This window comes from Pipra filicauda, unplaced genomic scaffold (genome assembly GCF_003945595.2).
Source record: "Pipra filicauda isolate LSUMZ 115617 unplaced genomic scaffold, ASM394559v2 scaffold33_size4404698_pilon, whole genome shotgun sequence".
In the NCBI taxonomy this organism is placed as follows: Eukaryota; Metazoa; Chordata; class Aves; order Passeriformes; family Pipridae; genus Pipra; species Pipra filicauda.
The window spans coordinates 4,113,020-4,388,523 of record NW_024104465.1 but is presented as its reverse complement, the minus strand read 5'-3'; the positions used below and the strand labels follow the sequence as shown (position 1 = coordinate 4,388,523).

The window sequence follows — 275,504 nt, the reverse complement described above, 5'->3', positions numbered from 1 at the left end:
AACCTTGGAGATGACATTCCTTAATATGTGCCTCCTACCGAGCTCCATGTGGGAGGCTGGGCCTATTCAAGCCTGTTTTAAAGCAGAATAATGCTGGATACTGGTTTTTGAGGACAACTGACCTGAAGGCTCCACTGTCAGCAAAACAAGACCTTGATCCAAAAAATCCCACTATTTCCTAAATGGCCAAATTTAGGTTTCAAAAAAAAAAAAGTCTCAGTGATTCAACTGCATTTGAAATTCTTAAAAGCCAGAAAGAGTTGTGGATGAAAAGCCATAAAGCTGCCATTCAAGAATTAAAGCCTGTGTAATCCCTCTTGGATGCCATGTGAAATAGGATTTAAAAAATTAATACACCCAACTGCCACGTTCAGTTCATCCATTTTAATGGACCTAATTAAAAAGAGAACCATGCAGAGTACATGGACATGGATGTATCACAGGAGGCACAGGACAGGCCACAAAACACAGGCCTAACCCAAAAGGGCTCACAAATAATCCCAGAATCACTTAGGCTGGAAAAGACTAGGAAAAGACTAAAAAAAACCAGGATTATTAATGCAAAATGTCAGTGACTGCCTGTCCTGGCTCCTGGCAGGAAGCAGTGGAATCCTCCAAAAGGAGCCCCTGGTAATTATTTCCAGGTTGCATGAGCCCTTGTTGTTTTAGTTTTGAGTTGTTACAGTCATTTATTACTGTGGGGAGGGGGAAAAAAAATCAATTTGAACAAATTAAAGCACAAACTTCACTTTTCTGTTTGATCAGAATGAACATGCACAGCCTGACAGGAGCAGCCAAGAGCCTGTGACAGCCAGTGGAGAGCAGGGAGCAGGCACTGTCCCTGTGCCACCACCTGCGCCACAGCTCGGACCTTAAACCAAGGATCTGGTACTTCCATAAAGAGCAGTGCTTGTGGAATCATGGAATGGGTTGGAATGGAAGGGACCTTAAAGATCATCCAGTTCCACCCCCTGCCATGGGCAGGGACACCTTCCACTAGACCAGGTTGCTCCAAGCCCCATCCAACCTGGCCTTGGTTGGATGGGGCAGCCACAGTTTCTCTGGGCAGCCCGTGCCAGGGCCTTACCACCCTCACAGGGAAGAATTCCTTCCCAGTATCCAGTCTAAATCTACCCTCTTCCAGCTTAAAGCCATTCCCCCTTGTCTTGTCCCTCCTGGCCCTTGTCCAAAGTCCCTCTCCAGCTCTCTTGGAGCCCCTTTAGGCACTGGAATGGGCTCTAAGGTCTCCCAGGAGCCTTCTCTTCTCCAGGTGAACACCCCCAGCTCTCCCAGCCTGGCTCCAGAGCAGAGGAGCTCCAGCCCTTGGAATATCTCTGTGGCCTCCTCTGGACTCACTCCAGCAGCTCCACATCCTTCCTGTGCTGGGGACCCCAGAGTTGGAGCAGCACTGCAGAGGGGTCTCACCTGAGTGGGCCAGAGAGGCACAATCCCCTTTGCATCACCTGCCAACACCCCCCCACCCCTGCCTGCATGAACACCCAAATCCCATTTCCAACAGGGAAGAGACAGTCAGGATGGGGAAAGGAGATGTTATTTAGCAGCAGCGTGGGAGAGACAAGAACTTTCAGAAATCCCAAGTGTATTTATTCACCAAAACTTACCAAACCAAAACTACCAAACTAGAGGACAAACAAAAGAAGGAGATGTCCCACAGCTCCCTGGGGTCTGGCAGAGGAAAACAATGCTGGAGAGATGAACAGCCCAGGGGCATCTACACTTGGGCACAAGAGGAGCAACTCTGCTGCTCATCAGGGTCCATAAATAATCCCAGAATCAGCTAAGTTGGAAAAGACCTCCAGCAAGGTGACCCATCACCACCTTGTCACCCAGACCAGAGCTCTGAGTGCCACATCCTTGAACGCCTCCAAGGATGTACAAAAATCAGTATAAAATGAGACTAAATAAGGATGTAAACGGGCTGTTCAAAGCCCCAGCTGGGTGAACACTTGCAGAGAAGCTCCTGCCTTGTGGTCAGAGGCACAAACTCGTCTCTGCAGAGCAGAGGAAACCGCAGGACCTTCCAGAGCACAGAGCAGAGCGAGGGCTCCGCTCAGCAGCGCTTCCGAACCCGCCTCAGCTGCCCTTCTCCTCAAAAAAACACACTTATTGCAGAGGCTCACCCCCCAGAACTGACTGGGGAGCCATCACAGAACAGTAACCCATGTCACCACCCCAGGGCCTGACCCAGCAGGGTGAGAAATGAGCAATTTTTAACTCAGAGGTGTTATTTTATCACCTCTCTATGCTCCTTTTGCAAACACCACCCGTGCAGGACACACCACAGATTCTGCTCTCCAGAGCAGGGAAACCCTGTTCCTGGAATTGCACAGGACTAGTTGTGCACAGAAGAGCTTGAAAAACAATATTGGGGGGTGGGTGTGTGTGCCAAAAACAAAAGACCAGGAAACCTCCAGAAGGGAATTAAAAACCAACCAGGCTATAAAGCGCCCAAATTCCACGTTTCTAAACACAATTCCTTTCCAAAGAGATGCCTCTGCCAATGGAACACCACAAGGTTGGCAACTTGGCTGCCAGCTGGGGGAGTTTCCATGCTCCTGTAATGCTCCCAGGTTTGGGGATTTATTTATTTATTTGTAAAATGTAATCTTTTAATTAGGGCAGGATTTAAAATACAGCTCAAATGCTGCTACACAGCTTAAAATTAACTCAGTGCGACTTCCAGAAATTAAACCCTTCTCATAATCCACTATGACTGTGGTTGGGCAACACATCACAGTAATAACTTTTGAAGTTTGGAGCTGTGTGTGATAAAAAGTTGGCCAAAAAGATGAATTTGAGGATTATTAATAAGTTGGATGGTGTTGACTAGAAGCACACTCAATATTCAGGTCCTTCAGCAGGGGGTGAACTGACCTTACTAAATGATTTTTTAGTGCTTTCATGTATCCCAGATCAGAAAAAAAATGTTAAATAATCAGAATTATTAAACCCAGATCAGAAGAAAGTCACAGATGAGGAGAAAAAAAATTGTTATTGATTCCAAAAGGGACAGAGAAGCAACACGAGAAAACTGTTCCTAAAAGTGGGAGTTCTATGAATTAATTTGACTGTCTTGTGATCCTTTCTCTGCCAGAAAAGGGCAATTGGTTGCAGGAAACAGCTCATGGATTATGGTAAAAATATCAGGGAGAGCAGCTGCTTCCCCAGCCCGTGGCTGCTCATGGAAATCTCCATTTAAATTGGGGAAGTGGCATCGAGTTGCACAAGGCAAAGCAACCCCCCCTCACTCTGCACAAGTTTGAGGAAGGAAACCAGGTCACAACTGCAAAGTTTGAAATACCAACCCACTGCACCTTTTCTCTGCTAGAGAAAATACTCCCTTTTTCTTTAAATTGTGTCTTTGCCTTCCAACAACCTCAAGTTTCACCCAGTGCAGGGAGGGAAGTTGAGCTCTGGGCATTGACCCTCCAGCACCAGCTGGTCATGGAGGAGGCACTTGGGACAAAACACTGGGATGAAATGGAAGTGCCTGGATCTCTCCTGACCATGACCAAGAGCCATTAGTCACCCACAGACTAATCAAGGCATCCAGAACTAATCTGGAAGATTAGGAAGTTATTCCCAAAAGATCCACTGGAGAGTCATGCAATAGGAGACTCCTGTAACTGTGCTCTCCAAGAATCCCTCAGCACTGCTCCTGCTCTCTTTACCACCTTGACAGCTGCAGGGCTGGGACACTGGATATTGGGAAAAATTCCTTCACTGGAAGGGTGGTCAAGCATGGAAAAGGCTCCACAGGGAAGTGGTGGAGTCACCATCCCTGGAAGTGTTAAAACACAGGCAGACGTGGCACTTCATGATATGGTTTAGTGGGATGGGGGTGATCAAAAGATTGGGCTTGATGACCCTGGAGGTCTTTTCCAGCTTTAATGATTCCATGATTCCATCACAGGCTGCCACAAAATGCAAACAGCTCCTTGTTCTGGAGCTCCCAGACTGGAACGGATGTAGAAAGAGGAAGGAAAAAACCCATGGTGACCAAGTACACCTGAACCTGGTGATCCACTGGAATTGAGCTGACAGGGATAAATATAAACTTCTTTTTATAGAGAAACATCTAAGGTGAAATAAAAGGACAAAATCCATCCACATTCTTCTTAAAATGGCTGTAGGGGCTCAATGAACTCATCAAAGGAAAACCTCCTGATTTTATTTTACACACAGTTTAGAAAAGGAGCATTTCCCAATGCTTCCTGGAGGAATGAGAATCAGGAAGAGCTGCTTAACATGTCACATATGCCAGGGTTGAACACCAAGGCACATCACTTGCAGAACAACATATTCCTTGGAGAAGATCATTCCCGAGGTGTGTACACCCCCACCCACATGCCAATTGCCTCCCAGGGCACCAGCTGATCCCTGATCCAGCAGGAATGCTGCCAGTGTGGGGGGAGTGCAGGAAGGAGTCAGGAAAATGGAAAATCTAATATAAGGTATATCCAAAGGGAACTGAATAAACCTCTGCTAAAGGCCTTATGTAACACAACTCGTGCCTGAAGGAATCTTTCTACGCGATCTGAAAGAAAAAGGGAACATTTGCAGCAGGTTTTCCTGCGCAGACACAAACTGCAAAGGTTTTTGGAGGAGGGAAAAAGAACTTTGTATCCTCTGAATGCATGCAGTTTGCATGTCACTGTCCCCAGCACATCAGGAAACCCAGAGAATTTTCAGCAGGGCTGAAAAACGGGGATCACCCATGGAGTTGGGGGACTTTGTCCCCCACATGCCCCCTGCTCTGACAGGGAGGGCTCTGCTGCTGTTTCCATCAGCGTTAGAGGGGAGATGAGCCATCATCACCTGCACCACGGATCTCTGGAGGACAGGGCAGGAGAATCACTCCTTCCCTTAACTCCCTGACTCTTTAATTTCTGAACAGTAGGGATTACCTCCCATGGAATGGTCTGGGTTGGAAAGGACCCTACAGACCATCCAGTCCCACTCCCTGCCATGAGCAGGGACACCTTCCACTAACACAGGTTGCTCCAAACCCCGTCCAACCTGGCCTGGAACACTTCCAGGGATGGGGCAGCCACAGCTTCTCTGGGCAACCTGTGCCGGGGCTCACCACCCTCACAGCCAAGAATTCCTTCCCAGTATCCCATCTAACCTTGCCCTCTGGCAGTAGGAAGCCATTCCCCCTTGTCCTGTCCAAAGTCCCTCTCCAGCTCTCTTGGAGCCCCTGGAATGGGCTCTCAGGTCTCCCTGGAGCCTTCTCCTCTCCAGGTGAACACCCCCAGCTCTCCCAGCCTGGCTCCAGCCATTGGAGTATCTCCATGGCCTCCTCTGGACTCTGTGCTGGAGGTGATCTCCACTTGACCCACCAGTACAAGGTCACCACAGCTGAGGCACTGTCTGATTGAAGAGTTTTATATTTTGATTCCTTCCCTGTGTACCTACAGTTTTCTCTGGGATCAGGCTTAAAGAAAACCAACTCTACAACCCAGTCTCTCACTGCCCAGAACAGGCAGGGAAGTTTCCTGTCCTTCCCTGGTGTGTCCAGTTAATGCTGATCACCCTGACTCTTATCACCTACACAGCACTTAAAAACTTATAGCTTTAATAAACTACGTGGCTCATTCCAGCAGAGGCCAATGCTCCAGACCAACCAACCTGTGGGAATAGGATTTTCTGGTGCCGGAGCATGGGAATGGCGAGTTCCTGGCACAGCCCCTGCACATGTGCGTGCAAGAAAACAGGAAGTTCAGACAAAGCGTTTCCACAGCCAGCAAAGCCGGCTGGGCTGCACCGGCCCGGCCCCGGCTCCACACCGGGCTCTGCGGGAGCCGCGGGGATGGAGGGGGGATGCAGCCCCCTGGATTTCCCGGCTCTGCGTCCAGGGGGTGCCGGAAGGACCTTCAGGGCCGGGGGCCCGGGGCTCAGGACACGCCGAGGCTGTGGGTGTGCACGGGTTAACTCCTGCACAGAGGTTGATTCCCGTGCACACGGGTTAATTCCCGTGCACAATTCCCACACACACGGGAATTAACCCGTGCACGACTCCTGCACACACGGGTTAGTTCCGGCGCGCAGCTCCCGCGCAAAGGGGTAATTTCCACGCAAGGGTTAATTCCGGCGCTCACGGGTTAATTCCCGCGCGCAGTTCCTGCGCTGACGGGTTAATTCCCGCCCGCCAGGGGGTTAATTTCCACGCACAATTCCCACGCACGCGGGTTAAATTCCCGCGCTCAGTGTACGCGGGCGTTGACTTCCAGGCACGGGCTAACCCCCGCGCTCGCGGGTTCCTTCCCGCGCTCAGGGGTTAACCGGCTCCCGCGCCGCCGGGTTAATTAATTCCCGCGCTCGGGGTTAATTCCCGCGCACTTGCCGCGCCGCGCCCCCGCCCCCGCCAATCAGCGCGGCGGCCGCGAGCGCAGCCATGGCCATATACGGTAAAAAGCCGCGGCCGCCGCAGTGCCGCTGCGGAGGCTGCGCGCGCGCGCGGGGGCGGGGCCTGCGCGGAGAGGGGGCGGGGCTTCCCCTCCGCGTCCGCTTCCCCCCCCCTTCCCTCAGTGGCCAGCACATGGTGCGCGGGGCCAAAAACACCCCCAAAAAACCCTGCCCGTGTAACAAACCCCTGCGATATCGCTGGAAACGGCGCCAAGGAAAAACACGTTAAAATGAGTAAAAATTCCCCGCTTTTCTGCACTCCCAAGAAATTCCCAGTGGTCTGCACAGCCCTGGCTCTGAGTGGACACGATGCTGTTACGGGGCCGTTTTCCCCTGCAGAAATGCGGCAAGTGTATTTTTACGGCTCAATTTTAAAATCAACTCAAAGCCATGGTTTAAAATTGCCTTTTTTTTTCTTTTTTTTTTTTCTTTTTTTTTTTTTTTTTTTGGTTCCCCTGAAAATAACAAGGGTTTTGCTGCGGGAGACTTAATAAATATCCCTGCTAAACGGGCTCAAAGAGAAACCCAAATGTTATTTAGGGTGTTGAAGGAACTGAAGGAACAATTTCATCAGCCCAGGCTGTAAAAATAAACGTGGAACACAGGAACTGGTTCGAGCTGAATTGCAAAAGAACGTGTCAGGCTGGGGGTGAGGGACACAGCCCCTCCAGCTTTGCAGGAACCTCCTCAGAGGTGGATATTAAAGGGCTGTGCAAGGCAGGAATGGAGCTGAGAGCACCAAGGAAATGAGAAATACAGGGGAGGGTGGGAGGAATAACTGAATAAGCGTAAAAATAACCCCAAAGATAAGATAGTGCTTCAAAATGCAGAAGCACAGGTCACTCAGAATTAGCAGGAATTTGTGCCAGGAACTGAGAAAACACAGAACCATGGAATCATTAAGGCTGGAGAAGCTCTCTGAGACCATCAAGTCCAACTGTTCCCCCAGCACTGCCAAGGCCACCATGTCCCCAAGTGCCACATCCACACATTTTTTGAACACTTCCAGGGATGATGATTTCACCACTGCCCTGAGCAGCCCTGTGCCAGTGCTTCACAACCCTTTCCATGAAGAAATTTTCCATGATCTCCAATCTAAACGTCCCCTGGCACAGCTTGAAGCCATTTCCTCTCATCCCATCCCTTGTTCCCTGGGAGCAGAGCCCGATCCCCTCGGCTCCCAGCTCCTGTCAGGGAGTTGCAGAGAGCAAGAAGGTCCCCCCTGAGCCTCCTTTTCTCCAGGCTGAGCCCCCCCAGCTCCCTGGTGCTCCAAACATTGGGATACAGGAGAAGAAAAGAGGGATGCACATCCCCTGCTGATGGTGTCTGTGCCATGATGCAACACGGGTGCAGCTGGTGCTGTGCTGAGCAAGGAATTCCTGCTCCAGGTCTGCTCACCACCCATGGTCTGGGCAGGAGGAGGACTTGTGGCCCCAGGATGAGCCCAAAGGGCTGTTCAAGAGCAGCGAATGGAGCTATTTTGGGAAGTTGGGGTTTGGCTTTGTTTTGCAGGACTGAGAAGCCGCTGCCTCTGCTCTGCCCTCGCCATGTGGGAGCTTGTGTTCAATCCTGGTCACTATTTCTATATTTAACAGGGCAGAGCTGGAAGTGGAGCTGGGAAACAAGCACAGGGCTGATGACAGACCGAAGACAACTAAACTATACCCTTAAGAGAGAAGTTTGAGGGTCACAAAGAAAATAATGTTGCAGAAAAAGACTTTGATCATGAGAATTTGCTGGTTAAGCGTCAGAAAGGGATGAGAAGAATCTCCAGCAAGGGTGGAAGATGGATGTGATTTTTCCATGGAGTATCAGGGGCAACAGGGATTTATTTCAGTCGGACCCAGCTCCTGCCCATTTACTCCTAACACAGTACTGGAAGGGGCTCCAGGAAGGTCTCTCTTCCTGGTTTTTCAGCCTCACAACCTTTGATCCAGCCCATCTCCCGGCTGATGGACAGGAACCCACCTTCTCTGGGTGTCTGGCAAAGCACAGCCCTGGGGCTCTACAAAGAAATCCAAAGGAGAAGGGAAAGAGCAGAGTGTATGTGGGTTCACTGGAAGATTATTTACTGGAAACTTGGCAACATCTTGGCAAGAGAGAACATTAAGGGGGGGGTCGTCTACCTGCCCAAGAGGAGATGAAGCCCCTCCCTTCATTTTTCCAGGTATTAGGGATAACAGAATCTGGCTGAAGTATAATAAAGCCCAGGCACAGCCCAGTGATCTGGGAGAGCTCCAGGACAGCTGTGATGGTACCTGGAGGAACTGTTTTCTTACCAAAATTATTCTTGTCTTATACCATATAAAGAGCATCTGAAGGGGCTGGCAGCAGCCTGGACCAGCTCAGATGCCACCAGCCTGTGGAATTTCCATCCTTCCAATGAGAGGCTGCAAGGAGCAGTTGGGCTCAGGTGGTTCCTGAATTAATTCTGCAAGGAGCAGTTGGATTCAGGTGCATTCCTGAGTTAATTCCAGAAGGAGCCATTGGGCTCAGGTGGTTCCTGAACTAAGTGACACTTGCAGAGCTCAAAAAGCTGAATCCCTGACAGTGGAAAAACTTGACGTGATCACAAAGAGGCTTCTAAAATATGATTCTGTGTAGAAGCTTCTGCCAGAATTGGCTCAGATTAGTCAAGCAAACAGCTTGTTTACTGTGTTTAATGTACAGGAAGCATCAGCCTGATTACAGACATTAAACATATTCCTACATGGCAGTGTTTGTCACCACAGCAGACACTTCCCAGCCTTAAATGTTACTCCCAGACAGGCACCGAAGTGACAGCAGAGCTGAGCAGGTAATCCCAGAGGCTCCAAAAGCACTTACCTTGTGCAGAGGCAGCACCAGGAAGGCTCCCCCGCCGCTGGCATCGACGATGATGGCCACGAAGCGGGGGTTGACTGCACAGAAGGAGCTGTCCCAGGTGACCCGGGACACGCGGATGTCGTCGTAGCACTGGTCGTTCTTCACGGCCTGGCCGAACACGTGCCGGAATTTGCTCTGTCGTACCACTCGCCTCATGGTGTCTGTGGGGCATGGAAAAGGGACATCAGTCACAGGGGCAGGACCTCTTGCTTGCCCAGGAGATGCCTGGCCAAGGGCCACCATGGGATGCTGTCCCCGGGTCCATTGCTGCACTTCCAGCAGTGTGGAAACGCGGCTTCACTCACCGTTCAGAGAGTTATGGAATGATTTGGGTTGGAAGGGGCAGAACCACAGAATCCCAGAATTGTTAGAGTTGGAAGGAGATCAACCAGTCCAACCCCCTGTCCAGGCAGGGTGGCTCGGAGCAGGTGACACGGGAACGTGTCCAGGTGGGTTTGGAATGTCTCCAGAGAGGGAGACTCCATGCCCTCCCTGGGCAGCTGTTCCAGGGCTCTGCCACCTCCATGGAAAAAAGTTCTTCCTCATATTGAGGTGGAATTCCTCGTGGTTTAGTTTATGGCCATTGCTCCTTGTCCTGTCATTGGATACCACTGGAAAGAGTCTGGAACCATCCTGATACCAAAGACCGTAAAGCTCATCCAGTCCCACCCTTGCCATGGGCAGGGACACCTTCCACTAGCCCAGGTTGCTCCAAGCGTCGTCCAACCTGGCCTTGGACACTTTCAGGGATCCTCTACCTTGCTTTAGACCTGCCAAATCCTCAGTTAGTTTTGCCTTTTCCTTTTTTTAACTGAAAGTTCAGGTTATTTTGTACCAAACCCAACCAAACTGCATTTCCAAGGGGGTTTTGCCAGTTAAGCATCAATTTTCCTCTTGTAAATGTACTCTCTGACTGCAGGAAAGGAAGTTCCTAATCCTAAAAGCAGTTTTTAGACAAGTCTCCACATATTTTCAGGGATAAATCTAGTCTTGGATTGAACTTGTTTACTTTCAAGTCAGACAGGGGCCAGAAGATGTAAATAAAAATGCAAGCTCCCAAAATCCGGTGTTCCTGTGAAGTGGTTCCACATGTTCCCCAGCTCCCAGTTCTTTCTTCTAACTCCAAAATCTCCCTAAAAAACCATAAAATGCATTTCCTAGGCAGAAAGGAGTAATGGAAACAAGTTAATGACTCCAATTAACTTGGTGTGTCTGCAGCATTTCTTGAAAAAAATTATTTTCAAGAATGCTGAAGTTAAAATAGAGGGAGAGGGATTGGTGTGGAAAATTCCAGCACCTGAGACCTGGAAGAAGACTCGGGCACAACACCATCCTTGGATCACACTGCAACCTATGGAGCCCTCACATCTGGGAAGGGCTTTTCCCAGCCTTCCAAGATTTTCCCCTTCAATCCATGCTGGCAGAGGAGGAGCCTCCATACAGCATCTTGCTTTTACATATGGGAAAAATATTTCTGTCCCAGTCTCCAGGGAAAGCCCAAAAAAAAAAAAAAAAGGGGGGGGGGGAAATAAAAATAAGTAGAGTCCACCTCCTATCTCGCCTCCCAGAAGGTCCCCAAGCACATGGAGAGGCTGGGAAAAACTGCTCTGCTCATGGAGCTCCTTGCTCCAGCTCCAGCAGTGATGCTCCAGAGTGAGAGACTGGGAATGTGGCTCCATCCTGACTTGCTGTGCACAGCCTGTCTCCTGCAAACGTGATTAAAGCTTGTAGGGCTGTCTGTGACTGCAAAGCTTTGCAGGAACGTTGATGGCTGTTTTGTAGTCTGGGAGGTTAAATAAAAAATTAACAGCGACAAAAAGCGGAATAACTGGAGGGAAACGCTCATCAGAGCCGGGAAATGCACAGCCCATAATGTGTCTGAAGAGGAGAAGAATGTTCCAATTAAGGGAACAGACAGCTCGGGAGAGACACTCCAGCTCCGCAGAGATAAGGGAAAATAAGCAGAGGATTTGTTCTCCCCCAGATCACATTTGGGATCTGGCACTGGCCACCTCCACAGCGGCTCCATCTCCGGGTGGGGCAGCTGCTGGGACATGGATCCAGTGCCACTGGAGCCACCAGTGTGCCCAGCCCACACCAAGGGTCACAGCAGGAACCAACTCAGGGAAAACCAGCTCGCACAGAATGTTCTGAGTTGGAAGGGACCCCCAAGGACCACCGAGTCCAACCCTTAAATGAATGGTCCATCTGGGGATGGAGCAGGGATTGACCCCGTGGCTGTGGCGTTACGGGCACCGTGCTCCAACCAACTGAGCTTCTCTGCACACAGATAATAAATGCACTGATTTGAGGGTCATTTTTGCAATGGAGACACCTGTCCCCACGTGTGGGCTGGAGGCCACCAACCACCTTCCCCTGGGCCACATGGCTGGTGATGGCTTTGAGCCACCAATGACCTGAGTCCCATGAGCTGGTGACACAGAGCCATGGGCTCTGGGGTCATTCCCAGTGGTGGGTACTCCCCACTGCCTTTCTCATGGTACCTCTTCTATACTGATGTCCTGATATTTTAAGGGCAATTAAGAATGTCTAAGAAAAAACAGGTGTTGTTTTAAAAAGCAAAATTCTGTGAATAACCGAGGTGTTTAAGAGGTCTATGTAAAAAAGCTATATGGAAATTATTAGGGATTTCTATCATATTATAGATAAACTTGGGCTTCCCCTGTGCTTCTCATCAGTTAATGGAATTGCATAACACGCCTTCTGCCAAGTGTTTCCCTTACAGCACAAGGCCTGTTCCGTGCTGGACACACCCTGGAACACTGGAGTGCAATGGGAAGTCACAAACCAGGAGCTGCTCTCCAGCTCCAGCCAGAAGGTAAGAGCACAAAACAAAATCATGGAATGGGTTGGGTTGGAGGGACCTTAAAGCCCATCCTGCTCCACCCCCTGCCAGGGGTGGAACAGGATGTCCACTCTGCAGGGACACCTTCCACTAGACCAGGCTGCTCCAAGCCCTGCCCAACCTGGCCTTGGATACTTCCAGCACAATCCCAGCCTCACAGAATCATGCCCAAAGAAAGACACAAAACACGCTGAACTTCCGAAGTTCAATAAGATATATCATAAAAAAAAAATGCAGTTCCACACCCAATTACTAATTTGTGTCGACTCATCCCAGACCTGTCAGACACTTCCACCCCAAGGGCTCCTCCCAGAGCTGGGAGGGCTCAACACTCATGGCTTTGACCCTGCCAGGTCCTGCAGGGCACACCATGCAAGAGCAGCATCACCCTCATCACCCCCTTCCTCCCTCCCTTCCACCACTCCAGGTGACACTAGGCCACCCTGAAGACATTGGGATGTTCTCCAAAGCCCAACATGTCACAACAGCACCCAGCTCAGCCCTGTCCCACCTTGCAGCAAATCCTACTCAGCATCCGCCTGCACGACTCATCCAGGAGCAGGGAAAAGTCCCCTGGCTTGGTGCACATGGATTTTCATGGCAGGGAAAAGTCCCCTGCCTGGTGCACAGTGGATTTTCATGGCAATGTTCCCACCCTGCTGTGCATCAAGATTAAAATCAGCTTGTTGAGAAGAAGGTAAAGTGATGGTTTGAACTCGCCATGCTGAGCCAACACGCAGCAAATTGCCTGGTGCCACCATCCCACAGAGCATGGGGTTTGGGAACCTCTCTGCTCTGATGCTGGGAATTCAGATAGGATAGTTATGATTATACCTTTTCTTCTCTTGATCAATACCAGAACACCACGAAAAAATGGTTATTTCGAATATCAGATACCGGGGGATCTGCCACCCCTTCCACCTTCATGGAAGAGAAACTTCCTTTGTCCCGTGGTGAAATCCTACTACTTTATTTCCCTCATTTTTGCCGTGTGATGAGAAGGGTAATCATTTGGTTTTCTATAAATGACTTTCAAACAAATGCAAAGAGTTCAGATGCATCCAAAAATACCCTGATTTGTTCCAAAGGGATCTGTTGGAACACACCTTCGCTGCCCTCTTCCCCACCTACAGCTCGTCATCCTTAGCAGGAACTCTGCTGAACACATGGTGAGCAGCCTCCAAGTCCTCATTTCCATAGCAAAGGGAGTGATTCTTGGCGTTGGATCACAGCCATTTTGATCTGGCTGCTCTCCAAGGAGAAGGAGGGGGGGAATGTGCAGGCTGTGGTTATAAAGAGCAGCGACTGCGGATCCTTGAGAGCACCAGAGAGAGCAGGTGAAAAACAAAACAGGGGGAGCTTGAGCTGAGCACCCAAAAAGAGTCGTCTCCCCACCACAGACTCTCCTTAAACACGAAGAGCATTCAGTCTCCTTAGTTGTTTTTCAATACCACAGAGCAAAGGATCCCCCCTCCTCCTCCATCTGCAAGCAAATCCACAGCTCAGTTTGGTTGCCACAGGTTCTCCCAGCAGAGCCACGTGCAGGGTCCAGGCAGGAAGGAGATCCAACTTGGCCAATTCATGGAATGGTTTGGCTTGGAAGGGATCTTAGAGCTCATCTCATCTCCTGCCATGGGCAGGGACACCTTCCACTATCCCACGTTGCTCTAAGCCCCATGCAACCTGGCCTTGGACACTTCCAGGGATGGGGCAGCCACAGCTTCTCTGGGCACCCTGTGCTAGGGCCTCACCACCCTCACAGGGAAGAATTCCTTCCCAGTATCCAATCTAAATCTACCCTCTTCCAGCTTAAAGCCATTCCCCCTTGTCCTGTCCCTCCTGGCCCTTGTCCAAAGTCCCTCTCCAGCTCTCTTGGAGCCCCTTTAGGCACTGGAATGGGCTCTAAGGTTTCCCAGGAGCCTTCTCTTCTCCAGGTGAACACCCCCAGCTCTCCCAGCCTGGCTCCAGAGCAGAGGGGCTCCAGCCCTTGGAGAATCTCCATGGTCTCCTCTGGACCTGCTCTAAGAGGTCCATGTCTTTTTTTGGTGCCACTTTTAGGATTATCAGGAGAGATTCCAACACCTGAGATGATTCACCACAAGGAAAGACTGATTCAGGCTCTACCAGCCATGTGACAGGATGACCTGGGCAGTTCAGGGAGCCTTGGGAAGTGACTTTGTAAATACCAGAGCTGGCAAGAAAACACATCCATGGCTAACAGGGCTGTGCTGGGGTTTTACCACTAGGAAGTGGACTTGGAGCAAGACTTAAAAAAGGAAGTTAATTAGATCACTGTGCTGTTAGACCTTGGCCGAAGAGCTGGAACGATCTGCACGCACTTGCTAGACAGAAAATATTTGGGGGGGGGGGTGGTAAAGCACAACTTTGGAGGATTTAAAACCTCCCAACTGGGAGCTGAAAGGCGTTTAAATTTTGCCAGAGTTACAACCCTCAGCAAAATTAAAACAGAAGCGTTGGACACCCTGCAAAGACCACGACAATAGAAGTGCTGACAGATCTATGGCGGCTGATCTCCTGGATCCCGCTCAGCCACACACGGAATCTTGGTGGGGACAGAGGAGCGAGCCCCTCAAAACTCTTCTTTCCCTAAAATGTCAAGTGACTTGTAGCTGAATTTTTGCCACACACTGGAGTTCATCTCCCAGTCTGTGCCTGCTGTCCAGCCCAGCCCTTGTGTCAGCATTTCAAAGGCCCTCAGAAAGGCAGGATTCCGGCGGCCGCGCTCGCACAGGGAGACTTTTCATTCCACTCCTTTCTGATCTCCCATCATGATGTGTCACAAGAGTTACCATGAGTTTGCCCATTTTCCTGTTTATAAAGGATTTATCTGTCTCAAGAATCCAACAGATGGATTTCTGTGGCTTCGGAGGGTTTTCAGGCTGCTTATGCAAGAGGAAATGCATCCTGCTAGGGAACACTGACAGGAAAACCCCCCACTAATGGCAAAATCCTGCTCAGCCCGTGTGACTGGGATCCCTTCTGGAAAGGGAGACATTGGAAATAAAAGGCCAGTTGAAGTCACAGGCAGCCTGAGGCTACAGTTAAGGGGGGTTGAGAACACAAATCCAGTGGATAGGGAGGACAGCATTTATAAAAGGCTGGTACTTGGGACTGGAAAGGCTCTTCCTTAAGTGGAAAATGTCAAGTTGCAGCTCTTGGTGAATCCCCAGACTCACAGTCAGAGCCTTGCTGAAGAGCTTGGGAATAAAGGTACAGCCTCAACTATTAACAAATAAGAAGCAGATTTTAAAAAAATTAAAATCAAGAGGTTAATGGTTGGACTTGATGATCTTAAAAGTGTTTTCCAACCTAAATAATTCAATGGATCTATAGACAATGCACCAGCACCAGGTTTGAATGGTGTTATGGGATGGATGGGGTCAGCAGGGACAGGGGATGGTCCCACTGGTGGAACTACAACATGGGACTGCCCAGGCCATGGGTTCCTGATGGGGAAGCCCAGAGGATTCTCAAGTCCCATCCATGCAACCCAAGGTCTTCCTGAACACCTGGGCTGAGACACTTGGGCCTCATCTGCAAAAGCAATGAGTGCTCAGAGCTGGTTTTATAAAAAAAAACCAAAAAGGAAGTATGTTCCAATGCTAAGCCAATAACCAGCCCACGGGTGTTCCAGCCTGCCCCCAGCATGGAGAGAACACCCTCCCTCCCAGCAGGGCTGCGCCACCTCTGTGGAGCAGTTGGACATCAGGAGATAAGCACTGGAGAAAAGCCCACAAGGAATGTGGCAATTCACCCTTCAGAGCACTCTGAACATCACATGGAAGATAAGGTACAGAGCCACATATGGCACAGGGGACAGAGGCACTCAGAGGTTTTTAAGTCCGAGAGAGACCACAATCCCACTGTGCTTCCTGCTCCTCACAGCGAGGACAACTCCACCTCACCACGGCTATGTGGCCAAGGGAGCAGGGGCTGAGCCAACAGCTGCACCCCACTGCCTGGGAAAAGGGGAACAAACACCACCAGGTTATTTCTTAATCCCTCACTTCTGGCATTTCTCAACTCCAGGTTATGCAAGCTCCCTGGTTCCTGGTGACTCAGGCGCGTGCATGGCACGCTGGGCACCGGGACATGGATGTGGGCACACACTGCCCCGTGCCTGCTCCACCTGCACATATAGTCCAGGGAAATGCTTTCCAGCATTACCACAGTGCACAGGCCAGAGATTCAGAGATGTGTCCTACAGTGAGCTCAGGGCCACAACTGGAATTAGCCCACACTGGCAGGAAACTGCCACCACTGTCACCAGTATGTCACCAGCAAGGCTGGAGGGGGAATTAGAACCACAGAATCATGGAATGGGTTGGATTGGAAGGAACATTAAAGATCATCTCATTCCCACCTCCTGGGACAGTCCCACAGGCAGGGAGGGACACCTTCCACTACCCCAGGTTGCTCCAAGCCCTGTCCAACCTGGCCTTGGACACTTCCAGGGATGGGGCAGCCACAGCTTCTCTGGGCACCCTCCAGGTGTACAATTCATTTTCTGAGCAAGAATTGCTTCCTGATATCCAATCTAAACCTACTATCTCACTTTGAACCCATTCCCCCTTGTCCTGTCACTCTGTGTTCTTGTACAACTTCATCTCCCTCTCCAAGTATCCAAGCAATCAAAGGATTCAGTCTTGCAATATGAAGTCCTGCAAGATTTGGGCAAGGAGGGAAGCGGGAGAAAAAAAATGTATCACATGACCACCAAAACTTCATCTCACCTCACCCCAGGACTTTACACGAAACCTCCAGCAGAAAAAGGGAACAGCCACAAATACCTTGATACAGTCCCTCTCCTTTTAAACACAATGATGTTCCCTCCGTGCATCCCTTTTCCAGTCACTCCATTTTCAGTCCAGTTCTGACAGAACTGTTGTTTTCAGAGTTGTCCAAACCAAAGGTGAACACTATTACAGATGGTCCAAATTTCAAAACACATCATATTTGTGTCTTTGGTTACTTGAATCCAGGTTGAGCAAGACACTGCCATCTGATTTCACTTCGTTTTAAAGACAAAAAGCTGGAATATGAACTTAATACTGAAATTTCCAGCTGTTCCACCACTGGCAAGATTCTATTTTGGGATGGGAACCTAAACCACAAACTACCAGGGAATTTGATTATATCTCAACTGGGGAGCCCAGCACATTCAAAAATGTAACACAACCCAAACTTTAAATAAGCTGAAATTTCTGTTCTGGAAGAAGCACAAGGTGTTGGCTGTAACCTGTGAAACACTTGATATGATTCTGGTTTTAGTTGGAACCTCAAAAGATTGTATGAAAACCTTTAGAATATGAAGCACTCTGAGGCAGAAGCCACCTGTAAAGCTCAGATCTCCCAGGGATCACCCAGAGGGATGTGTTATTTCCCGAGGGTTCACCTGTGTGCTCATCTCACTCCTCCCACACTGTGGCTATTTTCCCTTCAAGATTTCAGGTGTACAATTCATTTTCTTGAGCAATCACCTGCTCTAGTGGAAGGTGTCCCTGCCTGTGGCAGGGGGTGGAACAAGATGAGCTTCAAGGTCCCTTCCAAGCCAAACCAATCTGTGCTGATCTCTCCACTCCCACCACTTTGGAGCTGTATCTCTCCATCCACCATTACATCATTTATCATAATTTACAGTGACAAAAGGACGCCGCAGTGGAAAGTCATTACCCCGAACTGAGAGAGTTGTCTGGCTTCATTTAATCTGTCTCATCTACCATAAAGCCAGAGCAATGAATGCACACAAAAATCATTACACAAAATAATTTATCAGGAGCCACAGTGGGATGGGCAACCAGCAAGGGAAACACTGCAGCAGTTACCCAAATCCTGGATCCGAGGCAGCTGAGGAGTAGGAATGGGAATTCTCCCAGCAGCCTCCAAACAACCCCCTCTTTTGAGTTTATTTCTTTTATAGCATCTTCTGTCAGCTGGCACTAAAGTTGCCCCAACCTCAGAGATGATGGGGAATGTTGGGATGATGGTAATTTAGCACAGGCTGGGTAAAAAAAGTGAGTAAAATGAGAAGAGAAGGAAGGAGAGCAAAGTGGAGATAAAAAAAAAGGATTGAAACTCAGGACAAAACCTCATAAAGGCAAGTAATGTACAGAATACAGGGATTAAACATCCCAGGTGCCTCAGTGCATTTAGGGCCAGATTGGACAGGGCTTGAAGTGTGGAAGGTGTCCCTGCCCATGGCAGGGGGTGGAATGAGATGAGCTTTAAGGTCCCTTCCCACCCAAACCATTCTGGGATTCTGGAATCTCTGCATTTCAGCTCCACTTTTGCTGCCAGCAGAGACAGTTGTTGGACACCACACAAGCTTTACTGGATAAGGAAAGGGAAGCCTCCCCCACACTCCCACCTCAGGCACTGCTGTTCCAGGAGCTGACCACAGAAGGCCGTGGCCTTTCACATGCTCCCCTCAAAAAAAACCTTCCTTCTCCTCTGCTTTCTCCACTGGCATAAACACCAGAGAAGCTTCTCTGCACACTGTATCCTCATCCACTGCCAAGAGACAGAGTGAATCCTCCCAGAGCTGAACAGAGCCCTGTGAACTGCAGCCACAGACATCACACCAACCCCGTGGGTGCTGCCGACACCCCGGGACCGGCTGATCACCCCCAGTGTGAGCAGCACTTGCCATGGGGAGGGAAAACAGGGCTCAGCCCTCCCCAGGGCCCCGAGGGAAACACGAGGGAGAGAGCAGGGCCTTGCTGTGCAGAGCTGGGAGCCAGCAGGGCCCTCCCAGCGCCAGGATTCCAGCTGAGGGAAGGAGGTGATAAAATGCTTCTCCCCAGCACTGACCTAGTTCTCTTATCAGGGCTACCAGGGAAGTATCAATGTGCTCAGAGCTGCCACCCTGATCCACTGAATTCTCCTCTCTTGAAGGTTACATGCAAGTTTCCTCCAGATCCTGGGACACATCACAAGCTTCTCTTTTTCTTAAAATCTGGTTTTGGGCAAAGGATGGTGGTTATGAACAGAGAAAGCTTTTCCCCACCACAGTTTCATTAATTTCCCACCAATCACCAGCAGATCCTACCCTTCCCAGCTAACTAAGCACTTTTTTCTAACAGAGTGCTCATGGCAGAAAACAAGTGTATTTTCAACTTGATTATCTGAAATAATTGGCAAACATAAATCTTCATGTGTGTGACAGAGGAGCTCAGCAGTGGCCACTAGACCTGGAACTCAGCCCCTGATACAGGATGTGTCTGTCCTCTCTGATGCTGAATTTAAGCAGAATTTAAGCAGACAGGTGCTGGGACCTAAGGATGGAAAGAATAAGACCTGCAGGATTCCCCATTCTTCTGAAGTTAAGAAGAGGTGCAGACATGAGGGGATTTGATTAACATGATATTTTCTAAGGTAAGAACATGTCCTATTAAATCCAGTGGTTTTAAGACATTGCTGGAAACATGAAACTGTAAGTGAGGGGAGGCAGTGAATTGGATCATTCCTTAAAAAATTACAAAAAGACTTACTGAAATTAGAAACCCCAGAATGGTTTGGGTTAGAAGGGACCTTAAGGCTCAGCTCATTCCACCCCCTGCCACGGGCAGGGACACCTTCCACTAGCCCAAGTTGCTCCAAGCCCCGTCCAACCTGGCCTTGGACACTTCCAGGGCTGGGGCAGCCACAGCTTCTCTGGGCACCCTGTGCCAGGGCCTCACCACCCTCACAGGGAAGAATTCCTCCTCAGTATCCCATCCAACCCTGCCCTCTGGCAATGGGAAGCCATTACCCTTTGTCCTGTCACTCCAAGCCCTTGTCCAAAGTCCCTCTCCAGCTCTCCTGGAGCCCCTTTAGGCACTGGAAGGGGCTCTAAGGTCTCCCTGGATTCTTCTCTTCTCCAGGCTGGACACTCCCAGCTCTCCCAGCCTGTCTCCAGAGAAGAGGGGCTCCAGCCCCATCTCCAGAGGAGTTGACAAGCTGGTTTCTATTCCTCGATTACAACATGCCATGGCATCCACAGGAAGAAACTACAAAGTTTTTTTAAGGAGATAAATAAGGAGATAGACAGTTGCAGGTCTCAGTTCCTGCAGAGCTGCAGCCCAGGAGCCACCAGGACCTGCAGAGCCCTCAGCTCTGAACACTAAGTTGGTTGGGACACGAATTCCTCCCGACTCCGAAATAAAGCAGAAACAACAGATCAGCACAACCGAGGCTCCCAACCAGCCCAGCCAAGAGTGAGTCAGACTGACCAGGCGAGGAGGCACATTCTCCACATGGCCCGGCCTGACCACAGCGGCTCCACTGGGCTGCTGGACCCAGCACAGCCCCAGGCCTGCCCAGAGCCTGCGGAGAAGCCGACGCTGCCTTGGGAATGTGACCTGGGAGGAGCAGGATGGCCAAGTGCAGCCACACATCAGTGTGGTGGTGTCTGGAGTGTGCTCCCAGTCCTGTAACGGCAAACGGGATGGGCTGGAGACCTGGAGAACATCCCAGGTAGGCTGGAGGTACAGCACAGACCAGCACTGTCCATCACACACCAGCGTGGTCCATCACACTGGAATTTTAAATGGAGACACTCAACTCCAAAAAGCAACAATGAGCTTGGTTGTCACCTCCTAAAAAACATCTTCATCCAGTCAGAGTGGCCTCCACTTCTCACCACCCACCCAACAGGTGAGGCACCCACTAAACTGCTTTTGGTGTTCTCCAAATGCACCCAACAATGGTTAATTGTCAAAGACAGGACAATATCCTCCCGCAGAACGTGGGAGTTCGGGCAGGACAACGCGAACATCTCGGGTTTTAATGCAGTACAAACAAGCTGCAAAATGAATCTCAGTTCTCCCAGTTGGAGCTGGCATGTGTTCCTCCACATTTCCATTTGCTGTCCTGCCAGCTCTTCTGGCCAAGCAGCCTATAATTCCAAGAGCACCATTGTCATTCTGTCCCGTTTCCGTAACGTGCAATTTGAAATCAGGGCTGGGGGAGGGAGGAAGGGACCAGAGGAGGCTGAAACTCAAATCCAGATAGTTCAATCTGCTCACTTGATTTTAAATCCCTATCTCGTGGTACCAATTACAGCCCCTCAAACATCTGTTTCAGCAAAGGCTTCCAAGTTCAAACACATTTCCTCTGTCCTACAGATGTTCCTTGTCGCTGATCTGTCATGGGGCAAGGCTGCTGTCCCTGGCACCAACCTGATGTCAAACCATGAATGCAACACAAAGCTCCTTTCTCACCTCTCTGGGCAGGCAAGAAGACAAAAATTATCTCAGGAAGTGTATTTAGTCTGTTGAGGAGCTTTAATAAACATTCCTGCTATGCTATGAAAAAAGATTTCAGATCCAAAAAGGAAAAACATCTTCCTATGCCCTGTGCCAGGGATGAGGGCCACCACTGTCCCTGACACCTCTTCCTACCCCCTCTGCCAGGGATGAGGGTATCACCGTCCCTGACAGCTCCATGGCACCAGTTCCATGTCCCCGCCTCCCTGACGGGGAGAATCACACCCATCCCAACACACTCTGGGCAAAGGCAGATTCCTTGGGGAATTCTTGGACCTGCAGCTGCTCTCAGCTGGAGAACCGGTTCCCAGAAAGGGGTGTGAAGAATTCCAGCCTGTGCCTGATGACCTTTAAGCTTTACTTACCTGTTGGCTTGGCAGTCACGCTGCTGCACGTGCAACCCACACCTCCAGCCCCTCGGGAATCCCTGTGGCATTTACAGCAGCTCTGGAGGAGCCCGGCCAAATCAACAGGCACAATTCCACCCAGATAAGCCCCAGCTGGCTTTTCTGTGAGCTTTCCAAGCCCTTCAGAATTCCTCCAGTAGAGCAGAAGATCGATGTGGCAAAGCACAGAAGAATAAAAAGATAACCTTTACCCTCCAAAAGAAACATCAGGGAGCAAAGTAGAGTAGAGAGATAACCTGACCCTTCCCAGGGGTGCCCACCCTTAAACAGCAGCACCTTAAAGCACCACACAGAACAAACTGCTCCAGAGAGGAGCAATTTTTCTGGCAGCGGCCAGGAAAGAGCTGCTGCAGGCACAGCAACACTCAGCTAGAAGAGTTTTGTGCCTACACTTCAGGCTGTGCTAAAGCAGAATATATTGCAGAGGAATGTCTGGCAACTCTTGGTTGCCTAAGCTGGCTCAGGATTTTTTTTCTTGCCTTGCAAATTGATCTCAGCAGATTCAAAAATTAAAATCAACCTTAAAAAAAAATCACTGAAAACTCAGAAAGAATTTAATCCACCTCCCGTTCTGAACAAGGCAGTTTTGTCCCCATTTACTCCAACCTGCAAGATATGGTACAATTAATGTAAGTACTGCAGAAAGGAATTAAGTGAGAAATTAAGAGTTGAAAAGGTGTAAGAATGGCCATTTATCCACACACACATCCCACCACGTGTGCTGGGGCAAATACCTGAACCGTGTGTAAAACAACAACTACCCTTAGTAGTACATGCTACAAGTATTCCCCAGACCCTGAGTAAAACATGAAACCTCACATTCCCAACGTGGAAAAGAAGGATCCCAATCTGTTTGACACAGGTGTGGTGAAAAATGCCAAGTAAATGAGTCAGCTGGGGGTTCAAAATTCCAGCAGGAACCAACAAACCACCATGAGGGGTTTTAAGTATTTTAAGTAAAAATGAAAAAAAAATAAGGCAACTTCAGGGGTTAATTCCAGCCCTGAGTGGTGCTCAGCATGGAGCCTTTGCTGATGACAATCCTCCCTATCCTACCATCATCTGCCCAGCACGGCCAGTTTGCCCAGCTCCCATGGGACACAGTGCTTCCTATGGACTGGATTTGTTATTGCTGCTAATCCCTGGTGCTGCTAATTACACCCATTAGCAGTTTGTCCAGGATCCAGATCTGCAGCACTATAGGATGGCAAGTCCCCATCAGATTGTTGGAAGGGACCTTAAAGATCACCTAATTCCACCCTCTGCCATGGGCTGGGACACCTTCCACTAGCCCAGGTTGCTCCAAGCCCCGTCCAACCCGGCCTGGAACACTTCCAGGGATGGGGCGGCCACAGCTTCTCTGGGAAACCTGTGCCAGGGCCTCACCACCCTCACAGGGAAGAATTACTTCCTAAAATGTGACCTAAATTTCCCCTCTTTCAGTTTGAACCCATTTCCCCTTGTCCTGTCAAACAGTTCCTGATAGAATTGAAGACTTCAACGGAACAGGGCACTGCAAAATGTGATGTTTCAATAGAGCAGGTTTATATATTTATTTAAGATAAACAATGGATTTTCAGTGGCTCCAGAACAGTGTCTCTATGGCAACTATATGCAGAACCAGGGGGGAGGGAGGGGAAGTTCCCATATTTCTAAATACTCAAACCAGAGTGATTTGAAGTCCATTTTCCAGGGATTACTTATCCCAGGAACTGCAGGTGCAATGCACTGCCCAGGTTCATACAGGGATGCAAACAAGGAGTAGTTTCAGGCACATCATTCCCGTGGAGTTTTAGGGAATCCTGCTGAGACATATTTTATAAAGCTGTGGAAATGGCTGCTGTCATATTCAGCTAAGAATTATTATCTATATGCTTGTTCCTACATAGGAACTCTCATTCAGAGATGTTATGGGCAGCCAAAATCTGGAAAACCACAGGGAAACCCTGGTCCTTCCAACAAGGAACACTTGGCCTCAAGCACAGTTCAGCAACACTCCAAAGGAGAGCTGGGAGCTGAGCTCAGCTCAGCACACCCAGGCTGAGCCTTAATCACTTTAAGTCAGATCCCACCACTGGTTTATTTCCATTGCTCCTTCAAATTCAATTATTAAAAAGGAAAACAAGACAAACCTAATTATGCTGGACCGAGAGGCCCAGCTCAGTGTCACTCACAGGAACTTCCCTCCCAAGAGCCAGACCTCAGACATCATTACCCACCCAGAGCAAAAAGCACATTATACATCATTTATTGTTATCACCAACAAAATGTGGACTGAGACAAAGCCAGGGATGTCAAAGGAGCAAAATGATAATGCTGAAGAAATTCTCCTTTCTCCAATGCAGGTGATTCTACCTTGATTTTACCCCAAATTCATCAGCAAAGAAAGGCACAGAGGAGAAACAATACAACAGCCCACATTGTACTTTATCACCTCCAAATCAAGGAGATTCCTTCTATCCACCAAGAGCAAATCAGAAGGTTGGCAGCTTTCAAAAACCATGGTCTTGCTTCTTTGGAGGCAGTAGCAGATACAATTTTCACTATTTCTCAGTCAAGTTCCTGACCCACAGAGTAGGATTTTAAAGCTTTTAGGATGTTCCATCACAAAATCCTCTTCCATTTCAGGAGCACTTTGTGACTTGTTAGGTTTGTTTGCTCCAAGGGATCACCCCTGTTTTACTGACATCAGGAATTACACGGGAGAGGGGTAAAATTATCCACTTGCCCAACAGTCACCTTCTGCTTCATAGGTACTTCATCACTCCATCCACATCCAGCCATTAATTCTGACTGGATTTATAGTCCCTACACAAACCCAGGCAGGCACATACACAACTAGGGGCTGGTGATACAACTAATGGTTGGTATATTCCATTAGGATCCTCTCCAGCTTGCTCCTCCAAGGACCAGCTCTGAAAAGCAGTTCAGTGTCACACTGGCATTTTACAGGTCTATATGTGGTTTTAGATGATAAAACCCCCACAAAAAAGTCACGTGCTGAACAATTATAACCTCAAAAAGAAACAAATAATCCATTTTTTGTAGAGTTACTCACAGGAGGAAAATCAGAACAAAGCAATCCTATTAGCAGATAAAAAGAAAGGGCCCAGTGAACAATTCCCAACCATACTGGTGTATCCAACACATTCAGAAAAACGGACTTTCACTGCTGCTTTCCTGAGTCACTCAGCTAAGCTAAGCCAAGCCTTTTTCTGCTCAGTTTTGACTTGGCTTTCACCCCACCAGCACCTGCAACTGTGCATAACGTGACAAAACCCCAGCAGTTCACATCCTGTCAGCCTAAAGCCACCAACAATCTGACTTTTCACATGCGGCTCCCGGACCAGGGTGACTAAACTGAAGCTCTAAGCAGTTTCTAATCAGACTAATTTCAGAGTTCACCACCAGAATACACCAGCCCAAAAATATTAAGCAGGGGAGACCACAGGGAAAGAGCTAGAAGAGAACACAGCCATTTAATTCTTGTTCATATGCCCTGTAAAGGCTTAAACTGGGGCACTTCAAATCCTCAGTGAGTTTCTGTTCCAACACATCCTCAGAGAAGGGCTGAGATTATCACAAAAGCCTCAGTAAAGCAAAATCAAAACAAACAAAGCAAGACTTTAAAAGTCAAGTGAAAATGTGCCTGTGAGCTTGCCCGAGAGGACATTCCTGGCCCTGGGAGTGGTGCTCTGATGACCTCACCGAGCTGCAAACCCAGGCCAGGAAGTGCTTTGCTCATGTCTTCAAAATAGGAAGCTGGCACTCGAGTGATATTCCTCAGAATTGATCACCAAATTAAACCCAACATCATAAATCCTCTTCCCATCATAGCACAACGTTGTCCTTTAATGAGCCATGTGACGAAGCCATCGGTAAAGTCCAATATTGGCCATGGATGTGATGGATGGAGCAGCCACCGAGGGCAGAGCCCAGTGCCCTGTGCTGCATCACCCAGGGAAAAGCTGATATTTCCCCCTTCTGCGCATTCCTCCTCATTGCCATTAAACTGAATCCCTGCCTTTCGCTTGGAGTGAGTCCCAGAAGTGACAGATGCAATAAGCATGAAGATTTCACTTGAAAAAATCCGATGGTGTTTGAAAAGACAGCTCGGGAGAAGACACAGCAATGCCAACAGAGAACACAAATGCTGATTAAAGCAATCTGGATAAAAGGCTACAAGTGACCACTGAAAAATTATTATTATGAAGTGCTGGATTAAAACAAACACCAAGCAAATGCTCCCTGAGTGGGTCAGGTCTTAGTGGGGCTACTGAAAATACAAAAAAACCTATACAGCCAAAATAAACACACGGTGCCACAACAATATTTGATCTACCTTTGTGTACACAGTCTTTAGCAAACATCACTATTAGCTGCAATGAAATGTCTCGGGGAGTGCAGAGCCATCTGTTTTCTCCCCCCCACTCCGAGCAGAAAAGATGATTCAAGGCTTGTTATTCAAATGAAAATGGAATATCCCCTGTCCTGCCTCCCGCACAAAACACCCGCTGCTTTCTCCACATCCCCACACGCTTCTCCCAGGACACACTGTGCCATTCACACCATTTTCCCACACTCCAGAGCTTCCCTCACGCAACTGCTCGTGGAGGAGCACGGAGGGAGAGGGTGGTGCCGGGTAATTTGGGTACAGCCTGGCCTAAAATTAAACCAGAATGGGGAAATTCAGCAGCAAACTGACAAATCAGCCCCAGCCTGGTGTGTTCAGAGTGCCCCTCTCCTATTTTTCCATCATCCTTGGTCTTGCTCCCACACATATCTCCATGAACAGGCTGAACAGATGTGCTCAGACCAACTCCAGCTATAAAAAACCCCCCAACCCTAATGTGTATCACTTATCCTCAACCATAAAACTGCATCAATCAGTTTTGTTTCCAGGCAGCTTTCACTGCCTTTTTTTTTTTTTTAAATACATATATTTTTTTAGACCTATCTCCTGTGCAGTCAGTCAGTCACAGCATCACGTTGTCTGGCTGGGGGTCCTACAGCTGCACCTCTGCGTGGTGGTGTTGGGACACCTTCCCGTGTGTCCAGCACCTTCCCGGGTACCTTGAGTGGAGGGACTGGGAATTTCACAAAGCACAGGTGAGGACTAACCTTTAAATCCCATCTTTGGCATATCACTGTTAAACAATGTGGCTTCCTGCACAGGAAAACAAAGTCCCCCACGGCGGGGGGTGGGATGAGATGCTCGTTAAGGTCCTTTCCAACCCAAGCCATTCCGGGATTCTCTGACGATCCCATGACATGTCACACATCCGAGGGACTCCATGCATCTCCTGAATAGCCTCGAAAGAACCACTAACAACGGCGTGACCAGGACCTGCTCCACGAGAGCCTACGGAAAACACCCCCAAACTAACCCCGCATCGGGGCGCTCATCTTTTGTCCTCCGCCTCGGTGCTCGGCGGGCACGGGCGCTCCGGGGGCGGCACACGCCGCTGGCACCGAGCGGCTGCTGCATCGCCGGGAGGAAGAGAGGGGAGGGGGGGAAACAAACAAACAAACAAACGAGGGCAAACGTGCGGAACAAAAGCCCCCCAGCGCCGTCCCCGCCGCGGCATCAGGTGCGCGGCGGGAGCGCCCGGCGCCGCCGCCCCGCCCAGGGCTTGCCCTGCCCGGCGGCCCCGGCCGGATGCGGATGCGGCGGCGACCCCGCGCCGCTGCCTAATAAGGAGGGAGCGGGGAGCGGCCGGGGCAGGGGCGGTGCGGGGAGGGCGCTCCCGCCGCGGGCCCCGAGCTGACAGCGGCCGCCGCCTCACGGAGCGCCCGCCGGCCCCGCGCGGGAAGGGCCCGCCCGGCCGGACCCCCGCCCTGCCCGCCGCCCTCCCGCGGGCACCGCGCCGCCCTCCCGCCCCCTCCGAGCCGCAGCGCCGCTCCTCCCCGGAGACGCCCGCCCGCTCGCCTTGACCGCCCCCGAGCCGCACCGCGATGCCGAGCCGCCTCCCGCGTCCGCTCCTCAGCCCGGCGGAGCCGCCGCCTCCGCCTCCTCCTCCGCCCGCCGCCGCCGCCCGACTGAGAGCCGCGGGGCGGGGCGGGGCAGCGCGGCCGCGGGGCCACGCCCCCACCGGGGCCACGCCCCCTGCGGGACACGGCCCCTCCGCGCAGGCACCGCCCACTCCCGCCTCTCGGGGGGGCGGGGCAGCAGGGTGAGTGGCGGCCCGCCCGGCCAATGGCGGCACGGCGATCGCCGCCACGCGCGGTCGCGCGCTCTCAGGCTCCGCCCCACCGCCCCTCGGCGGAGAGGGAGGGGTAGGGAGGTCATGGGGGACCTTTGTGAGGGGCAGGTCACGTCCTTCCTGAGGGGCCGGCGTGTCCCTCCTGAGGGACCAGGCATGTCCCCCTCTCAGGGACCGGTCGTGTCATCTTTGAGGGACCAGCCGTGTTATCCCTGAGGGACCAGGCATGTCCCCCTCTCAGGGACCGGTCGTGTCCCCCCTGAGGTATCGATCACGTCCTCCCTCAGGAACCGGTCATGTCCCCCCTGAGGGACCGGCCGTGTGTCCCTAAGCGATCAGAGCCTGGTGTCCTCAGAAGCAACCCTGAGGAGAACCAGTAGACCCATAGGAAAACAACCACTTCCCCTCATTTTGTCACACCGACTCGCTGCGGCTGTTGTGAGAAAAGGACGGTGACAAAAGCCCCTGGCTAGAGACCGCGAAGCAAAACCCTCGCTAAAAATCACACTACAACAAGACACCCAGAGCAGCAGCTTGAAATCGTAGGTTCTCCCCGTTGCACTCAAAGTAAAGACCATTTGGGGTTGCTGCACTGTGTGGTGTAAGGTTTGTACCTCGGCTGTTCTAAGAGGTCACAGCAGGGTGAGCACTTTTCAGCACACACCTGGATGCTCACAGGTAACACCACACTGGGAATCATTTGGTGCCTCAGGGAGCCTGAAGAGCGAATGAACAACCAAGAGCAGAGCCCATATCCCTCGGTGTTACCATACATGGCCAAAACCAAAACTCCTTGAGCTTCCTCATACGTTTTGGCCAATGTTTGCGCATTCATTTGCATGCGGTTTGGTACTTAAGGGGGGGGTGATGGTTCAGGGCAGTGACACCCCGCTAATTCCTTCAGAATTTGGAGGAATACGTCATGAGGAGATGAGATGAGCTGAGAACCCTCCTCTTCCCCCATGAAGCTGTGCCAGGACCATTAACTACCTCCAGTAAAATCTAGGTGTTAAAACACTTCAAAAACCTCCAGGAGATACATTTGTCTCGGTCTTGCTGGTGACTGTCACAGCTGATGGAAACATCAGTAGCTACAGATTAAACAAATGTTATCCAACATATGTTAAACTTTGACACTAGTTAAACCATTGATTCAATAAGCAGGAAAGCCTCTCTTACCTACTGAGCAATACCTTGATAATAAAATGATACACCCAGAGATTAGAGTGGCAACGCTGCATCCCTGCCCACGGCACCGTAAAATTAATTAATAGCTTCCTTCTGAACGCCAGCCCAGCACACTGACACCACCCTCCTTCCTCAAACAATCGTGTTCAAGCTAAAAAAGAAGAAAACAAAAGCAGTTTGGCAGCCTGGGAGCAGAGCTGCAGGTAACCCAGAGTCAGTGGGTTTGGGGTGTGATTCACATTTTCCACGTAAGTACGTGACGCGCTGAGTCAGTGATTGAGCTGAGAGCCCTGGCTGCCCATCCTTCATTTATTAGGAGCCTCAAACCTGTGTGTGTGTGGCTTGAAATTTTTTAAAAGTTATATTTTAATCACGTACCAGGCAATGCTTTACCCTGGACTAGAAAACAAGAGCCAGGGCAGCAGCACTCAGCACCACCCAACAGCTCAAAAGAGGAACTGAAGGAAGACTTTTGGCCTCCAGCTAAAAAGAAAGTGGCACAAAGTGAAATTTGCTCTGAGAAATCTGATTGAAGCCTAATCCTCTCAACAACTGCCACTGCCATGGTGGATCCTGCAGGGATGGACAATCCTTGCTCGACACGGTGCTGGAAGAGTCGCTAAGGATGGACTCAGGTGGAAATGATCCCTGTGGAATTTTTGCTACAGCTTCCTAAAACACCGGGATGGAAATGCTGCAAAGATCACCCAGACTCTTGCCTGGATTAATGAGCTATTTAGATCACAACTGTACTAGGTACATGAATTTTGGGCTGAAATCTCCAACAAACAGAAGCAACAGCTCAGGTTTTACACAAACGCTTTGATTCCACTGTAACCACTAATCTTCTTCACTTCAGCTGAATAAAACCATTCTAACAAACAGCTTAAATGATGTCTAGAATGCTGCAAGCCCAACGACTTGTCAAAATATGCCACAAATCCTAATTTTTCTGAAGGAAAATACCCTATTACCAAATTTTGCAGCTCCAAGGAGCCACAAAGCAAGGTTTATCCCATTTTATCTGTACCAACACGCCTGGTTATTACATTTTAAAGACTCCATTTCCCCAGTTTTAGCCATCCCACATATTTTCCCCTCGGCTCCAGCACTGCAGGATTGCTGCAAAGTATCTCACAGCCTTTATACGGAAACAGCACCGTGGCTACAGACTCCACCTCTGAAACTTATGTCAGCGGCTAAATTTAGCTTCCTGCAAATATGCATCAATTCCATCTCTGCAGGAAATCACCCTGGTTTGCTCCTGATGTGTTTTATAAGGACCACATTTGGTGTGTCCCACAGCCCCCCTTGCCAGGGTGCTGTTTGGAGTCAGAAAAGGGAAAGAAACACCTGAAGCATCTCTTTTTAGGAGAAATTTTGATGCCTTCAGCTGGTACCCTGCAATTTGGAACCTCCGAGCAACCCCAGATGGGCATCAAACCCCGTCAGTGGAAGCAGTAAAGTCATTTGAGGGATGAATTTATCCTGCATGTCTCAGTTTGCTGAAATCCTCATCGCTAAATATATTCTGAATGGAGGGAAATGGCTTAGGGAGGGTTTAGGGAGATCAGCACTTTAAAGTCCTGTTATTTTGCAGCTTAACTTGTAAGTCACGCAAAATATGCCAGACAGGACAGTTTGGACCTGGTTTCCAAATTATACAGCTTTTCAAGGAGTTTTATGTCCCTATTTATCTATTTCCTGAAGCCTTTTGAATTTATTATTACATTTACTTTATTGTAATATTTGTTCAACAGGAAGCACTAGGTTCTCCCACCTGAAATTTGAATATTTCTTTTATATTTCTCTTTCACATCTCCTACCATTTAGGGATCTCATCCCATCATTAGGTACTCAAGGCCAGACTCAGCAGCATTAGGAAGAGCTGCTCCCACTGAAATCAGTAATGTGATCTTACCTTTCATTTAATATTACTGGAATTTAGTGCTTTTTAATGCAGGGATGTGTTCCCTGCCCATGGCAGGGAGTTGGAATGAGATGATCTTTAAGGTGCCTTCCAACCCAACCCATTCTGGGATTCTATGAAGTCCGAACTGATTGCAATGACAAACCCACCCCAAGCCATTCTCCCTGTGTGGAATTAGATTTACTTTTAGCATTAATTTGCTTTTTCTGTCTCTTCTCCTCAGTGTCCCTGGGCACGGAGGGAGTTCCAGGGGCAGCTTTATGAAACCAGTCCCAATCCTGGTTTTTAAAAGACATTTCAAAGATCATCAACTGTTGAGCGGCTGCCAAGATGAATTTGTCCTAAGAGCCACCATGGAACAGCTCCTGATAATGGCAAATCGATTCCGTCTCGACAACGGGATCTGCCCAAGGAAGTACCTCCCAGCTCCTGCAAAGTGTTTGTCTGGAGAGAGAGAGAGAGAGAGAGAGAGAGAGAATGCAAAATCCCTTTGGATTGGCCTTATTCAGTCCTTGGCCAGAAAGGGGAGCTGTAGAATTAGGGAATGAAGATAAGGAGAACAAAATGTTCCAGCAGATATTTTAAAACAACAGGCAGGGAGGGAGAAGTGAAGGAGAGAGTGAATCTGAGCTCGTGGGCAAGGAGAGAGGAAAACCTGGATTAAAGCAGAGGGTCAGGAGCCAGCACCCCCGAGCTTTATTCCCAGCTCTGCGTGACATGGAACCACCACTGAGCTACTTCCAGACCCCAAAGCTGGGGTCAATTCCCAAACCCCCTCCCCAAAGGGTGATAAAATCTCCTGTGGTGAGTGAGGGCCTGTGCTGACATTGTGTCTGTGCTGCTTGGAATGGCTGGGAGATGCTGGAGATGGATAAGGAATGAGTGAACATTAGGCCAGGATGGGCATTAATAATTTATGCCATTGTTATTAATGATTTACAATAGATTTCATCAAGCACATCTATTACTGCATCTACCCACTCTCACACATTTTGTGCAGTAATATCGATGTCAAACACATCCCTCCCAACTCAGCTGTAGGAAAGGCACCCAAAAGAGTGCTTTTACAGCAGAAAGAAACCTCTAATTTCAATTTCTATTTCCTCGTGTATTTTTCTCCATCATTAGACAGGATTGTAAAATATATTTTCATTTCTTTCCTATTTTTGCAGTGAAGGGGAGGTAAGTCCCAGAACCTAATTAAAATGTTGGGCCACCAAATAAAACCAAAGCAATTACTTGCAACAGATGGGATTTCCTTTGTTGCTGTCTCTGGATGATTAACGAGGAGGAGAGAGACAAGAAAGCAGAACACAAAAAGCGGGAAAAAAAAGAGAAAGGGAAAAAAAAAGCAAACTGTATTTTATTTACAACATGAAAATCCTGGGATTGACACTTCCTAGCATCCTGAAATCCTGAATAGCAGCAAAAAATCAGGCAGGCAGGGAAGGAGCCGGGGCTGGGTGCTGGTTTTCCTGGGCACTGAGCACAGACCTCATTATTTAACCACTTTGGAATCCTTTTGCCATCTCCTTCTGTTTCTCTCCCTGCTGTCTAGGATCAAGTTGGACCAAAGGTGCTGGAAAAATCAGAGATATAAGAAAGGAATCATGTAAGGGTAAATACAGGCGAGGTGTTTGTGTTTGAGATTTGGGAAGACAAATGTTTTAAACAGCTTTTCAAAACCCCAGCAGGCTGTCATGGACAGAGCAAAATGAGAAGCCGTTCCTGCTCTTCTTCCTGCTCCAGTGGAAGGTGTCCCTGCCCATGTCAGGGGGTGGAACAAGATGAGCCTTTAGGTCCCTCCCAACCTGAAACATTCTGGGATTCCATGATTTTTTATTGCAATATTTTCACAGTTCAGCACTGAAATATTGTCTCAGCCCTCCATCCTTATTTCTTCTGGAGAACAAGGAGGTGCCAGGAGGGATTTACTGCAGCCAGTATTGCCCTGGGGACAGAGCTGATTCCTTATATCCCTTCTCATCCCCTTCTTCTGCCAAACCACCCATTACATCCATTGCATCCACCTGCTCCTTCCATTCCTGGGAAGGATGGGCTGATCAAACATCCCTGTGTGGCTGATGGGAACACTCCAGATCAGCTGTACCACTGATATCGGACAATTCCCACCCAGGAGCAGCAGAGATCCAGACACTGGGATAACACCAACCCCATCCCTGCTCCATTCTCAGGGCCTGGCACAGCCAGTCTGTAGTGACAAACAGCTCTCAACCCTATTTCTTTACATTGGGAGAATGACAGCGTGTCCTCAGCTGCCTCCTGGGGGGACAGGACCTGTTTGTCATCCCTGCAGGGATTCTGTTATCCCTGACACACAAACTGTGGCACGTCCCTGCTCCGCCTCAGTGTCGCGACAGCAACCGACAGCACAACGTGCCTGGTGCTGTGGGATAATCACACCTATTTTTTTAAGCAAACACACGACTCAGTTCAAAGCCACCATAGATTTCCTGTGCCTTAAAACACTTATTTTCCCTTATAAGGAAATGCACAATTGCAGATTGTCACTGAACAGAAGATGTTGAGTTAAGCAGCGTGGGTCGGGTGGCTCCTTGCAGGATCCACTCTCTCACACAAACACTCATTTCTGTCCTTCTCTATTTCTGCAGAACTGCTGTTTTACCAGGAAAATTTCAACAAAGTTCACTTATCTGTATTTTTTCAGTGAAAGGCTTTCCAAGTTGATGTCATTCTCCTGAAAGGCTTATTCAGTGAAGTCACAGTGCAGGAGAAAAAGAACTTAAGGAAAATAATGCTTCTTTTTAATGCCACAGCTAAAATAAAATTATACTGGCTCACCCAGTGCCTGGAGAGACAGAGGCACATAATCCCACATGGCAGTGGGAGGGAGCATCCTATGGGCACTGCTGCACTGTGGCTGTTGAAAAAGCAGTATATTGTATTTATTCCTATACAGGAGAGTCTGACAAAGCAAATCTTTCTCCAAAACAATGTCACTGCACAAAGTGCTTTGAACCAACACCTGAATTCCATCCTGTCTCGTTACAAGATTCCATGTGCCCTGAGCACATCCCATCTGTCACTTGGCCATTTCAGGCAGGTATTTTCCAACCACCTCCGTGCTCCCACCTCCCCTCCTCTCCATCCCCGGTGGGACCCCCAGGGCAGAGCCAGGAGCCCTCACTCCTCACCTTTCTTGGGTGCTGGTGGTGCCGCTGCCCCCTCTGACGCCTTGGGCTTTTCGAAGGTTTTCTTGGCGTCGGCGACTGTCAGCACGTTCTCATCCTCCTGACTCTTCCTCCCCTTCCGCTCCGGCTCCTCCAAGCCCCCTCCTCCCGCAGTCCTGCCCCCAGGGAGCTGCTCTGTGCCTGCTGCCCGCTGCTCCTTGCCAGGCTTGGCCTCATCTCCGCAGGGCTCCAGCAGTGCCTCTGTCAGCGCCACAGCCTTGCTCATACTCAGAGCCAGGCTCTCCTTGCTGTGGGTCCTGACCGGAGGGGCCGGGGGGGTTCTTTTCTGGATGTAGGAATCGAGCATCCCTGTGTCAGCTTCCCCTCCAAGCTGCTCCCAGCTCTCCGGGAGCTGGCTGCTGCTCTGTCTCGAAAGCCTCCCAGTGTCCCTGGCCACTGAGGGATAATTTGTGACCGCAGAGACCATTCTCTCCGGGCTCTTCGCTACCTGCTTGTCTGGCTCATGCTTCCTGGCTGGACCCTCCTCGCCGGCCTGGCCATTCTGGCACAGGTCTGGTGTTCCCTCAGGCTGGGGGGAGAAGCTCTGTGCTGGCCTGAGGCTCTCGGCTGCCTTGCTGTCCCTAGGGATGTAGGAGAGAGATGTTGCTGCCTCATGTTTGCTTTGCAGGATGTAATCCATGAGCTCAATGCTGTCGGACCTGACGGGGACTGTGGGCTTGTTCCTCTCCGAGGGGCAGTTCAGGCTCAGTTTGTTCACTTGCCTGCTCTCCACGCTGCTCTCCGAGTCCGAACAGCTCATCTGCCTCCTCAGGACCCCTTGGAAAGAGTTGAGCCTGTTCAGGCTTGGACTCGTCACCTTCCCATCCCCTGCATAGTCCTCCTGAATCTCAAGCACCGTGTCCTCTGTCTCTTCCCATTCCTCCTCAGGTTCTTCTTCTGCCTCCTGGATGAGGCGCCGGTACTCGCTCTCCTCCAGCCTGTAAACCACCGGCCTCACCGTCCTGCCCGTGCGCCTGGGCCCCACCTCCATCTCGTACACCTTCGGAGGGGCTTCTCCGTCCTCCCCTCTCCTGCACCCTTTGGGCACGGGATGCTCTTCCAGGCACAGGTCCCCTGCCAACCCCCGCTGCCCTCTCTGCCCGTTGCTGCTCATCTCTGACCTCCTGGCAGGGGCCCTGGTGTCACTCCCGAGGTGGGGGAGGTCCCCCCTCTCCAGCCTGTTCCCCAGGCCCTCCTGGCCGAGCTGCCGCCGTGTACAGTCCTCACGTGTTCCCACGGAGTCTCCCTGGGAAGCAGCGCAGTCTCTCCCCCTCTTCTTACTTGTGTCATCCCGTAAATATCCACAGTACTGCCAGGTGGAGGCTTCCATGGCCGGCAGCTCCGTCACTGTAATTCCTGGTTCCAAATGCTTTGAGAGTGGCCAGCCAAGATTTCTCCCCACCTTGGGTCTGGGCAGGCTGTCAGCACCGCCTTCTCCTTGCTCCGCTAAGGGAGAGAGACGGGGGCAGTTGGAAGCATCGGAGCCTGGGTCATGTGAACCGGCGTTCCTTGGCCTCATGGCCAGGAGAGGAACATCCCGTTGGCACAACGGAGCGCGACAGCGCCCAGCACAGCTGGTTCTACGTTGGTCCCTCTCCACATATATCCTACCTGGATAACTGGAAAAGCACCCCCCAGCCGCTAATTTATTGGTCCATGGCACTTCACAGCCAGGACTTGCCTCCCATCTGCATCCTTCTCCAGGGATTCTCCTCTTTCCCCAACCTGCTGAAGCAACAGCTCCCCACAGTCCCGTGCAGCAATCCTGGCTTCCCTCCGATCCTGCTGCTTCCACAGGGATTTACAGCCAGGTTGTCTGCTGCAGCTCGTCTGGCCAGGATCCCCTCCGGAAGCTTTCCTGGGGGTCTCACGGAGAGCTTGGAAAGCCGCATCCGTGCCCCTGGCTCTCCTCCCTGCCTCCCTGCCCTGCGCCCAGGGACGCGAAGCGGCTCCCCCAGCGCTCCTTCCTTGGAAGCGGCGCTGCCTTGGGCTGCGTCCCAGTGCCTGGGGGAGAGATGCCGCCTGCACAGAGCACGCGGGGCAGTGACGGGTCGGCTGGAATGATCCTGGGAATACGTTACTGCGAAGGGAATTGCTGTGACAGAAAAAGGCTGCCCGAGATAAACAGGAGCCCGACAGCAGCCCCAGATACAACTTTCCCTGCGGAGACTCCCAAACACAACTTATCAAAAATCCCTATTAGCGCCTGGGCATTTGTCTAAGTAACCCTCCGAGCAGAACGTTCCTCCCTTTGGATAACGCTCCGGAAGGCGCTGGAGCCGGGGAGCTGGAGGGCTCTAATCCGTTTGTACACAGCCGGGATGCCTGGCATTGCAGCGAGCCGCGGCTCCCGGCCCGGCTCCCAGCCCAGCTCCCAGCTCAGCCACTGCCCCAGAGCTTTGCCTTTTATGGTTCCCCGAGCTGGGAAGCATCCCGAGGCAGGATGCAGGAAAACACCTGATGGTCCCAAAGAGGTGCCTGCAGAGGCACCTCCGTGGTGCCGGGGCTGAGTTACCCCAGTGCCACCCTAAGAGCTGGCAAACAGCCCCCAGGACCTGCCTGCTGGCCCCAGGCCAAAGGCATCCCCTGATATTCCATGGGGCTGGAAAATCCTACCAGCACCTCCATCCAGACCCCCAGGGATCCTGGCAGCCCTCTGAGCACTCCCACAGGCTGCGTGAGTGACATGTGGGCCCACGGTCACGATGCCACCACCTTGTCCCTGTCCCATGATCCATTTCAGGAGCCAGTCCTGGCTGCTGCTGAGGGGAAGGAGTGAGGGATGACGGTTATCCCAGCCCTTATCGGCCTGGAGCCAGACAGGCCCCTCATGGGGACAGTTCTTTATCAATGCACATTGCAGAGCTGCTCTGCAGCGAGACAAAACCCCATTTGTTACCACTGGAAGTCTCAGATCCCTGCCTAGGCTGCCAAGAGCAAACACAACTGATTCCCAGCAGGATTGGGACCAGCAGCTGGGCTCCCGATGCTCTGGCATGAGGGGGACCTGGCAGCATCAGTTCTGGCAGGTAGAGGAATGCTAAGCAAGATGTGCTGACAGGTGTGTGAGTGAGGAATTTCAGAGCCAATCTGTCACCTGAGTGAGATGAACTCACTCAGTGTTGGCACCATGACCTGATCAATAATTCAGGTGTTTCCCCTTGAGCCCTTGGTTCCCCATGGCAAAGCCAAATTCATTCCGGGCTTCTCACAACCCCTTGTGATTTGGGGGTATCTTGGTGGGTTTGGCTTGTCCTGTGTGAAGGTCACAGAGCCCAGGGTTGGTGTGGAACAGGCACGTCCGGGCCCTTGGGTGTGCCCTGGGTGTTCCAGTGAACTCTCAGAGCTGTGACACGGCTCTGATGGTTCTGCTCCTGAACCCTCTGCATAAAAGGCAATGGCAGCTGCTGCAACGTCGCCACTGCCCCATCTGAGAAAGGAAGAGACTTTTAGGGAATGTGCAACAAGGCTGGAGCAAACCCGGCCGGCAGCACAGCCTGGGCCATGCCCGCTGCAGGAACCGGCTCCTCTGGCCTCGGCAGCACCGACCTGCAGCTTCTGCTGAGGAAAATATTTACATTTCCACCTCTCCAGAGGCCAGTGCGGCTGTTCCGCCACAGCCCAGAGGGAAGGGATATGGAGGCATCGCCCTGGGGCTGCAGGAGAACCTCTGCCGGGCAGCAGCTTCTCTGCTGCAGTCACTGCTGCTGGGGACGTGCAGCAGCAACCCTGGGAGTCCTTCCTGTGCCTTCTGTGTGTGCTACAACCTGCGCCGCTCACCGGCCAAACCTCATCTTTTTGCCCAAAAACATCATTAAAGTATCTGCTCACCACCAAACCCTACATGGAGCTGGGAAACGCTGCCAGCAAACCAACTTCTTCCCATCAGAGGGTCCTTGAGGAGAGACCACTCAGCTCCTTTCCGATAGCACTCAGTACCACCTGTAGCTCCTTCAGGCAGGAGGGACTCGCACCTTCCCACCACCCCAGTTCCCAACCAGGAGGGCGCCCAGTGCCAGGCTGCCCCTCTGCCATGGCCTGCCCAGGGCAGCTCCACACTCAGCATCTCCTCTCACCAGCGGGGCTATAAATAAACCCTCCACAGTCGCCAGAGAGAAGTTGTGTTGCTCCAGATGTTGCCTGGTTTTGCCATAGCAACATCACAACAGGATGGAACAAACTGCTTTGAAAAGAACCAACTTTCAATCAAAACAAGACTAAGAAAATTCCCAGGGACTCACCGGCAGCCCAGGCACCCTCCGGCCATCCTGTGCTCCTGGCCTGTGGTGTCCCTCACACAACCTCCCACACCCACCTCGGGAGCTGGGAACAGCTCCGTGGGGAGGCTCTGCCTTCAGGAAACCAAGCTGAGCAGGGAGGTATGTCTTGTGACCCAGCCAAGGGATATGTGAGTTAAATGGGCCAACAGCAAACTGACCCCAAAATGGCGTTGGTGAGCGACAGGCTCTGTCCCAGGACCTCAGACACACCAGTGGGAAGCTGTTGTCTCCCCATCCAGAGCTCCAGGGCTCCCAGCTCAGCGTGAGCTTCCCAGCATTGCTGTGGCTCAGCACTGGAGAGAGTTAACCCCGGGCTGTACGAGCTGCACACACACACAGGCACACGGTCCCGCTGTTTTCCTTCCTCCGCCATCATGTCAGCACGTCTGGGCAAATCTGGGAAGGCCTTGACCCCCAGCCAAGTGCTCCATGCCAGGGTCCCTGTCCTCCACCAGGGCAGGACAGAGCTAGTTCCCTGGTGCTTCCCCTCACCATGGCAGAGCTGCTCCCACACCTGAGATCCACCTCTCCACCAGGGACACCCTCAGGTGGAGGAGACCCAAACCCTCTCAAGCCCACCCCAGGGAGCCCAGGGCTGTGTTACCTCAGTCACTGAACTCATTCCATGACTCCATGCCCCGAGCTCCAAGCACGGAAGGAGTTGGAAAATTAGCATCGGGAAGTGCCCACCTCCAAAAAAAGCCGCAAAACTCATTGCATAAGGAAACAAAAAAACTTTATTTTATTCCTCACAAGAAGCACATAAAATATTCAGGACATTCTTACAAACAAAAGTAAAAAAAAAAAGTGCATGATGCATCATTCCCTCCCGCGGACGTACAGTACAAAAATCCCGCCGATTCCAATACGAAACCGGGATTCGAATTACCACGGAATTAAAGGAACCTTGTAATCATGGAGGACAGCAATGCACAGGAACAGCTACATATTACTCACCCCCCTCCTCACAGGCTGACTAGGACGGGTCCTGCTGGGACACAGCCGAGCCAAACCCCACCTGCACGGGAAGGACCCCCAGGAGGTCGGGCACTGCCACCACACGGACCAACAGCACCTGGACTGGGAATAAGGTGCCAGTTTGTGCATTTCAGGATTCCCGGCAGGACAGGATTGGGTTTGGATCTGCCGAGCAAAGCACAGCCGGTGATGGGAAGTGTCCCCGCACACCCCACTCCTGTTTCGGCAGCAATGCATAGATAAACGGGATAAACAGGATAAATGGGGATAAACAGGGACACCAGGAGCAGCCCCCAGCTGTCCTTTGGTTCTGCCATACCCAGAGGGAAGCGGTAGCAGGTGAGCAGTGCTGAGCTCAGCAAGGATGGGAGGGTGGGATGCGGGGGGGGGGAATGGTCTCACTGCCACCAGAAACACCAAAAGCACCAAAAACTCCCCAAAGAACAGCAAACAGCAGAGTTGAACAGCTCAGCAGATACACAGTGTTTGTAAACTATGAGTAAGGCACTCTGTTGTAAGGACACGTGGGGAGGACGAGTACATCGACCTTCTCATGCAACAAACCCAGTGGGACCACACATGGTGCAGGTTTGGCTACAAACCCCTGGGAATGGCACAGCTGCTTCCAGGCCAGCTCCCACTGAATCCTGACTCTATCCCATGACACAGTGAGGGAGCCCAGGGTCCAATGAGGGAAGAGTGGGGTTGATCCAGCAAGAGCTGAGTGGGAGCAGCAGCAGGGGAAGGTGGAGGGAGCCGAGCTGTGCCCCGAAATGAGGGGGTTGGGTCGGACACGGTGGGTTGGATGTGGCAGAACTCAGCAGGCACTCGAGAAACAGGAAGGAAATCACATGTTCACCTGCAGCAGTTCATGGAACCTTCTGAAATTATTCAAATCCGACCCTGCACCTCCTCCCTCAGCCGGGCAGGGATGGGAAGGGTTGGCAGCACAGAGAAAGGTGACCCTGCTGTGGTCACACCCAGGGGTTCACTGGGCAGCAGCCCCTGAGGCTCCCCCAGATGCCACTCTGAGCCCCATGGGACCTCTCGTCTGCCCTTCCCAAATCCCAGTCTGGGTGTAAAGCAGGATGAAGATGACACAAGCCTAGGAGATGGCTTGCAGTGATCCGGCTGTGCTGCATTCCCGGCTCAATGACGGGCTTTCATCCTGCCCTGAACTCGACCTGGTGGCTCCTCAGCCCGACCAGAGGCTCCTGCACAACTTCCCTCCTGGGAGCTGCTCCTCATCAGCTCTCCGGGGTGAAACAAGTGCAAATCAAATTCAGGCTCCCTCAGCAGGGACATTTATTTACTGATTGCCCGTCCCTACAAGTCCTCACACAATGGAAACGTGGGATCTTACGCTTAAGGGACAAAAGGGAACTCTGGGCATTCGGGACAGGCAAACCCACAGCTCCCTTCCTCGAGACACTGGATTTTGGATTAATTAGTTCAGACTGGCTGCTGCAGCCCCGCTCTGCCCCAGCTCAGAGGGGAGTTTTAAAAAAGCCTTTCCATGGGGATTTTAAAACGTGGGAGTGCTCACACTCACAGCCTGGTTGAGCAAATCCACCACTGAGCTCCCAGATCTGTTCTGACCCCCAAATCTGCTTCAAAATATCACCTGAAGGCACGAGCAGCCAATGTGGCTTCAGATGGGATTCAGGGAGCACTGAGACTTGGGGAGTGTTCCCTGCACACCTCCCAAGCTCTTCCCCACACATTCGGCCAGGGCTTGCACAGAGCAGCTCTTGACCAGGCTGGCTGTCCAAAATATTCCAAGAAAGCGTGCATTCCATATGGAATGGGGGCACTGCTGCAATCCAAGCACCAGCCCTGGCACAAGGGGGAGCACATAGTAATACCAGACCCGGGAGGGGCACAGGCAGCCCCCAGCTGTCCCCTTTCCTCCGGGGGGAGATCTCACCGGAGCACACACATATTTCTGCCTGACTGCTCCCCCTGAGCAGGATTTATGGGGCTTTCACAGCCCTGTGAGGGTTGGGACATGTCCAGCTGGGCTCCTCACTCCAGGGCCACCCAGCTTCCCACTCCAGGGCCACCCAGGCTCCCGATACAGGGCATAAATAACACCCTGGACTCCACCGGCAGCTCCCCAGGCTGCTGGGAAACCCAGGATACAGGGACTGTTCTACCAAAGCAACAGTAACAACCAGAAAAGACACGGTCACCTCCTGGGATTTCAGCAGAGCTGACCCTCCTTGGTCACCTCGTGTCACCCACAGCCAACAGAGGGTCCCAACACAGGATCCACGACACCAACACAGCATCACATCACGGGGTCCACGGGCACTCACGGGCTCTGTCAGCACTGGGACATCACAGACCACAAGGACAGCAAAAACACCCCAAAAACACAACACCTGGGACGGCCACACAGCTGGGGTCACATCGGTCACATCAGTCCCACCGTCCCCACGGACACAGCTCCTTCATCTCCCAGCCACAGCCCCAGGGGAGCCTCCATGTCCACACTCCTCCAGGCCTTTACAGCCAACACCAAGGGAATTCCTTCAAACAACAGCAAGAACTCTGGGAAAAGGCTTTTGAATAAAAAACTCAACCAACAAAGCAGGACAAAAAGCCAGCGGGAACAGAGGTAGTGTGCGTGTCACCATCTTAAGGATTTCCCACAAGTGCCCTGTTCAGAGCCTTGTGTTTGCTCTGTAAAAAAAAAAAGTCATGAATAATTTTTTTGAGTCTTTGAAACAGAACATTTCAGCATTTTAGATAGAGATACAAATACCTATCCATAACCACACACAAATCCACGTTATTACACTTGGCAAACAGTACTAGGAAGAGCATCCTGCAGGACAACAGGCAAGTCACACACCAAGGCCTCCTCTAAGCCATGCAACACATTTGATTTCCCTTGTGCCCTTCATGTGACCCATCGTGGTTCTTTTGCCCCCTCTCAGAGCACAGGGAGGGGACGAAGAGGTGGCATTGGATGAACTGCTGCAAGTCAGATGATAAAACTGCACCGGTGCAATGAATGAATGCTGTAACCCCCCCAAAATCCAGCCCCCCTCCTCCTCTCCACAGAAAGCATCAACTTTTGCCTATCCAAAGCACGTTCTTCAAGTTCCCTCCCGCCGCTTTCACCCCCGGTTTGGAGGAGCCGTCCGTGCTCCTCAGGGAGGGTTGTGGCTCACAGAACATGGAGCACTCGCTGGAAACAGCCTCTTTGGAGTCTGTTACAGTGGACACGTCCACGTCACTCGACAAGTCCTCGGAGGACAAGTTAAGACAGCCCAGTTTGGCGAGGGAGTTGGACCGTTTGAGGGGCGAGGACACGGTGAGGCCGGCCAGGCGCAGCCGCGTCTCGATCTCCTGCGTGCGCTGCTTCACCAGCCCGGGCTTGCCCCGCACGCTGTGGATGCTGTCGCTGCTGGAGCTGCGCGTCAGGTTGGAGCTGCGGGACGAGGACGGGGTGTAGCAGATGGTCTTCAGGAAGTCCTTGGTGAAGCTGCTCGTGTGCTCCAGGCGGCACACAGTCGGCGTGGAGGTTTTCTGGGAGACCCCCTCCAGGATGCGTTTCACCTCCGGCCTCTCCATGTTGTTCTCCGCGTCTCCGAGGACCATCGGGGTCGGTGTCAGGAGAGGCACGAGGCCGGGGTGGGACATCATGTCCTCGCTTTCCTCCATGATGCTGGAGTCCACCCTGTCCCGGAGCAGTGCTGAGGCGTCCGAGGGCAGGCTCTTGAGCCGCTCCAGCTCCTTGGTGTGCTTCCTGACCAACCCCGCCTTCTGCAGCTGGATCAGCGACTCCTGGTGCTGCATCAAGTAGCTGTTGGCGCTTGGCTTTTCCAAGTCTTTGCTGAACAACAGGTACTTCAGGTCCTTGGTAGGTCTGGTGTCCTTCCTGGCCAGAGACTCCTCTCTCACCACCTCTGCATGAAGGAGGCTCCTGTCACAGTGGGAGTTTCTCCTGGGCAGCAAAGTTTTTTCTGGGGTTTTTGGCGCATCTTTTCCTCTCTCCAGAACGCTGCAGTGCTGATCCAGTGACCTGCACGTGCCAACCTCTAAAGTCCCGACTCCTGGCACCATAGGAAGCGGAGCCTCGTTATGTTTAGTTCTGATTGCCTCCTCTGGATGTGCCCTGGTGGGCAGGTGGTCCAGCAGGTTGGAGTGGAGGTGGGACAGGAGGGCTGGCTGCGTGCAGATGGTGGTGCTGCGCCGTGCAGGGTTCAGCTTCTCACACTGCTCCCCGAAGGGGTCGGAGGACAGCCCAGCTGAGGAGTACATGCAGTCAGTGCAGGACTGGTAGGGAGGCTTCACCTTGCTGAGGATCCCAAACACGGCGTCGCGCTGTAGGAGAGAAAACAGGGGCAGATCAATGGGCACAGAACACACAGCAGCAACCAGCACAGGGTGTATTTACAGCCAAGCAGCTCTGAAACAACAAACATTTCCACTTCAGGCCCTGCAGCAGGAGCTAAAGCCATTTCCCAGCAGACAGTGATTTCCCAGCAGACAGTGTCTCCAAGGAATACCTACCGTGCCAAGCGAGGGTCATGCAAGCGAGCTGCCCAAAGCACTTTACAGGACACTCACGTGTGCACTCCTGGCATCTAAATCCATAGCTCGGGCAAGCAAAGCCCTGGTCAGAAGCACTTCGAAAGGGAAGAAGCTCATCATGGAATGAAAGGCTTTATCCAAGTCAAATGAAACTGGGCTATGAGGATGAGAAGAGCAGTTTCACTTGCAGCGGAGTCAGCCATGCCAATCACCTCCATCTCACCTCCATACGCACCTCAAAATCCTCTGGGCAACTCCTTTTGCTGTTGTTGTTATTCAAGTTCTCCCTATTGAGTCTGCTCTCCTCCTTGTGCATGGACAAACGCCGCTTCCACTTCTCCATGGGATTCTCCTCCCTGACACCGTCCTCCCCTGGCTCCCCGAGGCCCATCCTTCCCTTCCTGGGGCTGAAGTCCATTTTTCTCTTCACCTCCCTCTCGAAACAGCTGCCCAGCTCTGCCGGCGGCTCCGCTCGCTCCGGGGCTTTTCCCATCTCCAGCAGCCTCCCCTGAGGCAGTGCGGATGGGGGCTGTCCCACCAACGCATCCCGCTCCAGCTGCTCCACATGGAAAAAGCCCTCCCTGTCCCCAGGAACCTTGTTCTCCAGCAGCGTGTCCGAGAGGCGCCGGAAGCAGTAGTCAAAGCCCCCGGGCCCCTCGCTGCTGGCACGGTTGTCCAGGTATCCCGACTGGGAAGGCATGTCCAGGTCAGCCAGGCGGTTTTCCAGGTCGATGTCCAGCAGGAAGTCTCCCGAGCCCGTGGTGCCGTCGGTGTGCTGGGGCAGGTTGCTCTCTGCCTGCTGCTTCCACAGCTTGTTGTGGCGCTGCTTGCTGGGGAGAGGACAAGGACACGAGTGACCGTCCCGGAACTGCAGAAGTGCCAGGAGCTCCCCTCCCTCTCCACAGCCCAGAACCGAAGCGCTGGGTCCAGACCTAAGGTCCCATTTGGAAAAACAACCTTCAGCATCAGAATCTGTCCCCCCACCTGCCCGCTCCACAGCAGGCTCAGAGCAGTGCCCCATGTGCAGCTCTGATGGGATCAGCCCTTGGGAGACCCCTCAGGGCACAGAACCCCCACTAGGGCAAAACACCCCAACCTGACCCCTCTGCATGTACCATGACACAGCTCCTGTTGATCCAGAGGGACAGATATCCCTCCTCTTCCCTTATTAAATAAATACTACAGCCCTTCAGTGACAGAGCCCTGGGACTGGCACAGAACCTCTGACACGGCTGAGCTCAGTTCTGCCTCATAAAGCAGGAACAAAGTGCTGAGCAGCACTGGCTGCTGAGAAATCCAAACGTGCTTCTCGAGCACAGAGAAACCTTCCCTGAATTACACCAGAGCAGCTCTCCCAGCTAATTTCCATCCAGGGAGCCTGGCACAGGAAAGGTTTAGGAATAGCATGATTATCCCAAGATTCTGCCTCTGCCCTTCCAAAGGGACCCTTCTGGCTGCAGCCCCTGCACGCTCTGCCCTTGTCTGTGGGCATGACACCGACAGAACCGCAGGGAGATCGATCAATACTTTGTGGTGTTACCCACAATTAGCTCCTTTACTTTCCACGAGCTGCCTTCCCAACCATCCCCAGCCTTACCTGGCATCCAGAATTCCCTCATACTCCAGCAGCTGCCGCATGAAGCCGGCGTTGGGCCGGGCGATGCTGCGCTTCTGCTTCACGTAGTTGTAGGCCTTCTCCAGGGACCAGCCGAACTCCTTCATGGCGTAGGCAATGACCGTGGATGCCGAGCGGCTCACCCCCATCTTGCAGTGCACCAGGCACTTGGAGTGGTTCTTCCTGCACAAGGACAGACAGGAGAATCAATCCCATATCCCTGGTTATGGGTCTGTTACCACTTCACACGGAGGAGGGACAGCACTTTCTGCTCCTGCCCACCCCAACGTGCTGGATTACATGGGCCATGAGAAGAGTCCCTCTCTGGAAAAGCTGGAAGGTAGAGGAGGGCAGTCTCATTCATTTCGGAGACCACCAGGAAGCCTCCTGCTCACCCAAGTCTTTGGATACAGGGATCAGCAAGAAAAGGTGGAGTGTAATGGCCCAGCAGTGTTTGATGGGCTCTGTCACCATCTGTCTGCAGGGACAGCTGGGGCAGGTCACACACAGAGACATGCTGGAGCAGCTCCAGAACTTCTCCAGAAGAGGAAACGTCCTCATTTCCTTTTGGAAGCAAAATGAAGTAGTAATAAAAATGACAGGCAAGGAACAGGTTAATGCCAGCACAGGAAGAGACAAGGCACAGGGGAGTTCCAGGAACACGGAACTCCTGGCATGAAGAGGCGATGCCAAGGCTCTGACGTGTGGCTTTGGGAAGGCCCAGCTCCACATGGGATGAGACACGGAGGGTGGCTCAGATGTGCCCCCACACAAAGCCAGGGGTCCCAGGCACTCACTTGGCCTTGTTGATGAAGTGATAGGCCTCGTTCCAGTGTGCCAGCAGGTCCGTGGTCTCCTCGTCGTACACGCGGATGTTGTGGTACGCGAACAACCCGGGGAAGAAGTTGTCGATCTCGCGGGTGACGTTCAGGATGTAGTCAATGCTGGGGGAAACAGTAGACACAGGATCAACTGCCATGGCCACAAAGAGCAACTGAGGGACATTGTGAATGCAGGGAAGCTGACCCAACACACACCATAAGGTTTTATCTACAGCCCTAATCCCAAAGCCCTGGGACACCCGGTGACACAGGCGGCCATTCACCCACTTCTCACCACCAGCACCACACGAAGCACCCAAACGCCCTGGGCACAGGAGGGAGAAGCTTATTTTTTCCCCACTTATTTTATCTGAGTCTGTGTAACCCAAACAGAAAGTCCTGGCTGTGCCACACAGCTTCGGGGATCCTGAAGGAAGAGAAGGGCATCAGCTGCAAGTGAATCATCTGGGAATAGAAACCAGGAATCACCACTTCTGACTGCAGGTTTTAGCTGCAAACCCACTCCTTTCTCTTCTTCCTGACCAAAATCATGAGAGTCACATGTTATCTCTTGATTCCTGCCCAATATCACAGGAGGGATGACAATGTACCTGAGGAGAATCAATGTGCACATTCATTTATCAGCTCCTATGACTCAGACAAAGCAAGGACACAGGATATTTGTCTCAGAATTTGCCCAGGTTTGACTTCAGACACTGCATGTCCCCATGCAGAACAAAATTATTAACACCCTGCTTGATTTACTTGTCCCAAGATGTCCAGACATCTGTTCCCAAGGACTCCAAATAGTTTTCAGCTCCTCACACAAGGTTGGTGCAGGCCTTGGGTGAGCTGCAAATATTTATATGCAGAACTCTCCTTTGTCCAAAAAGTACTGCAGTAAATGGGGTGAAGCAGCCCCGTGGTGATGAGTGTTGTGAGACACCCCGAGCTGCCTGTCTGGGCAGGAGAGGAGGAATTGGCTCATCCACAGGCAGCTCTGCTCCTTTACATGGAGTTTATTCCTCAGTGCTGTAATCTTTGCTCCTCTGCAGCCTGCAGGAATTCCCACCTGGCACAACACTAGGGACGGCACACGCCAGGGGGATGGAGATCCTGATGGATCTCACAAAGGTCCAAAGTTTTGTAATTCTCATTCTGTGTGTTAAGTGAAGTTGGAGAGATTTCTCGACCAAGGTGTTGGCACTAAGTTACCACATGGCTGAGAATGGGCCCAAATCACCCCTAAAGCTACAAACATCCTCTCCAGAGTGCTGGGTGGGAGTTATAAACAAACAGCTGAAGGGTTTCAGGGCTGGTGCCTGGGAGGAGCTGTACTCACCCTGAGCCCTGCAGCTCCTCGAGGTTGGAGGCATTCCACTCGGAGCCCTGCAACAGCCACAAACACACATTTCCAAGGAGCCCCAAATTAGCCCTCTTCCCTCAGGTTCTGCAATCCCCCAGCCCCAGCCATCCTCCTGAACTGCCAACTGAAATGTTGGAAAAGGCCTCTGAGACAGGAATGTGGCATCAGCAGATGTCCTGTTCTGGGCAGGGACCTGCTGGAGGAGGGGACAAGGAGACAACTCACTTATAGAGTTAGTTCTAGGTTAGTGTGTGACTGAGCTCATCCCAAATCACTGTCTCTGGCCACTCTGGATTTTTAAACACATGGATAAACAGTGCAGGGAAAGGAAGTGATTATACCTGTGATCCCCATCATGCCACACATGAGAAGTGAGGCAAATCCCGAAAGCTCCAGGGGTGGTTACTCCTTGGATTGCCCCCAAACCTTCACAACAGAAAGCTTAAAACTGCTTAAAAAGTAGGTTTTGCCCTCAAACATGGGCACTTCCTCTGATTCTCTCCAGAACAACAACAAAAAGACCCAGTGGGCACAACTGAGTTCATGTCCAGGAAGCCTTTGTTCCAGAGGCAGTGCCTGGTTTTGCCTGGAGTACCATCTAGTGGCAAAGGATTGGATGCAGCACAGCCCAGCTCTGCTGGAACTCAACACTTACCAGGTATAAATGATCAAAAATCAGAGATGGTTTGTCCATCTGACCCAGGATTAGCAGCATTTCATTGTCTATAAATTCCTTGAATTCCTTCAAGTTGCAGTTCATGTGTTTCTCCAGCTCGTTTCGGATCTGCAGAGCACAAAACAAAGGATGGCACTGGGACCGTGGTGTTCAACAGAAACATTGTTGGCACTTCCCTGCAAAACATTTTTCTGTCCTTCAATAAAAACAGCAACAGGGATTTGACCCTTTGGAGACAAGGGATCTCCCTATGTGGCATCTCTCCAAGGATCCCAGACAGGTTTGGGTTGGAAGGGACCTTAAAGATCATCTCATTCCACCCCCTGCCATGGGCGGGGACACCTTCCACTGGCCCAGGTTGCTCCAAACCCTGTCCAACCTGGCCTTGGACACTTCCAGGGATGGGGCAGCCACAGCTTCTCTGGACAACCTGTGCCAGGGCCTTACCACCCTCACAGGGAAGAATTTCTTCCCAATATCCCATCCAATCCTGCCCTCTGGCAGTTTAAAACCACCGCCCCTTGTTCTGGCACCTTGACATCCTAAGCCCCCAAACTGGAGAGTTGTAAAATAAACTTTCAGATAATATCAGAGAACAAAAAAAAAAGAATTTACTTCGCAGTACCTGATTCTTAAAAATAATAAACTGAGAGAAGAAAAACAAGAGCTTGGAGAGCAGTGAACAAAAAAAGTGAGACCCATTAGAAGCAAGGAGTGCAAATGGCAGCAGAGAGAGATTTCCAGTACTCTCCCATTTTAAAATGGGACATAATATCCTCTCCCTGCCCTCAGGTTCTGGCTGGGGCAATGCAAACCCACACAACTTTATTTTAACCCACTGTGGAAAATGGCTGCAGCACAACCAAAGCATCTTGCGTGCACCAGGAGCGAGGAACATGTGCACAGACAGACGAGTTCTCAGCTTCCTCCTACCACTTGCATGTTAATAACCTCCCTTAAAAAACAAAAACTCAACCCAAAGAGATCTATTTCCACTCTGAATGTCTGCACTGCGGGTGGATGTATTTCACCAGCCTGGGGGATGGATCCAAACTAACTTTAGCTTTGACTTGTGATTTTCCAATCTATAAACTCACCAGCAAAATGCTGTCTGCAAGGTCCTCTGACAGGAAAAAAAAGGGAATAAAACCTTAAAACTTGACTTGAAAGTCACATACTTGTTACTAAAGTCCTGAAAAACACGTTCTGATGCTGATATTATCCTGATTTTTTAGGAGAGAGGTGAAGCAAAGCCAGAGCGGAGCCTTTACGGAACAGTTGGAATGCACATTCCAAAGTCAGTGACACCCAGGGATACAGTGCCTCCTCAGCACTCTCTTCAAAGGGAGTCTGGCAGGAAGAATAAGAGCAAACATTTTTCCATTTACCTCCTTAGAAGTCACATTTTCCAGGTCTTTGCTTGTCATGATGCTCCGGAGTTTGGCTTTAATGAGCCGTTCTGTCCGTTCCCTTTCCGTGGGCCTGGAAGGGAACAGGAACACGAGAGGAAGCTCCAGGCTGGCAGCAAACACATGGGGGGGGGGTGGAAAGGCTTGTGGTCATGGCAATTTTGGGGAGAATAATGGAAAAAAACCCATTTGAAGCCTTTTATGAAAAGGAAATGAACAAGGTGAGGAAGAAGAGAGAGAAGGGGTTTTGTGTGAGCCAAGACTTTTCCTAATCCAACGCAGCACTGACTTGTCAACAAAGAGGGCGGGAGAGTCGGGGCGGGTGGACTCCAGGTCCTGCATGGCGTTCCACTCGTTGATGCAGCTCTGGTCAGAGCTGATGCAGCTCTCGTAGTAGGTGGCCCAGACCAAGGCCACCCCTCCTGGGAAGTAGTTGTACCTCCTGGCAACCTCACAGGCTTTGTGGAGGATCTGTAAAGCAGACCTGCAGGTTGAGAGAAGAGATTTGTGCAGCTGTGAGCAGCAGGAACAGACAGAGCAGGACCTGAGAGATTTCCACAGACAAAACCCGATTTTTAGCATTATTTTTTGCAGTTTGGTCTTTGAGAGCAGTGGATTTATGGAGCTCAAAGAGGGCATAAACTGCACCTTGGAGGCTCTTCACAGCAGGGCCAAGGCAAAGGCTGAAATCTTCTCCTGATTAACAGAGAATCAGGAGGCACAAGTCCCTCTGGGATCTAATCATCATCCAACTTGTACAGCCAAAGGAAAATAAAGAACAGGGACAATTTTTAAACCACCTTCAGCAAGGAGCCTGATGCATATTTACCAGCATTCCTGGCCCCTGACAGGCTCCAGGGACCAGGCCCAGATTGGGTCATTTGTTTTTGCAAACTCTAGCATTACTTTTTCCTTCCTTCCCTCCTCAATTTTTTCTTTCCTTAAGGCTCCAAACTTGTTGTACTGAACATATCAACCACTTCCAAGGCTGCCAAGTGCAAAAAACGACAACAGAAGTTTCACTTGTTTCTGTACCAAATCATCCCCAGCACAACATCCTTCTGCACATCTTTTCCCTGTCAAATGCTGCTGAGACAGGGATCTCTCCAGGCTCCAAGGGGAGCCAGCACACTGCCCAGGCCCAGGGAGATGCAGTTCCATGCAGGGCTGGGCAGCAGCCTCTCCAGGGAGGAATTTGCTGGCACAGCCACTGCTGACTCAGCCACCTCTGCTTCAGGGGTTTGGAATCCCTGCACAGGGGAGGGGTGACAGGAGCTGAAAGGTGAACAGGCCCCCGGGGAGGCAGGAACCCCAGGAATGAGGCAGGACACAGGGAATGCCACAGTTTGGCAGTGGGTCCTGAGCCTCCTCCATCAGCCTGGGAGAGAAAAATGCAGAGGGAGGAAATTCTGGGTTTGCAGCTCAGTGAATTCAAGTTAATCTTTCCTATTTATTCATCTCCCTGGTGCCTCTTCCTTCTCACTGAAAGGCACAGAGCTGCTCTGAACTGAAGCAGCAGATCCTGGTTTCGGATCAGGATTCCCACAGTCCCTTAATAGCCCTGCTGACACAGGGAAGCAGATCTCTGCTGTACTCACTAAATACCAGTTTATGGAGAGTTCTAACATGCAGTTGGTTGTTTGTTTTTAATTGACTGACAGAGGACAGTCTCTGTGCCCCCAGCCCCTCAGCACACCTACCACATGGCCTGCACCGACACGGGCTTGAAGATGTGCATCCTCCCTGCTGTGCTCACACTGAAGCCACTGCAGAGAGAGGGGAAAACAGGTCACAAACTGCTCCTCTCTGCATCACAAACTGCTACTGCCAAGCAGCTACTGGGAGCAGCTACTGGGAGCAGCTACTGGGAGCAGCTACTGGGAGCAGCTACTGGGAGCAGCTACTGGGAGCAGCTACTGGGAGCAGCTACTGGGAGCAGCTACAGTCCAAAAGAATCAGGGAGGAGAATTTCTATCTCTTGATTTTCCAACACCTTCCTAAATAAGAATGGCAAGAGGACACCCCTCCCAGCGTAGGCTGCTAGGAATGGGAGCTGCACCCCTGGAGTGGGATTTCAGAGCATTCCCAGGGTACCACAGGTCCCACTGAGCAGTGTGAGGGCAGCAAGACCAAACTCACTGTGTGAATAATGGACTGCAGCCACGAATCCAAAATGGGAAATTTCTGTGCAAGGTGACAGAGAATCTCTCCCAGAGCAGCCCTCAAGTAGGGAAGGACATTCACATTTATCCTGTTAATGTGGTTTCTTACCCATCCCCATCAAGATGGATTTTGGTGTCACTCCACAGGCGAAGAACCATTCCTATAGTGCAGCTTTTACTGGAAGAGAGGTGGTTACACAGGATGTTAGATATAGGCCATGATGTGGTCACACCAATAGCTAAATTATTAATACTCTTTAATTTTTAAAATCCTCAAGCCTTGTTCTAGTAATGCCTAGTAATATTTTAGGCTATCAAAAGAGGCAGCTGCCCACCCTCTGCAAAGGGCACCCCAGGGGCCTGTCAAGTTGCAGTTGTGCTCCCTCCCTCTGGCTGATACAACAGACAAAAAGGGACTTTAGGGGTTTATCTGACCCAAAAGGACACCTTCAGTTCAGAGATGAAATCTGGCAACAAAGCCCTACTATAACGGGGGCCAGCAATTTCCAACTAGTAAATAATTAAGCTACTGACATATTCAGGTTCTAAAGGAAATTTGGATGCACACGACAGAACTTAGGTTTGGTTTGCTCTTTCCCTTTCTTTTTTAAGCCTTCAGCCACTTTCTATGATGGAGTTGACAGGCCAGTCTAAGCACACATGTGGGCAATGTGCACTAAATTGCTTTGCAAGTTAGAAAAGATTTTATTAAACACATGTAAAAGGAATAAACTCCACAAAAGCACATGACTAGTGAAGTTCTCAGCAGGGAGAACATTTACAGCTCAGCAGTGACATCTCAGCCCCAACACAGAGCCATAGAGTCACTCAATGAAGTCACTACTGCCAAATGACCTCTTTATGCACGAAACTTCCCTTAATCAACAAAAACTCTGGGTGTTGGGGAGCCACTCACTGAAATGGCAGCTGTCCCTACAGTTGGGATGGATTTGTCACAACTTTTCCATCTATCTTCTTGTCTCACATCAATAATCACCAGGAGCAAATTACTGCAAGGTTGTTTCAGGTTGGAGGTGACAGTGCAAACCTGCACTGCTGTGGTACACCAAGGGAATGCCACATGGGAATTTCCTCCATAACACTAACAACAGGAATTTCAGAGCAGAACAGGAGGCAGTATCAAAACAATGACAATAAACTGATGAGGAAGGCATGGCCAGGAGCTTCCCCACAGATCTCTCTGCTGTGTAAAGCTTCCCCTTTCCACTGGAAACCACCAGTAAGGTTTTCCAAAATTAAACAAAACTCACACCGGCTGCACCAGCACGACAGGGCAGCCTGTTAAATCATGGGAGAACAGACACAACAGCCTGGTAGCTCTGACTTCTGACTCCAGAAACCAGCCCCATCTCCCCCAGCCAAGAGCTGTTCTGCCTTGGTTTACTCACCCAGGACAGGGATAATCTGAGAGGGGTTGCGATAACAAAATATTTCCCTTGCTTTGCCAAATTCTGTGTGCTCTTATCAGTCAGACAAAAGGAACAGCTCGTTACTGACACAGTCGTTTGTTGGTTTTGGAGCTACTTCTGCAGTATTGTTTTTTGACAATATTTGGCAACTAAGCTCCCCCAAACCGGCTCCATTGCATCATCCCATCAACAGACTTGAGTCTGGTGGAGGGAGCAAGTTCCAGCTTTGCAAATGTGTCTGCAAGAGCATTTGCAGGGATGAGGTGGATGCCACATCCCTACAGCTGGATTCTACATGCGTGCTTTGATTCCAAGGGGACTGCAAGCTTTCTGGAATAAAAATGTCAGGAAACTCAACGCGCGTCCTTCCTCTTGCTTGGATTTGCAGATACGCATAAACCAACTGCTCAGGGGCAGGTTGGCATGGACAGGCTCTCCAGAGAGCCCAGGCTGCCTGACTCCCAAGGCTGCCATACCTCTCCTTGCTGGAGAAATCCACCCCCAGCAGGATGTTCTCCTCAGTGTCCTGGCGCCCGCTGCTGTACACGACCACCATGTACCGCACCCGGTCCGTCCACACGCTCTCCAGACGTACAGCCTGCAAACAGGGAACCAGGCCTGCTAATTACCTTCTGGCTAATTAATATCCCATTGCTGCCTCATACTTTTTAAGGTATGATTGTGCCCCAAAGCTTTATTTAGCTGCAGTATGACACACAGCAAGGCTTGCTGCCAGTTTGACTTGGCATCGAGGGGGGAAAAGATCAGCTGAGACCACCTGCTCCAGCTTGGGGGAATGCTACAAAATGTAACCCAAAGGTTTGTTCCAAAGAGTTTCAACCAGGAAGTATAAAAACACTGGTCATGCACAGAACTGAGAACATGCAGGATCAGAGGGCTGTCCCACTCACAAGCCTTCACTGAAATATGCCCGTGCAGGAGGGAGAACTGACATCGACTTCTCTGCAGTGACTTTTGCAGCAGATTTTTATCTGTAGATTTCTTTAAAAGAAAGCCCAGCTCCATGTGATGTAACTTCAAGGCTGACTTAAAAGTGTCCATAAGCGTTAGCAAGCTCCTGTCTCTCCTCCTGTATTCATGTTTTGAAAATTAAATCTAACAGAACAACACATTTCAGACAGAGCAGTTCCCTGACCCAACTCATTACCTGGATGTAAAGACCAGGGCAAAAGGAGTGGACAGGAGAACGTGGTAGGGCTGGGAAACAGCACAGACTTAAGGCAACCCTGAAATCTAGGATTTGCCAATGCTTTTCCTGATCCTCTACAGGTCTGTTTCAAACACTTCCAACACTTTTTCGAACAGAAGCAGGAAAATGCACCTGTCCTTACCAGTTTGATCCTGTCCTCACAGCGAAGGAGGTTGATCATCACCTGGAGGTGCTGGGGCAAGTCACCTGCAGAGGAAGGAGAGAAATCATGACAAAGGGGCTCTTGCTGCACTAAGAATCAGCAGAGTCTTGACCTTCAAAGAAATTGGATGTTTCTCAATCAAAAAATACCAATTAAGGGAGGGCAATTAACTTTGCTGTCCCAGAGAACACCAACAGCAGGGAGATTCCTGGAGGAGCATTCTCTGGCTGTGTGAGAACCCAACCAGTGGCCTGGGTTGGGTGATGGAGCCCTTCCTTCTCAAAGTTCTGCTCATGCAACAAGTCCCTTCAGCTCTAGAGTGGTGGGTACATTTGACTGGGGAAAGCAAACCAAAGGAAGAAGGAATCTACAGGAAAACGAACCAAGTTCCCATCTAATAACTCAGTCATGCACTCATAACTTTCCATGAGAGATAAAATTCCTTCCGTAGGATGTTTGCTGGGCATATGGAATTGCTGACAATTAAAGAAACCCAAAGCCAAGCTTGGCATTCAAACACCCCCTTTGTGCTTGGAGTGTTTACTAAGCAGCAGCCACACAGTACCACACTGTGCCTTTCCCACATGCTCCTGCTCTCCAAGTGCCCCCAAGATCCTATTTCTTCTTGCCCAGCGACCACCTATTCCAAAACTGCCAAAGACAGAAGGACAGAAGGTATAAAATCACTGGAGAAGCAGAATCCACTTCCCTGAACCCCCTTATCTGCTTAGCAATCCTGGTGTACACTCATCATACCCTTCCCTACCATTTCTTCCCACCAGTTTTGCACACTGGAGGGGACTGGGGGAAGGACAACCTGTTCTCAAACCATGATAAACTCTCACAGGCCAGACTGTGGGGAATTAACAGGAAAGGGGGTTTTCCTGAAACCAGGAAAGGGGATATGAGCAGCTATCCAGATGCCCAAATCCTGATGAAACATCCCTTACCCTGACCAGCAACATCAAACAAAACCAGCGACAGGGAGTTTCAAAAGAAAGTCCCAACCTTTGGATTACTGGAGGCTGGGAGAGCACTTGGAGAAATGTCCCTGGTGTGCTAAACCAGGATATCCATAAGCACCCAGAGGTGCTGAGCCCTGTGGCTCAGCACATCCACTTTTCCTCCCCCCAGGCCACGGGGAAGGCAAAGATCAAATCACTGAAGCACCAGTAACATTTCTTTATCTGTGGCTGGGGAAAACAGGGATAGATATTCCACACAGCCCTTCCCTGCCCAAAGGGAGCCATGCAAAATGCCATGATTTCCACAGAGAATAACTTTCTACTTCAGTCACAGTTCCAATACAATGATAAAATTTTAAACCAAGACTCAATAATCCCACGTTCCCATTTGAAACCCTGGGTTTGCTCAGCAGGTCGTACAAAGCCCAGCAGGACAATCTGGGGAGTCACCCACCCACCCGCGTGTGTCAGCAGCCCATCCATGGGGATGGGATGGAAAAAGACACTCCAGAGGAGATTTAATCCACTACCTGCATGCTTGTGAGGGTGCTGGAGGCTTCGCTGGCCCTGGGAGCTGTTTCCTTGCTGTAGGAAAAGGGCTGCTCCTTTCACCATGAAAAAGCTCTCGCTGAGGCTGGAAAACAAATGACACAGGAGTGAACTGAAAGGAAACAGCAGCAGAATGTGCACAGCTGGGGAAGGAAGGGCTTCCCCCACTACAATATTGTAGGATTTTGCTGTGAGAAGCTGTTCCCAGAGGTTGATCCTGCCACTTGCACCGCATGGCTCCAGGATTATTCATGGATTATTCATGTGTCATTTTCCACCACCGTGTTATTACTTGGCCACTGCCGGAGATCCTTTCCCTGAGCTGTCATGGGCTGGAAATGACTTTATCACTCGACTATTGAATTCTGCAACTTAAAAGCAGCAGAGGGTAGGACTTGGTACAGGCTCAGACCTGCAAGAGGACTGAAGAGTGGATTCCAAGTCCACCAGTTCCTGCTCATTTCAGTTCTTGGGATTTCTTTGGAATGCAAAAACAAGAACACAAAAGTGTGTAAGGAGGAAGGGAGGGAGGGCAGATGGAACCTGCACATCACAAGGGAAAGGAAAGGGCTCTGAACCCTCTGGGGAAAACAATCAGCACAACTGCAGAAGTTTTCTTTCCCTGGAGCATCCAAGGAGGAGGCAGGACACGGGCTGGGCAAACACCATGGCATTCCCAGAGGCAAATGACACACAGGGCCTGGAACATACCGGAGGAGAAGGTGGAACAGCACCGGTGGGGAGAGCAGGCACCAGCACAGCCAAATTCCACAGCACCCTGACCCACACGAGCACTTGGGGAACGGTTCAGAAACAGATCTGGCCATGAGCAGGGAAGCTGCAATTCCCACATGGCTGAAAATCCCATCTCCTGAGGAACCTTTGAGCTGCCACGGGAACTGCTTATGCTGCGTTTCCTCCGCTCCCAAACAGCACAAGAGCCATTTCTTCTTACAAAGCCCCATTTTCTGCCACCCCACGCTCCCAACCACAGCTCATCATTAATTACTGCAGCTACTAAACAGAAATGCTCCATTATGAGGTTGTGCTGCACAGGAGTTACTTCTGCTGGAGTTATTAATCCCAGCACTCATCTATTCCATACTTTATCCAAGGTCTTTGCCTTGGGCAGGAGTGAGCCCTAGTGCTCCCAATGCTCCCTCTGTTCTCCCTCAGTGTTTCTGAGAGGACAGACATGAATTTCACGTCTTTTCAGATTTCCCCACCCCTAGGAACACACAGCCAAGGTTCCCAGGCTTTCTCCTTTTCCAACTGAATTTCAAGGTGCACAATCCCCAGAGAAAATCTGGATAGTGTTTAAATTTGAACTTTGAGAAAGTGAATTAAAATTTCCACCTAAATTCCAGGCTCCACAAGATCAGTAAAATGCAGCAGGAGAACCGCACTGTAATTCCAACAGGCTTTTCTCCATTCCCATTCCTGCAGCATCCCAGCACTCACCCCTGACTTCCCCAGCTGTGTCTGGACAGGAGCCCTCGGGGTTTGCTGCTCTGCTCGGCCTGGCTCTTGTTCCCAGCAGGAATGTGGCTCATTCCAGGAGCCAGCCAGGAAGAGCCTTGTTTCCTTTGCACCCCAGAGCTCACAGGAAAGCGTTAAAAAAGGCCAGAAGTGACACAAAAGCAGCGACCCCAACACAATGTATGGAATATTCAGCTTCACACACAGTCCAGCAAGAGGAAAGGAATGGTGAGATAATGCACAAGGAGGTAATTCACGGCATTCCCATCATGAGAATTTGGGAAAATGAAAAAGGATATTTTTTTATCCCTAATAAAGTGCCTAGGATTTTTCCAGCAGGAAAAACCTTGGAAAAGGCAGAGCTCCTTCCCAAAGATCTCAGGAACTCCTGCTTTGATGGTTCATCTCACCTGACATTCTCCTCTCCTGCATCAGGAAATCTATTACAATAAAGTAGAGTATTCCCAATGGCAGGAAAAGGGAAAGCTGTGCTACTGGAGCAGAAAGTGGTTGCAGGAAAAGGACAACCCAAATTGCAAAGGTTTAAAGGTTTTCTCCCTGTGGATTTCTCTGCCTGGAAGTGATCCGGGAAGCAAAGCCCAGAGCCTGCTGAGAGCAGGATTTCTGTTTCAGTTTGAATCCTCGTTCCCCACCCAGACCTCCCGTAGCCCCAGCATTCCCAATCTCCACACAAGCTCCCGTTTCCACAGTGCAGGACACAGGACACACCCAAACACCTCTGAGCACAAACTCATAGTTTACACCACATTGTAACAACAACATTACCCATACGTCCCTTATCTCCACGCTGGGAACACTCTCTGCTCTCAGTCCCTTCACACAACTGCTCCAAACACAGCCGAGTGAGAAAGGCAAGGCACAATATTCCAACCCCCTTTTAAATCCTGCAGATCCAGTAAACAACTAAAACTCTGGCCTTTTGTAAAAAAAACCTCCTAGAGAACAGCCAAATCCTGCCATTACAGAACAACCCCAGCTCTGCCCCTCGGCAGCGGTGTCAGATGCCCCAAAGCAGCACAAACCAGTGGCTCATACATACAAATTTGGGCTGGTTTTCTTTGCACAGCAGCAGCATCGTGCTGGCCCCAGAGTCAGGCAGAAGCCAGGAAACTCGAAAAGATTCATAACTAGCAGTAAAACTCACATCCTTCTGCTTCTAAACCCATAAAAGAAAAGAAGGCAAAGAAAAGGTCGACCGTATATTGTGCGTGGAGCAGAGAGATCGCGGCTGGTGATGCTCCCCGGGAACTGGATGGCTTTTAGAGAACACTGTGTCTTCCACTGATATCCTGCCTTGAAAAAGCACTTGTCCCAACACATCCTGATGAAAGAGGGCCATTCAAGAGGGGAAACAACCAGCTGAGGCTCGTCTAATCATTTCCCTCCTCCAGACTTGTTTGTTTGTTTGCTTCCCCCCTCGTGCTCCGGAGGCAACTCGGCTCCTTCCAGCACCCACACAGCCCCTTGCTGTGGGAAGTCCATATTCCCTGGGACAGGGCTGGAGAAAAAGCCTCGTATCAACTGGTGCCTGTTCATTCCTTTATGATTAAAGCACTGCAAGCCACCGCTGTAATACAGATACAGCAAATTAAAATGGTCCTTTCCTCACTGTACAGCTCCCACGTTGGACTTTCAGAGTGACTCCCGAGTTCCTGAGCTCCTGCTGGACAAGGAATTCTCTCAGGTGCCTGGTGTCTGTGTGTTGGGGGCTGGCTGGCACCGAATTCCCTGAAGATTTTTCCTTACAGACCCTAATTCTCCAGGCACAAACCGGAATGCCACGCTGGTCCCGCCAGCCTGACCAGGGGGAGAACCAGCTCTCTGTTCAGTTTTCACCCGGTTCTCACCCAGTTTGACTGGCACACACCACAGAAACCACCCATTCCCTGGATGCCCTTCCAGGAATCCTGACCAGCACAGCTACTCTACAAGGAGTCACTTCAGGCTCTCAAATAAATGCAGAGCCCACAAGTTTTGTGCACCCCTGGGACCTTGGAGCTCCAGTACAGCTGCAGATCAGTCCTCCTTCCACTCCCTAAGCTCCGCTCACCGAACACATGGAATTATCTCCCCAAGGGAGGTAAAACCCTACACATTCAGCAGCTGGGAAATGCTAGGAGGAGGGTACAGACAGCTACAGCCCCTTCTGCACCCAGGCACTGGCAAGGAGAGGGTGCTCATGGCCACAGCTCCATGGAGAGCCGGCTCCAGCGGCTCTTGCTCCATCCGGCGGCTCCGTGCTGCTAAACTTGAAAAGGAAATATTTCTTTCCCTTTGGGAAAGCTCCAGAGGAGTGTGGCTGCAACACACATCAATCACATCTCGAGTTGCTGAAGAACACAATAGGCAGTGCCTTCTCGGCGGTACAAACCACCCCCCCGGCTTCAGGAGTAAGAAATCTGCTAAAAATACTGGATGATTTTGGGAAAGGACAGCTTGCTTTGCTATCGTGGCTCCAGCATGTCCCAGGAAGAATCCTGGCATGCCTCAGGTGTTGGAGTTCCATGTTTTAATGGGGAATCTCACATACGCCATGATGATCAGGACAGAAGAAAACACCCTTATTGCTACAAAACATCTCAAAATAAATATCCACACTCAGAAGTCAGGAGAGAGAGAACCACTTTTCCTGGGAAGCCTCAGCCAAGCCTGAGGTGAGTCAGCAGCTTCCTGCTGCCTTTCTGCAACCAGGTCTATGTTTAAGGAAAAAAAACCCAAACCCCTGCAAAAAAAGGAATGTTCACTTCTCCCAGAATTGGTCAGGATTTTACAAAGGCAAACACAGTAATGCCACCTGGTTTCTCGGGTTTTATGGCATCTTCTACTCAAAACACTTCCAAACTGATAAGGTGAGGGAAAAACAGGCCTCCTGAGCACCACAGAATGAAGCACACTTCCCTTTTCCACAGCCCTGTTGATAAGGAGGAAAAGAACTGATTTTTTTCCCCTTTTCTTCTCCCATTTGCTGCTCAGTCTGGAACAAGCCTGGCCACCTCAAGGAAACCAAGCAAGGACACAAAACACAGCCCTGGTGAGGGGCCAAGCCCCCTCGGATGCTCCTGACCTGGCCAGACCTCTCAGTGTTCCAGAGGTGGATTTTAGGCAGGGCACTGCTGCAGGGAGCAGAGGGAACTGGGATCATCCCACATCCACACCGAAAGTCACACAAACCAAGCTGGGAGCACAACAAACAGAAAGGAAGATATAGGGAGAGGAACAGCAGGAAGAGTTGGGAGCAGCTGCACAGCTCCCGCTTCCCAAGGCAAGCCAACAGTGGAAGCAGCCAGGCTGCTGCCTTTGGCTGGAGAGAGGCACATCAGATAACACTTCCTGACCAGGAGAGGGGCCTTTGGAAGGGGCCTGAGCAACACGAACAGCGCCAGGGAAAAGGCACTTCAAAGCTGCTCAGTCCTGCACGCCCCAGAACAGCCCTGGGGGCTACGGCGGCACCAGCGAGTCCCTTCTCCGGCTGTTAATGAAGGACTTTGTGTGTCCAAGTGGCCTTTGCTCCCTGTCACACCAGACATAGAGCCCAGAGCCACAGAAAGGTTAAATGACACACAGAGGAATCACCTTGACAAACACAGCTGGAGTATCTCCATAACCATCCCTGCTCAACTTGACATGGAGCTGGCTGCCAGCAGGGATGAGCAGCACCTGGAAAGTCCAGTTCCAACATGTGCAATGATGTTTTAAAACAGTCTTATTGCACATGTGTAGAATTTGTGATATGCTGACAAACTCACCTAGGATCAGGACTGTGGGTGCCCAACATACCTTGGAAGGTTGCTGAGAGCTGCTGGGATCACTTGGATTGAGGTGCTTTACCTCTGCTGAAATCTCTGCAGCATCACTTGGATTGAGATGCAGCTTTAGGAAATGTTTGTCTTCTGGAAGCTCCTTTCATCCCCAAAGTCATCATTCCCAGTCTTCCTGAGCCAAAGACAAGTCATCTCCAGAAACCCAAAATGTGAGCTGCAGGTCTGATGTTCACAAGGAGAACATCTCCCCTTCCTTGGACATCATGCCAGGGCAATGAGTTGCCTGCGAGGGGGCCAGGCAGCAGCCCCGGCTGAGGGGGGGTTTGTAACAGCTCCCTACAGGGACAAACATCTTTCCATTGATTTTCAAGGAAGGAGATGGTTGGGCAGGCAGGAAAACCCATCAGGTTTTGCTGCTCTCAGCAGTGCAGTGACCAAAGGGGGGTCTGAGCACACATTGTTGGCTCGGAGTCATGGGCCACATCCCAGCACAGGAATGCGAGAGGGGCTGGAGACACTGCAGGCCATTCACACACAAACACTCCTCTGGCACAAAGGGGAGAAAGGGAAAAATGAAATCAATCATGAAGCCCACAGAAGCCAATTTCCCAACACAAACAGACTGCTGCTGATGTGCCTCCAGCCGCTCCTGGGATGCATCAGGATGGAGCAGTCACTGGCACGGCTCCGTACGGAGCCAAACTGGCTCAGCCGTGTGTGCCCCACGCTGAGGGTACCCCACGACCCAGGCTGGGCCTGCAGGCAATGCTGCAACAGCTGGGATAAACCTCCAAGAGACAGGGCAGGAAGAGGGAAGCAAACAAATCATCAGGATCATCCCCCATTCCAGCAGACTTGCGCAGAGTAAGTTATCAGAACTGCTCCCAAGCGGCCAGGAATGAGAAAATTCTAGGAATCCCTAGTACTTGGATGGGGAAAAGCCAAATAAAATAAGAGATTGTTTCACAAGGAAAAAGAAATCCTTTCTGCTCATCCCATTAATCGCAGGGTTCAAAAAGGCACAAGGCTGATCCCAGCATCAACTCAGTGACATGATGGGCTTGGAACTCCGAGGAGCATTTCTGACATTCCCACTGAAACACGATGGCAGTTTTGTGACAGCCACTGGCTGGGCCAGATCCTTTCCCTGCATGAGCTGTTGGGAAGAAACCCTCCTCTCCCTCTTTAGGAGTATGAACCCTATGGAGCTGCCAAGCCCCTGCGTGCCTGGAGTTCACCCAGGACTGTCCCCATCCCGCTGTGCCAGCCCAGGGCCACCTACCCCACAGTGGGGGCTGAGCAGTGCTGCTCCACACAGCTCCATGGAACAGCTCCTGCTTGCCTGGACACATGGATTCAAAGGACAAGGCTATGGAAGGCGGTAGCTGGCACAGGGAAAGAGCAAGAGGCACATACAGACATTCCAGCATCGGCAACAACGTGGATTTTCCCATGCACCCTCAGCTGTGCAGCATCCTGGTGGTCTGAGGGAAGCCAGCTATTCCCAAAACACTGGCTCCCTTCTGCCCTCACACCAAAGGACACCCTGTGTTTCCCTACAGGTCACTTTTTTGGATGTTGTTGCCAAATCACTGCCATAGCTGTTCCATGACCGCAGATAGAGAGGAGAGAGCCCACAAGCCCTGGAGTTGTCCCAGAGCCATGTCCAAGCTGGAGGAGAGGTGGGATGATGCCCCATAGAGAGACAGAGCTCTCAGGCAGGAGCCAATCCTGCCTCCACCCTCCTCCCCAGGAGCCATCGGCACACCCCCCATCCTCCTGCATTCCTCCTGTCAGCTCATTGTTTTAATCCTTCCAACTATTTCCTTAAGTCACCCCACTGCACCCACTCAACAGTGTCTCCCAGAGACAGCCCAGGGAAACAAGTGGAAACTCTCCAGCGGTGCCACCGGGAAAGAAAAGGAAGGTGAATAACAGTTTGAAGGATTAAGAAAGCAGCTTCCAGGCGGTGTGAGCGAAGGGCAGCCAGGACACAGACAATGGCATCGGAAGCACGGCTGAGAGCCCTGGTGGCACAGCAACCCAAAAAACAGCTCAGCTGCCGGGCTTCAGGAGGACTCCAAAAAAGGCAGCCCAGAGCAGGGAGTACTTGACACACTGGTAACATGGAAAAATAAAATAAACTAAATCCAGAGGGATCACATGGGGTAAAAGCAGAGCGAGAAAAGTTCTGACTCAACCCTGACACCTCCCCGAGGGCTTAACTAGACCACAGCCTGGGGGAACGCAGCCAGCACCTCAAAAATCAGGAGACTGCCAGGCAGGGGCAAAGCTCCTGGCAAAAATGTGTTGGTAAAGACCTCAGGATCACTCTTCCATCCACTCCAAACCCATCTTTTACAAGGAGAATGCAGAGGGAAGCAGACAGCTGGAATCCAAACGGTTTTGCAGGGCTGGGAGGGAGATGCCCACTCATGGGCAGTGCTCTCCGCTGGGATACGAGTGTTGGATGTGACCATTTGGATGGCAGTCAGGGCAAACAAGGAACCTGGCAGCTTCCTGGGAAATCTGAAAGGCACATTTTGTCCCGTTCCCTGCATTTCTGGCTGACTTGGTCTGTGATGTGAAGCCCCAGAGGTTTCCTGCCCAGCTGCCTTCACCAGCGGTTCTTGCAGCAGGATTCCTTCAGGAAGCTAAAATTTTCAAAGAGGGAAGTTCTGCAGAGGAGAGTCCTGATCCCAAATAAACCTGAACAACTAATGGATGCAGTGTGCACCCTAATCCATTTGAATCTGGGCTTATTTTTGGCTTATTTTGCTTCTTGATTTGTGCAGTGGCAAAGCAATTCTGCATCAGGGATTTAAATGCTGCAAAGGGATGTGTAAATGTTTGGGAAATAAACTCAGCACTCTTGGGAAATAAACTCAACACTTTTCATTAGAAGTAAAGCCAGGCCTAAGAAGGTGTTCTATCCATTGCACACTGTCCAAAAACATCTTAGCACCACTTGCCAGGCAGACCACAGCTCTGATTTGTATGAGAAATCCCTGACTCACAGATTTTGGCAGACGATTATCAAAGATTAAGATATTTAAAATCAAGAGGCATTTGGAACCAAAATATTGTTCTGACCCAGCTCTAACACCTAAATAAACAGTGACCACACTGGCCTTTTACAGAAACAAATGTTCAGTGCACAGCCAGCACCTCTGATAACAGGGCCAGTTGGTTTGGGTTCTGCCAAACTGCTGAGGTTTCACGGAATAAAAAAAGGAAAAACAAAAAAGATGTAGATACAATTCCAAAAGGGTCTGATCATCACATCTTCAAACTGGCAGCTCTCCTGCTGTTCCTCTACCTACATCCAAGTAAACTCCTTGTGTTGCTCAACTGCAAGTCAGCAACAGTTTCCTGGAAAGGCCCGATCTTAACTAAGCGCAGTTTCCTCAGCTCCACGGTGTTTGACCCTCCCCACACCCTCCAACACAAAATGGCAAGGCCTAATTACACCTCAGTCGCCTCCCAGGCCACACCCCCGGGCCAGAGAGCTCCCGAGGGTCGGGAGCCTGTAGATTTGCTCCCATTGTAGGGAGCACGCTAAGGCAGGATGCGGCCGCCGGGCCAGGATGTGATTCAGCGTCCTGTTTTGAACAGTTCATGAAGTCAGCAACTTCTGCCCCGAGATCTCCACCAGCTCGCTGGGACACAACCAGTCTGTGACAGGATTTGTCAAGGGTGTCACGAGCTGCTGTCCCCACAAATAAACCCTCACACAGCTGTCCCAGTGCTCCCCCAGCCCCGAGAACCTGCCCGGCACACGGCCACGGCCACCCCACATTGTGGGGACAAGCCCTTCCCTCAGTGCTGCCTCCAGCAAAACATGCTCCTAAATCCATAAAAAGGTTAAGGATCAAGGTGTTAATAAATAATTTTTTGTGCATTAAAATATCATGTATGTAAAATAGAACTAAACATATATATATAATATACATCTATGATATACACTATTATATAATGGCATCCTCTGGTGCGTGCCAGAGGGATGATCACGGAATCATTTAGGTTGGAAAAGACCTCTAAGATCGAGTCCTACTCTTTCCCCAGCACTACCAAGGCTACCACTAACCCATGTCCCCAAGTGCCATATTCATGCAATTTTTAAATCCCTGCAGGGGTGGTGACTCCATCACTGCCCTGGGCAGCCTGTGCCAAGGCTGGACAACCTTTTCCATGAAGGAATTTTCCCTAATATCCAATCTAAACTTGATGATGCTCTGCAAAGACTTTGTCTGCAGCAATGACTCCTCCTGTTAATCGCTGATCTGCAAATGTACACGAGCCCAACCCTGAAAACCTCTACCTCCCACAGCTGCTCTTGCCAACTCCTAAAATTTGGTTCGGTGGTGCCAAACAAGAACAGTTCTTTCCATAACCATCTTCAGGCTTGATCAGAGGCTGGAGATAACCAACTTCCAGGCCCTTCTGCAGCAGTTCAACCTCTATTTCCCTGTGGAAGGTGCCCGAAAACACTCACCAGGCCCCACATTCAGGCTGTGATTGTAAAGCCAACAATGGCAAAGATTACAGAACGACTGGCTAAACAAACTTATTTATGTTTGTAATTAAAACCAGTGATTATCTTGCTGTGTTTGCCAACCACATCTGAGAACCAGCCAACACTCACAACTGACTGGGTTTGTGCAACGTCTCCTTTGAGTTGGTGCGACAGAGCCAACCCCTGCCCAAGGGTGAGAAGCCGCTGGGCTGCACCAAAAGACAGTGTAGGAAAAACTGCACATCCCCCCCTGCCAGCGAAGAGCTCAGTTCAGCTCAGCTCTGCTCTGCCTCCCCTGTGCTCCACACCATCCTCTGGGGTTGCTCAGAGCCAGAGGAGCAGGACGTGGTGTTGCCATAAGGCCGCAGGCACCGCGCACACGAGGCTCACGTGGAGCTCGGCCGACCCTCATCTTGGAGAACTTAAGGTTGGGCTTAACTCTAGGTTAACACATCCTCCCATGGGCTTGGCCTAACCCTGCCTGCAGTTGTATTATGATCCAGGTGAGCTGTGGCTGCACTGCATCTTTAGGGGAAAAAAGGGATCCCTCCGATGGGCATCCTGGAAGGGAGGTTTGAGCAGACACAGATCTGCACCGAGCCCGATGGGGCTTTAGATCTCATTCTGGGCTCTTACATTTTTTTCTGATGTGAATCTTTACCTGTGGGGAACAACATAGACTCCTGGCTGTCTGCTGGGAATAGTGTGGATGGTACCTGGTAGATGCTTCCACAAAAATTTTTGGAAAGGAAGAAAAAGAAGACTTAAAAGTAACTTAATTCTAAGAAAACTCAGACAGCAAAAATATGTTTGAAAGCAAAGCTGAACCTGGAACGTGTCCCTCAGGCTGTGTTAGGGTAGAAGCTGTTCCAGGGAGAAAACAGGAAGAAAAGCATTTTGGAATGACAGAAACAATAAGGAAGGATGGCCACAGAGCAGGAAGAGGTGGCTGGGTACAAACCCACGATACAGCCCTGTTCCACCAAGAGAACAATCAGTTTGCTCATGGAACCAGATCCAACCATGCAATCTTGAATAAAAATCCTGGAATTTTTTAGAATGCATGAAAATAACCTTGTTCAACAGGCAGATGAGCAAATTATGTCATAACTGTGTAACAGCACTGCCACCCTGCACTGGTGAAACTCAGCTTGAGCCGGCAGCATGATGGGGACACGTTTCCAACAATCCTTCCTTTTCCTAAACCTAAGGATCTCCAAGGTCTCAGAGCCAGGAGCTGCCATCCCCTGTGCTCGGAGCATGTGTGACAAAGCCCAGCTGTCACCTCTGTCTGCACCAAGGCTAGAGCAGGATTTAGATTCACAAACACCATCACAGCCCGTTCCTGCAGGGTTTTTTTTCAGAGCAGCAGCACAATGAAGTTGAACAATTCTGCCACCCCATGGGCATGGGCAGAGTCTCCGCAGATTGATCCGGAGCAGCTGCCGGTGGGAAGGGGACAGGATCGACCCACCAAACTATGAGGAGTTTAATTTATCATCTACAGTGTGTCCACACATTTTCTGCAGCCCCTGGCAGTGCTTCCCCCTGAGGACAGCAAAGGTTCTGCACCAGAGCCATGTGATTCCCGAGGTCTGTCTGGCTATTTAATTACCAGATTCTTATCCTGACAATTGTATACGGAAGAGCAGCCCCAGGAGACTGAAGGACAGAGGAAGCTCGTGGGATCTCGGTGTCCAACGTCAGTGCTGCAGCATTTTTCAGCAGCCAGTAGAAAACCATCAGCCTTTAAGCCTGGTCTAAGTACATCTACACTCCCCATGACTCTGGTTGGTGGTGGGTACATGTACTCGACTTGCAAAGAAGCCAGACAGGCCAAAGGTGGCCACAAATCCAAGGACTCATCTGGACATTGAAAACATTTGTAATGAAGAGGATGAAGCTGCATTTCCTCTTTCAGCACAGAACTGGATATCCCAAAAAAGAGGCTGTCATCCTGCTTGGTTACATGTTACTGTTTAATGCAACACGGGAAGAAGCAAAAGAATTAAAAGAATGACAGCTGTATGGCTGTTTGTGCCTTCAGCAGATTCCTGCTGGAGCCCTGCATTGCGCAAGGAGAAAAACCAGGAATCCTGAATTTTGCTTTAACCAATACAAAATCCATTCCCCACAAAATCAGTTCTCAAATGGCATTACAGACAGCCATGAAATACTTCTGTCTGCAACCCAAGTGTGTGAAGACAGGACAGCCATGGAATTCCAGGCTTCCCAGGTAGGCTGCAGCCATGAGAAACCACCCTGGAACACAGAAGCAAAGAAGTCTGACTTTCCTGCTCTGTCAGGGAGCAACTCTGCTTTTCTGCCCTCTGACTTCACTTGCAGGGCAAAGACAGTCTAAGCAGCAGCACGAGTGGCTTTGCTTTTATCTGAAACCAGGAAAACTAAAGCAGGAAGGAGTGGCAAGGAGGAGAGAACTCAACTGCTGCCTATCTTTATGCTTCTCTCCCAGGCTGTGGTTTACAGGTTAGAGGGTAAGAGCTGCCTGCAAGAGCTGGGCTTAGAGTGGAAGCCCCCCAGAATTACTCAGAGCCCTATTAACCAGGGCCCCTCCACAAGATCTTTGCATCACTACTTCAGATCTGCACAATGTCGGTGAGGAGCCTTTCTCTTCTCCTGCAGGATCCCTCAGCCCTTTTCTTCCCACACATGAAGAAAGTGGCTCTACACAACCCTAAGGAGTCCAATCCCAATGGTTAATGCCCAGGAATGAGCAGAGCTCTCCCCTCCCCAGCCCGGAGCCTCAGGGAGCAGCAGCAGAGCCAGAGATGCTGCGATAACAGTTAAGTGCTGTGGCCAGAGCTGAGGAGCAATTTTCCAGTGTCCTCCCACCAGGAAAAAAGGATCACAAACCCTCTTTTATGCTTCAGCTCGTTAAATGCTCATCTCAAAGCTGATAAGGGAGAGAGCGTGCCCACTGCTCTGCTCTCTGCAGACCATGCCATTCCCTGCAGGCAAGGTACAGGCTCGAGGTCGGAGATCTCTGCGGGATCAGGACTTGGATACATGGCAGACAATTAACAGCACTGGAAACAATGTTTAGAGCCCAAAAGCTCCGCTTACCTCACATTTAATTTACGCTCTTCATCGCTGCCAACCTCCAGCTGAGGGGAGAAAAGAAGGACACAGAGAAAGTTACACGTTGCTTGTTTCCACATTACAACTACAAATAAAACCCCCGCACTTTTTAAACCCATCCCTGCAACAACAGGGTGCGGGTGGCTGGGGGTTTTTTCTTCCCGGTGCTAGGGATAAATGACACTCCCTAGTCATGCCATCAGCACCGGCGCCGGGTGACAAAGGGGCTCACGGGGATTTTAAAGCTATTAGGTCCTAATCCTGCAAGCTGGGCCTGGAGCACAGATCGGTTTGACGATCGTCACGGAGCGCACACACATCGCGGCCACCGCGCACACACGTGAGGGCAGCGCCGGGAACCGCGGGCTGGGCACAGGGAGCGCCGGGGTTCGGGGGGTGCAGGGACAGCACAAGGACACAGCCCAAAGTGCCCCGCTGGGGCTGTCCCAGCTCCAGCACCTGAACCCCAACCTGGCACCACCAAGCCCAACCACTGCTCACACCGGCAGCACAACAAGGCCACCTCTGCCTGAACACTGGCCAGGACGATGCCCACCTTGTTGCCCAAGCAAGTCCTACGTCTGCTGCCTCCCTGAGGGACACGCTGCTCTGGTGGCAGGCACGGATTAAAACAGGCGCTTTTTTACCAGGCACTGGTGGGAAGCCCCCCTGGAGGCAAATCTGGCTGCTCCGGTGACATTAGTGGCCCTCACACTCTATTTGCTCTCCCCAAAAGCAGAAGTGTGGCTCCAGCCTGCTTCCAGAAACAAGCATTTTCACACAGCCCTGCTTTCCAGCCACCCCTGCAACTTCTGGACAAAATTCCTTATTAAAGGAAAACAGAATTGGGGCTAATTGCATCCAGAGCTGACCAAAAAAAAAAAACCAAAACAAACCAAAACAGGCTCAAAGATAATTCTCCTCCTTTGGTCCTGTGTGAGTAGACAGAGGAGAAAAGGGCAGGGGCAATCCCTTGGAGGGCAGGGCTATGCTGGGGAGGTGGTTTGGGCCCAAAAAGCAAAGCAGGGATTTTACAGATAGTCCTGCAACAGGAAAACATTCACACAACTCACCAGACCCTGATAAAGCTGGAAGGACACAAGCCTTGAAGGAATCGGTGCTGACACTCAGGGAACATCCTGGTATTTACTAAAACATTGCTCAGAACCCACATCAAATAAGGGTCACCATAAGGGTTATTTGTTTCCAGGTGCTTTTGTACAAGTTAAAAATAAGCAAACAGTTCCATTTAAAATGTTCAGGCTTGAGGTTTCGTGTGTGTGGAGGACCTGGATTGCTTCCCACTCCTCGAGTTAGCACTGGGGAGGCCAGGGTGCACAGGAGCTGCTCTGCTGAGAATCTGTGAGAACCGAGTAAAGCCAGAGGAAAAAAACCCTCCAAATGCAACAGCAGAGGCCGGATATTGGAAATATGGCCATTTGGAGGAAGGGAGATGCACAAGGCTCATCCCAACTGACCCAGCAGAGGGTGAGGAGCATACCAGGGTTATTTTTAGTCTGTTTACAGTGAGCAGTGGCAGCACAGAGCCGGGCTCTGAAGGCAGAGCCCCAGAGAACCCTGAGTCCCAGTGCTCCCACCGGCAGATCCCCCAGCCCTGGGAAGGTCTGGCAGGTTTGTGGCCTTTGCAGGGCCACCCTCCTGTTTGTTTGGGTCTGTCACGTAGCAACGAGGGGGAGAAAAACTCTTTTTCCCTTTTTAAACAAACGTGACTGAACTCTTGGATGTTGTCAGCTGGGGCTGGGCAGCAGGGCTGGGCCTGGAGCTGCTGTGGGCTCCTCTCCTGCAGGAGCTGAGCTGCTCTCAAAGCCAAATTTCCCTGTATCTTCTATTAAAAAGCTGCAGTAAAACCAAACCAAAGCAGCAGCAAGCCTGCCACGCCAAGCCCTCCTGCCTTATCCTGCTCAGAGCATCCCTCTGAGCAGGCAGGTTTTGGGGTGCACCACCCACCACGGTGATGCTGTGGACCCACAGCCGATCCCACCACGGCACAGACACCACGAGCAGACCCCCACCAGACACATCCACATCCTCCCTGGGGACTGGGCCAGGCTGAAGGACGTGGCAGGGAACGGGATATGTGTGGGGGGGAGATGCACCAGCACGTGCAAGTTCCCAAGTGTGTATGAACCCCCCTCTCCTAAGAATTTACGGCTCACTATGTTAACACAGCAGCAAACCTTGTGCAGGCAGCAGCATCCATTTTATAAATTCCTTGGGGCTCATGAGTTAGAAGAGGCCCAGCAGCACAGTCACAATTAGCAAAGATGTATGGTCATGATTTTCCATTAAAAATACCTTCTAGTAATTATTGAGTAGGTTAAAAGTCCCAAGGAGACCTGGTTTCCCATGCAAGAAAGATCCTTGCATGGGATCACGCTGGCACTTTTGGATGGGATTTTTCTTTGAAATTAACTGTGTAAAAACAACACGTTGAATCTGGAAAAAGCTCATTTCTGGTTTTATGGTATTTCAAGCCAGAAGGAGCCATTCCAACAGGAGTGGATATCTTCCTCTGGGAGCCATCACAGCACACCTGAGCTGTGGGTGCTGTAGGCAGAAGAGCCCTGCCATGGACAACACATGGAGACAAGTTTGGGGCAGCATTTTTGGGAGGAAAAGGGAGAATTGTATGGAAAGAAGAATCACCACCAGCAGCTCCCACACCAAGCAATGCCCAACACAGATGTACATGGCAAGGTCTACTTCGACTCCTCTTCCACCTGCTCCAGTTAAATCCAGACTAATTCCACTGCCTGCAACAGGGTTATGGCTCATTTTCCTCTCCATAGATTGGGTGGTCAGTAGGCCTTGTTTAAGGCTCTGTCTAAACCAGAACCCAACAAAATTCCTTCTGAGAACTCCTTAGGAAAGCACGTGTCCTGTCTCCAAGTTTCTCAATGAACACGGTGTGGCCCAAACTGGGTTCCTGCAGCCAGGGACCCCCCGTAGCCCCCGGGGTGAGGGAGAACCCGGGAGCCTTGTGGCACTGCCCCCCTCCCGCTCCCCCCTCGGACCAGCTAATCGGGGGAGTCACAGGGACCTGACAGGTGACAAATAGGATTGTTTACCTGGCAGGAGTGGGGACAGAGCGGAGCCAAGGGCAGCGAGCACCAAAGGAAAGAGGTGTGGGGGAGAGGGATGCACGGGAAGGGTGTGCAGACAAACACCAGGCCTATCTTTGAGGGTCACAAGAGATGGATTAGGAGGAAAAAATGCAAGAAAGAAAGATAAACTGGAGGTGCAGCTGTGCTTGGATGGCATGTGGGAGCTGCAGGGATGGAAGCAGAAGCCCAAGGCCAGGCAGAGGCAGGAGAGGGCATTTCTGGGATACAGGAGTGGAGGGGGTGTGCAGCAGAGGTAGGACATGCAGGGTGCCAGGCAGGCAGGACAGGGATGCACGGGACATGGCACCACGGGGCACCAGGGTAAGTGTCAGGTAGAGGCCCTGGAGCAGCAGAGCTGGGGCAAGGACAGGGCAGCAGCACAGTGCAGGCCATGCCACAGCGAGGAGTGGCAGCAATCAGGGATGTCACACAGGTATGGGGTGCAGCACAACAGGAGCTGCACCAAGGTGGAGCAGGATGGAAGCTGCTCCCAGGGAACGGACCACAGCCACCTCAGGGAAGAGCTAAGCTCTCTGGGGGGCAGGAGCTGCAGCAGGAGGGGGGAAAGGCAGTGCCATGACAGCACAGGGACAGAGGGGGAAAGCAGAGCACGCCAGGGTAGGAGTTGGTGGCAGCTCTGGGATGTTAAAGAGGGAGAAGGTCTGGGGTCAGCAAGCACAGCTGCTCCATGGAGACAGGCCCAGCACACTGCCCAGGGATTTACCTGTCAAGAGAAGGGTCAAACAGGCTGCCCAAGGGGTTAGGGAGCACAAGCAAATGCTGGGTGAGGGCTGGAGTGGGAGACACGGGGACCAGGGGCTGTGTGCAGTGAGTGCTGTCTGTGGGACAGACCCAGGCCTGGCTCAGCCTGGCAGCACCACAGGGCTGGGGCTGGGCAGCACTGGGGGCTGTGAGGGGAAGGGGCTGGGATGGCTGGAGGGCTGTGAGGGGCTGAGCTGGGGCCAGGAGGGTCAGGGAGCTGTAGGGGGGCAGAAGGCTGCAAGGGTCAGGGCTGGGAGGGGATGAAGACAAGGGGTAAGTGGCTATGGGGGGCCAGGGGGCCATAGGGCTGGAAGCCATGAGGGGGATGGAGTGAGGGACTTGGGAGGGCTGTGAGGGCTGAACTGGGGCCAGGAGGCTCTGGGAAGTCAGGCCATGGGGACTGCAAGGGATGAAGACGGGGCAAGTGGCCATGAAGGGCCAGGAGGCTGCAGGGCTGGGGGCCATGAGGGACCAGGGCCTCCCTGTGAAGGGAATGGGGGATATGGGAGGGTTGGGGGGACTGTAGAGGGCAAGCAGGGGCCAGGTGACTATAGGGAGTCAGGCCATGGGGACTGCGAGGGGATGAAGGCAGGGGGTGAGTGGCTATGGGGGGCCAGGGGGGATGAGACCAGGGGCTGGAGAGTCTGAGGGGCCAGGGTGGTGGGGCTGGGCCATGAGGGACATGGGAACTGGGCCTTTGAGGACGGAGCCAGGGCCTGGGGAACATGGGGTGGCTGTGAGGGGGACGGAACCAGGAGCTGTGAAGGGCCAGAGCCGCGAGGCCGGGACCAGGAGGGACCTGAGTCTGCGAGGGGGCCGAAACCAGGGCCTGGGGGAGGCCATGAGGGACCCGGGTCTGTGAGGGGACGGAACCAGGAGCTTCGGGCCATGAGGGGCCTGTCCCTGCGCGGGGCCTCACCCCGCCCCTCCCCGCTCCCCATCCCCCGCCGCCGCCGGCAGGGCCCACTGTCCCCTTCCCTGCCCGCCCCGTCCCCTCGCAGCTAACCTCGCTGGTGCTGGCGGAGGAGGCAGCGCTGGGGGTCGGCGAGCGCTGCAGGGTGACCAGCGCCATGGCTGCGGCACCGGCCCCGGCCCCGGCTCGGCTGAGCCTCCCCTCGCGCGGGAAGGGGCGGGGCCTCGGGGCGGGGCTTGCTGCGGGGGGCGGGGCCTCCCGAGTGGGCGGGGCTTGATCCTGCCCCATCCCACCCCAAATCCCGCCCCATCCCACCCCACCATCCCGTTCCACCCCCTGCCACGGGCAGGGACACCTTCCAGTAGACCAGCTTGCTCCAAGCCCCGTTCAACCTGGCCTTGGACACTTCCAGGGATGGGGCAGCCACAGCTTCTCTGGGCAACCTGTGCCAGGGTCTCACCACCCTCACAGCGGAGAATTTATTCCCCATATCCCACCTAACCCTGCCCTCTGGCAGTAGGAAGCCATTCCCCCTTGTCCTGGCACTCCAGGCCCTTGTAAATAGTCTCTCTCCACGTTTCTTTTCGACCCCCATCAGGTACTTGAAAGGCTGCAACTAGGTCACCCCAGCACCTTCTCTTCTCCAGGCTGAATAATCTCAATTTCCTCTGTCTACCCAAAAATTGAGCCTGCAGCACCCAATTTTCCCAGATCCTGCAGGAATCTTGTGTTCAAGGAACAACTGGACTTAGCACTTTGGTTGACAACATGGGGATTGGTCAAAGGTTCAACTTGACAATCTCGGAGGTCTTTCCCAGCCTCAGTGATTCTGTGAATGCAGAGGCTGGGAAGTCATTGAATCACTGTGGTTGGAAAAGACCTCCAGGATCGTGCCCACTGAGGCAATGCCAGTGTCCCGATCCAGCGGTCACCATGGTGACCAGTGTCAGGGATGTTGTTCTGCCAGCCGTGGTGGTGACCTCGTTCCCCATTGCTCTGGGGCCGGCTGCCAGCAGCACGTGGGAAGTCCACCTCCCCCGGGCTGGAGCAGACTTTGGCCCTGCTGCTCTGGGCACTTAGACTTTGCCTTGCTGGACTGTAAACGAGCCACTCTGAACTCTGTGGAAGCCTCTGAAACTCGCAGTGACTCCTCTGAGGACCCCCCCACTCCACAGGTAAACTGGTGCAAAACCTGTATTCCTGTTGTTTTTTGGCCAGTGAGGCGGATCCTCCTCGGCTGGAGCTGTGGAGGCAGTGGGGGAGAGTCCCCATGGCTGCAGGTGGGGGAGGTGACCCCGGTTCCGTGGGTTTTGGTTCCCGGGGGTTGTAACACCACGGCAGATGGGAAGCAGCTCCCGCAGCGCCGCCGTTCCGGTGACTCATCCCTCCATCCCAGCAAATGTCAGTCCCGCTGTGGGCAGCCTTTCCAGCAGAGATGCTGTGCTTCACCTTGTCCAAATAAAATTGTGGGCTGGAGTTTATTCCTGCTCCCAGAACCAGGCCTGGGGTGCAGCCGGCACATCCTCCCCTGCCCATGCTGTGGGATCTGACCCAGCCCTTCCCCAAAGCGGTCCCTGTCCACTCCCTGCCCAGGCAGTGACCACAGGGCTTTTCCAAGGCAGAAAAGCTCTGCTGAGAGGGAATCAGGGGACTGAGGAGGCTGCAGACCCTCTTTGCAGCTGCAATTTCCCAACAGTTCTTTCAGCCATGCCAGGAACGGTTTGGGGTGGTGGCACAGCCACCCTCGTGCAGCCCCAGTGGTGACAGCGGTGTGAGGATCCAACCTTGCACTTATCACACCTGGCATTACTCCCTGGAAAACATCCAGTGCTTCCTATGTCTTTTATCCATGCCCACTTCTTGCCTCCAGCCTGTGCCCAGGGCTGGGAAGGATTGGGAGCTGCCCAGAGCAGGACTGGGTCGATGGGAATGGAGGGCTCACACCATCCCATGGCAGACAGTGTGAGTGGTGGGTGCTCCCACCTCTCCCTGGCTGGTGGGAAGAAGAAGAGGATGCTGAGGGCTGTGCTGCTCTGTCCCGAGGTGCCACAGGGCAGGAAGCACCTGGAGCTCTTTCTGCCTGGTGAGGAATGTGGCCACGGGCAGCTGAGCCACTGGTAGAGCCAGGGATGGAGAGACATTCCCCAGTCCCCATGGGGAACTATACCCCCTCATCCATGATCGATTCCTGTGTCTGGTCAGCACAGGCAGGGGTGGAGGAGGACTTGTGAGCCTTTACAAGGAACGCACAGAGGTGCACCATGAGGACCACGGTGTGACTCTTGAGGATGGTCCTGTGCAGGGCTAAGGGTTGGACTGGTTGATTCTCGTGGGTCCCTTCCAACTCAGCACATTCTGTGAGTGTGAGTCTGTGACCTCAGCCCTTCCCTACTGCTCAGGCGGTGGAGCCGAGGCCGGGTGGGGTCCCGGGGAGCTGCTTCTCTCCCTCCTGGGCAGCCCCAGCTGGTCCAGCAGCCTCTGTCCCCGCAGGGAGCCGGAGCCATGCGCGTGGCCGTCATCGGGGCCGGGGTCATCGGGCTCTCCAGCGCCCTGTGCATCCACGAGCAGTTCCACGGGCTGGTGTCCTCCCTGGAGCTGGAGATCTACGCCGACTGCTTCACCCCCCACACCACCAGCGACGGCGCGGCCGGGCTGTGGCAGCCCTACCTGAGCGACCTCGGCAACCTGCAGGAGACGTGAGGGACAGGAGGAGGAGGAGGAGGAGGCTGGAGTTGTGTCCTCCCAGGCGTGCCCGGGCACAGCTCCGTGGGGCTGGCAGAGCCATCACTCCCCTGTTCTCATCGCAGGCTCTGGAATAAAGAGACGTTCGATTACCTCCTCGGGCACCTGCACTCCCCAGCAGCCCAGGAAATGGGACTTTTCCTGCTTTCTGGCTACAACCTGTTCACTGAGCCGGTGCCGGTAAGGAGCAAGATCCAATAGGGCTGGGAAAGGCTCCAGCTCCTCCCCGAGGGCGGGCAGGGCTGTGCCTCTTCCCAGCCAACGCTCCTGAATCCTTCCAAGTTTGCTTTGTGGCAGTGCCTGGGACACGATGTTTTCTGTGCCATCCCAGTGTGAGGAAGGGCCGAGGGAGCAGCAGAGCCTCTCCAGCCCTGGTTGGCAGCTGCCCCCCATCTGTGTCCCTCTGGGATACCCTGTGTCCCTTTTCCCCCCCTTCTGTCTCATGCTGATGTGGTGATCCAGATTCACTAATGATATCAGAGCTTTTCCCTACTGTAGGACCCATCTTGGAAGAACATTGTCCTGGGATTCAGGAACTTGACACCAAAAGAACTCGAACTCTTCCCTGGTTACAGGTATTTTTCAGTCTGTTCTCTGGAGACTCAGGCAGGGCAGATGTGGCTAGACACCTCCCTGGCATGGGGCAGTGGGGACAAGAAACTGCTGGTGCAGAAGTGTCCTCGCTTTCCTACAGCTGCTTCCTTCAAATAAGTAGGAAACACCTCAAATGGCCAAAAAAGCAGCAGCCCAGCATGGAAACCATTCCAGCTCCTTTCTTACTTCATCAGATAGTGTCAAAATAAAAATCAGTATAAGGTGTTTTATGCTGTAAATGGGGTGGAGGAGTGGGGGAAATTCATGCACTTGTTGTGCAAGGGGAAATTGGGGTCTCAGGGGGAATTGGGGCCCCAGATCCAAGTGGCTGTTGGGAGCACCGGAACAGGAGGCTCCTATGAAGGTGCTGCAGGTCCTCACACCTCCTCTCTTCTGGTTTCAGCTATGGCTGGTTCAACACGGCGCTGATGCTGGAGGGCAGGAGTTACCTGCCCTGGCTCACCAACAGGTGAGTGTGGATTCCTGCTCGTTGCCCCAGTGGAGTAACACCCTCCCCACTTTAATAATGAGCCTAGGGGTGTATTTTTGCATGAGAAAAATGAAAGTAATGGGATGCTTGGATCTGCATCCAAGAGCTTTTGGCTATGGGAATATTTGGGCTTGATTTCATTCCTGTAATTCTAATGCCGAGTGGGTGCCCTGGCACTGAATGATACATTTGCTTTTAATTTGCCAGTAACAAATGAATTTGTTCTTCCCAGGCTGACACAGAGAGGAGTGAAGTTTTTCCATAAGAAGGTTGAGTCTTTCCAGGAGGTGGGTGGGGATGTGGAGGCAGGGCAGAGGGCACAGCCCTGTCTCAGTGTGGGGAAGCATCATCCAGCAGGCATATCCTGCTCCAGGATGTCCTTGGTGTCAGTGATGGGCCAGGGGACAGGGGCAAGGCTGTGCCAAGACCTAGGAAATGTGTTCTACCAGGAAGGATAAAGGGGCTTGGGCATCAAGAGGTGGCTGAGAGGGTATGGGTAAAGCATTAGTCCAGCATGGATTGGCAGCTTTCCCTGGAATGGCTTTCAGCACACATGGGGTCTCAGCAGGAGCCGTGGTGGGGAAGCTGTGTCCTGGATCCAGCCCTTATGGTTTATCCATTACCAGATGCTGGACTGAGCACTCAGCTCCTTTTGGAGCAGGAATGTTGTGCCCTGAGGGCAGCACCCTGTGTGCTGCTCCCAGCTGTGTCCATGTGCTGCTCCCCACCCGTGCCCATCTCTCCCCAGCTGTTCTCCCAGGGTGTGGATGTGGTGATAAACTGCTCTGGGATGCGCTCGGGGGAGCTGCAGCCGGACCCGGAGCTCCAGCCCGGCCGGGGCCAGATCATAAAGGTGAGGTGGGTGTAGGGCTTGGGGCTTCCCAAAAACCCACTTCTTACCGTGAGGAAAACCTGTGTCCTCTGGGGCAAACCACGGGCTTGTAGGCTGGATCTACACTAGGATCAGGTCCTGATTCCCAGCAAACACTGGTCATGTGAAACCCACCTGGATCCCATTCCTGGTTCAGTTGTGGGAAAGCCCTCAATCTCCAGCCTGTTCCTCTGTTGGGTGAGTGTGGGGGGAGGTCAAAAGCATAGTGCTATTAATAATAAAACAACATAAAATCCTTGGGAGTAGAGGATGATTATTTGGGCAAACAGGCTCATGCCAGTAGGAAGCTCCTCCTCTTCCCTACCTGCATTCCCATCCACCTGTCTTCTCAGGGAACAGAAAGCTTGAGCAGAGGGTCCCACATCTGGCCCCTGGTGTCCCTCCTGCTGCCCCCCGAGCCTGGCACCCCACTCTCCATCTCCCCCTGACCCTCTCCCCTGGTCTGCCAGGTCCTGGCCCCCTGGGTGAAGCATTTCATCATCACTCATGACGTGAAGTCTGGGATCTACAAGTCTCCCTACGTCATCCCAGGGTAGGTGACAGCGGCCCAGGAGGGTCTGGCTGGTCCTGGTGACATTCTGGCTGGTCCTGGTCAGTGTCCCCAGAGTCCTGGCTCGGACGCGGCTCCTGCTGGCACCTGCCAGGGCCTGGAGTCACACCTGGCCTGCTGGTGCTTCTCCTGGCTGTGTGGGAGGGGAGCAGAAGGACGTGGGCAGCAAAGTGAGGGAGCTCCCAGAGCCTCAGGACTTCAATGTCCCATCCTTTTCCAAGGAGCAAATCCCACCAAAGCAAAAAGTCAGTCCTGGCCAGGTCCTCAATAGGGGCAGACACTGATAGTGTAGTGGATATTTTGGGGGAGGCCTTTTGTTTTTGCATTTGTACCCATCTGTTTTATCAATGATGTTGGAAGGCACTGCTGATCCCTGCTCCCACAAAACCAGGGCAGGAATCCTTTTACTTTAATAAAACCTCCCCTGGAAATCTCAGCCTTCCCCTCACTGGCCTCTGAGCTGTGCCCGAGCTCTTGGTGAACTTGGGGGCATCCCATTGGATCATGGAATATCCTGAGTGGGAAGGGACCACAAGGATCATCCAGTCCAATTCCTGGCCCTGCCCAGGACACCCCAACAATCCCACCCTGTCCCTGAGAGTGTTGTCCAAACACTCCTTGAGCTCTGGCAGCCTTGGGACCATGACCACTGCCCTGGGGAGCCTGTTCAGTGCCCGACCACCCTCTGGGGGAAGAAACTTCTCCTGAGATCCAACCTAAACCTCCCCTGACACAGCTCCAGCCCTTCCCTCTGGTCCTGTCACTGGTCACAGAGAGCAGAGATTGGAGCTGCCCCTCTTGGGGAAGTTATGGATTGGGATAAGTCTCCCCTTAGTCTCCAGGGCTCCCTGCCACCTCCCTGCAAGACTGTGGAGGAATCCGGGGGGAAAACCTTATGTCTATGTCCCCCTAGGGCTGAAATGAGATCCTGGAGCCAAAAGCACCATGTCCAGAGCTCAGAGAGTGACTGTGGCCAGGCAGAGCCCAGCTTCCAGCACTTTTCCTGCACTTCCCACCTGCTTCCCACCAGCAGCTTGCTCAGGGAAGTTGGGATCTATTTGAGGCAGCAGCATTTGCTGTGCCCAGGGAGCTGCACTGCAGGATAAATAAACACACCTGCTGTTCATCCCAGCTCTGCTTCCTCCTGAGGGCAGGCAGAGACCCCACTCTGGCAATGGAGAAAGGTTTTTTAAGCTGGAACTCCAATGCTGCATCTCTGGCACTTCCTATTGTCCCAGTATTCCAGGATTAGGCAATAAGCCAGGTTGTAAATGGAGCTTTGCTTGCTCACAGCCCCCAAGCATCGCATTCTGAGTGATTTCTGATTACAGTCTCAGACAAATTCCTCTCCCTGTGTTTGTTTTAGCTCAAGCTCTCAGAGCAGCACCAGGCTGATCCCTAAAGAAGACAGATCCTCTTCCCTGCTGGAGAGCTTGGCCCTGAGAGGATTCTTTCCACATGCCCCAGCCCTTTTTTTTTTGTGCTTCCCAGGGATCACACAAGGTTTTGGAAGGGTCCAGCCAGCACAGAACCCCCCACCTCTCCCCAGCCTTAATCTACCTCTTTTCCTCTGCTAATCCAGGGGAGTTTTGGGCAGCAGCAGCACCAGTCTGCTTCTCTGTGCTTCCCTCCAGAGGCATCCCGTTCCTTCCAGCTCTTCCCCAGGCAGGCAGGAGCAGACCTGTTTGATAAGGATGGAATTATCTGTCTGGTTTGCCCAGACAAGGAAGGGCCTTTTGGGTGCTGATAGGATTTAATGAGTGACTTGCTCCTGAGCTGAGCAGGCACCGCTCTCCACCTGCTCCATGTGGGAGTTTCTCCAGCAGGAATATGTTGCAGGCTCAGAATGTATCAGGATCCAACACCACACACACACAGAGTCCCTCCATGAGATGACCCCACAAGGGACAGCTGGAGACACTCACCCTGTGTGTCCTTTGGGTGCAGGAGCGAGTTCACGGTCCTGGGAGGGATTTACCAGCATGGAAACTGGAGCGAGGAGAACAGTGCCCAGGACCACAAAACCATCTGGGAGAGCTGCTGCCGCCTGCTCCCAGCTCTCCAGGTGGGTGACCTGACCCAACACCCACTGGGATGGGGCATAGAGAGCTGGGGAGCTCAGGGATGTGAGAATGGGCACTGGAACAAACCACAGAACCTCAGTGTTTCCATGAGTCTGTGTTTCCATCCATCACAGATACCCAGGGCTCTTCCACCCGGCTGATGGACAGGCAGGGACAAGGTTTGTAGGAAAAATAATTCCTCCTAGAGCTGGTAAAAAAGTAGAACTAAAGCTCTGGGAGGTCCCAGGTTGTGGTGTCTCTACGGCTTTAGAGCAGGGCTGGTGTGGGGTGAGGCTGGTGTGTGTCCACCCCCAGTGCTGCTGTTGTGCCCTGGATCAGCAGGAAAGGCAGCACAGGGGTTTGCCTCACCTGCTCCACACAGGCTGCTGATGAGCAGCTGTAATCCCAAATTGTTCTGCCTGGTCACCCCTTGCAGCATCCCAGGAGCTGCTGCAGGACTGGGGACCCCCTGTCCCTCCTCTTCCCATGGATCACCTGAAGCCGTGGGGTTTGGCTGCTGTAATTCCAGGGGTGCTGTAGTTCCAAGGAATGCTGTGCAAATGCTGATGTAGTTTTGCTTCCAGAAGGCAAAGATCGTCAGTGAGTGGAGTGGCCTGAGACCGTCACGGCCCCAGGTTCGCCTGGAGCGGGAGAGCATCCGGCATGGGAATGTCCAGGGAGAGGTATGTGCACAGCCCTGGGGGCTGAGTGCAATTAGTGACCGTGTTAATTGTGCCCCAGTCCCTATGACCTTGGCAATGAAACACCAACCCCCTGCTGTGCCCCCAGCCTGCCCCACCATCCTTGGCCCTCCCTGTGGCCCCACCAACAGCCAAGGAATCTTTGATTCCATTCCAGCCCAGTGTCAGAGAGAAATGTCAGAGACACAGAAACACGATACTGATGTGGCTGCCCCGCCCATGGAAGTGTTCAGGGCCAGGTTGGACAGGACTTGGAGCAACCTGGGCTAGTGGAAGGTGTCCCAGCCCATGGCAGGGGGTGGAACTGGCTGGGCTTTAAGGCCCCTTCCAACTCAAACCATTCCATGACTGTGATTCTCCCCCAGGTGATCCACAACTATGGCCACGGCGGGTTTGGGATCACCATCCACTGGGGCTGTGCCATGGCAGCAGCCCGGCTCTTTGGGAGCATCCTCCAGGAGAGGAGGAAGGTGGCCAGTTCACCACAGCCCCGCTTGTGAGTGCCTGCTCACCCCTTTGGGAGTGCCTGCTCACCTGGATCATCCCAACAGCAGTAGCTTAGAAATCACACAGAACAATGGGAATAGCACAGGGATACGTGTGGGTGCTCGACCCTCCACAGCTCCAGCTCTGGGCCCCAGTGCCTCGCTGCCCTGCAGACAGCTCAGCTCCCTGCACAACCTGCCCAAGGAAGGGCTTTAAAATCTGGACTAATTACCCATGGCAAAGCGCAGTCCTGTCTGGGATCAGCCTGCAAAGGGCAGGCAGGGTTCAGCTGAAACCCTGACAGCCCTGCAGTTCATCTGCACATGGGACAGGATCTGAAACCAAGCCGGTGCCACCTGAGGTCTCCCCTGGTGCTCCAACACCCAGCGTGTAATTAGATTTCCAGGCTCCCCCCAGGAGGCAAAAGCTCCTTAGTAGGAAGAAGCTCTGAGGCTCCCAGGGAAGTAACAACAGCTCTGGGAGCACGTGCCTGGGTTCCACCAGCTTTCCTCCCATTCCTGCCAGGACAAAGCCCGGGGTTGCAGCACCTGGTTAGTGTAGCTGGGAACAGACAGCAGCACTTGCCTAAAATGGGCTTTCCAAAGGATGTTTTAGCAACAAAAGCAACTTGTTCCAGCCCTGGACTTGCCAGACTCTATATATAGCAGAGAGCAAAATAGCTCTTCTTGTCCCTAAAACTCCCATGGGCCCCTCAGTTTCCCATTTCTCCCAGCTGTGGGACATGGCTGGGACACAGCTTGGAGAACAGGGCTGGCTCGGGGCAGGTTGTGCTTCCCAGAGGAGTTGGGGCAGCTCCCAGGAGGGCAGGATTGTTTGGGGTGTTCAGGGATGCTCCTGGGGACCCAACACACTGTTCTAAAGGCACAGCCTGGCTGATTTCTCAGTGCCATGTGTCTTTCCTGCTCTGCAAGCCATCCCAGGCAAGGCACTGGCTGGTCAGGAAGCATTAGCCTCAAATCCGAAGGCTGTCCTGAGCCCAGCACAGTGCCTGACTCACTCTCCTCCACGGATAAGCCAACTGTTCCTTACTCAACCGTGATGCAGCTCCTCTCTCCCTATGACTCCATGTGCCAGGAATAGCTCCTCAGCCTGGGCTGTGCTGCACCTCGGGAACGGGAGATGCTGCAAATCAGCAGCATTACACGGGAATGCCCAAGGAAAAGACTCACTGTTGAAGGTACAGTGAGAGCAGAATTGAAGTTCCTCTGGCTGTGATTTTGGCCCAGTGCTGGTGCTCCTCACATCCCTGAGAAATATAAAACATCAAATGGTATCCAGGGTTTGGGCTTCCTGGCTGCAGGACATCATCCCTTCGGCTGTGTTAACAGCTGTAAGGGAGGTGAGACAGTGTCCAGGGAAGGGAAGGGTCCAGAAATTGGGAGCCACTGTCAGTGGCAGTCTGTCCAAAGGGTTTTCCACCCTCTGGCAGCTCACCTGAGATGCTGCAGCCTCAGGGTAAAATCAGGAATAGGGCAGGAAAATGAAAACCAGAGCTGGAGAAAATTCACATCAATTAATGCTGAACCCAGTGGCCTGTGATCCCACCTCAGGAGAAGCCACTCAGGGGAACCGAATCCCTTTGATTTCACTTATTCCAAATATGAGACAGTCAGGACCACGTTCTCATCTGCTGTAAATCCAAACTGTGTGATCTGAGAAAAGCTACACTGGAAGAGCAGGGGAGCAGGATATCACTGTGTACCTTCAATGAGCAGCTGATCCTTCTGGTCTCAGAGCTTACAGGAGCCAGTGTCCTGTGATCTCACATGGCCTCTCAGGAAACAGGAATGATTTGATCTGTAATTTTATTTACAGGGCTAATTTTGTTTGCTCTCTAAAGGCACAATTTCATATTTGTGAACAATAAAGGAAATATTCAAACATCTCGCACGTGATGCTTTTTCTTCCTAATGATGGCACAGGCAGGGCCTCCAATGCTAATTCCATAGAAACATCCCAATAGATCATCATTCCACGTCTCGACACACATTTTTCTTGAACATTTCATGCTGCAGGAGGAAGAGTCGTTATTCCACATTCTGACCAGACAGTGAACCTGAAACATCACTGTGGGAAGGTCTGTGGTGGCTGTCAGTCCTCAGGGCATCAAGAACTCACAGAAATCATGGAATGGTTTGGATTGGAAGAGACCTTGAAGATCACCAGTGCCACCCCTGCCATGGGCAGGGACACCTTCCACTACCCCAGGTTGCTCCAAGCCCCATCCAGCCTGGCCTTGGACACTTCCAGGAATGGGGCAATCACAGTTTCTCTGGGCAACCTGTGCCAGGGCCTCACCAACATGTGATTGAAGTTCACTCTTGAGGTCGGGGAGGTGAGGGAGCCAGGGAATGATGTCTGGAGAATTCCTGCATGTCCTTTCCTGACACACACAAAACCACCAAACAACATCCCGTCTCTGGCATCAGCACATTTCAGGAACTCCCAGTTCTCCACAAGGATCTCCTGTGACCCAGAACAAAGCTGGAAACACATTAAGTATCATGAAAGTTTCCCTCTGTGAGCCAACAGCAGCTCTGGCATTTGGGATAACTCCTGCCAGAGCTCAAGAAGCATTTGGGCAACACTCTCAGGGACACGGTGGGATCCTTGGAGTGTCCTATGCAGGACCAGGGGTTGGACTGGATGATCCTTGTGGGTCCTTTTGAACTCAGAATGTTCTGTGACTCTGAGAATGAACTTTAGAAATGCCTCAGGATGCCAAAAAGTAGCCACAGAAGAGCAAACATTCTCCCCAGCATTGCTTCAGGCACACCAACCATTCCATAGCTCCCAACTATTTCCATTCCTGGAAATAAGACTGCCCATCCCAGCGGCTGCACAAGCTGGGAGAGGGAAGATTGATGCATCTGAGATGAGAACACCCTGATTAGCACATGAAGGATTTGCAGCTCATTAGTCATTTTGACTCACACTTGAACAACCTCATGTTTGTAAAATTCTTAGACATCAAAATAAGAGTATCAGTTACAGAGGAATAGTCAGGGCTGGGCACTTCATTAGGTTTTAGAAAAATCAGAGCTAAATGAAAGGTTTCTATTAAAAAGTAAATAGAAGAAAATCTGTCTGCCCTGAAGTCCAGACATATGTGGAGCTACCTTCTACCAACACACCCAGGCAAGAGGCCAAACTGCTGGGGTTTAGCGTCCAAACTGAATTAAAATACAAAAATCAACTAAAGACTTAAGATAATGTAAAAAATCATAGAATCTTGGAATGGTTTGGGTTGGAAAGGGCCTTGAAGATCATCCAGTTCCAACCCCCTGCCATGGGCAGGGACACCAGGTTGCTCCAAAGCCCATCCAACCCGGCCTTGGACACTTCCAGGGATGGAATATCCACAATATTTAGCTGTGGTGAGGTTACTTACAATGAGAACAGGAATCTTGGGCTTTTCTTTATGACCAAATACAAAAAACCACACAGAAAACGAGTCAGATCTGCAAAGTGCTGAGCCCACACTGTATCTCAAACCTCTGAACACCAAGACAAAAACACAAGGGAAAGTTATGACCCCTCCTAAACATCCCCCAGAACAGCCAAAACTTCTTTACTGAAAAAACTATTTATTTGTTTAACATAAAATATCTAATGTGGACTTCAACCATCCAGGACCAGGAACCAAAGAAGTATTTTACAACAAGCTTGATATACACCAAGTTTTTCAACATTAAAATGTAAATCCAGCTTAGAAACTGTACATTCAGACACAGGAAACATTCAATGCTCTTTCGGCAAGAAGTTTGGAATAACAAATCATTCCATCAAAGCTCACTTGGAGAATTCTTTTCCCACGCCAGCTTGGCACGTTCATGACTTGGACAGTTGGCAAATCTGAATCCCAAAATTCTGTCTGAATTCCAAGTGATCTCACTGAACAGTTTGAAATGAAGCAGTTACAGGAATTCCTTCATCAGTGAAAAATACTCAGTGTGGAAAACAATCTTTGGAAGCTGATTTTCTACATAAATGGTGCTGCCTTATTGACAAAATCGATTTGTGGTTATTTAGAGGTGTTGTGTGTCCACCCAAATGGTCTCAGTTTTACAGTGAACAAGCTCAAATGTCCTTCTGTTCTTAATTATATGCAAATACCTGCAAATCCTGAATTTCAGCTCTGTTTCTCTGGCTGAATTCAGAGGATCAGCTGTAGTGGGCTCCTGTCTCCTTCTACTCAGCTCATCCAAAGGCCACAGATATGCACAGGAGTTCTCCCAGACTTCAGTGAGCTTCAGATCAAGCTTTAGGCATCACTTAAATCAAAGACTCAGCAGGACCAACCGTGGTATTTATATCATTAAACACATTTTTAGTGCAGAATTCGTAAAAGGTGAAAAGCAAAAATGCCTTTAGCTGTTGTTTTTTCACACTGTAAATGTCACAGGCTAAAAGCGACCTATTCAACAGCATCAAAAGTTTGCATTCCCTATAAATCTTCAATGAGAAATAGGTTATCTGTAGGATCCAGGTGTGCATGAACAGATAAATTTTCCCTAAAACTCTCTGAAGGCTGTTGCAATTCTTCAAAACTGTTGAATAGTGGCCTAAGAACTGAAGTGAAACGTGACTATTAACATGGAAAAGCAGCGTTTTAACTAAAGGTAATGAATAACTCCTGGGCTGGGAGGTGGGTTCCTGCAGCCAGGGCTGTCCTGCACTTGGATTCTGTCACCTCTAACCAGGCTCAGCTCCAGAGGCCCCCCCGTTCTGGGGTTCACACCCACTGGGAATAGCTCAGGGCAATCCCACAAGGAGAGGGGCACAGGAGCACCTGGGAGAGTGACCCAACCCCAGCCTGGCAGAAGGGGGTGAACACAAAGGAGTTGTGGGTGTTGCCAGTGCCATGAGAGCTCTTCTGTTTACTGGGATCAACTGGAGCCTGAGCTCACAGGGCACAGGGTCAGTGGGGACAGAGAGAACCAACCCCACTGGACACCCACATCATCCCAGGGATCCCCTGGGAGATGAATTCATTTCTGTGTAGCTGGGAAAAGCCAACTTTGCCTGTTTACACCAACCACTCCCGGAATCTTCCACTGAGCCACCAGTGGGGACTGGATGGACACTCTGGTGCCTTGGCAAACTGTGCCTGTTCCCAGAGAACGCACCCACACACACAACACCAACAACCTCTTTGGTCTTCTTCCTTAGCCCGAGTTTCCTCAGGTTTTTTAAGGAATTATCCACTTCTGTTTTCCCTCCAGTCTCTGAACAATGAGCCTGACACGTGGTGGAACATCACACAGTGCTGGGAGACCCCCAGTGACAGCTGAGCCCAACAGTGTTCACTTGTACTGCCCCCAAACATGGGCTCAGTGACCTATTCCTGCCCCCAGGAACAGGACCTGCTTCCCAGGATACCTAAAATATTCAACTGTGCAAAAATGTGCTGCACACTTACCTGTGTTTATGTGAGACACCTGATCAGACAGACTATGAAAACACATCCCAGGACGAGCACAGAGTCCATCTCCCTCACATTTGGTTGTGTTCCATAATCTGGAATCCTGAAAATACACTGGGACCTGGAGGAGGCACGTCTCAGATCCTCACACATTCCCATAGGCTCTGCAATGGGATTTCCTGCCCAGTGACAGGTTTCTGAGCTTGTCCTCACCTGAACTCCATGACATTCCCTGACAAGAGTAGCACCATCACCTCAAGGAGCTGCACCTGAGGGAGGGATGTTCCTCATCCAGGGGTCATTGCAGTTTGGCTCTTCCTGTGACTTTTGCTCCTTTTATGTCACAATTCCAGCTACATTCCTTTGTCACCAGTCAATGTACAATCAGCAGCTCTGGAGAAGTCCTGCCCAGCTGTCAGGAGGCCACCTTTTTTGGGGAGACACTTGGAAGCAGCTCCATCCCAACAGCAGCTCTTCCAGCTCAGATTCTGGCTACACTGTGGGAAGGTGCTCAGGTAAATGGAGCAGGGGCACACCTGGATCCATGGACAGAACCACAGCAGTGAGCACCTCCCCACACCAAGCAAGACAGAGAGCTCAAGGTTTCTGGCAATGTCAGAGAACTCAAATTCTGCTACAAAGCATGAGGATTTAAAAGCTGGACTTGATGATCTTGGAGGTCTTTTCCAACCTTAATGATTCTATGATTTATATTTGTGATATAAGGTTTCAGCTCTGCAGCAAATACCACCCTCAGGGTTCCAACTACCTGCTGGGATGGGAGAAACATTCAGGAATTCATTTCCAAGCAATCCTTCCCAGTTAAATCTCCAGGAACAGAGCCCACAACCAGGGGAACTGCAAAGGTTGGTTTGCCACAACCACATTTTGTTGTGTTTTTGATGGTTAAAAGTGCAAGGCAGGCATGTAATTCCTAGTGTAGTGTGTGGAACCCACCCTGTGCAGGGCCAGGGACACAATAAATATCAACCTCTTGTTTTTAGGCTCAAGAGTTCAGTATTTAGTTACAGCTGATGCTGGGCTGCAGTCACTTGGTGATTTGCTTGGCACGGGACGTTTGAAGCTGAAGAGCTGACCATGCAAGCACAACAGAGAAACACTCTTCCTGCTAAACTCCAGAGGATGTCTGGATTAAATCCCTCTCCATACAGATGGAAAGTTTCTATGAGTGTGAGCAAAGAGCAGCAGAGACACAATTTGCTGAGGTTCACCCCCAGATTCCTGCAGTTTGACACGTGACGTTGGCAGTGACGAGGCTCAGCTTTCGATGCTTCAGGCTCGGAGGTTTTGTGAGAAATCTTGCTCCAGTCATTCATTCTTTCCATGTGCCATCACTCCTGTGATTCCCCTGGGGAGTGAGATCCTCTCCCCACCATCTCCTGGCCCCATTCCTTGTGGCTGGACTCCTGGAGGCCACGGCCCTTCGTCTCGATGGGCAGGAAGCAGGAGGCCAGGGCGGCCAGGAGGCAGCAGCCGCTGTAAACCACCAGGGTCAGGTACACTGAGGATTCCAACATCACCTGCAGGAAACAGGCAGGAAAGGAACACAGGACCTCAGCAGGGAAACAAGTATGGATACTGATGTAGTAGTAGAAATTTTAATTACAGCACTGGAAAAAAGATTAACAGCTTATAAGAAGGAAGGGGAGGGCATTCTGTATGGGCAGATAGCGGCAGGACAAGGGATAATGATTTAAACTCTCAGAGGGTGGGGTGAGATGGGATATTGGGAAGAAATTCTTCCCTGTGAGGGTAATGAGGCCCTGGCATAGGTTGCCCAGAGGAGCTGTGACTGCCCCACCCCTGGGAGTGTTCAAGGCCAGGTTGGATGGGGTTTGGATCAATCTGGTCTGGTGGAAAGAAAAGCAGGCTCTCCGTGACCTTCAAAGAATTATGGAATTGTTAAAGTTGGAAGAGACCTCCCAGATCATTGAGTCCAACCTTCCTTCAGCCTCAGAGTAAAAGGGATTTTACCTGTGCAATGAAGGGGGTTATGAGGGCTCCCACTCTTGCCATTCCACTGCATGTTCCCAGGCCCAAAGCACGTGTGGCTGTGGGATAAACCTGGGGAGAAAACATCAGCCCATTAATGCCAGTAGGAAATTCTCTTCCTTTCACTCCTAAATCAATGGAAAAGAATAAGTAGTGCCACAGCAGGTTCTGTTAGACAATGACAATGAGATCTACAACTCAAATCTTGGCTGGAGTCCATTGTGAACAGGTCATCAAAATTACTTCCCCCCCCCATGTTCTCACTCCTCATAAATATTCTCATCACAAAAACAACCCCCTTACCTCAGGAGTGTAAACATAAGCAGCCTGAAATCCTCCTGAAATAAAGGCTCTTGCAATGAAGAGCAGCACAGTCAGAACATTCCTGGGAGAAGAAAGAGGAGAGCAGAGTTTGGGTCTGTTTGGTAAAATCTGCTGGGGGTTCACTTGCAGACAAATGCAATAAAGATGCTAAATTTATTAGAACCATTTCTTTTGGCTTTTTTAATGAACCCTTTGCATTTTTTCTGGACCTTTTAATATAACAATGATTGCAAAGAATCTGCATTCCCACAATCCCACGAATTTTCTAAATTTCTAACTGAGAGCTGGGGCCTACTGAAATAAAAATGACGCCCATGAGAAGGAAATGAGAGTCCACCTTTCCTGTTTAAAAGACATGAACCCAATTACCACCTGGATATGTGCAATTTTATAAGGTTTCTTATTAAAAGGTTTCTGTGAGGTTTTGGAAAGTTCCTGGAAGGGTTTAAATTTAAAAGTGCCCAATGGTTACATCCTACCCAGACTTAAACTCTTATTTTTCCCTTTGGATTGCTCTGTCCACAAGATTATAGTAAAGGATTTCTTCTCTCCCGTTTCTTCTAGTTTCCTTAAAAACTCTGGTGAGAAAACCCAAACCCAGCCTTAATCCTTTCTCCAGCTGAGCACGACCATCCCATGGCTTTTCAAACCACCACTTCCAGTTCTCCTGCCTCAGTCAAGAGAGAACATGGATCAAATTGATATTCCAGTTGTTCCCTGTGTTGTACCCACCTTCCAACACAGAGGAACAGCAGGAGGCTGCAAAATGAGAAGACAAGGAAGGACAGGGCCATGGTTTTCTTGCGGCCGATCCGGTCGATGATCCAGAGTGTCACCAACACCCCTGTGGAAGAGACCAGGGGAGTGTTGGGAACTGAGCAAAGGGGGAGGATGGAGCAGTTTTTAACAGTCTGGGTTGTTCAGATTTGAGATTTTGGTCTCTCTTTCAAATACTTTGCTGCTGTAGGAGTGAACAATCCACTCTGCCATCCCTTAACCACTGATTAATCCAGTGGTTCCTCAGATGAAAGCCAGAAATGCCTGACTGTGGCTCACTGGAGTAACTTCTGACCATTGTTCCCTGCTCATCTTCCCATTGCTGCATCTAAGGGCTCTTTAGAAGTTGGTATTTTCTTTCCATTCTGTTATTTAGATGGCATTAGGACAGTCAGACCAGTTCCATTTCTGGTCCCAGAGCCCCCTCCCATCACCCTGAGCAGGGAAGAACTGGTGCTTCCCATTGCCACTTACCAGGGAATTCTGACAGGGTTGTCCAGAGCAGGTCTGTGTAATCCTCCTCTGTCAGATACTCACAGGTCAGGCTGCACTTTGCTTTAACTTCCTGCCTTCTGCTGGATACTGGGGAAAAAGGAAAAAAAAGTCAAATATTTCATATATTATAAGTAATCTCTTCTCTGTTTACACTCCTGGTGTGTGTTTATCACTCCGACTGCTGAAGTTTAGGAAGGGCTGCACTGAAAGGACTGGCATTGATTCACTGTACCCACCACCCTTTAAAAATACTTCTGGAAATTCATCTATGGATAGAAATGCAAGTGATTCTGCCCCTTGGATTTAATTGTTTTTCCTCCTCTGAATGCCTGATGTGTTGCTTGGATGGAATCCACAGTCAGAAGGGCCATTCCAGAGCAATTCCAGGTGATTTTACCTGGAAGGCAGAGCTGACACTGAGCAGTTTTATAATGTTTTCTGTGGCAGGTTTCACACCACTCTCACAATGAAAACTTCCACCTTCTTATCACCTGAACAGCCTTAGTTATTTTTCACTCCAGGGCTCAGGACAGAATTAACCTCAGAAATTCAGTTTCTCCCCACATAAACTGGGATACCAACACTTCCTATGCTCTGAGAACACTGAATAATCCCATCTCCTTGTAAAGCCCAGCGTTTTCAAGGGCTGCATCCTCCTCTGGGGAGGAAACGAGATTTAGACCCCTCAAATCCCTGATCACTGCTGTGCAACTCTGGGATCTGGGTCTGCTCCCAACACTCCCCCTCCTCTTTCTGTGATTTTCCAACTTCCAGGCAGTTTTCCCTAATTACAAGTGTTCTGAACACAATCATCCCTCCCCTGGGGAGTCAGACTTTTCAAACCTCTTCTTAACGCTGTCAAAGCACCTTTTTTTCCTCCCTCCAAAAATCTGCAACAAAAAGGACGATGATTTCCTCCCATTATCTTTTTTTCTCAGCAGGTTTTCCCATCTGGAGAACCCAGGAGCTCCAGAGCAGCAGTTTCTCTCTCTCAGAACTAATTAGCTCTGTCAAATCTGCAAACTTATATTTATTCAACCACTTTTTTCCTCAAGAAGAACAGATAACAGGTCTCCCTTGAAGGTTGTCTTGCTGTTTTACACTTTGAGTTCAAAACCACTGCAGGATCTCTCTACCCTGTGCAGGAGATGAGGAACAGTCTATAAAAATGTTTAAAATAAACTTAAAACTCAGCCACATTCCTTCCCAAACCAACAGCAGAAGGTGATCTAATAAAAGATATTCCACCAATTTTAACAGGGTATATTTAAGAAGAAAATATGGATTAGTACTCACTGCTGCAAACATCTCCTGCTTGGAAGAACTCCGTAGTTAATAAAACTAACCCATAATATGAAAAGGCATTGGAAAACCTGCAAGGAAGCAAATGAGAGAGGAATTCTCAGCTGGTCAAACTGAGATTAAACAACATGAATCAAAACTGAACCCACTGTGGGAGGAGATGCACTAAGTCCTACCTCAAAGCAATTTCCTACCAGCATTTAGCAATTAAAGAGCAATTTAATTGGGAATGAGGGTGATTGGGTGGTTTAATGAATTACAAATCAATACACGTTGGGGTTTTGGGTTTTGTTGGGGGTTTTTTGAGGAGGAAGTTGCTGTATTTGAGTAACACTGTAAAATACCTTCAATAAAAAGCACTTAGAGTTGTGCTGGCACTGAAGCTTTGTGTTCCCTCTTACCATATAAACCAGAGCAACAACGTGGTCCATCTGAAATGGGGGGTGAAAAGGTCCTTCATTTTTCCTCGGTCTTCCTGTTGAAAACAAGCAGAAATCAGATGATCAGGGAACTCAGGGGTCCTGGGCTGGAGGATGCAGAGTGGCAAGAATCCCAAACTCCCAGAATGGGTTGGGTTGGAAGGGACTTTGAAGATCACCCAGTCCCACCCCTGCCAAAGACAGTTAAAGTGTCAAAGTCCTTCTTGTCTCATAAATTCAGATCTGAGAATTCCCATCTGAGCTCTTCAGCCTCAGGGCTCGATTTTCTTTAATAACAAGGCCTTGGAGTGAGGTTAAATAACACTAATGCCCACTTTAAAGGTGCTTTTCACTTTCAAACTGAGAAATTAACTCTTCCTCACTGTGAAAGAGGAAGCATATGATCATCCTGTATTTTTTATTATTAGTTGAGGCATTAAAATCAAACAGAACATTGATTATTTGCTAATAAACCACACATCACCTTGGTACAGTTCCACTGTATCCCACATTATTGAGGTGCCTGGACTTACCTGTCTGGAAATGACCAGTTTTCCCAGAGGCATTGGAGCTCCATTTTCTGTTGCTATCCTCTTCAAAGTGGCAAGTGCTTTCTCCTGGTTCCCAGACAACACATCATACCTGGCACTCTCTGGCAGCCACTGAGGGAACAAAGCGGGTCACACATACAGGGATGTCACAAACAGCAAGAAACATGCTGGAATTTTCCTTGGGGGAAATCCCAGTGACTCCAGCACAAGGAAGGATTACAGAACTAATCTTTAAGAATTCAGAGAATCATCTCATCAGGCTTTAAAAATGACAAACCCCAATTTTCCCCATAAACTCAGAACTCCAGAATTATTTCTCTTCAGTTCCCTTGGGTTTATCCTTGAGAAATGTTGGACATTTGTGCCAGTTCTTTCCATTACCCCTTCCCTGTAGGTATGGCAAAGCATCCAGGGCAAAAAACATTCCAAAATTCATGTTTTTAAGCTCCTTTTAATTTCAAACAAGGTTGGGAGCACCTGTATAACTGGAGGGATTCCTGAAAAACTAAGGAATAATAAAAGCTGCTAAACCACCTCTCAAGGACATTTATCTATGAGGAGATTGAGTGATTGGAAAATATATCACCCAATAAATAATAAAATATATCACTGAAGCTCAGGGTTAAATCATATACATCTTATTTTGGAATCTGATCTAGACTCTGCAGATTTTACCCCTGATTTGGGTGAATTTTTAAGAGGAAAGTGATTCTAAAATCTAAAGAGCATCTGGGAAGTATCAACCACTTTTGATAAAATATTGATTCCCCTGCACTGGGTTGAAACAAAGTCATTAAATTGGAGAGGGTTCCAGGCCTGATTTCCCAAAATTCCAGCCCACCATTGTCCTCCAGCAATTAGAGACACACAAACACAGCTCTCCTTGGAATGGTTTTAGCTGCACCCTGTGGAAACAGCATTTTTGCATTATTGGAGATATTTCACAGAAGACACCAACAGAGAGCTCAAAGCTCTCAAAGCCGTGATTTCCTTCAGCTGGGTCACAGAATGGGGAGGAGAAGTGGGAGTGGAGGGAACACATATTAATTCTTGGAGGAAATACCTACAAAGCACAGGCCAGCGAAGAGCAGGAGCGGGAGGGCAGAGAGGATGAGGAGCCAGCGCCAGCCCAGCGTGGGCATCACCAGCACTGCCAGGAGCACCTCAAACACAGTCCCAAGAGCCCAGAACACCTGGGTAAAGGAAAAGAAATAGTCATAGGTGAGGATATGAGTGTTCCTAAGGTCTCCTTCTTTGCAGCATTCCAGGATGTGCTCTCCAGGGATGGCTGGAGGGAGAAACGCCAGAGACATTTCAGGTCTGCACCTGTGTGGGAATAGAGCCCAGACACTTTTGGGGGATTTGTTTAAAGGTTATAGGGGTGAAAACATTTATTTCCCAGCCTTCCAGTGCCTAGAGGGGGCTTACAGGAAGGCAAGGTATGGACTTTTCACATGGGCCTGGAGTGAGAGGACAAGGGGGATGACCTTAGGCTGAAGGAAGGGAGATTTAGATGGGATATTGGGAAGAAATTCCTCCCTGTGAGAGTGGTGAGGCCCTGGCACAGGTTGCCCAGAGAATCTGTGGCTGGCCCATTCCTGGAAGAAGTGATGCAGCCAAGTAACAGTTCTGGCCCTGACCTTCCAACCATCCATCAAAGGGCTGTGAATTTTGCCTTAAAATATTCATAGGGTGAAATTCTGCTCTCTGTGACTTTGACACATTTGGATGAAGACGTGGAGCTGAATTTAGCCCTGGATTTATGGACCAGTCATTCCTCCAAATCCATTACTGAGCCGTAGATGAATTTCACCATGGAATTACAGACACCCAGTGTCCCCCCTGTGCTCAGAGCAGTCAGTCTCCATCCCTGGATGGAAGTTAATTTGCAAAAAGGCAAATTCAACACAAAGAGTGGAGTGTGATGTGGAAATTTTTTGTCTTTTGGATATGAGCTGGTACCAGATAACTCAGCTCCACACTGACGTGGACAGGCAAGGCCTGACTGCAGCTCTGGGGGGGATTTCCAGGCAGGAGGATGGAAGGGATGTAACAAACAGTAGGATTTGTCCTTCCAAGGATCAGCACACACTGCTCACCTCTATTAATAAAATGCACTTTGCTCTGGCTTTCATTGGAAGGAACTCAGCATATAAAGTTACTCTGCAAAGAGAGAACAGAGAGAAAATGTCATGTTAGCACAGCGAGAAAAATGCCACATCAGCACAAAGACAGAAGTTCAAACATTCCCTTTGGCTTTTAATTAAATTGCCAAACCCAGAGGAGTAACTCAAACCCCTTCCTGTCCCCCAGAGCCAGTCAGGCTGACACTGGGGCAGACTCCCCTTTCTACACCAGAACCAACCCTTCACCATTGCAACAGAGGACACAATTTGCTCTTCTCATGTGATTTTGTGACCCCATAGTTGTCTAAATGATGTTTTCACAGCCCTGCTCTGGGCCAGGCCTTGTATCTGTTATTTCCAGTGTGGTCCATCAGAATCCAACACAAACTCTTGATGGGGAAAGTTTTTCTTCAGGGCTTTACAACTGGCTCAGAGAATTTCACATCAGTCTCCTCTGCCAGGGTTCAATTCTACAAGAGGGGAGGACTTTCAAGGTCTGATCATGTTACTGGTATAAAATAATTTGCATTCTTTTATTGTGGGATTCCAAAAGAAATCACTGAGCTCTGCAGAGGCTTTGTTCCATGACTGTGCCAAAGGGAGATGGCACAGCTTCTCTGGGAGTGTTTCCTGGGGATGAAGGCAGGGCCAGCAGCCAGTCAAGGCTCCCTCATCTTCTTCAAACTGTCTGCTCAGGCTTGTCTTTGCTGCTTTGCTCCTGCTCTGTTTGCATTCCATTGACTCAGCCTGTTTCTGCCTCTAAACTCCTCAGGCTTCCTTTGAGGTTTGTATCAAAATTCCTGCTAACTTAAGGAACAGTGGATTGATTCATGAGGAGCTGCCCAGGAAGCAAAGTACAAAGTCATTGAAGTACAAAGTTACACAACATTATATCAAAGCAGGGATTTAGAGGAGAAGGAAAATCACATCTTGAAATGTAGGAGCTGATAAGTGACCCCAACATAAGGACATGGAATTGTTGGAGCAAGTCCAGGGGAGGCCACGAGGCTGATAAGAGGACTGGAGCACCTTCCCTATGGAGACAGGCTGGGAGAGCTGGGGCTGTTCAACCTGGAGAAGAGAGGGTTGTGTGGAGACCTCAGAGCACCTTCCAGTGTCTGAAGGGGCTCCAGGAGAGCTGGAGAGGGACTGTTCATCAGCAACTCCAGTGACAGGACAAGGGGGAATGGGTTCAGACTTTTTAGGTGAGATATAGGGAAGAAATTCCTCCCTGTGAGGGTGGTGAGGCCCTGGCACAGGGTGCCCAGAGAAGCTGTGGCTGCCTCATCCCTGCAACTGTCCAAGGCCAGGTTGGACGGGGCTTGGAGCAACCTGGTCTGGTAGAAGGTGTCCCTGCCCATGGCAGGGGGTGGGACTGGATGAGCTTTAAGATCCCTTCCAACCCAAACCCTCCTATTCCATAATGCTGTACAGAACTGTTTTCCTAAGAGAATACTCCACATCCCTGAACACTCCACACCCTTGCAGCTCTGGATGTTGGCTCTGTGAATGAACTTTTATATTCAGCATTAGACAGCATCTCTCAGACAATTCCCAGAGGAGGCCAGAGCTTCAGGTGCAGCTCTGTGTCTACACGTGGACAGAGGGATATGTGCCACAGTCAGTTAATGGATCAGTGCTGGAGGTTTTTGTTTTAAAGGCACCTTTCAGAACAATCTCTCTCTCATAGCCATTAGAGAAGATGCAATTACAAAGATATTCCATTGAGATTCAGCCACTCACCTGTGGAGTTACACAGCCTGCTTAAGGATATTAGAAAGGAGCTACTCTTCCTACTTTGTGAAGAAGTCAATGAGCCATCAAAGATAGATTCTGACTACTCCCAAATAGCACCTCCACAAGGCAAAATATCAATTATTGATAAGGACAAAAGGCAGAGAGAGAATTGGTGAACTCTTCTCTTTACATTCATAATTAAAAGCCTAGAGCAGAGTTAGTTGTTCCAGGTGGGAGATTTATGGATCCTTCTCTTCCGTGAATGGAACGACACAGCGATAGAGAAATATCCTGGTGCTGCCTTTTTCCTCTGAGCCATCACAGCACCTTCAGTGCTCCAAGTCGGGGATGAGTGGGTTTGGAATTCCAGCTCAGGTTGAGACACAGAGTTTAGGCTCTGGCTGAACAATAATCTGTGTGTTTAGACTCAGCAGTCAGGGCTCAGCTCTGCCTCTGAATGCTGGTGTTTAGGTCATGGACCTGTCTTGCAAGAAGACCAAGGTTGGGGTCAGCTGAACAGAAACAACACTTCACTTGGACATAAACATTTTATAAAAAAGGAATAGAAAAGAGGAATTTGGACTTGTGAATATTTACTTACGACTGAGGCACTCCTCCAATCCCAAATCCCACCAGGCCCCTCAGCACCAGGATCCAGCTGTACACGGGAGCAAACCCACTGAGGATCCCGTAGTAGAGTGTCCACAACACGCTGATCTTCAGGCCCTGCATTGAACAGGAGTTAAAAGAGAGTTTCTGCTGTAACACAAATTAACTAAGTACAAAACAGAGCTAAAAATTCCCTTTATTTCATGGGAGGTCAGTTCTGGATGTGCTTAGTTCTGCTTTGTGCCTGTGGACTCTGACATTTGTGACCATGGAATCCCAGAATGGGTTGGGTTGGAAAGGACCTTAAAGATCATCTCATTCCACCCCCTGCCATGGGCAGGGTCACCTCCCACTAGCCCAGGTTGCTCCAAGCCCCATCCAACCTGGCCTTGGACACTTGCAGGGATGGGGCAGCCACAGCTTCTCTGGGCAACCTGTGCCAGGGCCATCATGCAATGAAACATCCCCACTGCAGAAATATTGGGATAAATTCCAGTAGGAGCTACAGACTTACTGTTTTTCTCCCATACTGGTCTGAAATGTTTCCCCAGAGGGTGGAGCTGGACATCATTCCCACAAACACCACCTGTGAAACATCAAGAAAAAATTTCCCCCTTAAACACAAGACAAGTGAAAAGCTCTGTGTGACAGCAAAGAGAACAAAACTTCCGAGGAAACCAGAAAATTTCAGCTCTAACAACAGTGACAAATCCAGGGGGTCATGGAATGGTTTGAGTTGGAAGGGACCTTAGAGATCATCCAGTTCTCTCCGGCTTGGAGAGAGGAAGCAACAAGGCACTTCTCCAGTCAGCTTTGCCATTAAAATTCCATCCAGTGACAAACCAGTCTGGCACTGGACTGGGCACTCTGGTACACTTGTTTGCTCTCTCACAGCTTCCACTGCGTCTGTATCCAAAGGAGCTTAAATGTGAGGAGAGAGAAAGATTTTCAAGCAAGACAATCAAAAGCTACCAATCTTTATTTTCAATTAATCTAACAGCTTGAATTTTAGGATGAGTCTGAGTCAACTCATATATTTTCCTGGAAATTACATGAAACTTTGAGCCTGAAACTTCCTCGGTTCTCAGTGAGTTTCATGGCTTTTAAAAAAACCTCCCTAATCTTCCAAGCCAAAGGCAATCTGCAAAGGCCATGCAGAGATTTAACTTGGGGATACAAAGCATAATGTCAGGATAACACTGAGAGGAAAAGCCTCAGGGAACACAGGAGCTGTGAGTTGTTTTCCTACCGAGGTGAGCAGAGCCACCTGCCAGCTGGGCAATCGCCACTCACAGTGGAGCTGGGGAGCCAGGATGCTTAAAATCATCATTTCCATGGCATCTGCCATCTGCAGGGGGAAAAGAGAGCAAAATAAACCACTGCCTGACAGTTAGAAGGACATAGGAGTCAATAAATACACCTTGTTGGAATTTCTGTGCCATTCCCACTCCGTGGTGGAGCAAACACAGCAACAGGTTCCCTTTTAAACTCATTCCTGGTTGTTGTGTTGAGTAAGTAATTTCTGATTGCTGTGATCAGTAACTCTGGCACAGGGGATTCAAAGAGCCAAATCCAGAGTTACTGGGGGGTGATTCCAAGGAGTCACCCAGGCTCAGTCGCTTCCACAGTGCAGATTCCAGGGACGAGCTTTCAGCTCCTTCACACACGGATTCAGTCAGAACTGTTTATTACCTTATGACTTATTCCCTCTCTCCCTTATACCTGGATTTGTATCAAATATGTTGGTAGATCATCTGTAGGCCAAATTCCACAGCTGATTTAGGATCTAAATTGTGGCACATTCCAACCTTTTACATGGATCTGAAACAGCATTTGAAGTGGAGAATCAAACTGATTTTTCAAACCCTGATTTACAAGAATTTCAGAGACAAAGAAATCCACCGGTTGTTCATTCAATAACAAGTTTGACTCCTTAGAATTCCTTATTTTAGAATTTCAAGTAAAATTCCTTCTTTGCTGTACATTTATCTGTTTGGAAACTCTCTGTCTCCATGATTTGAAACCCCTGAGGTTCTCTGGTGACCGTGCAATTGGTGCTGATCCCAAGTACTTGCCCAGGCTAATCCGGTGATGACAGAGAGCTTCCACTGGAACTTCCCAAATCCAATGGCTTCCACCGCATCTTCCACCATGAAAGTATCTGGAAAGAAAACAATTCCAGTGCAGGAGTGGATTCCTCCCCTAGTCAGAGCCATCCTTTGGGAGAGCCTTTGCTGTGAGTACAACTCCTAATTAACCAGGTAACCTGTTGAGATCTCAAATATATAACTCAGCTGCTTAGTTTTAATACAGTTCCTACTCAGGAAAATCCCTGTGTTCTTCAGGAACGGTGCTAAAATCAAAATAATTCAAATTATTCCTAGAATATTTCAATCCCATAGAGGTAAATCAATGTGGCACCAGCAAATCCAGCACATGTTCAGCCTCTCACTCCTGGGAGTGACTGCTCCAGCCACTGAACTGCAGCTTCTTCTGGGGAGAAATAAGAGCTGTGCAACAGCCCCCACCCAGCAATGCTGGGAGCTGCAGGGAATATTTTATTGCAGGGAAGGTCAACCTGGAATTATTTAAATCAAGAATTTGTCCAAGACACACATATCTTAAAGCCTATTTCTATTCAGAATGCTGAGGGTTGTTTCCCACACAGTGCCACGACCTCATTACTTTGTTTCAGCTGAAGGTGCTGAGATATCTCAAATTCCTTTGCTCAAGTGCAAAAAAACGAACTGAACAAGAAAAGCACATTTTGATATTTGAGCTGTTCAAGTCTCACAGTTGTAACACCTCCAGCAGTTTAAAAAGGATATTCCCCACAGAAAAGCTTTGTCTGGCTCAGAGCTGCCCATCCTCACTCAGCAGAGCCCAAACCCACAAGCCAAGAGGAAATCAAACAAAATCCAGTGGATAAAACAGAGCAGAGATGTTCATAAATAAGATTAATAACATCCTACCAAATTGTCACCTGCCTTGTGTAAGACAAAGCCAATATTTCTCATCTCTCCCAAACCAGTGCTGCCTCCAGGTAGGGAACAGAGGCTGGGATGCCCATTCCTCCTGTCACTCTTGTCCTCTAGGAAAGGAGAAGATGGAAGCACTGCAGATTCATCTCAGCCTTGAAGGAGAGCCAGGTGCACCTGCTCCAGCAAACCTGGCAATGTTTTGGGAGCAGGATCAGTTCTAAGGCAACTAAGAAATAGTGGTGACTGGATCTACAACTCCTAAAAGGGTCTGGTACTGGGGATACAAAGCCAAACACATGGAGCATCCACACAGAATGGGGTGATTAAACCAAGATTTCCAGATGTAACATATTTTGCCTATGCCGTTGTTTCCTGTTTTTCTCTGGGGGTCTTTCACTTTTCCAAACCCAGTGTATCCACCTCAGTTAGATAAAGAGGCCACACCTTTTCCCTGGCAGGAAAACCAGGGACCTACTCACCATCCGTGGGGTTGGCAAATTCCTTTGGCACTGCAGCTCCATCCTCCAGCTCCACAGGTTCTAGCTCTGTCCTGACCCCCTCAATCTGCACCTCGTGCTCTCCTGAAATTCCATCCTCATCCGACCTGGAGCTCTCCCCGGTGTGGCGAAACTTCACCACCCTGAAACCAGGAACAGGGATTAACACTTCCAAGGGCTATTCCAGGAGCTGGGCTTGGTTAGTCTGGGGCCCTAAAGATCATTTAGTAATCCCTCTGCCGTGGGCAGGGACACCTTCCACTAGACCAGAGCTCCATCCAACCTGGCCTTGAACATTCCAGGGATGGAGCAGCCACAGCCTGTGCAGGTCCCTCTGTATCCGCCCCTTCCCTCCAGGATGTGACCCCATCACAGAGCTCAGTGTCACCTTGCTGAGGGTGTCCCTGATCCAGCTGGAGTTTCTGCATCTTCCCAACTGTAATTTTGGAGGTGATGGATTCTCAAAAAGGCAGAGACTGCCCCGAGAATCACAAATCTGAGCAGAAAACAACCTGCCCCATTCCTCAGTGCAGCAAATCAAAATATACATTTATCACTCAGGAATATATGAAACAAATTGACACAGATGAAGGAAAAAAACCCCCAGGGATATTTTCTGTTCCAGACTTGCAAAATCCTCCACTGCTGGGACATCTCAGGGATCTGCTGCATTTATTGGCAAGATCTCCCAGCACAAAACACCTGATTACACCTGCACTGGGAGACACTTTGGAGCATATTCCTGAGTTCTGTTTTAAAAAATGGGAAAACCAGTCCAATAAAATAATGTCTGATTCCTTTTCCTGACAAGCTCAAGGCATCCTAACTAAGGATCTGGAAATAACTGGAGTTAGTGGCCATTTCCCAACTTATCAGGAGTGTTATGGGACAGTTTGCTCTGTCATTGACACGAGCTTATGAATATTTAACACAAACTTTAAACATTCATTCCCTGCCTTGCAGAGCCAAGGGTTTATAAATAGGAATATGTTGCAAAGCACCTGAGAATGGAGCACTGGGAGAAATGGGGTTGGTTTTAAAGGAAACACTTGGCATTGAGGGAAAGGGAAGGAAACCCCGGGGTTAAAGGCACAACGGTTTTATTACTTTTTTTTTTTTTCTTTTGTGCCCAGATCCAGCGACCACATCCCAAAGGCAAAGAGTTCCTGGCAAATATCAGCCTTTTCCTTGTGCAGCAGCGTTTGCCTCTCCAGAACCCCTGGGAATGTCGCTGGTCCTCTCCAAAAGCCCCTTTGCAGGGCAGGTTCTGCTCCGCAGTCGCTCCCGGCAGGAGGAGGAGGATGGGGAGGAAGAGCCTCCACAGCGTTATTTACAGATAAACCCCCTGCAAAGGCGATTCCTACCTTCCCTCTCCCAAAAGCCCTTGGCACTCGCACGGTTTTATCCCACCTCTCCTGATTTTTACCCCCATGCAAAGGAGAAACCCCCCCAAATCGACGGAATTTATGTAACGAACGGTTCCTGCATCCCTGGGGATGCTGAGCCCGGGCAGCACAGCGGGAAAATGGCCTGTTTCCCGCGGCCTAAGCCCCTTCCCGGCAGAATTCCCGTAAACCCGGCGGGATTCCCGCTGTCCCCGCGGGCGGAGGGGCAGGACCCCCCCCGGCTACTCACGGGAGCTGCCGGAGCTGGAACAAATCCTCCTCCATGGCCGGGCGGGGCGGCTGCGCTCATCGCTCCCGCATGGCGGGGTCGGGATCGGGATGAGCGGGATCGGGATAAGCAGCGGGAGCGGGATGCGGGAACGGCAGGAGCGCCGGGAGAGGCGGGATGGGGCTGGACAGCTCCGGCGGGAACGGCCGGGCCGCGCAGCCGCTCGCTCGCTGGACTCGGCTCAGCCGGGCTCAGCTGGGCTCATTTCGGCTCAGCCGAGCACAGCTGGGCTCAGCTTGGCTCGGCTCGGCTCGGCTCGGCTCAGCCGGACTCGGCTGGGCTCGGCTTGGCTCGCCTGCGTTGGGCTCAGCTCGGCACAGCACGGCTCGGCTTGGTTTAGGTGGGCAGGGCTTGGCTCAGTGGGGTTATTTCGGCTCAGCTCAGCACGGCCCGGCTCGGTGTGGCACGGCTGAGCTCAGCTCGGCATGGTTTGGCTCGGGCAGGTTCGGCTTGGCTGAGCTCAGCATGGCTCTGCCGCGTTTGGATGGCTCAGCTCAACTCAGCTTGGTTTGGCTCAGCTGGGCTGGACTGTGCTGGGCTCAGGTCAGCACGGCTGGGCTGGGCTGGGCCAGCCTCAGCTTGGCTCGGTTGGGCTCAGCTGGGATCTGTTGGGCTCAGTTTGGCTCGGCTGGGCTGGGCTGACCTGGATTTACCATGGCTGAGCTGGGCTGGGCTGAGCTTAGCGCAGCCCGACTCGGTTTGGCTCAGCTGGTCTCAGCTCAGCTGGGCCCGGCCCAGCCGCGGTTCCGTGTCCCTGAAGAACCGCAAAGGCTCCATTTAAAGGCGGTCTCGGGGTCCCGCAGGACCAGGGGTGGTTGGGATGTTGGCTCGGGCCATGGAACCCCTGCGGGTCGAAACCCCCGTGGGGTCCAACCCTCCTCCCCCAGCCCGGCCCAGGGCCCCCGGGCCCGTGTCCCTAAGTGCCACCTCCGGGGCTGTCACACCTCCCGGGCTGGGGTGTCCCTGGACGGCCCTTTCCAGGGTTTTTCTCCCGATATCCAACTGAACCTCCCCCGGCGCCACCAGAGCTTTGGCACAGGGCGGTCCCGCCGCTGCCCCGGGGCTCTGAGCCCCCTGCTCGGGGGCTGCGGGGCCGGCCCGGCACATCGGTACCGGCCTGGGACACCGGTACGGGGCCGTTACACCGATACGGGGCTGTCGCACCAGTACAGACCCGGGACACCGGTACAGGCCTGTCACTGCCGGTACCGGCCCGTCATCCCCGGTGCGGACCCGTCACACCGGTACGGGCCCGCCAGGCCCTTTATGGGCCCGTCACGCCTGGTACCGGCCCGTCGGCCCCGGTCCGGGCCCTTCTCCCCGCTGTCCCCCCACCCCGTCCCGGGGTCCCCCCGATGCCGCCCGCGGCCCTCCCGCCCCCATGGCCGGTCCCCCGCAATAACCGCTCCCCCCCGCGCCGCTTCCGGCGCCGTCGCCACTCGCCCGGTCCGCCCCGCCCGCCGGTCCCCCCCGGTCCGCCCGCCCGCGCGTCTGCGTTCCGGCGCGGCCATGCTGGGGCTCGGCGCGGACGGTCCGGTGCGGCGGCTGCTGCGGGCGGGGGAGGGGGCCAGGTGTGAGGGGAGGGGACAGGAGGGACGGGGGAGGGGGCCGGGGGTGACAGGAGGGGGTCGGGACACCGAAGAGGGGGCCGAGGGGGCTTGGGGTGGCCGGGGCGAGATCTCGGCCGAGCCGTTCCCTTTTTCCCTTCGCTTCTCCCTTTCCCTTTTCTCTTCCATTTCCCCTATTCCCTTCTCCCCTTCCCTTCTGCCCTTCCTCTCCCCTTCCCTTCTCCCCCTCCCTTTCTCCCTTCCCTTTCTCTCCTTCCTTTCCCCGCCTTCCCTTTCTCCCCTTTCCTTTCCCCTTACCTTCTTCCCTTCTCCCTTTCCCTCTTCCCTTTTCTCCCTTGTCGCTTTCTCCCTCTGCCCTTCCCCTGTTCCCCTCCCCGGCCGGCCCGTGCCCCTGCCCGTGGCCGTGCCCGTTCCCATGTCCGCGTTCCCGTTTCCAGGCACAGGGTGATGCGGCACTGGGGTGTCGTGGGGGGCGCGGCGGCGGCGCTGGCGGCGGGGCTGTACGTGCTGTGGGGGCCCATGGGCGGCAGGAGACGGCGCCGGAGAGGTACCGGGAATGGGAATGGGGGGACAGGGAATTGGGGGGGGGAGCGGCACTGGGAATGGGGGGACTGGGAATGGGGCTGCTGAGTCGCTCAGTCCGTGGGCTTCTGTCTTCTACACCTTGGCACGGCACCCGTTTCTATTTTCCACTGCCAGAGGGCAAGGTTAGATGGGATATTGGGAAGACATCCTTCCCTGTGAGGGTGGTGGGGCCCTGGCACAGGTTACCCAGAGAAGCTGTGGCTGCCCCATCCCTGCAAGTGTCCAAGGCCAGGTTGGAGCAACCTGGTCTCGTGGAAGGTGTCTCTGCCTGTGGCAGGGGGTGGGACAGGGTTATCTTTAAGTCTCTTCCAACCCAAACCAGTCTGGGATTCTATGAGATAACAAATAAGACTGAAATAATTTAATTTTCACGCCATTATAGCACCTAACACAACATTCCTGCTGACAGATGGTATGTTTTTCCCAGACTTAATGGTGTAACCTCTCACACTTCTCTTTGCAGGGCTTGTCCCAGGCCTCCTGAACCTGGGAAACACGTGTTTCATGAACTCCCTGCTCCAGGGCTTGTCCTCCTGCCCTTCCTTCATCAGGTGGCTGGAGGAGTTCACAGCCCAGTACAGGACAGAGCAGAGCAAGTCCCAGGAGCACCAACACCTTTCAGTCACTTTACTGCAGCTCCTGAGAGGTATTGGAATGTTTTCCTCTTGTGGTAAACTAAGAATAAAATATTTACCATAAACATTATAATTTTTAGTCTTTTTTCCCAAAGAAAGAAGTTCCTGTGGTTTTATTCCCTGTTTAATTTCCCTCTGTAATTTTGAACCCCTTGACCAAGCTCAACCACCTTTCACAGAGGGGCAGAATTCTATAAAAAAAGAAATCCTTAGCAAGGAATTTAAGCTTTTTTTCCCAAGATTTAAATTTTCCAGAAAATCTGGACTATTAAATGAGATACTTTGGATGATTTTGGATAAGAAAATTAAAGCCTCTGAGCTCGAGGTGACTCGTTTCAGACTTGTCCCTGTGCTAAATTCATCTCAGACACATCTTCAAAATGACCCATTGGCTCTCCCTGGCTTTTCTCACAGGGGTTTGTTTTAAAGGAAGTCCCTTGGAAGTTCTGTCTTGGGATGTTCCTACTAAAATGGTGCCAGTTAAGACGTGCATTGAGCTGCTGTGGGGATGAGGGGGCTTTAACTTGGGGTTTGTGAGCTGTGAAATAGTGATTTCCCCCCATTTCTGGCTCCCCTGACATCTGTCCATGCCCTGTCCCCAGCTCTGTCCTGCCAGGAGGTGACAGAGGATGATGTCCTGGATGCCAGCTGCCTGCTGGAAGTGCTCAGGATGAACAGGTGGCAGATCTCCTCCTTTGAAGAGCAGGTGAGTCAGGGAACATTCCTGGTCTTACCCCTGGCCAGGGATAATGGACCTGGAGCTATGGGACCAACTGCCCTTGATGTCAGAGCTGAGTCCTGCTTTAAAAAGGGATGGGAAACCACCATGGGATTGAGGGATGGCATTTACAGTTTGCTGGGATATTCCTCATGGAAAGCCTGCCTGCTTCCAGACCTCAGGATTACCTTCAGACTTGGAAGAGCAGAGCCAGGAATATTAAACCAGATTAAACCAGCAGAGATCCAGCCCTACCTTCCCTATGGCTGATGGATCTGTGCTTTGCTTCCAGGGATGGACTCCACTCACATTTCCCAATTTTCTTACTTGTACCATCCAAGATTTCTAACCTTTCCAGGATTTCTATTCCTTGGCAGCGTTTGCAGCCCTGGGTGCAGTTGGTCAATGAACTCCATCAATATCTCACTCATAAAATACATTCTGTATTTCCAAGGATAGATTCCAATTAAGCTTTTATTGAATTCAAGGAAAACAAGAATTTGGGCTTAAATTCTTTTGTTTTTTCCTCCAAGTGTTTTAGTTTCTTGTGAGTTTATATGGCCCAGAATATCTTTAATACTCTGTGCTGTTATAGAGGTTTTTGGCACAACAGGTGCACAATGGGTGTAATTAATATATTTAATATATTTATATATTTGTTTATATACTATTATTTATTTATGTACTATCATTAAATGGTATTATATATTTACATTATACAACATTATTTAGTAATGTTTATTATATATTTATATTACATTAATAAATACATAAAATGGGCTCTGAGCTGTGATTTTTCCCTGATTTCCCGGGCTATTTCAGCCCTCCTGGGGTGTGTTCTGAAGTGTTTTGGTTCTCACTGTATTCCCAGGATGCCCATGAGCTGTTCCATGTCCTGACCTCTTCCCTGGAGGATGAACGGGACCGGCAGCCCCGTGTGACCCACCTGTTTGATGTGCAGGCCCTGGAGGTGACTCCTTTTATTCCATCAGCAGGAGGAGTTCCTGGAATCTGCCTGGATTCCCAACTGTGCCAAGTGTCTGTTTAGAAGCTCAGGATATTTTTATTACATTCACAAAGCTGCTCTTTGATAGAAATTAATCCATTTGTCAGGCAATTTAAAGAATTTAAAGAAAATGTCTTTGAATTTACACTGATCCTACTTTCCTGAGGGTTTTGCATCCCTAAATCCACTAAATGTAGGGATTTAAATACTAGCACAGAGCAGGAGTCCATCTCAGCAGTTACTCTTATAATGAAAAAGGCTTGAAAACTGCAAAATAGACATTTATGGAGGTAAAATTTATCTTATCCTCCAGTTCAGTGATAAACTTGATGGAAAGTTTCTATCTCTTTTTGCCTAAAATACATACAAAGATATATAAAACCTCATATTTTAGTGCTCTGAGGCAGAGAATTCTGTAGATTAATTATTCATTTTATTAACAGTGTAAATTATAAATTTGTTTTGTGCCAGGTTTTTTTGTTCTTCAAATAAAAAGAGCCACTAAAACTCCCACAGTTGTTCTAATGCCAGAAAAGCCAATTAGGGATGAAATAGGAACATATTTAATTGTTTCTAAGGTTAATGAAATCTTTTTATCTTCCTCTGTAGCAACCAGAAACAACCCCAAAGCAAATAAGCTGCAGAACAAGAGGTAGGATCTGTTCTGGAATATGAATATTCATAGGGGAGTTGCTTTGTTTATTAAGGGAATAATATTAATTGTTCTTTGTCTGTATGGGGCTGAAATACACCTCAGAAATATAAATAAACCCCCATTAATTGTTAGCAGCGGGCCAGAACATGCTTTGGAGCAGTTAATTTTGTTACTGTGGGGCAAAAATGTGGAATTACAGTGATGAACATGGATGTATGGAAAATAAAAGGGTAATTGCAACTTTGTGTTGCAGGATCTCTTCCCCCTGTGTCAAACCACTGGAAATCTCAGCATCCTTTCCATGGGAGGCTGACCAGCAACATGGTTTGCAAACACTGTGAGCACCAGGTACAAAACCAGCTGGTTTTATGTTTATTTATTTATTTATTCATTCAGTTGTCTATCTGTCTAAAATAATTGAAGGAATAAATATATATAAAATATATACATGAGCATGTATAAAATGCATGTGTGAAAATATGTAATATTTTATATATATATGTTTTTATAATATATATTTTTATATATGTATGAAAAGGGACTTAATTTTTCAGCTGTTTATTGTGGTGTTGGTGAGGAATGAGAATTTATCACTATTTATCACTAAATATACTGAAGGAAATGAAGTTTGATCCACTTTGTGGGGATAAAAGCTATTTCATCAAACAGAATAATAGCTGTTATCTTATATAATATAATTAATAATATTACCTGACAATGCACTCCCATGGGTAGTGGTTTAGGACTCGCTGTTAATTCAACAAGTATTAAGATTGCAAAGGGGAATTAATTTTCAGTCCAGTTATCTAGAATGAGGAGATGGAGATAACCTGGATAAAGAAAAGAAATGCAAAAAACAAATCTCATTTATAGTTCAAACTGTAGGAGTTCATTTGTCCTTTTCCTTCTCTAAACCTTGCAAACAAATTTAAAGGAGCGGGAAGAGGCCCAGTTAGTGCCTTAGGCCTGGTGTTCCTGGTGCTGTGCTTGGGATGTGGGGGGTTTGGATCCCATTCCACCAGGGAATTGTGGACAGCACAGGGCAGATGTTCATCCTGTGAGAGTTTGGTTGGGTTTTTTTCTGGCCTGACCTGAGTTCTGGCTCCCTGGATATGTGGAATGTTCTCTTGCAGAGCCCTGTGAGGTTCGACACCTTCGACAGCCTGTCCCTGAGCATTCCAGCAGCTGTGTGGGTACGTATCCCCCTGCTCCAGGATCCAGCCTGTCCCCTTGGAATTGTGGCTTTCTGTTCTCTAGTGCCTTTCTCAGGTGCTGCAACCTCAGAGTAAATTTAAAGCTACTTTAAGGAGTTTCTTTTCCTGCCCTTTTATAATCCTGTGGTGCTACTGCAGGACCTTCTCACTGACATGCTGGTGCAAATCACCAATGAGTACAACAAACACAGGGACACCAGGAGGGTTTTCTTTTTCTCCTGGTGAAGGATTTGTCCTTCCTTGGATTTGATCATATCCCAAGGGCTGCTCCCCACTGTGGGAAGGTGCCCTGCAGCTGCTCTCCCAGTTCACACTTTACCCCACACGGGCTTTTCCATCCGGTGATTTCAACTGGGAATTGTTTCCATTTCTTTTTGGCTCTGATAAACTTCGAGTGCCAAAACACTGCAGATTTTGGGGGGCAAAATGTGCAGGATATTTTCAGATTTTAACACTTTGTTATTTCATTTCTGGTAGTGGTTTGTCTTCCCAGACAGGGAGACTTGCAGTTGTGGAAGTTCTGATTCCTGCCTGCAGAGTGCACTCCTGGACAGCCAGGATTGGGATTTGGACACATGTTGTGCTATTTGGGTTTTGGTTTATACCATCATTGAAGATGATGCCCTTCACCCCTGGCAGTGGGGTGGGACAGGAAGGAAGCCTAAATGCAATTAAAAGCTGTGTTTCTCCTGTGTAGAGGCTCAGAGAGCACAAAGTGACCCCTGAAATGCTGGAACTAGAGAAAAATAGGACAGGAATCTGTGATTTAAAACCCCAGTGAAGGAGTCACACAGGGAGTCACAGCTGTTCTTACCCACAGGCTTCCATGTTTTCCATGTTTAATCCAGGCTGAGGAAGGATCCCCACAATTACATTATCCATCTGCTACACCCAGAGCCATTTAGGCATTTTTTTCAGGAAATAACTGTGCAGTTCTGTAGTTTCTCTGGAAAAAATTATTAAAAATCCTTTCCTAAAATTCAGTGTCTGAAATTCCTGCAAGTAACTTTGGGTTTTCTTGGCACTCAGGGCCGTCCCATGACACTGGATCACTGCCTCCATCACTTCATCTCCTCCGAGTCTGTGAAGGATGTTGTGTGTGATAACTGCACTAAAGTAGGTCGTTGGAATTTCTACAACCTTTGAGCTCAGTTTTAACCCTGCTGACACAATTCTGCCTTCAATTTTTAACTCCTTTTCCTTCATGACTTGAGGAAAGACTCTGACCTGCCTGGGATTTCAAATAGTTAACATGGAGTTCTTATCTCAGGGAATATTTTGAGGCTTTATTTATTACTACTATTACAAAACTTAAAAATGTTTTATTCTGTAATTGCCAGGTATTATTTAGATAGTATTTGGGATATTTATTTGTTCTGGTGTTGTTTGAACACAAACAGAAACATCAGCTGGAGGTGGGGTTTGTTCTGGAAATGTTTCTGCTTGATTTTGGTTTGGAATTCTGATCCTTTAGGATAGGCCAGGAATTCTGAAGAAATTCCTAGGTGTCGTTAATGCCCTGAGCCCAGTTCTAGACAGACAATTTGCAGACCTGCACTGTGATGTAGAATTGGACACAGCAGTAACCAAATAGCCTTATTTTATTTCCCTTCTGATTTCAGATCCAGGCAGAAGGAATTCTAAATGGACAAAGCATAGAAAACCAGAGAACAACATTTGTAAAGCAATTAAAGCTAGGAAAGGTAAGGCAAACTAACCCTCCAAACCTCTTTCTAAATCCTGTTATACAGTAACTCCTTTCTTTGATGTGTTGCTTCATGTCCATTTCTTGCTATTAGACCATTGTAATGTTTTACTTTTAAAAGTAAACTCATTTGGCAAATATTTGTGGGCATTGAGGCCTCAGTTCAGCTAAACATCAAACTCTAAAGAATGTGAATATTTTACTGTTATTCAGCAAAACACTTAAATGTGAGTTTGGCTGGGTCATGCCTTGCATCAGTTCTTGATTTCATCTATTCATAACTACTTGACCTTTTTCCCCTGTGCAATCCATTAGTTATTGAGGATTAGCCCATCCCAGGAATCTCTCAAGGGTCTGAGCTATTGCCGTGTCTTGGGGACGCTGTTGCCACTGAGCCCACACAGAGACAAGGGAACAGCTCAGGGATGCATTTCCTTGTCCCCTGGACTTCCCACCCGTTTGTTTGCATTTAAAACGTGTTCTGATCCTCCTTTCCTGTGGGATGTTCCTGAAGCTGCCCCAGTGTTTGTGTATCCACCTGCAAAGGCTGAGCTGGTCCAACCAAGGCACTCCCCTGAAGCGACACGAGCACGTCCAGTTCAATGAGTTCCTGGTCATGGACATCTACAAATACCGAGTTCCTGTGCAAAAATCCAGCCACAAAACCCCAGAGGAGACCCCTGGAACAAAGGATGGGACAGCAGTGAAATCTCCAGGTACTCTGCCAATAAAATATATCAAGTATTTCTACATTTCACTGAGAAAACATTCTGATGTGCAGAATGCACACAAGAGCAGCATCTTATCGTGGATCTGTGCAAAGAGGGCAAGGAGAAATCCCTTTCCCAGCCACTGTTCCAAAGCTACAGTTCAGTTTTGATCATTTAATTTTATCCTACTAAATATTTAAAAAATCAGAAAACATTATAAAAGATAGCAGAGAACTCAAGTGTTTTATGTTCAGAGGATGAAGGAATGTTGAATTTGGAATGTGCCTGGATTTTTCTTGTTAGTTGTCTGTTCTAAGGCTCCAGGACAAGCAGAGAAGGAATGCTGGGAATGGTGAATTCTGGAAAAACAGTTGTAAAATCCAGCTGTAGTAGGGCCGTCCTTTAGGCAGCTCAATAATCCGTTCAGTCGGGATTTTGTGAACATGGTAATTTTTATATTTGTCATGTAAAAACAATCACTGCTGTGCTTGGATATTGCAGTCCTCTGGATCTGGAAGGGAGTGTGATGGGTAAAGAATTAGAATAAGTAAAATACATTATCATAAGTGCTGTTATTAGCAATATAACAGTAGCATTTAAGTTAAATTACTGACTGTCTCCTTCCTCTGGCAGAAGCAGAACAAACCCCTGGTACCAAACCACTCTTCATGAATGGTGCCTCCTCCTCCTCGTTTTTAATGTCCCCAGGAACTTTTCCACTTGCTGCATTCCCTGAGTGCAGGTAAGTTAGAGATTTGTACCCTGTCTGTCCTTCAAATTGTCTTCATTTAGTCTGTCTTTGTCATGAGGCTGCACAGGCACAGAATTTAACATCAGTCCCAGCTCCTGCCCTTGTCTCTTGGCTGATTTTTAGTAGTTCTTTTCTCTCCTATAGATCTCTTAGAGATTTCTTTCAAACATTTAACAAGCTGGAGATCTTTTCTAGATTTCTTTCAAACATTTAGCAAGCTCGGGATCCCTTATAGATTTCCTTTCAAACATTTAACAAGCTCGGGATCTCTCATACATTTCTTTCAAACACTGTATTTAACGAGCTTGATTTCAGCTGCACCTGCCATGGTTCTACTTGGTAAATCAGCCTTGAGGCTCCTCCTGGTAATCCTTTTTTGCAGAATCCCAGAATCGTTTGGGTGGGAAGGGACCTTAAAGCTCGTTTAGTCCCACCCCTTGCCTTGCGCAGGGACACCTCCCACTAGCCCAGGTTTCTCCAAGCCCTGTCCTTGAACATTTTCACGGGTGGGGCAGCCGCAGCTTGTGCTGGAATTCCACCTGTGGAGCCACATCTTTGTTCCAAAAGCAGTTAGGGGGTGCCGTGGTGTGTGTTTTCCCCGTGCTGACGCTGTGCTCCCGCAGCGCCCCGCTGTACCTGTACCGGCTGATGGCGGTGGTGGTGCACCACGGGGACATGCACTCGGGGCACTTCGTGACCTACCGGCGCTCGCCGAGCCCGCGGGGGGCCCTGGCGGTGCCCGGGCAGTGGCTCTGGGTGTCGGATGACTCCGTGCGCAGGGCCAGCCTGCAGGAGGTGCTGGCGGCCAGCGCGTACCTGCTGTTCTACGAGCGCGTCCACGGCCGTGCCCCGCAGCGCGGCCCCGAGGAGTGACCGCGGGACAGCGGCTGCCCAAAGGCGGGACTACGACTCGCTCAAACTCCTTCCAGCTCCACGTGGCACCTGCTCTGCAACCCGCCCCCATCCGAGGTTCCCCTTCCCCGGGAGTTGTGTTTTGTACCAAAAGTCGCCGCCCGAAGCCGTGCGGCCCCAAAGTGTGCGTGTGTTAGAGAAGCGTTTGTTGTGTCGGTGATTCTTGTCATCTCAGGCTTCCCAAGGCTGCGTCCCGTGCCCTGACATGGCAGTTTTCCAAGGGAGATGCTCAGTCCTCCACATTTCACTGCAGGTGTTCCGGAAGGGGGAGCCCTGGGAGGGGTTGGTGGGAAGCTGCTGTTGGCAAAGGCAATGATCTAAGAAACCAAGTGCCTTGAGCTTCCTTGAACAGCTGCATTGCCACTGTCTGACCCCACTGCATGTCCAGTGTGTCCCGGGAATGCCCCACCGCCATGGGATGAACTAGTGGAATCAGATTTCCCTTGATATCCCAGCTAATCAGTCTGTCAAGTCAGGCGTCTCCACAAACAGCCACAATCAAAAAATTTCCCTGTTCACATAATTTTCCTCACTACTTTAGTTATTTATACATCATAGAAGTCCTTCTGCTGATTCAAAGGGCAGTTTCCTTTTCCCAGGAGGTAATTTTTTTCTCTATTAAGAGCTGAAAACTTAATTTATTGCTCCCTCTCTTTGGAATATAGCTGGAATCAGCACACAGACATGGTTGCTAGTGATCGGTATTGTCATTTCCTTCAGCACTGTTGAATACCATTGCTTGTAGCATCGACTACAATTTTAATGCTGTGATTTCCAAGCTGCTGGAAGTGTTCTAGACTTGCCCTTCCCATTTTAGTGCTGGAAACTGCCATTTCCCACCACTGGACTGGGCTTGGACTGGCTGGGAGTGGGAGCTGAGCTGAGCCCTTGTCTTTGTTAAGTGGAATATCAACAATAGGATCAGCACTGGTAGGCACTTACTGGTCTTGTGAAGCCAGTCTGGGAACACTGGTGTCACTGCACCAGCCCCAGGCTGGCCTGTAAATAGAAGTAAGGTAAATTCTGCTGCTCTAGACTGATGTGCAAAAAAATAAAATCCCAAACAAAGCAAGGAAGGAGAAGCAGCAAAAATTCTCCTTTAAAATTCTCCTGCTTGTCAATCACCAGGAATAAAGTATGTAGGTTATTTTTAGCTCTTTTCTATCCTTGTAAGCTTGGAGGAGAAAACCACTCATCAAAGCTTTTTCAGTGTGAAACAGCAGCTTAAGTTTTCAAATAACAACTGTCTTAATAGTTTTTTAGGGCAACTTTGTACCTCATGTGTTCATATTGCTGCCCAAAGCTCGGAGGTGTTTGGAGCTCCTCATAGGAGGCTCCAAACCAGCCAAAGCAGGAGTGGTAATGGATGGATATGCAAAACTATTTACACAACTCATCATTCCAGAGTATGGAGCACAATTCCTGTTCCAGGTGATGCTCATAGTACATAAATAGTGATAAATCCACTGCTGTACTAGTTCCTGGGAAGTCTCCCTGGCTGTGCTAGGCTAGAGTAGCTTGGTTTTAACCTGTTTTAAGTTATAGAAAAACAACAAGAAAGCAAACAAAAATAATCCTGAAGGATGCATAATGCCAAAAAAATGCCCTGGCCACTGAAGTGAGAGCTGAGAGAGCTGGAGAAGGAGCCAGCCCTCCATACTGGAAGCACTGGGGTGCAGCAGGAGCTCTGTGAAGCAGTGCAGGGGATCATCTAAAACCATCACACAAAACCTCTCCCTCCAGCAGATCAACCATTGTACCTCAGAACTCCAACCATTTCCACTGCCAGCAGCGTGTACCCTGCAATATCCATTCTCAACACTCTGTTTAGAGGTTTTATCTGCATTTTGGAGTCCAGCTGAGCAGACGTTTGGTTTAGAACACAGTCAAGCTGGAGGTGGGGCAGAGGATATGCACAGTGTGGGCTGTGTCTTGAATTTGTCAGGACAGGGACATAAAGTCACTTCTTACTGCACAGTCCATGTATTTTCTCTTGCAAAGAGCTGCATTTGCCTTGGCTGTGAGTTGACTCTGGAAGCTCCCTCAAGGGCTGTCAAGGGGAGGGATGAGTAGTCAGCATTTGACCCAGCTTTCTCTGTTAGGAAGGAGGAGATGGAGCAAATATCAGCACCTCAGTCCTAGTCCTGAGCTGTGCAAGATCCTCCCACAGCCCACTGTGAGCATCAGACCTGGGCAGGGGTTTGTGAGCCAACCCTCCCCTTGGAGGTCACTGGGATCAGTGTTTTCCAGCCAGCCCTCACATTTGGAGCTCACAGGACTCTGTGAAGGTGTTTGTGAGCCAGCCCTCCCCTTTGAGGTCACAGGGCTCTGTGGAGGCACGAGGTTCAAATGCTGTTACTTGTCACAAGCTGCCATGGTGGAGAAGTTGTTAATAAAATGTAAAAAAATATTAAGACCTCCAAGATGCCATCTGTGTGTTTGGGTTATCCTTGTCTCATTTTGCGTGTTATTTAAAAATGTATATTCTGGTCAAACCACTGCACTGCTGTTTGAATTTGCGTTTTCACTTCAGGGTATTTTTGTAACTGTACAGTAGCAATAAAAACCCAAACTTATTACAAAAATCACCTGTGTGGGAATTGAAATTAAAATTACGTGTGGGAATGTCTTGAAACATAATGGAGCCACCACTGAAGGCCAGAGCCCACCCCTAATTCCAGAGTTAACACAGGGTTTGGTTTCCATTCTCACTCAGAACTTACCATTACTTGATTCCTCAAGACCTGTTGCTGCCTGGACAGACTTCCCTCATTCCAGCAGCTTCCCTGTGAGCATGGAAGGGGATGGTTTTCAGGGAGTCAGGATGGGCTCCCTAGGGATAATTATTTAGGTCCATAGAAATGGTCCAGCCCAGTTCTTCCCCAAAAGGTCATTTTTTGCTGCCTGGTTTTGGTACAAAGGACCTGAGGAAGGAGAGACCCTTGTGCTTCCTTGAGCACAAGGAAGACCCTCTAGCAGCAGAGGAATTCAAGCAGACAAGAGTCACAGTGACTGAAACACTCAGCCAGCCACACTGCACTCACTGTGCTCACACCTCAGCACTCCTCCATGTCAGTCTCATTTGTACTTTATTTAAATAAAAACCCAAACAATCTAAAGCTCATTGAGAGAGAATACAGAAAGTGTCACCTGCTAAAGAGTATCAGCTTTAAATGATTACAGCTTGTGCTTTATAGTGTTTGTAAACTGTAACTCGAGGCTATGGAGTATTTTAATTTTTTAGGAGCACTAATTAGATTAAGATCAGCTGAGTACAAACTTCCTCCTGAGCAAAACAAAGGTATTATTTACCAAAAATATTTATCAGCAGCATTTCACAGAGGGAAAGCCATCTTGGCATCGAGATCAGTGGTCACAGGCTTTATTAGCAATTACCAAGTCCACTGTCTCTCAGTTCAGTTTGCTCATCCAGTCCCTTGGATCACCACAGCCAGTGTTTGAATGAGGAACCAACAGGTCCACCAGGAACTAAAGCTTCTGTTTTCAGTCAGAAGTCCCTGATGGGTGGATATTTCTCTTTCTGTCCCCAGCCATGACTTTCCTGAAGGTGAGGTTGACCCTGGGGGTGATGACCCTCCTCCTGGGGGGCAGGCTGTGGTACCAGTACACGTTGGTGGGGTGGTTCATCATGAGGAGGCTGCCGTGGGCCAGCTCCAGCTTGATCCGCTCCAGGCCCCGTTTCACCCCCTTCCTCCTGCAATCCCTGTGCCGGAAGATGAAATCCCTGCATGCTCCAAAGGACACGGATGCAATGGGACTGCGGGGAACCAGCTCGCTCTCATCATCTCGGTGCTCCCCGATGTGGTCCAGGCCGTCTTTGTACCTGTGCACAGAGCACATTCGTTAGTTCCACCAACCCAGTTAGGTGAATGTCAACCCCTCAGCCGTTTGCCAAGTGCTGCACAAGCTTTTTTCATTTCATTTGAACCATAAGCTGCTTGATGCAAGTGGGAACCAGCTGTACCTGTTGATAAGGACAAAGTTAAAGGTGTGTCCTGTGGCCAGAGTGATTCTCTCCCGGATGCGGTTCAGGACTGGGATCCATGGCTTGGGATGGAAGGTCACACCCGAGTAAGTGTAGGACAACTCAGGGTCTCCATAGGTCACCAGCTTCCTTGGGATGTTGTGCCACGTGCCAAATATGTGCAATTTTGTCAGGTCATCTGTTCAAACAAGAAACGAGGAGGATCAAAACCAAACCCAAGTCTGTGCTACCTCTGCACAGTCCTACATTCTCCTGGATCTGCAGGTTCTGGGAATCTCCAGACAAGAGAAATGAGGATGCTTATGATAACCCACAAGCTGTCATCCCTGTTCCCTGTGTTTCTGTCCCACAAAGGTGGACACTGCCTTGTTATCCCCCTTAAATGGGATAAACAGAACCAACATCCCCATCACATTCTGCCACTGAATTAATGTAACAGGACATATTTCATAAATTGCCTCTTCCAACAAACTCCAGCCACTGCATCAGGCTTGTCCCAGTTCTCTTAAAAGTCACCGAAACCACCTGATGAACGCTTCCAGCGGAGCAAATCCAACCCTGCAGGGTCACACCTGTGTTCTCGGCTTCTAAGGGCCAGACTGTGCCAACACCAGGCACCTGCAGAACCCTCCCCAGCTGTGCCCAGGCCCTGGGATCGCTCTGGGACTCACCTTGGCTGGGCTGGGCAGGGAAATGCTTTCTTGGGCAGAGTGGGGGGACGTGTGGGGGGCCCAGAGCTGGACACAGAAGGGCTCAGGTTGGAAGGGAGCGCTGGAGCTCATCCAGGCCACGCTCAGGTCTCCCAGAACACTGTCCAGGCTCCCTGGGAACATTCCCAGGGACGGAGCCTCCGGAGCCTCCCTGGGCAGCTCAGGCTCCCCCACAGGGCAGGAGGTTACCTTCGAAATACTGCACCTCCTCCTCCAGCTGCTGGAAGATCTCGTCGGCCTCGGCCTTGGGGAAGAGGATGCGATAGTCACAGCGCAGCCCCTCGGCGCGGATCTGCCGCGGGGGGGGCCGGCCCGGCCCGGCCTCCTCATGCCGCCGCCCCTGCCCGCCACCGCCCCCCGCCTGCCCGCGGGGCACCTTAACCACGAACCCGTCCATGGGCAGCACCGGGAGCGACGGCCCGAGGGAGGGACGGGGGAGCAGGACCCACGGGCCGCGATTGGCCCCGCCCCCTGCCCCGGCCGGCCCCGCCCCCCAGCGCACGCGCGCTGTTTTGGCGCCAAACCGCCGTCCCGCCCCCCCTCCGCTGGAGCCGCCGCTGCCGCCCCTCACTCAGTCATTCATTCGCTGCCTCCCTCCCTGTCTCGCTCCGCCGCTGCCATGATCGGCCAGAGGACGCTGCACTGCTTCTTCAGCCCCGCGCCGCCCAAGAAGCGCGGCCGCTCCCCGGAGCCGGGAGGAGATGCTGAGGTAGTGAGCGGGGGGCTGAGGGAGCGGGGGAGTCTGGAGAGGGGGGAGAAGGAATAGGAGTTTGGCAGCGGCGTATGTGTGTCTGGCAGTGTGTGTGTGTGCGTGTGTGTGTGTTTATGTCTGGGGGGTTCTGGCGGCCTTTTGTGAGGGAGGTATGGGGAGTAAACACCACTTCTTAATTCCCGCGCGGCTGCACGCGCGACTGAGCTGCCAGTCAAGCGGCCACGCTCCGCCGCCGCCCAATGGGCGGTGAGAGGCGCGCTGTCGTCACGATTGCTGGGTAGAAAACTTCTCTGCCCGCCGTGGCGAGCCAATAGAAAGGAGAGGGCGCTTTTCCGCTGGCCAATAGCGAGCGGGAGTTTTTGTCTCGCGCCTGCGGGCGGGGCGCGCGCGGCCCGGCGGCCAATGGGGGCGCACTCGGTGTTTTGCCGCGAGCGCTCCGCGTGCGGCGGGGCCGCCCTGGGGCGGGGCTTGTCCAGCCATGGCCGTGCTGATTTCGCGGCTCCGGCCGCGCCCGCTGCTCTCCCGCATCTTCCCACTCTGCCGTGCCCGCTGCTTCCAGGTGAGCGCCGCCAAGAAGGCGAAGGCGTCGGGAGACGAGGCGGGCGCGGCGGCGTCGCTGAGCGAGGAGCAGCGGGAGCGCATCCGCAGGAACAAGGAGGCGGCGCGGCAGCTGCTGGCGCAGCGGAACGTACCGCCGGGCTTCGCGGACAGCTGGCGGCGGCAGCTGGCCGGGGAGTTCTCCAAGCCATACTTCGTGGAGGTGAGTGAGCGGCTCCCGTGCCCCGCCCCGAGCGGGCGCTGCGCCCCCTCGGCCCCCGCTGAGCCCTCCTTTGCCCCCGCAGCTCATGGCGTTCGTGGCCGAGGAGAGGAAGCGCTACACGGTGTATCCGCCCCCCGAGCAGGTCTTCACCTGGACGCAGATGTGCGACATCTGGGATGTGAGTGGAGCTGCAGGGGCTGGGGAGGGGGGTTCGGGGTCTCTCACCATGAAAATGCAGATTGGGTGCCCAAGCACGTTAGTTCAGTGTTTTATCCTTTAAACTTCAGTCCCACGGGATGTGGATGTTGTTGTTTGTCTCACCTAACTCACAATTGCCCTTTCATCTCTGATACCATAACAGGGTTTTATTGTTTTATTACCCACACAGGCCACAGAATTTCCTTTGAACGCAAAGTTGCACTTTTGATCTTTTTCTAGTCTTACCAGCTTTATCTACTTCATAGTTTTTGGATGTTGTATGTCCTTTGTTCTTTTAATTGATCTGTAATGAACTATAATTAAAAGAAGACACCATAAGGTAATGTAATTTCCAATAAACTGTGTCAAAAATATCACAGTAAATGTGGCATAAAGCTAAAATAGGGTGAAACCTATTTGGAAAATATCTCAACCAGGTGTTTTATTGTGGCTCTGAAAATGTTGGTCTTCTACACTCAAATCATATTAATTGTATTCATAATTTTAGCAGTAAAGCTGTGGTGATGTTAATCCTTCACATTAGGTGGAGTCTGTGCTCTTCGACTCGTTAATAATGAGATGTCTGGGATTAACTTCAGTTCCTGGGTTTGCTTTGGGCCTTTTTTGTCTCTCTTTTAGGTTAAAGCTCATTTATAAGCCTTTTTTTCCCTACTCTTTTGGGAATAAAGCTGATTTCAATTCAGTCCTAACCAAGGTCTGCTTTCAGGTGAAGGTTGTAATTTTGGGACAAGATCCATACCATGGCCCTAACCAAGCTCATGGGCTCTGCTTCAGTGTCCAGAAGCCTGTTCCACCTCCCCCCAGGTAGGACAATTAGCAAAATCCCTTTTGGTCACAAATTATTTGCGGTTCTGTGTTGCTCAGGGCTGGGAGCCAGAAAATTGATGTGAAGAGTTGTGCAACTACTTAAATTTGAATTGTGCATTGACTGGAAAAAAACATCACTGCAAAATATGGGTAATTCTGTATAATTTGGTGATATTCTGGATGTGAGTTTGCATTTCCAGTTGTGCTGAGACCTCATTAAGATTCCAGCCAGACACACAAAGGGAGTCCTCACTGCCCTGCCTCTACAAATGGCTTTATTATCTTAAATAATAAGATTAAAATCAATACCTTCTTGCCTGATGTGAGAGCAATAAGTGGTGCTGCTTGGTCTTGTCTTTAAATATGAATATAAAAAAAAATTATGGGTTTTTTTGTTTGCAGTTTAGAAAATATTTACAGGGAGCTCTCTACAGACATCGAGGGCTTCACTCATCCTGGCCATGGGGATCTGACAGGCTGGGCCAAGCAAGGTGAGCTCAGAGACACCCAATGATCTGATCACTGTGGAGCAGAACAAAAACCAGTCTAGAAAACAGACCTGTGTCTGGAAATGATCCATTTGTAGGACAGAAAATCAGTTCTGAGTAACTGTTGTTTGGCAGGTCCCTTAGAATGAAAATTGAATTTGTTTCTGAAGGGAAACTGGAAAAAGCAGTTAGAATTATAAAGTCCTGGAATGGTTTGGGTTGGAAGGGATTTAAAGCTCATCTTGTTCCACCCCCTCCCATGGGTAGGGACACCTTCCACTATCCCAGGTTGCTCCAAGCCCCATACAACCTGACCTTGGACACTTCCACAGGTGGGGCAGTCACAGCCCCATCTTCCCACCTCTCCAGTCTTCCAGGTCCCTATGGATCCATCCCTTCCCTGTAGGATGTGACCCCACAACACAGCTCAGTGTCATCAGCACCTTGCTGAGGGTGCCCTCCATCCAACCTGGCCTTGGACAATTCCAGGGCTGGATTAACACTTGATTTCTTGTTTCCTCTCCTGTCCATGTGGTGTATTTCCCAGGAGTGCTCCTGCTCAACGCTGTGCTCACTGTGAGGGCTCACCAGGCCACATCCCACAGGGAGCGGGGCTGGGAGCAGTTCACGGATGTCGTGGTGTCCTGGCTCAACAAGAACCTGAACGGGCTCGTGTTCATGCTGTGGGGAGCCTATGCCCAGAGGAAAGGCAGCTCCATCGACAGGGTACAGCCTTTCCCTGATTTTCCCTCAGTTTGGTGGACACTAGAGGGCACTTTCCTTACAGGACTGGGAATTTTGCCTGCCCGAATTCTGTGAATTGAGTGACCCTTCTGCTCCAGCTTAGCCTTTTCCAGAATTGAGCAAGCGAACTGGAGCAAGTGTAACCTCCTGTTGTCAGCAAAGTGTCCCACTGGGGACAGAGCTGTTTTTCCTAGGAAAAGGCTCATGAATCAGCGTGAAATTTGCTATTGGGAAACGACTGGGGCATTGCTGCTTTACATGGTCCATCTCTGCTCAGTGGGACAGAAGTCTCAGCCTTCATGGCTGGTTCTTTGGTGTGAGGCTGGTATTGGAGGAGGTGTAGAGGGGAAGTCACATTTGGGTGGTGCAGGAGGAGGAGTGGAGGGGAAATCACATCTGCCCAGGGCAGGAAATCACATCTGCCCGGGGCAGGATCAGCCAAAATAATGCAAATCTAACGGGCGGTTTCCTCCAACGTTCGCAGAAGCGCCACCATGTCCTGCAGACGGTTCATCCCTCGCCCCTCTCGGTCAACAGAGGGTTTTTCGGCTGCCGGCACTTCTCCAAGACAAATGAATTCCTCAAGAAATACGGGAAGAAGCCCATCGACTGGAAAGCACTCTGAGCACCTTCTGGGTGTCGGGATTGGGAGCAGCCCCTGTGTCAGGGGTTGGCTCATTTCTGACAAACTTCTGCTGACCTGAGAATTGTTCTTTGGATGTTGATCAATGAACAGATGCCTAAACTTTCATTTTATATATATTCTAAAATGCTTATTTTTCAAGAGCACGTTGGAGTCTTTGATAGGCAAGTCTGCCCTCGGAGCAGGTCTCAGCTTCATTTGGAGCAAAAAAATGCCCAAACACCAGAGTTCTGTATCAATTTGTGGTTGTTGTAATGGGAATATTTTTTCAGGCTCTGGTGAAGGGATGTCACTTCTTACAGGTGAAGCTGCTCAACTTTTGTACATGCCCTGCTGCCTCCTGCCTCTTTGCCTCCCAGGCAGATCCAGGTTTCCTCTCTGGGGGTTTGGAGCTGACTCCCTGTGAGGAAAAGAAAGATGCTTTTGGTTTTAGCTTTTTTCTACAGATTTGTTACAAAAATGGCCTCTTGGGGCTGTAAAGACAATACACTGTCAGGAGTGTTACTTGGTGTATCCATACTCTAAAGATTTTGGGATAAATCCTCCCAGCAGCCAAGGGAAGGCTGTGACCAAGGCTCTGGTCATGCTCTTGAGTTTTTTGTTGGCATTTAGAGAGGAAAATCAGTTTTTAGGTTCTTCCTTGGTGTGTAGATCACCTGGATGATGGTGAGCTGTGCTGACCATGAACCTGGGGGTACCTGCTGATGGCAGCAGCAAAGATTTGTTCATCAACATCTCCCAATTGATGGGCTGATAGTTTCAAATTATTTCAGATATTTTAAAGTCTTAGAGGGAACTTTGTGTTTTGCCACCTTAGGAGCAAATTAAAGTTTCCAGCTACTGTTAGCAATAACTGTTGGGACTTCCAGGATGAAGTGATGGACTTCACAGTCCTGGGTTTCCAGCTCATCTTTGACTTTGTAGTTCCTTTTAAAGGAAGTGAAGTGCCCTTTTTGTTTGGAAATTACATCAGTTTTTATAGAGTATCCCTGTAAACCTTCCTTTGGTATTTACTCTGAGGTAACACTATCAACAGTGAAGTTTACACTGTCTGTGGCCTTGCTGTATATTTCGTTTGCTTGGTTTTTTTCCCCAGTTTGTTTTTTTTAAATAAAAATGACATTGTTTATGTGGTGTTAGATTGGGAGGAACAACAACACAGGGAGGGAGGGAGGGAGGCTCTGGTTCTTCAGTGGGTGGAAGGGGAGTCCCTGCTTCTCTCAGAGAGATAAACACAGGAGCTTGTCCTTTTCCCTGTCCCCATGACCAGGCACAGGGCCAGGGTACCTTTGTCCCCCAAGGATCGGGTGTCCTGGGCCCTCCCTCCCTCTTTCCACCCTCATCTCCAGCAGAAGTTTTCCAGACACGTTAGCGGGGAAATATTTGTGCTTGACGTGACTGTCACGTGTGAGACGCCACTGGAACACCCCGGGGGGGCCTGGGCCGTGCTTCCCCCGCGGAGTGGCCCTGGCAGCGGGTGGGATTCAGCCCGGGCGGGACAGATGGACACAGGGAGTGATCACTGAGAGCAGCGTGACCGGGAGAGCAGCTGGAATTGTCCATGTCGGTGTGAGGGGACACGCGGGTCGGCACTGATGGTGAGTGACCTTTCTCGGGGCTGAGGGGGCCGTGGTGGTTTTCACTCCCTGCCATCCCCAGTTTGATGGGGATGATCGACCTGACTTGTAGAGATTTGTGGGTTCCATTAAGGCCCCCCCATCTCTGAGGGGCCAGGCTGGGGGTGGTGGGGTGGCCTTGCTGCCCTCCTGAGGGTGCTGCCAGTGGCTGGGGGGTGGGAGGCCATGTCAGCCCCTCAGAGTGGGGCTGTGCCCCCATTGCCCCCTCACAGCTCCTCCTGCTCCAGTGGGTGCCCCCTTCATCCCTCACAGCTCCCCCTGCTCCTGTGCCCCTGTAGTCCCCTCACAGTTCCCCCTGCTCTGGTGCCCCCGTCACCCCTCACAGCTCCTGCTCCTGTACCCCCATTATCCCCTTACAGCTTCTACTGCTCTGGTGCCCTCATCATCCCCTCACAGAGCTGCTCCTGTGCCCCCATTGCCCCCTCACAGCTCCCCCTGCTCTGGTGCCCCCATTGCCCCCTCACAGCTTCCCCTGCTCTGAGCAGGAAAAACAGCTCTGGCTGAGCCTGTGGTCACCCTGGTAATGCCTGGCTTGGCACTGCGGGGGCTGTGGAGTGGGGAGGAATGGGGAAGGGGCCGTTGTGTTTGGGGGGTTACTGCCATGACTCCAGCTGATGAGGGGCTTGGGTTCTCCATGACTGAGGTTCTCCCCCTCTCCCAGGGCTGGTGAATGCTACTGGTTGCCCTTCTCCTGCTGCTTTTGGTGCTGCTCATTGGGGCCACAATGTCCAGCCTTCCATGCAAGGTGGAGGAGAAGCTGGAGCAGACCCCGGAGCAGTCTTCCACAGCTAAGCCTCCATCCCAAGTGAACCCCCCGGACCCCCACCCACCGCCAAGGGCCACCAAAGCCGTGGCCGGGGAGCAGGAGCAGCTGGCCGTGTACAACCCCGCTGCCCTGCGCCGCCCGGCCCTCGCCAAGTTTGTGCTGGGCTCCTTTGATGACAATTCTGATGACGAGGTGATGACCACGGCCTTCAGGGTGGGCCGGCGGCGCAGCAGCCTGGCTGGGGTGGGGGGCACCATCCCCGAGTCCCCCGCTATGACCACCTTGCTGGAGCCTTCCAGGGGCATCAGGTATGGTGCTGGGGCTGGGAATGCAGTGGGATGGCCAGGATGGCAATGGTGGATGCATTTCTCAGGGAACCTAGTACTAAAATTGGAGTGCACAAGCTTCTTGAGTCCCTCAAGTCAATGTCCCCCTCCAACTCCCTTTGGGGCAGAACCCCAGGGAGAGCCGGTGTCCCCAAGCGCTGTGTGACAGCAGCACCGTGTGCATGAGCGTGGCAACAACCAGGGCAGGAGGTGCTTCCCCAAAATCACTGTTTTGGATATCAAACAGGATGGAAGGGCCCCAGTCCTGCTGCCAGGGTCACTTTGCTTCTGCTATGGGGCGATGCTAAGACACTCCTGGTATTGTATGTGGGGAAACACATCCCTGCAGGACTGGAGTATGTGGGATGCTCCTGTGCTGTTCCTGCAAGTCTATGAAAGTAGCTCTTTGGTGTTTTTTGATGAATTGATGAGAACTAGATGAGCTTTGGGCAAATTCACAGTGACTTTTCCTGGTACTGTCAGGGCTGTGGGGCAGCTCTCTGCTGGTCTGCACCAGTCAGCTCCCATGGGAGCACAGCTGAGGGCCAGCAGGAACAACTGGAAACCAAGTTCTGCTGCCCAGCTCCTCTGGCTGCTCTGCTTGGGTTAAAAATAACACCTCTTTGGCTGTGGGGACGTGTTATGACACTACAGCCTGGAAGTGGCTCTTGCTGTGCTGGGTTTAGGGTGGGCTCACAGAGCTGCCAGCGCTATCCCTGCTGCTTCTCTGTGCTTCCACATACAAGGAATGTCCTTATGTCCTGCCTGAGTCATGTTATAGACAGGGTTGTTGTGGTTTTCAGGAGGGGATGGGCTTTGTGGTGGGTTCGGGGCTGAGGGAGGGCGGATAAACCTGGCACTGTCCGATGGGGTGCTCCAGCTACTCAGAAAATACCCTGAGTGCAGGCAGAGACTGGGACATTTGCCAACATCCCAGAGGGGTTTGCATGTATCCTCTTAAAATAAATGTGCCAAGTGCTACTTGTACAAAATCTGCTTGTCTGAGGGGGTTCCGGGGGTGGTCCTCCCTCCTTTGTTTATTTATAGCTCACTTATGGAATAACATCGAAATATCTGGCTGAGCTATGAGGGGGGATGTGAACCTGCTTTAGAATTAGAAGTTGCTTAAAACTGGGCAGAGCCATGGGAAGGCCCAAGCCTGGCTGCACCCCTCAGAAGCTGGGTGCTTGTGCCATGGGATTTGGAACATGCCCTGTTCAGCCTAGAGGCATGGCTGTGGGCTCACTGGGGTGGCTGTGGGCTCATTGGAGTGGCTGTGGGCACACTGGGGTGGCTATGGGATCAGTAACAGCCACCACATCCCACCGCAGGCCCAGCATGTCCGGGACACACCTGCCGAAGCCGGGCCATGAGCACAGGAAGATGGATCTGCAGCGGGACTTCTCCGTCGCCTCCCCGGCAGAGTTCGTCACCCGCTTTGGGGGCAACCGCGTCATCGAGAAGGTCTGTCCCCACAAGCCCCTGCCTGGAAATGGGGGGGGGGGGTCACTGCTTTTCACAGGGACACCCTTGAGCACTGCCCAAGAGTCCCATGTCCATTGGACTCAGACTGATGGCAGCCCAGGGCAGCCCAAAGCTGTTCATCGCCCAGCTTCTCATGGGCTGGGAGAGGGAACACCACGCAGAGGCTTTGGCTGGTGGGCACAAACAATGGCTGAAGTCCCATCCTTGGTTATTCCCCAGACATAGAGATGCTGCTGAGGAGCCTCCTCCTCTGCCAGGATGTACTGTCAGGAAGTGCCCGGTTAACACATCCACCCTACTTTGCCTCACACCCATCGCTTGTCCCCTTGCTGCCGTCCCTGGGGGCCATACTTCCAGTCCTGCACCCCAGCAACAAGGAGAAGGTCCACCCTGCCACTCCCTGTCCCATCCCCAGGTCCTCATTGCCAACAATGGCATCGCTGCCGTGAAGTGCATGCGTTCCATCCGCCGCTGGGCATACGAGATGTTCCGGAACGAGCGCACCATCCGCTTCGTGGTCATGGTCACCCCTGAGGACCTCAAGGCTAACGCAGGTAATTCCTGGAAGCATCCCAGGAGGGAAGTTCCCTGCCTGGGGCTGAGTGGGGGCAGCTCTTTCCTGCCTGGGATGTGAGGAATCTGCATAGCCCAGGGTCACAGACTTTCCTCCTGTGCAGTCAAATTTGGGAGGAAATAATTTTCCTCCCCTCCAGCCTCGCCGGGGTGGAGGATTTGAGGGGGAGGTGCAGCTCATGGGACTGGCTCCCAGCACCCCCACGTGCTGTCTTGCAGAGTACATCAAGATGGCAGATCACTATGTGCCCGTCCCTGGTGGGACCAACAACAACAACTACGCCAACGTGGAGCTGATTGTGGACATTTCCAAACGGATCCCAGTCCAGGTAGTGGCCACTCATGTGTCTCCCACTTCTTTGCCAAGGGAAGCTGCTGGGCAGAGGGGCCACCCCAAAATGGGTGATGTCCCTGTGTGCTGAGGAGCTGGGCACAGCGTGTGGCCAATGGGTAACATTCCCAATGCTCCATCTCCATGTGCCAGGCGGTGTGGGCTGGCTGGGGACATGCCTCGGAAAACCACAAGCTGCCAGAACTCCTGCAGAAAAATGGGATAGCTTTCCTAGGTAAGGTCTCACTGCTTCCCTGTCCTGGAGGGAGCAGCAAGTGTTGGGTTGGTGTGTGCACACGTTCTCACTCCCAGGGACACTGCACTGGGAATGCCCCTTTGGTGCCTCTGGCATTCCCACCCTGCAGAGTGGCAGACCCCAGGCTGGTTTCCTGCAACGTTCCCAGGAATCCCACTGTTTTCTGAGTTTTCCCTGTAATTCTGATGCAGTGTTCATGGAGGAATGTTAGGTGGGAGTAAACCTTATGGGATTCCCAGCCAGGGTCAGCCTGGGCTCCCCTTGGAGAAGGGTTGAGCTCCATCCTGAACTGGGCAGTAGGTTTGGGAGTGTTTCCCATGCCTCCGCTCCTTGCAGGAGGGCTGGTGGTGCTGACTCAGTGGGGAGCAGCTCCCTGCAGCCTCCATATGATGGGAATGGGCCTATAGGGTTGGGCTGAACCCCTCACCCCTTCCCTCCTCTCTGAAGGTCCCCCCAGTGATGCCATGTGGGCACTGGGGGACAAAGTCGCCTCCACCATCGTGGCTCAGACGCTGGAGATCCCCACGCTGCCATGGAGTGGGAGTGGTAAGAGCCCCTCACAGCCCCCACATCCTCCCTGCTCCCCCACTCCCTCTCCCTGCCTTTCTTTGCCCCCTGAACAAACACCAAGATTGGGGTGGCTGGCTGCAGGTATTGGGGACCCCACTGCAGCTGTTGGTTTGGGCAGAGGGGTTTCTGGAGATGGGATGCATGGAAATGGGAAATGGTGTGTGCCAATGCAGAATCCCCAGCATTCTGGGCACAGCCAGGATGCCCCACCAGCTGTGCCACCCTGGGGGTGACCATAGCTCTGGTCATGCCTACAGGTCTGATGGCCCAGTGGTCTGAGGAGGATGAGAAGCATCAGCAGATGATCAGCATCCCCCTGGAGACGTACGCACAGGGCTGCGTGAAGGACCTGGAGGAAGGCCTGGAGGTAACACTGAGCCCATGGGCAGCTGGTTGTCTCTTGCCCACCGTGATTTCTCCTCAGAGCCTGCCTGCCCTGGCCCTTGTGGCCTCCAGCACATGTGACAGTGACACAAGTCTGTGGCAGCAGCAGTTTGTCACTCTGCATGGCAGTGGCTTGGTGCAATCCTGCTCAGGGATGTATGGAGCTGTGTGGGCTGTTGGGGTGGTGGTTTGGGGTCCAAAGCGCTGTGGTCACTCCAGCCCTTGTCCCTCTTCAGGTGGCCATGAGGATTGGCTACCCACTGATGATCAAGGCAGCAGAAGGCGGTGGGGGCAAAGGCATCCGAAAAGTGGAGGCAGCAGAGGAATTTGGTGCCTGTTTCCGTCAGGTAAGAGGTGCCCAGAACCCACATCCTTGTCCCCATCCCACCCTGGGGCACACAGCAGGTCCTGCTCCCACCCTGGGCATCTCCCACTTTCTTCCTGAACTCTGCCTCCCTCCTGGGGTGAATTCTGGGGGGTGATGGCAGAGCACAACCCTCTCCCCGCTGCAGGTGCAGGCGGAGGCGCCCGGCTCGCCCATTTTCCTGATGCAGCTGGCGCAGCACGCGCGGCACCTGGAGGTGCAGGTGTTGGCCGACGAGTATGGCAATGCCATCTCCCTCTTTGGCCGCGACTGCTCCATCCAGCGCCGGCACCAGAAGATCATCGAGGAGGCGCCGGCCACCATCGCGGCCCCTGCTGTCACCAAGGTCATGGAGAAGGTGGGCGGCCTGGTCTTGGGGCAGCACGAGCTTTTAGTGGGAAACTGAGTGGTCTGGTTCTTGCTGGGTTTATTGGGGTTTTAAGGAAGGGAAGGACCCCCGAGCCCAGCAGGGACTCCCTGTCCAGGGTGGTCAGGCACTGTAACAGGCTTCCCAGGGCAATGGTCACAGGCCTAAGCCTGACATAGTTCAGGGAGCATTTGGACTCTCAAGCACAGGGTGGGATTTTTGGGGTGTCCTATGCACGGCCAGTGGCTGGGTCAATGATACCTGTGGGTCCCTTCCAAGCCAGGGTCTCCCCTGATTCCCTGATCCCTGCGGGGTCTCCCCTGTCCTGCAGTGTGCCGTCCGCCTGGCCCAGATGGTGGGGTACGTGAGCGCGGGCACCGTGGAGTACCTGTACAGCGAGGACGGGAGCTTCCACTTCCTGGAGCTGAACCCGCGCCTGCAGGTGGAGCACCCGTGCACGGAGATGGTGGCGGATGTGAACCTCCCAGCGGCTCAGCTGCAGGTATCTGCACACACGGGGAAATCCAAGGTGTGTTAGAGGATTTAGTGATTTAGAGAGGAGTGCTGGGCTGGAGCCTGGCACAGGAAACCTGTCCCATATATCAGGATGAAAGGCACAAGTGGAAGTGATGTAGCATCCTTTTTTCTCCTATGGCATTTTCTGGGAGCTTTGCATTCAAATCACCTATCAATGTCTCCCAGTGTTAATTTTGATGCTGAAGTCTTGCTCTGGCAGCTCAAGCCCTTGTTTCTCACACAGATCGCGATGGGCGTTCCCTTGCACAGGATAAAAGACATCCGGGTGCTGTACGGGGAGAGCCCCTGGGGGGACACCCCCATCAGCTTCCACAGCCCCACCAACCCCCCCGTGCCCAGAGGCCACGTCATTGCTGCCCGGATCACCAGCGAGAACCCCGAGGAGGTGAGCTGGGGTCGGGGCCTCGCGCACCAGCCCCACATGTGGGGACAAGGGGACCCTGCCATTTGTGGGGTTGATCTGGGCATGGTCCTCCCCAGCCAGACAATGTTCATGTGAGTTCCCCATGTGGGTTCCCCTTCCCTGTCTCACTGCATGAGTCTCAGTCCTAGTTCCTCCATCCCTGCTCTGTCTTGGCTCAGGGTTTCAAGCCCAGCTCAGGGACGGTGCAGGAGCTGAACTTCCGCAGCAGCAAGAACGTCTGGGGGTACTTCAGTGTGGCAGCGGCCGGGGGGCTGCACGAGTTCACTGATTCCCAGTTCGGGCACTGCTTCTCCTGGGGAGAGAACCGGGAGGAGGCCATCTCGTGAGTGTGGCAGGATGTGTTGGAGGGGGTGGTGTCCTCAGGAAGAGTCACAATCAGCGCATGAGCTGGAAAAAGTGGCTTTTATCCAAGGGGCCCAGAACAGTGCCACTGTGCTGAGCAGCTGGCTTGTGCTGTCAGGGCTGTCTGGCCAAAGCCAGAGTTTTTAGGACTGTGGTGGTGCTATGGCCCCAGTTTATTAACCTGATCCTCAAGGACACATGATAGTGATGTCCTGAGCATTGCTGAGTGCCTGGGAATGGCAGCGTCCATTCAGGAATTGAACAACATGTAGCGAGACCATCTTGAGTGTTTAAGTGTTTTATTAAGAGAATTCTGACTGTGGACCTGTTTCATCCAGGACTGTTTCATGACCAGGTTGGACAGGGCATTGAGCAACCTGATCTTGTGGAAAATGTCCCTGCCTATGGCGGGGGGGTGGAATGGGGGGTGGAATGGCATGATCTTTAAGGTTCCTTCCAACCCAAACCATCCTGTGATTCTATTCTGTGAAGGTGCCCAGGGCTCAGGAGCTCATCACCTCAGGAGCTCATCGTCCCAGTCCCCGTGGCTCCCCTGTTTCCTCTGCTGAAAGCCAAGTACTGTATTCTTGGTCAGTAATGGAGGGTTTTACTCCCCAAAGGAACATGGTGGTTGCCCTGAAGGAGCTGTCTATCCGTGGGGATTTCCGGACCACAGTGGAGTATCTGATTAAGCTGCTGGAGACAGAGAGCTTCCAGAACAACAAGATACACACAGGCTGGCTGGACCATCTGATCGCCGAGAAAGTGCAGGTGGGGCACATAGGGGTCTCTGGGGTCACCACTCCCCTCCTGGTCTAGGACCCAAACCCTGTTATTTTTGCCCCCCTCAGGCAGAGAAGCCGGACACGATGCTGGGGCTTGTCTGTGGTGCCCTGAATGTGGCGGATGCTGCCTTCAGGACGTGCATGACTGACTTCCTGCACACGCTGGAGAGGTGTGGGGTGGGGGCTACCCGGAGGGGGGCACAGGGAGTGAATGTCATGGAATGGTTTGGGTTGGAAGTGGCCTTAAAGACCATCTAGTTCCCATCTCCCTGCCATGGGCAGGGACACTTTCCACTAGACCAGGTTGCTCCAAGCCCTGCCCAACCTGGTCTGGAACACTTCCAGGGATGGGGCAGCCACAGTGGAGACCTGAGTGTTGCTCTCCTGGACCGTCTTCCTTCCATTTTTGCTGCAAAAGCTTTGCACGTCTAGTGGCAGTAGCTCTGTGAGAGCCAGGGATGGGGATCTGCTGTGACTCACAGCTCTGGTTCCTTTGCTATCACTCTGTTTGGAGAGTGGAAAAGATTTCCTGAGGCTGGGAAAACAGCTTTCAAGGGAAAGTGGCTTGGCTGATGCAGCTTGCTTTTGTTTTTGAATATCAAGGTTATTCCTCTGGCCTTGGAGGGTGCCCAGGCTCTCCCACACACCTTATCTGAGTGTTTTCCTAGTGCCTGGCCTCCCTCCAGATCCGTTTGTACATAGTGCTCATGTGGGTCATTTAAAGCTGACACTTGTCCCCTCCAGTCACTGTTGTTCCCTCCCATAGCCAGCTGGAAGCTTACATGTCCCAACAGCACCACTGCATCCCAACGCTTGGAGAGGCAAGGAATGCCGTGGTGCCTGACCCCTCCGCTGTGTTCCAGGGGGCAGGTGCTGCCAGCAGCCTCCCTGCTGAACATTGTCGATGTGGAGCTCATCTACGAGGGTGTGAAGTACATCCTGCAGGTGAGGACAGGGCTGTGCTCCCCCTGAACTGGCCACAGCACTTGCACAGGGACAGGGACCTATTTCTGCCCTCAGGGACAAAGGTCCTTTAAAACAGTGCAGCATAAAAATGGAGGTTAATAACCTCATAACCTTAATAACCTCATTTTAACTAGACAGTTTCATACACCCTGTTGCCTTAAGTTTATTAAAAGACTTCCTTTTCTTGCTTTTAAACCCAATTAGTTGAACTTCATGCAAAACTCCCTACTCACAATGAAAGCAGCAGGTGAGCCATGAGTTACACCAGCTCTGGGCTGTGAGTTGAACCAGCTCTGAGCTGTGAGCTAGACTAATTCCAGGCTGTGAATTGTACCAGCTCTGGGCTGTGAGTTAACCCAGCTTTGGTCTGTGAGTTAAACCAGCTCTTTGGTGCAGCCTGAGGAGGTTGCTGCCTCTGCACAGCCCCATCCCGTGGCACTGGCCCTTGCACGGAGTGCAGAGAGATGCTCCTCACTCTCTGCCACCCCAGCAACCCCCAGCCCGACCCTTGTGGTGTTTTGGGGTTGCACTGAGGGGTCTCCCTGCCCGCAGGTCGCCCGCCAGTCGCTGACGACGTACGTGGTCATCATGAACCACACGCACATCGAGATAGACGTGCACCGGCTCAACGACGGCGGGCTCCTGCTGTCCTACAATGGCTGCAGCTACACCACCTACATGAAGGAGGAGATTGACAGGTACCCCCCTCCTCACAGGGCCCCATCAACCATCCCCGCTGACCCACAGCTGGCTGGTGACACCTTTCCCTCTCCTTAAGGTACCGGATCACCATCGGCAACAAAACGTGCACCTTCGAGAAGGAGAAGGACCCAACGGTGCTGCGCTCGCCCTCCGCGGGGAAGCTCCTGCAGTACGTGGTGGAAGACGGTGGCCACGTGGACAAGGGGAAGGTTTTTGCAGAAATTGAGGTGAGTTTTGCAGAAAAGCTGGAGGAGCAGCTGGGGGAACAGCAAAGGTGGAACCCACCCACGCTGCCGCGATGCTCGTGGGATCTGCAGCCTAGGGGTGCTGCTGTCACGCTTACGGTCTTACCCCCGCCCAGGTGATGAAGATCGTCATGACGCTGACGGTGGAGGAGGCCGGGCGAGTGCACTACATCAAGCGGCCGGGGGCGCTGCTGGAGGCTGGCTGTGTCATCGCTCGCCTCCGGCTCGATGATCCCAGCAAAGTGAAGCCCGTGAGTTTGCGGGGGCCCTGCCACGCTGCTGTCCCCTCCTGCCTGCTCCCAGCTGGCATCCCGGGAATGCACCCTGAGGGACAAAGTGAAGAAGCTGCCCTGACTGGGGCGACACGGGGATCCCCGTGCCTCGGGGGGTCATGCCATGTCCCTTAGCCAGCTGTGCTGGAGCTTAAGCACTGCTGCATGTGGATTGCTCTGTTTCAGTGTCCCACACGTGCTTACTCGGTGTGCAAAGGCTCACATACACTAAAAATGTGCATCTAAAGCACTAAAATCTCCAGGTTTTCTGCACGTTTAGCTTGATGAGGCACTGGCACAGCCATGAACCTGAATGTCAAGTGCTTCCTCTGAATCTAATGCAAATCAGACTGGAGGGGTCGTGCTGCTTCCTCTGGGGCAGCTGCAGCTCTTGGGGAGGGTCTGTCCCAGGTCAGCAAGGACAGGTCAGGCCACCTCCCTGTGCCCTCTCCAGGCGCAGCTGTTCACAGGGGGGCTCCCAGCCCAGCAGACCCTCCCCATCACCGGCGAGAAGCAGCACCAAGTTCTCCGCAACGTGCTGGACAACCTCACCAACATCATGAATGGGTACTGCCTGCCCGAGCCCTACTTCAAGGCCAAGGTGGGTGCCATGTGCCGGGTGTCCTGCCCTGCTGCCACGTGTTTGCCACAGCGGCGAGCCCAACAGTGCCGGTGGGAGCGGGCAGCACCAGCTTCTGCTCCCACAGGTGAAGGAATGGGTGGCACAGCTGATGACTACCCTGCGGGACCCCGCCCTGCCCCTCCTGGAGCTGCAGGAGATCATGACAAGCATTTCGGGAAGAATCCCACTGTCCGTGGAGAAGTCCATCCGAAAGGTGATGGCACAGTATGCCAGCAATATCACCTCGGTGCTCTGCCGCTTCCCCAGCCAGCAGGTGAGCGCCACAGGGGCTGCACCCAGCTCTGCCCCACTCCTTTTAACTGGAGCTTCTCCCTGAATTTGTGCTACCGAGATCTTAGGGGCGAGGGAAATATGTGTGTTTCTATGTGTATTTGTTTCTATCTGTGTATTTGTTTCTATCTGTGTCTTTGTTTTGTATTTATTTGCCACTTAGCATTTTTCACTTTGGGAGAAAAAGACCAAGGGAAAGGCTCCAGGTGCAGCAGCCCCATCCCCAGGGAAGGGGTGAGCTGGTGGCCTTGTGCCCCTGAGCCACCCCAGAGCCTGTCCCTTCTCCCCACAGATTGCCAACGTGCTGGACACCCATGCGGCCACGCTGCAGAGGAAGGCTGAGCGGGAGGTCTTCTTCATGAACACACAGAGCTTGGTGCAGCTGGTGCAGAGGTGAGCCCTGTGCTGTCTGTGACCCCCTGGTCCCTCCACCATGGCCACTTCCTTGCAGCACAGTGGGGTTTTTGGTCCCCAGGTACCGCAGTGGCATCCGGGGCTACATGAAGACAGTGGTGCTGGACCTGCTCAGGCGTTACCTGCAAGTAGAGACACAGTTCCAGCATGGTGAGGGCTCAGGGCTTTCTGGGTTAAGGCCTATGGGGCTCTGGGGGGCTGCAGGGCTCACCATGCCCTGCCCCACAGCTCACTATGACAAGTGTGTCATCAGCCTGCGGGAGAAGTGTAAACCCGACATGAACCCCGTGCTGGAGAGCATCTTCTCCCACGCCCAGGTGGCCAAGAAGAACATGCTGGTGATCATGTTAATTGTGAGTACAGCCCATGCCTGAGACTCCAGGAGCAAAGGCTAGTGGCAGGCTGCCTGTGTGCCGAGGCAGCTCTGTATCGCTGCAGGATGGCCACAGTTGTCACAGCCTTGTGCTTTATCCTTGAAATAGACACATGGGAAACAGCTTTTCTGCTCCTATGTTTAATGCATCCCAGGGTTTGGGGTTTGCATTCAAGTATCCATTCCTACCTCATTATCCCTTTATTTTGTCCCTTTATTTTAATTATCTCCCCTCTGTTGCATGGGTCACTTGGGTCAAAGAGCATCTTGCACTATTTTAGTGCCTTGGGTTTTATACCCATTGCCTGTGTGGGGTTGGGTTTTGGGATGAAGCCATCCCGTGCAGGATAAAGGCATCCCATGTGATGCTGGGGTTTGGGATGAATCCATCCCAGATGCCTGAGCCGAGTTGTGCTGATGTGGCCTTGCAGGACCAGCTCTGTGGCCGTGACCCCACGCTGACAGACGAGCTGACGGCCATCCTGCATGAGCTGACACAGCTCAGCAAGACCGAGCACTCCAAAGTGGCACTGAGGGCCCGGCAGGTCAGTGAGCACCCCGTGGTGCCATCCCAACCCTGTCCCCAGCCCTGTGCCCCTCACTCCAGCTCCACCTCTCCCCTCACAGGTGCTCATTGCCTCTCACATGCCCTCCTACGAGCTGCGGCACAACCAGGTGGAGTCCATCTTCATCTCTGCCATCGACATGTATGGACACGAGTACTGCCCTGAGAACCTCAAGGTTGGGAATTGTGCATTTTTCATGAGGGAATTCGGGTGGCTTTGGGGAGGGGGTCTGGCTGCAAGTGGTTTAATCTTAAAAATAGCCAAAAAAGCACTCAGAGCCTTGCTGCAGTGGCTGTGTGGAGCAGAGGAGGGGGTGCACTCCAGTGCTGCCAGTCTCCATCCCCTGTTCTACACTGCATTTGGCAGGGAACTGACATGTGGATCTGTGTCTGGCTCTGTCTGTGACCCCATGGTGGGTTGGCTGTCCCAGGGCATCCCAGTTGCCAGTCCTGCTCACCCCTCATTGAGGGACCCCTCTGGAACGTGCCTCCCCCATCCTGTGATGGGGCAAAGTGGTCCCGCTTCATCCTTGCCCTAAATTCTGCTTTCTTCCCCCAGAAACTGATCCTGTCAGAAACTTCCATCTTCGATGTGCTTCCCGTCTTCTTCTACCACACCAACAGGGTGGTGCGCATGGCAGCGCTGGAGGTGAGGGCTGGGGGGCTGCAGGGGGCACGGGGGATCTGGGGATGGCACAGGGGGGAGTGGGGGAAGCAAGGGCATGGTGGTACCTCCTGCATCCCCCTCAGGTGTATGTGCGGCGGGGCTACATCGCCTATGAGCTGAACAGCCTCCAGCACCGGCAGCTCTCGGATGGCACCTGCCTGGTGGAGTTCCAGTTCATGCTGCCCTCCTCCCACCCCAACAGGTACAGGGGTCGCGCTCCCCTGGGCATGGTTCTTTTTGCAAAGCTGTCGGGTTTGTACCATTCCCTCCATGTGAAGCACAGGGACCCTCAGCAGGAGCTGCTCACTGCGCTGTCCCGCTGCTGGTGGAGCAGAATGAGCTCTCTCCAGGCCAGGGGCCCATGTGGGACCTCCATGGTCCTGGTTGGACCCTGGAGAGGTGCCTCTCCCCTTGGCTGATAGCTGCTTTGCTCCCCTGGCAGGATGGCTGTCCCCATCAGCATTTCCAACCCTGACCTGGCCCGGCACAGCACTGAGCTCTTCATGGACAGCGGCTTTTCCCCCCCAAGCCAGCGGATGGGAGTCATGGTGGCCTTCAGCAGATTTGAGGACTTCACAAGGTGAGGGTGCAGGGACATGCCTGGCTGGTTTCGTGCATTTTGGGTGCCACTGTTGTTGTTGGAGAGCAAAACAGGGTGGAAGAGCTGCAGCTGGGCAGTGCCTGAGGCAGCTCCAGTTCCCATCACAGCTGGAGGCTGGGTCTTCTCAGTAGGACAGTTACCTGGTGGGGACATGATGTGGCTTTTGGGGACATGTGGGACCTGGCTAAAGCTTACATGGCCCAGGTTAAACATCTCTGCTCATTACACAGCAGCACTCAGAGCTGTGTTTCATGAGCTGTGGGTTTGCCATGGGCTGGCGGAGCTGGCACACACCCTGGGCTGTTGTGCTGGTACCTGTGTCCCTGCCAAGTGGGCACCTGGTGCTGTCCTCTCAGGCAAGGGTGGGCACAATGTGCTGTCTGGTCACCCCATCCCTGCTGTTTGGGCAGGAACTTCGATGAAGTGATCTCCTGCTTTGCCAACTCTCCGTCGGAGAGCGGGCTCATCAGCGAGGCACAAGCCACCATCTATGAAGAGGAGGATGCCAAGGTGGGCACAGTGCTGCTGCTGGCCCCCCCAGGTGGTGCTGGTCTGGCAGTGGTGCTGCTGGTTGGGGCTGACTGGTGGATTTTGTTGCCAGAACATCCGAGAGGAGCCGATCCACATCCTCAACATCGCGCTTTGCTCAGCTGACCATGTGGAAGATGAGAAGCTGGTGCCCATCTTCAGGGCCTTTGCCCAGTCCAAGGTCTGTCACTGGGGCTGGACCCCCTTTCTGCAGAGCCTTCAAGCTGGGGCACTGTACCCCATGGCACTACCTCATCTCCACGTGGGGGTCACCAAAATGCTATAGCTTGGGTTTTGTTTGCTCCCTTGGTGGAGATGCTTGTGCTCCCGTGACTGGTGGAATCTTCTGTTTCTGTGTAGAAAAATATCCTCGTGGACTGTGGTCTCCGGAGAATCACATTCCTCATTGCCCAGCAGGTGAGTGCAACTGAGCCTCCAACATCTCTAAATACCTTATACAGCACTGAGGGATGGATGAACCCATTGTGCATTAGGAGCTGGGAATTAATTAATGAGTGATTCAATAGGTGATTTATCTCCTGTGTCAGCCTTTATGTAGCTCATATCTCCAGTAATGTGGTTCCTGCAGGGCCACTACATAGCTTTAAGCTGCCTTTAAAAGGCATCATAGAATCATTATAAAGTCACAGAGTGGTTTGTGTTGGAAAGGACCTTAATGCACATCCCATTCCACCCCCATGCTATGGGCAGGGATACCTTCCACTATCCCACGTTGCTCCAAGCCCCATCCAGCCTGGCCTTGAACACGTCCAGGGATGGGGCAGCCACAGCTTCTCATCAGGGCAACCTGTGCCAGGGTCTCCCCACCCTCACAGGGAAGAATTTCTTTCTAAAGTCTAATCCAATTAATTCCTCCTAGCCCTTTTCCCTTTGGGGAGTGAAGCCTGCAAGGTTTTTCCCTTTTAATGAATCCACTGAAAATCAGAACAATCCTCTGCATGCCAAGGACTGTTCATGTTATCCTCTCTCTCCCTTTTTTTCTAGAGAGAATTCCCAAAGTTTTTCACGTTCAGAGCCAGGGACGAGGTAAGAGTGGGTGGGAGCAGAGCCCCGGTGCTGCTGGCTCACCACCGGCTCAGTGCTGGCTCACCACGGGCTCATGGCCGTGCCGGGGCAGTTTGCAGAGGATCGGATCTACCGGCACCTGGAGCCGGCGCTCGCCTTCCAGCTGGAGCTGAGCCGCATGCGCAACTTCGACCTGACGGCCATTCCCTGCGCCAACCACAAGATGCACCTGTACCTGGGGGCTGCCAAGGTGCGGGCGGGCGCCGAGACCACCGACTACCGCTTCTTCATCCGCGCCATTGTGCGCCACTCCGACCTCATCACCAAGGCAAGGCGGTGCCGGGTGTCCCTGGTGGGCATGTTTCGGGTGCAGGGGTGGTCTGGGCACCACTGAGCTGCCTGGGCCACCACAGGAGGCCTCCTTCGAGTACCTGCAGAACGAGGGTGAGCGGCTGCTCCTGGAGGCCATGGATGAGCTGGAGGTGGCCTTCAACAACACCATCGTCCGCACCGACTGCAACCACATCTTCCTCAACTTCGTCCCGAACGTCATCATGGACCCCTCCAAGGTGTGTTCCTCAGGATTCTGCCTCCTGCTATTTACGCGTTGCTGATCTGCAGACGGGAGGTTCTGTCACCCCTGTGCTCAGTACCACTGCAGGGATGGGCAGCCAACCCACAGCTGTTTTCCTCCCCCAAGTAGAGAGGCTGGATGTCAGTACCAGGCTGTGGGGATGGGGAAGAGGGAAGGGGCTCTCCAAAGCAAATCCAAAATAGCTGTTTGGGGTTGAGGTGCAACAGGGCTGTTCCAGCCCTGGCATTGTGCACTTGCGGGCAGTGCTGTCCTTGGAGCCACCAACCCATCCGTGTGCCATCCCATGCCCAGATCGAGGAGTCGGTGCGCTCCATGGTGATGCGCTACGGCAGCCGCCTCTGGAAGCTGCGGGTCCTGCAGGCTGAGGTGAAGATCAACATCCGCCTGACACCCACTGCCACCGCCATCCCCATCCGCCTCTTCCTGACCAACGAGTCCGGGTACTACCTGGATATCAGCCTCTACAAGGAAGTGAGGGACCCTAGCACTGGCAATGTGAGTAACCACAGCTCCAGCTGCAAGAACCCGGCCATGACTGCCTGAGCACTGCTGGCTATGGCAGAGCTCTGGGGGGCTTCTGCAAAACTCCTTGTGCATCTGCAATGCTGGTCTGTCCAGAGCCCCCAGACTTCCAACGGCATTCCCAGGACTGGTCTGGTTTCACTCCCCTCTGTCTGCATCCAGTTGAGTTCCCCATGGTCATACTTTGCTCCAAAATGTTCTGAGCCCCATTCAGTTGTACTCCTTGGGGTGATGCTGGTGCATGGTCAGACAGTTTTGGGTCTGGGAGGTGAAGGTTATGGTGTCACTGCTACTTGCAGCACAGCAGTGTGACACTGACCCCTCAATAGCAAAGAGTGGGGTGGAAAATCATGCTTGGGACACAGGCACAAGCACCTTGGCCAGGCAGAGCTCAGGAGTGCTCCAGCAGAAGACTCACCATGACACTGGGAGAAGGCAGCCAACACTCTGCCCTTCTCCTCAGATCATGTTCCAGTCATATGGAGACAAGCAGGGGCCACAGCATGGAATGCTCATCAACACCCCCTACGTCACCAAGGACCTGCTCCAGGCCAAGCGGTTCCAGGCACAGTCCTTGGGCACCACCTACGTGTATGACTTCCCAGAGATGATCAGGCAGGTGAGTCTGGCTGAGCAGAAAGAGCTCTGAATTATTGCATTTGTTCTTCGACCTCACCCTTCCTAAATATTCCCATCTGGGGAAAAGGCCCCCCTCCCCTGACCTAGACAATGAGAAAAGGAAAAGAGCCCAAACCGCAACATTTTTGGTTATATGAAATATTTCTAAACCAACTCCTAGTTCTTGGAATTCCTGGCTCTCCCTGCCTGTGGCGAGGGTTGGAACTAGGTGGTCTTCAAGGTCTCCTCCAAACCCAAGCGATTCAAGGATTTGATGATTCTTGCAACTTGCTGTGGTTGCACTCATGGAGGATGTGAACCAGGAGGCCTCATGCAAGGAGGGCTGCAGCACTGGGGGCCTCTGACACAGAGTTTTGCTCCTCCCAGTTCCAGTCACCCCTCTGACACAGAGTTTTGCTCCTCCCAGTCCCAGACACCCCAGTCCCAGGCTGCTGCAGTAGTGTGTCTGTGCTGGGCAATATCCCAGGAGCTGCCTGGCCCCTGCACCAGCTCATCCCAAGCACTGTGTCTCTGCAGGCTCTCTTCAAACTGTGGGGCTCCTCAGAACAGTACCCCAAGGACATCCTGACTTACACTGAACTGGTGCTGGACTCACAGGGACACCTCGTGCAGATGAACAGGGTCCCTGGAGGGAATGAGGTAGTGGGGGATGATTTGAGAATGGGGGGGGAAGCAGGTGGGAATGACTGGTGGCTCAGTGCATTTAAAGCTCAGGAGATGCTCCTCAAGCGTCTTGTCTGTTGGTTAATGCACCTGCAGCTCAGCCCCATGTCTCTTGGACATGGCACTCAGTGCTCTGGTCTAGTTGACAAGGTAGTGATCGATCAAGGTTGGACTCCATGATCTTGGAGGTCTTCTCCAACCTCAATGATTCTGTGATTCTCTGGAGAATTCTGTACCTTGTGCTGTTTCGGGGCAGGTGGGGATGGTTGCTTTCAAAATGAAGCTGAAGACCCCCGAGTATCCCAAAGGCCGGGACATCGTGCTCATCTGCAATGACATCACATACAAGATCGGCTCCTTCGGGCCCGAGGAGGACCTGGTGTTCCTGAGGGCCTCGGAGCTGGCACGGGCTGAGGGAATCCCCCGCGTCTACATCGCTGCCAACAGCGGCGCCCGCATCGGCTTTGCCGAGGAGATCAAGCAAATGTTCCAGGTGGCCTGGGTGGACCCTGCCGAGCCCTACAAGGTGTGTGGGCACCTCCCCCCCGCAGCACAGAAAACAACGGAGGACTTAGCTGGGGAAGGAAGGACCAGGGCTAAATTGGGACATCAAGCTGTGGGATCAGAACGGGGAGTGAGCTCACACCCGCGCCCAGCACCACAGGGACGGTTCCTTCAACTCTCCCCAGATAAAGCTCTGTCCAGCCCTGGTCCCTCAGCCACTGGTGGTGCTCAGTGGGGGCCCGGGGTGGTTTTGGAGAGGGGCCATGTCCCTCATGAGTGTGTGCATTGGGTGTTCTGCAACTCATCCTCCTGCTCTTCATTTTCAGGGGTTCAGGTATCTGTACCTGACTCCCCAGGACTACGCAAGGATCAGCACTATGAACTCGGTGCGCTGTGAACACGTGGAGGAAGGTGGTGAGTCCAGGTGAGCCCTGGTATCCCCTGGGTTGCACAGAGACACCTCAAGCCCTGCCCTATATCCTGCCATGATGCATCTCCCAGCTCCTTGCTCAGCATCCTGACAGACACATTACACAGGTGAGTTCTTCCCTTGCTCCCACCCACACCATGGCTCTGCTTTCCCTGCAGGTATGTCCTCCTGGACATAATCGGGAAGGAAAATGGATTTGGGGTGGAAAACCTGAGAGCTGCAGGCACCATTGCTGGGGAGTCCTCCCGCGCCTACGACGAGATAGTGACCATCAGCATGGTACTGCTGGGGCCCCTCCCCTGCTCCTCCCCTCTCTCCTGCTCGCTTTTAAGGTGCCTCTGGAGGGGATAACAGGATGCAACAAGGATCAGATCCCTTCAGAGCATCCTTCTCCAGGTGTTTGTGATCCATCCTACACCCTCTGCCCCCAGTGACCCCACGTGTCCTTGTGTGTGTGCCCAGGTGACCTGTCGTGCCATTGGGATTGGCGCCTACCTGGTGAGGCTGGGCCAGCGTGTCATCCAGGTGGAGAACTCCCACATCATCCTCACGGGTGTCACGGCTCTCAATAAGGTACTGAGTCCAGCTGTGTGTCCTCCATGGCACTGTCCCTCACACCGCTCCCTGTGTGGGCTCCTTCCCTGTCCCGTGGGAAAAGGTGACATCTCCCTGCTCGTCATCTCATGGGACCTTGTCTGGAGGAGCTGCAGCTGTGCTGGTCTCACTGAGCAGGGAGACCATGTCACCCCACAGCTTTGCAATGTTGTTTTAGGGACCAGGGCATCATTCCTGGGGCAGGGTGGGATGGATGAGCTGCCTCAGGGACTGTTGGGCTCCAGCCCCAGGGGCAGGACCCATCTCTGAGCAAAATCACGCTGGTTTGAGCTGATTTCAAACCTGCTGCACTAAACCTGTGCACGGAAGCAGGATCCCTTCATTTTAACATCAGCCTGTACAGAGGGGGAAATTCAGCCTCAGACCAGAGGCAATGTGTCTGTGCAGAGGTGTGGATTAACAAACAGAGCAAGGCAGCAGCTCCTGTGGTGGCAGAGCCCCATCTGTTTCTGTTGGTAACTCTGTGCAGGTGTTGGGCCGGGAGGTTTACACCTCCAATAACCAGCTGGGAGGAGTGCAGATCATGCACAACAACGGCGTTTCCCACGTCACCGTCCCAGATGACTTTGAGGGGGTCTACACAATCCTGCAGTGGCTCTCGTACATACCCAAGGTAGGAGGGTGCTGCAGGGTGGTGATGTGGGGGATGTTACCCCATGACTGGCTGGTGACCTGCCCTTTGGGGTCTCCCTTGCAGGATAACCAGAGCCCTGTGCCCGTCACTGCCATAAGTGACCCCGTTGAAAGAGAAATTGATTTTATCCCTTCCAAAGTCCCCTACGACCCCAGGTGGATGCTGGCAGGGAGACCCCATCCAAGTAAGTGGGGGCAGCCCAAGACCTTTGCAACACTGCTCCCAAAAATAGCTTGCAGGTGCACTCCCCCTGTCCTGGTGCAGAAGGTGTTCTTTTCCATGGGTTGTGCACAGGGAGCCCTTCAGTGCTCACCCTTGCACCATTCCATGTTTTCCTGTGCTCCACAGGTCTCAAGGGGGTCTGGCAGAGTGGCTTCTTCGACCAGGGCAGTTTCATGGAGATCATGAAGCCGTGGGCTCAGACAGTTGTGGTTGGCAGAGCGAGGTACTGCCGGGAGCAGGGGACAGAGCCTGGGGCAGGGAACCTGAATGTGTAGCCAAGCACACTAGAGCCCTGGCACTGCTCTTGGGATGGTGGAGGGGGGAACAGCTCTGTAGTGGGCCTGGGGTGCAGCATGGAGGGGAAGTGGCCTCTGCTGAGACCACCCTGCCTTGCTGCAGGCTGGGGGGTCTCCCTGTGGGTGTCATCGCTGTTGAGACCCGCACTGTGGAGGTGACGATCCCTGCGGACCCCGCCAACCTGGACTCAGAGGCAAAGGTGTGTGGGGAGACCTTAGTGAGGCCAAGCAGCACCTGAGAGGAGGCTGGAGGGGAGAGCAGGGAAAAAGCTTAGTGGAATTCTTTGGCATGTCTGGATTTTTCTTAATTCTGGTGAAATCAAGGGTGCTCGGTCAGTTTGTATCCTTTCAGCTATTTCACACCATGTGCTGCTGATCTACAGTGTGGTGTGCTGGGAAGAACTGGCACATTCTCAGAGCTGCTGCTCACTGTCTTTTCCAGATAATCCAGCAGGCTGGGCAGGTCTGGTTCCCAGACTCTGCCTTTAAAACAGCCCAGGCCATTCGGGATTTCAACCGGGAGCACCTCCCGCTGATGATCTTTGCCAACTGGAGAGGCTTCTCCAGCGGCATGAAAGGTATCCATGCTTGGTATGCCCAGATTCCCATGCTGTGACATACTGCCAGCACCCTTGCCATCCCACGGGGTCCTGGGCTGTCCCAGCCTACCAGGGTTCTGCCTACACCACCCTGGGATATGGGATTGGGCTGGGGCATTGCAGGATCCAAGTCCCAGAGGTTGGCAGCTCCCTGCTGGGCTGGTTTTTGGGAGCTTGTTTGTATCTCCAATAGAGAAGGTGGCTTTGGGCAGCTAGAGGAGGCCGGGGCAGTGGCCTGGCCATGGCAGTGGTGTCACCCAGCCACTGAGTCCCTTTGGCTCTCAGACATGTACGACCAAATGCTGAAGTTCGGCGCCCTGATCGTGGACAGCCTGCGGGATTTCAGGCAGCCTGTGCTGGTCTACATCCCCCCTCACGCAGAGCTGAGGGGGGGCTCCTGGGTGGTCATCGACTCCACCATCAACCCCCTGCACGTGGAGCTCTACGCCGACAAGGAGAGCAGGTCAGCACCCCAAACACGTGGGTGTCCCCCACAGCCCCTGTGCGGGGAAGGGAGAGCTGGGGAATGGGGGCTGCAGAGCCACAGTCCCCTGGCAGGGACCTTCTGCCACTTGAGATATCTGGTTTTAACCCTTTCAAAGCCATCAGTGACAAGTTCCAAGGTTCTTGCAGAGCAGCGTGGCAGGTGTCATAGAATAATGGAAAGGTTTGGGATATCCCCAAGGTGTCTCCTTGGAATACCCTCCTGCCTCCAGCAAAGGCTGTGGGCGAGTAAAACAGTTCTGCAGTCAGGAGGCCTTTTCTCTAACCTGCATGTTGGAGTGAGCTGTGAGTGGCAGGGTAGACAAGAATCCCACACTGGAAGCAAAATCCTTTTAGGTTTTCTCTCCCTAATCTTCAGAAAAGAGAGCTGCCTCTCTTTTCCCAGGATTTATTCTCTATGAAGAGCAGTCTCTGCTTTACCAAACTTTCCTTTCAGGGGAGGCATTTTGGAGCCTGGAGGAACAGTGGAGATTAAGTTCAGGAAGAAGGATTTGGTGAAGACCATGAGAAGGATTGATACAGTCTATACCAAGCTTGTTGAGCAGATGGGTAAGGGGAGGGGATTTCAGGACATTGGTGGTGGTAAATTAAAAAATGAGGCTTAAGCACTATGATGGCAATCACCAGGAAATCCTTTAGTGTTCCTCTGGGAAAATTCTTCATGGCTTTTCTGATACCATGCCTGCCAAGAGGCTATGGTGGTACTTTAGAACACCTGTATCTCCTAGGGCTGGGGCTGAGGTCTTCTCTCATGCTTTGAGATGAAGAATGGCAATGGCCATGCTGAATTCTACCCAATGCATTGGGTGGTCCTTGCCCCCATGTCCCTCCATCCTGCCACAACATAGTCCCACAGAGTCCTGCAAATGCCACCTCCCTTCTCTTGTGGCAGACACCAAACATGGTATGACCCCTTCGTGGCCACAGCCTCTGTGGCTGGGCTCTGGTGTAACTGTGCCAAAGCAAAGGGACACGGCACCCCGTTTCCCAGTGGGAGTGACTGATGTGGCAGCACAGAGGGACCACAGATCCCGCGGTGCCTGGGATCCCACCGCTGGGACTGCTCAGCACTGTGTGTCCCCCAGGCAACCCCGAGCTGTCGGAGGCGCAGCGCAAGGAGCTGGAGAAGCAGCTGAAGGCGAGGGAGGAGCTGCTCCTGCCCGTGTACCACCAGGTGGCCGTGCGCTTCGCCGACCTGCACGACACCCCGGGCCGCATGCAGGAGAAAGGAGTCATCACGGTGAGCTGGAAGGACACCAGGCCAGGGGAAGGGCTCGGGGCAGGGATTTCTGCGGTAGCGGCACAAAGGCAGGAGGCAAATCCCCTCCCGAGGGTCTGCAGCTCCCTGCACTGCAGACTGTTCCTGCCCCTGCACTGCCCTCTGCCCTCGATCCGGAGCTATGGGCGAGCACATCGGCTCCTCCTCCTCCTGCAAAGGCAAACCCGGCTGTGCCTGTTCCTGCAGGACATCCTGGAGTGGAGGAATGCCCGCTCCTTCCTCTACTGGCGGCTGCGGCGGCTGCTGCTGGAGCAGGGGGTGAAAGCGGAGGTGCTGAAGGCCAACAGCGAGCTCAGCCACATCCACATCCAGTCCATGCTGCGGCGCTGGTTCATGGAGACGGAGGGAGCTGAAAAGGTACCTCCTGCCCCAACCTCCTGAGACACCCTCTGGGCGTCCCAAGGGCTCTCACCTTGCTCTCCCATCACTCAGATATTTTGGTGGTGCCTCCTTGAAGGTTTTAATATATGAAGGTAGTGTGTCCGGGTGGGCAGCTGAGCAGCCCTGAGGCTGGGGATGTCTCTCCAAATTAAGTGACCCCAGCTGGGTGCTGGTGCTCAGCAATAGCAAGGTGGTCCCCAAATAAACACTTTTTACCATGACAGGGCTTCCCAGGGCAGATGAGAGACTTGGGTTCTTTGCATTTGAGCTGCTTTCAAATGACACACACATGTCGCTGTGCCAGTCCTGTTCTTGCTGAGCCAGGAAGTGATGACATGCAAAGGAAATGTGTTTTACCTTAACTTTTGGCATTTTAAACAGTTTGCAATGGTTTCAGACTGAACCTTTTACCCCGTGACTGGAACATGGCAGTGGGGGATTGTGCCATGCCATATGTGCAGGACTGGGAAGGAAATGCCCATTGCCTGGTTTTGAGGCCACAGGAGGAAGGGGGGGGCTCAGGCTGTGCAGGCAGCAGGACCCCCTGCCCACTGTGCTGCTCTCCACAGGGCTACCTCTGGGACAACAACCAGGTGGTGGTGGAGTGGCTGGAGAAGCACATGCAGGAGGATGACAGCACCCAGTCAGTCATCAGGGAGAACATCAAGCACCTGAGGAGGGATTACATCCTCAAACACATCCGCAGGTGAGGGGCCATGGGAGCTGGGAGGAGGAGGCTGATGCTGATCCCTGGCATGGGAACAGCAGGGGGTGCAGAGAAGGTGGTTCTTCCTTCAGCCTCCCAACCAGCTGCCCTCTCCCATCTGCCTTGCAGCTTGCTCCAGGCCAACCCCGAGGTGACCATGGACTGCATGGTGCAGATGGCCCAGCACATCACCGGTGCCCAGAAGGCCCAGGTGGCCCATCTCCTGTCCACGGTGGACACAGATGACCCCTCCTGAGCCAGGGCTGGTGCTGCCCAGGGCAATCCCTGTGGGGCAGGAGGAGCACCAGGACACAGCCTCACCTCCCCTCATGGCTCCTCAGCCCTGGAACTGAAGCCTTGGACTCTTCCTCACGTGCCTAAATAAAGGACACCAGTGTTTGTATTTTAAGCCATGGAGATGGTCTTGCCATCCATGCAGAGGCCCCTCTGGCACGGGGGTGTTCACCAGAGGGGCAACTTGGCAGAAGATAAACTTGTCCCAAGCCAAGCCTGGAGTCTGGACCTGGTGCAGAAGTTGGTTTTAATAAGAATCTAAGATCTTTTGCTGTGTTTTAGTTGCAAAGCCTGGCCCTGATCTTTAAAACAAACACCAGGTCAGACACATGTTATGAGACTGGACAGAGCTGGAGGTTCAAACCTACTGGCCCAGAGGCCACAGGGAGCAGGACAAAGGAGCTGCCCAGGCACCAACACAAGGAAATGAGCATCTTGTGAGCAGCAGCCTCAACTGATGGTTTAGAAACTGGGAGGAGCAACTTGTCTTGTCTTTCCCCTTGTTGGAGGGTGAAGAGTAGATGAGACTGCGAGTAGCTGATGGCCAGAAACGTCCTAAGTGAGCTCATCTGGGAGCTGTTGCAGTGGGAATGTGAAAGGATCCACCACTGACTGAACCAACTGTTCCTCTCACCCATTTCATGTCCTTTCTGGCTTCTGTGGAAGATGGAGAAGAGGGAGGACACAGCTCCAGGTGCTCCTGCCTCAGTGACCTGGTTCCTCCTCTGAAGCACAGGAGGGTAGAAGAGCTCACGGGGTGACTTGTCACCTGCCTGGACCTGTACCTTGCTTCTCAGGTGGCCTTTAATCATCTTGGTCATGGAGAGGACATTTGAACATGTGCTTTCCAGTGCCTCTGGCTGTGTCATTTCACCAGCACAGGGTTATCTTTGGCTCACAAAGGAGGAGCAGGATGGCGGTGGAAGATGGGACACATTGTTAAGAGCAGTTCTGGTATTGTGAAGGTGGACAGCTCCCTGGTCATGCCTGGGCTGGGGGTCCCCCGGGATCTATGGGAGGTCTCCCTGTCCTGGGGTGGGAGTAGGAAGGACTTTGTGAGAAACTTCCTCGTTTGAAAGGTGTCACTGCTGATCCTCATGCACAGGAGCCAAACCAAGGGCAATAAAGTGGGCTCAGCTCCAGGGAAGGATTCCTGACCTCTGTGTCTTCTGTCCTTGTACAAACGTGGTGGATCTGAGCAGGGGCTGGTGCCTCTGGCCCCTTCCTGTGGCACAGGACCTGTTTGGGTGTGGAGCAGCTCTGAGCATCCCTCCTGCCAGCCCCTGCCCCCACACCAGAGCTTGTTCAGGGATTTGGCTACAGAAGGTGTGAGGAACAGGGTGCACCAAATACCTGTAAACTCCTACTCTCCTGGAGGATTTGAGCCAAGGATACACCTATAGAACTGTGACTGTAAAGGGAATGAATCTTGGGAAAGCCCAGCATGGCAAGGGCTCCCTGCCACCAGAGCAGTTATCACCCAGCACATCCAGTGACCCAGGCTTAGTGCTAAGAAATATTTATTTAAAAAACACAGACATCATAGATGACGCCAGTCACAGCAAATGATCATCAATCACATTGTCCTTGAGCAATAAATTATGACGTGGAGCATCCTACCCTTGGGAAGAGGTTTCCACGGATGGATGTGCTGGGAGGATACAGGCACAGTTGTTTTCTATCCCCTGATCTTCACAGAAGGGACTTTCAAGAAAAAAGATGCCCACTGGGTCACTCCAGCATCCTGCACCCTCCAGGTTTAATCCATGGGTGGGGGTGGGAGAGAGGAGCCTGTGAGCACCTGGATATGACACTGGAAAATTCTATTAATGCACAGGAACAGACAAAACCTGACATATAAATATCACTGTGGTCACAGAGGTATAAGTGGACTAAATGCTAAATCCCAACTTACTTTCAGATGTTTCATCACATTTTTGCAGTATATGTTACCAAGAACAAAGCAGGGTTTGAAAGTTTTTTAAAAAGCTACATTAGAATCAGTTTTTCTTTGTTAATTAGGAAAGACAGACTATTATGAATGGTACAGTGACAATATTTGGTCTCTGAATTTTTTTAAAAAAGGAGTTTCACAGTATCAAAAGTGCTTATTAAAGTAATGTAGTGTAAAGACTGATGAGCTGGTTGTATTTTTGATGCTGAATAATTTAGTGGCTGTAAACCAGGGTACTGCAGCATTATAAAACTTGAACAGTGCTCAATAATTTCTTTTCTCTTCATGACAATAAATATAAATAAATTTACAAATAGTAATACTGCCTAGCACAAGAATAGACAGAAGCACAATACACAAGACTATAAACAAATCTATTTCTTTTAAAAATCCTAAAAATAGGCATAATTCCTAAAATCTTCTAGCCAGTTTAATAGTTCAGTAGTACCACTTCCCTCAGGGGTGAGGACTTTGTTTTTAAATCTAGATACAGCAGCTGTCTGCTATGGGGTTGAGTTTTCCTCTTTAGTATTTTTGCTCCTTTTTCCTACCTCAGAACAATAAATTAACAACAGTTAAGTCAGAAAAGTGTTAGTGGTGCAAACGTCTCCAGGGACTGGGTGAGGTCTTTGTTCAACAGCAACAGGGATTTGGCAAATTAAGAGAAAATGATTCACCAGGTGCATGATGAACCATTTTGGGCTCCAACTCGGTGCTGACCAGCCCGTTGACTCTGTTGGCTTTTGCGAAGGTGGTGACCAGCCAGCTCCAGCAGATCACGGGGGAGATTAAATGTATTTCTCTTAACTGGGTTACTTTTAGCTCAGTTCCATTCCAGTGAAAGTACCTGCTGCCTGCTGCCTTCCAGGTCCTTCTGGAGAGCTGACCAGCCCCACAACACAAGTATCTGCGCCCCTTCCTCAGGGTTGCCACAGGTGAAAGTGGTTCTACCAGTCACAGTCTGATTTATTTTGGCCTCTCACGCTGTAAGTAGCCGACACATCCCAAGTGTCTGCAGGAGGAGCTCTCATTGCTTCCAGGTGTTGGGATCTGTGGAAGGGTGCAAAGCTCAGAGCAGAGGGATGGGTTTGTTGCCTTGGGGGGTCATGTACTGAGCAGCTGCCACGTTGTCCAGGGTGGTGTAGGTGGTGTAGAGGCCGGTGACCTGCAGGTCTGGGAAGGAGCGGTCGCTGCTGCTGGACACGGGTGTGAGGCCGGGGGTGCCCAGGTCGCAGTCGGAGAGGTGCAGAGGGGACGTGCTGAAGGCACCCAGGGTGTCCAAGCTGAAGCTCTCGTCCTTCATCTCCTCCCATATGTTACCTGGAAAGGATTAAATCCTGATCACAGCAGGACATCCCACACCCCTGGGAGCTGTGTGTAGGTCACCCTCTTCAAGGATAACTAAAGGGCTTCACCCACTGCTCGAGGGTGGTACCACTATGGGGCAAGGGCAGCAAGTGTGTCTGTTCCCCACAAATCCTCTGGTTCCAGACCTTTCCAAGCAGCACCTATTTACCTGAGCTAACCACACGCCCAGGGACCACACCAGGCATCGCCATAAGCCAGGGAAGTTCTCCTTGCACACAAGGGGAACACCAAGGCACAAGCACAGCCCTGGTTTCCCATGGGCAGTGAGATGTAGTGTCCCACATCCCTGCTTACATCTGCTGCAGTGCCTGCTCTGGAGCCAGGAAGGGGGTTTGCTGTCCTACCTGGCACAGGGACAAAATCCATCCTGGAAAGCCAAGGAAGTCACATGGCAGGGGCCAACACCCAGCACCAGTTATCAGCTCAGTCCCACCCCACCCCAGAGGACTCTGGCTGGATGTTCAGTGACTACCCAACCACGGAACCCCCTCCCTGCCCTCCCCTGGGCCCTGTCCCTTACCTTGCAGTGCAAAGTCCATGATGCTGGGATCCAGGGCATCCACCTCTGTGCTCATGTCTGCCGGCACATTGGGGAATTCCGGAGGGGCCCGTCCCAGGGGGTGGTGGGGCAGGGGGCTGTGGCTCATGTCGGGCAGGGTGTGCAGGGGAGGTGTCTGCGCGGGGGCAGGAGAGTTTGGGGCGAGGCGAGCCTGGGTCTGGAGCTGGTGGTGCAGGGGCAGGGACTGCAGGGACAGTGTCATGATGGGCTGAGGCTGGAGCTGGGACACGGGAATCCGGCCCTGGGCCGTGGCCATGTGGCTCAGGGGGGGCACCTCGGGCTCTGCCTGCTTGCTGGGCCGCCTGCAGCTCTCAGGTCTGTCGGTGATCAGCTTGTCCAGCTCCTCTGCACAGGCAATGCCCGTTCCCAAGGAGGAAAAAAGACAGTTTAATCCATTTGTTGAAGCAGGGATGGGCCAAAGTGTTTCACAGGTTCCACACATTTCTGCCATAAAACTGACCTGGCAGTGGCTGTCAGCGGATGAGACCCAGCACAGGCTGAGACTGTGCAAGGAGCAAAGAAGGGCCATCTACTTCCTCACCCTCAGCCCTTACCCAAGTCCACTTCCATGGTTACCCCTGACTGAGTTAAAGGAATGATCACGAGACTTACGCAGAGCAACCAAATCGCCCTTGATGGCAGCTCACCCTCAGGTGCAGAACTAGATGCCCTCAGTAGGTCCCCTGCTCACAGGGACACTCTGAATTCTGCTTATCTCTTAAATAACACTCATAAAAGTGATTCCTGACAGTTTCAGTGGCCCTTTAGCTTGTAAACAAATAAAACTAATTGTACGTCACTGATTTTGCAGCAAAAAACTCCAGCTGATTTTGCCAACACTGAGCTCCTGAAAGCCTAAAAAAAATGTTTCTTTATAAATAAGAATGAGAAAGACTTAATAAAGGGAGGGGTTTACAGAAGAACAGACAGGAAAATGTGACTCTATAATCAGTAACACCGGAGGCAGCGGGACCCTCAGGGAAGGCTGTGGATGTTTGGGATCGGGCAGGGAGATAAAAGCCCTACCTGGGTTGGCCATGCTCCTGTGAATGGCAGCCAAGTCCTTCCTCTTCCACTTCTGCATCTCCTCCTCCATCTTGTCGATCTTGGCGGGGTTGAGGGCCCACAGACACCCTTTGCGGGAGGTGCCGCTCAGCTTGTTCTCCACCTTCTCGAAGCACTTGTTCAGGGACAGGTTGTGGCGCACGGAGTTCTTCCAGCCATCCGGGGCTGTCTGAAAGTGCAGGGCGTGTTAGACTAACCAGCCACGGATTTGGGATGCTGCACTTCCCCCCTGGGGCTGCACAGGTACCTTGAAGTAGGGGAAGTGCTCCTTCATGAAGCTGTAGATCTCGCTCACGGGCAGGCTCCCGGTCTTGCTGTTCTTCAGAGCCATCGCGATCAAACAGCTGGGACAGGGAAAGACAGGGAAGAACTGAGCCGTCATGGGATGGGTTGGGTTGGAAGGACCTTAAAGCTCATCTCATTCCACTCCCCTGCCACGGGCAGGAACACCTTCCATTATCCCAGGTTGTTCCAATCTCTGTCCAGCCCGGCTTTGGATGGGGCAGCCACAGTTTCTCTGGGCAACCTGTGCCAGGGCCTCACCACCCTCACAGGGAACAATTTCTTCCTAACATCTCATCTAAATCTCCTCTCTTTCAGTTTAAAGCCATTGTCCCTTGTCCTGCCACTCCAGGTCTTCTCCTGGCCTAGCAATCTTGGACCCACCTCTCCAATCACAAACAGCTGGCTGATCCTGGGATTTCTGTTCTCAAGGGCTCAGAAGTCACCTTGTGATCCTCAGATTTTACTCCTCTTGCTACTACTCCACCCTTATGCTGATATCCAGAACTAGTTTGCTTGTTCACTCCTGGAGGGGCAGCTCTCACAGAACTCCTGGGTGGATGTTGGGATTTTTGTTCCCTCAAAAGGAATCAAACACTCCCATGGCATCACCCCTGCAGTGTTACAGCCATCCCTGCTCTCCACTCACCTGTATGAATAGATGGGCTTGGGATAATGCTTTGGATGCAGTTCCTGGGCAGAGTGAGGAGCCAGGCGTGGCTGGGAATAGTGTGGCTGTGTCCCATAGGATGTGTTGTAGATTCCCGCTGGGTTACACTGTGTGCAGGAGGAAAAGAAGGGAAATGCTGGATGCAAAATGACTGTGAGTATGTAGGTTCAGGGATATTTTATTGTGGGGTTTTTTAAAGAGTTCTAAAAATGATCTTGGTAGGTACTTCAGGACAGACAAGACACACATGGCAGTACCTGTTGGGTGTTCTGGGCCAGGGCAAACACCTGCTGGGAGTGAGGAGGAGGAGGAGGAGGAGGAGGAGGAGAAAAGAGTTGCTGCTGCGTTTGTAAACCAGGAGACAGTTGCCCACCCACGGCGTAGGGGCTCATCTGCTGAGAGAGACACACCAGTCGTGGCACTCCTGGATTCCCAGCACCTTTTCCTAAGAGGTGGGGCAATAATGGGCCATCAAGGCCTGCTCTTACATTTGGTCCATGTGTTGAAATAGAATTGAGGCCCAGGATTCCCTGGGGAAGGCTGGCCTGGACATGGATCATTGCTCCAGGAGCTCCTGTCGAGTGCAGGGTGTTTGTCACAGGACCTGGGTGGAGAGAGCGAAGGCAGGAATGTTCACATGGAAGTACTTCAGGAGGGAGAGCTGACACTGATGTTTAATGGATGCAGTTGAATACAGCCAGGCTCTGGGGTGGATAATCACACCTCTCTGCCTTTCCATCTCCACAGAACCCAGAGCATTTCACAGCTTGCAAAGGTCACATCAGCTGCTTCTAAAACTCATTACACAGGGAGTGAAAGGTGTCAGCTGTGTAACAGTCCATGGAGAGGTTACAGACACTGTGTCTTACAAAAGAAAAACAATATATTCAGCACTGTCTTTACTCCAGGAGGATTTGTGCTCCAAGGCAGGTGGGATGATGCTGCAGGGAACAAGAGTGTTTACCTAAAGGATGTTCACAAAGGAAAGAAAGGAGTTCAGTGAACTCAGGCTGTAAATCTGCATGAAGCAAAGAGGGGTGAGGTAAATCGGGTGCTCTTGGATTTATCTGTGTTGAAACAAAGCAGAAGCACTAAATACCTAATTCCAAAGCTGTTGAAAACCTCTAAACCCCAAGTCTGAAATACCTTGGCTCGAGTTCACCCAACAAGGCACCAGCAACTGCACTGAGCAGAAATTCCCATGGGATACAGGGATCTGCTGTCAGTGCTGGGGCTCTGCCTCTTGGAATGAAGGAAGGGGATCAGCAGTGTCCTTATGAGAAGCCAACAGACTTCAGGTCCTTGGGCAGGAAGCAAAATGTAAAGCAGTTGAAAGGAATCAACTAGGGAGTCTGTGGGGTGAGAGACAGGCGGGAGCAGGTTGTGGTGTTAAGGAGCAATTATTCCCAATCCCAACATTACCTGGCTGCTGGAGCATGGCATTCTGGGCCCCAAGGCTGAAATCCATCCTCCCACTGGCCATCTGCTGTAACCTGGGCACATCCACAGACGTCAGCCAGGACAGGGACTGCAGGTCCCCAGGGAGCTCATCCTCGCTCAGCTGGGATGGGTCGGAAGCCAAGAGCCTGCAGAGCAGCAGGGAAGGTTATTGGGAGCAGGGATGGTGCTGCACTGCCCCTGGAAAGGGGGGAGATGGCTGAGATGCCACAGCTCATGTGGGTCAGTGGGAAAATGCATCTAGATGGTTTCCCAGCTAGTTACTGATGCCCTTCACCTGATCCCATGTTCCTTTGTACAGCTGGAAACATTTTGGTGAAGAAAACTTCCCATGGGGTATTTATAGGGGAAGGCGGCCCAGGAACCCAGAGAGAAACTGGTTGGAAGCAAGCCTAAAGCTGAGTTGTTATTGTCACATTTGTCAGAAATTTGCATTTGTTTGGCTTTGACATAGCTGAAATCTGCCAGGAATTTTAACCTGATAATTTCGTATTATCCCTGAAATCCAGTGGCCAACCAGCCTTGGAAGGACTTCTGTGCCCAGGTCCTGAGATTTACCCAGCTGCTGCATCCCATCAGTAGGGATGGATCAGCAGAGCTGCTGCATTACACAACTTTGTAGAATGAACTGGTGATCTCTTCCATTCAGATACATGAAGTTATTGACACTCAACAAAAAATTTTGAGGCAGTTTTTGACATCCTAAAGGCCCAGAATGAAGGGGATGTGATTGAACACCCCATAACTGCCAGAATGCCTTCGGCAACAAACCTGAGGCATGGCAATGACAGGCTGCTTTTGGTTTAAAGCTCTGGTTCTGACACATTCTGCACCCTCCACCTCACCTGTTTTGCTTTGCTTCTGGTAGAGCCCGTGGTACAAAAGGGGTATATTGGAACATATTTACAGTACTCAAAAATTCCTGTGTGGTCCAAATTCCCGTTAAAGTCACTAAAAGAACTATTGCAAGTGAAAGACTAAATTAATTTATTTATGTGGAACAGTATTATAGGAGTCATTGGTACCTCGAGGAGTAAAGCAGTAATTAGGACATGTCGGGAAGTTGTCATTAGACACCCAGAGTAAATACAAAGGGATTCACATTCAGGGAAACATCTTTATCTCTCAGAATAACATAATTTAGTTGGCTGTAGTTGATTTTGCTTTCAAAACCAAGGCTTTAAAGAGCTCTCAGAGCGTATTAAAGCAGCTGCGTGGTGCTGATCTGTGTTTGTTGCCAAACGATGCTGCAGAAGCCTTAAATAAATCTGGTCTCTTGCTGAAGCATCTTTTATGTTTTACACGACACTAAATCAGCTTAAAAGAACAAGGCAGAACTCCAGTGCCTGCCTGCCCTGGAGCTTTCAGCTCCTCCAGTCAGGAATTCCAGAAATACCTATCAAAGCTCCCTAAACTGTTATCTAGGAGATCTTTAAAGCAGAATGTGATTTGTTTGTAAAAACAGAATGTGATTTGTTTGTAAAAAGATTTTGAAAAGAGGGAAAAAATCAACACAGGACCAGGAGCCAAAACCTCAAACCCTAGCCAAAAAACCCATCTTCCAACCTCTCTGCCAGCCCTGCCCCGTGTTCTTTCTCCTACTGTAGTTATCGGGCAATAATTAGCATTGCCATGGTTACCCTGTTCAGTTATTTTGTAAGGCCTGGGACTTAAATCCAGAAAAAGACCATCAGGTGACGGCTGTGCCGGCGGAGATTGGCTGGATTGGAAGAAAACAAGAGCATTAAATGATTTGAAAACTGGGCAGGCTCATGTCGTTTGCAACAGTTGGGCGCATTCAAGGGGAGCCGATAACCCATTGTGCGCCCAACGACCGCTGCCCGCGGCACGTGGCCCCCATTGTTTTGGGGATTCCTGCTTAATTGTTTCCCCCCACACCCCCTCCTCCTTTTTCCAAACTTCCCATTAATCTGCCCGAGTGACGGCGGACACACAACTCCCCCCCGCTGCCATCTGGCACCCGGGCCCTGCCGGGGCTCCCGGGCACGGCAGAGCCGCAGCAGGTCTGGGGTCAGCGCCCACCGCACACTCCTCCTGTCCCGGGGGGCTCAGCCCCGGCTGGATGCTGGAAAACAAAGGCCCCTCCTCGCCCTCACCCTGGATGCACCAGCGCGGGGCTCTTCCGAGCAGGAGAAATACCCCTGGATCGGCTGGGTGTCATGGGAAAGCTGGAATTATCACTGTCCCACCTGCCCGTGAGCACCAGCGTCCTCACCGTCCTCTCACACAAACCCTGTGGATCCAAACGGGGGCAAAGGAAGGTGTCGGATATCAATAAGAGTTGGTATCACAGTCACTAGGTTCTATTTTATGCAGATACAAAGATGCAGAAATATATAGTACCTAGACATGTATCTCTTTTTCCAAGTCAAGGATATTCCCTTCTCTCCTTCTCTTCTCTTCCCTTTCCCCTCTGAACACATCACAGTTATTTGTATTTGAGTTTACAGTTTTTTTTAAAACCACCTCTGGCTGTTCACTTACACTTTTTTTTTAAATGGATTTGCTAGTTATCAGAATAACTTTCAATTAATAATGGGGAAAAGTATATGTAATCAGAATATAAAATATTGCATGGGATCCCTGCAGGGTCCCCTGGCAGGAGGTTGGAACTGGCTGGTCTTTAAAGTCCTTTTGAACCCAAATCATTCTGTGACTCTGTGATTCCACGATTTGATCGTTCTATGATTTGATGGTTCTATGATTTCACATTTAAGGATTATTCTTCAGGCTGTCTTGAACACCAACATTGAATTTTCATGTATCTCAAAGAAGGTGAAGCTTTTAAAATATTCCCATATGAGGTGTTTTAAAAGCCCAGATATTCTGCACATAAACCAGCTTATCTCCCAGGACACAGACTCAATGTGTGTCGTGCTTTTGGTGAAAAATGCTAATTAACTGCAAAAAAAGAGAGCAGAGCACTGGAATACCCAACAGAAATACTGTAGGGTTCAATCTTTCCAGCCTGGAAAATTCCCCGTGCCAAGACACCTACAGATCCACGGGTACATCCTGGAACACCGTGTGTGCTTTGCTTCTGTTTGCCTCCACCACCCTTTTAACCTCAGGTTGGAGGGTAAACTCCGGGAGAATAAACTCCAGGAGTCAGAGCTCCTGCCTCTGGCCGGGTGCTCAGAGCTCCTGGCACAATGGGGCACTGTGGTAAAGCAGCCACGGCCTTTCAGGGCATGTAAATGAGATAAATAGCGATGGGCTGTAATTAATTCACAATTCTGAGCCGTCCTCGGGTGCATTCCCGGGAAATGGGGCTCCTGGAACAGCCACCCACCCAACAAACCCCTCTGGAGGGGAGGTTACAGTCCCACAAACGTGTTGCAAACACCATGTTGTTTTTAAAGGTGTGGTGAAATTCTGCAACTCCACTTTTCCCCCTCAGCTTTCAGCTCCCTGCAGAAAAGCCCCTCCTGCTTCTGTGCTTCTGTCCTAGAAAGGCACCTGCACTGATAAGAATCCACAGGGTGCTGAGGATTTAATTCCCAGCTCTCTGTGAATCCAAGGATGCTGATCCAGGGATATTCCTGTGAAAAGGGCCTGGAGAGTGGTGGATGGGATACAGAAATGCTCTGTGGTAGTCATAGTTTTTGCTGTCTGCTCTAGACTTATCTGCACAAAATATTTATCTCATATGTGCAATGTTGGATGAGGAACAATATCCTTTGCAATGAAACCTCTTTCCAGATGTGACCCTTCCTGCCTGCTGTCACAGAGAGACTGGGCTCCTGCACTGGTTGCACACCTGGCAAAGTTCCCCAGAGCCTTCAGCAGCACAAAATCCTCAGTTACAGGCACCTAAAGGTATCTTTACCTTTTTTCTCCCCCATCAAGTGCATCCTGCTGGCACAACAGCTGGATAAATGGAATTAAATTCATTCCTGGCCTGACCTTGCAGGAATCTGAACCAACATCAGAGCTGAGTGTGAGTCTGTACTCATGGATCTGACTTCCCCACCTTTCCTCAGGCTGAGCTGTTCCAGGGAGCTGGATCTGAGTTGGTTCATCACCACAGAAACCCCTGTCAGGTGAACTATCCACTTCCACATTGCAAATTCCATGGGAGGGTGAACTGATCACTGGAGACTAAAAGAACCATCCCCTCAACAACCAAGAATGTGCTGGCAAATCATCATCACCTCCATTCTGAGCAAAGTCAGCCCAAAATATTGAGGCTGCATTTGGCATATTCAACTTCAACCACAGTTTTAAGTTGTCTGTCTCTCGCTCAACAGCCAACTTTTATTCCTATTTCCAGCACTGAGCTCTTTGCCTGTGCTTGGGCAATACAACAGTTCAACAATCAGGAGCAATTGGGGCAATAGATTCTTAATTACTGTTTGCTGTGGTTTATCCAGTGAGTGACAACTGGGCAGGAAGAGTCCTTAGAAAATCTCTTCTGGAAGTGGTGATGAGAAGCTGTTTTCCTTTGTCTGGGATCATACAAGGCCCTCAGAACAAGCACAGAAATTTCTCATATGTAAGACAAGGAACATATTCGGGTTTTGACTCTTGAGTTGTGTCCAGGTGAGAAATGTTCTCCGTTTTATTTAAGGAGTCAACTTTGCCATCTCCTTTTGCTTCTCACTCCATCTGCTCTGCTCCATTTACCTTCCTCCCTTCCAGCTGATTTCCTCACCCCAGGTTCTGTTTTCCACCCTCAAAACCACCTGTCCTCTCCCTGTTTCTGCACCAGCTCCTCTCCTGCTTCAGCAGCAGGTCCCACGTCTGCCTTTGGCCTGCCATTCCTCTCTGAAGGCACAACACACATCCAGTCCCAAAACACCAGCCCACCCTTCTTCAAGATCCTTATTTCTGGCCTTGCTGGAAGTAAAAACAGAAATTAAACAGCTTTCCAGAGACAACCAGAAGGTCCCTCCTCACCTACAGCTCAAGAGACTTTGGATTATCGGAACCAAGACTAGTGAGGAAAAAGCAAGTAATGTGATTAACCTGTCAGGTGTTGCTGTTCTTCTCTTGCACCATGGTTCAGAAGAGAATTCTCCAAAACCCTCCTGCAAAGGTACTGAGCAGTAGCAGAGCAGGTACAGCTGTGCTCCTGGAGCCCTTTATGCATCTCAGCTCTGTGTTTCACAACCCTCATTACACCATTTGCTCTGAGATGAAGGGAAAGTGAATTACAAGTGACCTCTGTGATTTCCTTAAGCCCAAGAGGAAGTTTGGAGAAATGGCACCACTAAACTCCCAACTACTCACTCCCTGCTATGCTTTAACCACTGCCAGGTTGGGATTTGCCAAAGTAGGATCTGCCTCTGAAATCTGTTTGTTTAAAAAAACCCAAACCAAACAAACCAAAACCCAAACCTGTGACTAATGTCAAAACAAGCTTCTCTTTGGTGCAAAAATGTGCTGAAGTACCAGGCGCTACAGGAATGTTTTACATTAATTCCAGGAGGGTTGTCTACCTAGGAAGATACTTTTTCCTTGAACTTTGCTGTCTATGAGCACTGGAACCCTGTTGTTTATTCCAGTGCAAAGGGAACATAAACTACACTACCCACTGCTGTGCAGTGTGGTAAGAACCATCTCAATTACTCACTGCCCTGGTGATGCAGCAGCTCTGCTGAGGCACATAGGAGATTTTGAAATGCATACAATGAGCCTCTAAAATGCTGAAAAAGTTCAAATTCCCTTTCTCTTACCCTGTTTTGAACATGAGGACAGGCTCCATTTCAGAGGTATGAGATGAAACCAGTCTGCCCTCACCGGGGGCAAAGGAACCCGAGCTGTGCTGGGTCCCACCAGCCCTTCCCACCTCTGCCTCCCCATGGGACAGTTTGAGAAGCAAAGCCCCAATTTTTGTTCCTCCAGATTAGCACATTTCAGAGCTGCAGAGGAAACTTGCACTAATCCACTTAAATCAATCCACTTGGACTGATTCCTTGGAGGTTTCTCACATTTTTCTGAAAAAATGAAGCCACAACTGGGATGAAATTCCTGCAACACATCGAGCCATTATCTCGCTCCCTGCCAGACACACGGGGTGTCACAGCAATGGACAGTGATGTTTTCTTCAGGAACAATTATGGAGGGGTTAGTTATACATTTGTAACCTTTAGTGTGCAGCTGTGTCCTCTGTGCACACTCCAGATGCCATCCGCCTATCCATCCATCCATCCATCCATCCATCCATCCATCCATCCATCCATCCATCCATCCACATCCCTCCATAGCCTGAAGGTAAAACTTGCTCCCCAGAAGCCAAAGTGCAAAAGCAGCTGTGAGAGAACCCCTTAGCAGAGCTCAAATATGCTCTGTGTGCCATAAAGATAAAATTTGCCACCTTTTTGGAATATAGCAGCCCTGTGTTCATACATCTATGCCTCTTAATCTGATTTTACACTAAACTATCCAAGAATAAAGTAATTACAACAAAAATTTATCAGACTGTCTAATGAGCTAATGAATAGAGACCAATTATTTAAGAACCAAAGAGACAATTAAAATGAAGGACAATATAGTCTACTAATATGTCATATTATTAATGATTGATTAACACCTTTTGATCAAAAATATATCTATTTAAAACTTAATTCCTGTTTAACGTGTAAAAAGTGCATTGCAAGGCCTTCAAAATGCTACATAAGGCTTCTGTCAACTGGAAATATATAATAATATAAAAAATAGAAACGTGGTCCTTCCACAAAATATTGAGCCACAAAATATGAAATTAGTTTATCTGTTTGGTTTAAGGCTGGCTTCACATCCTAAGTAATGTTATTTCTTCAAATAGTATTAAACATTTTGAGTATTTCTTTCAAAATATAGACACCACATTTTTATAGATTGATGATTTCATCCCTTAAATTTGGGCTTCCACATATGCCAAATAATCCAAGGCAAAATACTCCTTGTCTCCCTTCTAATGGCCTGGGTTTCATGTCATGAATTCATTATCTAGTATGTGATAAACCACACACAACTGTACCTCGCTGGGAGTGGGATGGGCCCAGAGAAATACTTGCTGCATTTGAAAATGTTGATTTAGGATGACACTGAGCCTTTCTGTGGGGGAAAACTTTGGTCTGTGAGTGTTTTTCAGTCTTAGTCCAGGCCCGCCTGGGGCTTCTGTTGCTCAAGCTCTGCACATTAAACCTCACTCTGCACTTGCACCCCCACAGCACACCTTTTAATTCTCTCATTCTGGTCATTTATATTAAATCACATTTTAAAATCAGAATGATAGATTCCAGATTTCAATTAAAACTATTGCCCAGATACCACAGTGTTCAGGAGCTGGAGAACCTGGATTCCCAGAGAGCAGCCCATGGAAGACCCTGGGAACAGCCTTGAATTGGCTTCTATAATTTACACATCTCTGTGCAGAAACAACCACGAGCCACCACTGCACAGTAAACTTGGAGTAAAACTTTTGATTTAAAATTGAAATATTGACACTAGAATGTGTTAAATTATTAATTATTGTTAACAAGGATAAAGTGTTAAGGGTTAAAAAATCCCAGTGTGCTACGATTCTCTACTTTTCCTCCCTGAATGGGAATAAAATGGAATCATTAGAAGTATTTGTCACTACTGTGATGATGGAAATACTGAACGTGGGGGTATTTTCTGCAGGAAGGTAAGAGAGGCATTTGCTAGTATAAAGAATTACTTTGCACTGGCAGCCAGGCAGTGACAGTGCTATGAAAACAGGCAGCAGAGAAGATACGGTGGCCCCGGAAAAATCATCCCTGTGCTGTTTTATATCCCACAGCTGCACTAGCAGAGGATATATTTGCCTAAAATCATTTAACTGTAGTGCAAACACTCCCAGGACTCTGCTCAGCAGCCAAAAGCAGTTTAAGTCTCATCACTACTCTGAGCTATGTCAAATTTGCTACAGACGCTTTGGATGCACAGAATCCAAAGATCTGCTAAAATCACAGACTTTTTAATCTCATTTATCCTAAAAAAAATTTAAAATCCCACAGTTTCCAACTGGAAGCAGAAGCTGCTGAAGACTGGGGGTGTTTAGGGTTTGGTCCCCTCCCTCTCCCGCGTTTCCTCCGGCACTCGCAGGAAAAGCCGGGGCTCCCCCGAGTCCAACTGTCCCATTGAAAGATTCCAAGTGAGACAGAAGAGTATTCTCAGCACAGCCCCAGCCTCCCACTCGCTAATTGGAGGCCAGTCCCCATTTTGTGGAGCCTTGATGCTCCCCCATGGAGAACTCGGGACTGTGGGTTCCAGCCCCGGACTGTGGTGACAGCAGGAGAGTAAACAGAGCTGATAGAATTTGACAGGTCTATTCTTTGCTTAAAATCATTCAGTCTAAAAGATTTGCTTTTACATAATCCAAAGTGTTTTCTCATGAAGTAGGACAAATACTGCTCTGCATTTATGGTGCAGTGCAGATTTTATGCATTTTTATCAGAATTGGCCACTATACGAGGTCAAATAATTTATTTTAAAGCCTTGTTAAAGAAACCACAAGTGGGTTAAAAACTTTAGACAATTGGGATCTGTGAGTTCCAAATGTTTTACAGAGAATCCAAAGCAGTTTTTAAAAGCAGCTGATTTGTGAGTAAAAGAAAATTGCAATTCCTTTACTCTAGTAAGAAAAATTCTATCTTTCTCCCCCCAAAAGACAGATTTTTCTGCAGCTATGAGTGAAATAGTTCTCCCCATAACAAGGGTCTTTGTTAAGGTGGTGAGTTCTGCAGGGCACTGAAGATGCAGACTTAAATCCAAGTCCCCAGCAGCCCCTCTCATCCACACCCTTCATTAAATCCTGAATAATTTCTTTACAAATATTTACGTAGCCAAGAAAAATGCCCAGAGCAAACAGTGCCTCCGTAAACAGCAAAACAGCTCCACAAACCTTTTTCCACAGAGGCTCCAGGGACTATAACAAATCACTTGTTGAGCTGCAAGAGGCTGCGCTGCAGCGTTTGCATTTTGAATAGAGGGAGTCTGAGAGAAAAATACCTGCACCCGAGAAATGGGTACAAACCCCCAAGGCTGGGAGGAGGGAGTCTCTCATTCCTTATTTTAAAGCAAGAAATTAATTTCTTTTTATTTTTTTTCCCCCCCTGGATCATGTCCTGTATTTCTGTATTTCTTGGAGCTTTGCATCATGTGACAAGATGTAACCTAACATAACCCAGGGCTCTGTAACTCATGCAGAACTCTCCTGTGACTCCTAACAATACTTTTTAAATGATAAATGGAAGCCTAGTGGCAAAGGTAAATTAAATTATCAAAGGCTCTTGGCAAATCCAGGTTTGTTCCCACCACTATTAAAAGACCTTTGACATATCAGTGCTTTGGAGGGCTACACAAGTACTTGTTTTAATTAAAATCTCTTCTAGTGCCTATTGCACTTATTGAGGCTCTCCACGGCTGCTCCATAACAATGCAAAAAGTGATCTGAAAGGGAACTTTTCAATAATTATTTAACAAGAATATCCTTCTCTGGCAACGCTTGTGCAGGAGAAAGAGTTTAAAAGGGAGGTCAGCCCTCCTTTTAGGGCAGCCCTCCTTCAGCACCTCCTTTGGAGGTGTGTTTATCAAATATAGGTTAGTATCAAATCAGAGAATCATAGAATTACAGAAGGTTGGAAAAGACCTCCAAGACTGTCGAGTCCAACCTCCATCCGAATCCCACCCTGCCCACTGCACCACGTTGTGAATCTTTCAGACAGGAATGCTTTTACATGAGGAATGCATTGTAACCAGTCATCAGCTTAGAAATCTTATTTTGAGTGGAGAAATAATGCAGATAATTTTTTAAAAGAAGAAGAAAAGTGGATTTCTACATGCTAAAGGGATTTTTTGGGGGAAATAAGGAGGAAACAACAGGGGTTAGCAGGATGTGACAGTGCAGGGGTCACTTTGGAAACGGAGAAGTGCCTCACCTGTACTCCTGGGAAGGGTGGTGGTTTTGCCCTGAGTTCCTAATGATTCCTGACATTATGGCCGGGATATCACTCTCTATCATCTCCTTGGGCAGCAGCAGGCAGGGTCAGCAGCAGTAGCTATCCAGCACTTCAGCAGCGGCGGGAGGCACCGGGGCACGGCCCGGCCGGGGACCGGCACCGCCACGTGCACTGGTGGTACTGGGAAAGGCAGGAGAACATCTCACGGGGGATAATCCCGGCTCAGAGCGGGACCGCCGAGGGAGGGACAGTCACGGGCAGGGGCTGTGGGTCCCGGGAGCACCGGGAGCAGGGAGCGCTCCCGCCTCGGGACCGCTCTTATCCCCCAGGCAGCAGCCGCCGCCGCCGCGTTTTGGAAGCCCGAGCTGTGGGAGCTGCAGCGGTTCCGGCGCGCCCCGGTGATGGAGTGAACCGAGGAACCCCGGCCCCGCTGCCCGGGCGATGGAGAGATCCCGGGAAAATCCCAGCCCCGCTGCCTGGGGATGGAGAGAGTCCGGTATTCTCTAGTCCCGCTGCCCCAGGGATGGAGTGAGCCAGGGTTTCCCAGCCCCTCTACTTCGGGAATGAGGCGGGAGCCCGAGTGAACCCCAGCCCCGTTGCCCCAGGAACGAGGGAAACAGCGGGCCCCCAGCCCCGCTGCTCCAGGAATGGAGGGGGATCCCAGGGGATCTCCAACCCCACTGTCCCAGGGATGGAGTGAGCCGGGGGTCCCCGTCACCACAGCCCCGGACATGGAGGGGGAACCCGGGGTTTCCCAGCCTCACTGACCCGAGGGTGGAGCGATCCCGGAGAAACCCATCCCGCTGCCCGGGGATGGAAAGAGCCCGGGTGATCCCAGCCCTGCTGCCCTGGGGGTGGAGGGGGAGCCCAGGGGACTCAGCCCCGCTGCCCCAGGGATGGAGGGGGATCCCGGGGCTCTTCAACCCCGCTGCCCGCGGGATGGAGAGATCCCGGGAGAACCCCATCCCGCTGCCCGGCGATGGAAAGAGCCCGGGCGATCCCAGCCCCGCTGCCCGGGGATGGAGAGAGCCCGAGGTTCCCCCTCCCCGCCGCGCCGCGCCGACCCCCCGCGCCCCCGGGCCGGGCGCTGCCGCTGCTGCACGAACCTGCGGGCGGGGGGCCCGGCGGGGTCTGATCTGGGGCCCGGCGGGGTCTGATCTCGGGCCCGGCGGGGCCGCGCTCCGGCCCCGGTTTAAATTTCCCTCTCCGGAGCTGTCCAGCCCGAGCATGCGCGGCCCGGCCCGGGGTCAGCGCCGGGGCAGCGCGGGCAGGGCCGGCCCCGCGCCCGCCGCTCCCGCACCGCCCCCGCACGGCCCGGGAGGGGCCGGGATGGGCCGGGATGGGGTGGGCGGGCGTGTCGAGGGGAAGCAGGGCAAATAAACGGGAAAAACCCAACTAACCCAACTCCGGGCAACTTTGCGGAGGGGCGAGGGGGAGGGACCCACCGGCTCAAACGGGCACCGGGCGGGAGGGGAGGGGGGCGGCTCGGGGGAGCCGGTGCGCGGTGGGGCCGGTGCGCGGTGGGCGCTGCCCGATGGCCGAACTCGGTGGCCGTTGCCCGGTGCCCGTTTTGCGGTGCCCGGTGCTCTGTGCCCGATGCCCGATGTGCAGAGCCCGGTGCTCGGAGCCCAGTGCCCGCTACCCTGTGTCCGGTTCCCCGAGGCCGGTGCTCGGTGCCCGGTGCCTGGAGCCTGCTGCCCGGTACCCTGGGCCCTTTTCCCGGTGGCCGCAGCCCCGCTCGGCGCCGCGGGGAGGGGAGCGGAGGCAGCGCCCGGACGCGCCTCTCCCTTCCCGCCGGCGGTCCCGCTCCGGGATGGCCGCGGGAAGAGCCCGGGAGCCGCCGCCGCGGGAAGGGAGCCGGGACAGCCCGGGAGGCTGCACCGCCCGTTCTGCTGCCGCAGCGCTGACACTGTGAGGGTGGTGAGGCACCTGCACAGGTTGTCCAGAGAAGCTGTAGCTGCCCCATCCCTGGAAATGTCCAAGGCCGGTTGGACGGAGCTTGGAGCAACCTGGGATAGTGGGGTGGAACTGGAGGTTCCACTTTAAGTCCCTTCCAACCCAAACCACTCTGTGATTCCATCATTCTATGAAGGTGGCTCCCCATGGACCTGCAGCCATGGGGCGAGGGGCAGTTGCCCCACCAAGGGTGGGCAGAGGTGAAGGGGACACGGTCCTGCCCCTGGAAGACACCCACAGAGCCCAGTGAGCCCAGGGGATGCGAGTGGGAGGGAGGGGCCCAGGTTGGAGACTGAGGGTCTGGTAAATGTGGGCACCTTTATTTAACTACATTTATACATAAAATAAACAAATAGTCCCCCTGTATTCAGCACTGGTGAAGCACCTCAAATCCTGGGGGCAGTCCTGGGCCCCTCATGACAGGACAGACATTGGGGATGTCTGTCAGCCTGTCCAGGGAAGGGAACGGAGCTGGGGAAGGGTCTGGTGCCCCAGGAGCAGCTGGGGGGGCTCAGCCTCTAGAAAAGGAGGCTCAGGGGGGACCTTCTGGCTCTCTGCAACTCCCTGACCAGGAGAGGTTTGGGTTGGACATCAGGAGGAATTTCTTCACAGAAAGGGTTGTTGGGCATCAAAACAGGGACCAGCCTCCCCTGTTATGAAAATGGCTTTTATGTAGAAGCAGTTTGAGGTCAGTGATGACACCAGGTCATTTGGGCTCTGCATAGCAAAGCTTAAATGTGGAAATACTTCCAATGTCCTTGCACAAGGAAACCCCAGAAGATTCATGATAAATGTATTTCCTTGTGCTTCACAGTTTACCACAGAGTATGGAGGGGAGGAAACGTGAAGACAGAGATCTTTCTTCTTCTGCTCTTAATGAGAATCTGTTCACTTTGATGAGCATCAAATCTCTCTCTGTTAATTGCCGTTGATAGAAGTGCAGATTAATCAATATTTCTATACATCAAGGCCTATACCAGGCACATCTGGAGAACCAAAATAAGAGGAAAAGTCTCAGTACTGCCAGAGCCTAAGGCACAGAGTTTGCACAGTTGCAAGTGTTCCCTTAATTGCAGAGTTATTAAAATGTCATCTTACAGTCATTATATCCTTACCTTATATCTTAAAACCCATTTTAAAAAATGCATTCCTAGAGCTGGATATTTGCAGGAAGGGTGAGGACAAAGCACACCATTTCTTTCAGCCTTCCTTGCAGCCTGTTCAGGCCATTGTGTGGAGCTTTTCGCCTGACTGGTTTCCTGTAGCAGAACATTCCATGCAGGATTCATTTCTCCAGGTGATTTGCATACCTCCTGCTTGGAAGGGCCACATCAGACCAGGTGAGGAGAAAGGGTGGCTCCTGCCTCGTTTGCTCGCTGAGGGAGCTTAAACTGGAATGGGGAGGGATTAAGGGCTTAGTTCTCCAAACACTTGGAAGAGCACATGGCAAGTTGCAACAAGGAAAATTCCAGTTAATTGTTACAAAGAACGTTTTCACAATGAGGTCCAACACTGCAATGGGGCACAGCGGGGTGGTGAGTCCCTGCCCTTGGAGGCACTCGGAACGGGACAGGACATTGCTCTGAGAAATTCATAGAATGGTTTGGGTGGGAAGGACCTTAAAGCTCCTGTCATCCCACCTGGCACGGGCAGGGACACCTTCCACCAGCCCAGGGTGCTCAGAGTCAACTGCTCTGTGTCACATCAGCTCAGAGTTTGAATTCAGGTAAACTGCAAACTGATGACTGGATTTCCAGAGATTGGCTGTAGCTGATTTTTCCTTGTTTTAGGTGTTTTCTCAGCAGTTACTGTTACTCTGGAGACATTATGCTGTGCAGAAAAGGAATATCAGTGTGTTTTATCTTCTGATATACAGTAACTGGGTTCCTTTATGTGAATTTTAAAATGAGAGAACCCAAGATATGGACAATTGCTGTTTTTATATATAGTCTTATTTAAGCTAAGAAATAGGGCAAGTTCACCTGCCACAACTGAAGTAATTTTTACAGTGAATGTTAGCAGAGAAATGTGTTTTAGGTACTTCTATTCATCCAATTTCTGTCAAATTTATTTGGTGATGTGTAAAATCACATGTAGCCATAAAATAACATAATGTTCAGCAATTAGTTTCTTCCTTTCTTTGGAGTAACTGCTTTGTAGCAAATAAATAACACAATAAAACCACACAGGTAAAATAGGGATTTGCTTTGTAAAGACAATCATTTTCTTGTGTGTGAATTTCTACAAAAATATTGTGAATTTCTACAGACTTTCATTTAAACTGTAGTAATTGAATTCATTTTGCTGCCAGCTGAGGTCATCATAAAACAAGTTTGGTTTATTTTCCAAGTTCTCCAGTTTGCTTTAGGAGACAAGTGAAAAAAAAAAAAGTAAGGGAGAGCTGAGGAACCCTCAAAAGCAGAGATTTATGGGAACTCTGTGAAGACTTTGGTAACCTCTATGTAGCCAGGCTGAAAAATCAAAATATTTCCCCCACCTCTGACCAGTTTGGACTGGGACTGGTGTCTGTGGTGAACCCAGAATGGCGGAAAAGCAGCTTCATGTATACTCATCATCTTTTTCTGTGAAGGGACATTGGTGTGTCCTCACTTCGATCTTCCTACTCCTCACTTGGCTTTTTATCTCATTATACTTTTCATCCTTCTTTGCCTGAGGACCTAAAATATGTGGAGAAAATAATGATGTGAACTCAGATCAGTACCCTCTGTTTGGTGAAATGTGGTGATTTTAAAGCATTTAGTGCTCCGTAAAAAGGAAGAATTTCCTTGCACACTTCAAGCCAGCTTTGTTTGATGTGAAAGAGAGGATTCTTTAGCTCCTCCTTTATTTACCCAGTGCCTTTACAATTCAGCCCTTCAGTCCCCTCCTTACAAAATATTCTATTTACACTTTAAACTGCAACTTCATCCCGCAGATTCTCAGTCCCCGATGAAGATGGGAATCATGTTGTACTTCACCCCCCTCCCAGTGCCCAAATCTGGGGTTGTTTTCTCTCCCTCAGAAATAAAAAGCAGCTATTTCAGTTCCCCACGGGCTCTTTTCCCAGGGCATTCATATCGGAATGAAACCAATGTGCAAGTGGATTCTGGCCAAGCCATTTGAAACCCAGGAAACTTTACAAGCTTCCCCCTTTTATCCCCTTGGAAAAGCCCCGACCGTTTGTTTTATTCCAGGATACTGTATCGTAACAAATTATACTTAAAAATCATTTGGTGTGAAATTGCAGATTAATCCCACCGGGCCGGGGGCTCAGCCCTGTCTGGCCACTCGGGAGCACACAGATGGTGGCTCTGAGAGGGACAAAAGGCACAGGCACTGATTACATGCATGGATGTAACGGACAAAAAGCCCTTCCCCACGGAGAAGGTGAGGAAAACACACCGGAGGTCCCAGTGCCTGCTTTGGGCAGGGAAACTGCATTTTAAACTGTTGAAAAAAACTGTGGCACAAACAAAGGGGGAACCTGTTTTTACTCCCTTTAAAATCCCTTTTTTACTTCCTAAGGCAGTTACGACTTTTCTTATTTTTTCTTGTTGTTGTTTTGTTTTATTGCTTCTTTAGGCAGCAAACACCAACAAATGGTGATTCCTTTTGCAGTCTGGCAGCTTCTCTCACTGCCCTGTTCCTAAAACAGTGCCTGCTGTTCTTCTGTATTCCACAGGGACACAGTTGTCCTGCTTGCTGGGAACTGCTGAAAGTTCTGGCCTGGAAGAAATGAATCTTCATCCTCATGAAGATGATGTTGTTGAAGTTAAAACTGCCATCTGACCTCCTCACTGATTTTAAGGTGAAATTGTTCACACTTAGGAACAAAATCCATCGTCCTGTGTGTTCCTTGTGGGAATTCAGGTGTGTGAGTACAGTGCCCAGTCTCTGGAATGTCCAAAGCCAGATTGGAATGGGCTTGGAGCAACCTGGGATAGTGGAAGGTGTCCCTGCCCATGGCAGGGGCTGGCACTGGATGAGCTTTAGGTCCCTTCCAACCCAAACCCTTCTGTGATTTGCCAAATGCCTGGAAAACTTGACCTGTGGCTCCTAATTGCCCCTGTAACAGAAATCTTGCAGAGCCAGAACTGTGTGTGCTTTAAGAGCTGGCAGAGCCCCCAGACCAACCCACCAAAGCACACAGAACCTGACAATATATTTATAATTTAGCCACTTAAACCTAAGCTTAGCACAGTTTTATCTTTGTGGGTGAACTACGAGAATATTTTGCCTTGATATTTGTCTATTTTGGGGCAATATACAGTTTATGGATGATATAATTGTGCACTGCAGTTATTATATGCAATAATATGAAGGAAGTGTTGTGACAGGAGAATTCTGGTTGGCTGGTGTGTTTTCCACCACTTCAAATGTCCAACAGAATTGTTTTTGTCACAGGCTGTCAGGAGATTTCAACCCTCAAAATGTAATTAATGAGAAAGTGATCTCTGAGAAATGTAGTTTTAGTGTATTTTTACATAGCCTCCAGCAAAATAGTTACTTTTAGAAATACAGGGCTTAGTACAAGGTTGTAGAAATCAGAAAAAATTGGGATTGAAGCCAAAATTCCTTCCTTGAACCATCCTGTTGTCTGTAGATATTGTGCTGTGTGTGACAATTAGGAGCAGCATGTGCAGGAGACAATATTCCCTTAAGACAGGAAGGGGTAAAAGGTTGGAATAAAAACTTATTGTCCCCCTGAATTTTTAATGGCCCAATTATTAATTTCATTATTAATTTCAATGTCCTAAATTTTGACAATGAAATGAGAACAAATGCTTGTACTATATTAGCACAGTATTAATGCTTTTATTTTGCATTTTGGGGGTGAAATAAATAAATTCTTTGGAAATTATAATTTTTTTTCAAATATGGAGAGAAATCAATATGCTATTGGCTGATGGATATATTTTATAATCTAGTTTGTCATTGAAAGAGGCAACCTGAGCCACAGAGCACAGAAAATTGTCATTTTTGATCTCTTTATTGTTCTTTTGTAGTCCATGGTTTATTTACAGCTGAAGAACTGTACAGAGAATCCTGTGTAGGTCTCACCTATTTCTTCACCATAGTAATGAGTTTTTCCTCAATTAATATTCCTCATTTTGTCAGCAGATTCCCATGGATTGCATCGTGCAGATAATGGCAGTGAATGCTTTTATCAACACTTGTGCTCACATAAAAATTCTCCTGTTCACAGATAAAAAGTGAGGAAAGAAGAAAAAAAAAAAAGGAGATTTTAGAGCTAATTGTTTTCAGCTTTGGGTGAATATACAACTTTTTTGTTGCAGAAGCAATGAATGTTGACTAATTACAGAAGTATTTTGGGAAATTCTTATTCTTAGTATTCTAATTATTATTTGCAGAACTCAAATCTCCTTGATCACATTGGGCTTATTAACCAGGACTAGAGACACTAAAATAAAACATTCCTCAAGGTTGCTGGAGAAAAGCCTTTAAAAAGCCACACAATTTTTTTCTTTGCTTCTATTTCTGCCATTTTTTCAGTGTATACACAGACATATTTTATCTCAAATAAACAATAACACTCATAGGGTGTCAGGGTAATACTTGAAAGTGTAAAGTCCAAATTCAGTGTGAAAAAGACCTTTCAGAATCCTTGACAATAGGATTGATTTCCATTTTCTTCCTGGCTTCTGTGAATCTTAGTTGAATATATGACAAGCAAATTCACTTTCCTGCCAGTCATTCACGTGTTAGGTGATTCCAGGTTCTAAGGACTTGCATAACTACAACTTCCCAGGTGGAAGGATCCTGCAGGAGCCAGCACTGCTCATTCCTTTGGAATCAGTGGGACCGACCACATGAGCAAAGAGAAGAATGTGCTTATTTTTCTAAGGCTCTAAGATCCTTCTCTTAATAAGGCCATCATCAAATTAACATAATCAAGAAGTCGTCAGTTCTTTTATGAACAGCTTCTCTGGCAGGTTCCTGCTCCCTCAGCATCTCTGCTCTGAACAATATCACAATGTGGTGAATATTGTTTCATGCTTCCACAACACACAAGTCTAATTAAACCATTTCTGCACCTCCCCTGCCCATAACTCTTCATTTCAGTAATTAGAAGACACCCCAGTACGGACACGCTGTTTCATCAGCTTTTAGGCTCCGAGACTTAAAACTAACATTTTCAAAAGCATTTCATGGTTTGAAAGAATGGTCAATTAACCTTGGGTTTCCTGTGGGGAACCCTGCAAAGAACTGTCAACAGTTCAGTTTAGAGAGATTTGTCCAGTGACCTACAAGGCCACGAAGTTCACGAATGCATGTACCAGTGTCATCATAGATTTGTTCCCTGGGTTACTGTCACAAGGGAAGGAACTGATTGTCTGGGGGTTCCTTCTACAGTAAAAAGTGACCGACGGGTGACGGGACCCCGGAGCTGCTCCCGGGCAAAACCGGAGCCACTCAACAGGAAAAACCTCTGGTATCTCCCAGATGAATTATGTGTCTCTTTCTCTTCCTCCCATAAGGTTCTTTCTTTTTTTTCAGGAAGGGGCCGGGGGCGAGTCCATGGACTGCCTGCTGAGTTTCTTTGTATTTGGAATTCCCTCCAAACGGCAGCGTAAGATAAACGTCTGATTATTGCAGTGCTGTCAGTCTTCAGATTTAAGTGATAGCAACATCTCACTCTTTATACCAAATTAAGGGCATTCTGTGGAGCAGTAGGAGTTGATTCAGGGATGCACCTGCTGAAGGAAGTCAACAAACCCATTCTGAGCCCTTCTGGAGAGATGACACCGTCGAGCTGCACAGAGCTGATTCTATTGTGACATCTAAAAGAAACCAGAAATCTCCTACTGGCCACTGAGGGCCAAAAAAATCTCTGGTTTCATGAGGGAGGCAGAATTAGCCACAAATAACATTATCTTCCATGTGGGATCTGATAAACAGAAATTAAAATCTAGCAGGTGGCACTTGGCTTTGCTTTTCCTTCAACGCTCTATAAATACAGGATTTTATTGCCATTTCACAAGCTGCATGGAGAAGTGATTTTATTTTCTTCTACTCAGCATCAGAATGTTCTCCCTGGCCAACCTGGCAGATCAAAGTTTGAGGTATTTGTTCTTATCTTTACTGGTGACCACTTGTTTTTTCAGCACTTCTCTATGCTTGACTCTGAATGTCCTTCTGTGTGCTCAGCCTTTAATTTAAAATATCAGAAAAATCTGGATTATGGCACTGTGCCCTCAGATGAAACAGGAATAATTCAGTGTCATATGAACATGGAGCTTCTACATTAAATCAGGTTTTCCTGGCTTTTGTCACACCCATGACACTTTCACAAGTGTCAGGTTTGTTGCTTCACAATTGTAACTGTCTCTAGTGAAGTTTAAACCCCTCAGGTGATCCTATGTAACGCTCCAAACTTAAAATTTTAAGATGTGAAATAATCAGGAGGGTTTTCTTAAACACACTTGTACTTGTAGAATTATGGAATGGCTTGGGTTGGGAGGGATCTTACAGCTCATCCAGTCCTGCTCCCTGCCATGGGCAGGGACACATTCCACTAGACCAGGTTGCTCCAAGCCCTGTCCAACCTGGCCTTGGGCACTTCCAGGAATGGGACATTGTACTTTACACCTGATTTCCCACCAGGGACACTCAGCTGTGCATCCTAAGAGCAGTTTCTGTACTGGTTGCAGGTAACACCTGCTGCAAATAGAGAATTCTCCAAAACCTCAGTGCTTCTGTTTTCCCAAGTGCTGCATGAGCTGAACTGGATATCCTTCAGCCTGGAGGAAATAGAGACATCTTTATATGAATTTCTTAAAACTGGACCATATCTAAAGATTTTAATTGAAATCTGTGCCCTATTTTACACCAATGCAGAGTTGTGGCTCAGGCCCCAAAAATCTTCCTCCCTACAGTGATTCCCACCTGGCACATCCATTGGGCCAACTCAAGAAGACTTTCACCCAGACCTGAGGTGAGGTGAGTCTTTCAGAGCTTTCAACCATGAGAAGACACTGGGGGAAGGGAATAACATTGATCCTTTGTATTGCCAGCAATCCTAGGTTGTACTTTAGCAATGACGTGTTTTATGGGCCATTCATTAAGAGTTGGACTCCATGACACATGTGGGTCCCTTCCAACTGAGAATATTCTGTGATTCTGTGATTCTGTTTGCTGTTCTAATGTGGCCACAGAGTCCCCTCGTGAGGTTCTTGGTGTGCAGGAAGGGAAGGATGAATAAAAGTAATGTGTCTCATTTATAAATTTACCCATTATTTCCTAACAAAACTTGCTGGGGAGAGGCTGAACTGCTCTTTCTGTGCTCAGAAGTCCCAGAGCACAGATTTAAAATGCAAAGCCTGGCTTTGCAGGCCGGGATGTGCCGGGGGGGAGGGGAGCAGGGGATGAGGAGCCGAGGGCGGCGCGTTGCACGAGCAGCGTTAGACATTGAGAAAGATATCATTAGATTAAAAAGGTGTCTCCAGAGAGAGACAAAGGGCCAGCCAGGGCCTGGCGTGTCAGCATTGCCCAACACGAGCCTCAGAGTCATTGCTGGTGACAACAGCTGCTCAGGGAAAGGCTTTCCTGGGAGACATCCCCATCCCACCAGGGCCCAGTGTGCGAACACACACGGGCTGTCATTCCAGCAGAGTAAACAGGCAACAGGCTCCACACCTCCCTCTCCTCAGGGTTAATTACTCATGGGAAGTGACAGATACTGTCTAGTGCCTCCAAGTTGTCGCCCATTCATGTTTCCTCAAGGACAAATGGCTTCATTTCTGAATTTGTCTGACTGTCCCATCACAGTTTTGAAAGCAAGAGATGATCAATTTTTCCTGGTTTTATTGCTGAGGCTGAACTGGAAGAGATCAATTCATTGTTCAAAATGTCTCTCATGACAGTTTGGTTTCTTGCTACATTCAAATTATAATTATCTTTCCTGGGTTTATTTTTTATATGGAAAATAAAAGTTCAGCCTCTTTGCTACAATTTTTGGAGCATTTCCAAAGGAAAATATTGGTCCTGCTAAACTCCTGAAAACTGGCACTGGAATATGAAGTTGGGCGCTTCTTTTTCTAGTTTTTCTGTGGCCTTGTCAAATAGGTTTAACCTTTATGGATTATAGATTTTGTTTATAGTGGGCAGTTTAATGGATGGATTAAAATATAGGGGTATGTACCAGAAAAAAAAAAAAAAAGAATCTGTTGGGGTTATTCATGTGCTTTTGGATTTGATTTCCTTCCTACTTCCTTATTTAATAACTAGGTTCCTTAAGACTCCTTAAGCTTGAATGACCCATGTTTTGTTGCCGGGTCTATTCCACTGACCCCTGGCAAGACCCCTGCCCCAGTTCGTCCATCAGACAAAAATGAATCTATTCCAGGAGCTCTCAGTTCCCATTAGCTCTAATTGAGCCTGACAGTTGGAGACAGGCCTCATTATTTTTAATTGGGCCCTATAGTTCTAGAGTGAAATTAAACACAATTTAATGCAGATAGCTCATCTCCCTCACTATGACACAGTCAAATTGTATTTTATGTTTAATGAAACAACAGGGTTTGTTTCCAGGCTTTGCTTTTGCAGAGTGTTACTGCTTTGAGCTCTGTGTTATTTCCAACTTGCCTGGTGTGAGGACATGGATGTTAATTAGGATCTGACCTGGGTGTGCACCTGGAGGACCCTTTCACTCCACTTTTATACCAAAAGTGCTGTGCAGGCACAGGGTGGTGGTGAACGACTCTGGAAGAAGCTCAGACTGTCCGTGAGAGGTTTATATGCCCTGGACATCATGGATTTGCAGTGATGTCATGCAAATATAAGAAACTCCTGAAAGTTTTCCCAAATCTCTGTGGGAAGTTTTATTCAAAAATTAAAAATGAAGACACCTCTACACCTCAACAAGGGCATTTTTAATGCTTCATTCAGAGCTTCTGGGCTTTTTTCTGTCATGAAGGAACATTTTTGTCACTATTGGGTGGTGCTTTTCTGTGAAGACATCCATGAATAGAGAAGGACTTGAACCATCCTGTTGCTCCAAGTACTATAAATGATCCCGTATCGGATTTTCATTGGGAAGGAACATTCCAGTCCCTGTTGATGAAGGGACAGGTCTCACCATCCTCACTGTGGTGATTTTCAGCCACACAGGAGTTTGTGAAATCATTTCCTGAGCTCTTCCTTCTCAGCATTTAGTGAGTCAGCCGTGGGTTATGAGACCAAGTCACTTTTTATTGAATTTTGAACTTTGCCAGTGTTATCAGAGTTAATCCATCACAATACTTCTCTTTGGAATAAAGATTGTGGAACCAAGTCTAATTACAGAAGACTTTGATTAAATATTGAATTTTCCAATGCAAGTTTCCCTTTACACAGGTGAAGTTACAGATGCATTTCAGACTGCTTTTTCTGGACACAGGTGCCATCACCTTCTACTGGAAGGTGGCCCTGCCCATGGCAGAGGGTGGAATGAAATTATCTTTATGGTCCCCTCCAACCCAAACTATCCTGACATTCCATGACCACAGATGAAAGGTCTGCTCTACCTTCATTCTTCCTGTGGGGTGTGGCCATCCTTTTCACCTGATAGATTCCATCTGGCCCTTTTTTCCCCCCAATTAATTAATTTGCAGGGATGCCCTTTATATTTTAGAGCAACCAAATGGATTCAGTGATGGGAAGCTGGAGAGGGAGCAGCTCAAATAGGTGGGAAACTGTGGAATGGGTGAGAGAGGTGGAAGTTAGCAGGGAGAGAAAGCAGGAAGGGAAGAGCCAGAGCAGCAGCTTGCAGGACACAGCTCAGTGCCAGAGTTTGGGCTGTAGAGCAGAATTTCCTGTGTTCCAGGGAGAAAATGAGGGTAAGGGGGAATGATATAATTTCTCCTCCAAATACTTTAAATGGAAGTAAAAACAGTGAGCTAAATAGTAAATTTTTTAGCCCAACCAGTCATCTGAAGTTTTATGTGGTGGCACTTCTGGAATGAATTTTCCATGCCCACAACCAGCCTGCACATGCTCCTCCAGACAGAACCAACTTCCCAGCTCTTCACTCATTAGGTATTTTTTTGGCTTTAGCTTGGCTGGCAGAGCCCCCTCTGTCCCTGGCCCTGCAGGAGGTCCCTGCTGTGACAGCCTAAAATACCACAGGATCCAAGGGGTCTGTCATCTGCTGTTGTCCTTTTGATTGAACTTGGAGAGAAAAGGCTTTTGTACAGCTTGTGACCTGTTCCCCACACCCTCCTCGTGTTATAGACACAGATTTAGTGACCTGTGGGAGAAGGGAGACTGAAAGAGATTTATTGCAGCTTTCCATGACTTTATATATTTATATTTGGGGTTTATTACAGCTTTTCCATGCCCCTCTGTGTCTATATTTGGGATTTTTAGCGGTTCTTGACCATTAGCATTTGGGCACTGCAGAATAATCCATGTTGGAATGTTCACCACAGACACAAAAGGGAGAGGAAGGATTGTCAGTCATGTTGTTCAGATGTGGAGCTGAAGCTGAATTTAGCCAGACAAAAATTACTTTTTTCAAATGTTAAAACGGGCTGAAGGAGAAGCCTGAGCTGCTGGGTTGGAAGGAGAGGACTTTGTTCCTAGTGCTCTTCCCAGCAGTGATGGGAGAGACTTGGGTCCTGAGCTTATGGGTCTGCCCTGTGCTACCTTCTGACACATCTGGCCTGCTTTACTCTTTAATTCATATTTCCAGGAAAACCCCTACAATCCACTGGCCATCTTGCATTTACCTGGAGAACAACTGGAAAAGGAAAACAAAAGTATTTTGGAATTTTTAACAGCACAGAGCAGTGCTATTTGTTACTTGGGATGTTTGGAATTACTGAGTCCTGGGGTGAATAATTGATCACCATTTTAACACAAGCAAGAATTCCATTAAATATGAACAAGGGGGGGCTGGGCACGAGGTAAAGGATTTCTCTTTCCCCTTTGACTGCAAACAATCCTTGCAGATCTGGTCACTGCAATGAAATGGGTGTGTGACAGAGGAGGAAACCAGATATTATGTTACTTAAAAGTCATTCATCATGTCACAGGAAGGCAGGAATCTGAACTCCTGAAATCAGTAATGGCTAAAGGTGATCTCCCTACACAAAGGAGCTGTGCCATGGATCCTGTGCCAGCTGCTGAAAGGTCCCTGCTGGAGCCAGGCCAGGCTGGGAGCTGTGCTGGGGATGGGAGAACAGGAGCCTGTGGAAAGGAGCTCCCTGCTCCCTGTGCAGCTGGGACTCAGTGCAGCATTTCCAGCTCTGGTGTTACCAATGTGGGGGCTGGAGTGAAGCAGGATTCGGGGTTAAAGTCTCAAGCCTGAGTTGCAGAGAATGTTTGAACTGCCCCATCCCTGCACCCAGAGTCCAACCACAGAATTAATTCCCAGTTTCATTTGGCAGAAAAGGACATTGTTTCCCTATCTCATTTAATTCCATGCTTGTTTTTTCCATGCTTTCTTCACGGAAAGAGTGGTCAGGCATTGGAAGGGGCTGCCCAGGGAGGTGGTGGAGTCCCCATCCCTGGAGGAATGACTGGACGTGGCACTCAGTGCTCTGGGCTGGGTGACAAGGTGGGGATCAGTCACAGGTTGGACTTGATGGTCTGGGAGGTCTTTTCCAACCTGAATGATTCTGGGATTCCTACTCTGTGTGAAACAATCCCTCAGTATTGCCCGAGGAATCCTCTTTCCATTGATAGCATGGAAAGATCTGTTTGGTATTTTATTTTATTTGTTTCATTTTATTTTACTTATTTCATTTTATTTTATTACCATGGCATATCCAACAGCCCAAGTAGACAAGGTAGCACCACCATGGCACATCCAACAGACCAGGCCAGCTTGCTGAAAATATACTGCTTGTCTGTGCCAAAATGCAGCGACTTTGGGATTTTCTGTCAGCAAAATAAGGGATTGGGACGACGTGTAACAGGGAATGGATGGGATCAATCTTGAATGAATTCAATAATAACAAATAATAATAATAAAAAGAAATATTTTCTCTGTCTTTCTCTTCATTTAAGCAGCTGTAGAAATCACCTGAAGCTCGAGGTCTGGTTTTCCATCAGCTAATACTGAGTGTGAGGCTGGTGCTGAGCAGATGCCAGCAGAGGTAGGATGGACTCTCCCAGATCTGGTTACAGCATGTCAGGACCCTGGAGAAGAAAGAGGCAGAATTCAATATGTGCATGTGAGAGTGGAATCCTCCTCCACCACAACACTGTTTTATTCTGATCCCTTTAGGGTAAGTCTGTCCCCACCCTGTGCCCTGTCCCAGTGGACAGGAAGGAGGAGAGACTAGTGAGGCTGCAGCAGTGCAGGGAACTTGGTAAAGTTTCCTGTGTGAGCTGGAATCACATGAAAGATTCATGTGTAGTCTTAGCACCTGCTCCTCCTTTGTGGGATATCTGCACCGTTAATTTTTAAGCATGGCTTAGCCTCAGCCTGGGAAGGGGGATCCTATAACCAGGGGAATATACATTATTAACCTTCCAGCTCCCAGCTCCAGTGGGCTCCTGCAGCCTCTGACACTGGCTCGTGGAGGAGCAGGTGAGCACCCAGCCCTGGGCTGTGCTGACACGGGGCTGGGCTCACTCCAGGGCAGGTTTAATGCAGCACATGGGTGCACTCACTTCTTTGGGTGGTTTGTAATTAACATGGAACACTTACACTGCCTCAGCAAAGATCCCAGTGCAACATAATCTCAAGGAAGATCTGGTTTCTAGTCCTTATCTTGGAAAAGTGGCCCCTAAATGTATGCAAGTGCCACAGGACAAAGTGCCTGGCTCCCAGTGAATTATTCAAGGTGCTCAATTCAGGTGAGGACGTCGTCTCCTGCCCAGTGCACAGTGTGACGAGGGACCTTAACCAAGTTCAAAGCACCTTTTGAATGGTTTACCTGGAATAATTGGTAACAGGCCTCAGGATGGACACTCAGGTAACTCTAATTCTAGCGGCTGTAGTGGTGGATGCATTAACAGCTCGAGATTTATTCCTTGGGGCATTTCCTGACCACGGCAGGGGGTTGGAACTGGATCGTCTTTGAGGGCCTTTCCAACCTAAAACATCCTACGATTCTACGATTTCTATTAACTGTGTTAGTAAATATTGGATTAGTGCATTTCCACAGGCTAAATGATGGGATAATGATTTGGAAATAATATTTTTATTAAGCACACAACTGATGTAATTCAGATATCAAGACTCAATTCCAAAACTTCATGGGGCAGAACTGTGTGTTGAGTTTATTTTGGACAATGTGCCTTCAGAGGTAAGAGTGACTTTCCTCCTTGATACCTGTGTGCTCCTAATGTTCCCTTTCCTTCTCTGCTGGTTGATTTCATATTTAGACTTCAACATGAAATTTCTTGGAAGCTGGGACTGGGGTGACATCTCACTTGCACACAAATGGAGCCTTGAGAGAGGAGATGGGACTCGAGGATCAAACCAGCTACTTTTTTTCCCAACAAGATACTAAAATTCAAAGGTTTATAACAAATGATAATGAAGGTGCAGGTTTCTCAGTGTCTGCTGATGACTTTCTCTTGCCATAGACCGTAGGAAAACTTCCAGGGAAAACTCTGCAAGAGCTCCATGGAAGTAGTGCATCACTAACACAGGCTGGTTTCTTAAACAGTCTGGTTTAGTCTTCCTAAACGTTCCGGAGGTTCTGGAGCTGCCCTGCCTGAACAGTGGTCACAGTCTTGGCGTGGGGCTCTGCCTCCAGCCATCTCCCTCGAATCCCCTCCCAAAACCTGCTGATGGGTTTTGGAGGACAGACATCCAGGTAAGCTTGACCTTCTGAGTCCAGAGCTGACTCAGGAGGAACTGAGTGACACGGTGAAATTCCTGTGCTCTACTCGGCAAACATTCCACCTGCTGCAAAATAACTTGGTTAATCCCTTTATTTGTTGAGCATTGGTGTGTTCAGACCTGCTCAAAGGCAAAAAGCTCCCTCTGCACCTCCTGTTCTCCTCTTCCCATGCAAAATTGTTGTCTGTGTTGTTGACCTTCACTCCATGAAGGTCAGCTGTGTCCTCGGAGGAGCTGTGGTGGAAAAGCTTCCCAGAGAGCTGCTCCCTGGAGTGATTGGGCTGGAGAGGGGCAGGAGGGAGGAAGGAGTGACACTGAGTCACTGGAGAGGAGCTGGAGCAAAGGTAGGGAGCTGGGAGCAGAGGTGGGAGCCAGGCTGGAGAGATGCCAGAGCTTGATGCCAAGGCCAAAGAGAAGCAAGGAAATGATTCCCTGACTGAAGGAGGCAGAGATGACAGGGACTGAGGCAGAGAGAGAAACACAGTGACCAAAGGCAAGGGAGGATTTAATTTTTAATCAGCCATAATTAATTCCTTCCACGTCTTCTGTCTGGTGATAACACGGAGTGAAAGGAGGTGGGAGTGGTTTTGCCTGGCTGTGTCCCAGCAGCAGAGAGAGGGGTGAAGGATCTATGAGGGGGCTGGAGCCCTCACTGCTGCACTTGGAGCTGCTGGGGGTGTCTGGGCAATGATCCTGGTAAATCCTTGGAGTTCTGCTTATTGCAACACCAAAGGGATTTTTACTCTGCAGTGTTGCTGCTCTGGGCATGGTCTGGCTGAGTCAGAGACAGCAGATCCCCCCTGTAATGATCCAAAATTCAGCATGAGAACAGTCCATCCATTGTGATAAGGACCTTGCCATGGAGGCTTTAAAGTGGTACAGGAATGAGGGAATTTCTTTTTAATAACAGTTGAAGAAGGCTCAAAAATTATTCCTCTTCAGGAAAACTATTTTATTCAATTTAAAAAAAAATTCTTAGATTTCCTTTTCAATGTATGTTTTTGTGACAGATCCAGATTTATTAACAGCTTCTAGTAACTTGGGGCTTTTGCTATTTTGCTGTAAAAACTTTCCTTCCTGTTATTCTACATGACAAGTATTTGACATAAATTACAGTTAATACTCAAAGTAAAACCCATTTGCTCTTGTCAGACAACCCCATGCAGCTTCTTTGGCCCTACTGATGTTAAACCTGCTCCTTCTTTATTCATCCTCCTGGGAAAAACCAGCCAGGGCCTGCATTTCTCTATTTGTCCTTTTCAAGGTCAGCTTTAAACACCACAAAATCAGCAGTGATTCCAATAGGATCCATAATTCCTCAGGCTTTGTGTATCCTCACCCCAGCTCTGGAGCCCTCAAGTTGTGACAGTGCTCAGGTATCCCAAGCTCCTCATTCCAAGAGTCCAAATCCACCAGGGACAGGAACAACATCCTCCTGTTTGCTGAGCATCCAACCCTGGATTGGCAGGACCTGCAAGGCCTGGAGGAAAATTCAATGGAATTTTCTTCCCTCCCTGCGTGGGGAGCGCTGGGCTCGTTGCTCCGGCACCACCGGCCTCTTTGGGAAGAGGGAGGGATGGGAGGGATGTGGCACCTGCCATGGAAATGGAGATCTGACACACAGTGAAAGGCAAAACAAAGCCAATGTTATCCCAACGTGAGCTGCCGAGGAGCAAACAGCAACTCACACACTGCTGGGGGTTGAGGGAGTTTATTCCCCCCTCAGACAGGATCCCTGACTGGTTATTTACTGGATTAATGACACGAGGGAGAATTCCAGCAAATGGGATGAGCACATTCATTACTGGGATAATTGCTGGGATAATTGTTCCCTCTGAGCCGGGACAGGAACAGAGCTCTGGCTGCAGGATCTGCCTTCTCCTCCCTCCTCCCTCCTCTGCTTTTCCCCCACATCCTCCCTTTGCTCCTCACCCAGCACAAGGGAAATTCTCAGTTTGACTGCCAGGATCATTTTCATTCCCTGTAAACAGTCCTGGGTGAGGAATTCTGACAGGGAAGTCTCATAAAGGTGACACATTCCCTTCCTCCAATCCCCCTCTGGGTTATTTTTTATATGGAAAGCATTTACATCTAAATCACTGCAGTTATTTCTATTTTCTCAAATAACATTCAGCTCTAAGTATAAAAAACAAGATAAAGAATTCATAAAGCTACTTATGCCCTTGTATGAAACTCTCTAAAAGAAACCTGTTCATTTTAGGTAGATTTAAGTTTCAAGATGAGGAATAGTAACACTTTTTGATTCAAACATGCACCTAAATCCAAGGATTTCCTATCACCTCCTGGTATATAACACAGTAAAATACAAAAGCATCTGCTGAAATATTGGTGTTACATTTGTTACCCTGTAATTCTGTTACCACCTAACTTTTGGCAGCAGTTTCTATTTGAGGGTTTAGTTTTGAAAAACTCAAGCATTAGGAACTAAAATTTGTAGCAGAGCACACATTTCTGTCTATTCTCTTTTTATCCTAGTTAAGCATAAATAATTTCATATGGAAAAATCATGCTTTATTTTGAAATACTGATAGTACAATAACTCCAGACTCCCTTTCTTCTTTCCTGTGAGAGGAAAACCAAAGAGGTTTTACAGCAGTTTCACCACAGTGGTTGTTTTGTAAAGGGTTAAGCCTAAGAAGTGATTATTGCTTTGTTGCCCCTATAAAGCATGGCTCTTCACTTACCTTTTTTACCTGTGTTACCAGGTTTTCCTTGTTCCAGAGGATTATCTTTCCCTCTCTCAGCCATCCAGCAGCCTTTTATGGAGCAGCTGAGTCCCCTGTGCCTCCACCTGCTCTGTCCTGCCACAGATCCCACATGGAGTGGGTAGTTTTGTGTTTCAGAAGGTGGGAGGGATTAATTTTTTCCTCTTTCCTGCTTGGCTTGCCTTGGGCTGCCTTTATGTAGCAATGTGGAAGAAGTGGGGGTAAGTGCAGAGTTCTTCCTAAGGTTTTATGCTCATGTGTGCTTTAAAATGGGAATTTCTGGCTCATGGCAGGCTGGGACCTGCCTGGCATCATGCAGGGAGTGTTGGTTGTCTACCTCCTCAGAGGAAGAGAGGCAGAACAGGTTTTGGGGGGTTTTGGGGAGAATGGTGTGAGAGAGGAGGAGAGAAGGAGTTGACTTTCACTTGCGTGGAGAAGAGAGGGAATCTTTTCTGATCAGTGGAGAAGGGGATTTGCAGGCACACCAGTGTGTGACTGCCTGAGGAACTTTGATCCTTATTTGAAACCAAAACCAGAATAACAGCCCTTTGGTGACCCTCATGGATGGGTCCTGCTGCACTTGGGAGATCCCCCCCCTCTTCTGCACTTGTTATGGAGTAAAAGCAATGTGGATGCTCTAAGAGGGATCACTGCTCTGCTTCCTTTCCTTTTTCTCTGTCCCTGTTGCTGTAACAAGCCAAGAACAGAGCTCCCCTTTCCTCTCACTTGCTTTCAGAGCTGCAGCAAGTGAGGGACGTTCCTCACAGGTACCATGACCAGATCCTTCCCACCCTCAAAAATGGTTTTGGTGCACTGTGAAGGGCAGTAAAGGGATGTCTTCTGAAGGGAAGATGATTTATTTCCTTTATAGACACTCCTGCTGTGTTAAGTCTCACCAGATTCTTTGCTGGTCAATGCTGCAGGTGGGGGAAGGCAGGTCTGGTCCATTCCCCCTCTCTCAGGTGGTGGGTGATGGGGAACAAGGGCTCTCCTGTGCCTTCAGATGGCAGTTCCCAAAATGAAGCAATTATGTGGCCTCTTGATAACATGTCTTCGTGCTTGACTTCTGAATTTCAATGCTTGTTAGTGAAGTGCTTTGTGTGCCAGCAGGTCCAGGAAAACTGAACCAAGGAAGGGCTGATAAAGATGTTTCCTGGCTTAGTAGGAAGGAGGTTTTGCTATTTCTATTGTGGGTATCTCTCCAGGACCTGCTGAAATACTGCCCTGCAAGGGAATCTGCAGCCAGGCAATGAGTCCTTGCAGCTTGTTCCTCTTGCACCTCCCAGCTCACCCCACTGCCTCCAAAACTGCAGCCCTGGCACCTGCTGTTCCCTCAGCCTTGACAGAGCAGCTCTTGAGCAAGAGCCTGTTCTAAATTATTGGGAGCACTTGGGTGACCTTTGCTGTCCTTGGTGTGAATCAGACCTTGTGTTGCAGCCTCTGCAAGTCACTGCTTTGTAGCTGTTACCAAAACAGCCCGTTTTTTTGGGGGGGGCCTCTTGTGCAGAGATAAAAATTGGTTTTGCAATGGGAATTTGAGTTGTGATCCTGTTTTGGAGAGTAATCTGTTGTTTTGGAGAGTAATTTGTTGTCCCAGGTGTCTGCTCCCAGTTCTAACGTGAACTCACACAGGCAGCTCCTCTCTGCTTCCTGGTGCCCAAAGGGCACCTTTGGGGTTTCTGTTGGAACACTTCTAGGGGAGATGTGATCCCAATCCTTATTTTATCAGTGGTCTTCTTGCTGTGTCCAGAAGTGTGGTTTTGGGTACCATTTTCCTCTAGTTCTCTCTTCTGACTGTCTTGAAATACCATGAAGGCGTGTTCACTTTTAAATACCTGAATTTACTGGTTTTTTAATGCTACTCTCCCTGTAACTTCTGGGCAGTCAGATACTCAAAGAATGTCCTTCTCTTTCCTAGGAGTTGAATAAATCTGCTCTGTATTTCCAGCTAACTCTGAATGTTATCTTTCCAGCTGGAAATCCTGTGCTCTGTTAAACAGGGACTGCTATGGAACATATGGAGGTTGGCTATGGAGCTCATCAGTAATTGATGCTTTCTAGTAAAACATCCTGTTCTGCAATTAATAAAGATCCAGGATTCATTAAGGAGCTGCCTCTGGTTCAGCAGTGACAGTAAATCTAAGCATGAAGAAAAGTCTGGCATTTATATCAAAAGCCAACGACTGAGAGAGCAGTTCAGTGTCTGTGTTCTGACCTGACAGAGTTTGAGCTGGATTTTATTTGATTCTAAACTGGGAGGTTTAATTGCTGCTGCTTTCCTTGCTCATCGCACAGGAGTGTCTGGGATACAGGGATGAACACAGAATTTTGGATATCTCTGCTGCGTGTGAAACAAGCTGATACAGCAAAAGGGACTTTCCTAGCAGTTGGCGTGGTTTTCTCAATTAAAAAGTTATAAATAAGTGGTTTATGCTCTAAGTCAGGTGTCTGAGGGCACTGGTGCTGCTGACAGCGCTGTAACGTGGGAGCACTGGGAACTGAAGGGTGAGAAGGGCTGGTCCGACCAACCTGGCCCAGCAGCTTCCTGGCACTGACCCAAAACTGAGCTGCTCATGTGGACCCGACAGGAGATGTTTTATTAGAGCTGACGCGCCGAACGGGGCTCTTTTCAACGCTGCCCTTTACCTGCCCCGCGGTGCTAACGGGGGGCGAGCGGGGCAGGTGGGACCCGGCACCGGTTCCGTGCCTGGGTCCGCCCGGCGCGGCCGGCGGAGCCCCCGTGCAACAAGAAAGAGTTGCTAAGAACAAATCTCTATTGTTCCCCGTCATCTTTAAATGAGTGTCAAAGTAGGCAGGGGGGCTTTGACCGTTAACCGCACAATTTCGCCTGCCCGTTGTGTCCGGCAGCCCCCACCGCCTTGGAGCTCCTCGGATGAGAAAAGGCGGCCTCAGCCCCTTATAAATGGGCCAACTCTTCTCCTTTGTGTGCAGACTGCCCAGTGTGAAATCTGCAGTGACGTTAAATGTTTTCTAATGAATAATTACTGAAAGGAAATGGAGGAATATATGTGTAATGGATTGTAGCGCATTAAAATGTTTTATTTTGGGCACAAAAATGTTGTCCTTCACCAGCGCCGCGATTGTTTCAGGAAGCCTTTTGTGGGGGTTTGATTCTCAATGGATTATCTGTGAGCGCTCGCATTTCAAATAGAAATCAAAAGGGTCCTTTGGCAAACTAATGTTTTTCAAAATGGCAGCCATGAAGCCCATTTAGTATTTAAAGTTTGGGTTTTAAAGGAATGTTTGAACTCGGGAGATTTTCTCACTTTTTTTCTTTCTTTTGATTTATGAAAGTGAAGTGGTTCACCTCGACCTCTCCTCTATTGAGAAAGACAGACAGTCACCCTTTAACAAGTCTATAGCAGACTATGCCCTGGAGACAGACAAGAGGCCTTAAGAACTCTTGGCGTTTCCCTGGGCTGTTGATTAACCTTAAAACCCTCTTATTCTGTATTCTTTTGAAAAGAAATTAGGTTACAATGTGTAAATTTTTCCGCAGTATAATTGTATTTATGAATTCTCTTGCCTTGAGGAGTGTGTACAGTAATTCCAGACGGCCCAAGTTCCTCCTTGCAGACCCAAACTGTCCCTTTTCCGTGGTGCTGCTGCAGCATTCCCAAGCATAGTCAATGTACATCGTTCTGGTTTCATTATAAATCTGAAAAGAGGTTTGCAGAGATCTCTGGGCCAATCTCAGTGAAATATCTAAAAATCATCTCGTCTTTCTGTTGGCTTTGCTGTGATGGGACAACCGTAACCTGGTCCCTTGGTGGAATCTGCTCTGGTTTAATCTCTTCTATGTGTGGTTCCCGTTTATCTGAAAACTGCCCTCAACAGATTAGTCCTTGTGAGCCACACTAAGGTTTCCACAGGGCAGGGATTGTGTTTCCCAGTCACCCCGGGCTGGCTGTTATTCTTGGGTGGGGACATGTTGCCCCAAGTCCTACCCATGCTCTGACAGTCTGAATTCTCTTTGGGGATGTCAGGATGGTGTCCTGGCTCCTCCTGGAGCAGAAACAGGGCCAGCAGCTGCCTGCAGCCACTTCCTGCTGAAACCTTGATATTGAAGTTGTTGCTGGAGTCAAGGGAAGTTCCAGGACTGCTGGGACCTGTCCTGCTCCCCTGCTGACCCTGCCAAGGCCTCTCCCAGAACATCTTTCTTTACCATCCTTCATGTCACTGCCCTTTTGGCCAGCTCCTCCTGAGAGCCGAGGGTGGGGCAGGGCCCAGGGGTTTCCTCGCTGTGATCCCTGCAGCCCAACTTCCAGGACTCTTAATGAGTGAATTCCTGGTGCACCCAAAGGGAGCAGGGCTGGGTCAGGGAGCTGCTGCTCCCACATAAATGAGTATTTCCAAAACAGAACTCCAACATTCCTGAGGGAATCTGTGTTAGCAGAGCTGCTCCATGCTCATCTGTCCTGAGCAAGCCTGTAACTACAGAGAACACACACACAAAAAAGGTCGTAAATATTTGGTGTCACAGAAATTTCCTGGACCCGAGGGAACGGCTGGAGCTGTGTCAGGGGAGGTTTAGGTTGGATCTCAGGAAAAGGTTCTTCCCCCAGAGGGTGGTCGGGCACTGAACAGGCTCCCCAGGGAATGGTCACGGCCCCAAGGCTGCCAGAGCTCCAGGAGTGTTTGGACAACACTCTCAGGGACAGGGTGGGATTGTTGGAGTGTCCTGGGAAGGGCCAGGGGTTGGTCCTTGTGGTCCCTTCCCAGTCAGGATATTCCATGATTCTATGATGGCAGATGGAGACAGAGCTGAACAAACAGTTTGAACTGGGCTTTAGGGTCATCATGTCCAGCCTTAGATAAGGTTTGGAGTTTTGGAGGGGGTGGAAAGGGGACGTTTTTTGCAGAGATCATAACACAAATGTGCTCTTGGGGGGAAGAATTGTATTTCTGATACCAAAAATTGATTCTGTTGGGAAAGAGGTGGGTCTAAATAAACTGTCAGACAGGTGATTTCCCCACTTCTCTATGGAAATATGCATTATTGAGGGGGTTTTTCTTTGAAGTTTTGAATGTTTTTGTTCACAATCAGTATTTATTAGCTAAGGATAAAGCAGCAATGCCTTTGCCTCACTCGGCTCCCTGGGTTGAGCTCTGTGCTGGTTTTCCTTAATGGTTCTGAGCCACGAGGTGAGAGCTCTAATCCCTAAGTGTTGCTGTAAAACCAAGATAATCTTGTAGGTTTTTCCACCTCTGGAGACCCTGATTCTGCTACGAGTCCCTTCATGAGATCTCCTTCATCATTCAGTGAGGTGGGACTTGGGTGTGAATCTCCTTAAATACAGAGCTCTTAATTCCTGGGAGCATCATCTGGAGAGCAGTGAATAGAATGGAGGGGATGTTTAAGGCTGCTCAAGGATCACTGGGAGTTGCTGGTGGTCCAACCTGAGAAGTCACTTTTGGGGGGAGAAACTGTTGATAAGGGGGAAAAAAAAAATGCATAATCTGCAGAAACCGCAAATTAAACCGGGTTTTGCAGTGACCTCTAGTGGGAACCAAGGCGGGAGCTGCGGGAAGGGGCTGAGGAGCCTGGTCGGGGTGGTGGGATGTATTTTGCGCCTGGATTTGCTCCAGTTGCCCATCAGAAAGGTCGTAGTCCACCGGTCCACCTTCAGCCTCAGATGAGATGTAAGATCTCCCCGAGCCTGCACTCCCCGGGCTCGGGCGCTGACAGGACGTTGGATAATTCATGACAGAAGGAGGATGTGCAGCCCTGCCCAAGGAGGGGCAGCGAACACGACACACGATCCTGGGTGTCAACGGGCCTCAACTCCAGCCCCGTTAACTCTTTGTGGAAGGAGCCGGGCTGGACAAGGAGGTGACAGGAGGGTGCAGGTAAAGCAGGAGGCAGATGTGAAGTAAAACCACTTCTGCATCTGTAGTGTGCTGGTGGCAGGGAAAGAGGGAAATCCAGCAGCTCCGGCAGGTTGGGATGGTTGGGGGTGTGGAGGATCCTTGAGAAGATTTTCTGCTGTTGTGATGGGAACTGGTGGCCTTGTGGGTGGCCCAAATAACCTGGGTCTGGGGGTTGAATGGCATTTTGGTGCAGGTGGGGCCTGGCTGGGTGGGTGGGGGGTATGAGGCTGATCCAAAGGTACAGGGGGTGAAATTGTTCCTGCTCTCACCTCGTTGTACCTGCAGGGTTTGGGCTTTTCTAGTGCTTCCAAAATAGCAGTGGCCTCATAGCTGTTCCTCCTCTCCCCCTCTACATTAATCTCTTCTGTTCTATGACATTAAACCAAAGAAACATCAAGAATTCCCTTTAGAGCCTGTTGAAAAATGAAGTTTTGATCCTCTGATGAAGATAAGTGATAATTTTGCAAAGTTGCTTTCTTTCTGGTTCTTTTTTTGTCTTCTACCCGTTCCTTGCCAGATCTTGCTTCAAACTGGTACAAACTTTGTCAAAGAAACTGGCCTGTTCTGTCTGACCTCATTTTAGACCTTTCCCAAGAGCTGCACAGAATCTGTGTTGGGATCTGACGTAGTTCCTTGTAGTTTCTGTGTTGATGGACAAATCCCTGTGGGAAAAGCAAAACCTTTCATTGTAGCAAGGGAGAGTTTTTTTGATAGAGCTCCTATCTCAGGAGGCAAGAAAGAAATCTCCTGACTCCTGAGTGATGAGGAAAGGAAAATAATCCTTAAAAGAGAGCAGATTCTTGCTGGGGTTCTGTGACCTGTTGAGTCCTGGGGTATCTTACTCCTGGTCATACCAGGCAAGCAGAAAATTGTGGTAAACTTCCAGAAATGGGTGTAAATGGCAGTAAATGGTGCTGTGATAATAAAAATATCAGCAACAGTAAAATACTGAGAAAATCAGAGCACAAAAAAGTCCAGAAAAGAGTTCAGGAATTTTGATGGGCACCACTGTCACTTACCAATTAACATACACGTGAGAGAACTGGGTTAGGGAAACCTGAGCAGGGAGATGGTCACTGTGGTTTCAGGCTTATCCTTTCCTAATTCCCAACTGGGAAAGAATGGAAGTCTCCTGTGCAGCTTGTCCCAAGAGCTTTCTAAGAAGGATACATCCTATTATTTTTGTTGTTGTTGTTATTATTATTATTATTATTATAATTTTTCCTCCCCCCCCTCCACGTCCCTCCCTACACAGGTAGCGGGATCTGTCCAGGTACTGGTTTGAGAAGTGAAATCATCCTTTATTTTTAATTCCAAACTGATGGAGCCTGAGATAAGGACAAGCGCAACAAATTGTTAAGACAGGTCCTGTGCAGAGGAGGGGAAAAAAGGGATATTAATATTAAAAGGAAAAACTGGGGGTATCTTTCTGGCAGAAGAAAGAAGTGATCACAGTCACACTGTGGCCTGGCTCAGGAAAAATGAGGAATGCTGTGTCCTGCCAGCCTGGGGCTGAGGACAGGCAGCTGGAGGTAGAGGATGTGAAAGGCAAAGATGTAATTCCTCGTGTGTGAAGTTAGTGCAGGTCTGATTTATTTATTTTTAAACTGTGATAAGGTTTAAATAACAGGCTTTCAGGGGATCTCTCTCTGGAGTATGTGGTAGTGTTACTGCTGAATATACATCTCAAAGCTCAGATCACTCTCAGTGAGATAAACAGATAAATGTAAAGAACAGGCTGTAAAATGAGAATAACATTAAAATAGCTGTTTAAGGACTGATTCTTCTGAGCTTGCCTGAGTTATAAAGAATATTGTGTGGATGGGTCCTTTGCTCTTCAATTATTCAACCTTGCTCCTAAATCCCCCGAGACTTGGTGTCCTTAATGTCCACCAGTGCAGTCCAGGCTCATCCCAAAAGCCTCCTTCTGGAGCCAGAGTTTGCCAAAGCTTTGCAGAAACATTTTAGTCTGTGTCTATTTACAATTTGAAAGCTTCTGCCTTAGAAAAATAAAAGTTGAACAAAAAAAGGGAAGGGAGAACATGAGGTGGCACTGCACAAACAGACCATCACAGCCCTTTTAGTTCTCACTGGAAACCTCACACACAATCACAGCATCTCTGGAGCAGTGGAGCAGCAAAATGTGCAAAACCAATGTCCCCAAGGGCAGGAGCAGAACAGCAAAGGTGCTGGGCTGGTGATCACAGCCCTGAGCCTCCAGAGCTGCTCCAGCTGCTCGGCCGCATCCTCTCCCCTAATTCCCAAAGCCTGGAACCCTGCAAGGTAAGCTACTCCAACTCTTTGATTTCACTTCTGTCCTAAGGGAAGCATTTAATGCATTGGTTAGTTAGTTCTCTCTGAACTGTCTAATTCTGGTGTCTTTAAAATACAAAAAAACCAGAAACCCAGAAAACACCACTTTAGCACAATATTATTGTAGAATATGTGTAATGTAGGAAAATACATGGAGAATATGTAGCCAAAACTTTTTTTTCTATTTGCCAGCATGAAATTAGCAGCTTGATTTACTTAAATAAAAAGCATAGTTTATTCTTACAGCCTGGGAATCGAGCTTGATCCTCAGCAGAGAGAATTTCCAGTGTGAACTCAACTTCCACGATAAATAATCAGAGGTGGAGGGTGCAAAAGAATTAGGTTTGATCAGTGACACCCTTTTTGGCATCTGTCAGTCTTTTGGGAAGGATGGGGGTGTACTGGGAAGGGTCTAACTGTGCCCGAGTTGCTGTTTGACTGTTTTTATCAGCGCGGTGGCCGTGGCTCCCGCTGGCGTGTGGGGACCTCTGCTGCCAGCACCAGAACTCGACCTGGAGATACTGGGAATAACGGAGTCTTGTGCTAAGTAGTATCTTTTTCCCCTAAAAGTCAGGTCTCATGCAGCTTTTCCCAGAGTTTCTCCACTTGTGCATTTCTGTCTGTGTAAAGGAGCTGCAGATGGTGTAGAACTATTGGTTTGACTGGTGTTTTCCACCGTTTATTCAGGCTTTGTGCTTGCAAGGGCTCTGTCCAGACTGAGTCATTGCAGTGTGCAGATCCCAACTGCATCTCTGGGGCTGGGTTTGTCTCACCTTGCTGTTGTGTTCAGCGAGGGTGCCTGGAAACCCTGGTCTTCCTCCCTGATCCCAGCAGTGAGTCTCAGACGTCTTGACTTCGAAGACATCAAAATGCAAACTCTCATGGCGTGGAATTGCCATCTCTGGACAAGCTGGAATAAGGATCTCTTGGCATTACCTTTGCAAGGATGATTTGGCCCTGGGGAGGGACTCACCTGGCCCTTCAGGTCTCTCCTAACTCTGCTCCCTCCCAATCCTGTGTCCCCCCCACCTTTGTGTTGCAGAAGGAAGAAGTGGACGACAACACCGACGAGAACATGGAGGGGGCTCTGATAGCCCGGGACAGGGTCGGGGTGCAGGACTTTGTGCTCCTGGACTCCCACACCAGCGAGGCTGCTTTCCTCAACAACCTGCGGAAGCGGTACCAGGAGAACCTCATCTATGTGAGTGCTGGTTGTGTGGACTTGTGTGAAATGCCTCCAAGGGGCCTTGCTGGTCGGATCCAGGAGGAAGAGCTGTGTACAGTCTGTGAATCTAGCAACAAGCCTTGCTGGATGTTTGTAGTACCCAGCAGGGTGATCATCCAGAAGTGGTTTGTCTACTTTAGCTGATGAAAATTACAGTCACAGCTTGCTCTGAGTTGCCTTGCAAAGTTTTAAAGGATGTGCAGTAAATAGTAATGGAACGGGAAAGGAAACACGATGCTTGAAGGTAAGGCAGAACATTATACCTGATTTGTCTGGGAGGTGACGAGGATTTTGTTGTATGTTATGTTAACTTTAGTAGGAGAAGGATCCCATAAGTAGGAGAAAGATCCCATAAGGACCCCATACTTATGGGATGGTCCCATGCTTATGGGACTTTGCATCTAAAATGTCAGGCCCTGAGCTTGCTGTCATGGTTCAGCTCTACTCATAACAAGAGATTTTGGAAGAAGTTTGGTGTTGACTTTGAAATAATGAAGGCTGTGGAGGGGTTTTTTTGGGTTGGTTTGTTTGGTTCTCTCTTAGCAAGCCCCGTGCTATCTTCTTTGGTTCTTGCTTCTTTAGTACTTGACTCCTGCTTTGGGAGCCATGACTCCTGTGCTGGAGCAGGTTTCCCACTCGAGTGCTCTCTCTCCTGCAGACATACATTGGTACCCTCCTCGTGTCTGTGAACCCTTACAAGGAGCTGGACATCTACACCGTGACTCAGATGCAGCTCTACCGAGGGGTGAACTTCTTTGAACTGCCACCGCATCTGTAAGTAATCCCTTGGGATGTCAGCTTGGATCACTGATTTGGGATTTCTCTGTAATGCTGGGGCACCACGGGGGTGTGTCCACAGGCACTAGGTCCGGTTTTTACTATGAAACTTTGAGTCAGACTCATTTTGAGCTCAGCTTTCCCAGTGGAAGGTGTCTCTGCCCACCACAGGGGGTTGGGATGAGATCACAGAATCACAGAGTATTCTGAGTTGGGAATGACCCACAAGGATAATTAAGTCTTCGCTGAAGGGATGATGTCTAAGATCTCTTCCAACCTAAACCATCTGGGATTCTATGATCCTGTCCAACACTTGTAAAGTTAGAGCAGGAGCGAATACCCTGGAAAGCCTTTGGTATTCTGTCTCCTGTGCCATTCCTGACGGATGTTCCCCTCCAAATGCCTCCTGTGCCATGTCCAGATATGCCATAGCTGACAATGCCTACCGGGTGATGTGCAGCGAGTACAACAACCACTTCATCCTCATCTCTGGAGAGAGTGGGGCTGGGAAGACAGAGGCATCCAAGAAGATCCTGCAGTACTACGCAGTGACCTGTCCCACCACGGAGCAGCTGCAGATCGTCCGGGACCGGCTGCTCCTTTCCAACCCTGTTCTTGAGGTAAGAAACTAAATCAGGGGGGAAATAAACAAAGGTTGGTGTTGGAGGAAGCTTTGAGCAGTGAGGCCACCAAGTCTGCACCCCTGGGTCCAGGAATGGCCAACACTGGCCTCTTGGTGGCACAACCTCTGAAAGAATCCTTGGGATTTAATACAGTTTAATGTTTGGAAACTTAAACTTGGGGTTTCTAGTGGAGGCTGGATGAAACCTGGGGGTACAAGGAAACCATGCAACAGCTCCTTGGGGTTTCAGTTACAGGTTCTGTAAAGCAATAATTGGTTTAGCTGAATTTCACTGGAAGCTACAGAAATACATGAGTTTGTATTTCTTTAATCCCGCTGAATTCAGTGGGACTCAGCTTTGTTACTGGAACTTGGTCCTGTGTCAGGTTTTCAGTGAGATAAGAAGTGACTTTACCTGTCTGTGTATCCACAGGCTTTTGGGAATGCAAAAACTCTGCGCAATGACAACTCGAGTAGGTTTGGGAAATACATGGACATCCAGTTTGATTTTAAGGTGAGAACAAACCCAGTGGAGCACTGTGGGAAAACAAGCTGGATCAGAGAACCTCTTGGGCACTGACCAGGCAGCCCAGGATTTATTAATCCTTACACTGCACATTTGTGATCCTGTTTTTACAGGCCTTGCATTTTGCAGGTAAGGTCACAAGTTATCCATCCTGAAAGCTTCCTACATCACTGGCGATCCGGCCAGTGCTCCCTGGAAAGCTGAGAGAGAGTTGTAAAGCACAATTAGCAGGACAGCAAACCCTTGTAATGTTGCTGGATACTCACTCTCAAATAAAAGGTGGCAGATAAGTGACAGCAGAATCGGGGTTTTCCTGATCCTGCTCCTCATTCCCGGGTGTAAAAAACCAGCCATCATAGGGATGTTATTGGTATTTTTGGTGTTGATCTGACTGCTCTGTCCTGCCAGGGAGCACCAGTGGGAGGGCACATCCTCAGCTACCTAATTGAGAAATCCAGAGTTGTCCACCAAAACCACGGGGAAAGGAATTTCCATATTTTCTACCAGTTGTTGGAGGGTGGAGAGAAGGATCTTCTGTCCTGGCTCGGGCTGGAGCGCAACCCCCAGAAGTACACGTATCTCATCCAGGTCAGTGGGAGCTGCTCCCTCTGTGGCACACCAGGAATCACAGGGGTTGCAAAGGCAGCTTGGGCAGGAGATATTCTTACCCTGAAAAACAGAGGATGGCTGCAAGCTCAGGCTCTGCACAAGCCTTAACCAGTTTATGGTAACACTCAGTGCTTTGTATCAGGTTTTCAGTATAAACTGGAAAATCTCATCAAAAGAGCCACTTCTAGGATTAATAGCACTGACATAACTTGCTGAGGAAACTGGAAATGAAAGCAGTCTGCCCAGAAGTATCTGATTGCTGATTAACAAATTTGCTTTGCCAATGAACTGTGCTAATCCATCTTTCTTTTACTGTAGGGTCGATGTGCCAAAGTGTTTTCTATTAATGACAAGAACGACTGGAAAATAGTCCGCAAAGCTTTTTCTATCATTGACTTCACTGAGAAAGATGTCGAGGTGTGTGTGTTAAAAGGGAATTTAAGGAGGGAACTGCTGTTTTCCTGAACCGATGGAAGCAGCCTTTCTTGGGAGAGGTGTTAAGGGTGGAATAGGGCATTATTTTGGTGGTTAGTACCTGGAGGGAGCCGACAACAAAGATAGAGAGGGACTTTTTACAAAAGCACAGGTGACAGGACAAGGGGGAATGGCTTCCCACTGACAGAGGGCAGGGTTAGATGGGAGATTGGGAAGGAATTCTTCCCTGTGAGGGTGGTGAGGCCCTGGCACAGGTTGCCCAGAGAAGCAGTGGCTGCCCCATCCCTGGAAGTGTCCAAGGCCAGGTTGGATGGGGCTTGGAGCAACCTGGGACAGTGGAAGGTGTCCCTGCCCATGGCAGGAGTGGGCCTGGAAAATCCTCAAGGTCCTTTTTGCAATTCCATGGGATTGAGGGAGTGGATAGGTGAGGAGCATGGTGCCCGTGGGGGCATCACACCCCTGTAGCAGGTCCTCTGACTCACCTCCCTCAGCCTGGCAATATTCTGGTTACCAGCAGGTGTAGGAAAGAGTTGCACCATTCCCAAGCTATGGAAACCTGTGTTCTAATAGTCTACCTCCTGTTCTTAGCACCTCTTTGGAATTGTTGCCAGTGTCCTGCACCTCGGGAACATTCAGTTTGAAGAGGACAGCAATGGCCATGCCATCATCCGGGATGGCACCCAGATCAAGTGGATTTCAAAGGTACCTTTGCTGAGACAGTGCCAGTATTGCCAGTGCTACAAAGAAGACCTTAACCCTGCTGTATTTTTTTCTTAAGGACAAAACATTTGTTCCCCAAAACAGGAGGATAACTGTATAAATACCTAACTATATAAATACCCAGCTCTTGCTGTAAAGTGTCTGGAATTTTCTCTGTAGCTCATCTCCCTGGAACTTCCTTAATTGCTGTTGCTCAAAGAAGAGGGTGACTGGGAAGGCACTGGGGGTTGTGCCCCACTGGTCACACTGTGCTGCCTCTTTAAAGTGTCCTGCTGGCTGGGCCCCGAGTGCAAATATCCCCTTTCCTGCAGCTCCTGGGTGCTCACCTGTCCATCCTGCAGGAAGCTCTCACCCACCGCAAGATCGAGGCCAGATCCGAAGAGGTACCAAGTGATTCTGTGTAACCCCAGACATTGGGAGACCCCCAACTCTGAGGGAGGGGGGTGGACAAGGAGCTCTGTTCTCCATGTTACAGTACAAACAGGTCACTCTGACTGTCCCACTCCTCCTCCACATCCCCTTCTTCTAGCTGAGACATTAAATTAAATATATCCCCAATATTACGGCTTCTTGCTGAACAAGAAACTGTTAAAAACCTGGGAGCAGGGACTTGCAGGCAGCCCTGTGTTAGAGCCAAACAATTTCCCTTTGTCCAGTCCTTAGTGCTTCATGGGAAACTGGAAGAAAACACTGGTAAAAACTGCTCTTCAAGCATTTTGTATCTTTATTTTAATAAAATAAAAGTACGAGGAAGTCAGAATAGCTCCCCCGCTTGTCTAAGTTAGTAGTCTTCAAAATGTAGTGTCCCAACCCTGCTGGCATGTAGTGGTTGAAGGAACACTGATGGGAAATAAGGCTGTAGGTGGAATCATGGAAGCCCAGAATGGTTTGGGTTGGAAGGGACCTTAAAGATCATCCAGTCCACCCCCTGCCATGGGTATGTACAAGAGCAGCTGCAGCCCAGCTGTGCTGTGGTGCACAACAGTGGGGGTGCACACCAAGCCACAAGTGTGAACTGGCTTGGCAGAAGTTTGCTGTGATTGTCTGTGGTGGTTGGCAGCTCTGGCATATCTTTATTTCCAGGTCCTGAGCCCGCTGAACGTGGATCTGGCATTCTATGCTCGGGACGCCGTAGCCAAGGCGATTTACGGACGGACTTTCACGTGGCTTGTCAACAAAATCAACAGCTCTCTGGCCAACAAGGTTGGTTTCTTGCCTGGGGTCCTGCTTTAAAGTGGCTTCTCCATTGGGATGTGACATGAAAGTCTCAAAGAGAAAGTTTAAAATTCAGGTGGAAGAAGGAACATGCAGGGAAGGAGCAGTTGCAGAGCTGTGGTGTCTTTAACAGGATTCAACTCAGAAAACAGTTATTGGCCTGCTGGATATCTATGGCTTTGAAGTGCTGGACACAAACAGGTAAGGGCTGTTCCTGAGGCTTGGGGTGACCTGGGGCATACGCTGAAGTCGTGCCTGACTTCTGGAGTGTGCTCTTCCCCCCGCAGGGCAAGACATGGGGGACTGTAAAATCTGGGTGCAGAGGGTTTGCTGAACCTCATTGAAAACTTTAGCTTGGGCTGCAGGCCTGGGTTTGGGCTGTTGGTACCACTGTGTGGGAGGGATGTGTGGGTTTGGTCTGTGTGGAAGTGGGTGGTTTGGCTTGAGAACAGCAGGTGCTGGTGGGAGAAGCTGAACTGCCCATGAAATACATAAAACCTGATGCTCATTTAAACCCCCCCGAAGCTTTGAGCAGTTCTGCATTAATTACTGCAATGAGAAGCTCCAGCAGCTGCTGATTGAGATGACCCTGAAAGCAGAGCAGGAGGAATACGAACTGGAAGGGATAGAGGTACATTATATTTTCCCCTCCTTTTCTCTTTGAACTGCCATTACACTGAATGCTTTTGATCAGCAATGTGAAAGGCATCCTGCTTTTTTCAGTTTGTTATTGTTCCCATGGGAAGTGTGAGATTGCCATGGGTCTCATTCTGAACCCCCTTTTGAAGTGTAATTTAGCCAAGACTTAATTTACATCATTTAACAAAGAAGCAGGACCTTCCCCAAAACTCAGATGTTAAGCAGTGACAATGTCCCTGGAGAGTGAGGAACTCCAGCAGTGCAAGACATGAGAAGGTGGAAAACATTCGTGTAGAGGACAAGGAGCTGGTCTGGGCTGTTGAAAGCAGGAGAACTCTGGAGTGGGGTCATGGATCACTGTGCTGTCACCTTTTCCCTTCAGCTGGTCCTAATTCACAGCACTGATCTTTAGTGGGATCTAAGTTCCAAAGAACTTTAAAATTGCAAAGAAAAGGTCTTCATCTAAAGCTGTTCTTCCTGTTTTCATCTTCCAGTGGGAGCCAATCCCATATTTTAACAACAAAATCATCTGTGACTTGGTTGAGCAGAAGCACAAAGGAATAATCTCCATTCTGGTAAGAACAGAGTTTGTGCTAAATTAAAATGTTGGCCTGTGCCCTGCTCTAATGACCCATAATCACATTTTTTTCCCTCTGATTATGGGATGGATCTGCATTATCCAGAGTGTAAACACACTGACCTTGGTAAACAAACACCCAGAAGTTGAAGGCGGAGGATCTGACGGCTGGAGAGCTGTGGGGGTTGAAGGGGGTGGGTGCTTTGCTTCTCCACCAACCGGTCTCAGGCTCTGTGTAACACAGTTATATTTTGTGGAGGAGGGAGCAGGTGCTCAGGGCAGCCCTGATCCAGTGTCTGCTCTTCCAGGATGAGGAATGTTTACGGCCTGGGGAAGCGACTGACCTGAGCTTCTTGGAAAAGCTGGAAGAGAAAGTAGGAGATCATGCCCACTTCGTGACGTATGCATTTACCTCTGTATCCTATCCCAGCCTCTCCCCATCTCAAATCCATGACAGTGTTGGGGAGGGAACAATGTTTGCTTTGTACCAAAGCAAATCAAGCAGCCCGTCCAGTGTCTGGCACTGAAATGGGCTGCACTGGCAGAGTCTGACCCGAGGCACTGGGAGGTGGAGGGGGGTCTTGTGTCTTTGCTGGTGTGATGCTGATCTGTGAACTGGTTTCATTCCACATTTAAATTAGGGACTCATGGGTTCAGCCCATGATTTCAGCCCATGAAGGTGAGATGACTCTGGCCACAGGTGGCTTTGGCCCCACTGACTCCAGGGAAAGCTGAAGATGTTGTGACAAGGAGCCCAATGCCTAAGGGGTGTATAAATATTGACATTCATCTTGCCACTTGTGAGATTTGAGTACGAAAAGGAGAGAAAATGCTCCTGCTCCTATCCCTGAGCTGAGTGACATTTTGGTTGATACTCCGTTTGCAGTGGGTTTGGAGCCCATTTTGGTGGCAGATGAGTGCGTTGGCGCTGGGCTGGTTCCCAGCAGGAGCTGCTGAAGGCTCTGACAAGGCATCAATTCCGAGCCCCGCTGCTGAGCTGTCACTGTTCCTACAGCTCTGAACTTCGCCACAGCCAAGTGGAAAATTTGGAGCCAACTTCCTTGTCACCACAATGTGCCTTAATGCTGTTCTGCCTGATTAAAGCTTTAAATAGCAGTGCTGGAGCTACTTAAACAGGATCTGTACTTGGCGATGCTCTTGGAAGGAGCTTTGATAGACTAATGTGCTGTTGTGACACCCAGCTCTGCAGTTACTGACTGCTTACAAAGCTGAAACTTCAACTGTGAAGTTGCTCTTTTTTTCTTGGTATTTTTTTTCTCCAGGGAATCCTTGCTTTCTAAAATTTTCCCGCTATTCTTGAACATTTGGATTCCTCCTTTGTATTTGGGTTCTCGCCCCAGGGCAAAATATCTTGAGCAATCCTTTGCCCGGGGTTTGCTTTGAAGTTGAGGGAGCTGCTAATCTTTTTCCCCCATTTAAGCAAATAAGAATGTATTTAAATGAATGTTATGAGAAGAAATCTTAATATTTCTGGAAAGGGTGGTCCTTGTCAAAAGGCAATAGGAAGGTCACAGGTATTCTGAGTTCATGGGAGCTGCTCCCATTCTCTGCTGCCACCAGAGATAAATGATGGTTTGACTCTGGGCCGTAACTCTACAGTCAGAGCCCCATCAAGAGGCACAAACCCTATGTTTCCAGCTGTCCTGCAGCTGTGACTCTCTCCAGCCTGAGCAAAGCTGTTTGTTGCCCTTTCTCTTGGTGTTTTGCTGTTTTTCCCCTGCAGTCGCAAACTCGCGGACCAGAAAACGCGGAAATCCATCGACTGGGTGGATTTCCGGCTCCTCCACTACGCAGGAGAGGTCACTTACTGTGCTGTTGGTGAGTGAGCAGGCCCAGTCTGGGAGTTACCTGAGCTCTTCAGGTGATGTGGGAGCTGAGGACTTGATGGGAAGGGGAATTCCCAAATACCTGCCCTCTGGAGGCACTGTTATTTGAATGTCTCACACGTGACTGCAGAGAGAATTTTGAGGACGGAAATGTCCTGATTTTGTGCTGAAGTTTGTGGCCTCCAAAAGAATTAAACTTTTTTAAAAATATTTTCTTCAGGATTTCTGGAGAAGAATAACGATCTGCTGTACAGAAACCTGAAGGAGGTAAGGACAAAAAAGGGATGCTATTCTCTCATTACCTGCTTGGAGCAGAAATGCTTTGCAGAAGATGTATTTAATCCCTGCAGCAAAAAAGAATGTACTTTTCTCTTTAGCAGTGACCTTTAGGCACCTGTGTGTGTCCTCAGGGCTGTGCTGCTCAATAGGAGCAATAGAAGTGCTGCTCAATAAGGCAACTTCTAGTTCCTCCTGTTTCAGGTTCTGTGCAACTCCAAGAATGCCATCATTAGAGATTGTTTCCTCCTGTCAGAGCTGGACAACAGGAGGAGACCAGAGACTGTGAGTTTTGTCTTTAGTCTTAACTTTGAATGTAAACTCAACTCCCCAAGCCTTGGTTTAACCACTGATCCCGCCCTTAGTACTTATGGCCATAAACTAAAACACAAGAAATTCCACTTCAACATGAGGGAAAAGTTTCTCTCCATAGAAATGGCAGAGCCCTGGAACAGCTGCCCAGGGAGGGTGGTGGAATCTCCTCTCTGGAGACATTCCAAACCCATGTGGGCAAGTTCCTGTGTCACCTGCTCCAGGTGACCCTTCCTGGACAGGACTGGATGATCTCCAGAGGTCTCTTCCAACCCTAATGATTCTGGGATTCCTGAACTCGGTGGATGTTTTTGTTGCTGTTCCACCCCTGCAAATTTCCTGGCAGCTGAGCAGTGATGCTGCTGAGACAGCAGCCAGTGTTTTTATATATATATATATGTATATATATAAAACACGACAACTTTCAATTCCAGCTTTAAGCTGGATGCAGGGAGTGAGCTATCTCAATTCCTGCAGTGATGAGTTCCAAGGCTAAGACAGTTCTTTCAATGCTGTCTTAGGTTGCAACCCAGTTCAAAAACAGCCTGACAAGTCTGATAGAAATCCTGATGTCCAAGGAGCCTTCTTACATCCGCTGCATTAAACCCAACGACAACAAGGAGCCTGGTAAGGCTGGAGACACTGAGGAGGTCAAGGAATGAACTGAGAGACTTGTTTGTAGCAAGGTGCAGCCTGTGTATGTGCTGTGTATGTGCCTGTGTGTGTTTTTATACATATGTATACGTAAATAGCTTAGTTAAGCTGCAGCAAAGTCATCACCTTGGATAGTTGGGGATTTGATTCCTCCCTGGTTTCTCCCAACACATGGACCAGTGGGGGAGCTTCCCCAGGCAGAACTTGCCAGTGAGTGTGTGTCCTTGCTGCAGGGAAGTTTGATGATTTCCTGATCCGACACCAGGTGAAGTACCTGGGCCTGATGGAGCATCTGCGGGTGCGACGAGCCGGCTTCGCGTACCGGCGCAAGTACGAGCTCTTCCTGCAAAGGTGGGCTTTCCCAGGGAATCCTGCCCTCCCGTGGGGGCTTCTGAGCAAGCTGTGGTTAAATGTCCAGCCCCAGTGATGGGAGGTGTCAGCAGACACTCCTCTTCACCAAAAATAACCTTTGCACGTGTCTTGTCTGGATCCGTTTTGACCCGTTTTGGCATCGTCTGTCTCGAATGAAGCAGTGGGAATTTGAGGGGGAGAGTTTTCAGGAAGGGGTTTCTCAAATTTCATGCCATTTGTGTTGATGTCTTTCTGACCTTTCAGGTATAAATGCCTCTGTCCAGCTACCTGGCCCAACTGGCATGGGACAGCAGCTGAGGGTGTGGAGAGGCTCATCAAGCACATAGGTTACAAGCCTGAGGAGTACAAATTAGGAAGGTAAATGTCCTCACTTTGGCTGTGATCTCTGCTCTCAGTGTTTGCTGTTGGATCTTCTGTCCTGTCTGTGACACAAGCAAGGAGACAGATAAAGCCCCCAGATGCAGACATTTATTGTTTATTTTTACCTGTTTCCATGGAAGCTTTCCAGCCTCGTTTCTTCCATCTCTGGGTTAGGGCAGACGAGCTGCTTTGCCTCAGCTCCAGGTTTCCTGCTTGCTTGGGCAGCCCAGGGCAACTTTAGGCTTGGGTGGTATCACAGCTGGTTGGAGGACCCTGAACCTGGTTGGGGCAGCTGAAACAAGGGCCCACCATGAATGATAACCTGTTCCTGGTCTCTTTTTCAGAACCAAAATATTCATTCGTTTCCCAAAGACTCTGTTTGCTACAGAAGATGCCTTTGAGTACAGGAAACAACTGCTGAGTAAGGTTCTAGTTCCCTTCCTCTGACACAGACTAAGCAGCAGGGCCTGGTGAACCGTGTTCTGGGCTCCAGGTTGATGTAGGAGATGCCAGGTTGGACTGGGCTTGGAGCAACCTGGGCTGGTGGAAGGTGTACCTGCCCATGGCAGGGGGTGGAACAAGATGGGCTTTAAGGTCCCTTCCAACCCAAACCACTCTGGGATTCTGTGCACCGTGGTGGGAACTGAGCTCCCTGGTCTGCATAGCTCTGCAGAATCCATGGAAAACTCAGTAATCTTTCTCCAGGGTGGGGAGAAATCACTGGTTCTATTGCTTGAGTCTTGGATCTGTGGCTCCTTCAGAGCTCCTCAGTCCTATGAGTCCATGCCTAGATGCACTGAGTACTTTTCCCTTGGAATTAGAATCTTACCTGTCTCATCCTGGTGGCACCTGTCTGCACCTGCCTGAAAAGCATAAAGGAAGGGCACAGTACCTACACAGGCCACTCCTGGACCTGTTGCTGTTGTGGCTCCTCTGTTCCCTGGTGGTTGTGCAGCCCCTCCTGTGCTGGTGGAGTGTGGGATCTCGGCTCCTCAGTCTCTGGTCCTGGAGGTACAAGTGATGTCCCTGCCTCTTTTTCCAGTTTCAAGACTACAGGCCAAATACAAAGGATTTCTTGGGAAAAGAGCATACCAGAAGAAGAGGAAAGCAGGTATGGGCTCTGGAGTGGAGGATTCTCTCAGGGCTGGGCTTTCCATGGGAGTTGTAGCTTTGGGAGGTCACAAATCCATGGTGCTGTGGGTAACACTCGTGGCTTCCCTGCAGGGCTGTGGGTGTTAGGTGAGGTGCAGGTGTCAACTGCACAAAGAGCATTCACAGGGCAGTTACACAGACCCTTTTAGTTGTGTTTGGCTCCTCACACCACAAGCTGCTCTTGGCCCCAGCCAGGCACCAGCTGTGGGAGCAGCTCTGAGCAGCAGCAGCACTTTCTGCCACGCACATGGGGATGTTCTGGAGTACCCAGGAGCCGATTATCAGCTGCTGGGGGGGAAAAAACCCTTTTACCACATCAGGCAGGCTGATCTAAAATCTGCAGGCTCAAAGGGCAGCTTTCTGAGATGGGCTGTGTGCAGGGACAACGGGAGGCTGAGCAGTGACAAGGTCTGGCCCTGCCTTGGGGTTGAGCTCCCCAGTGCAGCTGAAACTGGATCAACCACTTATGATGGAGAAGAAAACGTCCTAAACTTCTTGCTGTTCCCATCAGCTGATCTTTAGAGCTGCAAGAGAACCAGTTCTATCTTCTGCTGTGTGGATTAAAGGACAGCTTGGCACAGGCCCTCTGATACCTGATTGTTCTTGCAGCCATCAAGCTGGAGGCGTGTTGGCGAGGAGCGCTGGCACGGAAGGAGGCCAAGAAGAGGACGTGGGCAGTTCAGACAATCAGGAAGTAACTATCACTGGGGGGGGTCCTGGGGAGGGCTGTGGGAGGGGAGTCCCAGCGTGGAGATGGTCTCTGGACAATGAGCCCAGAGTACTGACAGTGCAGGGAGTCAAAACCAGCTCCTTCCCAGCCATTTCCAAGCTGTGGTTATAGGTAGGAGGACAAGTGCCAGGGGTTGGTCTGAAATGCCTGGCACCTCCTCAGGAATTCTCTGACTGGCACAAATTTCTGTGGCTCTGATTTGTATTTCCAAACCATAGAATCCTGGAACGGTTTGGATTGGAAGGACCTTAAAGCTCATCCAGTCCCACACCTGCCATGGGCAGGGACACCTTCCACTAGACCACGTTGCTCCAAGCCCCATCCAACCTGGCCTTGGACACTCCCAGGGATGGGGCAGCCACAGCTGCTCTGGGCAACCTGTGCCAGGGCCTCCCCACCCTCACAGGGAACAATTGCTTCCTAATACTTTGCACAGTCCTCCATCCCCTTTCGTCCTCCCTCTCCACTCCCTTTAACTCAACTCCCTAAGTAGAGCTGATCTTCCTTTCAGACTCCAAAGCACCGTGTTCTGGCCAACAGAACTTGGGAAAAAAAAGTTAATATTTAAGACATTATAAAGCTTAAGATTGCCACTGCTGTACCTCTGTTAACATCAGTGATCTGTTAACCTGTTGTGTGTCCTCTGTCCCTCACCTCACTCCATGGATTTCTCGAGGTCACGTGTCAGTTCTGGTTTGGTGTTTTCTGTAGGTTCATAACTGGCTTCATCAATCGGAAGAAGCCCCTTTGCCCAGAGAACAGGGAGTTTGTGAGGCTTGCCCAGTACAACTACCTGGTGAAGCTCCGAGACCACCTTCCAAAAAATGTCTTGGACAAGAGCTGGCTCCAACCTCCCTCCATCCTGGAAGAGGTGGGTGCTGCTGGAGGCTTTGGGAGAGGTGAAGGTGCTTCTGTTCCGCGGTCATGTGTGTGCATTCCTTGTGTGGGAGAAGAGCAGGGATCTGCTGGCTTGTCCCCTTTGGAAGAGCCTGAGATCGGCTGTGTCTGGATGGGAGTGGGAGGAATGGCCCCGGGTTTGTGTTTCCAAGGGGAAGGAGGGAGCTCTGTGTTGTTTTAAACAATACAAAGGAAAAATGCACAGACAGAAAAGTGAACTCACAAGCCCTATAAAGACAAAATTAATCCCACGAGCTTTTAGGCTCGTTGCACAGACAGACCTGTTTGCACAACTTCCCTACTGTTTTATTTTAACTTTTTTTGATGTAGACATCCGAGCTGCTCCAGAAGATCTGCATGAGGAACCTGGTGAGGAAATACTGCCGGGGGGTCACTGCCGAGAGGAAAGCGCAGGTAACCAACACCTGAGTGCCAGTGTGTGAGTTCAAACACGTTGTGCCTGAGTGACCTCTGTTCCCTGTGGAGCATCTGGAACACAGGCTGCACCTCCTGCTCCTGCTGCTCTCACCCACTCAGCGATAAGAGCAATCACATGGGAGCCTGGAGTCAGGGATTCCTTCCAGTGTCTCTTGCACTGTATGGAGCAGTTCTCCTCCAGACACGTGGGGCTTTATCTTAGGGCATTAAAACTGCACTCCATGTAATTAGAAAAGACCCATAAATCAGAAAAATCTGTAGGATTGTCCCTGCTGCCCCTTTATTTGGTGTAATACAGGAATAGCCTAAAGCTGTTGGAAGAAATGCAGCACAATTCCACGATTCCATAGTCAGGTGGGCAGTGCATGAGTGGAAGGATGTTGGGCAGTAACAGTGTTCACATCAGACCTGATGTTCCTGATGGAGGATCTCTGAGGATAAAGGCTGTTCCTCCCCACCTCAGTTGCAGCAGAAGGTGGTGACCAGTGCTGTTTTCCGAGGGAAGAAGGAGGGATATGTCCAGAGCATCAACCAGCCCTTCCTGGACACACGGCTGAGTGAGTGCACAGCAACCCCCAGGGCCTTGGCCATGGGCTCCTGCTCAGGGAAGGTCTGTTGGACAAACAGACTCATTTCCAAGAGAAATTCCCACCTGGCAGAGGCAGCATCACCTCCTGCATTTGGGCCCTGCTGTTGGAGTTCCTTCCTCTGCCATGTCTAGTGACACCTACTCAGAGATCAATCTGCCAGATTGATTCTCACACTGGGGGTACTGGGATCCCTTTGGGACACAGAGCCAGAAACCCAAGCAGAATTCCCTGTGGGCTGGGGTGGATTAGGGTCTGAACCAACAGACTCAAGAATGGGCAGAAACTCCCAGTGTGAATTAATTATCAGGCAGGAGAGTCACCAAAATGGGTTTGGGGGTGGCTGGAAGTGACCACCCTCAGTTTGGGAGGGATTGTGCCAGAGGGATGAGGACAACTGGGATGAAGACAATGCAGCTCTCTGGTGTTGGCTGGGGCAGTGGTAACTGTCTGTGGCTATAGGTCTGTCACCTACACTCAGTTTCTCTTTCTGGTTTGCTCCTCAGAAGTGAATGATATAAACCCCAAAGTGCTGCAGCTCATCCAAGGGGAGAACATCAAGGTAAGGGAAGGACAGAACCCCTGGAATAGGCTTCACTGGAGTCCTGGAGCTGGTTGGTCACACAGGGCCTGATGAACAGCAGTGGAGCCACTATTTCCTTGCTTTTAAATTGGAGACAGGCCTCAAAATGTACCTAAATAAGTTATTTAAGATTCCATTCCTAGCCCTGTTCAGGCTGTACAGGGCAGGAGCAGAGCCAGGGTGTCCATGCATTTCCCATGGTTCTGGCACAGAGGGCACAGGGGACCCATCTTGCTCAGAGCAGGGTTCTGCTCTCTGGATTTCCCAGTACAAAGAATCCAGATCCCTGTGAGCAGAGCTCGGCAGGAGCTGCTGAGAGCTAGGCCTGCAGCTCCACAGGCAGAGCTGCCCCTCACTGAGCTGCTTCCAGTCAGGAAAACTCAACTGCCTGGCCCAGGCCCTGCAGCAGTGAAAGTGCTGATTCCAACTCGTTGTTTTCAGTATGTGACCCCCGTGATAAAATATGACAGGAACGGGTTCAAGGCGCGGGAGCGGCTCCTGGTGCTGACCCAGAGCTCGGCCTACGTGGTGGAGGTGGCAAAGGTCAAGCAGAAGATCGACTACTCCACACTGAAAGGTAACTCTGGGAGTCCTTTGTCCAAGGCCAGGTTGGATGGGGCTTGGAGCACCCTGGGCTAGTGGAGGTGTCCCTGCCCGTGGCAGGGGGTGGAACGGGATGGGCTTTAAGGTCCCTTCCAACCCAAACCATTCCATGACTCTGTGATGAGTCCATGAGTCGTTGTGGGGCTTCATGTCCTGTCAGAGACCCTGGGGGAAGGATGAACTTCTGAAACTTAGTCTTACAAAGATATTTGGAGCAATTACCTACCAGGAACAGCTTGTCCTGGGGGATGGACAAAGGATTTGGGTGTCAGCCTTGAAGTAGAAGTTTGTAACTAAGAGAACATAGTTCTTTGCCCTCTGGAGCTGGGTTTGGTGGGTTTTCATCTAATTTTGGATTTCTTTTGAAGGGATCTCCACCAGTAACCTGAGTGATGGGATCGTGGTCATTCATGTTCCAGAGGACAACAAACAGAAGGTAGAAAATTGTGATATAGCTCCTGTGAGCTGGTAGTTAGAAATAAGGTCTTGTTGCTGATGCTTCCAATATCATCCTACAAAATACTGGGATTACATAATTACTGATGCTTATTAATTCCTCCTCATCAGACTTGTGCTCCAGACCATTCCCTAGCTACATTCCCATATCTGGACATGCTCTTGACTTTTTTTAAAGCCAGAGTTGCTCTAAGTCCTAAATAATCCCTGGAAAGGATGTTTAATTCGGTCACTTCTGCCAGGCAGTCACTGCTCTGGCATTCCAAAGGAGTCTCCCTGAGTGCACCATTGCTCTGTGGTCACATTCTGGGGTGGTGCCAGGTGCCTTTATCCCTCTTTTCTCCTCTCCAGGGCGATGTGATCCTGCAGTGCGAGCACGTCTTCGAGACGGTGACGAAGCTCTGCATGTTGGCCAACAAGCAAAGCCTCGTTAAGGTTGTGCAGGGAAGGTGAGGAAGGAAGGTGGATGGGCACCACTGGGCAGGCTGTATTCTATGGAAAAACCTGCTTCAAAACCTTTTAGGTCTGGACTACTCAGGTCAAGACTATTGCCCTCTCCCAGCAGACAGTGCCTGAAGCTGGTCAGGTCTAATGCAGCAGCATTCCATGGCTTCCGTAGGCACAGGGGAGACAGGATAGGATGCACTGAGAGAAAATATATTAAAAATCATCCCAACCTTTTTCCCAGGCTAATGAGGCTTGTTTCCATGGTGGGTGCACCTTGCTGGGTGTGCTGCTCTGCTCTGAGAGCTGCCCATGCCCCAGCTGCCTAAACCCCAAACTTACTTATAGGTGATTGCACTTTAAAACCACCTTTTTCAGGTTCCTGCTGCTGTGTCCTGCACATGAGGTGGTGAGTTTAGTGATTTCCCAGGGGATCCCATTAGCCCCAGGTCTGAGGAAAGCCAGCTGGAAAGCTGGGGGTCACCTGAGGATAAATGCTCCTCTCCCAAAGGGATTGAGGAGGCCCAAAATGTGACTGCAGAGCTCAGGATCCTGCAGCCACGGCCCCGAGCTGAGGGCAGGTGGATGGTCTGTGTCTCTGATCTCCCTGTGAATTGGAGCTGGCAGGTGAAACCTGCACTTCTGCTCCAGCTTTTCTCTCTGGCTTTTGCCTTTCAGCTGTAATTAGATTTGGTGTGTTCAGTGGTTTTCTCCAGGTCAGATCTGCTTAACTTCTAGTGCTTAATTGCACCAGGAACATTCAAAGCCTGGGCCAGGCAGGGACATTCCATTCATCAAACCCATCAGCCTGGGGGGATAATGCAATTGTTTAGGAAATTCACCTAAGCTGGGGCTCTGATCTCTCATCTAAGGAGATTTGCCAAGGAACAGAAATAAAGGGGGCTTAGAGTAAAGCCTGTTGTGGGGAGAGCACTCCTGGGGGTTCTGTCCTTGCAGCCTCCGGTTCCGCATCGGCTCCGGGAAGGAGGGGACGATGATGTTCACTGTGGGGAAGGAGCCTCAGGTCTTCAAGGACAAGACTGGACAACTAACAGTGGTAAGGCCTCATCTGAGCACGGAATACACCTTGTGCTTCCTCCTGTGACACCCTATACCTGCAGAGAGCACAGCCAAGTGCCCTTTGTGGGAGTTCAGGAGGAACTGAATCCTCTCTCAGAGCAGAGGTACAGAAGTCACTACTCACCAGTGTTTACCTGCCTGAGGTGATGCACAACAGCTGGTTCTGGCTATGCTGGGAGCTGCAGCTCCATGAATTGTGTAGGAATTGCCACTGCTGCTTGCCCTCGAGCTGGCCCAGGGATGGGGGAGCAAGACTCACCCCTGGCTTGGTCAGTTAGAGAATTTAACCTAACCCAAATTCAACAAGCACCTGCAAAATGAGGTCTCAGGTGACATTTTCCACCTCTTATTGCCTCCCTCAACCAAGTTATGCCTGGAATCGGTTGGGGGATGGAGGGGAGGCACTTCATGTCACCCAAGCAGGTCATGTGAGGAGCTGAGAGCTCCAAGGAAGAATTCCATGGAGGTGTAATACCCTCAGGGCACTGGTCAGCTGTCCCTAATTTAATGACTCCTTTTTCTTGTCCCAGGTGTCAACCCAAGTAAAGTCTTGATGAGAACCAGTTCCTGTTCCTGGCCCTGCCTTGGCTGGGAGCAGAAAGGAGCCTGCAGGATGAGACCAGCCCTCACATCTCCCCTGGAATCTCTGATGCCACAGGGCTGCTGTGATTTGAGAGTTTGCTTGCATCTTTTAGGCTCTTTTTTATAGCTTAAAACTACTATAGCTAAATAAAATCCACGATGTTGCTGTAACATTCCAGTGAGCAGAGATGCTCGTTACACGGTCACAGGGATGTGTTTAAACCAAAAGCTGCAATTCCACAGGTAAAATGTCTGTCTCTGAGAGCTCTAACCGGTCAGGAAGGATTAAGACAAAAACCAAAAGGCTTCTTTAGCTGTACTTTGAGTCACAACTCAGGAGAACTGCAAAAAGTGCGGATTAGTGATGTTAACTCTGGTCTGAAAACACCTTTTTTGTGGGCAGACTGGCAAAACCTTTAGCTCAGAATGACGAGAGGAGGGTCAGGGCAACAGCAGGGCTGGTGCAGATGGTTTTGGTGCTTTGGTTGAGCTGAAACTGCAGTTAAACTGAAAAATCCACGTTCACCACACAACCTTCACTTACCTAAAAAAACAAAAGCAAAACAAAAACTCCCCCCTCCCCCAATCAAAATAGCATCATCATAACACCAAGTGAAAATGGACAACTTACACCAAATCCACCCCTTGTCTCTTCACCACAATTACAGCTAAAATGCCCCATGCTCAGGTCCTTGACTTGCTGCCTTTACCCCCTGGGGCCTCTGCCCTGAGCAGTGCCAGGGGGTCAAATTAACTCCACAAGGAGGTGGTATTTCTCCCCCAAAGCTCCTCCCACCTCCATGGCCCACGAGGCCATCGTGCTTCCAACAAGTAATAAAGTGACTCACGTGTAAATATGAAATTTCTTCTAATTTATTGTGTTATATTAAAAAAACAAAAGTACATGTTGCAAACATCAACCATACAATGAGATCCAGCGGAAGCTTGTTTTGTGCCTAAGTCTGAACAGGAGAGAATGATTGTACAGAACAGGAATCTGCTGTTGTCCATGAAACAATTCCATTAAGACTGAAAGGTTCTACCTACACTTTGCTCTAAGGTGAGATGGGAGCTCAGAGCCTTCCACAGGTCATGGGGCTCAGGGGGATCCAAACCTGCTTCTGGGAGTGCAGGAGCAACTGTTTTGGTGCTCCAGGTACACGGACACAGGTGGGGAGGTGTCAGCCTGGGGTGGTCACTGCCACCTCTCCCGCAGCCCCACCTGTGTTATGAGCTGCAGGTCCACAAAATCTCTCCCCAGGGAAGACTTTGCTGAGCTCTCCTGGACTATGCTGTCACTGCTGGTGGCTGGAGAAGGAAAGCAGACATGTCTGCTGTCCCTGGGATAATCTGAAGAGCTGCTTGTGCCCAGGACACCTGCCCTGAGCCCCACCTGCACCTGAGAGCTGAAGCAAAACCACTTAGAGTAACGAGGCTCAGGAGCTGAGAGCATTTGTGCAATGGCATTACCAGAGTGTGCACTCAAGGACAGGGGCAGGAGGTAAAGGACACCCCACCACCACAGCACAGCTTTGTGCACCACTCCAGCACAAAGGGTAAACTCAGGAGTGTGTTAAGGCAGAGTCTGCCCACAAACACAGGAACAAAACTGAAACTGGAACTTAAACTCTCCTGGAGTGACTTTACTAAACCAACAGCTCTACAAACCGCTGTACAAAGATTAAAAACAACCATTCCCTGTTTTTTAAAGAACTTAGTTTGCAAAACCCAAACGAGAAAAGCCTGAAGCCAGTTAAGACTCTATTTACAGAGAAGTTAATCACATAGATGTGACCTGTCAGGTGCTTAGCACTGGTGTCACCTCCTGGAGCTGAACCTGCTCTGCCCCACGGGACATGGCTGGAGTTTGTCTGGGGTCTCCCATCTCCCAGGTAGGTCAGACCCAGCTCAGCTGAAGGGAGCAGGGATTGCTGCAGGACTGTTGGTGTTCTACAGTTCTGGGCTGGTGGTCCTTGTTCACCCACTGCTGAGACACAGTGTCTCAACCCCTCAGAGGCAGCAGGTCTGTTACAGAAGCTCAGAAACCCAAAACAGCCCAGTGACACACCAGTAAGTGTCAAAGTACACAGTGCTGGAGAACCAGCAATCCAGGACTTCCCTTCCTCGCTCCCCAGCTTATCTCAGCCAGGAGGGGAGAGGCTCTGGCTCCTTCAGCCCCTGCACTCTGGACTGCTACAAACCCAAACAAGTGTAAGTACAACTCAAACTAGAAGCCCTGAACTGTCAGGACAGAACTGAAGCTGCTGAACCTCAGGGTAACTGTTAAGCTCTTATAAACCAGTAGCTGAAGAAGAAAGAGGAGAAAGGTACAACAACCCCACCTGCCACAGACACCAGCTGCCCATAACTTAGAGAAGTCTTTGGTTACTAGAAAGATGTCCTCAGCTTAACTTTGAAATTTTTTAGCTTTACTTGATGATGCAAAATTCTACAAACACTTCATACTGAATTTCAGCCCCTCCAGACAAGCTCTGAGTAACTGGGGTGTAACTGCTCTGTGGAACAGAAGCATTGGGGTAATAGGGCTGGTGGTGCTGCAACATCTTTGGTTTATAACTGTTCACATGCCCTCAACAGCCCTGAGCCAGGAGCAGGGATCCTTGGAGCAGAACACAGAGCTGCTGTTCCAGAGGACTCTGGCTGTTAAGGGCAGTGCTAAATATTCCAGAGAAAGGGTCGAAAGAAACTCTAGCCCAGGCCAGAGTGCTCCAGTGTCGGCCACAGTGCTGCTGAATTGGGAGTTTAACACTTCCTACCTCGGGTTTCTCTCCCTCCCAGGATTTGTTACCTGAACTACCACAGCTGTGGCTCTGCTTCCAGCCCTATGGAATGATACCCCATCTCCCACCATCACTGTCACTTGACTCCACAACAGGCAACGGGAGCTGAGGAGGTAGATGAAATATTCATTTACAACAGAAAAGCACTCTCAGAAAACCAGACTGCCTTCTCCACACTCTGCCCTTCCACACACAGCTGCCTCTGCTAAAAAGACTTGGAATATGCTCAGGATAAAGTCAAAGAGGGAGTATCTGCCTCTGGGCCACTGTCTGCTGCTCTTCCCTGTGGTGCTGCCCTCATTCAGAGCAAGGTAATGCTCCTGGATCAGTTCCAGAAGGGAACTTCTGCCCCCCCACCAATGCTCCCCTGCCACGGAGGCACTGAACCTGCTGTGACTCCTGAGTTATTCCTGTGACTCCTACACAGCACAGAACACACCTTGCTGACCTGGGAGCTGCTGGAAACCAACTCCCCAACTCCAGGGGAGAAGTTCTAAGCAATAACCAGTACTAACATCACCCTAAGGGAAAGCAATCACAGACAATTTGCTCCTGATCCTCCTCTTTTTGGAGGAATTTTAACCTTGAACCGCAGGGATAAAGCAGGGAGGGGTCTCCCCTCAGTGCTGCAGAAGCTCCACTGAACCCTTGGAGGGGCAGGTCCTGGGAGCTGTGGGGAGCCAGAGCCAGGCCCAAGGGAGCAGCCCCCCTACTCTGAGGGGTCCCTCTGCCCCCAGCACTCCAGGAACATCACCAGCCAGTGCCATTTGTCCTTCAGGGAGTCGCCCCAAGGCACTCCTGAGCTCCCAGCCCTGCAGACCCGGGAGACAGGGAGCTGTGCAGCAGCTCTGTGTCCAGATCCCAGCCTTTCCTGAGTGCCAGGAGTGTGGGTCAGGGAGTGCCTGGAGGGAAGGAGGATGGCTGGGCTGGCTGAGCTTTTGTTTGTTTGTTGTTTTGTTTTGTGTTTAAAGTGCAGGATAATTACCAAAGCCAAAGGCAGCCAGCCCTCCTCCTCTCTATCACAAAACAGCAACAACAAGAGTGCTAAAAATTCAGGGCATTTCTCCAGCTGCTCAACAGGCCCTTACAGAACCCACCGTACACCCAGTAACCTCGTTTATTCTTGTCCTACAACTACAGCATTTAAATACCCCAAATAACCTAGAGTTTGTTACAAAACATAATTTACAGACTGTGCTGGGTAGAAGTTGAACTTCCTGGTCCTGTTGCTTGCCCAGAGCTGGGGCCTGGTGCTCACCTGGCTCACTGGTGCAGGTGGGCCCTGTCGTCGGGGCGCTTGATGTGGATCCTCCTCACGCGCTCGATGCGCTCCCGCTCCTCATCCTCCTCCAGGTGGTGGGACCGACCTGCTGCCCCCCCTGTGGCCTCCAGGAGTGCATTGTCAGGTCCCCTCCCGTCCTGGGACTCGTAGAGCAGAATGTTCAGTGTTTCCTCATAAATTCGGGCTTCTGGGAACTCCACCTGCACACCCAGGGAAAAGAAGGTCACTCTTACCTGTTGCCTGTCACTGCAGGCACCAGATTACCTCAGTTTTAACCCCTGATACCTGTTTTTACAATTTCTTAATTGCACTCCAGCCACAGAAATGATTTCTGGCACAACCCTTTCCATTCCATTATTGGCTCCCAGCCTTTGAGACCCTGCAACTAGTTGGGCTTTTCCCAAAATCACTGTACATGCAGGGCAGGCTCAGACAGGTCTTTCCTGGGAAAGGTAAGAAGCACAGGGAACATGTCCCATTGCTTGCCTGGATCCCTCTTTACACAGGGATGTAGAACCATTGAATGATTTGGGCTGGAAGGGACTCTAAATATCATCTAGTTCCAACTCTCAAACCTGGTTAAATGCACAGGTTTAGCCTAAAAATGAAGAGCTGGACTGAAGGTGCCTTATGGAATATCACAACTGCCCAGTGCTACGTGCCATTGCCAGGTGGTCCCTGCTCTGAGCCCCAGGAGGAGCTTCATGTGGCACCCCACTGAGAAGCTGAACAGTGCCAGTGTTCAGCCTGGGGCAGCTGTCAGGGTACCACTGTCAGGCAGCAGCAGCAGGGCCCACGGCAGGCACATCCCAGGTTTCCCCGTACCTTGGTCTGCTTCTTCTCGGTGGCGTAGACGATGGAGGTGCAGCAAACCTCGGCGATCTTGCGGCCCTGCCCGTAGAAGGACCAGCAGCAGATCTCGTCCCCAATGACGTCCTTGATGAACAGCACCCGCCCGTTGAACCGCAGCGACAGCTTGTCAAACAGCTCGATGTTCTTCAGCATGTTGTCGTCGGAGTTGCTGGGGGATGGAGGCAGCAGAGATTTACAGAGCACGTGGAACAGAGCAGGGGGCATTTAAAGCCCCAAACAACCAGCTTCCTTTCAATTACAGTGTCATAGGATCACAGGATGGTCTGGGTTGGAAGGGACCTTAAAAGATCCAGTTCCACCCCCTTACCATGGGCGGGGACACCTTCCACTAGGACCTGTCCAACCTGGCCTTGAACGCTTCCAGGGATGGGGCAAACCCAAGACATTAATTCTTACTATTTCACTACTACAAGCAGGAAAACCTGCTGCTGAAGCAGCAGCAGCTCAACAGCAACAGCCCTGTGAACAACTGCCCAAGGCCATTTCACCTGTGTGCAAAATCCTATGGCTCAAATAAAGCCATTCCTGAGCCATTCCACCAGCTGGATGGACACAGTATTATGCCATGAAACTTAAAAGGGCAACGATGACAACTTCACCACTCCCTGAGCACAGGGCACCATGGAAGGCTTCCTGTACTCAACTGCAATCCATGGGAAATCAGACAGCACTTGGCCAGGAGCCTCTGCCAACTGCACCTAAGGATAAGAGGAACTGCTCTGGCACAGGAATAGCACAGGCTGAGCCTTCCACTGATGGCAGCAGACTCCCTTCTGACTCAAGTTTGAAATTAATTGGGAAAAAATGGAGTGCATGCCAACACCAATCTGTTATTGGGTCTGGGGGAAGAAAAAGGAAATGCTTCTCGTGGATTTCAGTCTATGAAAAACTTCCAACAAGTCAAACTGAAGTCACTTACCTTGTGTAGGAATATTTGTTGTTGCTTCTGTTGTACAACAACTTCACTGCTGGCTGTAAGAAACAAAGCCCAGATCAGTCACAGGAAGCACAGTGAGAGATGGAACCTCAGTTGAGCCCCGGGCCCCACAGAGACACTCCAGAATTCCCAGTTGGATTTTGGTGGTGGTGTTACTGCTGCTGCTGCAAACCTGTGATGCATAGGTTGGCAGTGGGGCTGCAATCCCTCCTGACCCCTTCCGGGACTGGATCCTCAGCTACTCTTATAGATGATATATCCTCTGCCTTTGGATCCTCAGCTATTCTCACCTGCCCTGTGCCTTATCACCACCCCCTGCCATGGCCAGGTACACCTCCCACTATCCCAGGTTGCTCCAAGCCCCAACCTGGCTTTGGACACTTCCAGGGATGGGGCAGCCACAGCTTCTCTGGGCAACCTGTGCCAGGGCCTCACCACCCTCAGAGCCAATTCCTTCCCAATATCCTATCTAATCCTGCCCTCTGGCAGTGGGAAGCCATTCCCCCTTGTCCTGGCAGTCCATCCCCTGTCCAAAGCCTCTCTCCAGCTCTCTTGGAGCCCCTTTAGGCACTGGAAGGGGCTCTAAGGTGTCCTCACAGCCTTCTCACCTAAACACCCCCAGCTCTCCCCAGGGCACAGCCCGGCCCCTCTCACCTTGTTGGAGGTGGCGATGAGTTTCTGCTCCTCCTTGGAGGAGGTGATCACCGGGACTTTGCAGAACGGCTCGTACGCGTCCTTGTTCTGTGGGAGCAAGGACCACACAGCAGCTCAGTGACACAAACTGTTCCAGTTTCATCCCAGCCTCCAAAACCACCAGTGAGACCAGGAGAAATTCTTGCTGCCCATCCCCAGCAGCCTCCCCCGGCCCCTCCCCAGCCCTGGGCCCCACCTGCAGAGCTGCCTGGCACTCGTCCACCAGCCCCTGCACCAGGTAGTACTTGGCCTCAGCCAGCAGCTCCTCGATCTCCCGACGGCTCTCCGGGAGCGGCACGGCCCCGTCCCGCAGGTAGTTCAGGATGGTCCCAAAATGCTTCCCACAGCGGTCGATCAGGATCCAGCCTGGGGACAGGGAAGAGCACAGTGAGGACAAGCAGAGGCAAATGTGGCAAAAGGCCCTGACAGTGTCAAAGTGCTGACAGACAGACAGAGGGACAGTCCCTGCCCTGGAGCTCAACAGCACTGCCATGTACGGACCCCGGCGGGAAGAAAATCATGGAATGGTTTGGGTGGGAAGGGACTTTAGAGATTATTTAGGCTACTCCCCTGTCACAGGCAGGGACACCTTCCACTATCCCAGGTTGCTCCAAGCCCTATCCAACCTGGCCTTGGACACTTCCAGGGATGGGGCAGCCACAGCTTCTCTGAGTAACCTGTTCCAGGGCCTTACCACTCCCATGGGGAAGGTTTCTTCCCAATATCTCATCTAAATTTCCCTCCTTCAGCTTAAAGCCATTCCCCCTTGTCCCATCACTCCAGGCCCTTGTCCAAAGTCCCTCTCCAGCTCTGGAAACCCCCACCCAAAGGGGTTCTAAGGTCTCCCCAGAGCCTTCTCTTCTCCAGGTGCACAAAAAGAGCTACAACCAGAGCTCTCCCCGGAGAGCTGCAATTGCAGGATCCACATGTCACCTCTGGGTGCTGGAATCAGGACCCAGAGGAACACAAGGCAGTAGAGGCTGGAGTCTCCCTGCCTGAACAGATGGCCACTCTCAGGCTGAGGCTCAGGAATGCAGCGAGGAAACGCTTGTGGGGAAGGAGTCATATTTTGGACAAATAAGGAAAGTAGGTTAAGGCAGACCCTGGGTGTTCTGCATGAATGGAATTACGAGTAAAGTCTGAACATTTGGTTCGGTTTGGAAAGGGAACACAGCCCTTTCATGCTGTTCTGAGGGAAACTGAGACACTCTGCAGCAGTTTTACTCCAGGCTTCCCATCTCCCTCATTCCTGCTGTCTGCAGAACACACAATGTGTGCTCAAAGTGTGATTTTACAGACTAGAAACAAGCTGGAAAGCAGGAGGCAGAACTAGAGACAGAGAAATCACGGAACAAAGGACTCATCCAGGCTAATGAATGCATTACACTCATCCAAGTGGAGCAGAAAAAAGCCCATTTGGCAATGCAGAAGTATGGAAAGCAAGAAATCCCATTTTAGTGGGAGATCTGGTGGAAGGTGTCCCTGCCCATGGCAGTGGGGCTGGAACTGGATGATCTTTAAGGTCCTTTGCACTCAAACTTTTGTGGGATTCTGTGACAAAGAGGAAGCACAAGCCATGGCAATGAACAAGGACATCCATATTCCACAAGTGCAGATGCTGCCCAAGTTCACCAGAGCACACCAACACCCAGAGAGGTAAAGGGCAAGCTGAGAGCAGAATTAGCATCCCCAAACTTCTGCTATCCTCTCTGATTCCTCTGTAGGCTGGAAAAATCTGCTGCAACTTCATGTTTACAGATGGTGAAACCAAAGCAGAATTGCTCATTTCCATGTGGAAAGAGAGGAAATGAGAAAACATTTGGAGCAGTGTTGCAAAACATGAGTGACCACTAAAACAGCTTTAAAAACCTTCTGTTTCACCCAAACAGCCCAAAGGAGATGACTCACAGGGAGGTGACCCCAGCGCCCCTCAGCCACAGCAGAGCCAACAAGTGGGTTGAGCTGAAGTCTGTTAGAGCTGGTTTTTAGTTGCAGTGTTACAAAACCCTCCTGTATCCATTTAGGTAGAGATACAGAATCCACAGGCTGTATGTATCAGAGACCACGGGATGGTTTGGGTGGGAAAGGACCTTAAAGCTCATCCAGTCTCACCCCCCTGCCATGGGCAGGGGCACCTTCCACTATCCCAGGTTGCTCCAAGCCCAGTCCAATCTGGCCTTGGGCACTTCCAGGGATGGGGCAGCCACAGCTTCTCTGGGCAACCTGTGCCAGGGCCTCACCACCCTCACAGGGAAGAATCTCTTCCCGATATCCCATCTAACCCTGTCCTCTGTCAGTTTGAAGCCATTCCCCTTGTCCTGTCCCTCCAGACCCTCGTAACCAGTCTCTCTCCATGTTTCTTGTACCCCCTTCAGGTCCTGGAAAGCCACAGTTAGGTCACACCAAAGCTTCTCTTCTCCAGGCTGCACAATCCCAATTCTCTCAGCCTTTCCTCACAGCAGAGCTGCTCCATCCCCCTGACCATCTCGGTGCCTCCTCTGGACTCGCTCCAACAGCTCCATGTCCTTCCTGTGCTGGGACTGTGCTGGAGCAGCACTGCAGGGGGGGTCTCACCTGGGCAGAGGGGCAGAATTCCCCCCTCCCCTCACTCCGTGGTACATGCACACATCAGACCTTCAGGGAATTAACCTTCTGTCTTACAAGAAGTGTCCACGACAGGATCCAAACACTCCAGCCAAACCAGACAACATTTTCCAGCCAAGCTCTGACAGGTGAAACAGGAGCCTGACACTGGACACTGCCTGATGCTCCAGTCTCTTATCAGCAGCTGGACAAAGAACAGCATCTCCATCAGCTGGCTACAGCAGCAGGGAGTGAGGGAAAAGTCCCACTGGGAGTGAGGGGAAAAATCCCACAGCAGCAAAAGAGAATTGAAAACAGATGGATGCACCTGGAAAACTCAAATCCTTCTCTCTGCTCATTACCATGCAAATAAAATGTTCCAAATATGCTGATTCGCTACAGTTCATCACCAATTTCTAAGCTGCAAATAATCACCTGCCACCCACAGCCAGAGAACTCCAGACTTTTCTCCTACAGCCTGAGGAGCAGCAGGTTTGAATTGCTCAGCTGGAAGAAGGGGCTGGGAGCTGGGTCTGAGGTCACAAGGATCCAGACACAGAGCAGGACCCCATGTGCCACATTCCAGACTGGTTAAACTCCACTCCCTCCAGTTTCTCCCCAAGTCTGGCTTCTTTTCCTAAGAAACATTCTGGCTTCTTTTCCTAGGAAACATTTTGCTTGGTGCCAGGTTTTGGGTGTGACCAATTAGCAGGATTTTGAAGAATTCCAGATAAAAAGTGTTTCCTTTGACAGCTCCAATGCTATTGTCTTAGTTTCCAGGCAAGGGGAGATAAAGTAAGAACTGCTGCCATGGGAGTGTCGGGGTTACAACATACAGGAAGTATCAAATTCCTATTAAAACACAAACTGGCTTCATGGAACAATCCCACACAGACACTGTGGGAGTCACAGCAAAATAAACTTGGGATTTTACGTCTCAAACATGACATTTTAGCAGAAGAAACTGCAGTTACTCTCAGATTTGGGGTGCAAACAGTACCTGCACTTCCAGGGCCTCTGAGCCCTGGGAATGGGATGTACCAGCTCTCGTGTACCTGCCCAGGATGCCTGGAGGAAGCTCTGGGATCATGCCAGGGTGGGCTTCCAAAAATTTGGAATTTCCAATCCATTTCCAACCTTGGGAACTCTGGAATTATCAAATTTAGTGACGCACAAAGCAGCTTTAGGGAGGGACAGGAGGATCCTGCTGGAGTTGCCTGAAGTTTAGCAGAGAAGGGAGGGGGCTCACAACATTTCCACGCCTCCAGTGCTCCCAGTCAGGGCACTGATTCCCTTTTAACAGTTTTTTTCCCCAATCTGGCCCACAGACTGGCGTTTTTATGCAACCTCCATAGTCTGTATCCATGAGAAGTATCCCAGAGACCCCCCCTTTGATCTGGAGCCCCAAACCACAGGACCGACATTACTGCTTTATCCTGGGATAACACCTGGAACAACACAGCTTTGTTTTCCCCAGCTTAAATGCAAAGACTTCTGGCTAAAACAGGAATATTCAGCTAATTAGACTGTATTTTTTTACATTTTTTCTCCTCCAAATCCACTTCCTCCTATCACAAGAGCCCTATAAGCCTCTAAATACAGACTATTCCAAAGCACTCAAAAGTCAGTCCAACCCCCCTCACCATGAGCCAAATTTTCGATACCTTCAGCAAATTCAAACAAAATTTTCAAATAAAAATTAACTAGTCCCAAGAAAGGTGTTTTGAACCTCCAGGCTCAGCTTTGCAGTAGCTGTTGTTAATGCAAAGGTATCCCAGTCCATAAACACTGTTATGGGCAAAACATCAGCACAGAAATAAAGCTGAGTTTCCACTTAAACTCTGTGACATGCCCCAAACATGGGAATGCTGATACAAAACTCCAAATTCTCAGAAAATTTTGCAACTGGTTCAGTTTTAGTGAAGAAAACAAACAAGAGTCTCGCAAGAAAATAATTTCATTTAAAAAAAATCAGGCTTTAGCTCATAAACCCCACACCATGTTCAGAGCAAGTTTTATATTTAAGGAGACAAGAGGGAACAGCCTCATGGGCTTCAAAGTAAACACACAAGTCCTGACTCCTGGATTCCTAATCACAATCCCCCCCATTTTCCATGGGCTTCTGAGCTTTAGTGTCAGTATTTCAAAAGGAAAAGATGTTCCAGGTGCTACCTCGGCCTGGCAGAAGCACTGGCCCTTCTTAGTGTCCTGCTGGTGTCCAGGCACCTACTCAAGTCACCCATGTCTTTTGTTCCACATCTTTTCCTAGCTGCATAATCATGGAATCACAGAATGCTTTGGGTTGGAAAAGGCCTTAAAGATTATTTAGTCCACTCCCCTCCACAGGCAGGGACATCTTCCACTATCCCAGGTTGCTCCAAGCCCCAACCTGGCTTTGGACACTTCCAGGGATGGGGCAGCCACAGCTTCTCTGGGCAACCTGTGCCAGGGCCTTACCACCCTCACAGGGAAGAATTCTTTCCCAATATCCCATCTATCCCAGCCCTCTGTCAGTTTGAAGCCATTCCCCTTGTCCTGTCCCTCCAGACCCTTGTAACCAATCTCTCTCCATGTTTCTTTTTGCTCATTCAGGTCCTGAAAGGCCACAGTTAGGTCACCCCTGAGCTCCTTCTCTCCAGGCTGCACAATCCCAACTCTCCAGCCTTTCTTCATAGGAGAGTTGCTCCATCCCTCTGACCATCCACCCAACCCTACAACTGGGAATTGCTCTCTGTTCTCTGATGTTTCTCCAGCCCCTCTGGCTCTGCCTGCAGCAGGAGGATGTGGGGTGGGGGGGAGCAGCCCGTTCCTTACCTTCGCTGTCCGTGAGCACTTCCATGCGGCCGCTGAACATGGCCTTGAGCATGGTGTCCTGCTTGGTGAGGGTCTGCATGGTGGTGTAGTACAGGGCCCCCCCCACGTTCAGCTTCACGTACTTGGAGCTGGGGCTCGTGCCCTTGAAGGACGTCGTGCGCGTCGCAGCCGCCGGCACCGCTGAGCTCACCACGCTCTCTCCCGACATCTCTTCCTGCAAGGAAGGAGTCCCCAGGTCAAGGAAGAAGCTCCCAGGTCAAGGAAGAAGCCCCCACAAAGGGACAAGGAAGGAGCCCCCACACTGGCAGTCCCACTGTGTGACCCCCAACCCTGTGTTCCCACAGGGTGTTTCACACCCCGGCTCCCCTCGGCCCCTTTGTGAAGTTCTCAAATGCTTTAGGCCTTTGGTTTTGTTTTGTTTTCTTTCTGACTGTCAGAAACTGAAGGACAGAAATCAACTTGGCCTGATCTTTTTCTCAGGGTTTTTCCTGGGAATGCTAAGCTGGGTCTTGCACTGCAAAGCCAACACTTTCCCACAACAACTGCTTTCATTTCTTATGCAACTCCTACGGCTCAAGCTCTTACTCCATCAATAATCTGGAACATAACTGGGCAATTCCCAACACACACAACTGGAGCAGATGTGTCCAAATGCATTTTCAAGGCTTTTTTCCCCTGGAGCACAGATGGCTCTCCAGAGAGCACACGTGGCTCCAGGGAGAGCACACATGAGCTTCCCACTCTGTTCTCTGCCCTCCCACATTTCTCCACACACCAAATCCCACCATCCAGCATCCCCCATTCCCTGTGCCTGCAGTCTGCACACAGAGTGGCCCCCAGCCACATTCCCTGTCCCTGAGCTAAGGAGGTCACACTGGAACAGGCACAGGTTGGCTCAGCTCCACAAATGCCCCAGAGCCGCTAATGACAAATCCTTAATCACCCTGAGTCTCCCTGGACTTCTGCCTCACAGGGACAGGGTGGGATGATTAACACCCCCCATCCCTGCACACCCAGCTCCCACCCCTTCCACAGCAATTGGATAACACTTCCTGCAATGAGTTTTGCTGCACTGCCACTAAACACAACACTATCCTGTGGCAAATCCCCACGGAGCTGGAGCTGTGTGTCCATGTTCTGTGTCCAGGGTGAGGAGCAGGGTGGGCAGGGCTGGCCCAGGGATGGTCCCTGTGCCCGGGGCTCTCAGGGGAGCACAGGCAGCAGCCTCAGCTCAGCACCCTGCCACCCCCACAGCACAGAGCTGGGGGACTGCACCCCAAACCCCTGCCCTGCCCTCCCCAAACAATCGGCCCCAGGTCAAGGAGCGCCCGGGGGGTTTGGACACGCGCAAATCGAGCACCCCGACTGCGGGGGTCGGACCCCTCCCGGGGGCCCTGGACTTGCTCTCCTCTCTGAGCGCCCCAACCCCGGGGTTGAACCTCCTCCGACCCGTGGGGACTGACACCCCCCACCCCCATATCCCACCGTGAGGGCCGGACTCCCAAGTCCTACCTCACCCCAATCCTCCACTGGACAGCGCCCCCCGCACACACTCCCTGGACAGGACCCTCCTGGCCCCTTCAATGCCTCCCGCGGCCGGAGCCTCCCCCTCATCCCCATCAACCCGTCTCAGTCTCCCCCCCTTTCCGGGCCGCAGCCTCCACAGCCCCCAGACCTCTCATCCCACCCCCCGGCGCCCAAAGCCCCCCCAGCCCTCCTCATCCTCCCCCACCCGACCCAGCGCCCTCCCCCGGACCCCCTCTGTCCCTCCCCCCCCCCGATCCCCCTCAAACCCCTGCCCTGGTTGAAGCCCCTCAGCCCCCCTGGACCGCCTCAGTTCTACCCCCCAAGATCTCCCCGTCCCTCCCTCAGTCCCCTCGCCCCCTCCCACCTCCCCCGCCCCCCTTGCCCCCGTCCCCCCCTCACCATGAACGGGCCGCAGCCCCTCGGACCGAACGAGCGCGAGGCGGGCGGGGGAACTTCCGCCCCTCGCGTCTTTCCGGCCCCGCCCGGGTGCGCCCCCCAAACCCGCCCGATGTCCCGCTGGGCCCCTCTGGGCGGTGCCGCGCTGCGCTCCCGCTTCACCGGCTTGGACCGGACCGGCCCAGCACGACCCGGTTTGTCCTGGCCGAGCCCGAACTTTCCAGTGCCGGCGGGGCCCAGCGCCGGCTGCTCTCCCCATGCGGAACCGGTGAGCAACGGGCGGAACGGCAGCGGTGGAGCGGGTTGGCGGCCGGACCCGGGGAGCGGACCCGGGGTGAGAGGAGGGGGCTCCGGCCGCGGCCCGAGGGGACCGGGGGGTCCCGGAGGGTCCCGGGCCGAGCGTCCGCCGGGGGCAACGGTGAGGGCCCGGGGGCTGCGAGGTCCGCGGGGTGAGCGGCGCGGAGGGAGCCTGGGCCCGGAGTGGGGGGGCTGTGAGCGGGGTTGGGGGGCTGGGAAGAGACTGGAGGGGCTGAGGGAGGTCTGAGGGGACTCTGAGAGCGGCCGGGAGGCTGCGAGAGGGTCTCGGGCGAGCTGCGAGGAGGTCCTGAGGGGGCTGTGAGAGGGGTCCGGGGGCGCTTCTGGCTGCTTTGCTCGCGGCCTGGCCTAGTCCCGAGGTGTGGAGCCCCCTTCGGGGGCTGTGGTGGCTCCCAGTCCTGCCCCCACAGCTCGGGGGTGGCACCTGCTCGGATCTCGCCGGTCCCTGTGGCCCTGGATCGCCTTGTCCTTCCCACACGGAGTTATCCCTGCTCCCCAGCAGCCACTGCCCACAGCCCTGGGGCTGCTTCTCCTCTCCTGGAGCTTTCCCCACTTACCCTTCCCTTGCTGGTGCACCGAGAGGGAAATCTGGCCAAAGAACTTAGAACTGCACAGGGACGTTCTAAACCTCCAAACCACCCACAGGGAATGTGCTGATCCGTGCAGGAGCTGCCCCAAGGCACTGGGTGGGATCATGTGTGTGTGTAAATGAGCACCGCACACTTCTCCTGAAGAAGAGACCCCTCAGGTGAGTTCCTTGTCACTGTTTATAAAGTTCCTGTTGGTTCTGAGTGTTTTTTGTCTGGTGAGTGGAAATAAATCAGTGTCCCTTGTGCCCTTTACCCCCTGTCCCTGCCTGTAGAGTTGTTCTTACCTGTGAACATAATAGAGGCTGGAAGGGGAGGTGGAGTTCAGGAGTGGAAAACAGTGTCAGAACACCAGTTTATTTATTTTTTTCCTCTCAAAATCTCCCTGCCTGCAGCAGCTGTGGACTGTGCTGGAAGGTCCTGTGTCAGTGTGTGTGTCCTGGGGCAGCCCCGTGGCAGGGCCCTGCCTGTGTGTGCTCACATTTATTCCTCTGCTGTTGGGTTCTCCCCTCCCTGGACATTGCTGCAGTCAGTGCAGAGGCAGAGAATTGCTCTACCCTGTGTGTTTTCCCCCCTCTGTTCCCAGTTTTCCAGGTGTCTGCTCCCCAGAGCCCCAGCCATGTTCAGTGCCAGCCAGAGCTCCCGGGCGCAGTTCCTGGACAAGGCGCGGCAGGCGCGGGAGGAGCGGCGGGAGCTGAAGGAGAGGGAGCGAGCGGCTGTGCAGCTCCAGGCCCTGGTCAGGAGGTTCCTGTGCCGCTGCCGCCTCCAGAGGGACATCAGGTGTGTGGGATTCATTGAATCATGGGGTGGGTTGGGTTGGAAGGGAGTTAAAGGTCATCTCATTCCAACCCCCTGCTGTGGCAGGGACACCTTCCATTAGCCCAGGTTGCTCCAAGCCCCGTCCAACTTGGCCTGGAACACTAACAGGGATGGGGCAGCCACAGCTTCTCTGGGCAGCCTGTGCCAGGGCTGTCACAGGGAACCATTCCTTCCCAATCTCCCATCTAATTCTGCCCTCTGGAAGTGGGAAGCTGTTCCCCTTGGTCCTGTCACTCCAGGCCCTTGTAAATGTCCCTCTCCTTTCTATTCCTTTCCATTTCCCTTCCCCTTCCCTTTTCCCTTTCCCTCCCCTTTTCCTCCTGGAATTCTACCTTTGCTCTTACCTGGAGAGGTTTTCTTGGCTTTTAACAACTCATTTTTCTCACTTTGATAGGAAGGAGGTGGACGATTTCTTTGGTACAAATGAATCTGGCTCAAGTAAAAGAAGTGCTCTGTCTGTGTTCAGAATTGCCAGGAAGCTGCTGTTTGTGTTTAATCCCAAAGAGGACAAGGAGGTGAGGACACTGCCCTGACCTGTTGCTTTTCTTTTGAGGACATGTTTTAACATGTTAAATGTTTAATTCATTATCCAGTGATCCTGTAGGTTCCTGCAATGTATTTTGGCCTCAGAAATGTGGTCTCTGTCTCCTGGTCCTTCCTGGAGAGATCTGCCTGTAGGAATGAAACAGGAGATGCCTTGAATTTTTCAGTAGTGGTTCTGTATCCAGGGCATGGTTTGGTGTATGTTTTTCCTGGTGACTGTGCCAGCTGCAGGAACTGAGCAGTGCTGAGGATTTTGGCACAGCAGTTCCCCAGGCAGGGACCTTGTGGCAGCTCCCAATGAGCTATGCTGGCTCTTTGTGTCTGATCTATGTCTGTTGATATCTGATATATCTGGCTTGTCTTTCTGACCGTGCCCTGAATTTGTGGGTTCAGAGTGAAGCCCTGAGATGATGAATTTTGCTCCAGGAAACTGTGAGGGCTGATTGTAAGGAAACAACTGGGAAATGAAAGGCTGTGTTTAAACTGCAGCAGTGGGTGATTTTTTTCAATCTCTGTTCCATTGAAGTCTGTGCTGCAAATGCAGTTTTCTGTAGATACAGCATCAGAAAAAGCCCTGTGCATGTTACATACACATTTTTAAGTGCCTAGCATCCCTCTGAAGCTCTGCACTGCAGCAATTGGGTGTATTGGTGAAACAATCCCTTGTAGTTCCTCGTCTCCTTCCCCTTCCAGCAGCGAGTCCATTCCATGCTGAGCCAAGGACTGGACTCTACTCCTTCCCACTCCATTTCCAGACACTGCTCTCAGCTGGGATAACCCCAGCAGCCAGTTCCTTAGCTCAGAGTGGCTTTATGCCTTGCAAACATGTGGGAAATACATGGCCTGAACATGTAAAACTGGACTGAAATGATAATTCAGGCGTTGTGGATGTGATGGCTGAGTTCTGCTGGGATGTCCAGGAGTCTGGGGCACTGCTGCACTCCTTGGCACTAAGATGTTCTTCCTGAACCCCAGCTTTTCCTGGTGCTGGTGAGGGAGGGAGTTTAGCAGGGAGGCTGCAGGAATTCCTCCTGTAGATGAGCACTGTGCTCAAGGAGGGAATTCTGCCCAGCAGCAGTGTGTATGTGCTTCCAGGGAAGGAGCCATCGGTGCTGGCTGGAGTGTGTGTGTGTGTGTGTATGTGTAGAACATTTGCTGTTTGATCCAGGGAGATCTTGCTCCCTCTGCTGAGCTGTTCCTCGTGCTTTTCCAGAACAACCCTTCCTGTAGTTAGAACTAATCCCACCTTATTATTTCCCCAGAGATTTGAAAAGCTGTGCCGCTGTATCCTTAACAGCATGGATGTGGAGAATGAGCCCAAGGTCAGCAGGAGGGGTTTGATTTGGAGTGGGGGGGGTTGTTTGTTATTTTTAATTCTATGTGTGGGGATTTACATGGGTGATATTTGAATTTTTAGCTTTCAGAAGCTTCTGAACTCTGCAGAGATTCCATGGTGACAGTTTAGTATTGCTCTGATATTTTTATTGTGTACAGCCATGGGAGTTAAAGAGCAGTTGATTCTGGGGTGGGTGGTGTCCTTTGACCAGGGAATTTGGGGAGAGAAGTATCTTGGTCCCACGTCTGGGGTGAGTTACAAAACTTCTGGCAGTGTGCTCTGCCAAGCACAAGCACTGATCACTGAGTGTATCCCCCTTCCTCAGGTGTGGTACGTGTCCCTGGCTCTCTCCAAGGATCTCACACTCCTATGGATAAAACAGATCAAAGATATTTTGTGGTTTTGCTGTGAATTTCTCAAGCAGCTCAAGGTAAGGACTGTTTTCTTTGTGTTTTCTCTCCTGCATTTAACAGTTGGCACGAAGGTAATTAGGTTTATTAACCCTGATGTTTGTTATCACAGCCTGACATCCTGCAGGACTCCAGACTGGTCAATCTGCACCTCACAATGCTCGTCACCTTCACAGACACTTCGACCTGGAAAATCCTCCGGGGAAAAGGTTTGTGCATTAATTCCTTAAGATTTGGGACTCGCTATTAAAATCCTCTGAAGGCCCTGGCACAGGTTGCCCAGAGAAGCTGTGGCTGCCCCATCCCTGGAAGTGTCCAAGGCCAGGTTGGACTGGGCTTGGAGCAACCTGGGCTAGTGGAAGTTGTCCTGCTCATGGCAGGATGTGGGACTGAATGATCTTTAAGGTCCCAAACCATTTTGGGATTGTGTTGTTGCACCTTGTTCCCTCCCCATGGTTACCACAAAGTTTCATTTTGCTCCTGTGCTTGCACAAAACAAGGATTCCCTTGGGATTAGACTGTTCCCCTTGAGATTAGGATGTTTCCCTTAGCACACCAACAGTTGTTACAATGTTTTTATAATATTCCAATTCCCCACCCCAAGTGTTCAGGGGATAAGGGGATATGCTTTTAGCTCTCAGTTTTTTTAGGAAATACACATAGACAAATATTGTGAGGAAATGAGACTTCCATCTCAAGCAAGACCATGTGAAATGCTGCCCAAATGACAGGGTTGTGGATAAGGACAAGGACTTTGTGCAAGGAGGGCTTGAGCAGTTCCAAAGTGCTGTGCTGTGTGTGGGGAAATGCAGGGTGGGACTGTGATGCTGTTTTGGTGACACCAGTGCTTTAACCCAAAGGTGAAACCCTGAGGCCTGCAATGAACCACATCTGTGCAAACATCATGGGACATCTGAACCAGAAGGGGTTTTATTCTGTGCTGCAGGTCAGTCTCAGCTGGTACACTCCTGTCTCCTCTTTATCCAGACAAACCCCAGTCCTGCCTGTGCTCCTTGTCCTAAGAGAGCTATTTGGATCTCTGGTGGAGTGTCAGGAAGAAGCTGCTGGGGATTTTTCTGTGATCATATTTTTCTCAAAACAGCAAAACAGAGTCTCCCCACTCTCTCCTTTCTGTCTGTACTGCTGAATCAAAATCCTCTTAATCATCTCATGATGAGATGGACAAGGAGGAATCTTAAATATTTTTCCTGAAATTTGCTGCTGCCACGTTGTGTGGGTTGGGTTTGTTTGCTGCTCTGTTGGAACTTATGTAATTAACCTTTTAAATGAGAATTAGATTACCAAACTATTCTATTGCCTGTTAATTAGGAAAGCCTGAGCACCCTGTGAGTACAGGTCCTAGAGAAATAAGTGCTGTAGAGTGTCTGATTTGAGTGCAGCTTCTCTGTTCTGCCATTATTAACCTGAAGCCCTTCTAGTGCTGCCAAATAACTTGTAGGAACTGGATTTTTGGTTCCTTTGGTGTCCTTCTTCTCTGCATTAAATAAACTTGATGTCTTTCAGGAGTAATCATAATTTTTTTTTCCTGAGTACTACAAGGTTTTTATTTTATTTATTTGGTTTTTATTCCAGATTTTGCTAACTAATGGCTTGGCAAGATCCAGACCTTCCTTGTCCAAGGGCTCTTTAACTGCCATCTTCTCCCTGGCACTGCGGTAAGGGAGCTGGAGCTGCTCCCGGGGATTTATAGCCAAACTTGTCTTAACTGTGCTTTTTAAAGACTTCTCCTTCTGCCAGTGTTTTCATGCCTTTGAGAGCATCACCCTGATGAAAGAAGCTGCTTTAGGCAAATGGCTGGCTTTGCTGTCATCCTTTTTCAGCTCAGAATGCCTTTGAGTCAGTAATTAGTGTGAGCTTTCACTTGAGGGTGCAGCTCAGCTCAGACTGCAGGGTCTGTTTGTTGAACCTCAGAAGGGTTGGAGCTCTCCAGGTGAGCTGGTTGTGCTTCTCCACGATGAACTGCTGCTGCAGGTGTACCTGTTATTCCATCTGCAGGGGAAAAGTTTGTCCCTGAAGCAACACTTTGGAAACCTGCAGCCACTAATGAGCATTAAAACCTCAGTGGTTAATTGGGTGTCACTTCCTTTCTGCACTGTCACTGCTGGGATGGTGAGGGTGTGATGGTCAGGAGAGGAGCAGTGGGTGTCCATGTCACCCGACTTCTTCCTAAGGAAAGCAATTAATTACTGATTTTCTGGCACTGGGGAGAAGGGGAATTAGGAGGTGAACCATTTAACTCTGAGAGTGTTGTGGGTGTGCTGTGTAAAAATGCTTTATTCTCTGAGCTGTCTTATATTCCTTTGAGCCAGAGCAGTTCTGTGAACTTGCTCTGAGGAGAGAGGTGTAAGTGAATATTGTTTTTCTTGTGATGCTTCAAGGGCAAGTTGGACAGGGCTTGGAACACCCTGGTCTGGTGGAAGGTGTCCCTGTCCATGGCAGGAGGTGGAACCAAATGGTCTTTAAGGTCTCTTGCAACCCAAACCATGATTCTCTGATTCCTGCTGAGGGAAGAATCAGTAACCAGTTCTGAACAGCTCAGTTGAAGGCTGTCTTGCTTTTCTGGGCCAGATTGTGCTCTGAAGTGTTCCTCTCTCTCTGTAGCCCTGTGGTTGCTGCACAGTTCTCAGACAATCTGTTGAGGTCCTTCCTGATCCATATCATGTCTGTGCCTGCTATAATGACTCACCTTGCTACTCTCACACCTGAGGTAAGTGGGTGATCTCATAGGACCAAGAATCTACTGATTATCACATCAGGCCACTTGTTATTCCATTTTATCAGCTCTTGGAACAGAGCTTTTGCATTTCTCTCTTTGCCAGTTTCAACTCTTGTGAAAGTGCTTAATCCTTACAAATAGTCTGGATTTATAATACAGACATTATTAACACCAGTGGAATGATGGGCTGAACTGCCCTAAAATAAGTAAATAAGTAATAAAGGCATATATGACCAACAGTTTGAATTTTTCATGGCCCTACTCTTCCATTTCTGTAACCATAGACAGAGCCAAAGCAAAAATCACTCTGTTGCATGGCAGAGGATCTGAGGAGGCAACTAGTGGACTGTCCATTAATCCAATTTAATCTGCTTGGTGCAGACAGGCAGGTTTTGTGCCAAATGGGCATCCTGTGTCCTTGCAGACAGATGATTGCAAAGCTCTGTCTACAACTACTACATGACCTGTTCACCTGCAAGGGGTTTTATTTCCCAGGCCAGCTCCATGTCAAACTCTCTGTAGGGCAACAGTCTCAACTTGCTGCTTTCTTTGGAAAGAAAGGCCAGTCCCAGGTGCTGTGGCAGATCAGGTGTGGGGCTTTGTGTGGTGCCTCACGGGCAGGTCAATTGTGTCTTTCAGCGTCTGGCAGTGATAGAATCTCACGATCTGTTCCGCAAGTTCATCCTGTTCTTGAGCCGTGAGGCTCAATGCCGAGATGTCTGTGTGTGCCTGGAGGGGAGCCACACTCTCTGTTTGCTGGGTAAGCACCTGCAACACTTCTTACTATGTTTGGAAGAGAGTCTTGAGTCAGATCTTCTTTCTCCGTGGGTCAGAGCTGCCTCCAACTCATCATTTTTTAATCATTATTTAGATAATGATTTATTTATATTTTCCAAATAATAACTGAGACGTATTTTGGGACATTACAAACATGGTTTAAGACCTCTGCAGATGGAGGAAGGGTCAGAGACTTGCTTTTGTCTCCATGTCATCATGCTGAGCTGGGAAGCATCATCTCTGCCAGCTTTTGACTTGGTCTCCGAGAAAGGAGAAAGTATTGAAATGTGGCAGACTTGGATCCAGTTCCCTAAATGGACATGCTGCTGAAATACTTGAATTCACATTTCGGTAAAAGTAGCAAGATTAACAGTTGGAGCTCTGGAATAATCATGGATTGTAGCTTGTAGTCCTTTGTAGAAGGTGTTGGTGGCACTCAGATGAGAAGGTGGCCAAAGGGACGTCACTGGAAATGGCTTGCTGCAGGGTGACCTCTAAGAATCACTGTTGACAGAAATCCTCTCCTGGGCTTGAGGAAGGATTGGTTTTACCTGTAACCACTGTCCCACAGCATCTGTTCCTGTTAAGTCATGCTTTTCTGGTCATTCCTCCAGGTAACCTGGTGTTCCTGGGCTCTCTGAATGACCAGGTCCTGGAGGAGGAGACAGCCCACTTTGTGGGGGTGCTCATCCACATGCTCTCCTACTGCCAGAAGTATGTGTCACAGAAGAAGTCCAACCTCACCCACTGGCACCCTGTTCTGGGCTGGTTTTCACAGACTGTGGATTATGGGTGAGTGGGAAGGACCTTATGGGGAGAGATGATTAAGCCTCTCCTTTTATTTATTTTCCTTTTTTTTATATGTTGCAATGTGTTTTATGTCTTGAGATGAACAGTGAGAACCTGTTCAAAATAATTTCTCATATATTTCAGGTTCTGTCTGCACAATGTAAATTGTTGCTTTCATACACAGACTATTCCCTGAGTAAATTCATGGCGTGTAGTTAAACTGGTGACCAGTGGCCATACTGGTACACTGATACAGCACCTGTGTATCAGCCCTTCCTATGAGGACCATCTGTAGGGTGGGAGCATATTCCAATTTGGATTATGAGCAAATGTATCAGTGTCACTGCCTGGTATTCTATTCCAACCTGCCTCCCTGCCTTTCCTTCCAGACTGAATGAGTCCATGCCTCTGCTGACAAAGCAACTGCAGCACCTCTGGGGAGTCCATATGATCCGCATCCTCTTCAGTGATGTGCTCAGCAAGAAGCTGCTGGAAAATCAGGAAATAGCTCAGCTGCCAGCACAGCCAGTTTCCCCTCAGAACAGCCTTCCTATGAAAAGTCAGTTCTGGAGGGTTGTAGGGGGGGGGTTTGTGTGTGTTTGTACATGTGTCTCTCTCCCAGACTCGCAGGGCTTTGGCTTTTCCACTTATGCTGAAAGCTTTGAGTAATTACTTGCAGCAGCTGCTGCTGCTGAGGTGGGGATATGATCTCTCCTATTTGTAATTCCTGCTCAGAGTGGCTCAGTGACCTGGGGCAAAATCTCTTATTTGGTGCTGGGAAAATATTTGCTTATTTTAGCAGTTTCTTTTCATCATTTCTGGAGCTGAAGTGTTTACTGCATAACTTAGTATTTCCCAAGGTAAGGTGAGGGGCAGCTTCCCCTGTGACAACCAAGGTGAAGCTGGTTCGTGCACCTGTGACAGGTGCAGAAGAGGATTTGCAGTAACTGTAAATCAGATATTTTCTAGATGCTGCCCATAGCACCAGATCCTGTGGTTACTGCATGGAATCACAGAGCTGTTTGGGTTGAAAGGGACCTTAAAGATCATTTAGGCCACTCCTCTGCCATGGGCAGGGACACCTTCCACTAGACCACGTTGCTCCAACCTGGCCTTGGACACTTCCAGGGATGGGGCAGCAACAGCTTCTCTGGGCAACCTGTGCCAGGGCCTCACCACCCTCACAGGGAAGAATTCCTTCCCGATATCCCATCTAACCCTGCCCTCTGGCAGTGGGAATGGTTTTGAACATCACTTCTGTGCTTCTCTGTCCCCAGACCTGTTCAAGAGAGCGTTCCAGAAATCCGCCTCTGTCCGGAACATCCTCAAGCCGGTGGGGGGGAAGCGCGTGGACTCCGCGGAGGTGCAGAAGGTTTGCAGCATCTGTGTCCTGTACCAGACCACCCTGACCACGCTCACCCAGATCCGCCTGCAGATCCTCACAGGTCAGGGCCCCTCTGTGCTCTTCAAATCTCTTCCAATGTGCAGAAAAAAGAGATTTCCCTTATTAAATTCTGTTGACTTGTTGGTAGTTTTATTACTGACAAGAGTTTATTGACTGGCTGGGGTGGAAGGCTTGTTGCATCCTGAATCATCCAGCTGGTCAATAACATTCAGCACTATTTGATCAAGCATTAACTCTCCAGAATACAAATTGAAGCAAGTTTTCCTCTTGTGAAACCTTGCTTACACCATGTCAAACTTCAGCCTGAGTCAGTGTTTTTGGGAAGGCTGGCAATATTAATCTTTCTGTGGTGGGAACACTGGATGCTTTCATACATCTTGGAAACAAATTACCTGTCTTGGAAATGGATGGAGGAGGAGATCAGCACTGCTTTGATCTGGTGGGTAGAGAGAGTGCAAAGCTGTGGGTGCTTTGTGGCTGTAGTGGTGACCAGGGGTACAGCCTTGTTGTATTCCCATCTCCAAGATGCTGGAATGGTGATGGGATCACAGGAATTCATTATTTTCTGAAGTTGCAAAAGAATTAGGGGGAAAAGGCTTAAGGTGTGCAAACAATGCCTCATTAAAATCTTTTTTTTTTTTCTGCTTTTCTGGTGATTGTACATGTCCTGTTAATGCAGACAGCCTTGGGAGCCAAATGAGATGCTCATGTTCCTCTTCTGCTTTGCAAAAGGGTCTTTGAGCTCCAAGTCACATTCGTGACTTCACAGGCAGCAGAACGAGCTTTATATTTTGTGTGCTTTATATTTTCATAGGTCTCACCTACCTGGATGATCTGTTGCCCAAATTGTGGGCTTTTATCTGTGAGCTGGGACCACAGGGTGGGTTAAAACTCTTCTTGGAGTGTTTGAACAATGACACAGAGGAATCCAAGAGACTGCTGGCCATGCTGATGCTCTTCTGTGACTGCTCCCGCCACCTCATCACGTAGGTAGCATGTGGGGGCTGCTCCCTGCATTTGTAATATGAAGCTGTTGTGTTCCTGAAGTTTTAGAAGTAGTTTAGGTTTTATGCCTTTTCATGAAGATAAATAGACAGGGTAAAGCAGCGAGATTTTGGGATGAAGTCCTGAGAAATAAAGGGCTTCAAAAGGACTTTCCCCATCAGCCATGTGCTGCTTCAGGAATATCCAGCTGACTGGACTGGTAATAAAACTGGGAGGAGAAAGAAACAGCCCAAAGGATGGGAAAGGGGGTGAAAAATTGCCCTTGCTGGTCAGGAGAGGCAGTTCTCTTAGCTTGAATGGTGCAAAAGTTTTTTTGGGAGTGATAGCACAGGTCCTTCTAAGCCTGAAACTCTGGCTTTGCTTGTATCTCAGACTTTCATACCATCTTCTCTTAGGATCTGCTATCAATCAAAATCCATAAATAAGGTTTAGTTGTTTATGACTTTAGATCCTCATGGGTATCAGTTGTCATAGAAATAAGAGCTGCTGCTAAAGGATAATGTGCCTTTATGAAAATTTCAAAAGGGAATTAAATTTACACTTGTGCATTTGCATTTGTTTGCTCTGACAGGATTCTTGATGACATAGAGGTCTATGAAGAGCAGATTTCATTCAAGCTGGAGGAGCTCGTTACCATCTCCTCTTTCCTGAATTCCTTCGTGTTTAAGATGATCTGGGATGGAATTGTAGGTAAGTGCTTTTAGTAGCTTGAGTTGATACTACTGTTAGAACAACAAATGGCATTAATTTTGGAATTTGAAGCTTCTGCTAATTATTACTTGGCACAAAACCCACTACTATATGGGAATATGTCCCAGTCTCTTGATGTCCAGATGCCGCTGTCGTGCTTGGCACCAAATACTGAGCGCTTTCCTATTTCCAGTAAGAATTTGTGTAACAAACAGGCATGACAGGCGTGTTGGTTTTTGGCAGGGATGAAGTTTAGTGCGGCTGGGCTGTGTGTTGGACAGTAATGCAGTGCTGGGACCAGGCCTGCTCAGGTCTCTGCAGATATCTGGTGTTGATCTGTCTGCTGGTTAATTTGGGTACAGCTCAGCTCTGGCAATTAGATGAGATAGTCCAGTTCTGTTGTGAAATGAGATGGCTTTGATGTAGCTCTGATCAAAGAAGACACTGTGTCTCCTGCGAGGCACAAAGTCCGTCCCTGCAAGGGCGGTGGAGGTCAGGAGGAACACACCTGTCCTGTTACTGTGGCTGGTGATCAATGGGTTGCTCCTGGCCACTCCTGTTTCCTGGGGTGCCTGGACATGGCTGCTTTGTCCCTTCTGTGCAGAGAATGCCCGAGGGGAGACCCTGGAGCTGTTCCACTCCGTGCATGGCTGGCTCATGGTGCTGTACGAGCGGGACTGTCGCCGGCGTTTCGCTCCCGACGAGCACTGGCTGCGCAAGTGAGTGTCCAGAGCAGGGGTCATGTGCAGTTCTGTGCCTGTCCCAGTGCCCCAGGTCCTCTGTGTAGCCTGGTTTGGGATCCCTTCTTTAAATTCTGCCTGTGAAATCAAGGTGAGAACTGGTCCCTGTGTTTGCAGTTAAGGACACTCCACATGTTGTGCTGCTTTTCCATAGTGTGAGGTTTAGGTGGTGCTTTGAAACCTGACTCAGCACCCAAGAGCTTGAGTGCCTCCAGTCTTCTCACCTTCTTACAAGGGTGAACCTGAGCACTTAAGTCATCTTTGAATCATTGCAGGTTTCCTGTCTCTTGCCCCCACCTATTCTCCACACCTGGGCATTTCTCAGGGATCTCTGAAACTCTACCTTTCTTTGTAAAGGGACCTCAAACCCAGTGTGCTCTTCCAGGAGCTGGACAAGGACAAGAAACGAGCCCAGCTGCTCCTGCAGTACATCCCACACGTCATTCCCCACAAGAACGTGAGTGGTTCGGGGGGCAGAGGATGGAGGCTGAGAAGGCACTGAGCTGGGTGGGCTGGGGTGGAAGGGACACGTGTCTGGAACATTTTGTGATTGAAATGCCAGTTGAATAGAAGTCTTTTCCTTCCTTCCCACCTCTCCCCAGTATATTTCCTCTTAATGTCTTGATTTCTGTTGTTGAGACAGAACTGATTTGTGTGGGTAGCTGCATGGAGTGAGTGGGTGCCAGTGGCATTTCTGGGCCCAGCTGGGATCGGGACAACCAGGAGTAGTTCTGGGTGTGTGTTCCAAAGCCCTGCTGCACTGCAGGATAAGGATCCTTGTGGATGAAGACTGACATTTGTTTTCATTTTGAAGAGGGTGCTGCTTTTCCGAAACATGGTCACAAAGGAGAAGGAGAAGCTGGGGCTGGTTGAAACCAGCTCGGCGTCCCCTCACGTCACACACATCACCATCCGCCGCTCACGGATGCTGGAGGTGAGGGACCTGTCCTGCAGGAGCCAACCAACAGGGCAGCACCTTGGCCTGACAAAAACATGGGCCCAGAGTGTGTTTTTACTTTCTCTGTGGGTGTTGAGGGACCCATCAGTCTCAGAACTGATGATACAGGAAAAATGCTGGACCTTTGTTCAGTTCAGCTGCTCCAGACCTGGAGTTTTGACTCAGAAAATGCTGCTCTTTTTGAATACAAGGTTCAATAGCAATGCAGGTTTCTATGGTGTATCTGTCTCCTCTCTCTGCTGCATGTCTGTGTGGGTGTTTTACGTGTCTCCCTCCATGACTGTGCTCTGGATCTCCTGGTCTGTGTAGGATGGATATGAACAGCTCCGGCAGCTTTCCCAGAACGCCATGAAGGGAGTGATCAGAGTGAAGTTTGTGAATGATCTGGGAGTCGATGAGGCTGGTATTGATCAGGATGGGGTCTTCAAAGAGTTTCTGGAAGAGATAATTAAAAAAGTGTTTGACCCTGCACTCAACCTGTTCAAGGTATGACCCAGGTGCTGACTGTGGTGACCCCCTGCAGACAGGAACAGCCTGGCTCACTGTGCTCTTACCTCTCTGCACAGACCACCAGTGGTGATGAGAGGCTGTATCCATCCCCAACATCCTACATCCATGAGAACTACCTCCAGCTCTTTGAGTTTGTGGGGAAGATGCTTGGGAAGGCTGTATATGAGGTGAGCCAGAAGCACCATATTGTCACTATTGGTACAGTTCTGTGGGGGTACCTTTGAGAGCATCTCTTGTGCTTGGGGAGGTGTTACTGAAGAGGTGAGTTTGGAAAAAGGACTTGCACAAATATACTCATCGTGGAACAGCCTGGAATTTCTTCAGGCATGTGTTAAGAATAATCTTGGACATAAAACCTGGGACACACTTTGATTATTTCTCGTGGTGCTGGGGGCACCAGCTGGAATAGTCTGTTATTTTGGTGTTACACCTTCCAAGGATCCATTTGTTGGTGCCTTAAAGGGACATGTCAAAAAGGAGGATGGAGTGACAGAATGACCCACTCCATGTAAGTTCTTTTAAAGGAAACATTGAGTTCCCCTGTTGCCTTTTTGCACTTGCTGCACTAATTAATGGATTTTAAGAGGATGTGGGTTTTGTAGCTGGTTTCAATGCCTTGCAAAGATGCCCTTTGCACTTTTTCCACATCACAAGCTCTACCTGCAGGTCTTGCAGGTAACCAAAGTTATCACACATAACATGTATGGGGCAGGACCTTACCTGTGCATTTTTCTTGACCACAGGGAATAGTTGTGGATGTACCATTTGCTTCCTTCTTTTTGAGTCAGCTCCTTGGGCACCACCACAGTGTCTTCTACAGCTCCGTGGATGAACTTCCCTCCTTGGACTCTGAGTTCTATAAAAATCTCACTTCAATTAAGGTTTGAGCATCAACTTTCCTGTTGTTCTCCTCCTTGATCACTGCTGTTAGAAATAGTCCATTACAAGTGCCTTTGGGGTACTGAACTTTTTTAAAACCACCCTGGATGTAACTGGTGGTTCTGCTGCTGAACACTGACCTTCTTTCCCTTTCCCTGTTGCTCTCCAGCGTTATGATGGTGATATCAGTGACCTGGGCTTAACACTGTCCTATGATGAAGATGTGATGGGTCAGGTAGGTTTTTATTCAGTGAGATGTTGGACCTTATCCTTACTTTGTCCCAGACACCCTCTTTGTGCTGTCATGGAGTAGAATCATAGAATATCCTCAGTTGGAAGGGACCCACAAGGATCATCAGGGTCCAGCTCCTGACAGATGATGATGAGCAGAATTCTGGGCACTGATAGAATCCACAGCCCTGGCTGTTCCTCCTGGTTAGATTCCCAGCTGTTCCTCCTGGTTAGATCCCAGCTGATCCATGTGGGAGTGTCTCCTCATTTGTCTGGCTGGGCTACCAGAAGAGCCTTTGAAGCACTGAGGGGTCCTGAGGGTTGTTGCCGACTGCTGTGGTAAAGCCTGGGGTGCCAGAAGTGGCAGATTTGGTGTCCTTAGAGCAGAGAAATACACCTGCAGTCAAATTTGCCAGCAGAAAACAAATATTATTCTCTGCTGAGCTCTCTGAGAGCTGGTGTTGAGTGTCTAAAAGCCAGGAGTGTGTCCCAGCTCGCACTTTTTACTCTGGAACTGTGTTTCTGAGCGTAGTCAGGTGGATGCTCTGTGTGGCCCATCTGAGCAGGAATCCCCATGGGACTGACTGGGAAATGAACTTGTGTTTGATTGTGGTGAGGGCTGAGCTGCTCTTCTTTACAGAAGAAATGCCTGTGCTGCAAGGCTGGCTCAGCTTCAGGGCTTCTGTGAGCTCAGCTCAGAGATTCAATATTTAGCTGTGAGCAGAGAACAGCTTTTTCCACAAAAAGGTTGCCCTCTGACCCTTAATTTTTCTGCTGCCAGGGTTTTTTCCTTTCTAGTTGAAAAAGTGTTTAACGCTTTCCCTGCATAACTGGTTTTCCTTTCTTTTAAAGAAGAATCTCTATGTGGGGAGAAATTCCTTTTCTTTCAGCATAGCTATTTCTGTCAGAGAAACTTGAAGTGTGTGAGGAGGTCTCTTGGCCTAGAGAAGAAAAAGCTGTTTGTCAGTCCCCTAGGAAGGCTTGAAGGTACTTGATTGCACTTGAGCCCTGGGCTCTGTGATGTTGTGTGAGCGTAGCTGGAAAATCTGGAGAGATAAGATAAAAATGCCTTTGCTGTCAGTGTGTTGTGGCTGCAAATTCCGTGGGGAGCCCCCAGCCTGTGCTGATCCCAGGCGCCGAGAGTAGGATAGATCCAGTGGCACAGAGACCACTGAGTCAGGGAGTGTCTGTCTGGGGCAGCTTGTCCTTGAGAGCTTTGCATGCTACGTTTTTATTCCTCAGCTGGCGAGTTTGTCCAGGAGCAGCACTAGCCATGAAAATGCACCTGCACAGTGAGTGGGAAGAGCTGAGTGTGGACACAGCCCTGCTCTGCACCACTAGGGGCTGTGCCCACTGCAGGACACCTTCCTGCTGCCTCAGGATTGCTGAGGGTTCAGCTTTGAGGGCTTTTTTGAAAAATAAAAGTTGGAAACAGGGTATAGAGCCCAGCAATGAGATACGGAAGGCTGTGGAACACTAAGGTTAAAAATAAACCAGGCTCTCCTGTTTTCCCTGTGCTTTGGCCGTGCTGAAGGAACCAGGTGGGATAACCCTGAATGAACTGTGTCCCTGCTGGGGTAGGGGTGTTTGGCACAGGTGAGCTGTGCTCATTCCTTGAGCTGTGCTCTCTTCTGACCTCGGAATTCCCCTGGAGCTGAGGCACGGAGGCCACTCTGATATGTGAATAAAGACTTTCTGCCTCAGTTTGTGCAAAGATGAGTCATGTGTAGCCAGCACCTGGAGGGCCCTGCACTGTCCCTGAGCTGGATGGGAGCACCAGGCTGGGAGATCCTTCCCAGCTCTCTCCTTTCCTGCCTGGAGTGCCCAGCTGGAGGGACAGGAGCTCCTGGACGAGACTTGTGGATCAGCCAGCTTTGGATTGTGCTGTTAGACTGAGCTATCTGAGGCTCTGAGCTTGTTCAGCCCCTGGATTCTGGGATTGTGACAGTCCCCCAGGGCTCTTGGAATTGATTTGTGTGCGGTTCAGCAGTGATGGATCAGGCTGGAGAGGAGGCTTCCTGGGAGAAGGGCTGGCTCTGCTGGTGGGAGGGTTGGAGCTCCTGCTGTTCCATTGCTCTGTTAATAGTTAAGTGAAACTGGTTCAAGGCAGAAGCAGGATTATTACTTAAATTTAAATCCTACTGTTTTATTGTAAAAATAAATGTTTTATGGGGAGGTAACAGCTTGGTATGGTATTTCCTTCCATTGTGGTTCCAGGCAGTAATTAGCAATCCAATCATTTCTTCCTTCAGCTTGTTTGCCATGAACTTGTTCCTGGAGGGAAGACTATTCCCGTTACCAATGAAAATAAGTAAGTACAGCAATTACATTTTTAAGGTCACTACTGCAAAATACTTTATTCTAGTTCCTTGGGCTTGCATCTGGAATGAATTGAGATAGATTGGAGTAGAAGGAGCACATAAATATCTTAATGGAATTTGCTGGTTACAGTTCATCGGCAGAAATTGTATTAAATTTGATTTGCAAAATAAAAATTGACAATTTACTTCTTGAAACAGCACTTCTGAGGTCAAAGGCACACAGTCAGGGAGATTCTGCAGGATTTAATGATGGTGATGGATACAGACAGATGGATTCAAAGCAATTCAGGCACACGGTGGTGAACACAGAGGGCACAGATGCTCAAAGACACCTTGGAGCAGACAGATCTCCTCAGAATGATAACATGTGGCAGTTGTATAAAGCACCGTGGTCGGAGCAGACAGTGGTGAATTCAAATGCAGTCGACAGTCGTTCTTTAGACACAGGAAATGAGAGGAGACACCGAGCCCTGGGGCTATTTTCACAGATAACCGGCTTTTAGATAGTTATCTCAAATGTCAACTCGGGAGCCTGAAAGCCAACCCCACCTTTTTGTTCCCTTCATATTTTTTTTTTCTCTTCCCTATCCCCTTCAGTGATCATAAAAGCAGGATGAAATATCTATTAAGCAGATGTGTGTTTGAACTGGTAATCTGGGGGTTGTTCTCTTTAATGGCAAATGAAAGCTGCGTCCTACCTGAGGATTTGGCTGTGCTAGTCGTGCTCTGCACTCTGATGTTCCCAGGCTTTTCCCTTCTCCAGCTCTGACCAGGGAGTTTGCATTTGAAAGAATCTTCCTCTGCCTTGTCAGAAGTTAGCTCAGGGAGAAAGTTGAAAGTCCTGGATGTTGCTCTAGTCATTTACAGTGGAAACTTTGAAACTTTTGCACACAAACTGGGAGCTGGGAAGGAGCAGAAGTGTTGGGAGATGAAGCAATCTGGGAACAGCTCTGTCTGGGAATTATGGAGTGAGGTGACCTGGCCAAAAACCCAGTCAGTGGGATCGTGGTGGGGTCTGCCAGGGAGCTGAGGAAGAAGAATCAGCAAATTCAGGTGTTTTGCCTGTGGGTGAGAAGAGAAAGCCTGATGGTGCCTCCCTGTAACAAACAGGGCTCCTCTTCCACACTCCTGGAGGGAGATGGGAATGTGCTGTGTGGTTTTGGTGTGCTCATTCTCCAGCCATGGGGGCAGGAGCACTAGAGGAGTGTCTGCCTGAGGATCTGATCCTTTAAAGAGGAGTTGGGTGTGTGCTCCCCTCTGTGAGCTGTGTCTGGCCAAGGCTGATCAAGGGATTATTGGAGCCAATTAGCCCTGGGTTGTGCAGGAGCTCCAAGAAATGAGCAGAATCACAGACATGGGGAAGGGGGCAAAGTCTGGGCAGAACAACATCTTTATGTGCTTAAATAAAGTTCAGAGCCCTGGATGGGAAAGTATAATCCCTTTCCAGGCAGTGACAGTCCCTTTGGGGCTGGAGAGGCAGGTCAGGACTGGCATGGGGGGTACCCCTGGCTGCTCCATCCCTCCCTGCCACCTGCCCTGCCCTGTCCCCCCCAGAATCAGCTACATCCACCTCATGGCTCACTTCCGGATGCACACCCAGATCAAGAACCAGACAGCTGCTCTCATCAGCGGCTTCAGGTCCATCATCAAGCCCGAGTGGATCCGGATGTTTTCCGCGCCGGAGCTGCAGCGCCTGATCTCCGGGGACAACGCTGAGATTGACCTCGAGGACCTGAAGTAAGTGAGCAGCTCGTTCTGCTGGGCCTCCCCTCAGCAAGCCAGTAAACTGAGCCCCTTCATCACAGAGCTGGAGGAGACTGGCTTGTCCACAACTTTGTGCTCCTCCTCATTGGAATTTGAGGAGCAAGCAGAGACAGAGCTGAGGAACATGTTCCTTAAAGCTAATTTGGATAATTAACAAATGGGAAGGGTCCTTTCTTCCACTGGTTCCTGGGAGAAGAATTTCTCCCTGCCCTTCCCTTTCCTCTGACCAAGTGCCCAGTAAGTGTTGGTGGGGACTCAGCGCTGTCAGTGTCAGCTGGACCAGTGAACTGACTCATGGCAGAGGGTTTGAAACAAGATGAGCTTTAAGGTCCCTTCCAACCCAAACCATCCTACATGACTGATCCTTGCAGCACTTGTCAGCTGTGCCCCTCCTGCTGCCGTGACACAGGCCTGGCAAAACCTTTGTCTCCCCAGAAAACACACCGTGTACTACGGGGGCTTCCATGGGAGTCACCGGGTCATCATCTGGCTGTGGGACATCCTGGCCAATGACTTCAACCCCGAGGAGAGAGCCATGTTCCTCAAGGTGAGTGGGAAATCATGGCAGCCCAGCCTGGGCTTTGGGTGGGTGGGCCAGTGCTGTTCTCCAGTTCCCTGTGTGCTTTCTGCCACTAATAAAAGGAGTATCAGAATCCTGGACACCTGAACGTGCCCAGCAGGCAGAGTTCCTGTAAATGCTCTGGTGTCACCACGAATGCTCTGCACAGCTGTCACTCCTCAGGCAGGGCTGTGCACCAGAGCTCAGTGCTATTGGGGTGCACAGTGCCAGTCCCAGCAGTGCTGTGTTATTTCTGTGTGGCTGTTCCTGCCCTCTCTGCTCCCATCTTGACTCCATGCCTTTTTCAGTTTGTGACCAGCTGCTCCAGGCCTCCACTTCTGGGCTTTGCCTACCTCAAGCCTCCTTTTTCCATCCGCTGTGTGGAAGTCTCTGATGATCAGGTGGGCACCCTGCTTGCTCCTGGCTTAGGCATTCCCTCCCCAGCTTCCCCAGCTCTGTCTGACCAGGAAACTCTTAAAGTGGGAAGATTAGATGTTAGCATTAGGAAGGAATTCTTTCCTGTAAGGGTTCTGAGGCCCTGGGGTTGCCCAGAGAATCTGGCAACCAGAGAAGCTGCGGAAGTGTTCAAGGCTAGGTTGGACAGGGCTTGGAGCAACCTAGTCTAGTGGAAGGTGTCGCTGCCCATGGCAGGGGGTGGCACTGGAGGAGCTTTATGGTCCCTCCAACCTAAACCATTTCATGATTCTATTTGTGCTCTGTAGGACACAGTGAAAACAACCCCACCCCAATAGAATGCTCATGGCTGCACCTGCCTCTCCCCACACACAGCTGCTCTGGGCTCTCTCTGCCTGTGTCGAGGGTTGTGTTTTCCCCTCAGGAGCTCCCTGTGTTCCCCTGTTCCCCCCCTCCCTTGTCTCCCTGCGCGCTCTGCCCGTGTCACAGCACTGCAGTTACAAGCAGAACTCCCTGTGGGCAGACAGAGCCTTGGGGTTTGGCTCTCCCTGTTGCCAGTGGCAGGTTTTGTACTGGCAGCCCTGCCGGTGTGCAGGCCCCGTGGCACAGGGGGAGGTGACAGCTGTGTGCCTGTTGCAGGACACGGGGGACACTCTGGGCAGCGTCTTGCGCGGCTTTTTCACCATCCGCAAGAAGGAGCCGGGCGGGCGGCTCCCGACCTCCTCCACCTGCTTCAACCTCCTCAAGCTGCCCAACTACAGCAAGAAAAGCATCCTGAGGGAGAAGCTGCGCTATGCCATCAGCATGAACACTGGCTTTGAGCTGTCCTAGGCGGCCTGCACTCGGTATGGGGCTCGGAGCTGCTGCCGGAGGGGAGGCTTCGTGCACGGAGCCTGGATCAGCTCCCGGGAGCCACGGCTCACTTGAGGGCTGGAGACATGCAGCTGGGAGTGGAGGTTTACTGGGATCCCGGGAAGAGCTGCTGGGCTCAGGGCTGGCTCTTCTTGGGCACGGCTCCAGACTGGAGGAGGTGATGGGCCTGACCCAAAACACTTCACTTGACACCCACATAAATCGTCTTTCAAAGCAAAACCCCGGGGGAGCACAAAAGGAACATTCCAAGTGCCAGTCAGATTAGTGACCGTGAGACCCCCAGCAGGCTGGGCAGGCCGGGCAGCTGCTGCTGTGGGAGTGCTGCTTTTCCCTTTCCCAGGAGCTGCTCTGGGTGGAAGTGAGTCTGTGGGAAAGGCAGAGAGATGAGAGAGCCCACAGGGAGACGAGTGGGAGGCAGCAGCATTGGATGTGCCCCAGATGGGCACTGCTCACTCAGGTACTGCAGGGGGGTTCCAGGTGCCCCCCAAGGCCCTTGGTGTGTCTCAGAGAAGGAACCACGTGCCAGACCCGGGAAGCAGCAGGTTAAACATGAGCAGATGGACTCTGTGGCTCTCGGGAAGGTCTGGGAGTGCTGGAGGTTAAGAGCTGGAGCAGCAGGCATGGGGTCAGTGTGCTGAGCCAGCTGTGCCTCTGCCAAGTTCTTGCCAGAGCCAGGGCTTTGGATGGGAAGGGAATGTGTCTCAATTTCTCAGGAGCAGAAATGGTTTAATTTTATGTAGTTTCCAGAGGGCGGGAGCTCCAGAGGACACAGCTCAGGCAGCCCTCGCTCCCTAGCACAGTGCTCAGGCGGGACAGGTTCCTCTCTGGAAACCTCCACTAGCAAAATTCCTCTTGGATGGAAGTTTCACTTTGTTTGCAGGCCCTTTTGTTAGGGAGATGTGCTGTTTCCACCCAGGACTGGGTCTCTGTGTAACAGCCATATTTGCTTTGTTGCCAAACTATTTATTTTGGTCGCTTTGTCTCTTTCTGGCCTTATGACGTTTGCCTGTAGCAGGCGACTTTGCAGGCTGTGACAGGGGTGTTGGGAAGGTGGGGACCCTTCCTGCCATTTCTGATGAAGTCCAGAGACGTTGATAAAGTGTCTCTACAGTTTCCCACCTTGGTCCCTTGTGCTGTTGCAAGTCCTGCCCCAGCCTGGGCCAGGGAGAGGAGAGACTGGGCTGTTCCTGGGCTGTCCTGTCCATGCTGGGATTCTTGCACAGAGGAAAACCATGGCATTGCCCTGTTTGGGACAGGATTGAAAACAGTCACCTTCTCCCCTTCACCCCACTAATAAAACAAGCTCCTGCACAGGCTAGTGGTGTCTGCCCTGGGTTTCCTTTCCCCTCCTGGCACTGGCAAACCTTACCCTGCTCTGGCTGTACCCTGCCTCACCTGCTGCCCTGCTGGTCCATCCCATGGAATTCCTGTCCCCAGGTGTGCTCAGCACGGAGAAGGCTCCTGGGCTCTGAGAGACCCCCTTTCCCACAATGTTCCACATTTCAAATGGATCAGAAACACTCGGCACCGACCAACCACGAGCAGAGAGGTGGCCTTTGCCTCATCCTCCTGTCCTGCTGCAGATGGTTTTCAGAGAAATAACCCTTTTTTTAGAACTGATGCCTGGAAATGCATCTGGAAAGCAATGTCAGGATCCTTTTTCTCTGTCAAATCTGTGATATTAAACAGGAGTGATGGGAAGTGTTGGTGCGGACAGGAATGTCTGCATCCACAGGGTTCAGGGCACTGGGCTGTGAGTCAGAGAAATTAGAGAAATTAAAGATGATAGGAAATTTCTCTCTTTAATTTATTTTTTTTTTTTTTTACATAGAGCATTTTGGCATTAACCAGTTGGTGACTGTGTAGTTGGGAGGTCTAGGCACTGGCCTGGACCACTCATAGTTTAAATGCCACCCAAAATCTCCTTTTTTTCTTCTAGGAAACGCAGTGTGTTGAACTAGAGCACAGTGAGTTGTTGAACACTGAAATAAAATCCTTGCTCCCCTTTTCCCTTTGTTCCTCAGGAGTACAATTCCTAGAAAAGATCTTCCTACAGACTTAGCTTGGTCCCTCCAAACCTGGAAATGTTGCACTGTGAGACACTGCTCCCCATTGTAGCTGGTGTATAAAATGTGATTGTATGGTGACTCCCCAGTAGCTGTGGACTAGGATTTCTGTGGAGGGGCTGATTTCTGTGTCCTGGGGAGGCTGGAATGCGTGTTTACCTGAGCAGAAGGTGTGGAAGGTGTGTCAGTCCTGCCTGCTCTGTGTGTCCTGCAGGTGTTGTGCAGGGCAGGGATGGTTGTGCCATGGGAGATTAATGAGGAGCTTTTCTATCCAAGCCTCGCTGCCGTGGAGACCTTGGTTACATCCCTGTGTGTCAGAACTGCAGAGAAAATAAAGCTGGTTTGAGCTCAGGTGGTTGGATGTCTCCTTGTCCTTTCCTAGGGCAGGGAATGCCTGGGTGGGCTGCTCCTGGCAGAGGGGAGAGCAGAGTGTGCGAGGCTGGTACCTCTCAGAGAGCACCTGCCTTTAGTGGGAATCTGCCTTTACTCTGAGGGTGGAGAGGCCCTGGCACAGGTTACCCAGAGAAGCCGTGACTGCCCTATCCCTAGAAGTGTCCAAGGCCAGGTTGGATGGGGCTTGGAGCAACCTGGGATAGTGGAAGGTGTCCCTGCCCATGGCAGGGGGTAGAACTGGATGAGCTTTAAGGTCTCTTTCAACCCAAACCTGTCTGGAATTCTGGGATTCTCTTCCAGGCAGAGAACAGAGCTAGGTGCTTCCTTGGGAATCCCTTTTGCCAGGCTGGTTCCTGGTGCCTGTGCTCATGCTGATGGGGTGATCCAAGGGCTGCTGAGCCCAAAGGGACCTGGCAGTGTTGTTTGAAGCAGGATTTGCTCTTGTGTCTTGGAATATGCTTGGAGAAGCTTTACCTGGTCCTGCAGGGTGCTGTGACTTTGGTCCTTGGTACCTTCCTGAGAATATTGGTGCTCCTTGGATGCAGGCAGAGGAGAGCCCGACAAGTGCTGGGGTGAGCAGTGCTTGGTGCATGTCTGGGAATGGTGACTGGGACCACTGGCAGAGAAGGAAATGGGCTGGAAACCCAGGCAGGATCCCCCAGCACAGGAGAGGGGGACAGCCCTGAGGTTCAGCCACTGGAGCCAATGTGGGGTTTGATGTTGATAACAATATTCCATATTTCTCCCCTGGCCTGGCTCTGGCAGGAGTGAGGAGCTGTGCCTACTGCTGCTCCAGCTTCCCATGACGTGCGTGACCTTGTGGCCCTTTGCTGCCCATCTGTCCCTGCTCTGGAGCCCTCCTGCCCCACTCCCCATGCCCGTGGTGCCCCGGGCCGGCCCCGTGGGCGTTGGGGCTCCGCGAGGAGCGAGAGCAGGGATGGAGCGAGGGAGAGGCTCCCAGTCAGTGTGCAAGTGCCATTGTTTTGACACAGAGGCATCTGGCACTGTCAGAAAGAGCAAAAAGAGCCCCCACAGCAGATGCTGCCAAGGCAGAAAGCTGGCAGCAGCCAGGCAAGCCTGCACAGCGCCTGCTCTCATGGCATCCCAGCCTGGAGCTGAGCATCCAAGCCTGGATTGGGGCATCCTGAGGGTGAGGTGGGACCATGGCCATCCAGGGCACTAGGACCATGCAAACACTGGGCACTGCCCGGGGTGGAGCTGGGAGTGGTCACTGGAGGCTGGTGCTCCCTCAGCAGTGCTGGCACAGAGCAGAGCTGGGTGTCCCAGCCACGGCAGCTGCTGTGTGGGCACAGGGGGTCTGGGAGCACACAGCTGCTCTGCTGCTCCTCTCCTGCTCCTACAGGCTCTCCCAAGCCCCACACTCCACAGACTGGTATTCCCTGTTTGATACCCCTGTTCTGTGCAACCTCTTGGCCTGCACCCTTTTCCAGGGCTGTTTACAGGCTGAGATGGAGAGTGAGGTGTATTGTGCTCTGGTCTCCACATCCCTGAGCATAACGAGATCTGATGTTCCTGCAGCTTGTTTTTGTTTGCTCACCTTTCCCAAGATGTACAGCAGTTCTGCAACAGGTCAGTGCCCTGGTGGTGGAGGGGGCACACCCCTGTGGCACTGCCACACCTGGGTAAGTGGCACTGAACTGGTGCTCACAAAAGTGCTTTTGTGGCTTTTTCTAAGGTCGAGTTGTTCAATACAGACCCTCTGCAGGTTCCCCTGGGGGTGGTTTGAGCCCTCCCACTGTCACTGCCTCTCTATGCCTGCCGTGTGGAGCAGCAGAGGCAGGGATGGGGCACTGGGATGAGCACTGAGGTGGGCACTTGGGGCCAGGGTGCAGCACAGGTGGAGCTGAGGGGCCCAGGCAGCCCCTTCCTGCACACAAACAGGCCGAACCTGCTCTTGTCCGGGGCAGGGATGGTGGTTCTTACCCTGGGGTGCCATAACTGCACCTGCCCTTCCCAGCCAGGGCTTCCCTTATTTGCAGCACGACCTGTTTGAGTGGGGAGGGTTTTACTTTGACCATTTTCAGGCTAAATGGGGATTTCAGGGGCCTGTGAGTGCAGAGGACTTGACCTGGTGGAGCTGTGGTCTGTTCAGCTCCCCCAGCTCGAGAGGAGGAGCACGGAACTGCTGCTGGCTCCCACTGCTGGGGCTGTGCACCCCAAAACTCACCGAGCTGAGGAGTCCAGCACATCCTGTCGAGGTGGGGACACACATCCCCCTCCTCCCTTCTGTGCACTGGCCGAGGAAACGCTGCCTTGTGTAAATTTACATCTGACTGGCCAAATGAATGTTGTGTCGTTGCTGGCGGAGCAGCAGCGGCTCCGCTGCTCCCGCGTCGCGGCGGCAATCGAGGGGCTTGAGTTATAGCACAACTTATTCCGTTTTACAGCTCCTACAGCGTTAACAGATGTACAGGCGTCTGATCCAATCATGCAGCAAGAGATTTTGGGGCCAGTTCTTCCAGTTTTGACAGTGTGGAAGCCGGGAGCAGCCATACATTTTACAAACAAGAATAAACGACCCTTAGCAACATATGTCTGTGCTGGCAGCTCCGGCACAGCCCGGGAGCAGGCGCCCTGCGAGGCAGGAATGTGGCTGGGCACTGCATGGACAAAGCATCTGCCTCCCCCGTTATATTAATGAGGTGCAGGCACTAGAATCCCTATGTTGTAGGGCTGGATTTGCTGGGTAGGGACAAAGAGCTTGGAAAAACAAATGCCAGCCCAGAGCTGAGGAGCTTTATTTGTTTTAGAGCCTGTGTTTCATTGTAGTGGCTCTGCTCCTGCTGCCTCACTGGCCTCCGGTGCCGTGGGATCGATGGCAGGGGCAGCTCGGCCACGCTGGGACTTGGTGCACGGGGTCCCTGCTCCAGCCCTGTGTCCCCACCACTGGTCTCTGCTCCCAGCGCAGGGAGGAGGGTACACCAGGGTCTGAGCAGTCACAGAATCCCAGAATCATTGAGGCTGGAAAAGCTCTCCAAGACCATCAAGTCCAATCTGTGCCAAATCCCTGCCTTGTCCCCCAGCCCAGAGCACTGAGTGCCACATCCAGTCGTTCCTTGGAGACCTTCAAGGATGGGGACTCCACTGCCTGCCTGGGCAGCCCCTTCCAATGCCTGACCACCTTTTCCATGAGGAAATTCCTCCTGATGTCCAACCTGAATGTCCCCTTGAGGGGAGCTTGAGACTGTTTCCTCTCATCCTGTCCCTTGTTCCCTGGGAGCAGAGCCTGGCTTGCCCTCCCCCCCGGCTCCCCCCTCCTGTCAGGGATTTGCAGAGAGTGAGAAGGTCCCCCCTGAGCCTCCTTTTCTCCAGGCTGAGCCCCCCCAGCTCCCTCAGCCTGAGGCCCCTCAGTGTAATAGCCAGAGGCTCCCTGGTGACCTCAGAGACACTCAGGACAGAAAGTCTGTTCCTGGCCCAGTTCTGGACCACGCTCAACCTTGTCTCTGCTCCCTCCTAAATTCAAACCCTGCACCAGCCTCCCTCTGCCTCAGCCCCCCAGAAACAACTGCTGTGGATAGAGAGGGAGAGGGGGGCTGCTGGGGGCACCCCAATAAATTTAATCTCTCCATCATATTAAAGCGTAGTAGCTAAATTTATTTCTCCTTGCAATCCAAACAATGCCAGCTTTGGTCCCAAACCAGTAGTGAGATTTCTTCCCCCAGCTGGAAAAAAAAAGGAACTACTATAAATCCCTCCCAGAGCTGATTTATGGAGCATTCATGAAGAATTTATATTGCAAAGGATTTTATTCAATTAGACTTGAAAAGCCTCTCGATTCCTGAGGTTCAGTAACGCTCCTGGAGCCAGAGCTCCCATAAACCTGGATGGCCTGTCTGGAGCAGGCACTGGGGGAATGGCTGAGGTGACACTGAAGCTGACAGGACCATCCAAATCTAGAGCATTTGTCACTGGGATGTGTTCCAGGCTGAGGCTCAGAAAATTACTCCATGAAAAATGTGCATTAACAATAGCCATGAAATATCTGCTTAAAAGCCAGGTGAGTGATGAGACAGGGATCTGTTAGTGCTGGGTGTTCCTCGCTGCCCAAAAAGGGACACAGAGCCGGGGGCTCTTTTAGGAACAAGTATAAAGTTGTTTCTGCTCAAATAATTGAACAGGGGATGGTGCAGGATGGGTTTAAAAGCTGCCTCCACTTTAGTGGACAAGCCCTTGATGGGCATGACCTCCTTGCAGCCCACAGCGTTCCCTGGGGGAAGACTGAGACCACCAGGTCCTACATAGATTCTTCCCAATTATATTTCCAAGCTGGAAGGGGCTTGGACTTGGCTGCAAAGCTGGAATTGTGTGTGTTTTGTGCAGGACATGGGGGTGGGTGTGAGCTCACACTGCTGCTAGAATGTGCGTGTTTACACGTGGAATAGGAGCGTTCAGTCTCTTGGGAAGCTGGAACAGAGGATGTCTTCTCTGCTGAGCAGTGTTCTGCTCTCATAGTGTTTGCAGCCAGGTTTTCCAAGCTCTAGAATGTTCTCCAGGCCATGCTCCAGCCTGTTCTGCTGGGGGCTCTGTGGGGAAACGCTCCTGAGGTCGGCGTGGACACTGCGGGGTGTGAGACCAACCCTCGGGGTGTCAGCCCCTCTCACCCAGTGTCATAGGGGAGCCCCCCAGCTGAGGCACTGCCAGGGCCCTGCTCCTCATCCCAACCCCTTTTCCTGCAACCTCAGTGCCCTGGGGGTGCCAACCCCAGGGCTCTGCTCCCCCAGCCAGTCCCTGTTCCGAGGGGCAGCTCCACCCAGAGTCAACCCCAGCACGACCCTGGGATTCGGCCTTTCCTCCTCTAACCCCTCCATCCTGTGAGCCCCATTCCTGGCAGAGGATGCACTGGACTGTCAGCACAAGAGACATTCCTCACACACACAAGAGGCAGCCAGAGCCAAGGAATTCCTGGTGCATTCCTGTAAATCTGCACAGCTCAGCTCCAGCCGAGGCTGATGGATCGGAAGGGACTTGGAAGAGAAAAGCACACAGGGCTCAGTGTTGAGTGTGACAATTTAGGGCCCTTTGGTAAAAGGAAGTTCACATTTATTATTTCAAAGCTGTGGACACAATTCCCAAATCCCTCCAGCTGCTGCTCCACACCAGCACTGTGACTGACACAGAGGACCTGATTGTTTTCTTCACTCCTCAGAGTCCTGTCTAGGCCTTCCCACAGCACCTGTCACTGCCCAGGGAAACAAAGGCATCTCCAAAGTGTTCTTGGAATTTTCCTGCCTCAACTCCAGCCTGGGAGCAGCAGTGACTCTGGGGCCATTGCCACACGGGATATGTGGACCAGGCCCAGTGAACAGAACAGCTGTTTTTGGGTCCCTTCCAACTCAGAATATTCTGTGATTCTGTTCCTCTTAGGATTTATCAACAAAGTCATGGTTATTTCACCTGGAAGTTCTTGGCAGATCCCACTTCCAGTCCAGGATTGTTCTCTTTCCCATCCTTGATGAGCAAAATCAGTCTGCTGGATTCATCTTCCCATGATAAAGGAAATAAACATTCCAGCTCCCTGCTATGGCTCAGGTTTTATATATATTTTCTCTTCCTTCCCTTCCTTCATTGCAGCATAACGTGCCAGGACGAAGAGATAGTCACTGAGCCTGGAAACCAAAGGAAAAGCAGGAAAACCACTTCAAAGATCTTATACCAGAAGCTTCTCAGGAGGCAAAACCCTGCAGTTTTTTCCCAAAACTATGGGAACACCATAAGGAATGCTTCAGTAGGACAGAATAAGGGTTTGGGATTATATTTTTTTTTTACCTGTTTAAATATTTGGCCACGTTTGGATCTGCTTCCCCTGCTTGGACTAAAGGAACCACGCTGGAAAAAGCAAAGGAAAATGTCAGTGTTTAGCTTTCCAGCTCTGAGTGCACAAAGGGCTGTAATTTGCTGCAGCCCCTTCACTCCCCAACCTCCTCCAGGGTCCCCACTCTATCTGTGAAGGTTGTTGGCTTCCCCAGAGGAATCTGGGGGACATAAATGGTGCCAATAATGCTTGTGACTGTCCCGGAGGCTCCCAGCTCTGCTCCTCCAAGGATACTCATCCATGGCTATGACTGGACAGAGAGAGACTATTTACAAGGGCTACAGTGCCAGGACCAGGGGAAATGGCTTTCCACTGCCAGAGGGCAGGGATAGGTGGGATATTGGGAAGGCATTCTTCCCTGTGAGGGGGGTGAGGCCCTGGCACAGGCTGCCCAGAGAAGCTGTGGCTGCCCCATCCCTGGAAGTGTCCAAAGCCGGGTTGGATGGGGGTGCAGAATCCCAGAATGGTTTGGGTTGGAAGGGACTTTAAAGCCCATCCAGTTCCACCCCCTGCCATGGGCAAGGACATCCCCCACTAGACCAGGCTGTTCCAAGCCCTGCCCAACCTGGCCTCGAAAACTTCCAGGGACACCTTAAGCCACTCAGAGCTTCCCTGGATCTTACACCTGCCAGTGCCCCACCTTCCCACATTTATCAGACCAGACAGGAGCTGAGCACGGAACTGCAGCTCAACACAACCCTGTCTGTGCTGTCTCAGCTCAGATGACCCAGCTGAGGGGAGGGAAGACACAGTCTGGTTCTGTGCCGCCTGCACCCCTGGAATTGGATTAAACAAACAAAAGCTTGTCTCAAGCCCTGAGTGCAGCCCAGCCCTGGCTGGTGGCTCCCACTGCACTGGTTTGCTGCTGTTGTAGTGTCCCCATCCCCTTTTCCCAGTGTTGCCCCAGCACAGCACTCACCACCTCTCAGCCCGGCGGCACACGGCTCGGGAGAAATGGAGAGCAGCACTGCTCCTGCCTCCGGACTGGAACAGCAAGGAAACACCCCCTCAGTGTCTGCACCAACAGCACAGCCCCCCCCTCTGCTCCCTGGAGCACCTCTCACACACGTGGGACTGATCCCTGTGCCATGGCCAGGCGAGGGGAGGGACATCTGAGTGCAGCAAGATGGGGAAATTTAATTCCCAAATCCTCCCTGCTTTTATTTGGCATTTGTCAGTGGAAATATTGGCTTCCCAACCTGTTTTCCTGTGGTAAGTAGTGGAGCAGGGCTCCCCTAAGGAAGTGAGTGAGCCTCCTGCAGTGGATGAGAGGCACAGGCAGTACCTACGGGCAGGATGAAGGCTCTGAGGGGAGGGAGCTGCTCCGAGTAACTGTCAATCCACTGCTCCAGCTCCAGCACCGGCTTCTCGCTGAAAGACGTACGTTCTGCAGAGGGGAAAAGGAGAATCAGCTGGAAAAAAAAGTGATTCAGAAACGATTCAGTTGACACACAGAGATCTATTTTTGCTTTCCTTGGATCAGCAAATCCTAAGAAAGCATCCCAAAAAATTCCTCCTGCTTCAGCAGGGCCGGGTGGGTGCTGGGCCAGTGCCTCAGGCTGCCTGACATCACTTGAGTGCCACAAGCACAGCAGCAGCTGGGACTGTGTGTGATTTACTCAGCACCTAGGGATGTGTGTGATTCACAGAATCCCAGAATCATTTGGGTTGGAAAAGCCCTCCAAGATCATCGAGTCCAACCTGTGACCGATCCCCACCTTGTCCCCCAGCCCAGAGCACTGAGTGCCACATCCAGTCATTCCTTGGACACCTCCAGGGATGGGGACTCCACCACCTCTCTGGGCAGCCCCTTCCAATGCCTGACCACCCCTTCCATGAGGAAATTCCTCCTGATGTCCAATCTGAACGTCCCCTGGCACAGCTCGAGGCTGTTTCCTCTTGTCCTGTCCCTTGTTCCCTGGGAGCAGAGCCTGACCCGCCCTGGCTCCACCCTCCTATCAGGGATTTGTAAAGAGTGAGAAGGTCCCCCTTGAGCCTCCTTTTCTCCAGGATGAGCCCCCCCAGCTGCTCCTCCCTGTGCCTCACCCAACACTGCACAGCATCTAACCACTCACACAACCCCTTCCAGGCTGTGCCCAACTTTTGCCATCCCAGGAAAAGGCAGGACTTACTCCGGTGAGCCTCCCTGGCCGAGGAGAGCGGCGTGGCGAGGTTGGAGCCCACATCCTGCAGCATGCACTGGACCTGCACGTGGCACCAGGACAGAAACCACAAGTGCTGTCACTCCCCAACTTTGACATGCCAGGGGAGGTAGATCAAAGATCCCACCCTTGCTGTGCCTCATCCCCAGCCTGCTGCAGAGGGAGCAGGGAAGTGCTCCCCAAATGCTGCTTGAGAAGCCAGATTAGCACATGCACTCGTTTTCACTGGCACATCAAACCAGCCTGGCTGAGTGCAGGACACTGGGAGTGCTCACAGAACTCCTTGGCTGGCAGGACACCAAACCTCTGGGAAAGCAGGGACAAACTGCAAACAGCACTGCCATGTCCCCCTCCACACAGGGCATCTTCACAACCTGGGATATGGGAGAGACAGCCTGAAAAAGCTTCCTAAAATCTCTGATTAGCTCCTTCTGCATTCCTGTGCTCAGCAAAGTTAATTAGCCAAACTCACAGGCTGCCACCTATGTCACTGCTGTGCCCACGTGGGTCTGGGCCCCAATTTCAAACCCGAGGCTCTGTGACAACAAAACTTGTGCCCATAATGTGTATCTGACTTAACTCTGAATGAACCTAGAAATGAGTCTGCTGCCCATAAGTGATCACCTGATCTACCACTTTCCTTCTTGGTTAAGAAATTACCTCTTAGAGAGTAGTCTAAGTATTTATTTATTTAAAGACTAAATGCATTGGATTCCTGTGAGTTTATGTTTCAGTAGCACAGATGCAGCGACTGCACTGGGTGAGGATTACCATTAATACTCACTTTGTGAAGCTGTCCAACAAAGGTGTGGCCCTTTTCGCTGCTAAACTCACCAGCCAGCCTTGGTTAGAGAAAAAAAAAAAAAAAAAAAAAAAAAAAGAGTCAGCTGGGAATGGAGAAATCACCACAAACACGATTTTCCACATGAAACCCCCCCGAGTTCGGCCCCTCCCGGCCGGAGTTACCCGATGGCCGAGCTCAGCTCATCCGTGGCTCCCAAGGCCTCGAAGATCCTGTCGCCCTTCGGCCGCCGCTCCCCGGTGAAGGTGCTGGAGAATCCTTTGGGAAAGGCGAGGGGGGGGGCGCTCAGGGGTCTGGGGTGGCCCTGCCCCGGTGCCCCCTCGGTGCCCCCCGGGCTCTACCTGAGTCCCCCGTCCGGGTGTAGATCCGCGGGGACCGGGCGGGGGGGTCACGACCGGGGGGATCGCGGGCGGAGCTGCGGGGGCACAAACCGTGAGGGAGGGACACACCGTGGGGTGGGGGGACACAGAGAGGAGCGGGAGGACATTGGGGGAGACACTGGGGGTGGAGGGGGACACACACCATGGGGGGCGGCACCGGGGGGACACGCGGTGAGGGGAGGACACACACTGTGGGGGAGCCACGCCTTGAGAGGGAAACGACACCGTGACGGGGTTTCGGCCCTCCCTCTCACCTGCCCTCCCCGCTCTGCCCCCGCCGCCCCGCCGCCCCCAGCGGCTCCCGCAGACCCCGGCCCGCTATCGCCAGGGCCGCCCGCCGCCACATCCCTCCCGGCCGCCGTCCCCGCCGCCCCGTGACCCTGCGCGGCCGCCGTCCCGCCCCCCGGCAGCGCCCTCACCCCAGCACCGCGCCACCGCGCGCCGCCGCCTCCCCATTGGCCAGCGCCGAGTCCCGCCCCCGCAGAGCTCGCGGCTATTGGCTGGGCCGTGGTGGGCGGGGCTGTCACTGGTGGGCGGGGCTGTCACTGGTGGGCGGGGCTGTCAGTCGGCGTGGGCCGTAAGGTGGCGGCGATGTGGGAACGGGTTCTGGTGGTGTCGGCGCCGGGCAAGGTGATTGTGCACGGGGAGCACGCGGTGGTGCACGGCAAGGTGAGGGGGACGGGCAGGGTGAGGGGGCTGGGGGAGCTGAGGGGGCACGGCAGGGTGAGGGTGGGAGTAGGAGCGGGGGCTGGGGCTGGGGGAGGTGAAGGGGACCCGGACAAGAGGAGGGGAACCGGGCAGGGTGAGGGGTGCTGAGTTCTAGGCTGTGGTGCCGGGCAGGGTCAGGGGTGCCCGTCTCGGTGAGCGCTGCCCGACCCCCCATGACCTCCGCTCTCCCCCCGCAGGTGGCCCTGGCCGTGGCGCTGGACCTGCGGACGTTCCTCCGGCTGCGGCCCGGGGCCGAGGGCCGGCTTCGGGTCTGTCTGCCCGGGGTCGGCGTCCAGAGGAGCTGGGACACCGCCGTGCTGCGAGCCCTGCGGGGCCGGATCGCAGGCAAGGCTGGGGGGAAGCGCTGCCCGGGCGGGGTGAGAGGCCCTCGGTGCTGCTCGGTGGGACCCTCTGTGAGGTGACCCTGCTGGGACCCCCCTGTGGGATGATCGTGCAGGAACGCCCTTGGGGTGACTGTGGTGGGACCCCCCATGAGGTGGCCATGCAGATGCCCCATGGGATGACAGTGCTGGGACTCCTCCGTGGGGCAGGAACCCCCCGTGTGCTGACCGTGCTGGGACCCCTCACGGGGTTATTTGCAATGTTTCCCTCGCTGTCTCTGACCCTGCTTGGTGTGTGTGCTTTGCTGACCTGTCCCCACACCCTCCCTCCATGTGACTCCCCCCCCCCGGTGCTCAGGTGTCTGTGTGTGCCCCCTTCAGTGTCTGTCCCTTCCTGTTTCAGGCTCCCAGGGACCTGTTCCTGTGCTGTTGTAGCTCAGGCAGTGTTGGAACACAGGCAGGAGCCAGGCAGGGACTATGTCCAGGGGTGTGACAGATGGGGGGAAAAAGGAGCCTCTCTGGAGCTGGTCAGAGCTGGGCTCCTGAGGAAGGCAGGGATAAGGGGGCCCGTTTCCTGCCTCTCTGCCCCACACCAGCCTTCACTGGAATTTCTGCAACATCTTGTACTGGATAGAGCCCTAGAACATCCCAGTTCCAGAATCCACGTTCTTTAATGAAGAGTTTGTTACTTCCCTAGTTCTCCATAGTGATCATTGGGAAGTGTAGCCAAGGAGACGTTTGCAGGTGGAAACACTTGGATTTTGGAGTGGCTGGTGGAGAATTTGCTTTGATTTTTATCACCAACCCTGAGGTAGAACCTAAAATCAGCTCCACCTGTTTCTGCCTACTGTAACAGGAGGTGTTGTAAATATTGCTTTCAGTTGAACAATTCCCTGGTTTCTAAGTGTTTAAATTCTCCCCTGCTTGCTTCCATAGCTGACTTTGAGGAGTCTAAGTCCCCCAGCCTAGAGCAGCTGGATGCACTGAGGGAGTTTGCTGGAATTGCTGCTGAAGCCTCAGGTCCTGATAGCCTTGCTACCCTTGCCTTCTTGTACATGTGCCTGGCTATTTCAGCTAAGTATGGGTAAGGCTCTTCTCCTGCCCCAAAATAAACCTCTTGGGTGTTGTTCACCATTAGTTGCTGCTACGAAATCATGGGGAGAAAACAAATCCTCAGGGCAAAATAAGGAATTACAAGGAGTCTCACTGCATTTGGGCTCTGGGCCCTCAGGAGACTTGAGAGCTGAGATGGTGGGTGGGTGCCCTGGGCAGGTGGGTTGGAAATTGCCTGCTTTCATTTAGGCATCAAGGGGCTGAAATCAGAGCAGTTCATCCCACAGTCACAACACAGACATCTCTCCCTCCAGCTGGCAGCTCCTCCCAACTCAGGGCTGTTCCAGTTTCCAAATTTGCCCAGCACCATTGATGCTCTTGGTGTGACTGGGCAGGTGGTCAGTCTGATACAGCCCTGTTGGCTTTCAGAAACCAAGTCAGAGCCCAACTTCAGTATTCACATCAAAGAAACCAAGGGTTAAAGAGCTGGGAAGTGCAGCTGCATCGTGGCTGGCCCTGCAGTCTGGGAGTTGCTGACTGGTGGCATTGGGGCTGTCACAGCTCTGAGACCAGCAGTACAGAGTTCTGACACTCACCCACAGGGAAAAGTTCCAGGGGTTTTGGGGTCTGTAGCACAACCCAGGTGTGCTCAGTGGAGTAGAGGGACAGAGATGTGTTCATATTCCGTCTTCCCATCAGCCCATTGCTCCAGTGGGATGTAACTACAGATTTGGGGTATTTACGCTTTATTTAGAAATATGTTTAAAATCATGTTCACAGCGATCTTTGAAGGGGCTCTTTGTGATGCTGCTCAAGTATTTAGTTACCAAGTGTCCCTGCTATCAAGCTGACAAGCTGTGCCAGTCATGGATCCAGCTCAGCAAGGCTTTGTGTCAGGCTTAGCTAGGCCACTCCACTGGGCAATGAGCCCTCCTGAAGCCCCTGTGTGTCAGATGTGTGTGCTGATGTTGCCAGTTTTCAACCAGCTTTCCCTCCAGTCAGTCCCATTTGGCCTCTTTTGCCTCTGTACAGTGTTGTCTTAGGGTGGAATTCGGGGTGGTTGTGTCATTCCTGTGTGTCTGTGTTCCAGGGACGTTCCGAGTGTGGACATCCTGGTGTGGTCGGAGCTGCCCACGGGAGCAGGGCTGGGCTCCAGTGCTGCCTATGCCGTGTGCTTGGCTGCTGCCCTGCTCATGGTGTGTGGGGCCATCTCCTGCCCGCTGCAGGAGGGAGACTCCACAGCCAGGTAAGGAACTGGGGAAGCCTCCCTGCCTGGCATCCACAGCTCTGCTCCCTGTGCCCCATCTTTCCTTTTACCTCCAGGAATTCTGGCACTGCCACCTCTCCTGCTCTCTCTTGGCTGTGACCACAGCAGTGGCACCCTGAGCCCGTTTCCTGTCTCTCCCTAGTGTTCCCAACCCTGTCCCAGAGCCCTGACCTGAAATCACATTTATCATTCACTTCTCCTGACAGAAGCAGCTGGATGCAGAGATGTCATAAAACTCATCTCATTTCCCTTGTCTGGTGTCACATACACATAGTTAAACAGAGGAAAAAAAAACTTGATTTTTTTCCAAGCAAATAAAACACACACTTTAATGTGCTGAATATTTTTAACCTCAATTTCCTCTGTTGTCTCTGAGCATCTTCCAGGTTTTGCTTAGAGTCCTCCAGGATCCTTTCTGGGTTTTCTGTATTTCCCATGGATTTTTTTTTTTTCTGTGTGTGCTACGTTTCCTCCTGATCTCCTGCCTGTCTTTCCCCTTTATCAGTGGCTGGTGAAAGAGAGTTTCTTTCCTTCTGCCCTTGGAGCTCAGCCCTGGAGGCCTGGTGTGCTGTGCCCTGTGTGAGAGGAGGCTCTGTTTGAAGCTGTGTGCCACAGCTGGGGGGGGTGTCAGAACTTCCTTGTGCTCCCTGTGCCAGGTGCAGCCTTTTCTGGCTGTATTTGGTGTGGGATGAGAGTGAGACTGCAATGGGGGGGGTCTGACTGTGTTCTGCTTCTAAACCAGAATTTGCAGCTTGACCCAGAAACAGGTTCTTGGAGGGAGCAGTTTGTCCCCTGTGGTTGGGCAAATCTCCCACACTGAGAACTGAAAGGGCAGCTCCACTCGGAGCAGCCAGGATGTCTTCATTCATTCCCTTGGCTGCAGCGTGGATCCAGCATAATTCCTTCCTTGCAGCTGGCATGCAGAGGGGAGAGTGAGAGATGGGGGTGTCAGACTTCAGAGGGTTTTTGCTTAACATGGCAAGAAAAGAACAGCGTGATATAATGGCTCCTGTGTCGGGAGGAATCGCAGCCTCTCAAAGAGGATTAAAAACAAGTGGTTTACAGCAAACCTCGCTCCTGTCTGGGAGTTGTGGTGTTGGGAGCTGTTCTCTGAGTGCTCCACAGATTAAGTACTGGCAAGTGGGATGCAAGGTGTGTGGAGATGGATAAAGACGTTCAGCTGAAGCCCGGGGAAGCGGGAGTGAAGGGAAACAGCTTCCACACAGCAGGTGGCTCTTGGAACTTCTGCCTTGCCTTGCAAGACTCTGTGAGGCTTTTCCAAAATCTGTATTTGTGCTTGTGCTCCAGCATGGAATACCTGTTTTATTCTAAAGACCTGTTGAATGGACTGTAGAGCAGGCTTGTGTGCAAGGAGCGTCAAAGGTGTGTCTCTGTGCTCAAACTGAGAGTACGTTTAGATGGGATGTTGGGGAGAAATTCCTTCCTGTGAGGGTGATCAGGCCCTGGCACAGGTTGCCCAGAGAAGCTGTGGCTGCCCCATCCCTGCAAGTGTCTAAGGCCAGGCTGGACAGGGCTTGGAGCAACCTGGGCTGGTGGAAGGTGTCCCTGCCCATGGCAGGGGGTGGGATGAGATGAGCTTTAAGGTCCCTCCCAACCCAAACCATTCCATGATTTGGGTCCCCGTGTGAGGTAAACGTGTCCCTGCAGGGTGCAGGAGGCTCAGCTGGCTCCCTGTGGGTGTTGAGTTTCCTTTGAGGTGCCAGAATCCTTCAGTGTGGAGGGAACAAGTGGATTTGAGAGACTGGTGAGTTCTGAAGGGGATGTGTGGGAAGCCGTAGGGTTTTGGGAGGCAGTGGGGGAGAAATCTCTGAAGTCACAGCCAGCAATTGCTCTGTAAGTGGCAGCTCTGCCTTTGCTTTTTTCTGCTTCTGCAGCCCGTTAATTAGTGTGTTCAGTAAGGGGCCTTGATCCTTGTGAGTCTGACCCAGCACCAAAGTCTGTGCCAGCATTTAAACTCCCAAAGCATTCACCCGTTTGTGTGACTGCTTTTCAGACGACAGAAAACCTGCTTTTGCAATTTTTAGGATAACACCTTCTGGATGTGTGTCTGCTTCCCTTCTGTGCTCCCTGGGCCAGCACTTGGCGCAGCTTCAAGTGTTTGGAGTTAATCCCTAAAAATCAAAGTATTTGCTGGAGATGGTGGAGTTAGAACTGATACACTCCAATTTTGGGAGGCTGTGCAGCTGAGCAGCTGGTGAGCAGGGGCTGAAGTTGCACATCTGAAATGCAGCTTTTACCATTCTGTTCTTACCCTCTGCTCCTGTAAGTGCACTGTCCTGCCTGTTGATGAGCAGGATCTCACACCAAGATCAGAGAATCATGGGATGGTTTGGGTGGGAAGAGACCTCAAAGATCATCTCATCCCACTCCCCTGCCATGGGCAGGGACACCTTCCACTGTCCCAGGTTGCTCCAAGCCCTGTCCATCCTGGCCTTGGACACTTCCAGGGATGGGGTAGCCACAGCTTCTCTGGGCAACCTGTGGAGAGGGCACCCTCACAGGGAAGGATTCCTTTGCAGTATCTCATCTAACCCTGCCCTCTGGCAGTGGGAAGCCATTCTCCTTGTCCTGTCACTCCTGAACCTTGTATATGGTCTCTCTGCATGTTTCTTCTAGCCACTTCAGGTCCTGGAAGGCCACAATTATTAGTTTCTCTTTTCCAGGCTGAACAATCCCAACTCCCTCAGCCTTTCCAATGTGTTTGGTGAGGTGGGGATGGGTTTGGACTTGCATCCTGTTAAATTTGATCTCCCTGAATCTGCTCCCTCCCTCACGCTGGCCTGGGGTAATTGTGTGTTGGGGTCATTTTCTTGCCTTCCAGGTGGACAGAAGAAGAGCTGACGTTGATTAACAGCTGGGCCTTCCAAGGGGAGCGGGTGATCCATGGCAATCCATCGGGTGTGGATAATGCTGTTGGTACCTGGGGTAGGTGTGTTTGCTGCTCCCCACGGAAACTCCCAAATCCAGAGCCCTGTTTTGTTCAGAGCAGAGGGAATCCTTCAGTTTACCCCATCTGTGAGCTGGGACTGGAGCCAGCTGGGATGTTGGGGACTGGCTGCAGGAACACCAGGGCTCTGTGTCCCCCAGGCAGGTGCCGTGGGGCAGAGACCCCACCACAAATAACTGATATTTTAAATGTTCTGGCAGGAACAAAGAAGCCTAATCCCGTCCCAGGGATAATGCTGGAGAAAATGCAGTTGGACAGCTGTCATTTAGTTTCAATTAGCAGAGACTTCCCAGTGTTTTGAAAGTGTCCTTGGAGACTGTTAATAATCTTTCTAATGAGACCTAATCGCAGTGCCTCTGTGAGGGTAGGAGCCAAGTGAGACATTCCTTCTGGACAATGAAATTCCTTGCTGAAGGATGGCTGCTCACCCATTCAGTCCATGGAAGTCCTTGTGCTTGGCTCTGCCCCAGGGAAGCGCTGCTGGATTCTGTTTTTTTTCAGGGAAGATTTACTGCTGGCCAAACTCTTTACCTTTTAAAAAATTATTTGATGTGATCCCAGAGTAGAGGAGAGCAAAGGGAAGGGCCCTGGGTTAACTACATTCGACCAGACCCTCTCATTAAGGCAGCAGGGTGAGGCACATTCGTGCTGCTGGAGAACATGGTTCATTTAGCTGGTGTTTCTTGCAATTACTGTCACAGGCTCTGGGTGAGGTTCTGAGGATGAAAGAGCTCCTGTGTTATCTCTGCACTCGCCCTGTGCTGAGACAATACATGTATTTTACTTTAGGTGGAGCCCTGAGATACCAAGCAGGAAAAATCACACCATTAAAGAGGTAATATTGGAGTTTAAAAATAACCCTCACACACGGTGGGTGGAACATGTCAGGGAGGCTCTGGGTGGGTGTTGTGGGTATAAGGATGATGGGAGGTGGCTGGAGCGTGGGAAGGGCTTTGCAGCCACATTTGGGGGGTGGGCAGCCTGAGTGTTGCCTTGGTTTGGGGTGGATGGGGGGGACAATGAAACGTTTGGTCATTATCTGACATTAGATGAACACAGCACAGAGGATCAATATTAATTTCATGGCATTATGGGCAGCAGGAATGGATCTGCTCCTGGCAGCAAATGACATTGTGGGGAGGGGAAACTTTGTGCTTACCTGGTGGGGGGAAAACCCACTGGCAGAGAGAAATCTGGGTCCTGCGTGTTCCCTCTGCCTCCTGCCAGCCAAGGATAATCTGACTCCATTAAAATCTTTCACAGTGCATGAAATTGCTCTATTAGCAGTTAATGGCCACTGCTGGCTACCCTCATGGAGAGGATTTCAAAGGAAAAATTTTGCTTGAAAACCATGGATTTCAGTAAATACATTACAGTCCTATTTATAGTACTAGTACAGTTGTTCCTTGTATCCAAGAGGAAAAAGCCTGAACCCAGCACTGAAGCACCTGCTTAAGTTTTGTAAAACTAATGGGTCTCCTTATCTTGGGTGTCTGAAAGAGGCCCTTTGAGGCAGAATGAGCTTTAGGGACTGTGAAGGAAAGAGGCCAGGAGATGTTCTCTGCCCATGGCAGGGGCTTGGAATGAGATGGGTTTTAAGGTCCCTTCCAACCCAAACCACTCTGGGATTCTCTGTCTCCTGTTGCTTTCAGGGTGCCCATGCTGAGGATCTTGCTGACCAACACAAAAGTCCCTCGAAGCACCAAGGTCCTGGTGGCTGGGGTCAAGGAGAAGATCCTGAAGGTGCAGCACCTGCGTGGTTGTGGGCATGGAGATAACCCTCATGTGGGACTGTAGCTCCCACAGTGATCGTTTGGGAGATTCATCCTGTGGTCACTGCATTCCTAACTGCTGCCTAAGACCCAGCTGCCTGGGAATGGGGGTTCAGCTCATCTCCTCCTTTTCTCCAGCATTAACAGGGCTTGCCACAAAAATCACCAGTTTGAGAAAGAACAGTTCGTTCCTCTGGCCTTCCCCTCTCTTCCTCCATTTTCTGCAGGCAGGAGCAGCACTGCCTTGCAGTGGGGTGCTCTGTGAATGAGTAGCCCCAAATGGGGTGAGGAATTGCCCAGCTCAGAGAGACTGAGACTGGTTTCATCCCAGTGCTTTGGAAGGCCAGTGTCTCACCTCTTCCTTCCCCCCCTTCTCAGTTCCCTGCAATAATGAACCCGGTGCTGGACTCCATCGATGCCATTTCTCAGGAGTGCCAAAGTGTTCTGGAAGAGATGCCTGCAAATCCATCACCAGAGTATTACCCTGTGCTGGAGGTAAGGGGCTTGTTCACCAGTATTTTTAGACACTGCTGCTGTTGAACATCAAAATGTCATTTAAAGAACATTAGGTCTGAGAAAAAAAATGTGATGGCAGGAAATGTTCAGTTCCGAGCGAAGCCGTGGTCTGTGTGTGCTGCCTTTAATGCCCTTCCTGGAGCCAGGAAACACAAAATGCTGCTGCTGCCTCTCCACAGCTATGGGTGGGAATGGGGGTAGTGACCCTGGGGCTCTGTGGACCTGTGGCTCTGGAGGGTTGGTTTCCCTTCCCTAAGAATTGTGATGTCTGTGCCATGGGCCAGCCGTGCTCGTTCTGGCAGTCACTGTGAAGCAACTGCTCTGTCACTGCCAGGGCTGGAGTGAGGAGCAGGAGCCCAGAGCCACTGGTTTGTGATGGGCTGGTTCTGAGCCAGCTCCCAGTGCCCTGCGCTCGTCCTGGCTCCGGAGAACGACAGACAGAGCTGTGCCCAGAGCTGACCTGACAGTGATGCACGAGGTGCACACAAAGATCTGTTTGTCTTGGCTTTGCTCACAGAGAAGAGGCTGCTGGGGGGGAGGAACACGCTTCCAAGTGGAAGAAGTGCTGAGAGTGCTGTAATGCTGATCCCCAGCACCCGGGGGAGGGATGTGTGTCCCAGCTGAGCCAAACCTGGCCTGGCCGTGGGAACCAACCTGGACAGTCAGGAGCCACTTGGTACCAGCAAGGCAGATCTTTGTTGGCATCTGGATCTCTTCTGTGAGGACTCTGCTCGTCCTTGCTCTTGCTGGTGGGTTGTTCCCTCCGCAGCTGTGAGGGGTCTCCTGTGGGATTCGTGGCAAAGTCCTGCTCCCTTTGCACTAAGAGAGTGGTGGGATCCTGTACCCATCAGGGTGGACTGAACTGGCATCAGCTGGGGGAGGTCTGGAGTCTGTTCACAGCACAGCTTCACACCGCTCTTCTCCTTAATTCCATGTCCTCAGGCTGGTGCAAGTATTGGGGCACAGGGAAGAGGGGGAATAATTTGAGTTGTGCTCTGAGATCCTCACATGGAAGATGCCAAAGCATTCTTGTGTCCCACACCCAGGAAGCAGCTCTGCAGTGAGCAGGTTCCTGTCTTGAATCTGTTGTTTTGTCTTGTGCTTGAAGAGCCCTCAGAGGCCCAGCTGATTATATGCAGCATATATATAAAAATATATATTTTTGGCTGTTTCTGAAATGTACTGTTCTGGCCAGTGCTGTATTAGAGCCATCGAACTAGTCTAGTGTGTCATAAGCTGTCATCTGATTCCTGGCAGATTTTGGATCAGGAGATGACAGGTGTCTTGGATCATCACAGACAGTGCTGTGCCCTCACTCAGGCATGTAAAGAGGCCTCTGGATGGACGTGTGTCCAGCCCAGCCGAGAAGGGTGATGGTTGTGCTCTGTGTGCTGCTGGCTCCTTCCTCTCCCTGCTGTTCTTTAAAAAGGACAGAAATGCTCTGGAAGGGGAAGAGGGATTATTCCTGCACTGTCCCCTCCTTGTAGTGTTGGCAGGAGACCTGTGTGGAGCAGAGAGAGGGTGATGTGCCCCTGTGTTCCCTGTGCATCCCTCCTGGCTCACTGTGAGCCGCAGACAGGTAAGAGCTTTGGCCACTGGCTGGAGGAGGGAACACAGGGCTGCTGTTAGGGAGCCTTTCTGGGACTGGTCCTGTGTCCCCTGCCTTGTGACAGCCTCTGGGAGCAGCCACCACGTGCTTTGGAGGTGGTGGAGTTGGGGTGTCAGTGGTGTTGCTGAGAACAACCTTCCTCTGCTGCTGGTGCTGATGAGCTATGATGGCCCTGTGGTACCTGGGGTCCAGTGTCAGCTCCTGGCCCTGCTCCAGACTTACTCTGAGCACAGGCCAAGCCCTTCCCTCTGTTCCTGAATCCATCACCTGTTGTACTGGGAGGAGAGAAGCTGTAACTCCCAGCTCTGTGGTGTTTTCCATCCCTTGGGGCTGCTGGGGCAGCTCTCTGGAGCAGCAGGTCTGTGCCTGACTGGGGCAGCAGGCAGGGCTGCACTCACAGCGCTGCCAGGAGGGTGGGGGTGCATTCACAGAGTGGCCTGTGCTGCTCCTGAGAGAAGGACTCTGTCGACCCCACTCGAGCTGGGTGCCAGATTCCCAGTGTGGAGCTGCCAAGAGGCCCCTTGGCTCCTGGCCCAGGCCCTACCCATGAGGAGGAGAAGTGCTGCCCAAAGCAAACAAGGGGAGGTACCTTCATGTGGCCTCTGCAGTGGTGCCTCAGTCATGTCAGAAGTCCCTGGATTTAGCTCTGCTGGGTGGATGGCAGGGCAGGGCAGGGGGACAGCCAGGAATGAGAGATGCTGGCTCAGTGCCCTTCCCGCGGCCTTGCACAGCCTCCTGCTCAACACTCGTGTGACAGGGAGAGGAAAGGAGTCAGGAGGCATCACAGAGCTCTGCAATAAATGTCTGCTGGCAGCTTGCAGTGATCAGGGTTTTCTCAGGAGGTTCAGGAGCTGTTGTACCCTTGTCACTCTACAATGTGTGAGGGGGACAGGGACAGATGAGCAGCCCAAGGCTCAGACTCTGTCCTAACCTTGTTGCCTGGTGCTGGTGGGTAAATTTCTGGCAGAAACGGGATGGTTGGAAGGTAGGGCAGCTCCCCTGCACCTCTCTACCTCTTCTGTAAAGACCCTCTGTCTCCACATGTGCTCACCTCGTCTCTGTGTGGTTGCTTTCAGGAATTCTTTGACATAAACCAACACCACTTGAACGTGCTGGGGGTTGGCCACCCGTCCCTGGACAGGCTGTGCCAGGTGACAGCGTCCCACGGGCTGCACAGCAAACTGACCGGGGCTGGCGGGGGCGGCTGTGCCATCACCCTGCTGCCACCAGGTCAGTGACTGCCACCCTGGGCATCCTCCCCCGTTCCCCACGGCCCTGGGGGGCTCAGCTTTGGGGGCAGAGGGATCACTGCCAGCCCTGGTGTGGCTGTGGCAGGATGGGGTGGGATGTCTTGGTACGGGGTGGGGGGTTGCAGTGTGTCATCTAGGGGCGGTTCAGGGCATTCATTTATGTGTGTCAGGCCCTGAGGGCACTGGCCCCGTGCCAGGGGCCATGTGTTTAAAGGTGCCATGGCCTGTTTTGCTCTCCCTGCGGTGGCCCAGCTGACTCACTGGCTGCTCTTGCCTTCCTCTTGGCAGACACCTCCCCGCTGGCCGTGGAAGCAGCCAAGCAAGACTTGTGTGCCTGTGGATTTGAATGCTGGGAGACCAAGATCGGGGCCCCCGGGGTGACCCTGCACTCCCTCTCCTCTCTGAACACCCAAGTGCTGCACATGCTCTCCCAGAGTTAAGCTGCTGCCTCTGGCAAGAAGAGCCCTTGGCACCAAAGCTCAGAGCTTTGTGTGCCTGGATGCCTGGAAACTTCTTCCCCACTCTCCTGTGTCACTGAGGGCCTCTACACATGCATGTGGAGCCGGTTTTCAGCCTGCTGTCACTGGGACTGGGGGCTGCCATGGGGACCCAGGAGCACCTGCCTGCTCTTGGATGAGGTGTGGGTTTGACCCAGGCTCTCAAAATCCTGGTTTGAATTTACTTTCTCAACTGCTCTGCTAATCCCAAGGGGCAGGAGGAGAGGGGCTTGGCTGGATTCCAGCAGGATAATGACGCTTTGCTGCTTCAGATGCATGTGGTGTCTCCTTCCTCCCTGGTGTCCCGTGGAGGGGGCTGGCAAGGTGGATGTGCTTTGACATTTTTGGGTGACGAGCATCTTGGCAGCTGAGGGTTGACGCTCATATCTCTGTTTCTTCTGGACTCCACAGTAGAGAGGAAACCTTTAATATGGCTCTTACTGCTACTAATTAAGAGTTGGGTAATTAAAATGCAAGATAGAGCACAATTCCAGTGAAATTATCAGTTTTCACTCTTTTCCATAATCTCTGCCTGGGCTGATAAGCAGAGTGCTGTAGTCGGGCTCTGCTTTTATTCACAGACTCAAGGTCTGGCTCAAACAGCACCTGTCACCTGCAAAGAGGGCAACTCCAGGCAAGGGCAGGCTTAAAATTTCTGCTTTTAATAACTGTTCTCTCACGCTTCAGTCATAAACCAGCACGTCCCTGACCCTGCCTGGTGTTGGGTTTACTTTGATGTAATTAAGTAGGGGAAAGAAACCCAAACCATGTCCTCAAAAGCTCACCATAAGTTGCAGTTGGCAAACTCTAAAACCTAAATGCATTTAGACTTATTACACAAATGTAAATGGATTTTTTTACTCCTGAAATTTTAATGAGTTGTGCCACGGAACAGAAGGGAATTGGCAGGGAAGTGGCTGAAGCCGGAGTCTCTGGGAGCCATGAGCTGACTCTGAGTGACTGTGGTCTCTGCTGTACCTGCCAAAGGGGTTTTATCGTTGTTCTCTTTGTCTGGGGTGGGTTTTTTAAGTGGGTTTTTAAGTGCATCTCTGCTCAAGAATTGCTTCATTTAAAACTGAGTAATGAATTGACAGAGGTGTGGAACTTGCCTTCCCCTTCCAGCCCAGGAGTAACAAAAGCAACTGTGAGAACCTGAGATGTTCTGGCTCTAAGCTCCCAGCATCATGGTGACCAGCTTTAATTCCCCGATCACATGTAAAACTGTCTCTGGTTTTAATAAATTGATGGGTTTTTTATGTGCAAAGTGTTCTTTGATAATTATTCTGGGTACAAAAGGAAAACAGTACCTTACACTGCTTCAGGAGAGCAGGTCTCAGATGCTGGCTTTCTACATGTCTAATTACAATTCCAATTTGCATCCAAGAACGGCTTTACACTAATCACAAGTCAGAAAGGCTGATAAATAATTTACTATTTTCTAATACAGTGTAATCAATGTGAGTATCTGGGAGCGTGTTGACTTTAACCACTTACATGTGTCTGTACTTTGTGAGGGTTGGCACAAAGAAATGCCAAATCCAGCACGGGGAAAACTCGGGGAAAACTCGCTTCTAAACGGCACGTCAGGGGCTGAGCCTCATTAACTGCCTTCCCTGGAGCGAGGGCTGGGGGAGAGAATGGAGAGGGAACTCACAGAATCCCAGGATCACTGAGCTTGGAAAAGACCTCCAAGATCATCAAGTCCAGCCCTTGACTGGCCCCCTCCTTGTCACCAGACCAGAGCACTGAGTGCCATGTCCAATCGTTCCTTGTACACCTCCAGGGGTGGGGACTCCACCGCCTCCCTGGGCAGCTGCTTCCAAAGCCTGACCACCCTTTCCATGAGGGAATTCTTCCTGATGTCCAGCCTGAATCAGCCGCCTCTGCAGGTTTCCTCCAGGTTTGCTCATCTCACTCTGCTCCCTGCTGCAGTGGAAGTGGGGGATGTTCCCAGGCCAAGGAGGGGTGTGGCACTGTGGGGAGTAGGAGGGTGCCCTGGGCTGGGGTCTGTGGGACTCTGCTGTGGGAAAGGCCCTGAGCCAGGGTGGCACTGCCAGCAGGACCCTGCCCACACCGACACTGGGGCTCTGCCTTCCCTGTGCCACAGGGACCAGAACTGCTGAAATCAGCACCTGGAGCCAGTCCCCGTCTGTTGGAAGTAAGCACAGATTTCACATCCATCTGTGAGCACGGGAGTGCCCGTTCCCTCCTTTCCAAATTCCTCCTTTGCCAGCTCCATCAGAGTCTTCACAGGGGCCTCATACACCCACTGGGATAACCCAGGGATGTCTGGAATGTATCCCAACTTCTACAAGGGAATCACCCCTTCATTTGCAACAACTTGCAATCACCTCCTGTGATTCCTTGAGATCTGGGGTTCAGGGCCCCCGTTCCTGCCCCTCATCAGCCATGGGCAGCAGGAGCAGCTGCTCCCATGGGAATGATGCCTCACAGGGACACAGGGGATGCAGCAGGAGGCACAACCGCCTCTCTCCTGCACTTTGCTGCCTTGGGAGCAGAACTGGAGCCCAGCCTAAGCCCCGTGGAGCATGTTCTCCCCACGGATCATCCCTCCTCTCCCAGCCACCCCACAGCCGTGCGCTCCGGCCGCTCCCACGTTACGGATGTGCAGTGGAGCAGTGATTGCTGCTGAAGGATTAGCCTGGTAATTTGGCTAATTTTTCTCAAGCTTCATTTTTCACATTATGAGCTTTGCAGAAAGACTAACGAGCCTGGGTTTGCCTCTAATAGCCAGCGCAGGAACGGGGAGGGGAAGATGTGCTCCATCCTAAAGGATGGATTGAGGAATTGGGAGCACACTGGCCATCCTGGACAGGCTGCTGAGGGCAAGTGTGGGGGCCCCTTGAGAGCTGGGGGTTCACTGGTGTTTCTTGGCACCAAAAGGAAAACACTTTGTGTAAAAATACCTTCCTTTTCCTTCGCAGCCAGCGCACGGGGCAGCCTCGCCCTTGGAGTGTCTCCCACCACCCCAGAGGGCTCCTGTGCCCCCCAGCACATGTCCCCCTGACCCAGGACCCCACTGCTCCCTGCCTGGCCCCTGCCAGGCACAGATGGTATTATTATTGTTTGTTTTCACTCCGTGTCAGCAGTGGCTTCTTTCTGCTCCGGTGAATAGATGCTGAGGAGGCAGTGACATTATTGGAGAGCACGGAGAGAGCAGAAACAGGGTCAGGGAGAGAGAGGAAATGTCAGCGCGCAGCCACGGAGGGGTGGGGGGCTGCTGGGGACCCTCAGGGCTCCCTGACACTCCCAGGGTCCCTGCTGGGATCAGGGTGGGGGAGTGGGACCAGGGGACCCCCGGAAGGCTAGAAGGGCTCAGCGCTGTGTCCTGGGCTCTGCATAGGGAGCCTGGAGGGCTTGGGGTGTCTGGGGGGTCCCCCTGGGGCTGGGGGTGCCCCCAGGACAAGTCGAGACTCCCATCAGAGTCATTTCAAGGGCAGTTTGTAGATCTTCATCTCCCGCTGCAGACGGGCTCCCTGTCCCCTCTGCCACCTGTCCCTGGGGATTTCGGGGCTCACCCATTCCCGGGGCTCAGCACCAACACACAGGGGCCTGGGGGAGCCCGTCCCCCCCGTCTCCCCCCCCGCCCTCCCCTCCCTGCACGCTGAAGGTTTTGAAAGTTAAGTATTACCGTCTGCTTTGTTGTTGCCTAACTACGACAGACAAATTGAGAACTAGTTGTCAAAATGTCAGTGCACAACAAATCAACATTCAAAATGAGTCTCAGCGCTATGTGGTGTATAATTAAAAAAAAATCCTTTTTAGAAATTTCAGCAAGCGTTGGCTCTGCTTTATATTTGTCTGTGTGATTAATAAAGGCAGCTAATTTTCAGACTTTAAAAACAGCTAGAAAATAGCTCCTAATTACATATTAGGTTCCAAGCGGCCCCCGCTGAGCGAGCCTGGTATTGGTGGGCCAGAGAATTTGGCAGGGGCTTAATTACATTCTGAGCATCATCTAATTTTAGTTAAATGTAATGTAATCAGCAGCAGATGTCTGAAATAAAATATGAATTATGAATATGATGAAATTTCATTCTTGAATAAAAAAGTAATTTGCTATTTAGTTCATTAAAGTCGCAGAGGTTTATTAGGGAGCAGGTACATGGTGCGGCTGGTTCTATTAAAATGATATTTCAGAGGGAGCAGGAAATTGCATTAAAGGTGCTAAAATATTCCACCAGGACGATGCACCGTATGGGAATTAATGTTTACAAAAATGATGGAGCCCCTGTGCTGGCACCGGCTCCGGGGTTCCCATTAATGCAAGTGATGTTCCCACATCCCGAGGGGACCCTGGACGGTCCCTGGACCCGCTCCATGTGTCCTGGGACACAACTGGACTCTTCACGCTGTTGGGCTCCAGAGTTTCCCCCATTATTTCACAGAATTCCAGGATCATTTAGGTTGGAAAAGACCTCCAAGACCATCAAGTCCAACTTGTATCTTATCCCCACCTTGTCAACCAGACCAGCGCACTGAGTGCCATGTCCAGTCGTTCCTTGGACACCTCCAGGGGTGGGGACTCTACCACCTTCCTGGGCAGCCCCTTCCAATGTTTAACAATCTTTTCCATGAAGAAAGTCCTCCTGATGTCCAACCTGAACCTCCCCTGGCACAGCTTGAGGCCATGGGGACAAGAGGCTCCAGCATGAGGGCACGGGGCCATCGATCTGGGCTCCATGTGCCTTATTCCAGTTTGACCAGGACAGCAAAGCACCAGTTCTCCCATCGGCTCTGGCACCACGGCGGATCCTCACAGGACACCATTGCCTGGACATCTCTCCCCGCAGCATCCTCTGCAGCTTCATCTCTGAAGTTTAAATTGCTTTTCTCTATCCCTCAGTGGCCCACGCTGACAGATAAGCATCTCCCGGAGAGGGAGAAGGACGGCGTGTTCATTATTTCCTTGTATTACAGATGCTGTCATTTTAATCCCTCCTGGATGCCGGGAGAAAGGCTGCGCCTGGGCTCCGGCTCAGAGCTCTGCCTGCCTCCAATGTGCTCTCCAAGAAAACCCCGTGGCTGGTTCGTCCTGCACGGCAGGAAATCCCAGGGCACATCCCAGCTGCCTG

General features: G+C 50.8%; 15 protein-coding genes across 23 annotated transcripts in view; 7 read left to right on the top strand and 8 right to left on the bottom strand.

The window, feature by feature from the left end:
• The window catches only part of CORO1C (coronin 1C), a 43,030-nt gene extending 15,145 nt beyond the window's left edge, over window positions 1-27,885 (bottom strand). Inside the window, exons 1-2 of the mRNA XM_027744660.2 lie at window positions 27,785-27,885; window positions 9,256-9,455 (exon numbers count right to left, since the gene is read on the bottom strand). Of these exons, the coding sequence (XP_027600461.1) occupies window positions 9,256-9,450 (195 nt within the window). The 5' untranslated portion in view covers window positions 9,451-9,455; window positions 27,785-27,885. The remainder of the gene's footprint in view (window positions 1-9,255; window positions 9,456-27,784) is intronic.
• A 4,763-nt stretch (window positions 27,886-32,648) lies between these two features.
• Window positions 32,649-35,696, bottom strand: LOC120323766. Its single transcript, XM_039384155.1, has 2 exons — window positions 34,331-35,696; window positions 32,649-32,733 (listed from the first exon to the last, which is right to left on the bottom strand). The coding sequence occupies exons 1-2, from the start codon at window positions 35,694-35,696 to the stop codon at window positions 32,657-32,659; spliced, it is 1,443 nt and encodes a 480-aa protein (XP_039240089.1). The 3' UTR covers window positions 32,649-32,656.
• Window positions 35,697-41,551: 5,855 nt separating this feature from the next.
• Window positions 41,552-74,383, bottom strand: SSH1 (slingshot protein phosphatase 1). The gene is made up of 15 exons (XM_027744659.2): window positions 74,305-74,383; window positions 69,397-69,437; window positions 56,517-56,620; window positions 55,001-55,065; window positions 54,125-54,246; window positions 52,328-52,396; window positions 51,757-51,822; window positions 50,346-50,540; window positions 50,036-50,129; window positions 48,627-48,755; window positions 47,948-47,994; window positions 46,582-46,728; window positions 45,767-45,967; window positions 44,405-44,999; window positions 41,552-43,959 (listed from the first exon to the last, which is right to left on the bottom strand). The coding sequence occupies exons 1-15, from the start codon at window positions 74,368-74,370 to the stop codon at window positions 42,700-42,702; spliced, it is 3,201 nt and encodes a 1,066-aa protein (XP_027600460.1). The 5' UTR covers window positions 74,371-74,383; the 3' UTR covers window positions 41,552-42,699.
• Window positions 74,384-75,302: 919 nt separating this feature from the next.
• Window positions 75,303-84,631, top strand: DAO (D-amino acid oxidase). 2 transcript variants are annotated; one of them, XM_027711272.2, is made up of 11 exons: window positions 75,303-75,386; window positions 76,702-76,907; window positions 77,019-77,133; window positions 77,452-77,528; window positions 77,951-78,016; window positions 78,270-78,324; window positions 78,786-78,890; window positions 79,379-79,461; window positions 81,427-81,544; window positions 82,127-82,225; window positions 82,609-84,631. In XM_027711272.2, exons 2-11 carry the CDS (start codon window positions 76,714-76,716, stop codon window positions 82,741-82,743), a joined length of 1,047 nt encoding a protein of 348 aa, XP_027567073.1. In that variant the 5' UTR covers window positions 75,303-75,386; window positions 76,702-76,713; the 3' UTR covers window positions 82,744-84,631. The 2 variants fall into 2 exon arrangements, with proteins under 2 accessions (XP_027567073.1, XP_039240083.1); XM_039384149.1 differs by lacking the exons at window positions 82,127-82,225; window positions 82,609-84,631 and adding an exon at window positions 81,677-81,824.
• Window positions 84,632-86,317: 1,686 nt separating this feature from the next.
• LOC113982758 (SV2 related protein) lies at window positions 86,318-104,947 on the bottom strand. The gene is made up of 16 exons (XM_027711261.2): window positions 103,642-104,947; window positions 101,989-102,149; window positions 100,604-100,689; window positions 99,778-99,876; window positions 99,043-99,114; window positions 98,521-98,645; window positions 96,156-96,219; window positions 95,124-95,249; window positions 94,039-94,167; window positions 93,488-93,561; window positions 93,081-93,157; window positions 91,764-91,871; window positions 91,245-91,356; window positions 90,492-90,573; window positions 90,171-90,260; window positions 86,318-89,716 (listed from the first exon to the last, which is right to left on the bottom strand). The coding sequence occupies exons 1-16, from the start codon at window positions 103,674-103,676 to the stop codon at window positions 89,528-89,530; spliced, it is 1,629 nt and encodes a 542-aa protein (XP_027567062.1). The 5' UTR covers window positions 103,677-104,947; the 3' UTR covers window positions 86,318-89,527.
• On the top strand, window positions 104,858-116,727 carry USP30 (ubiquitin specific peptidase 30). Of its 3 annotated transcripts, none has more exons than XM_039384148.1 (13): window positions 104,858-104,924; window positions 105,686-105,795; window positions 106,297-106,479; window positions 107,071-107,174; window positions 108,058-108,156; window positions 108,802-108,844; window positions 109,101-109,195; window positions 109,981-110,040; window positions 111,091-111,177; window positions 111,684-111,764; window positions 112,281-112,482; window positions 113,110-113,218; window positions 113,851-116,727. In XM_039384148.1, exons 2-13 carry the CDS (start codon window positions 105,696-105,698, stop codon window positions 114,098-114,100), a joined length of 1,413 nt encoding a protein of 470 aa, XP_039240082.1. In that variant the 5' UTR covers window positions 104,858-104,924; window positions 105,686-105,695; the 3' UTR covers window positions 114,101-116,727. The 3 variants fall into 3 exon arrangements, with proteins under 3 accessions (XP_039240082.1, XP_039240080.1, XP_039240079.1); XM_039384146.1 differs by lacking the exon at window positions 104,858-104,924 and adding an exon at window positions 104,951-104,964; XM_039384145.1 differs by lacking the exon at window positions 104,858-104,924 and adding an exon at window positions 105,195-105,211.
• Window positions 116,728-117,209: 482 nt separating this feature from the next.
• On the bottom strand, window positions 117,210-119,296 carry ALKBH2 (alkB homolog 2, alpha-ketoglutarate dependent dioxygenase). Its single transcript, XM_027711271.2, has 3 exons — window positions 119,045-119,296; window positions 118,125-118,323; window positions 117,210-117,983 (listed from the first exon to the last, which is right to left on the bottom strand). The coding sequence occupies exons 1-3, from the start codon at window positions 119,250-119,252 to the stop codon at window positions 117,644-117,646; spliced, it is 747 nt and encodes a 248-aa protein (XP_027567072.1). The 5' UTR covers window positions 119,253-119,296; the 3' UTR covers window positions 117,210-117,643.
• Window positions 119,297-119,415: 119 nt separating this feature from the next.
• UNG (uracil DNA glycosylase) lies at window positions 119,416-124,357 on the top strand. Its single transcript, XM_027711270.2, has 7 exons — window positions 119,416-119,564; window positions 120,127-120,327; window positions 120,410-120,505; window positions 121,253-121,350; window positions 121,756-121,844; window positions 122,389-122,567; window positions 123,070-124,357. The coding sequence occupies exons 1-7, from the start codon at window positions 119,475-119,477 to the stop codon at window positions 123,208-123,210; spliced, it is 894 nt and encodes a 297-aa protein (XP_027567071.1). The 5' UTR covers window positions 119,416-119,474; the 3' UTR covers window positions 123,211-124,357.
• A 320-nt stretch (window positions 124,358-124,677) lies between these two features.
• Window positions 124,678-150,918, top strand: ACACB (acetyl-CoA carboxylase beta). Of its 2 annotated transcripts, XM_027711260.2 has the most exons (53): window positions 124,678-124,826; window positions 125,527-125,939; window positions 127,289-127,421; window positions 127,858-127,996; window positions 128,235-128,344; window positions 128,500-128,581; window positions 129,050-129,148; window positions 129,430-129,539; window positions 129,793-129,903; window positions 130,069-130,278; window positions 130,619-130,789; window positions 131,048-131,209; window positions 131,407-131,570; window positions 132,211-132,361; window positions 132,442-132,545; window positions 133,239-133,320; window positions 133,894-134,039; window positions 134,120-134,270; window positions 134,405-134,539; window positions 135,015-135,161; window positions 135,268-135,456; window positions 135,766-135,866; window positions 135,949-136,037; window positions 136,116-136,240; window positions 136,692-136,805; window positions 136,888-137,001; window positions 137,385-137,474; window positions 137,576-137,694; window positions 137,935-138,072; window positions 138,504-138,603; window positions 138,695-138,802; window positions 138,982-139,038; window positions 139,627-139,668; window positions 139,760-139,975; window positions 140,061-140,216; window positions 140,534-140,737; window positions 141,228-141,383; window positions 141,920-142,042; window positions 142,323-142,592; window positions 142,897-142,994; window positions 143,159-143,279; window positions 143,463-143,573; window positions 144,085-144,228; window positions 144,313-144,433; window positions 144,598-144,694; window positions 144,871-144,967; window positions 145,210-145,345; window positions 145,652-145,829; window positions 146,307-146,419; window positions 146,956-147,110; window positions 147,336-147,506; window positions 148,100-148,236; window positions 148,366-150,918. In XM_027711260.2, the coding sequence occupies exons 2-53, from the start codon at window positions 125,536-125,538 to the stop codon at window positions 148,490-148,492; spliced, it is 7,128 nt and encodes a 2,375-aa protein (XP_027567061.2). In that variant the 5' UTR covers window positions 124,678-124,826; window positions 125,527-125,535; the 3' UTR covers window positions 148,493-150,918. The 2 variants fall into 2 exon arrangements, with proteins under 2 accessions (XP_027567061.2, XP_039240128.1); XM_039384194.1 differs by lacking the exon at window positions 124,678-124,826 and having other exon boundaries at window positions 125,631-125,670.
• FOXN4 (forkhead box N4) lies at window positions 150,034-167,258 on the bottom strand. 2 transcript variants are annotated; one of them, XM_027711264.2, is made up of 10 exons: window positions 166,925-167,258; window positions 165,798-165,998; window positions 155,851-156,014; window positions 154,917-155,032; window positions 154,686-154,823; window positions 154,408-154,535; window positions 153,724-153,820; window positions 153,438-153,645; window positions 152,373-152,756; window positions 150,034-151,804 (listed from the first exon to the last, which is right to left on the bottom strand). In XM_027711264.2, exons 2-10 carry the CDS (start codon window positions 165,878-165,880, stop codon window positions 151,554-151,556), a joined length of 1,569 nt encoding a protein of 522 aa, XP_027567065.1. In that variant the 5' UTR covers window positions 165,881-165,998; window positions 166,925-167,258; the 3' UTR covers window positions 150,034-151,553. The 2 variants fall into 2 exon arrangements, with proteins under 2 accessions (XP_027567065.1, XP_039240129.1); XM_039384195.1 differs by having other exon boundaries at window positions 154,686-154,820; window positions 166,925-167,257.
• Window positions 167,259-194,438: 27,180 nt separating this feature from the next.
• On the top strand, window positions 194,439-212,375 carry MYO1H (myosin IH). The gene is made up of 31 exons (XM_027711255.2): window positions 194,439-194,706; window positions 195,389-195,504; window positions 195,929-196,127; window positions 196,563-196,643; window positions 197,064-197,243; window positions 197,583-197,681; window positions 198,288-198,401; window positions 198,731-198,802; window positions 199,503-199,622; window positions 199,768-199,835; window positions 200,160-200,265; window positions 200,768-200,848; window positions 201,159-201,250; window positions 202,595-202,689; window positions 202,918-202,964; window positions 203,178-203,258; window positions 203,807-203,912; window positions 204,173-204,290; window positions 204,555-204,668; window positions 205,016-205,092; window positions 205,714-205,782; window positions 206,433-206,517; window positions 207,265-207,424; window positions 207,781-207,864; window positions 208,352-208,445; window positions 208,982-209,037; window positions 209,500-209,635; window positions 210,030-210,097; window positions 210,469-210,566; window positions 211,519-211,618; window positions 212,172-212,375. The coding sequence occupies exons 1-31, from the start codon at window positions 194,452-194,454 to the stop codon at window positions 212,193-212,195; spliced, it is 3,195 nt and encodes a 1,064-aa protein (XP_027567056.2). The 5' UTR covers window positions 194,439-194,451; the 3' UTR covers window positions 212,196-212,375.
• Window positions 212,376-213,074: 699 nt separating this feature from the next.
• Window positions 213,075-226,323, bottom strand: KCTD10 (potassium channel tetramerization domain containing 10). The gene is made up of 7 exons (XM_027711245.2): window positions 226,133-226,323; window positions 224,207-224,420; window positions 219,006-219,175; window positions 218,771-218,857; window positions 218,099-218,151; window positions 217,132-217,327; window positions 213,075-216,506 (listed from the first exon to the last, which is right to left on the bottom strand). Exons 1-7 carry the CDS (start codon window positions 226,133-226,135, stop codon window positions 216,288-216,290), a joined length of 942 nt encoding a protein of 313 aa, XP_027567046.1. The 5' UTR covers window positions 226,136-226,323; the 3' UTR covers window positions 213,075-216,287.
• UBE3B (ubiquitin protein ligase E3B) lies at window positions 226,312-249,208 on the top strand. Of its 4 annotated transcripts, XM_027711241.2 has the most exons (29): window positions 226,483-226,547; window positions 227,090-227,192; window positions 227,618-227,811; window positions 228,245-228,365; window positions 229,656-229,715; window positions 230,055-230,159; window positions 230,252-230,348; window positions 231,000-231,085; window positions 231,733-231,815; window positions 232,762-232,867; window positions 233,516-233,636; window positions 234,268-234,445; window positions 234,832-235,001; window positions 235,720-235,887; window positions 236,662-236,833; window positions 237,424-237,542; window positions 238,147-238,261; window positions 238,640-238,739; window positions 239,097-239,216; window positions 239,550-239,726; window positions 239,807-239,917; window positions 240,494-240,631; window positions 240,799-240,864; window positions 243,113-243,171; window positions 244,736-244,918; window positions 245,381-245,492; window positions 245,813-245,905; window positions 246,558-246,763; window positions 248,731-249,208. In XM_027711241.2, exons 3-28 carry the CDS (start codon window positions 227,651-227,653, stop codon window positions 246,747-246,749), a joined length of 3,213 nt encoding a protein of 1,070 aa, XP_027567042.1. In that variant the 5' UTR covers window positions 226,483-226,547; window positions 227,090-227,192; window positions 227,618-227,650; the 3' UTR covers window positions 246,750-246,763; window positions 248,731-249,208. The 4 variants fall into 4 exon arrangements, with proteins under 4 accessions (XP_027567040.1, XP_027567042.1, XP_027567039.1 ...); XM_027711239.2 differs by lacking the exon at window positions 226,483-226,547 and adding an exon at window positions 226,312-226,397 and having other exon boundaries at window positions 246,558-249,208; XM_027711238.2 differs by having other exon boundaries at window positions 246,558-249,208.
• Window positions 249,209-254,266: 5,058 nt separating this feature from the next.
• Window positions 254,267-258,773, bottom strand: MMAB (metabolism of cobalamin associated B). Its single transcript, XM_027711218.2, has 9 exons — window positions 258,682-258,773; window positions 258,389-258,462; window positions 258,212-258,305; window positions 258,030-258,087; window positions 257,216-257,288; window positions 256,373-256,470; window positions 256,003-256,067; window positions 255,038-255,097; window positions 254,267-254,877 (listed from the first exon to the last, which is right to left on the bottom strand). Exons 1-9 carry the CDS (start codon window positions 258,771-258,773, stop codon window positions 254,790-254,792), a joined length of 702 nt encoding a protein of 233 aa, XP_027567019.1. The 3' UTR covers window positions 254,267-254,789.
• Window positions 258,774-258,999: 226 nt separating this feature from the next.
• MVK (mevalonate kinase) lies at window positions 259,000-271,672 on the top strand. The gene is made up of 10 exons (XM_027711256.2): window positions 259,000-259,096; window positions 259,333-259,480; window positions 260,413-260,560; window positions 261,620-261,775; window positions 264,639-264,742; window positions 265,554-265,599; window positions 266,417-266,507; window positions 266,915-267,031; window positions 269,738-269,891; window positions 270,200-271,672. The coding sequence occupies exons 1-10, from the start codon at window positions 259,019-259,021 to the stop codon at window positions 270,349-270,351; spliced, it is 1,194 nt and encodes a 397-aa protein (XP_027567057.1). The 5' UTR covers window positions 259,000-259,018; the 3' UTR covers window positions 270,352-271,672.
• Window positions 271,673-275,504: the final 3,832 nt, after the last annotated feature.

What these genes read in the sequence shown, in the direction of transcription:
- MVK (XM_027711256.2), top strand. Translation starts at nt 259,019, where the DNA reads ATGTGGGAACGGGTTCTGGTGGTGTCGGCGCCGGGCAAGGTGATTGTG. An exon ending in CCTGCGGGGCCGGATCGCAG is followed by an intron (nt 259,481 to 260,412) that starts GCAAGGCTGGGG and finishes TTGCTTCCATAG; the next exon opens with CTGACTTTGAGGAGTCTAAG. An exon ending in AGTATTACCCTGTGCTGGAG is followed by an intron (nt 267,032 to 269,737) that starts GTAAGGGGCTTG and finishes GGTTGCTTTCAG; the next exon opens with GAATTCTTTGACATAAACCA.
- UNG (XM_027711270.2), top strand. Translation starts at nt 119,475, where the DNA reads ATGATCGGCCAGAGGACGCTGCACTGCTTCTTCAGCCCCGCGCCGCCC. An exon ending in CCTGTTCCACCTCCCCCCAG is followed by an intron (nt 121,351 to 121,755) that starts GTAGGACAATTA and finishes TTTTGTTTGCAG; the next exon opens with TTTAGAAAATATTTACAGGG. An exon ending in AAGGCAGCTCCATCGACAGG is followed by an intron (nt 122,568 to 123,069) that starts GTACAGCCTTTC and finishes CAACGTTCGCAG; the next exon opens with AAGCGCCACCATGTCCTGCA.
- MMAB (XM_027711218.2), bottom strand. Translation starts at nt 258,773, where the DNA reads ATGTGGCGGCGGGCGGCCCTGGCGATAGCGGGCCGGGGTCTGCGGGAG. An exon ending in GGCCAGGGAGGCTCACCGGA is followed by an intron (nt 256,471 to 257,215) that starts GTAAGTCCTGCC and finishes TCCCCTCTGCAG; the next exon opens with AACGTACGTCTTTCAGCGAG. An exon ending in TCAGAGCCTTCATCCTGCCC is followed by an intron (nt 256,068 to 256,372) that starts GTAGGTACTGCC and finishes TTGCTGTTCCAG; the next exon opens with TCCGGAGGCAGGAGCAGTGC.
- UBE3B (XM_027711239.2), top strand. Translation starts at nt 227,651, where the DNA reads ATGTTCAGTGCCAGCCAGAGCTCCCGGGCGCAGTTCCTGGACAAGGCG. An exon ending in ATCCCAAAGAGGACAAGGAG is followed by an intron (nt 228,366 to 229,655) that starts GTGAGGACACTG and finishes TTATTTCCCCAG; the next exon opens with AGATTTGAAAAGCTGTGCCG. An exon ending in TTGGGAAGGCTGTATATGAG is followed by an intron (nt 239,918 to 240,493) that starts GTGAGCCAGAAG and finishes TCTTGACCACAG; the next exon opens with GGAATAGTTGTGGATGTACC.
- ACACB (XM_027711260.2), top strand. Translation starts at nt 125,536, where the DNA reads ATGCTACTGGTTGCCCTTCTCCTGCTGCTTTTGGTGCTGCTCATTGGG. An exon ending in CCAAACGGATCCCAGTCCAG is followed by an intron (nt 128,345 to 128,499) that starts GTAGTGGCCACT and finishes TCCATGTGCCAG; the next exon opens with GCGGTGTGGGCTGGCTGGGG. An exon ending in AGGTTTTTGCAGAAATTGAG is followed by an intron (nt 134,271 to 134,404) that starts GTGAGTTTTGCA and finishes ACCCCCGCCCAG; the next exon opens with GTGATGAAGATCGTCATGAC.
- ALKBH2 (XM_027711271.2), bottom strand. Translation starts at nt 119,252, where the DNA reads ATGGACGGGTTCGTGGTTAAGGTGCCCCGCGGGCAGGCGGGGGGCGGT. An exon ending in GGAGGTGCAGTATTTCGAAG is followed by an intron (nt 118,324 to 119,044) that starts GTAACCTCCTGC and finishes TTGTTTGAACAG; the next exon opens with ATGACCTGACAAAATTGCAC. An exon ending in AACTTTGTCCTTATCAACAG is followed by an intron (nt 117,984 to 118,124) that starts GTACAGCTGGTT and finishes CTCTGTGCACAG; the next exon opens with GTACAAAGACGGCCTGGACC.
- KCTD10 (XM_027711245.2), bottom strand. An exon ending in AGTGCTCACGGACAGCGAAG is followed by an intron (nt 219,176 to 224,206) that starts GTAAGGAACGGG and finishes CCCTGTCCCCAG; the next exon opens with GCTGGATCCTGATCGACCGC. An exon ending in AACAAATATTCCTACACAAG is followed by an intron (nt 217,328 to 218,098) that starts GTAAGTGACTTC and finishes TCCATCCCCCAG; the next exon opens with CAACTCCGACGACAACATGC.
- LOC113982758 (XM_027711261.2), bottom strand. Translation starts at nt 103,676, where the DNA reads ATGGAGGAGGATTTGTTCCAGCTCCGGCAGCTCCC. An exon ending in TTCCAGCTCCGGCAGCTCCC is followed by an intron (nt 102,150 to 103,641) that starts GTGAGTAGCCGG and finishes TCCTGGTTTCAG; the next exon opens with GGTGGTGAAGTTTCGCCACA. An exon ending in ATTGGAGGAGTGCCTCAGTC is followed by an intron (nt 96,220 to 98,520) that starts GTAAGTAAATAT and finishes CTCTCTTTGCAG; the next exon opens with AGTAACTTTATATGCTGAGT.
- FOXN4 (XM_027711264.2), bottom strand. Translation starts at nt 165,880, where the DNA reads ATGATAGAGAGTGATATCCCGGCCATAATGTCAGGAATCATTAGGAAC. An exon ending in CACCCTTCCCAGGAGTACAG is followed by an intron (nt 156,015 to 165,797) that starts GTGAGGCACTTC and finishes GCTGCTCTGCAG; the next exon opens with GCTCTTGGCTTCCGACCCAT. An exon ending in TGGCCCAGAACACCCAACAG is followed by an intron (nt 154,536 to 154,685) that starts GTACTGCCATGT and finishes TCCTGCACACAG; the next exon opens with TGTAACCCAGCGGGAATCTA.
- USP30 (XM_039384148.1), top strand. Translation starts at nt 105,696, where the DNA reads ATGCGGCACTGGGGTGTCGTGGGGGGCGCGGCGGCGGCGCTGGCGGCG. An exon ending in TTGATGTGCAGGCCCTGGAG is followed by an intron (nt 108,157 to 108,801) that starts GTGACTCCTTTT and finishes CTTCCTCTGTAG; the next exon opens with CAACCAGAAACAACCCCAAA. An exon ending in GCTGCATTCCCTGAGTGCAG is followed by an intron (nt 113,219 to 113,850) that starts GTAAGTTAGAGA and finishes GTGCTCCCGCAG; the next exon opens with CGCCCCGCTGTACCTGTACC.
- LOC120323766 (XM_039384155.1), bottom strand. Translation starts at nt 35,696, where the DNA reads ATGGAAGCCTCCACCTGGCAGTACTGTGGATATTTACGGGATGACACA. An exon ending in ACCACCAGCACCCAAGAAAG is followed by an intron (nt 32,734 to 34,330) that starts GTGAGGAGTGAG and finishes TGATTTTTCCAG; the next exon opens with CACCTTTGGTCCAACTTGAT.
- DAO (XM_027711272.2), top strand. Translation starts at nt 76,714, where the DNA reads ATGCGCGTGGCCGTCATCGGGGCCGGGGTCATCGGGCTCTCCAGCGCC. An exon ending in CTCGGCAACCTGCAGGAGAC is followed by an intron (nt 76,908 to 77,018) that starts GTGAGGGACAGG and finishes TTCTCATCGCAG; the next exon opens with GCTCTGGAATAAAGAGACGT. An exon ending in GCCTGCTCCCAGCTCTCCAG is followed by an intron (nt 81,545 to 82,126) that starts GTGGGTGACCTG and finishes TTTTGCTTCCAG; the next exon opens with AAGGCAAAGATCGTCAGTGA.
- SSH1 (XM_027744659.2), bottom strand. Translation starts at nt 74,370, where the DNA reads ATGGCGCTGGTCACCCTGCAGCGCTCGCCGACCCCCAGCGCTGCCTCC. An exon ending in ATCCATCTTGATGGGGATGG is followed by an intron (nt 51,823 to 52,327) that starts GTAAGAAACCAC and finishes CTCTCTCTGCAG; the next exon opens with TGGCTTCAGTGTGAGCACAG. An exon ending in GAGGGAATTCTGGATGCCAG is followed by an intron (nt 45,000 to 45,766) that starts GTAAGGCTGGGG and finishes TCCTCTCCCCAG; the next exon opens with CAAGCAGCGCCACAACAAGC.
- MYO1H (XM_027711255.2), top strand. Translation starts at nt 194,452, where the DNA reads ATGATTTGGCCCTGGGGAGGGACTCACCTGGCCCTTCAGGTCTCTCCT. An exon ending in GATCATGCCCACTTCGTGAC is followed by an intron (nt 201,251 to 202,594) that starts GTATGCATTTAC and finishes TTTCCCCTGCAG; the next exon opens with TCGCAAACTCGCGGACCAGA. An exon ending in TACGAGCTCTTCCTGCAAAG is followed by an intron (nt 204,291 to 204,554) that starts GTGGGCTTTCCC and finishes CTGACCTTTCAG; the next exon opens with GTATAAATGCCTCTGTCCAG.